This window comes from Micropterus salmoides, unplaced genomic scaffold, assembly GCF_014851395.1.
Source record: "Micropterus salmoides isolate LMB-PRFRI ecotype aquatic unplaced genomic scaffold, ASM1485139v1 Ms_hic_scaffold_13, whole genome shotgun sequence".
In the NCBI taxonomy this organism is placed as follows: Eukaryota; Metazoa; Chordata; class Actinopteri; order Centrarchiformes; family Centrarchidae; genus Micropterus; species Micropterus salmoides.
In genome coordinates this window covers 10,158,647-10,388,373 of record NW_024040374.1, presented here as the reverse complement: position 1 = coordinate 10,388,373, position 229,727 = coordinate 10,158,647, and the positions used below count along the sequence as shown (strand labels likewise).

Sequence of the window (229,727 nt, the reverse complement as noted above, 5' to 3'; positions counted from 1 at the left end):
CTCTCCCCATGTTACAACCATACCTGGTCTCCCATACTATAGGCACATATAGTAGTTGGTAATAGTATAATACTATTTAATGAAAAAATATTATTGAAGAGGAAAAAATAGATAATATACATTACCTAAATAGTAAAGACAAGCAACATAGTTACACCATGATACCAATAGAACATTAAAAAACACATCGTATGATGTGTTGTTTTTAATCTTCTATAAGGTGATTAGGTAATATAAGATTATTATAAAGTTACTATTGATCCCTACACACATAAGTTCCTATAAAGATTGTAACCAGAATATTGTGGTGATGGTTTGCTCAGGATGTTCCCATTAGAAAAATAGGCTGGGTAATGTCGTTGTGCTCTGCACACAGTAAATAAATGCTACAGTAACACCCACCCCCCCACCCCCAAACACAGACCACTGAGCTCCAGTAATTGATTTGCCCTCAATCACTGGTCCCCTAATCTACTTACTGTTGCAACCAAATCAACACAAATATCGACAGAAGGCCTGCCTGACCAAACAGGGCTGTGCTGCACTACAAAACACTCACAGATTCATATTACTGAACTACAGCTGGGAGGATAGATGAGGGTGGTGAAAGTCAGGGAATCTGGTTTGTTGTACACACAACACTATGTGCTGCAGTATTTAAAAAGCTTGTAACAATCAGATTGAGAGAGGTAAGAGAGCAGTAGTAAGACATGTTGCAAAAGAAATGCTCAAAAGAAGAGTAATTAAAGTGATTCTGCTTTCATGAATCTCTACACTAAAGATGACCTGATGGGCTGAAACGTGCTTCTTTTTCTTAATTAGAAATTCTGCGCCAACTGAGCTTTCTGATGTCTCTTGAATCTTTTGGCTAATAAGTAAAACAGTGTGCAGTTTCTCTGCAAAAGTCAATGCACAGCAAGTATTTCAGTGAGTTCATTTACATGCATGCTAATTTGATCTTTACCTCATTAAGGCAGGAATTTCACTCTCGAATACATCCTATAAATGTAATATATTTTACTAATATGATTTTTTCAGATTCTGAAAGACAACAGCATATACACTTCACTTCATGATGTTGATTTGCAGTGACAGGATACAGCAGAATAAACCTTAACAAGCCTAAAAACGAGAAATGAGGAAAAAAAAGAGAAAAAGGAAATGAAAGCAAAGCGTATTCTGATTTTGGTTTCTGATTTGACATTGACAAAATGTGTATTTCTCTTCCCCCTCAGATCCCTGCCCCAACAACTGCCATTCAACCTAATGAGCTGTCATTTTTACTTTTGTCTCATCTTTCCTTCTTGCTTGTTGCCAGGACTTCTTGCTCTTTGGCCACTAGCCTTACTTTCACAGCCACAACCATCTGATCATTATCCTATGAGACACCCACAGTAAATTAGTAAATGCCCCTGAAGCTAAAGAGCAAATTTTGCAATACAGTTAAAAAAGAAGGAGAGAAAACTTTCCCTGAAACAGCAGCGTCTGTTCATGGTAGTTCACAGTTACACAGCAGAGATAAAGCTGCAGCGAGTGCTGATTGTACAGTGCCATACTTCATCTGTGTTCAATCAGCTAGAAAACTGCTTCTTCACTGCTGCAGAAAGTGATTTTACCCTTAGCTGCCCAAAATACAGACAAAGATTGGGTCGATGAGAAATAGTAGGCCTTGTTATATTCAAAATTAGTCACTGGCACAAATGTTAAAGCAGCTGGAAGCATAGGGCAAAAAAGTGAACACAACACATTTGCCTGTTCTGTCTTTGAAAGGGTTCTCTGTCTGCCATTGAGCAAGACACACACCCCCAGCCACTCACCCAATAGGAAGCAGAATGGAGTTTTTTATTTATCCCCAAATAAAAAGGAGTTTTAAAAAAATAAGTGGAAGTGGAACCCAAACTTTAAAGGAATTTTCTGACATTTTGGGAATATGAGAAGAAATGTCTGTGCACTAAATATGATAGTGATAGCCAGCGGTGGTTAGCTTAGCTTAGCATAGCATCAAGACTGGAAATGGGGAAATAGCTTGCCTGGTTCTACCCCAAAAATAAAAAGATCCAACTACCAGCACCTCTAAACCTCACACATTAACATGTTATATCTTGTGTGTTTAATCCATGGACTGTCTATAAAGATGAGTGACACCAGAGACATTTTAGGACTTTTTAGACTTTTGGTGACGTGTCTCCACTTCCTCCCTGTCACACTCTGCATTTCTGTCTCTGTTTTCCCCTACACTCGCTCTCTCTCTCCCTGCCTGTGTCTCATTAGCCTCATGTCTTTCACCTGTGTTGCTCCCGCCCTGCTCGTTAGTCCCTGTGTGTGTGTGTGTGTGTGTGTGTATATATATACCTGGTGTTTCTGTCTTGTCTTTGTCGGGTCATTGTATGTTGTCATCCAGTGTTGCAGTTTGTCTCGTGTCGTCAGCCTTTTGGATTTCTGTTGGACAGCCGTTGTTTATTAAACCACTGAACCATACCTGCTCCGCTCTGTGTCCTGCTTTTGGGTCCTTCAACCTGCTCCACCCTGCTCCACACCACCGATCGTGACAGAATGACCCGACCAAAGATGGACCCAGCGGACATCGTGAGACTGCCTAGCACCTGGGAGGCATTAGGAGTGCCAAAACAGGAGCTAGTGGAGGAGGAATCCCAGTTTTTTGATCTGCTGTCTGTAATGTGGAGGACCGACCCAGAAATGGCTCTGCTTGTGGCATCCTCCAGGTGGAAAAAGACATTTGTTTTTGAGACTGTTTCCAAGTTGTGTTCCATAACCCCCCAGTGTGTGACTGCTAAGCCTGCTAGCCCCGAGCCCCGGCCTGCCGGCTGCATGCAGGGAAGCATCCACCCGTCCTTCCTGGCTAGCGCTGCCAGTCGCCAGCCTGATCCCTGGCCCGCTAGCGCTGCTAGCCGCCAGCCTGATCCCTGTTCCGCTAGCGCTGCTAGCTCCAGGCTATATGTTCCCCAGCCTGCGTCCCGATCAGTCAGGCTTGGCACCATCAGCCTGTACAGCCACTCTCCAAGCCTGCCTTTTTCCCAGCCTGCTAGCGCTCCAGCGGCTAGCTCCCTGCCTGTTTCCTGGCCTGCTACCACTGCAGGGGCTAGTCATCTGCCTGCTCCATCCCCCTCCAAGTTGGCTCAAACTTCCAGGTTGGTTGGGGATTCTTGGACTTCCAGCTCTCTGGCTGCCTTTCTGTTGGACTTACCTTTGGAGCCAGAGAGTGAACAGACGGAGTGTCCCCAGCCAACCAACCACTGGTCGGAGGGAGACCGGTCTGCTAGCGGGCTGCTAGCAGACCTACACAGCTCCGGTTCTGGGCCTACTAGCCTGGAGGCTCGCACCTCGTCGAACTCTGCGTGGGATCCACCTCCAGTGAGGCCAGCTGGAGGACGACATAGGCCACGACGACGAGCGGCCAAGAGACTGGCACCTGCATCATCCCCGTCGGTGGACCAACCAACACCAGCTTCGTTAGAACCAGAGAGCCCTAGGATTGCTAGTTCCCAACCAGTCAGCCACCCAGCTCGGAGTCGACCAGCTAGCCTATGGCCTGATAGCCTGGAGGCTAGGCTCCCCCCGGAGTCCTCCTTCGAGGGAAGTCGCCTGGCCATCTTTTCGGGTTCCCGTGGTGGTCATCGGAGGCGACCAGGTCACCAGCAGCGACCGGTCTGCAACCAGCGTGATCCCAGGCCAGCTAGTGCTACTAGCTTTGTGCCTGCCCACCTGCCTGATCCCCGGCCTGCTAGCGCTGCTAGCAGCCAGCCTGATCACCAGCCGACTCCTGTTCCCTTGTCGGTGGTCCGACCAACACCAGCTTTGTTGGTGGCCCAGCCGACTCCTGTTCCTCGTGCTTCGTCGGTGGTCTGACCAGCACCAGCTTTGTTGGTGGCCCAGCCGACTCCTGTTCCTCGTGCTTCGTCGGTGGTCCGACTAACACCAGCTTTGTTGGTGGCCCAGCCGACTCCCGTTCCTTGTGCTCCGTCGGTGGTCCGACCAACACCAGCTTTGTTGGTGGCCCAGCCGACTCCCGTTCCTTGTGCTCCGTCGGTTGTCCGACCGGCACCTGCTTCGCCGGTGGCCCAGCCGACTCCAGTTCCCTCGTCGGTGGTCCGACCGGCACCTGCTTCGCCGGTGGCCCAGCCGACTCCAGTTCCCTCGTCGGTGGTCCGACCGGCACCTGCTTCGCCGGTGGCCCAGCCGACTCCAGTTCCCTCGTCGGTGGTCCGACCGGCACCTGCTTCGCCGGTGGCCCAGCCGACTCCTGTTCCCTCGTCGGTGGTCCGACCGGCACCTGCTTCGCCGGTGGCCCAGCCGACTCCTGTTCCCTCGTCGGTGGTCCGACCGGCACCAGCTGTCCAGTCGGTGTTCAGACCGACTCCAGCACCTCGTGTCCGGTCCATGGTCCCCAGCCCAGCTGTCCAGTCGGTGTTCAGACCGACTCCAGCACCTCGTGTCCGGTCCATGGTCCCCAGCCCAGCTGTCCAGTCGGTGTTCAGACCGACTCCAGCACCTCGTGTCCGGACCATGGTCCTCAGCCCAGCTGCTCAGTCCGTGGACCTCAGCTCAGCTATCCAGTTGGTGGTCAGACCGACTCCAGCACCTCGTGTCCGGTCCATGGTCCCCAGCCCAGCTGTCCAGTCGGTGGTCAGACCGACTCCAGCACCTCGTGTCCGGTCCATGGTCCCCAGCCCAGCTGTCCAGTCGGTGTTCAGACCGACTCCAGCACCTCGTGTCCGGTCCATGGTCCCCAGCCCAGCTGTCCAGTCGGTGTTCAGACCGACTCCAGCACCTCGTGTCCGGTCCATGGTCCCCAGCCCAGCTGTCCAGTCGGTGTTCAGACCGACTCCAGCACCTCGTGTCCGGACCATGGTCCTCAGCCCAGCTGCTCAGTCCGTGGACCTCAGCTCAGCTATCCAGTTGGTGGTCAGACCGACTCCAGCACCTCGTGTCCGGTCCATGGTCCCCAGCCCAGCTGTCCAGTCGGTGGTCAGACCGACTCCAGCTCCTCGTGTCCGTTCCATGGTCCCCAGCCCAGCTGCACAGTCGGTGGTCAGACCGACTCCAGCTCCTCGTGTCCGGTCCGTGGTCCCCAGCCCAGCTGCTCAGTCGGTGTTCAGACCGACTCCAGCTCCTCGTGTCCGGCCCGTGGTCCTCAGCCCAGCTGTCTCGCCCGTGGTCCTCAGCCCAGCTGTCTCGCCCGTGGTCCTCAGCCCAGCTGTCTCGCCCGTGGTCCTCAGCCCAGCTGTCTCGCCCGTGGACCTCAGCTCAGCTATCCAGTTGGTGGTCAGACCGACTCCAGCACCTCGTGTCCGGTCCATGGTCCCCAGCCCAGCTGTCCAGTCGGTGGTCAGACCGACTCCAGCACCTCGTGTCCGGACCATGGTCCTCAGCCCAGCTGCTCAGTCCGTGGACCTCAGCTCAGCTATCCAGTTGGTGGTCAGACCGACTCCAGCACCTCGTGTCCGGTCCATGGTCCCCAGCCCAGCTGTCCAGTCGGTGGTCAGACCGACTCCAGCTCCTCGTGTCCGTTCCATGGTCCCCAGCCCAGCTGCACAGTCGGTGGTCAGACCGACTCCAGCTCCTCGTGTCCGGTCCGTGGTCCCCAGCCCAGCTGCTCAGTCGGTGTTCAGACCGACTCCAGCTCCTCGTGTCCGGCCCGTGGTCCTCAGCCCAGCTGTCTCGCCCGTGGTCCTCAGCCCAGCTGTCTCGCCCGTGGTCCTCAGCCCAGCTGTCTCGCCCGTGGTCCTCAGCCCAGCTGCTCAGTCCGTGGACCTCAGCCCTGCTGCAGCTCCAGAGCACCAGAGCTTTGGGTGCCGACCTCCGGAGAGGCCTTCCCGTCGGCCTCCAGTGGGTTTCCAGCCTCTTTGTTGGCCTTCCTGTCGTCCCCCTGAACAGTCCAGCCTCCAGGGCCGTACTCCGGGACGGCCACCTGAACTCTGTGGTCCCTCTGGTCCTCCCGCCCAGTTGGGTCGTCCTCCCAGACGACCTCCCGAATTCTGTGGCCCCCCTGTTCTGCCCAGCCTGTTGGGTCGTCCTCCGGGACGGCCTCCCGAACTCTGTTCTCCCCCTGATTTGCCCGGCCTCACGGGTCACCCTCCGGGACGACCCCCTGAACTCTGTTGCCCACCTGGTCCGTTGGGTTATCCTCCAGGACGACCCCCTGAACTTTTGTTCCCCTCTGGCCGCCTTGGACGGCCTCCTGAACTGCCTTGCCCTGCCGGTAGTTGGCCCTTTGAGACTCTTGGTTTTGTTTTTCTGGCCCTCCACCTGGCCTCCCTCCGCCCACCCTGGGCCGGCTTGACCTGTTTGTGTTTTTTTTTGTTTGTGATGTTTCATTTTAGGACGTCAGGGGCCGTCCTTTTGAGGGAGGGGTACTGTCACACTCTGCATTTCTGTCTCTGTTTTCCCCTACACTCGCTCTCTCTCTCCCTGCCTGTGTCTCATTAGCCTCATGTCTTTCACCTGTGTGTGTGTGTGTGTGTGTGTGTGTGTATATATATACCTGGTGTTTCTGTCTTGTCTTTGTCGGGTCATTGTATGTTGTCACCCAGTGTTGCAGTTTGTCTCGTGTCGTCAGCCTTTTGGATTTCTGTTGGACAGCCGTTGTTTATTAAACCACTGAACCATACCTGCTCCGCTCTGTGTCCTGCTTTTGGGTCCTTCAACCTGCTCCACCCTGCTCCACACCACCGATCGTGACACTCCCACTCTGGAGCTGCCATCTTGTGCTGTGTGACATCAGAACCAGAATCTGCACAATAGTGAACGGGGTTGAGCCGGGGTATCAAGGTCATGCCCATAAACCTGGCTGACTCAATTACGAGCAGGGCTCAGCTGTCAATCATGACATGAAAACCCCCTTTTATAGCATCAAAAACCTAATTAAAGAAGAATCACAAAAATGAACACTTAACATCAGCGTGATAACAAAGTAAAAGAAGAAAGAACAGAAAGAAAATAAAGGTGATCCACAACCATCACTACTGAAAATTTTGTCTAGAATCAAATAATGAAAGATGTTTATCCAGTAAAACATGATTAATTTCAAGGATTCTATATCAAGATTTTTAGTAATGTTTTAAATGTTTTTTGAAAAAAAACAACAACTAAATAGCTCACCTGACTGGCAGTGGCTTATGTTCAAGTTATTGGATCACAGATTCAGCGGGAGATCAGTATGTTCCAGCAAATACAAGAATACATTGTGTTAAACTTGGAAAAAGTGCTGCTGCAACAACTTGTCGGCTAATTGTTTATGATGAGAATTGATGAGACTGGTTTTAACCATTTATTTTACTAAACATCGGCATGTTGTAATTGTTCAATCGGTCTGCCAGACAAGCTATCCATCACAGGTAATGAGCTCGAGCCAGAGTCAAGTTCAATATGGAGACGGAAGAAGAACAGGTAGGTTATGGGAAGTGCAGTGCTGAAACCAGTGCACCAACCAGTGAGTACTGGCACTGAAGGTGGAGCCTCTATAAAATCTAATAAAGCTGCACATCTGGTTTGGTATGTACATGACATGTACTGTACAATGAATGAATGCATGCACACGCACTAGCCTTCACGAGGTTAGCTATTAGGGAGCATGTAAAGAGTGAGTAATATCTCTATGGAAACCTGGGGAGGAAGAGGTCAGTGTGTGTGTGTGTGTGTGTGTGTGTGTCAACAAAGCTAATGCTATTTCCTGTGCTGGGAGGCAGCTCTGACTTGATGTTTATCTGGACTTGCCTATCCCTGGTATTTTAGTGTACTGTCACTAATGTGAATAGAGATCAGTTTACATGTCAAATCTTTTCGTCCAAATAAACTTTTAAAAATAGCTTTCTAAAAGATGGCCATCCAGACTGAACAAAACAGAATGTGAATTAAGCATTTTTGTAAAATGCTTAATTCACATTTATTGGGCATGTGCAGGGCACTCTTTTAGATGCTTGACTATGTCACTTAATCTGATTTCTTTACATTTTACTAATACAGCTGACTCGTTCATCCAAAGTGACTTACAATTGGTATATACATTTTATATATATATATATATATATATATATATATATATATGTCTGAGGCAGCATGCCTCTGGAGCAACTAGGGGTTAAGTGTCTTGTTCAGGGACACATTGGTGGATGTGTCACAGTGGGTCTCCCACACCAAAGGTGTGTCTGTTACGTGTATGTAAAACTGGACCCAAAAGCATGATAGAGCCAGATCACTGTTCACAATTCAAAGGGAGTTTGTTGTAGGAATAAACGTCTATGGTCTATGGAAGGAGTCAATCCAGGTCCACACAGGGAAAGCAGAGCAAGGTTATTAGGCTGAAGTGATGAAAGGGAAGCAGGTGGGCAGGCGGGCAGGCAGGCAGGCAGGCAGGTTTACTACGAGTAGCAGGCCAAGGTGTGTACCACTGGAGATATGCAGACGATCTGGCAAATAGTAGCGTGCTGGACCAGGGTAGATAACAGGCGGTTGATTGGGAACGAGGTGCGGGTTTGTAGAGACAGCGTGGAGGAGCCAGGGAGGAGAGCCACGCCCACCTGCAAATCAAGCAGACTCACAGGGGAAAACATACAGACAGGCACAATAGGGAGGGGTAACAGCAGAGAACAAAAGGTAAACAGAGGAGATGGACCACTGGATATAACAGTGTCTTGTCCACTGCACCAATGCCACCCCAATCTTTCTAAACTGTTGAAGTCTAGTATGCCAGCAAGTCAAAAAAAACGCATAGCTGTCAATTTCCTGATAATCATATCAAAATTGCTGCCTTCGTCTTGCCATTTAACACATTTAAAAAAGATGATATCACACTTTACCTGGAATTTATACCATAGAAACTTAAGGTAATAAGTAAGTGGAGTTATCATACACTCTGTCATTTCACTCTGTTCTGTATGCCATTTCACGATAGGAAATAAAAGCACATATGTATGCTTATTTGGATGAGTCATTTGGGTGACTTACAAGGTTCAAAGTGATACTTTGAACATTTTTATGTGATTGTTTCCCCTGTTTTCTCTTAATTTGGAAATCATGGTTCCCTAAGTATTACAGATCTTATCATTGCTAACCCCACTGTTGACCGGGAAGGTCAGGCCTAGAGCTTGCTCTATTCGTTGTCCCAAATTGCAATATGTTACCACAGCATAGCAAAGCACATCAGCAGTAGTGGGTAACATGTTCCTCCTCAACATGTTCCTCCTCTTTCACACTAAACACCTTTCCATGAGGTTCAATCTAGTCATAAAAATGGGTAATGTCAGTCAGGTTTCATATATAACCTGAAACATTCAAGGTCTTAAGATTAGTGCTGACGTTATGTTCCACAGGGATTTCTAGTTATCATGTTGTAATATATACAGAACTTTATTTAACTTTAAAACATAACTTAATAAACACAATTATTACTTTTGACGTTTCAATTTCATCTGGCCCTGCAAAGATGGCAAGTCAGCGGAGAAGAGATGAAAAGGAGAGAGGAAAGGAGAGAAAATATGACAGGAGAAGAAAAGGGAAAATAAAGGCAGTAGAGTGTATAGTAGGAAAGCAGGAGATGAGCAGAGGACTGCAGAGAAAAGATGGGAAGGAGAGAAGAGGAAAGAGGAGAGCAGAAGGTTAAATAGAAGACGAGAGAAGGTGAAAAGAAGAGGAGAGAGGAGTCAAGGCATATGGGTGGTGATTGATCATGACTAAGCATTATGCTGCTGACTGTAAGTGAAGCCATTCATCAGGTGACCTGCTGGTCTATCTACGCTTCATTCAGTGCTTCTTTCTCTAAATACAAAGTTTCATCACTAAACTGAAGACAGACAACATCTGTTTACATCAATATCTATCTATGCTAACTCAAGTGCAGATATGCAACTAAAATCAAATCAAAATAAATGAACAGAATATATTCTGCGTTATCAGCCACCAGCAATCTAGCATAGTCAGGAAGTCGAAGGGATACAGGGCACTTTTTCAGGGAAGACTTTTTTTCCCTTGCGTTTCGAAGGGTTAGCCAAGACACAGACTCTGCTTGAACTAATTTTGGTGGCTTGTATTGGCAATCAAACTCTTTCACCCAAAGTTCACGACAATAGGTGAGGGTGGTCTTGAGTGATAAATCAAAAGCTCTGCCTTCAGGGTCAGCTCCCTCTTCTCCAAACAGTCTGGCACAATGTCTGCATCAATGACAACATTTCATGGCAAAGCAGAAAGCAGAAAATAGTGTCATAAATGGCTGAAAGATGGGCAGTCATGGAGAAGAAAAGAGTTTGTGGCCCATCACAGATCAGCAATTAATGTTGACTAAAAAATAAAAACCCATAAACATGACCTTTCCTAACTCTAATTACATTTTGTTGGCCAAGTGTTATTATGGTTTATTTCTCTCTGTTTTTAGCCTGAATGGAGTTCAGTTTTTTCATCTAATTTCACAACATTTTCCCCTGTTTGCTCATATTTATTCGACTAGTAGGTGTTGCTGGCCAAGCTTTACCCAACCACAATGAAGTGTTTTAGTTGTCTAACCTTAACCATTGTGTATATTTTCCATATTCACAATTTGTTCCTAACCTTAACCGTACTGTGGTCGCCTAGAACTGAGCATTAAAAAAGGTTGTCATTGAATGTAATCCAAGGTTTTACAGATTCATCCAACATCAATGTTCTGTCACTCTTGACCCCTTTTCCTTTGCATTTTTTTTTAAACTCTATGCAGCCGTTATGTTGAACAGTGATGTGTCCCATGCAAGGGAACTGTAGTTTTACGTACTGACTGCTCAGACTGCTCGGCTGTGTAAGGCAGAACACACTGCTGGTTTGTGACGTTTTCTATATGAATAGGTCTAAGCCTGCTCATCCCAGATATGCTGTATAGCTGAGTGTCTTTTGTTGTCTAATGCACCAAAGGGATGGACAATGGAGTGAGCAGAGAGGGCTCAACTATATATTCACAGTACTTATTGAAGGGCACACTCCTTACATAAACTTGCATAGAGTATATCTTTTCACCATGCTTGTTTAATGGATATAGTGTATAAGCTTTTATAGAAGAAGAATCTTCAGTACACACTAAAGTATTCCTTCAAATACAGAAGGATAGCAAGAGAGACAGAGGGATGAGGAAAAGATGGAGGAGGAAAGATAGGATAAAAGACAGAGAGAGGGATCTATGGGGACAAACAATACCCAGTGATGGTGTATATTGTCTCTGTTGTCACTGAGCATGGCAGTTTGATGCATTGCACTGCTGGACCAAAGACAATTGTGTGAATGTGGACAGCCTGGCGTATCTGCATATCGATTACTTGTGGCTGCCATAAATATGGTTTAATGGAACTGTCAGTGTGTGCCATCGCATATTAACTGAGCCTGGAGCTCAGCTGCAGCTGGATGCTGCTGGCAAACTATGGTGACCACATCTGCATCCAGGTGGAGAACAGCATGCAGAGAACAGCAGAAACTGTAGTAGGTCGCCTGAGGAACCTGTGCTGACTTGAATTTGGACAATAGGTGTGTAGAAGGACTTACACTTGATAATTTTTAAATATCAAATTTGCTGTAATTCTTGCCAATGTATTGTAAAGGTACTTTTTGCACTTTACAATCTCTGAGTAGTTCAGAATGACTGCAGGTGGAAGTGGTGGGGTTTTTTTGCATATCAGATATATAGAAGATGGACACAATAAACTGCAATGCTAAACTGAATTTAAACTGTAAACAATCCCATGAAAAAGACCTAAAATTTATATGTATGTCAAAGATATGTTAAAGGATCATTTCAATATTTTTAAACCAGGGCCCTATTTTCACATATTTTTGTGTTGAAATGACTAGTATGTACAAAAAGTTTTGAATCCATACAGTAGATGGCTTCAGTCAGCAGCCACAAACCGGCTGCAGTGGCTGCAACGTATTCCTTGGGGCAGGGGTGCCTGTCAAAATGACATCCACAGAAAGTGGTTTGTTTTGCCACTCACAGGCTCAGACTGTTGTAAGAGGACCCTGACAACATCATGGAAAGGATTCTTACGAGTGACTCCTGCTGACACCTTTTGTTTTTAACCAGAAACTGAAGTCTCGCTCAAGGACAATTGTCACTCTGAAATCTCGTGAGAGGCCAGTGGAAACGAGGGAGAGGAGTTTGTGACAACAAACTCTGTCTCACGTTCCCACCGTCGTTTTCCTGCAACAACTCGCCTCACACAAGATTTCACTTGAAGTGGCTTGTATATGAATGTGTTTTGAGTTTTGTGACATAGACTTTTCTGAGAAAAAGTCTTATTCAATATAACTACAATAGAAAAATATAAATGGTCCCATTCTGAAGAGTTGTTTTGTTCTTGAGTTTAGGTCACTCACTATTACAATTAGATTAATTCCTGAGAGGATAAACATAGTAGTTACAGACACCCATCCTCCTGAAAACCAGATTGTTCTACAGTCCATTCATAGGGAAAGGTTTAAACACAACATTTACCAACAATGTGCAGTCATGAGGGCAACTCTTTCCCTCCCTCCTTCTCTGCAAGGCCTCCATAAATTCAGAGCTGTAAAGACTGACAGGAGGCAGGGCTAGTAATCATAAGGGCAGGGTCCTCACGACAGGTGATAGAAAAAGGAAAAAATGTAAGACACAAAGAATAAAGAATAATAACATAATAAGTAATGACTTCTATAGCCACTAATGTTCTAAAGTGTCCATTCAATATCAACATTACTGGTTAGCTTACACGTTGACAAAATTGTCAGATGGATCAGTGATGATCTCTTGACAGAAATAGCTGCACTGACTCTGTCCAAAGTTAAAAAATCTGCCTAGTATCAATACATCTAAATTATATTATTTTCCGCATGTATCTTCTTTGTTTAAAGAAACATAAAAACTTCAAGTGGTAGTTTAATGGGGATTTAAGTGCTCACCGTGCGGTGTCCAGAAAGTCATTGCAACCAGCCACTGGTTGCCCAAAGTTGTAGGCCCTATGGCACGCACTTCCCATAAAACCACAAATTGTCTCTTTAACATTTTTTCTGTGTATAAATTCAATAGACAAAATGTAACATTTCATAAGTGAATTGTATAGGTGTTGGTAGGCGTATTTTAAACTTTGGACAGAGCCAGGCTAGCTGTAATGAAAGTGGTATTGATATTTTCAAAGAAAACTAATGAGCACATTTTCCATTTTGTCTTTAAAGTTGACGGGAATGTCATGGTTTCAAATATGGCCCTGTGCCCTTTTAGACTAGTCTTTTGATTAAAACACACAAATCAACAAGGCACATTCTTGTTCATGTAATGATTATTAAAGTACTGTTTGGAGTTGGTATGAGGGAAAAGGAAATTGTTAACTAAGCATGACATATAAATGCAAATAAAATGTGTAGAGTGTAAAAGCTTAATTATGAGGGCTGTTTCTGCTGATGTGTGTGTGTGTGTGTGTGTGTGTGTGTGTGTGTGTGTGTAGAAGTAGCAGAACTAGAGGCCTTAGGGATTAGCAGGAGAATGAAGGCTCTTCCTCGAATTGTCTTCAAATTAATACAGCAGATAAGGATTTTGACACAGGGATAAAAATAAAGAAGCCGCTCTTCTAGAAATGATCTCTCAGTGCATGAGTGTGACTTAATACACCCTAATTTACACACAGCACCTTACTACAACGCACACATGGACACACCAACACATTAACATACAGCAGAAGCACACGGATGGATAGAACACAAGCGTAAATACCTACAAGTAACCTACAAAAATCCAAAACCACAGCAAATAAAATGCTTGCTGCAAACGGGTCTGGGCTGCGGGGAAGACAATAAAATGAGCAATGTAGGAAGGATGGTTGGAAGGGAAGAGGAAGACCAGATTATGCAGCTAATCATTCCTAAACATTATGGTCAAAAAGCTGATCCACTAAGCAGTGTGAAAATCCACCACCACAGACAGACAAAAACACTGTAGAAATCCCTAACTGAAAAAGCTGTTAAACAAAGAAGAGACTAGATAATAGAGAAAATACTAGCAATCTGAGATATAATTTTCTGCCCTTTGTATTACTGTGACAACTGACACTGAGGACAACATCAATAACAGTATCTGTTGACACATTTTAAGCTCAATATCAAATATTCTGCCCTACCCATACAGTCTATGACCCTACCTCTAGTTTTTTATTTCTCTAATATGTGGAAAATAAAAAAAACTCTATTACTAGTCTACCACAGTACCAGTGAAAATTTTATTATAACCACATTTCCATTAAGACTTGGGTGGCATTTTACTTACCGTAAACACAATATCATTACCATTCAGGTAATAAAATACACATCTGGCAGAAGTAAAAGTATTGATCACAAATGCCAGGTTACATGTAAAAGTTCAAAATCCTACTGTACCCACGTAAAAGTACAAATGTATCATGAGCATGTGTAAAGTATCAAAAGTAAAAGTACTCTTTCTGTAGAGAAATGGCCCTTGACTGAGACATAATTATAAATCACAAATGTTATTACTAATGCATAAATGTAAGTGGCATTTGTATTTGGCTGAGGTGGTCATTGAAACTGGTCTTCATCTCTTCCATCTCCCTTCTGGTGCCCATATCATCACCGTGTTGTTATAGTTGTCTTGATCCTTTCAAAGTATTCATATTGAAAATGTGTGCTCAATCATCTTCCATTTCAGCGCTCAGTGGCTTCATGCCCGCATTCGGCACTCACATGATCTTCCCAATGGATTCGTAGGATTTGTCCAAAACACTTGTTTTTGTAAGAGGTCAAAAAGTTTGGGAACCACTAGTTTAATCTTTATGTTTTATATGTTCTTTATTAAATGCATTAGCTTTTGAGGTTTTTTTTTTTCTAAAATGTTAATCTGTAGAGTAAAATGCAGTGGAGTACTCAAGTACAGTACATTAAAATCGCATGTTCGGTACTCAAGTAAATGTACTGTACCTTCCACTACTGCCCTCTAATGGCCACATTTATGTTCTTTGTCTTGCACAGTCAAGACCTGACTCTCAACAATAGTGAGTAGACACCGTTCATTTCTGTTTGACTGTGAGCTCATCACACCATCAGTGATCCATCTGCATGATTTTGTAATTAGATTATGACAGTTTCTACTAGGGTGACGTATTCTAAATGTAAAAAACTGGAGACAAACAACCAGATGTTCAATAGTACCCATCATCTCATACTCAGCTAATCAGCAAACCAACCCCTGTGAAGCAAAAACAGCCTTCTTGTTTGGTTTAGGATCTCGACTGTAAATCAAAGCCATCTGATCTTCAAGGTTCATTCAGCACACTGATGCTCTGCTGCTGTTGGCTGCTAATTCAGCTGCAACCACATTACTCTCCATCTTAATAAGGTTTACTTTGTGTCTGCCATACCAACCCTCACCGTCCTCCACACACACACATACAGACACTAATGAAGCCTGAATCACACAATGCCTTGCAACGTGTGTGTATATTTGTAAAAGCTTTTTGTTGTTGTGTGTTGGTGTTGAGAAATGAGTGCTGTGTGTGATCATAAACCATTGCCATTGTATGTCTGCTCGAAAATCAGGACATGGCCATTGTTTCATCACTGTGCGTGTATGTTTGGATTATCATGTAGGCCTACTTGACTTACAAAGTTTTGTTTACTGTTTGTTTGCATGCAAATGCATGAGATAAGGTTTGTTACAAGGTTTGAGTTTTCATACATACACTATTTGTTGTGTATGTAAATGTAGGTTATACAATATTATTGTGTGTCTATAGGGTATGTACAGTGAGGAAAATAAGTATTTGAACACCCTGCTATTTTGCAAGTTCTCCCACTTAGAAATCATGGAGGGGTCTGAAATTGTCATCGTAGGTGCATGTCCACTGTGAGAGACATAATCTAAAAAAAAAAATCCAGAAATCACAATGTATGATTTTTTAACTATTTATTTATATGATACAGCTGCAAATAAGTATTTGAACACCTGTCTATCAGCTAGAATTCTGACTCTCAAAGACCTGTTAGTCTGCCTTCAAAATGTCCACCTCCACTCCATTTATTATCCTAAATTAGATGCACCTGTTTGAGGTCTTTAGCTGCATAAAGACACCTGTCCACCCCATACAATCAGTAAGAATCCAACTACTAACATGGCCAAGACCAAAGAGCTGTCCAAAGACACTAGAGACAAAATTGTACACCTCCACAAGGCTGGAAAGGGCTACGGGGAAATTGCCAAGCAGTTTGGTGAAAAAAGGTCCACTGTTGGAGCAATCATTAGAAAATGGAAGAAGCTAAAAATGACTGTCAATCTCCCTCGGACTGGGGCTCCATGCAAGATCTCACCTCGTGGGGTCTCAATGATCCTAAGAAAGGTGAGAAATCAGCCCAGAACTACTTGTAAAGTCTTAAAGTCTGCTGTTCAATTAACCCAAACTGGGACCTGATTCCACAGGAGAGGAGCTTGATAGCTGAAGGCTCTTGCTCCCATTCTACTTTTGGAGAATCTAGGAACCACAAGAAACTGGGAGTGCAATGTTCTAGTAGAGAAATAAGGTACTATGAGCTCTGAAAGATACAACATGGATGTCTTTAACAAATATTATGGCAATCCATCCAATAGTTGTTCAGACATTTCACTCAGAGCCACAAATGTCAACCTCATGGTGGCACTATAGGAAATCTCAGGGATTTACCAATCTGAGACCTACATAGCCACCCCTGGTGGAACCCTGCTAATGTGGCTAAAACAATACAAAATACTCTTGAAGTCTATTTTGTAGACTTCAGCCTAGACTTCAGCTTACACCAATGATAGTAGAGAACAGTATTTGCCTTCTGACATTTCCTAGCAGAAGAGCATGTTTTGACTGCCTGTTCATTTACAGCTAAACAGAAATGAGTGACTACGTGCTGGATCAGAAACTTGACAGGGTGAGAAGAGGCCAGGAGCACTGTGTTTTAAAACTGGTCTGCATATTTATGTCAGACATTAGATCCACTGAAGCGATGAAGGAAAAAGTGGAAAGAAACATCCTACTAAAACCCACTACTAAAGTATTACATGACAAATATTCTATCAAATAAGATTTTATTTTATGAAATAAAATTGTCATTGACTTACATGTTTCAATGTCCATTATAACAGCATTTTGAATTTTTTTAACCCTGTCCAGAACAGCAATTTAAACATACAAGGAAATTAAACCATTCAACAAATCAAACACCTTGATGGCTTCTGAGAAAATGATAAAACACTTCACACAGTTGTTTTTTTTTTTGTTTTTTTTAAACAAAAACCTTTCACAAGCTTATTCACATTAAAAAAAAGGGCAGCCATCCATTTGTTATATTTTATAGTCTTCAAAGACTTAACTGTGCAACAATTACACCAATATCAAACTACCAAATAAAACCTAACATACAATTGAACTAAAATACATTAAAATTACATGAAAACTAACTTTCATTTCCTTGTGTTGGGATTTGGTTTGGGGTGGATGTAGGAGACACATACTACCTGGCCCCAAACAGAGGAAACAGAATGCCAGAGTTACGCAGATTGAGCGGACAAACGGGTACACCTGGACAACAGAAAAAAAACCATATTTAATTAACAATAATTAAGACATTACTATTAGAGATGTTTAGTGTGATTATATATATATACACACACACAATCTTTATCAACAAAAAGTCTAAGTGAATTCACAGTACGCTACTTCTGCGAAAGCCACTAAAATCAGCGCTGAACGTCACAACAGTATAAAATGCGATGTGTTTACCTATTGTACATATCGAAGTGTCTTTAAATGGTGATGCGACCGCTTAGCTTAGGAAAAAAGTGAGCGAACTACATAAACAGTGAAATTCTATGAAGTATTACATTGTCAACATGCCTTGATACTTGATAAATCAGTTGTGTTTTATCATACATAACTTCATCAATAACCATCATTTTATTGTGAACCACTTGAACAAAGTTGTCTGTAGTACACTTAATCGCTTCTTGGTCATTTAGCCCATAAAATTTAATGGGCCATTTTTAATAAAGTCGCAGACAAAAAGTGAGTCGCACGATGCTACTGCGAGTTGTGGTCAGAATTGTGCTCTGTTGGACCTGCACCCACACCAGACAGTGATGTTAGTGTGTACAAAGCATACCCTGAGTACTCTTGAACATTACAGCTACTACAGGGAATATATTCAGCAGGTTTTCAGAATGTGTCAAATGTGTATTCACAGTACACACACACTCAAATATCATATCCTCTAATCTCTTGTGTGCTAATTCTTGTTTCTATCTTGTGTTTTTATCTGTATTTTGCAGCTGTGTAAAGCACATTGTAACGCTACAGTTCACAAAAAGCGATTTGTAGATAAATCTGCCTTGACCCAGTTTGCCTTGCTTTTTTTCCCCCCATTCATAGTGTGCAGAAGTAGAAGCACGGTGAAGCATCAGTGTATTGATATCAGGACAAACGCAATGAAATGAAATGAAAGCAGCTTGTTGGGTCAAATAGCTTTGGTAACAGGTCTAATTGAATCTGTGTCAGGTTCTCAGGGCAGGTATATCCACCACTGCAAGCAGCAGGATTAAAATCAATACATCCTCTCTACATCAACACCCACTAATTTCACTGAAGGCTTCTCTCTCTCTCTCTGTGTATACATGTGCAGGTTATTGAAGGTCATTGTATAATCCTATTAGAAAATGAGTGTGTGTGCAAGGGACAAGGCAAGCCTTTGTATGTTCATTAGCACTTTTGCTCCAGTGTAATCTTTCTACAATTCATACAAACTGCCAGGTCCCTGCCAGCGCTTGACTGTGGTAATGTTTATGTTTACCTTGAGGGGTATCCCTCACCTAACACAGCTCAGGCTTGCGTCGTCAATTAGTGCATCCGAAAGCACAACCATCCAACATTTTGGCAACGCAAAAGTACTTGTTTCCTGGTTGGTGAGCAGCGGAAAATAACGTCTTATTGCCCTCCAAGGAAGCGTTTTCATTGGAATGTGACGTCGTGTGAAAACTATGAATTTGAAGGGTTAGGGTTAAAGTACTGTTGTTGCCATTCAAAAACAATTCAAATGGCAAAATCAAATTTGTCACTCTACAAAAAAAAAAGAAGCAAATTATTTATATGAATCTGCTGCAATTACGCACTTCGAATTTTAATACTTAAGCTTGGATTCTTTAGGTCATAACTTATGTGCACATTATCAACTTGCAAAAACTAAATTAGTATGCATGTATATGTACCCTGGCCCAGGTTAGGGGTGTGGAGGCTCAAGGTCCTCAGGATCGGAGGTGGCCTGACCAATGAGGGCTCAGTGACTTTGGGCTGGTGCTGCTCCTCTTCTTGTGTCAGACAGCATGAGCTAAAATTTATGTTGGATGGAGTTGGTGACGGAGTCAAGCTCAGTGTCTGAGAACAGAGTAAAGTTTCTTTAATGGACAAAAAAGACCATCACTTACTCTATTAGTGCTTTGTGTAAGTGCTTTACAAAAAACATAAATCCACAATGACTTTGCTTCCATAAAACCAATTAAACCAACTAATGTCTTCTCACTTTAAAATCAGCTGGGGTGAGCTGGGCTGGGCTTGTCCTGGTCTGGATCAAATCTGGAGGGACAAGAGGGCTGGAAGTGGGACTGGAACGGTTGGTAGGAGGCGATTTCTTGCTCAATTTACAACTACTGAGGGTCTGGTCATACAGCAGAGCATTGAACAGGTTGGCGTCCTTACCCTGAACAAGACATAAATAAACAAGACAAACAGGTTACAAGAACTTTCTCTCACTCAAACATCTCAAAATAAAAAGTGCTCTAGGTTAGGTTACTGGATAGAGCTTTCTGAAACAAGCAATATCACCGTGATACTGAATGTCAACTGCACCAACAGTTGTGTTCACTGTTGCTTTAACTGGTCTGTGCTTTAAAATATCCACCGTCTCTGTGCCTTCTACTATAATAACACGGATTGTTTCTCTCTCTCTGTTTCTCTGCCAAACATACGTGGTGGCTGTTAATAAACCTGGGTGGTCCACCCAAGTAAATTCTGTACATAGAAACAGAGCTTATTTTAACCTTGCAGGTATTACAAATTGCAAGTGTTGTGTCTTCTTCACTCATGGTGAAGAGCTTCCACGCCGATGACATATTTTAGCGTGTGTGTGGCTGTGACAATTCAGTTACTGTCTGTGCCGCTGTGCGCGTGAACCATCATGTGGCGCAGCAGGTCATTATCTATCTTACTCCATTTATGCTTTATTTAAAATAGGTAGAATCACCAATCCACAACACAATAACCCGAGTTGTATTTCACTGGCAACTTGATATAAACACTGAAAAGTCTTAACCTTATTAAGGCAAGGCTCCAATTACAAAAATTGCTATTAATAACTGTTTATTTATGTTTATTGGCGTACACTCAATCAATTAAACCAGTTTACACTGCAAGATTTCTACTCAGTCTTTCAGTTCACCACATTTTCAGTTGGTGCTGCAATACAGATGCTGAACAAACAAACCAACAACATGGTAAATGAAGTATCACACAGATACTTAAATCATCTAAGATTTGCAAGTACGTGGAATGAAGGCAGTGGTGGTGTGGGTGTGGACAAGGTGTCAGGTGGTCATACCTGGATGTGGCGGCTGACCTCATTGTCCTCAATAAACTCTAGGGCGGGCAGCTCCTCCTCTTTAACCTGAGACACCAAGAAATTTCCTGTTTCCTTTAGAATCAACTAATTTAACTGTACAGTGAAATTTTTTAACAGCACTTTTATTCATTTGTTCATAAACCAACATACACTAGATAGATTTTATGTTATATTGCACATTCATTCATTTCATTTCAGCTGGTGAGACTGCATATATGAACATAAAACAGCCTGTCACCTGACCCTACTTACAAGCTGTTCACATTCATGGCAATATATTTGTGACCATGTTAACTCAGGTATTGTTCTAACAGCTACAAGGTTTCCTGAAATACCCAAATTAATGCCCCCATTATCATCACAAGAAAACTTTACTTATGAAATAAAACCTTCACCTACAATAAAAAAGAGGCACTATTTAATACTGCAAAGGTCACATTTTCAATGAAGGTACTTTTAGAGCTTCATTTAATACATTTTGTGTAAATATGACAGCTATTAAAGTACAACTGACCGAGATTCGAGCCTTAGTGCTAAAAAAAGACTAAAACCCTCCCAAACATGATACAGCAATTAAATATATTTCAAAATCTGTTTTTTAGTGTTAATATAAATAGAGGTCGACCGATTAATCGGTCGGACGATTAATCGGCCGATTTCTGGCATTTTTTAACATAATCGGCATCGGCCAATATCCAAGTATATCAAGTCGATTATTAGGCAGGCGCATCTGTGGGCAGCCTAGTGTTGTCGTGGAACACGTGTTTGACGCGCGCTGCCGCTAGAGTCATTGTCCAGCCGAGTGAGCAGCAGACCTCATCCAGTGCCTAAGGAGCTAACGGTAAGGATTCAATTCTTATTACTCCTTTATATTTTATTAAAAACTTTTGATATGTTACTGCCAACTTCGAGAAAAAACCTGAATAAGACACATGACATTCGGCTAATTTGGATCGTAGTTGAAGTTGCATTATCACAGAAGAGTTGCTATCATGTCACAATAAGTAAGCAATAATTTTGCAATTACAGAGTGAATCTGAGACTTTTATTTGTTTCTGTCTTATATTTGAGAGGGTTGTCACTCAATGCAGAGAAATAAGTAATAAATAAGAGACCAACGCACTATAGGCTAGTGACAGATGGACTTTGTTTTTCTTTGCTAACGGGTAGCTACAGACAGACCCGGTGCTAATACGGCACTGGAACCTTAACGACCGTTATCTACCACACCGAATATCAACGCGGATTTCTGTGCTTCAGTTCGGTGCAAATAGAGGTTAAAAACCAAGCAAATATCGGCCAAAATAAATCGGCAGCATTAATCGGCAATCGGCCGACCCGGATTTCAAAAGATCGGTATCGGTGTGAAAAAAACCATATCGGTCGACCTCTAATTATAAATGGTTAGTCAACAGGGAAAAGGGTTTACTGTTGCCTCATCATTTCATTGTTCTGCCTTTGTAGTTCCATCTGTGCTTGTAAACGTATACTTTTCATTTCATAATTTTGCCTCCAAAACAATAAACAAAAAACTGGTGCTTATGTAATACAGTCATCGACAGTAACACTGTAAAATCTCCTCTGCTGTATGTTGAATTTAACAACCATCCACTCTTATGAATATGAAGGACACATATTGTATCCAATATCCATTAAACAGCCAACTGATTGGCTGTCATCTTATTTATTCTCCAGCAACAAGCTATGACATTCCGAACTGTGACTATTCCTTAAGTAGCATTGGACTGTGTGTTTGATGTGAGTGTCTACACTGACTCTGTGCCTGTGTGTGCATGCCAGCATGTGTTGAGGGTGCGTGGTGCTGCAGTGGGCCTGCAGCACTGACAGCATGGTTGGTAAGATAAGAGCTATGGACAGTGGAGAATAAAAGCTTTACAGCAACATTAAAAGATTGCGTAAGAAAAAGGAAGTGAGAGCGGGAGGGAGAGAAGTGACAAAGAATGCGCTCATAGATAAGGAACAATTGAGACATAAAGCTGCAAATCCACCACAAACATCTAAGTAACCCAGTACTGACACTAATGTTCTGTTCGGATGTACTGCAACCTCAAAAGATGTTCACATGGAACAGCAACAGCTAACTGTGTGTGTGTTTTTAGAGTACCTTCGGGGAATCAGACATTGACTGTTGCATGTTTACTGGTATGGGGGAGGAAGTGGTCTCCTCTTCTAGCTCTGGCAAGTCAACCATTCCCTCCCCCAGGTAGAGACTCACTGGGCTGAGCTGGACACAAAGCTATGGAAAGAAAAATGAAGTACAAGTAATTTAAAAGTGGTTGTATGGAACAAGTATAAATATCAATCAAATATATCAACTGTATTTCAATATTTTATTTAGAGCATGGCCACATCAACATTTGTCCGTAGTCAGATTGACCCATAGTTAGGAGTGTGTTGCTTACTGCTGCACTGGCTGCACGGCTGCATGCTGTCCCATGACCCTGGTTCAGCAGGACAGTGTGGGTGTAGATGTCGTTATCAGTATGTGTGTCACACAGGTAGAGCTGCAGCACATCTCCAATGTAACTATCCAAAGCGCCCACCAGGGTGCGATCACAGCACAACTTCTGGAAAGAAGCCGTGGCCTCAGCAGTCCATCTGCCCTGCAATGACCAAACAACACCACTCTTATTATTAAAGCTCCATGGCAACAGAACATTTCATAACATCTGCAGCTTGACAGTTTGGATTTATTCATATAAGCAAGTGCAAAAATCTGCAAGCAGCAAGATGAAAGTACAGAACACTACTTACTTGCTACTGTTACTTGCTTTTTTAAACAATACAGGACCCAATCATTGTTTTGTGCTTTTATACCTTTCTTATAGAACTTTAAAACATAACTAATCATGAAGAGTTTGGTGGGATATGAAAAAAAGTAATCAAAATCTAATAAAATTACAAATAGAATGGGCATTTCCTAAAGAAGATGCATGTGCGAGCTGTCAGCTTTTAGCTGTGGCTGCTACCGCTGCAAACTGCTGCTCCATCAGCAATTTATTTGAATAATGTAGTGCCACCTACTGGTAAAAAGAATCTATTGTATGCCGCAGACTTGCTCAGCAAACACGTCTGCTCAGGTTTGCTGTATTTGGCTAATAATCCTGGAACAGGATGTGAACTCTCAACCTTTGGATCCGAAAGGCAAGAGCTTAACCACCAGACTATTCAGGCACACTGTTGAAGACATGTTTTTAACTTTCTTGTTGGACTGACATGAAATGCCACGATAGAGGGCACTTGATGACCACAAATGCTATTGCACTATGATTTTGTTTGTAAATATAGTATTAATAAATAAAGAAACACAGCAAACGACTACTCTTGAGAAACACTGATGAGTGTTTCCACACTCCAAACATGAAGGAAGATTTCACAAGTTTAACAATTGGGGCGCTAAGGATAGGTCAGTCTGCAGTTTGTGTTGGAGGGGACATTGACTGTGGGTTCAATTAAAGTTTAATTCTCAAATACTGTTATTATTAGAAAAGGGTTGTAGCTACATTTGGATTCCCAATATATGATTATGGAGATGAATCTGCACAACTGAGAGCAATTTTTAAAGAAACTTTGCCAAGTCTGCCAAATCCTCTGCTCCACACTCTAGCTGGTTAACAAAGGGGAATTTTTCTACACTGAACAAAATTATAAACTTAACACTTTTGTTTTTGCCCCCATTCATCATAAGCTGAACTCAAAGATCTAAGACTTTCTCTATGTACACAAAGGGCCTATTTCTCTCAAATACTGTTCACAAATCAGTCAAAATCTGTGTTAGTGCGCACTTCTCCTTTGCCGAGATAATCCATCCACCTCACAGGTGTGGCATATCAAGATGTTGATCAGACAGCATGGGTATTGCACAGGTGTGCCACACACATATATACATATATACACACACATTTATACATATATATATATATACACACACACACACACACACATATATAGCCTGATAATGATTAGCAAGAAGTTAGTGCAGACCTTTGGAAGAGAGCTCACATTTGCCAGGTAACTGAATAGATCATTAGCTATCCTATCAGACTCACAATGGTAGGTTTAATTCCAGCAAGTGATGATGGAACAGCTTGTGCTGGAAGAACCGAATAACATGACCTGAAAAACAGAGAGATGAACTGTAGAAAGCACAACAAAACACAGACACTGATCAGCTCAGCAGCATCAGCAATAGTAGTAGCGGTTTTGTTTAACTGCTTAAATGTCTGAGATGCCCTACTTGAGAAACTTGAGGTTGGCTCTCTGTACCACAGTTATGTCGCCAAAGTCGACATAGTACACCTCGACCTGAGTGGGGCTGATGATCTGATGGATCACCACCCGGTAGAACCACATTCCTTTGGGTGACACGCAGCAGACCTGACCCCGTCGGACAAATCGCTCAGGGAGGCGGTAGCGCCCTGACACCTCAGGAGAGGTGTAACATCGTCTAGAGGAAACAAGAGATGTCATTGCTCATAGAGCAGCATCAGGAAGTTCATATTGACAGTGATTGATTTTGTGATGTTTCACAACATAGATTATACTGAAGTTCCTAAGGGGATGCATAATAATACAGCGGCCACAATAGATACAGAAAGTGTGGCACATTATGTTTTGAATAAGCAGCCACTAACATGTCTACCACCTCATCTCAATCATCATGTCCTCCATAGCTCGTGCCTCCTCACTCTCGCTGAAGCGGATGTGGAAATATCCAGGCGACTCCACCTGTTCCACCATGACTTCTACTAGCTCTCGAGCACCACGCCGTGTCGGTCTTTTGAGACGCTGACTCTGCAGGGCGTCCAGTGGCACCGCAGGGCTGGAATGCGTCGGAATAGCAGGGTACATCTCAGACATCTACAGGCGGACACATGAAAAGCAGAGTGATAGTGATAGTGGTACACAGCAAAGTACACTGATAATGGGGCATTGACACATGCTTGTTAAATGCAATTCATGATTTGCACTGACATCACATCATGTGATGCTATAATTACTTATACTACAAAATCTTCCTTTAGGTCTCTCAAAGATTGTCCTTATGGTGTAAAATGACATAATGAAAAAGATGTTGCCTAACCATATCTTGGATCTTGGAACTGGTACTGTTCTCTAGCTCCTTGTTCTCGTCGTCTGCTGTGATATTATCATTGTCTCCTCCATGTTTGCCGTCCCAAGGAGACTCTCCATACTTCAGGTAGTAGCTTGTAGATGGCAGCTCCTTTGAGTCTACAAAATTGAAATATTAGTTGAAAACGACCACACGACGGCTTTGTCACATGGAATCTAACACACAACCATTTATTAGAACAGGCCATTGATAAAAAAGGTATTGATTGCAGAACCAAACACAGACTGCTGTACTCAGACACTGGTAGAGGATAAATAACTAATAGAGAAGGGGAAAAAGAGGGGGTTCTCCATTCAAAAACACCTCCATAAACACATTTATATTTACAGCAACATTAACGGGTGATAGCACTTAGTGTAACCACCAAATAAATAATTTTTCAATGTGCACTACTTTCCACCATTCCTCCAAGCCAACCTTATTCGTACTTGGTTACCCATGTAAAATATCGATGCATAGAAAGCAAATAAGTAATATGGTTCCAGTATATACTTTGTTTATCAAAATGCCTGGTGTTACACTTACTGAAGTAATTAGGGTGATATTGACTGCTACTATTTGCATGCACATCCAACCTGATTGCACAATGTCACTGTCTTGTATGTCCATGACTATCCAGTGTTCTCCGTTATCACGCCCTGCAGGTTTCAGGTGGAAAGTGTCACTCATGGCGCTAACCAGTTCAGTGACACTGACAAAGCCGCTCTGTTGCAGTGGGATGTCCTCACCAAAAAGCCTCTGTGGAGCAAAAACCAATTCAACAGGTGAGATATCCACAGTAAGATCACCACATTTCTTTCATTATCACCTGAGCTCTGCTTCATTACACAGAATCAGCCTTGTCCTGAAACTGCTCGCTTCCTAATCACTATCACGGGCAGGTAAGCTGAATGTGAGGGTGTTACTTTCAGTAAGGAGCTCAAAAACTCAAGAAACAGATCCAAAACAGAGAACTAAATCTGGAAGGACTGAATCCAGTTGCTCAAATGAATTACATCTTAAGTTCATGACTAATTTTACTCAAACTGAAGGTGAACAAGAGCACTGCAGGACTATTTTTATACCTTGAATTCAGCAGGCAGATCGTGAACCGATAATCCACCACTGGTCTGACCTACAACCTGCAGACAGTCATGATCATATGAAGATTTTCATTACATTATCTTTGTACCAAAACAATTTTTCCTATTTAAGCAAAGCATAGCAGAGTTTTGTAGTCACTAGTGACACTAACACATCTGCTTATAAAGTAACAGGAAGTCTAACCTTTCGTAGCTTGTCCTTCAGCTCCTGACTAATGGTGCCAGCAATGCCATTCTCCAGGATTTGCTGGCGAAGCTCCTCCTCCAACTGATGTAGAATTTAAGTAAAAAGAACAAAGATAATTGTACTTAAAAACAAACAACTGTTCACAAAATATTTCCCCCCCATTGTTAGTATAGATATAGAAGTATTTGCTGTATTTTGCTGGGATGCCACAATTAATCATGACCAATCCATTCTGAAAATAATTCGGAAGCTCCATGTGACGACAACAAGTCTTTAGGTTGTAGCTGCAACACACAACTGACAAACACTTTTCCTACACCAATTTTCTATTCTTTCTCATACTAGTTTCCTGTATTTTGCCACCTGATGAAGTTTTGTCTGTGTATCCAGTTTATGCAGTAAGACCTGATAACAACAGAACATTGGATAAATGCTCCTTCAAATAGCCATGTGTTGTCTCTTTTTCACTCATTTCTTGATCTCATGTCTTGTTTCAAGCAACAAGCTGCAAGTGCAGGACAGGTACTACATTTTCTTGTTTTCAATGAGAACAAACCTTGAGGACATTTTTCTCAAAGAGGCAACCTTCCTGGAGCTCTGGGTCTGCCTGTTCCTTCTCAACCACCTCTGGCTTTTTACTGACACTTGTTGACGCTTTACAGACAGAGCCCGAGGTAGTCTCAGCAGAGCGCTGGTTCAGAGGACTCACCGGGGCTTCATTTGGAAAAAATGACAAAGGCATTTCAAAACTATGATGACATGGCTTCACAACATGAGGAGCCCTGCTCAGTGCTTTTCTGTGCAAAACTTACAATAAAATAATTGAATGTATGAATGGGGTGTTGGTCTGTCATTACTGACATAATAACCCTATGAACATTTAGCCAATCCATGCACAGTGGACAGATTACATAGCTATGCAATCTCAAAAATGCAACATAAAGACACTGGATATGGACTGCTTTTAGAGACATATTCTAGCAGGATGTGTCTCAAAAAACTCATGGATTTACCGACTGTGTAAACCTTGCTCTCTAATAACACACCTGGGGCTATTGTTGGTGTCTTAGCACTGGTGTCTGGCCTTTTGAAGGCTAACTTGTCAGTTCCAGGCGGTTGCGACTGTACTGGTGATGTCCTCCTTGGCAAATTGCACGATGTAAGCAGTGGCCTGGGCACCATATGTTCCCTCAGGGTCAGAATCGAGCCCAGCCTGCCATTTTGGATAAGGATCAGATCTGACGCTGCCTCCAGCATCTCTCCAGTGGAGTAAAAGCCATAGTTGTGGACACGCAGCGGGTGGCCGAAACAGCGCAGGTAGCAGGCCTCCAAATCTGACAACATGAGTGGACCCTGGAAGAGCAGCTGCATCCTTACTTCAAACTAGACAACATTTTGCAGTAACAGAGGTACATGATTTATAGATGAAAAAGTCAGCCAGGCCTTTACTTCTCTGATTTAGTAGGGTATGTTTGACATTGCAAGAAACATCCTCTCATTTTGATTATATTTGACCCATTTCAGGGAAAGAAGGGTTGGCATAGACTCTGTGATTCTGGTCCTTGATATATTTTAATGAAACAGCTGAAAAATAACAGACCCAAACAGCACACCTCATTATGGAGGACACACACAATTCTTGTTGGTGAGAAACAATGAATGTAAAAAAAAAAAAGCTGTGTGTTTATAAATAAACTTCACAGGGTATGTTCAAGTTATACCTGGGAGAGCAGTAGACGGAGCTGTGCCCTCAGCTGAGCATGGAGAGCCATGGGAGCGCGACCTCTTCTGGGAAGGACCACAGAGGGGGTCGGGAAGCTGTAGCGGGGTGAGAAGTAGCTGACCCCTCCCCTCCTGACCTTCTTGGACATGCGCTGCTTAGCTACCAGCTCCTCTATGTTTCGGGTGGACTCGTCACCAATAGCTGCGATGGCGGACATACAAAAGGTGAGAGCATTAAGTACAAGACATTGTTCAGGTGTTGATAGGCAAACGTTTGAGAGGGCTTATGCATCAAATGCTACTAACATATTCATTTATTTCCTAAATGTTTAACTGAAACAGTGCAAATTCAAACTCATACTCAAATGAAAAAAAGGGACTCTACCTTTTAAGAATATGCTGCCATCTGCCCTGAAATTAATTGAGACCACGTCAGGTATCTCCTTCACCATATCCATGATGTTTCTGAAGCCCAGGAGTTTCAGGGGCATGGGATGCCCCAACATGGTGACATAGTCTCGCCTGAGCTGATCAGGGTCCAAGCCCGTCTTAGATGAAATGAGCAAAGAACGGACATCCCTCTTCAGCTTTGTCAAAACGTCTTCCTTGTTCATCTTGTCTGCTGACATCTGGAAAACACAACAGGAGGGCAAATGGAACAAAGCATACTGTGCACCCTGAACCCAACCGCAGTCCACAATGCGGAAATACAGTTGTTTTATTAAACACAAAATGATATGGTCAGTTTTGCGCATGGATTCATCTTTTAAAATGTCAGCACTGGGTTGCACCAGCTGTGTGTAAGTTCTCTCCCAAGTTAGGGTGTAAAGTCGCCGCTAGAGGTTTCACTACTAGCTTTTTTAAACTTAGTTTCTAACGGCTGCTACTAAAATTTATTGCACCATGATTCAAAGATAAGTTCCATCATCATGGTAACCGTGCGCATTAACGTTAGCTTTGATGTAACTTGTCTCAGTGGTGCAACCGCCGTTTTTTAGTAACGTTACCCATTACAGACCCAAAAACCTAGTTGCTAACGCTAAATGAGCTCTGCACAGACACAACCCCTCTAATTGCGCGTGATTCAACTGTTACATAGCTAAAGTTAACGCTAATGTTAGCCTCCACCCACCAACAAAAACCTCTGTAGGTTGAGCCCGCGATCCATTAAAATACTGTAACATTAACTTAACGTTAGTTGTAAGTTATGCCACGGCTGCAAATTTAAATACATTTAATGATAATATATTTAAATACAAGGCGCAGAACAGTCTTGTCTTATTAGAATTGTTGCAAAATTACTGTGAACATAATGTTACCTGAAGTCTTCAATATCTTCACCACATCCTCGCACGATATAAATGTTGACCTTTCCTTTCCTTCCTCCACTCTCCACACCTGGTGCTAGCAGATAAACGCACACGTTGGTTGGTAGCAACACAAGTACAAAGGGCCGTGTACTTTGTTTGCAAAGGTTAACTATATAACTAGTTACTAACCAGCACCTCTGCCAAATAACAGCTTACAACAAATAAAGAAACAAAGCCGTTTCTTTCAGTTTGCGTGCAAAGTTAGAATTAATTGTCACGCTAACTTATCTTGCAGTTAACGTTACGTAACCGTGGCAGCGCTGCCAATACAGAAGTTAAGCTGTCTAACTTAGCTCAAAAGAAAACCGTGGCTAATTTTCTGATTAGTGCAGTGATGACTTAGAGCAGGACGATCCTTAATTTAGCTTTGTGGAGTGTATTGCTCTAGGATATCGTCTAACCTGTCAAAGATACACATGTCGGTGCACATAATAAACGCTATTTTTTAAATAAACTTTTATGATTTTGTAAATATGCATTTATATCTTTCAAATTATTTGTATGTGCACATAACTAAAAAATATATGAATATAGTTAAATATGGTTGATACATTGCAAAAATGAGCTTTTTCCCCAGAGCATAGTATCCAGATATCAGGATATTCCTTGCTTATCAATTAGACACTTTGATTCAAGTGCCATATTTACTGACATTTAGCATGGCCCTGCTGATCACAAGGAACTTGACCACTAGTTCTGCAAAGGCTTACACTTGATTTGAGGCCCCTTTGCCTGGGTTTGCAGACAATTACTGAGGACGTCCATTAGGGATTCCATTCCAATGTGTGGGCCCCAGAATTAATTAAGGATGCATTTGGGAGGATAGGGTGACTTTTTCCTGTAAAAACAGAGAAAAAAACGACATCAGCTCTTTGGAAAGGAGAGGTCTGAGTCTGCACATTCCCATTGAAGACACACTGTGACTCCCTGAGCTCCACTGACAGTTTGTCCAAATAGTAAAATCTGAATGCTGGACTACAGACCTTTCTGGATGGCACTGGTTTTACCAGTGTGCAATGCAATTCAAACAAATTGACCCAGAGACAAACAGATTTAGGGCTATTAATGTTTTAATACAATATGTGTGGATGTTTTATATTTTATATGCATGCACTTAAATAGCATAGCCTATGCATGATTTAATGGCATAAATGGTAAAAACCTGTCCCTACAAGACAGAGTTAGACAGATTGTGTCTAATTCTGTGACAGAATCAAAGGCTTCTAAGATGTAACAGCTAAATAAAACATTGGATGGAGTGAAGAGTACCATAAATACGATACTGTGTTTTACCCTTGTTAGAGCATTTGGATAAGAGTTAGCAAAGAATAATGCTAGTAGATGAAAGAGAATATTGCTGACATAAACTCAACCAGCAATCTGCATGTTTTGATTGTATGTGATAAAGCCACACTGATTTTGGGAAAAAGGAGAACAGAGAGGTATTTTTTGGCTTATAAATCAAGAGATGCCCTGTCCATCACAACTTAATATTATTACCATATCCGTGATGTTTTTTCACATTATTATTAAAATGCGTTTTTTAATTTGCTGCTTTGACAACATACAAAAGTTCACTGACCTGAAATTATGGGAAGAACAGAGAGGGTGGTAAGTGGCACTCCCACTGCTCTGAAACTCCCACATTCAAACAGTCCTCCTGATTTACCATCCACCTATTCTGTCTGATGGCCACAGGAAGCAACACACTGCAGTTAAAGTCACTACATATCTCCTTCCTCTCTGCTTTCACCTAAAAAGGAAATCCTACACTAAGCTATCGAGCAGAAACATCCCAACAGCCATCACTCCTATACTCTTTACTGCAGGGCCTCCAGCCAGTATGGAGAAGTCCTCCAATTTCAATTTCAACCCCAGTCACCCACCAAGATCCAGAATGACGCCTAAGAAGGACAGGGAGAAGGGAGCCTTTGTGCCTCCCAGAAGCCATCGACAAAGGCCACCGAAGGCAAGCCGGGTCCCTGAGGCATCATCACTGAGGAAAGAGAGGCTACAAAAGGAGAAGCCAGAGACAAATGAGGTGACGGTGGAGCAGGAGCCAGAAGTGAAGGCGAAATCCACTGTGGTGGACATAGACAGCGTGAGAGAGGATGAGGTCAAAGAGGAGAACCTCGGGCTCCTGGAAGCAGCAGAGCAGGAGGATGGTAAGTTGAATCTTGAAGAAAAGCCTGGTACATTGTATCTAAAGAAAGCTAAGCAGTGGGTTTATTTCTCTTGTGGGTTGTTTAGTTTTTCCCAGTGTGTTGTTCTTAAGATAAAGAAATATGTAATCCTGTGGCCTGAAATTGTCTTTATGTTGAATTTCTTGAAGCATACATTCTAGAAAACAAATGACAGATAATAAAATAAATAGGAATGTCAATTTCAACTTCAATTCAACTTTGCAATTTGTTGATTAGAGCATTTTTCTCTGTATAGACCCATCATAACTCAACTCTTGTGAAAATGCTGTTTGCAAAATGACTCTTGATTCTATTTGATCTGAGCATCTTAGTTGGATTTCTCCACACTAAATACTGTGGATCTCTGCAGGTCTGAAGCGCAAGAACCTGGGAGTGTTTGAGTGGCTGCTGATGGTCTTCATCTTGGCTCTGGTTCTCCTCTTCCTCCCTCTTTCCATCTGGTTTTGTGTCAAAGTACGAACTACCCCACAGACCAAACAGAAACCAAACACTTTCAATGATAGATGTCTCTTAATTGTCAAAATACTGTTTCCACCTTTCCCCCCTCAACAAGAAGTTAAATATTTGGAGAAATTAGTGAATATTGATACTATTGATAATATTGATATACATACTGATACACTGTATGTTATTGAACAAAAGCATTGAATAACAGCAGGCCTATTTCAGCCATCACTGTCATCCATTCATATGGACTGACTGATGTCTGTAATTTCGATTGACAGGTAGTGAGGGAGCATGAGAGAGCTGTGATCTTCAGACTGGGTCACCTACTACGTGGAAGACCCAGAGGACCAGGTTGTCACCTATTGCTGCAATCGTTTATGCTCATCAGTCAGCTGTGATTTAACATTAACAATGTGCCAAAACAGTTGACTTGCTATTTCTGAGGATGTGTGTCAGTGTTTGAATTGTGTGATCATACAGCTGACAGAGTCACGAAAGGTTCGGACACCCCACAGTTAGTTTAAATGTTTTAGTCTGAGATCTGAATGTTTTCTATCACACCAAAGTAATAGCAAAAACATTTTTAAAAAGAGCACCTGTCCTTGGATGAAACCCTTCTCCCTTCCCTCTCCAGGCCTTCTTTTCTACCTCCCACTACTTGATGTGTGTCACAAGGTTGACATCCGACTGAAAATGCTGAAGGTTCCTCCTCACACGGTACAGAACAATAAGCAAAAACACAACTAACATATTCACATTTAGCTCCAAACGTAAAAATTACTACTAAATTAACTGTTTTCTGTATATGCACCTTGCTTTCCCTGAACATAGAGTAAATCTCCATAAAGAGATCAAATTTATTTGTCATATTTTTCTTATATGTCTGTACCCAGGTAGTGACAAAGGACTTGGTGAGGCCAGAGCTGAGTGCAGTTTGTTATTACCAGATAGAGAACGTGGCTTTGTGCAGCGCAGCTCTGTCTAGTCTCACCACAGTGCTGCAGACTCTGGTCCAGGCAGTGGTCAGAGACATTCTTGCCCAACACACATTCAGCCACATCCTGCTGCACAGGAGGAGGATCGGACAGAAAATACAAGCAGCTGTTGACTCTGTTGCTTGCCGCTGGGGCATCAGGGTGGAGAGAGCAGACATGTAAGACTGGTCATTTGCTCTAGATTATCTGTTTTGTATTAACCTTCCTCCACTGCATACACTTCATTTAGTAAGTAGAAGCCAAAACTAAAAATCAAAAAGCATATTACATCTGTGGTACCAGTGCATTCTGATGCCCATACTCTGGGTGACCAAGTACGATTGTTTAACATTAGTGCAAAACAGTAGCTACAGGAAGAAGCTCTTGATTCTGATGGCCTGACAGCAAAATCGGATTTTACCAGTTGGCTAAAGAGAATCTAGTGGATTTTTGAAGAAACCTATGAGCCCCGAAGAAAAAGAAGCTGATATGTAAATGCTCCGTACTTGTATAGCGGCTTTCTAGTCTTTTCGACCACTCAAAGCGCTTTTACACTACATCTGCATTCACCAGTCACACACATTCATACACTGAGCCTAAGTGCTCAAACGGAAACTAACATTCACACTCATTCGTACACTGGCGGAATAGCCGCCAGGGGCAATTCGGGGTTCAGTATCTTGCCCAAGGACACTTCGACACGCAACCAGGGGGAGCCAGGCATTGAACCGCCGACCTTCCGATTAACGGCCAACCCGCTCTACCTCCTGAGCCACAGCCGCCCCAATATATATATATAATATGTACAATCCAAAGAGGTGGCAGTGCTTCTGAAAAATACATCCACTTTCTGTGTGCAAATGATTTTTCCTCTGCAAGCAGTGATTTTTCCAGGTAAAATGGCCAAGAGGAATCTAGAGATTTGTAGCATACTGTGATCTTCCTGCTGACCAGGCTTGTGTTTGATTTTCTGTCAGAGACGAGCTCAGTTGTCCTGTGGAGTTACAGCAGAGTCTAGCTGCTGAGGTTGAGGCCAAGAGACAACACCAAGTCAGAGTAAGTAACTATAGCAGCCTTTTGTAACCTAATGCTTATCGTTTTATATTCTAATGCTTGTTTTTGCATTTTAAATATTATTTGTATGACATCAGCTTTAATTGTAAAACTTTAAGAACATTAAACTTCTACCTAAGATAGCTGATACATTTTAAACACACCATCAAACCATCTTGCTATGTTTTTCCAGTCCAGAGCATAGCCTTAGTTTAGCCTGCAAAACAATGGTTCTTTACCCCTGCAAGTGAGACCACTTCTGGTTTCTCAGCAGCATTTGTAAAGCAAACGTGTTTCAAACAGCAGGCCATCTCTCCTCCAGGTAAAAGCAGCAGAAGGGGAAAGAGATGCCTGGGAGGGGTTCAGGGCTTCCCTCCGTCTCCTCCATCCTGCCCTGGTCCTTCCACTACCCCCAGATCTCCTCAGCGTGACCCCTGATCTCTCATCCCTACCACCCCCTCCTCCCCATTCTGTGGATGGAGAAGGAGAGGGGGATACAGAGACAGACTCACCAATGATGTGACATGTGACTGTTATAAGATGAAATGTTATTATTTGTGAAATGTTATAATTAATTATTGAACACCTAATTGAAGTGAGGGTGTTATGGTAAAGTTTCAGGAGATTTTGATCATGTTAAAGAAAGTAACCTTCTAGCCAAATGATTTTGTTTATTTAAGTACAACTTAAAATATGAGCTAATGTTAAATGTTTTCCAAAGTGCCTGGGGGGAAAGACTTAACCTTTTGAAATGTCTGCAGAGACTTTATTTTTTGGAAGGTAACAAAAACTATTTTGCCTTTACATGGAGTTCAAAGACATATCCCAATGTTAAGCAAAACCACAACAAGCAATTATATAAATGGTGACATCGGTGACCTTGTGATAGTGGAAATAGTTTATACTTATATTTACCCTGGCAAATGGTACTTTTTGTTTATTGTTGTGTTTTATGTTTTATGTCCTAAAAACCTAAAAGTGATAACTGGACATTCCCATACATATAAAGTTGTAACACAATCTGATCACACATCAGATCACCGTTTCTTGGTCCTTTTGGTGCTGCTTGTTAGTTTGGCTTCAGCTGAAGTTTTCTTTGGAGGAGCTGGGGGTGTTACTGGGGGTGGGGAAGGTGGTGGCGTTTTCTTTTTCTCTGCAATAGAAACAAAGACATATACCACCTCTATGCTTTAATACTGTGTTGCTGTCTCTCTGCCTGAGTTATACGTTTATAGAATTTCTTGTTCAGTCAGTACCTTTACTTCTTTTTGGATCCAGACTGGGCCGACCCTGCAGTTGTCCATCCAGGTCACTGGGCCGGCCCTGCAGTTGTTTCTCCAGGTCCTGAATCTTCTCCAATGCTGCCTGTAGGGCTTCCTCAGCCTTCAGGGCTCGCTGCTCGGCACTCTGGACCCGCAGCTCTGAATCACTGACAAACACATGGAGAGAAATCTAACCTAGATATCCTCTGCACATACAGTACACAAGTCAATAAAGGTTCACCCTCCTTTCTGAAAAACTACAGAAACTCAGTTGATGTGTGGACATTTAAAAAAAACTTATTTCCACAATGAAACATTTGCCCTCTTAATTTCAAATTATCCAAAATGTCATTAAAAATCAAAGAGTAGAGAAAGTCCAAAAAATAAAAGACAAATGTACATATCAGTACTTTATTTTTTTCTTCTTTCCTCTCCCATGAATCATCTTGCGACCCCTTTATCTTGTGACCCTTCGAAGGGCCACAAAACTCTGGACTAAACTAGATAACTGTATATAAAAGTAGTTAAAACTAGCTCTGTCTCAAGCAGCTATAACAGTAAAATGTTTACACAGTGATGCATCAGTATTAACATTCTAATAATAATTAGACTGGAGTGTTTGCATTGTTGTATTGGTACTTCTACTTAAGTAAAGGATCTGAGTACTTCTTCCACCACTGCTGAACTCGACAGCAAATCGGATAAATGTATTTCTTTGTTGCCCTTCTGATGGGATTTTGCCAAATAAACTCTACTCGAGTCTGCAAGGTATAAAAGTGTCTTTTTCACTAATTATGAGAGGCAATACAAAAGCATGAATATTCAGTCATGGTGTCAACTGCAGCTCATGCAAGCTTCCCAGTTTTTATTTTAAACAAAAAAGAAACATCCCTTACTGTGTGTCACAAAACAGCAAGTACAAACAGTTCATGGAAAATCTTTCAATAACTGGATGTACATTGATCACTGTCACCCTTTTTGGAGCGGTCAAAAAATCAGTGACAGTTTGGGTAAACATTATCAGTCACTCAACCATAAGAATGTTAACTTACTGCAGTTCCTGCTGCAGTAATCCTACTGTGGTCAGATCACTAAAAGCTTTCTGGGCTTCATCTGTCAATGGAAACACAACCAACTCCTCAGCCTGACAGAGACAAACAGACAGATGGTCAGAGAAATAAACAGACCGTTTGTGCAGTTCTTTACACAGCGAAAGGTATGACACTGAAAAATCGTGTGATTTCATTTTCTTACCCCATTCAGGTAGGCATGGCTCTCTCCCAGCTTTCTTTGTGTAATGTCTCCATCATAGCCAATCAGCTTCACAACTGGACTCTCACAAACCGTTAGCTCCCCCTGCAGCACAACAACACTTTTTATTTTTTTGCAAGTTAGTCTAGTTAATACTGTACAATGAACATGTAAAAGAAATTGCGATCCTTTGATAAGACTCATTTGTAAAAATCTCTGCATTGCTCAAGAGTTTATTTAATTCTTTAAATCTGCTCTGTCTTTAACACAAATCTTCCAAGATACTCCAAAGAGGTTTTGACCTGAGGGAACAATTACTATAATGCATATACATGTTTATCATATTTTGTCTATTATCATACACAGCTGTAAAATCTCCACAATGTACCATAAATGTCTAATTTCACTGTAAAAGACAAGCCCAGTATTTTTGTGTTTTCAGATCAGACTGCAGACTACACAGTACAAGTACACATGGAAACTATATTAAATCTTGACAAACCTCTTGTTTTGTTTCGTGTTCTTCAGCAGTGCACAGTGGAGAAACACGAGTACCATCACTGCCCTTGTCATTATCAATTGATTAACATTCATTTGGTAACAAATTGGTTGGTAATTAAATAAATAAAATAACTCAACCTACATAATAGGTATTTTATACCATAGTCAGGGGCACACTAATCAAAAGTATACCCCTTTCAGACTTCATAAAACAAAAAATATTTTAGCAAACAATCATCTGAAAAGAGGCTACAAACAATGACAAAGGGTTCATAGATTTGTTGCTGGACTCACTAACAGTGCAAATTCAGTGCCTTGCTAAGTGAAGCTTTCAGTGGACTGTCTAACCACTAGAACAGCCTGCTTCCCTTTATCATCAATAACAATGATGCCTTTTCTCTTACTCCAACTTTAAAACACTAGAAAAGTATTAATTATCAAAATGTTTGGATAAACTTGTACATCTACAGTATGTCCAGTAACAGACATACTGTACAGATTAACAGCATAATCTAAAGGGTTGTAGGGCAGCTTTTCACTTTACTTTACTTAACAGGTGTTAATATGACTCACCTCTCTTGGTTCTGCCTCAGTCTCATCCTTGACCTCACGGTCTACTGTAGGCTCTACTGAAACCTCTTTGTTGACCTGTAAATACATACATACACACACACACACACACACACACACACACACACACACACACACACACACACACACACACACACACACACACACACACACACACACACACACAACACTGACTTGTGATTCTGACAAAGGTAATTTGTCACATATTCCAGATATCAAACTCTTTGTTGAGGTGATTGTAATTTCATTGGGTAACTGATGCCAGTGTCAAGCCTTGAATACAGTAAAATCGTATACCTGATCAATAGCAATATCTCTTCTAATGTCAGCTCTACTTCACTATAATACCAGTATCACTGTCACCTGATCCTAGGCTTTCAAGTCATTTCTCCAATAATGAAGAGATAACCAAAATATATAAGCAACTTCAGCAAACTTGTTTAAAAGTTAAATTAATTTAATCATTGATGAACTATAACAAATTAGGTCTATCAGTGTGGGTTGTATTTTTCTCGACTCCTCACCACATTCACCATGCTGTCTGCTGGATAGGCCAGGGCATCACTGCTGGAGGCGGGGTCAGCCTGTCTGGCAAGCGGCTCCACAGGGCCGCTTTTCACTCCTGACAGCAGGATTATACAGGTCTCCACAATATCAGTGCAGTCCCTCTGAGGACATATGTTCACAACAACAATAAACAACAACACACACACACACACACACACACACACACACACACACACACACACACACACACACACACACAGGTGTCTGTGGTGCAAGGCATACATCTGTAACTATCCTTTGGCGCCCTCTTCTGGAGTCTTGTAATGCTTTACAGCAGAGTAAAACAGCGGTTTTGGCTTTGATGGGTTAAGCTGTAAAATCAACTAAGCAACCACCAATACAAGCTTGCTCTATCCTAAACATATTGTTGTGTGCTAACAAATGACACAGTGTGTTTGTATTGTTGAGCAGAAAAACTGACAAAAAAGCTTTGGTCAAATGGTTTCTTGTTTCTTACAGAAAAAAAATTGTGCAGATGAAAACAAAATAAGCCGTTTGGTCTCAAATTAAATGTTGGTATCATTGTGACCTCAAGCAATGATTACTTCATGTTTATGAAACATGCAGCCTTGATATTATTATCAATTATTCGCTATTTATTTAATTCTGCATCTGAAAAATGTTTACCTGCAGCCTTCTGTACTCATCCATCTCATTTTTACCCTCAACAGCATGTGGGTTCTGCAGAATCTGTTCCTCCAGAATCAGCTTGCAAGAGCTGAAGTCAGAAACAAATATTTTTTGATGAATAAATCCTGGAGTAAATCCTCCTCTACTGATCCTCTCTCTTAAACATTTTCTGTCAAAGTTACATTAAATCTTTAGCTATCATTCCATTTCTGTGTGTTGTTAGTTAGCATGTATAGTGTAAGAGGTGCACCCTGTATTAAAATTCTGCATCTGCCAGGTTAAGAAAAACTTCTGGTACCTGGTGATGTATCTGGTAAAATAGTCCAGTTTCTCAGCCAGCATCTTGGCATCCTCATCCAGAGTCTGTATTGAGATCATCATAATGTTGTGGTGTTCCTGTTCTTGGTTCTGGTCCTCGCTATGGTCAGGTACCATGAGGAGCAACAGATCCAAAATCCAGTGGGTCTGAGCCTTGTGGATAGAACTGACCTGGTAGGAGAGGAAACACTAAAAGTCAACACAGCACCTCTTTTGAACATTAAGCCAAAAACTCAAATCAAATGAAAAACAAAATCCAAATATAGTGAGAGAATCAATATGTCTGTTCCAAAACCCTTAATGGAAATGCACTTAAATTTAAAAATGTGTGTAAACCTCCCTTGACAGTTTGACTGAACCCTGTTGGCACTTACTTCCTCAATGAGTCTCTGGTTCTCACCATCAATGAAGTTGGAAAGGCTGGTTATGAAGCACTGCACTTTGTCTAACACATTTTCTGCCTCTGCACTGTTTGAACAAACACACACACAAAGCAGAAATAAAGAACTATTGGAGAATATTTAAATCCCAGAATTAAAACCTGATTAAATCTTTTTTTCAATCTGCTCATTCATAAAACTATTTCAATGAAATGTTATCACAAGTAATGAATATAATGTGTTAATAAAACTTTAGAGACTTAGTATACCAACTTTCTTGTACTGAAGAACATTCAACATTTTTTACAAACTTATCTACAAAAAGCTGGTCCATTGTTTTAAGCAATTAGTTTAAGACAACTGTCTAAATGTATATTCTGGAGAGAGCTATACAGTAAGTGTGTGATAACTCAGGATAACTATAGTAATGCCACTGAATTAAAGACTTACTATATGTCTGCCTTGTTTTTGTCTTTTTCAGTCTCTGTCTGCATGCTGGAGTAGTTCTGCAAGGCTTCTTCAGCCAAATGTTTCCAATTGCACAGTGCCTTCTCCAGCTTCAGCCAATCAGAGACAGACATCATTTCTGGCCGGCTAATCCCTGTGCCAAGTTTGGAAACCCAGGACTCCATCAACCCGAGCAGAGATGCGATCTTTCCATGGATCCCTGAAACAGGATGGTTGGAATCAGTCCATATTCTAAGGATTATATCCCACAATGAGACTCATTGAAACATTAAGACAAAAAAAACCAAGAGATGAATATATGACGATTCTGTGAATATAACTGTATGTGTGTGTGTGTGTGTGTGAGTGTGTACATGTCAGGACAACACATCATGACACTCACCAAGGTCCAGATTTTGCAGCTGTGAGCAGTTTGTTTACAGATATCCATTTGGACTACAGTCAAGCAAAAACTAAAGCAGTACTAAATGAAAGTGAAACCTTATTTACCTGTCTGTATGCCTTAAAACTCCCAGTTTTCATTCAGAATTTCTTTTTTCTTTTTTTTTAGAAAATTGTGTCAGCCCTCACCACTCTCTCCACTGACTTGCACATCCAGCTTTTTGAGGTGCTCAGAAATGACCCAGTCCAGCTCCCTTTGGGCCTGCTGGGCTCCAGGGGGTTCACCAACTGGAGAAGGGTGTCTTCTGAACAGCTGAAGGCTCATGTTCAGCCATCTTTCCTGGACACTGCCAAGCTCACCCAGCGTCTGCTGGCGGCAAAGCAACTTCTCACCTTGGAAGTACTCACACTGGAGGGCCAAAATCTACAGAAAATCAGAACGCAGAATAAGACTTTAGGGCAACAAATGAGACTAGACGTACTGTGTGACCCAAATTTCAACATATCCACTATATATTTGGAATACAATCTAAACAGTGGCTGCCAAAATAGCCCCTACCTCATGAGACAGAATAATACCTTAAATACAGTATGCTTATACAGTAAATGTAATACTACTTTGTCCTGGTCTAAAGATTATTTGAACATCAGCAAGTTAATTAATTTCCAATTAGTAAAACATTTTTAAACAGATGACACAGATGAGTAACGAGGGACCAGTGGTAGACAGATATGATATAGAGAATGACAGAGGTGACGGCATGACATAGATGGATCAGATCTCACAAGTGGCTGATGAGATAGATGGAAGTGCTGAGATGATTGTCAGAAATTAGAGACATGAGACAGATGAGTAAGGTGACATACATCAAACAGATAAAATTAATGAGACACAGAAGTAAATGTACTGTCTTACACTTGACCACTTCTTCAAATCAGCATGCATTTTTTCCAATGAAGCTTTTTCAGATTTTGGGTCAGGACACCTTGAAATTGAGAAAGAGCATATTTGGCAGAATACACACAGATCAATCTCCTCTTCCATAAATTGCTCTCAATGACCTCATCTGACATTATCCTAAGTACAAACTGTCAATAGAAGTGCTAAATTAGCCTTTAACTGATGGTGCTGTGTATTAACAGATGATATCTGTATCTTAGCTTGTCCTCCTTACTTGTTTTGTGTGGAGCAGAAGGCGAGCCACTTGGCGATGCCTTGCAGCACGGCACTGATCTGTTCACAGTGAGCATGGTCAGTTTTCTTCAGCTGGGACATGAAAGCAGTCAGCTGCTTTTTCCAGTAATCACTAAGCTCCACGATGATTTTTAGGTTCTCTGTGTCCTACAGCAGGATGGTCACCGTCATAGTCAGAGTGCAACTGAACCAGCAGCAATTATACATAAAGTCATCTGTGGGGTTTTGTGTTTTTTGCAAGGAGCAGTACAGAAGATGTTAAGAAATAGGAACAACATTGTTACCTTTGAAGTGAGGTAAAGATTGCAGTGCTCTGCTGTCTTGGACCAGCTCTGCTCACTGATATGCAGCTGACTGATAAGAAGCAGCTTCTTCACACTGATCACCTGACAATCACAGAAAAACACACTGAACTTGTTTGGATCAGTTTCAACTAACATTGTCTTTAATGAGCATGTTTCAGTAGAAATCCTAACTGATCCATTTTAGTCATGAAAGTTTAAAGTCAGCACATATTATCAGACAGTAACAAGGTTGAGAATATTGTGAAATCTCATCCATTGACAAATATGGTGGGCGAAGCAAAATCTTTGTCTATCTGCTTCAACACTTACTACTACTACTTCACTACTTTGTTTGTTGACACCTCCAACAGAGTGGGCTATATTTGTCCGTACACCAAAACAATCCATATAAATGACTTTCTAATTACTTTTGAGTCCAATTGAAAGAAAAAAATGACATTATGACTCACACACCTTTAGGGCAAGGCAGAAGGTGAACTGGCTCCAATAGTCTCTCTCCGCAGTCATCTGGAGCAGCTGAGCCTCGAGGCGACCCCTCTGCAGCTCATACAGCTCGTGGTAACCCTGGACCACACTGAGGACAGCAAACGGACCATATGAGAGGAAACAACTAGTCACTTTGTAGTTTTGCACTGCATGATGACGGAGCTGAAAATTATTTTACAACAAAAACTTTTTTTTACAATCAAGGTGCAAACAAATTTCGCTTGACATAAATCACACATGTCGAAAATTATATCATATTCGAAAAATAAGGCTAATAAAGTTCACGCTGCTTAATTTTGGAATGCATGAACTTGCTGAAAATCTCAATGGACTGAATGAGCAGTAGTTCAGTTCAGTCCTACGAGGGACTGACTCTGCGTTGGTGTGAGTCTGATCAAGAGCCGCAGCCAGCTGTCGGTGAGCGCACTCTGCTTGCTGGGAAACAAGGGCATCATGGTCTCTGATTCTGGACAGCTCCCTGTGTAGAAGATGCACATCCATAAACACACACACACACACACACACACACACACAAATAACGGCACATACATTTCTCATATTCACACATTGTGATAAGTGCTCTTATGTTCATTTGTTGCATTTATTATTTCCTCTTAAAATAGAAATCACTCTATGAACATGTTCCAGTCCTTAACAGCATCAAGACCCAGCAGCCTGACAGCTGACCTACGTACATGCTGAGCTGCTGGATGGATGTCTTGATGCGGTTGATTTCCTCTATGAGCCGGCGGTCCAGAGCCCGCTGCGCCACTGCCTCAGTATGCAGAGCCTTCAGACGGCAGGGGATTCGCTCAAGCAGGGACTGGTAGCGTTGTCTGGACACACAAAAATAAGAGTTGCTGGGAAAAAATGCTTCTGGGGTCATTACTGGAAAATATTTTGTTACCATGTAGATGCTGTCCTAATGTGCTGGCTGCTAACCTGAGTTTGGCAAGCAGCTGTCCTCTCTCAGCACAGCTCACACTGACCTGCCTGATCATTTCATGGAAAACAATGTTGTAGATGTTCTGCTCAACCTGCACCAGCTCCAGCAGACCCTCCATCTGTAAGACATTTCGTTTCTAATATGCATAGACGGCTATACTTCCATAAGAATCTCTGTGCACTTTGTGTTTCATTTTAAATTTTACATCTCTAAATATGTTGTGGTTGTTTTGTTGTAACACACTGTTTTTGGTGTTAATAAAAGGATCTTTCATTCTGTGTTTATTGGTTGAGGTGGCGGTCACTAGATAGAAAGCCTAGATAGAAGTACTCACATAAAAGCAATTAAGGAAAATCAAACTAACACAACAACATAGACATAAGGAACACAAACAGTTACAAGAACATGAGTCCACTGGGCTATCAAAAATGAACACTGGTTTATCCTGACTACATGTTCATCTTTCAGTTGTCAACACCTCAAACCCTGCACCTGTGCACCATGCATGAACATGTTGACCTGTTGTACCTTTAAAATATGTTCAGGTTCACCCTGGTATTTTGCAAATGTTGGTCCATTTAAAAATTTTAAACTTGTGCCAGTATATATTATTCTCTGTACATGAATGCAGCACAGCACTAGGGTCAACCATAGAGGCACAGAGCAGCATGTGTGTTTTTTGCTTGTCTGCCCACCTGGGAGAGCTCAGTCAGCTCCTCACTCTGCTGATCTACTCCGGCTTTCACCAGCATGTCGTCCATCATCCTCATCAGCTGGACCACTTCCAGTCTGCCACTGGGCTTCCTGGACACACAAAACATACACACAAATCAGTATTACTAAACATTTAAGGACTCTTTAAGGCTTGACAACATTCATTCTTTATTTTACCAGCACTTTGCCAACCTAATAGTACACAGTACTTTTACTTCCTACCATTTAGCTGGGCAATTACTATTTCAGACAACAAAGTGAGGACTACAGTTTATCTTTAAAATAGATTAATATTTTTGAACTCACAGTGAAGGGAATACCCGTAGCTTCTGCTCATCATCCTGCAGCTGCACTGTGAATGCACTGAGGAAGAAAAACAACAGAAGAGTTTCGACAACGATAATATAAGGGTGAACCGTTAACATGAATAAAGTGGATGAGCATAATGAAGCAAACTCACTCCTCATAGAACTCAAGGCTCCGCAGCCCTTTGTTTTTCACAATGTGATATTCTTCTGGGATCAGGTTACCTGAGACATTTAAGTTCTGAAAGACAGACTGACCGTGATTTTCACCACACACTGAATACTTGTACACATATAGCATTTAAAAGTTGTACTGTTACAGCAAATAACAGTATTTTTACTGTAAAACCTTCTATTCCTGAATATGAAAAATCAATTTTCATTTCTCTCTAACTTCCTTTACATAAGTGAAAACAAGCCAAAGTAAATGTTTTGAGATAAAAACAGTAACACATTTTTAAGTTACTATCATACTTTATAAAGTATTTAAAGAATTGTGTTTGCTGAGCTGGGATATCATTGTTCATTCATGTCACATTTAGATTTTATGTTATACCACATATGCTGCTAAGTAAAAACTCTATCATCAGGTCAGTTATGACAAATTAAAAATGGAAGTAAAGGAACATTCTCAAGCCCTCCTTACGTTTTGCCATAAAGAGTTAAAAGGCCAGAAAGTCAAAAGAGTTCAGCTGAGGCAGCTTACATGAGTGTCGCTAGTGTCACTCCTGTCAGTCAGTGGTGGCAGGTGTGACGTCTTCCTCTGGGTTACCATAGCATCACACAGGAATGAAATATCCCTGTATGGATACCGTCCAAACAGGAAAAAAAAAAAACGTAAATATTTAATGTTCCCCCAATTCTAAAGCATTCATTTAAATAGCAGATTAAAGATAAATTACTTCAAACAAAACCTAAAATTAGTTTGGCTTTGCTAGGTGTCCTTTTGTAAATACATAACCAAGCCGGTTTTATATTCACCCTTTCCTGTACATCAAGAGTAAACATGCATAAATGTGTTGCTGTAATCACTGACACAGTATATGCAAGTGATGTTTTTCTAGATAACAAGTCACAACTCACTTTCAGTTTAAATTAAATATATGGAGACACTTGATAGTAACGACAACATTCTTCATGTTGTTGCATATGTCTTGTTGGTGTATCTGACCTGCCAGCTCCAGTCAGGGATGTTGGCTGCTCCAGAAAGTATTTGTATTTCTTGCGTCCGAGAGGGTGATGCCAGACTGGATCCGGCCGTCTGATTCCACAGCCCTGTACACAAAGTCATCATATAAACACAACATGATTTCAGCCACACAGCTTTGTGTGTCCATTGTGCATGTGTGATGGTCTCTCTATAGCTCTCTCGTTCTGCTGTGGTGTATGTGTTTGTTAGATGGGCTGCAGGTGAGCTTGCTGATCGAAGTGGGCGGATAGCAGGGCTGGTTTCTCCCCAGCTCCTTGTCACTGTCAGTGTGACTGCTAGTAAAATGTTTATTGTAAAATACCTTCTACTTGATAATGCATGTTTTTTTAACCACCTTTCCCCTGTTTTTAGATTAGGAGTTAGGTCAGTGATTTGGCTTTTGTTTTCTTTATTTGAGTAGGTGTGTTTAAGTTGCTCAACTTTTAAAGGGCTGCAAATCCTTTGTTGCTGGTCGCTGGGAGAGGAAAGTCTCATTTTGTTCATGTTGCACCTGGGTTTTCCCCTGGCTGAGTTTTAATAGCCTCACAGGAATAATCCTCTTGGATATAAATAACGTTTGAATACCTTGCAGTGCCTTTGGTGGGCAGTGTGCCCTTGTGTGCTCCTGTTGCAGACTGTGGAGGTAAGGCTGACCAGCAGTTCATCTGGGATCTGGTTGTTGACAGGAGGAAGCTGTATCTTTCTATTCTCCACTGGGATGTGAAAATTCAGTTCCGCCACTGAGAAAAATAAAATCAAACTCAACAAATCAGTAAGAACTGTAAAAAGAAATAAACTATAATCAATTGAGCAGTGTTGAGGATGAATTTGAGTTTAGAAGTCTGATAGCTTGGGGGAAAAAGCTGCTCTGCAGTCTGGTGATGTGGCAGCAGAAACTTCTATATCTCTTCCCAGAAGGAAGCTGGGTGAACAGGCTGTGACTGGGTGGGTACTGTCCTTTAATATCCTTTGGGCTCTGCGTAGGCACCTCACCAATATCACTGATCACTGAGAGATGGATACCAATGATCTTCAGACCAGTTTAACCACCCTATGCAGAGCCCTCGGCTTCTGGGCCTTGCACATCCCATGCCAGTTAGTGATGTTTTCATTAAGGATGCTTTATATTACGATGTATGTGTGTGTAAATTTGATGCCTCCATATATAATAACATATTCACGTTCTTGTTGCATTTCTTGTGTTTTTTATATTTAATCAGCCATTCAGCTGTTTTGTTTAGATTTTATTTTACTGTTCTTCTCTTTATTTGTAACTTCCATCTTTCATCATTGTTAGTCAAGTTTGAGGGGAAAGTGTAACTTGTGTTTATCTTTGTGAGAAATGGCTGGGACTGCGTTCTGTAATCATCAATGCAAAAATTTGTGGCTGTTGTATTTATCTAACCTATGTGTGAAGGGATGTGTGCCTTGGCAGTATGAGTAATGTTTTCCTATCATTAGCACGCATTTTGTTTGTTTGTCATCCACCTGCTGAGTTAGTTGATCTCTGTGATGTTAAACTAGCTTTCCCCCACCGACTGCACAGTAACGTCACCTCTGGTGTCCAGTTCTTGCTCCGGCCTCGATGAACTTGGCGCTGAACTGGCTCTCATGGATTCAGACATCCTGGTATCGCGGTGGAGATGTTACATTGAGGTCCTGGCAATACAATTCTGAAACTCTGAAAAAGTCATGTGGGCGAGAAGCTCGTTTTATTTGCCAAAAAAAAGAGAACCGTCTCCTCCACTGTCCTCTGAGCTTCAACTTCCTGGTCACGTTGCCATGGAAACGCTTGGCGTTTGTACGTGTCCACTGAAGTTTGTTTATTTTATCTATCTAGATCTCTATCTTCTTTGTTTTGAAACCTGTTTGAACCCAGCGTATAACAACAGTGCAGCACAACAACAACAAAAATATATGTATTTTTGTATTTTATTTAATTCTTTGTAGCTACATCTAGGCCAAAGGAGTCCCAAAAGGACGCAAATCCCAAAGGCGTTTTAACTTAATGTTTCTTTGATATCACGATTTGCAGTTCTTGTATGATATCAAAGATTATGCTACTTGATATCAAGATTGATATCAGAAAATAAATTTCCTATCAATTTAAGACTTGCTATCAGGTATTAGGCTAACCTACATTAGGATTTATTTGATTTTTTGTTTTTATATTTACCTACATCAACTGTATTTAAATAGGTTGTAATGACTCTGACACTTGTTCATTCTTTGATTCAGTCACTCTCATTATCCTTATGTAAATATAAAGACAATCGATTCAGTCTTAAGAATGGATCAGTATTTTTTTTAAATCAATATGGTTGTATAATCAACATAATCAATCAACAATAATCAACATATTATTTATAACATATCACGATGTTCTAACATCGTCATATTCTGTTTTTAGTTTTTTTGTTCTTTTGCTAACATGCAGGCACGTGCTGGAGGGTAAGGACCTTCACATTTAGTAGGCCTACTTTAAAGTTAAATGCTATGGGCCAATGTGAAATTATAATATTCGGGTAGCTACTCTTGTAAGTATCTTAGCCCATTGCTGTTATATTTAAACTGTTGTTCCTTAACATCAATTAGCCTTCTGTCATTGCAGTGAGATTGCTGCAACCCCCTCCCATATAATCTGTCACTGCCCCGCTCTGCACGCACGGGAGGGTGTTGAGCGCCACGCTCTAGGTTTTTTTTTATTTATTTCGTGTGTGATGGAGGGACTTGATGGTGCTCCATCAAGAAGAGAAGTGTGCATCAAGTGGCTCTGGAGTTGAAAACAGATGAGTCGCAGCAGGCAGAAGCAGAAGCAGAGAGATACGCTGTATGACATGACTTCAACACAACGAGCAGGATGATTTCCTGTCACGATGATGGATTTAATTCGTTATCCTAATTTTGAATTACTGGCATGCACAATTCTCATCTCATCACTGTTTGTGATATATGGTAAGTGACTGCCCTCCTCTGGTGGCTCTGAGTTGACCGTCAGTTTTCAGTTGTTGTTTACCATGCTTGTTTAATGTCATGATGTTTCATCATCATACATGTATGTAGTTAACTATTAACCTAATCAGTGCTATAGGAGTAGACTCATTGGGTTTTTGCATTTGACCACCTACAATACTGGACTGAGTTGGTGTTGCATCCCATCATTTCCCCAAGCAGGATGCTGTTCTCAAACCTGCAAAAATGACAAAAACAACACTAATTCAAAACATGTTTGTTTTATTAACACTTTTCTTGCAAAAGTTTTTTCTTGAACTGTAAAATTAAGTAGAAGTGGTGAAATTGATGTTTTGAATTTGAGTCGAGTAATTGGCTTGCATTTTAACTAGGCTTGCATTTTAACCAGTCCATGCTTGGAATACCAATCAAGACTGTGACCTGACATCATTGCCTATATAGTGATGTTTACACTTTTTCTAAGGACTGAACAATGACAAAAAGAGATCTAACAATGGAGGCCAGCGTAGTGACCCATGAGGGGGTGTGAGGATAAGTAAGGACGGAGGTTGGGGCACTATATGTCTTTGTTGGACTACAAAACACCCAATAATAACACATCTTCTTATCACAACTGAAACAAACAGACAGACATATACACCGGCAACATGCATCAGTCCAGAGGAGATGTCAGGTGCCCCACATGTGCCATTCGAGGGCCTCCAGATAGGACCAAACAAAAACCCCCTTAGAAGTAATTTGCATATGAAAAAGCCTTAAATGCTGTAGGAGGGGATGTGTGGTTGGCTGGAGCTGTGTCTCAAAACAGGCAACAAGCCTGGCTCTGAATCCTCTGAGCTCTGCCTCAGGGGAATACAGAAAATCCACTGGATTCAGTAAAAAGCAAATCTTAAATCGGACACCACCTATCAAGATTTCCTAAACAACACATGAATAGTCATAGTTAATAGCTTTCTCCATGTTTAAAAGCTTTTGAGTCTCTGCGTTTTTGTTCCATCTAATCTGGTCTGATTTTACAGGCTGATCCTTGTATTGAGAGCAAATATAGACATATGGTCAGAGCATAATTACTGATACCCATGATCTCCACCATATCCCCGGGACATGCGGCCCATAGCTCCAAGTCTAGACATGTAAGCTGCTCCTGGCAAACCCTGCCAACTGTCTGTGAAATTGATTGACCTCCCCCAATGACAGGAGATTGTTGCCTGAGTTGGTGAAGATGGAGCATCAAGTGTAATTGCTCTCTTCTACGTCTTTATAGTCTGCTCTCAGCCTAGCTGCACTCTTGAGGCATGATTACTGTGACTGATTATCATCTTCGAGAAATATAATTGGAATATCTGTGTTCATATCAGTGTGGCTTCATTTGTGGCCCCCAGCTCCATAATGATGAATCTTTCTTGACCCCATCATGCAAAACACACTTTCAAGTATTGCCACATCCATCCAATATCCATATATTGCTTTTAAGGCTTTTAGAAATGTGATGCAGTCTGATTGTCTGATTTGAAGCCTCCTTGTTGTGGCGTCATGTTTCTGTGTCTTGCATTAAGAACAACAGTCTCAAGGATAGAAGTGATATAAGATTTAGGAGTCAGGTGTGAAGAAAAGTGACAAAATAGGTGGGTGGCGATGGAGTAGTGGATAAGACACATGCCTCTGGTGTGGGATACCGGGATTCAAATCCCACTGCGACATCCACCAATGCGTCCCTGAGCAAGATACTGAACCTTTAGTTGCTCCTTAGATGTGCGACCTCAGACACATGTAGCAATTGTAAGTTACTTTGGATAAAAGCGTTAGCTAAATGCTACTTGTGGGTACATTTTCAAAAAATCATAATGTGCTGCCACACACTCAAAACCCACAGAAATTTGTACTGATATTTGAGAACTTTTAAGATATTAAATATACCAAGATAGATTTTGGACAAATGTGACCAAAATGATTCACAAGTAATTTAGAATATTTTCATGCAGCTATAAAAAGAAATACATCATGGGTTTAAATATTTTACTCATAATTATGAAATTGTTGCGATCTGTTAGAACAGAATTTGTGATAATGTTTTTCTATGTATACATAGGTTTAAGGGGTTTAAGAAGTTAAGGATAATGCTAAAACTATCTGTATATCTATTAATAAACTATAATGCAGTTGAGCTGTCCTACAACTGTACATTTCATTGCCTGAACTCCCATAACGTCCTTGAACATAACATTTAACATAGTTGTATACATTTTTAGGTTCGGAATAGCCTTTTTCCTGGACATCAACAGCATCAGCTGTTCATAAAGCTAGTCAAAATTAACAAACAAATGTCTACTTTTACAAGCAAAGTCTGATGGAGTCTGCATTTAAAGTAAAGTCATAAACTCTTCTTTATTTCAGATCTTGTAGGTTACTTATGTAGTGTGCTAAATGTGTCTCTTAAAAAACATTGTATTTGTATTAATATGAAAGATATGGTGCATTAATGCTATTAATGACGAAAGTCCTAAAATGCAATCTAATTTTTTGAACTTGTGAAAAAGTTCAAACAAAAATGACAAAAACTACATCTTTAGGCTACATCTCTGAGACTGAGTGAACAATGAACAATTCTCTACAAAATATTTATTAATATTATATTAATATATTAATCACACACATGATTAAGTCATAGCCTACACAGTTTGAGTATTATTACTTTTCATTGTGGTTACTGAGGAAGATCAAGTGCTGATCCTCTAATTAGTATGTATAGCATGTGTTGACTGAAATGAGACCTAAACCCAAAGCTGTGGCAGCACTGCAATAACGTCTTGCTGATTAACACACTCATTAAGTGTACAGGAGTAAATGCCTCCAATCTTCGGTTGGATGCAGTCACCATGGAAATAGATTGAATGCTGAAGCCAAACAGTGGAATTGGTTACCATGGCAGCGAGCCATGACGCCTTTAGAGGCCCTTAAATTTCAAGTCCTTATACTGACAGCTGCTTGACAGCTAAATAAAGATTTTAAAAAACAGGGGCTTCAGGCCAGACACGATCAAAACTAAAATACCAACTGAGGGCATGTGTACTCCATTGTCCCGTTGCTTCTTGAGGAGTCACAATGCGCAATGGATACAGCACAGGTCAATGCAGGCACAGGTTGAGGTAACAGTAAAGGTCCAGATTTGGGGTAAGATTAAGGTTCCAGTGGTTTGAAATCCAAGGTGCAAAGCTCATGGCAGGGAATGAATGGTACTGGGTTAGAATGTACTAAGAGGCTGGGGCAAAAGGCCAGGTAACTGGAGGGCTGATGAGAGAAGTGGCAGCAGGTGAGAAGATGGGTGGGACAGTCAGGTGATGAGAAAAGGACGGAAAGTTCGAGGGCATCTGGTGGACAAATAGCAATGAAAGGAGGGACAAAGACTGTGATAGTTTGACCTGGAGACTGAGCAACTTTCCAAATCTTATACTAAATACTTAGGTCATTTGGACAATAATGAAGGTATAACCAAGTCTTCTGAAGTAGATTACATTTTATTTTATACATAAGTAACCAGTACACTTTTAGTCGTAACAAACTATTGATATGCTCCAAGAATCAATGTGAGAAGTAGAATATTACAAATTAAAATATTGGTTTTGTTTATCTGTACGTTGTATGTTCTGTGATATTTATACTTTGAAATGTGATTTGTTCATAGGTGCATCCCCAGTGGGGGACCAGTGCTCTCCAAACCCGTGCCAAAACAGTGCCTTATGCAGAATCCGAGGGGACGGCTACTCGTGCTTCTGTGTGCCGGGGTTCCAGGGTGCTCATTGCCAGATTGATGTGAATGAATGTGTTTCACAGCCCTGCAGGAATGGAGCCACCTGTGTGGACAGAGTGGGCAGTTTCTCCTGTCTGTGTTCTCCTGGGTTCACTGGTGAGTGGAAAGAACAGTGCTGGGTCTTCATTGAAACCTTCCCCTGTCTGGAAATGAGAGTAATTACACAAACGCTGTTGACACATGCTCAAGACGTATACGCTCAGTTCCGAGACAGTAATACATTATTAAGTAGAATAAATGTATTAGTTACATAACTTACTCCATATCTTTTACCAACCTGTCCAAGAGCAGTAACGCCACATCCACGTCTGCCCTCAGTCCCTTCTCTTCTTTCAGCACTCTCCAACGAGGAAGCTACACCAAATGTTATCTGTGTTTGTCCTCACGATTGCTTTCTTTATATGACTGTAATCCTTCTTCTGAATGCAGAATTTCTGTTTTATCTGGCGCAACAGAAACTTTTGTTGGACGCTTCTTAGGTTTTTCCACCATAGGCTCTGCCATACATTAAAATAATTATAATAATATACATTCTCTCCAATGGACTTTTTTTTAACACTTGTTGTAGAGCTCTCTATATGGCTCTGGGTAACTTCACCTTCAACTCTGGCAAACTAGTCATTGCTAGCTTGTGTAAAAAGCATCATTACCGGTGCTCCAGCACAGGAATGTTACCATATAAAAACCCGGAGATTTACATGACACTGATAGGCTTAATCAGCATTGTGTGAACTTGTTCAGCAAGAGCTTGAATGTAATGGACAGTCATTTATATGTAACTATGTACTCCAGCTTTAAATGTGAAAATAACGATGGCTTAGCGATGAGATACTTATGGGATCAAGGAGTTCCTAGCCATTTTTAATTATTAGAGAAAACTGCAGCAGTAATTTTTGTGTGCTCTGTCCAACCTTTTTAGCCATGGTAGCAGATAGCATGGTGTGTCACTTAATTGCCGTGACATTTGGTTTACACATTCATGGTCCTCCGAGGATGAACCCAACTAACTCTGGTGTTCACCTGACTGCCCCACCATGAAGTTCACATTGTTGTTTCAAATTAAATGTCTCAACAACTATTGGATGGATTACTGTGAAATCTGTTACACAAATTCTTGTCGCCCCTCAGGATGAATAAATAATAATCCATGGCTGTAGACTGTTGTTTTCATATAAGTTTGGCCAAGTGAGAGTTCAGTGTGACTCATGACGATTTTAAAGTAATCTGGAGTAATAAAGGGTAACTTTGAAAACAAAAACTTCAACCCACTCCAGCTGATTTATTTAACCTCTAACTTGGATATAATATCTAAATTATAAATCTTAATTATAAATTTCTGCTCTGCATCATGTCTGGATCTTATTTTTATTTCTTAGCTTTTATGTTTAAAATATCACAAAACCAACCTGTTTTAATAGAGAATACATTAACCAGCTAAACCCCTATGAATCAATATGCTGAAAGGAGCCTGACTCAAGTTTCACCTGTTCATTTTTTTCATATGGTTTACTGCATTTAGGCAGCCTAAACCATTACTTGTTAGTTGTAGTTGTATTTATTAACGTTAAACTTTCATTCTCATTATCTTTCTGACACAATACATGGAGATAATAAATTGTTTTGTTTTTTTGTGTGCATATTTCTACAGTCCAGTCTAGGGATACATTTAAAGATATACTGTATACAACGTGTTGTTTATTGCAAACAACTGCAGAAGCCTTGTTGTGAGATAAAAGAGCAGTCCAAACATGATCACAGCCCGTACACATAAAAGCGTTGTTCATTTTTGCCCCCTGCACTCATTCTGTGTAGAAGGCTCACTCGCCCTCTGACATCTGTATTGCTTTGATTTTCACAGGGGCCACTTGTGAGGTCCAGATTGATGAGTGTCAGTCAAAGCCATGTCTCAATGGCGGTAGTTGCCATGACTACGTCGGTGGCTTCATATGCACCTGCCTGCCTGGTTTCCAAGGACACCGGTGCGAAATCAACATTGACCAATGCCAAGAGCACCCATGCCAAAATGGGGCTCTGTGTATAGATGGAGTGAATGAGTAAGTAGTCCAGCAAGAGAAGAAATTGTAGTCCTTGCCAAGTTTAGAAAAGCAAAATTGTTATGTACGGTAGTACAGATTCCTAATAGATTTCAGTTTTACACCTGCACAACACAAACTGGAGGAAATACTTAAATACTAATTTCCTCTCCTTTATTGTCTCAGCTACAGCTGTGACTGCTCTCACACAGGCTTCACTGGCAGACACTGTGAGACACTACTCCCAGCGTGCCACTCTGAACCCTGCTTCAACAGCGCCATCTGCAAGGACAACCGGGGTAACTACACCTGTGAATGCTGGCCAGGTATGTGAAACACTTTCTTGCCCAGTTAACAGAAAAAATAATGTATTTTCGTTACAGGTTTTGGAGTATTTAAAGAAGATCAAGAGATAGGTATAGCAATCAGGAAAAAAACAGACAGATGTAGGTATGAGTGAGAGATGAAAATGATTTTGCAAACAGAGAATACGACAAGGCTAGTGAAAGTGAAATACAACAGTGAGCAAAGACTCTAGTATTCTTAAAGGTGCATGCACATTTGTATACTCGCTGTGTTAGTAAACTGTTCCTACTGTGTGTGTTAACATGACTATGTGCATGTTAATGCATCCATAAAACTAAACAGATACAACAAAACTAGGATTCTGACTACTTAATCTACATAGGATGATGTCATATGTACATTCTTGCACATTATTCCCATCAGAAACACTGTCTGTGTCCTCATTCCAGGGTTTGAGGGGCGTCATTGTGATATCGACATCAATGAGTGTGGCAGCAGCCCCTGCATGCATGGAGGTCGCTGCATTGAGAGGTCATGGCAGGCCCTGTATGGCAGCGAGGCTCTACTGCCTGAACACTATGACCAGCAGCATGCTGCAGGCTACATCTGCAGCTGTCCTCTAGGAACAAAAGGTAATTTATTCTGACTAATCAAATGGAATTCATTATGTCTGACACAAGTCCCCAATGATGTAGGGACTTGTGTTGTTCACACCGACAGGCCTACAAAAATCACCAAAGCTGTGTTGTATCGTTACATATATATAACAGTGTGTTAAGTCAGATGTCTGATGAGGGGAATGATCAGTTTCTGATTGGAGCAACAGCAGGGTGAAAAAGGTACATTTAAATGTGAATGCCATGCTATTACTAAAAATATATGTACAAAACATGTGCTTTACATATTACATAGACGTGCTGTATATTAATTCTCTCTCATGTTTTGGAGATGTAAAGGTTCACTGAGTTCAAATCACAAATCATCATATCTCTAACAGTGTCTTGTCTGCAGATAGTTTGAATTGTACATGGGTAAGACAATATATCGGCTACACTGAAACCATGTGTCCACAGGGGTCATTTCTGACTTTGGTAATATTTTTCTTTGCTTAAGTGAACAGAAAAAAAAGAAAAGCTACTGTGATAATGGATAGGCAAAACTAACTGAAATGGCCAGACACATGGCTCTGAACTATCTATATAATAAAATTACTCTCTTAATGAAGCTGACAGGTCCAGATTTAGGACTGTGACTGTGAAAATGGTTGGCAGATATGGCTGTGGGGTCTGACACTGACTTTGCAATTTTGGTAACTAACTAACTAACCCTAAAGGCAATATATGTGTTTGACTTTTTATGATTATGGCGCCCCCCAGTGGTAGTGTAAATATGTTTTTAAAAAGAGATTAGAGAAACCATAACCACACAACTACATGAAGTAGCTTTAATTTCTCATTGTAAGGCTGCTTTCATCTTTCGTCCCTGCTTTGCATTCATAATGACTGAATGAGAAGGCTGGGGGACAACTGGCACTATCAACTATCAACAACTTACCTAAATGAGTGGTTAGGTCCACGAAATATGGTCTGCAGGTGATATAATTGCTAATATACAAAACCATTCACATATTCACAGTATATTGTTGGTGTGTTGATGTCCAGAGAAATGTTGTATTGTTGCAGGAATGCTACATCAAATTATACATTTCAGCTGTAAAAGCAGACAATTCTAGTTTTCCTGCTTACATAAGACTTGATCTAGCAATGCAGGTAAGACTGTTAGCTATTGCCTGCTGAGAGTTGCGTTCTAAATATTGACTCCCTGCCAGTCGCAGTGGAACTGACTCAGTTAGGTGGCCAAATAGCATTAGTTTAATCCCCAGGATCTGGCTTTGCCAGTCTCCTGACTGGAGCCACTCAGCAAGTATACAAGGAGCAGACCTCCACTGGGATGGCCTGTACACATATAAACTAATATGGTGCAGTTAGACAAGTTTGGGGCTGTTCTGGGGGGAAAAGCGACTGCATGATGTGGACACCTGCATTATGGATTTGGGGGATTTTGTTGCTCGGAACAGGTACCATCAGAATACATTTTTGTATAAGTATAGGTGTTAAATAATAGGTATTTAATTTGTGTGTTCTTTTATCTTTTTTCCCACCAATACATAACAAATTACCATTGAAGCAGCAATGCATCTGTTGTTAAAGTATATTTCTTTTTATTTTACAGTCGTAGTATAAATGTATAGCTGTTGCTCCTCACTTGTCATTATTATGTAACATGTCCATTGTACAAGCGTATGAATGTGACTTTTTAGTAGTAAACACGCAGCAGGGAAATCTATTGCTTATAAGATTTTTGAAGAAGTAGTAAGATAATGACAATAATTACATCTTAAGTGGGCGTATAAATAATTACAGGCCACAGTACGCACTTTACATCTGCAAGCACGTGATGTTGCTTGTTCTCTGCTTGAAAAATATGAGCTATGTGACTTTCTTTTTTCTGCTAACAGGTTCCCTCTGCCAGGAGGTGATAAACCAGTGTGACCCCAGTCCCTGCAAGAATGGGGGCAGGTGTGAGAGCCATGTTGAAGGCTATATTTGCCACTGTCTCAAACAGAGTCATGATGGCTTTCTCTATGGAGGTATAAACTGTGATGTGAGGCTAGTGGGCTGTGAGGGACATGAATGCCAGAACCAAGGCTCCTGCTCTCCTTTCATGTTGGATGGGACTCACGGATACACCTGTTCCTGCTCACATGGGTACACTGGACCCCTCTGTAAGACCCCCACCACCTTCTCCTTTGAACGCAGAGGCTACCTGCTGCTGCAGAGTCCCTTGGTGGATGCAGAGGAGTCCTGCAACATCACCCTCAGCTTCAAGACTGTTCTGCCCAGAGCGATGTTGTTCCAGCGGAACAGCAGGGGGCTGCTGCTGATCCTGGTGCTGGACAAAGGGCAGCTCCGTCTCACACTGAGAAAGGAGGCCTCTGCTGGGGCTGAAGCAGAAAGCCCAAGCCAGGTCCTGGAGCTTCCACATAATGTCACAGATGGAGAGTGGCATTCTGTAGAGGCTGTGCTTGGAAACTGGGTGCTCAGTCTGAAACTCTTGGATGATAATGGGAGCTGTGGGAGCCAGTCATGCCACAGGGTGGCCCCAGTCCCAAGCACCCTGGCCGGGCTGGCGTCAAGTCCTCAGAACACTTTCATTGGAGGAGTTCTTCAGGACTCAACTGGCTCCAGTCAAGACTCTCCTCTCCCAGCATTCATGGGCTGCATGCGGGATGTGTTTGTGGACTGGCAGCTTGTCGTCCCTGAGGAATGGCTGAGCAACTCAGCTGCTAATGTGTCCCCTGGCTGCAGCCACAGGGACCGTTGCCTGGACGTGCCTTGCCAAAACAGAGGACAGTGTGTCAACCTGTGGCAGAGCTACCAGTGCCGATGTCCAAGGCCTTATGAGGGGCAGGACTGTGAGGAGGGTATGTTTACATCTGTGAAACAGTAGAAATTGTGTACAGAAGATTTTGATTTTCTAAATCTGGTAGTCACATCAAACTGTTTTCAAACTCACAAACAAGAAAACGAAAGGAAAAGTTTGGGATAGCTAATTACCAGAGTCTTTATACTTTAAACTAACCTGATTGATTGAGTTTGCAGGAAAGAGTGCTAGGTCATTCTTACCAAATTTCTTAAGTGGGGAATTAGATAACATCCTCAGTTACTGGTGTGTAAGAGACGATAAGAGGGTGGAGATGGGGCCAATCAAAAGCCACAGAGATCCTCTTATCTGACGCACTCTGGATTAAGGATGTAAGAGATTCTATTTTAGAAATACACAGAACATGGAAGGAAATATCACAGCATTCAGTAGACTGTTGGATACTCTGGTCAATATATCAGAAAACAAAATATTAAGTAGGATGAAAGGCCATAGTTTCAATTTTAAAAATACTGATTCTGTTTTTCCATAGAGGGTATGTATAGCCTCCTGAGTCTATCAAAGCAGATTACTTATCCCAGTAACGTGCGATGGGATAGCTCACACATGCACACACAAGCACACATTCAAACAATTTACACAAATAGACATTGAGGCCTTCACATATAATACAGTATATCTATTTTCTAATTAAAAATGACATACACATATAGACACTGAAGCTTTCATAAGATTTTACATGACCTGTCATACACCATATGTCCTCTCTTCAGCTTTAGCCTTTTGTGTTCTTAATGTCCTGCCTGCATTTTAAGGTGACCAACCCACAGTGGAAAGTGCTGACAGTGGATACAGAACATACAGAACATGAGGGCTGGTGTCTGCTTAAATTTCCTCTCTTGTGCCCGTTCTTTTAGGGACTTCAACATAAACTGCTTATATGTATTTTCCTCCTGTTAGTTAGCTCTGTAAAAAAAATCATAAAGCTCTTTTAATAGTAAATTTTTACTTTCTATGCTCAGCACATGTGAGAAAAAACTTAAATTGCTGAATACAAATGATAAATAAATGAAAAGTCTGATAGATTTGAGAGTATAAGGTCTTTTTGTACTTGGTAGACACTGTTTTTAATACAAAGGACTGCAAATAAATTACATTTGCAAACGTATAAAACCTTTTTGAACCTCAGACAATCCCATAATGCATGCTGGCCAAGCTGAAACATTTTGAAGATGTTTTCCTGATGGTGACACCAAGCCAGCTCACTTTTCTCTTGTCTTTAACCTGTTGAATAATGTTGTTATATCTCATCCTGTTTACATTTTTGCAGAGCATGTGACTGCACGCTTTGGGCATGAGGACTCTCAGAGTTTTGCAGCATTCACTGTCACAGATGATCTCGGTCACAACCTCTTCATCTCCCTCTTCCTGCGTACACGGAGACACAATGGACTCCTTCTGGTGCTCGCCAACAGCAGCAGCCAGTACTTGCACATGTGGCTGGAGGACGGCAAGGTCACAGTTCAGGTCAATAACTTTGAAAGCCTGAAGGCAGAGAGTGCGATCAATAATGGGGAAGTCCACTTTGTGAGTGTGGAGATGGTGAAGGATCGTATGGCACTGTATGTAGCAGCTCAAATACAGGGTGATGTTGAAATCGGGACAGTTAATGTCCAAGCAGGAGATACTGTGTATGTGGGAGGTCTTTTGGAAAGTAGGAGGACTTCAGAATTTGGGGGATATTTTAAAGGCTGTATCCAGGACTTGAGGATCAATGACAGGAGGCTGCAGTTCTTTGGGTTGGACACGTCAGTGAGATCATATCCTCTGGAGCTCATGGAAAATGTGACTACTGGATGCTCTGGGGACAGTGCCTGCAGTGTGAGTAAAAAGCTAGTTTTGACAGAGTTTCATTTCATTTACATTTGTTAACCTTTTGCTTTCAGCCTTTATCACTATTGACAATGTCTCTCTTTAGTAGTTTAAGGCATGCATAAATGGATTAAAATTTAAGATTCAGCTTAAAATGAGATCTCATTCATGTCTCTGAAAGCTTTTACATATAGGAGTAGTTACATTTTATATTTAGTACAAAGAATGTGGCATTTGGTAAAAGTAAGCCTGTATCAATTTCTCATCCTCAGAGGAACCCTTGTCTAAATGGTGGGATGTGCTACTCCATGTGGGATGACTTCACCTGCACCTGTCCTCTCAGGACAGCAGGGCGGCGCTGTGAAGAGGTCAAGTGGTGCGAGCTGTCACCTTGCCCCACAGACTCAGAGTGCAGGATGCTGAACCAGGGATATGAATGTAAGTGACATCCTATATTCCAACAGTATAGAGGTGTTTTTAAATTGTTTGCAACACACCCAGGTTGTTTCTCAATTCTTGAACCTAATGAAAGTCAAGCTGCAAGGCCTTAATGCCAAGTGACGCTGTCTCATTCAGTCTGTCAGTACATTGACAGTTTTTTAGTATTTATTTAATTACGTATTGATTTGTTACCGGCCGGAGGGGGGGCACAAACAGGCAGCACAGAGAAAGGACAAAACCTGCAAGAGAAGGGGGATGGAAGGTGGGGACAACAGGGAATAGCAGAGGGAAACACCAATTGCAGAAAGCAACGAAACCTGCAATAGAACAGAGAGGGAGGCTTGGGGAGGAGAAAAACAACAACAAACAAACACAAACAAAAACAAACAATAAAAATAATAATAATAGTAAAAGACAACCAGCCGAACAGCAGCAATAAACAGCTGATGTAGTATGACAACTAAGAGAAAAATGAAAACAAGAAACAGTCAAGCACACTAAATAAGCAACACAGCATAGACAGGAGAGCTGGAATAATAACAATTAATTTAAATAAGTAACTGAAAGAAAGGCATCAGGAATAATTCCACCAGGGACAACCTAAATTTGTTTGTGTCTATGTGTGAGACTGTGTGTGTCTGTGTGCGCGTGGGTGAATGTGTCTGTATGTGTGTGTGTACATGTGTGTGCATATAAGCCTGTTAAAGAATGTAGTTGTTAGTGAGAGTGGGACGCCACGACTGTGCCAAACCTACCCCAGCAACAGGCAGGCAAGAACCCCGGTAGCCAATAGGGGTGGGAGAAAAAAAATAAATAAAAAAAATAAAAAAACAAAGACTCCCAGATGCACCGCGATGCAAACGCGGAAGACCCCGACCCAAATGCCAGTTGACAACGTAATGCCGACGGAACGCAAGAAGCGTAACCCGCGGAAGAGCAGCGGCCGGACCGACCGCGGCGCGCACACAACATAGACCAGTGCCTTCTTCTCCTTAACATAATGTCTTACATAAAAGCCCTTTAATCCAAACATGGAATTGTTTGCCTCTTAGACTTACAGAACATGTACGTTACCTAATCTTTAACTTTGTTAGTGGAATTGGTCATTATTGGCCGCTATGTAACCCAGTGATACAACATGCTTTATTATATACTGGCCTCAATCCGCCCGAACAGTATACTGTATGTGTTCTGTAAAGCAGGATTTGCCCATGGCCAGCTTGTCGCTTTTTTTGCTGGGATTATAATTTGCCATGTTTCCCGTCTATCCTGTTAGCCACCAGTGATTAACTCATTGAGAATACCTGCTCCTTGCGATTATTTCTGATAAATTACCTAATCTAGTTGCCTAAAAGGATTGTAGTGTTATCAAGGACGTAAATGCCATGATGTAATAATATCTGTTGTTTTTGTAAACTTTGAATTAAAAACCAGTGGACTAATGCCCTTGTATTCTCATGCAGAAAGCCAATACAACTTGCCAACTGACAAAGGAGCTTTAATGGTATGACATGTGGATGTAAATGTGTAAACAAATATACACAACAGATATTTTCTGTAATCTCCTAGGCTACTCCAATGCAACTTTCCTGAATGACAGCACTGTGTTGTCCTACCGGGGAAATGGCCAAATATTCCGCAATCTAACTAACCTCTCCCTAAACCTGCGCACACGAAAGCGTAATGCAGCCATACTCCATGCAGAGAAGGGCTCAGCATTCATCACACTCTCTGTCCAGGATGGTTTCCTCTTCATGGAGCTTCAGAGCACCACTGAGGATTACATCGAGGAAGAGGATGGAGAGCACCGCGTGTCTGTAAATCTCAGCAGCAGGATTAGCGTTACTGATGGTGAGTGGCACAGCGTCCACCTGTTCATGGCAACGCCATGGGCCCAGACCTCCCGCTGGACTCTGGTGCTGGATGAAGAAATAGAGGAAGCCAGTACTTCCAGGAGCAAAGGAGGCAACCTGGATTTCCTCAGGCAGGGGGTGGACATCTTCTTAGGGGGCCTGGCCCCTGATGCTGGGTGGTCCCTGGCTGGGTGCCTGAGCACAGTAGAGCTGGGTGGCATTGCCTTGCCTTACCTCAGCTCCTCTGATGTGAACCTCCCCCGCCTGCAGGAGGAGCAGTTCATCCAGACATCACTGCATTTGCCGCTCCTCGGCTGCAGCGGGGGCCCTGTGTGTGAGCCCAACCCCTGCCTGAACGGAGGGGATTGCCAGGATCTCTTCAACACCTACAACTGTAGCTGTGCCGACGGTTGGGCCGGGAGACGCTGCGACTTCTTCACTGACACCTGCGCTTCAAGTCCCTGTGTTCATGGCAACTGCAGCGTGAACGGGCTGGCCTACGTGTGCACCTGTGAGTTTGGCTACGCAGGTGTGGACTGTGATGAGGAGGTGGATATGTGTATAAACCACCTGTGTGCCCATGGAGGCACCTGTCTGCACGGGCCGGATAGGTACGCCTGTCTCTGCCCTGAAAACTACACTGGACCCCTCTGCAAGTAAGTTAAGGCAGAACACTAGAATAGAGTAGAATAGTTAACTTTCTGGTGAGTGCAAAAGGCTTGTGGAAAATATAGACCAGCAGCAGAAGGGGAAACAATCCCAATTTAAATATTTCATGCTCCGATGACTTTGCTCTTGGTCTTAGTTAGTGAGTAAACACAAAATACACAAATAAATGCTCCAAATTGCACAAGCAAAGGACCGCACCACAACACAAACAAAATCCTTCACTGTAAATGTCTCCACATCTCTGCCTCTGTTCAGCATTTCAACCACGCCTGCAGTGAGCGTCTCAGATGCTGCATTTCTATTCTAGTGTCAGCCAGAAAAGGCCTCAGTCTGCTGTGGTGTCTCACTACACAAGGCTCTCTGGTTCAGCGCCAGTTTCTTTCCCCTGTCATCTACCGTTTGCCTCGGAGAACCAGCAGGGGAACGCCTCCAACCATTTATCCTGTAAACACACAGCCTCTTGCATTTTGCCTCTTTTGCACAAGGAAAACCTTTGCAAGTATCTCGCTGAGCAAGATACCAGTCAAGCAGCACATCTCCCTTTACTGGGAACATCTACGCTGTAAAGTTTTCATCAAAATGACTTCTTTTTGTTTGTGTCTCTTGTTTGTGTCTCTTTCTACCCCCTTTCCCCGCCTTTCTTTCTGTTCCTCTCCAGTGAACGTGTTGAAGAAATTCCGTGGTACATTGCTGTCAGAAATGTGTAAGTTGTTTTTTTCTTTCTATTTCTCTAGGTGTTCGCTATTTGCTTCCTGTTAGATATTTGTCTCTCAAATGTCATGTTCGATGTCTCCTGTTTTTTTTGTTCAACTGCGTGCAACAAAATGCCAAGCAAAGCTAATATTAACGCTCCTTGTGACATTGTTTGTCTTAAAATGAGATACCCACTGTTTCAAATGAGTGACAGCTGTAGTTCAAGAAGATTCCTGGCATCTAAATTAAAACTTCACCCACCAGAATTGTACACTTCCCGAAGTAAAAAAGCCTGCATTTTGTAACCATTGAGGGATGAATTTCAAGTTGCCAACAGATACATAACATTTTGGAACAGAGCTGATATGCTTCAGGCAAATAGGAGGTTATAGAGGCCAGAGAAAGGTTGGCTTTTTCATTCCCGTACATGTGATTTGACGTCCTGCTAGTTGCCCGAGGTCTTTAATCTTATTATCACGTTCCCCTCCTAAGCCTCTTTGTCTCCCCTGTGGGGAGCTGTGGGAAGCCGAACAACACAGCTCCTGCCTGGCTGATTCTTCAGCTTCCGGCAGACGTAACAGACACACATGACCTGTTGAACACCTCAATACCTCTGACAGAAGTAAAACACAAACACGTGTATTTACCCTCTTACATGTCTTTCTTCTACTAGACGACCTAAGCTACCTGTTTCTGTGTGCGGCGATGACACTAGAAACTACACCTGCTTCAATGGCGGCAACTGCACTGACCGAGAGCTGTCCTGTGACTGTCCACCTGGCTTTGCTGGACACCGGTAGGAAAGAAAAAGACATGAATATTATAAAATAAAACCTGTAATTAAGTAAAATGGATCCAGAGCAGACTGAGACAAAATGTACTTATCCCCAGATTTATCTATGGATTGTAGCATTAGTTCAGGCAGGACACTTAAGTCACACCTGCATTAGCTGATTAACATCAGCTGCTTCATACATGTGTCACATTCACCAGCTGTGTGGCTGACTCATCTCACTATTAGTGTCCAATCATATTTATGCAGGTGCACAGCATAGCCATTATATCCTGACATGTCACAGTTTCTCTGCTATTACACTTGTGCAAACATTATTTGCCGTTATTTGGCTTAACTAAGACTCAACTTTTATGTGTATTTAATAAAGGGGGATGGTTCTCCCAGCAGGGCTTGGATTCTTTAAGAGTTCCCTCAAAGAGCAGGGCCTTTTTCTGTGTCTCTGACTGAACTGCGATTCTGTGTCTGTAGGTGTGAGCAGGAGGTGGACGAGTGCAAGTCCAACCCCTGTCTGAACGGCGGCTACTGCCGCAATCTCATCAACAAGTTTGTCTGCGTGTGTGACATGAGCTTCGCCGGAGACACATGCCAGACAGACGTAAGCGACATTTACTTTTATGTGGCCATGCTGCTGTGGCAGAACCTCTTCCAGCTGCTCTCCTACCTCATCCTCAGGCTGGACGATGAGCCAGAAATAGACTGGGGAGGCATGGATTGAATGTGTGTTTGTGTGTGTGTGTGTGTGTGTGTGTGTGTGTGTGTGTGCTCGCGCAGGTGTGTGTGTCTGCACTTGTCTTTGGGACTGTTTGAGAAAGCGGGTGCAGAGTTGGGTTTGCAAGTTTGTCAGTTCAAGTGTATGGGTGATTGATTGATCATAAAAGATAAGAATGGCCAATGGTTTCCCGTACAAAGCACTTGGGATCAGGTATTTATGACAGCACATTGCACACATTAGGGTTTTCTCTAGTTCTGCATCAAGTTAAAGGTACCACAGAGCTGTTTCTGTGCCTTAAAATGATACTTTGGTAATCAGAAGCACCTTATTCAATATAGTTATTTATATTACTCAATTTAATATACTTATTTAAGTAGCTATAGATGTAAAATCAACACAAAATAGGACTGAAACTAAAGATAATGTCTACTTTATCTGATAATGATTATTATTAATTGGTTAATCTATAAAATGCCCATCACAAGTTCTCATGGCCCAAAGTAACACATTTAAAGGGCTTGTGTTGACCAACCAATAGTCCAGAATTGTATTTATAAATTTTCTGTCGATCGACTAATTTATTAATAAAAATAATTGTTTCAGGACAAAGCTGCGCAGAATAGTTACTGCGGTCTAAAGAGAAGGATTTTCTACATTCAATAAAGCACTTTTTGATGCAGTGAAGAACGATATCAAATATGTGTTATTTATAATGTTTCTCATTGAAGATATACTGTCAGTCTTGTCTGAACTGGATTTTGGTAGCTCCATACAGATGAACGTGTGAACCATCAAAAGCAGTGTTGTAGTTACAAAGGCACCTAGAGGGGCTAGAAGGCAACACAGTGTCTCACTTGGTTCTTGATGTGCATTCAGAGCACTGTGGTGACTGACTGACTGACTAACTGGCTGGCTGCTTGTTTTTATCCAAAGAAGACGTTTCTGTCTCTAAACCTTCCTGTGTGAGGCAAAGGTATTTTAAGCCCAAATTCTCTGCGGTTCCGCTTGAATGATACCCTTCCACATTCACCATGCTGTTGCGGTCATCATTTCATAACGCTCTAATTCACTGCACTTGTCTGTTCCTTATGGACTTGATTGTTTTCTTGTTTTTTGTTTTTTTTGTCATTTAGTCTTGTGCTGAGGTCATACTGGATGATCAATGCATGACCATAACGTCTTGTTTGTCTGTCTTTCCTTCATCATACTCTGTCCTCCTGTCCTCTCTAGATTTAAATCTAGTCTTTCATGTTGTCAAATAATAAAAAAAAATCTTATCAGCATTTGTCTGTCTTCTGTCCTCTTTTCATTTCTCTCAACTATAGTTGTTCTCTTTCATCGCCACTCATCTGGTTATCTTTTCAGTTTTATTTCCTCCATTTTCTCCTTTAGACAAACTTTAGTTGAAGGTGAACTGCAAATCTTTTCACTGATTTCCTGTTTGTGAGTAAAGGGGCAGACATGCAGAAGTCAGCTGGCCACTGTGACACCAAACATAGACACTTAATCTCTCTTAACAAGATGTAGCGTGGATCCCAGAAAAGCCCAAGTTCAAAGAGTCACACACAGAGCGAAGGCACAGTGCTACAGCATTTGGACGCCTTTGTCTATATACTTTTGTGTGCTATTGGTTGGAGGCTATTTTTCAGTGTTTGGGAAAGGCTCTTTCCTGTTTAAACATGACAATGCCTCTGGGCACAAAGCAAGGTTAAAGGACAGGTTCACAATTTTTGTTTGTCTTATAACAATAGCCAGGTGTCCATATGATCATTGAAACAGCTTTTTGTTGCTGCAATCGTTCTTTCTGTTCATTGGGCCCTAATGCGCTTTCAGTGTAGATGTTTGGGGACAAAATCTATAGACTTCGTTCTGAAAAATGCATTCAGAGTTTTGAAGTTTTGTACCGAAAATACTTTGATATCCACTTGATTGACATATTAGCTTCAGAATCGCTTCTGAATAAATGTATGCATGGAACAAGGGCTATAGATTTTGTCCGCCATCACTTGGAATAACATTAGGAAGGGATTTTATTATGGCCAATATGAGCAGGAGGAATGATTACAGCAAGCAAAGACCTGTTTCAGTGTTTATGTGGGCAACTGACTGGCCTGCACAGAGCCCTGACCTCAACCCCAGGCTTCCTCTCGAGACATCAGCGACCGACCCCACAAAAGGTCATGTGGGTGGATGGGAGTCAATCCCTGCAGCCATGTTCAAACATTCCCATAAGACTGGAGTCTGTTACAGCAGCGAATTAATGCCTATGGTTTAGATTGAGATGTTCTACATATGGGTGTAATGTTCAGGTGTCCACATACTTTTGACCAATATACAGTTGCACTCCTCTCTCATACACCTGCTTCCTCTTTTCCATCTCGTATTTTTTATGTCTGTGAGTATGTATGTGTGTGTGTGTCTCCTTTGCAAGCACAGGTAATAGTGAGGAAAGAGGGGGAATGGGAAGCAGTTTTTCAGTGTCGGCACTGATGTGGCCATCCTTTGAAAGTGCGAGAAGCAGAGAGGGAGAAATGTGCCTCGCCAGCAAAAAAACAGCATCTGGCGCTGAAGTGCAGTTTCAGCAGAGAGCTGGTGGCATTCACAGGAGTTCGGTCTGCTTCACAGAAACATATGAGGGCAGCTTATCTGACAGGCGCACACACACACACACACACACACACATACATATATATATAATATATATATATATATATATATATATATGTATATACACACACATACAGAGCAGGTTGATAGTGCTGACAGCAAGGAAGCATTGCTGCCGTCTCTGTGTGTGTGTAGCTGGCTTCAGGGTGGCCTTACTGTGTACCTTAGAGACTGGTTAGCTAGACATCTCCATGTCTGTGTGTGTGGCAGTCGGTGACTGATGGCGGGTCCTGGCTGCAGGCTGCTCTGGCTCACTTGTGTCACACTTGCTCTGACAGCCAACTGTGCTGCAGTGACAGGTAAGCACTTTCCAGGAGTGAACAAAGAACCTGTAGCAAGGGAAAGAAAATGTAATGTCTACAGCATAGAGCACAAGTTATTTTTTGCCTCAGGATATGGATGGTTGTATTTTTATTAGAATGATGTTTCCATGTTGATTGCTCAGTGTAAAGTTTGCTGACTTCTGAGATTTCTTTTTCATAGTCTTGTGGAACCTGACAGGTTCAGCCAAAACTGTAAGCGTAATTGAGTGATACCTAAAACTGTTGTGCTGTTGGTAACCCTGTAGCAGCCACTCCAAGTGTCACAGCTATCACACCGACCAGAACTGATGTGATGTGAATTGCAACCGCTGCTCCGTCTCCTGCTGCTCGTTAATGATTGTTAACAAATGTAACAATCTGCTGCACTGGAAGCTTTGATTCGCCTTGATTCACTGGGTTTGACTTGTGAGGTCAAATATCTGTGTTTGCATGCAGGGTAATTGTGTTTCTGGTTGGTAGTGAAGCTTTTTGTGTGTGCTGATGTGGTTGGTGTGTGATGATCAAAGAGCGACGGGACTGTAAGTTAAAAAAATTAATCTTAGCAAGTTTCACAGGTCACTAAAACACCTTCAGACGCTTCATGTAAAGCAGCTTTTCTTCCCACTCGAAAAGAATTGTGTGTGTCTGTATGAGCTAATTTTGGTGTGTTTCTGGTGGTGTTCGCTGTGTAGGCCCTATGTGCTAATGGGATCATCAGGCAGCATCTTGCCCTTGTGTGTGTGTGTGTGTGTGTGTGTGTGATCCTCCACAGACGGCGCGTGCTCCACACAGCTCTTGGTTGGCTGCAGTGTTGGCACTGTGTCTGGTTGGCTTGGCGATAGCGGTGACGCTGGGGCTGGCGCTGGCTGTAGCCAAGCTGCGAGAGAGGCGGCAGACGGAGGGAGGTTTCAGTCTACAGCAACTCGAGGCTCCTGGTGGTTGCAACCCACCTGCTGAGCTGGGAAACACATCCATCAGCACTTTGGCAGTGCCCGTGGAGCGCCTGGTGTAGTGTAAAGCAGTGAGGAGAGGAGAAGAGTGTGTCTGTGTGTGAGAGAGACACAGAAATACAATTCATGTATGAGATTCTTTTAACCAAAACAGCAGTTTAAAATGTTCACCTACTACCTGATTCTGTCTCTTTCCCTCCTTCCCTCCAGTTGACCTCTGAGGGTTTGACCTCTGACCTCTTACTGTCCATCAGTCTGGGGTCCATCGTCCTGCTACTCATTCTTATCCTCACCTCCATCAGCCTGGTGATGGCGCTTAATCGCCGTGCCACCCACGGCACCTACAGTCCCAGCCGACAGGAGAAGGAGGGATCACGGGTGGAGATGTGGAGCATCACCCAGCCGCCACCAATGGAGAGACTCATATGAGGTGCAGGTTTGGACTGTGTTTACATGCGGAGTGAGAATGTGGTGCTTGTTGCAATGAAGGAGCTACTGTGAGAAACACACCTGATAATAGATATAGGTATTACTTACTTAAAAAGATTTCTGAACTCTGCAGAATATTTGCAATATTTGTGAACATAGTCTTCCCCTTATAGTACCTCCATTGTAAAGTACAGCTGTTTTTCTTCACTTGCATATGCACATGCCTGGAGACTGTATGAGATCTTGTGACACCCTTTTTGGGTATTTGTATCTCCCTGTGCGTCAGCCATCTTCCTGCAATGTTTTGCATCTGGCCTCACCATCCAGCAGCACATCCATCTAAATGAAAAGATTTGAGTTCAGAACGCATCGAGTCTGTCTGAACGTTTATGTCTGATCCATATTTTTAGGATTGATGGACCAGTGGGACACACAAAACACATCGTCTTTAAATCAGTGTTTTTCAAGGATAAGGAGAGCATTATTCTATATTGTCATTATTCTTATAATTATCAACAAATCCCATGAAAAAATCAAAACCAATGATGTGTTAGTCCGTCTCTCAAAAACCCATTGTTTCCTACGGAGGACATAAATATTTAAAAACATTTAAAAAGGCTCAGTAATTCCCTTTAAGCACCTGAGCTCTACTTTTTAGCAAACATTACACAAACAGAAGTAAATAGTGCATTTGTGAAGGACTATTTTCAGACATGGATGAATACACATTTGGTGCTCAAGTGAGTATTTACCGCAGCAGGACGGTGTTTGTGGTGATTATCTCAAAATAAATTACAGTGCCCAGAATCATTGTAGTGAAGGAACATGTCAACCAGTGTAAAGATGTGGCTCTCTGATGTGTTTTTAACAGTTTTTAGACAGCAATGAAGCTCTAGCACACAGAGGAATAGGCTACAGCAGGGGTGGCAAATAAGCCAAATTTTTTTCAAGTCATTAGATAGTGGGCCAGAACATCGTTAATTGACCATTTATATTCCAATAATTTGTGTGTGTGTGTGTGATTAGCTCAGTTGGTAGTGCAGAGGACTCCTGTTTGCCGCTAGTATTTTTCTCTTCCTTCTTCAACAAATTGATTGTGAAGAGATCGTATTACATCTCACAATTAAGCATGTGCAGGAGTGTGTAGGCCTATATCCTAGCGATTGGTCCACATCAACCTATCAATGCTTATTTTCATGTCCTCAGTATCTACAGGCAGAAGAAATTCCTGCTTTTCTCATTCAGGGGAATCCAATCTCACATTTTCTGACGTTTTTTTCAGAGGTGTGTTAAGCAAGCCAAAGATTCTTATGAATTTCCTTCAGAACTTTTCAAAGTAAGAGCTCAATTAAACACAACATACAGTGCTGTGGCAAAAGTGTTCTTGCACTTTTATTTTGTAGGCACAATTACTTAAGAGGAAGTGATTATGTGAGTAACTTTTGATGTCATGACTGAGATCTGTTTCGCCCCAGCAATTTTTTTTGCCGCTATCAAAGAAATCTGGCCAGCATTGGCCCGCGGGCCCCCTCTTGCCGACCACTAGGCTATAGTATGGCAGGCTGTGGCTACACAGACAATACTTGTAAGCAGGATCAACTCATTGTTGGTTTTCAGTGGGATTTGTCGGCAACAAGAAAAATATAGAAAAACACGAGATGCATCATTTAAGTTGAAGAACTTCCATCCATGTGTATTTACAGGAAAATGCCTTTCTAAGTCTGTGTTTGTTTTCTATACGCTGTGTTGCTGCCAATATTAGTCTAATTTTATTTTTCATGTTCAGGGAATATTCTCTCTGGCCTCGTCATACTGTAGTGATTAAAGTCCTTTAAGTGAAAGGTTTCAAGTTGCATTAGTCGAGAATTGTTTTAGTATATTCTAGGCTGGCTTAGACTGCAGCATAATTTCAAGTGTATATAGTGTAATGATGATTTTGTTGATTTTTTTTTTTTTTACTTTTTTTTTTTTCTACATTTAATCTGCAACTGTATATTGAAAATGTGCTGGTTAATCAAATTGACTTTATTTGTTTTATTTTTAATGTTGACAAAATATTAAAGTTTATTTAGGAACAGTATGGTTCTACTGTAAGGATTAGCGTTTTTATTCAAGTGTTTTTTAAAAACCAATGTACTGACACACACACACACACAGTACTATTTAATAAACAAGCATTCTTCTCTTTGAACTGTGAATTTGCCACATATTGTGGTTCTATGTGAATACAGACTTCTTGGTATAAAAAATGAGTCCAGAGATGCATAAGCAGGAAACAGTATAATTTATTTTCAGTTCACAGTGCATACATTATGTGCAGTTGTACCAAGTTACTCATGAATAGCACATTAGATTGACCTCAGGTGTTTAAGACATTTTCTCTGCAATGAGAACATGCAAGTGTGCACAGAATCAGAAAATCAGTAAATGGCAATAGAGTTAATTATCATTACAAAAAGTTGGTTACTTTAACGCGCCCAAGGTCATCACTACTCTGAAATGTTGTTTTTTTTTAAATGTGTAGTTAAGGGGAAGTGATGTTAATTAATTTGTAAAGTTGAACATGTGTTCTCACTCCATATTACCTCAGTAAACGCTGCTACATAATCTGTTACCTCCCACTCACTCCAAATTAGTAATTTCAGGACAAATGTGCTCACTATATATTTACTAATTACTTTACCCTCTGTTGTTAGCAGATAATCATGTATGCTTAGTTATCACAAGCCTGCAGACACTGAAATGCCAATCCACTGACAATGTCTTCATTCTTGTACAACATTAGTGTAAACGGTAAAAGAGGGACACTTAAGCTTTTCATATCACCCTTAACAGCAGCTGACCGCTCAAGTATTTCTTCCCATAAACCTCTACGGATAAGATTTACAGTAACCAGTAAAGTAGAGATTACTTCTTCAACATAAAATGCAAGGCAGATGACATTTAACTTTACGACACCCAATGCAAGGCAGGGCCAATGTTATTTCCATCATTCTCAATTTGATGGAAGAGCTAAATACTGAAATAAACATTTAAACCAACAGAAGAGACCACATCTGTAACACTAAACTTAACAAAATCATAGTATACAACATGTACAGGTACATACATGCAGATACAACAATTAGTATTGTACCATGTGCTTATTTTGATTAGAAGGTGTCAAATGCTTCTGAACATGAAAGGCTACATGGGACATTTGTTAATATTCTATTTTTTTCTTCCAAAAATAAAATCTAAAACATTCAAATATTAGGTGTCATCATTTTCTACAACATACAACACCAATCATATGTTATCCATGTAAAATAAACTCAAGCCAGCAAAAATACAGTCTATTCAGTTGAAAATAATTTTTCATCAATATGAAATCAACTAGAGAAACTCCTCTGAGAAATGTTTTTCAATATAGTTAGCTCAGAATGAGTCTTCAAGGTTGGTTTTTTTTTAAAGAGAAAAGAACAGAGGGCACAAACTATACATGTAACCATTTATTAGTACAAGCAAGGAAAGTACCTAATTTACAAAAAGTCAAATAACCCAGAGAAATTCAGAGATGTTCTCTTAAATACAGGCAGGAAGATTCCCACCGGCCACCGCAGCAAAGAAAAACACTGAGTAACTCCAGCTGGACTGCAGCCGAAACTCAAAAACAAAACAGCTATAAAAGCAATGCTAGTACCCAAGTTCATTTCAGGCCAGTTTCTAAAAACCAAAACAGGTTTTGTGTCTGTTTATCATATAAATACCATAACATCCAATGATTTAAGGTGGTCTAAAAACATTGCATACACCTCCTTTCTATAATACTCTACCTTGTTCTGATTATACTGAGTGGTACTCTTGCTGTATAAGGCACACCATACACACCATTTTGTCAGTAACACTCATGGACACACCTCAGCTCACACACAGTTAAATAGACTTTCATATTTTTACTTAGGGACACGAGGCTTACTCCCACTAGAAACTAGCTTGATTGTGATTATTTTTCAAGTAGAATCGTGCATTTTTACGTCATAACTGTTAAAGAGAACTGACCTTTTTTTGACAATTTAAATATTTGCATAGTAAATACGTTTTTTAAAGTGTTTACAATGAATAAGGCCAGTGCAGAGTTCGTTCTGGAGTATGTTTTTTTCTCTCTCCTTTTTGGAATTACTAGGACTGATTCCTGGGCTTTTAGAAGCACGCCAAAGACTTTATGAGCAAATCGTTAACGCAGAGCAGCACTCAAAAAGCAGAGAAATAGCTGCTATTAAACTGCCACACCGACTGGCGTCTGCCATAAATCATAAGAACAACGAACCATAAATGTAATAATCCCAACACAAGCACAAGAAAAAGCTTTCTTCTTTCCTCTAGGTTTGTGGCAGAGAATGATGGGAACCCACAATTTCTGGACGCGGCGTTTCTCTCCACAGGAGAGTCTGTTATGGAAATACTTTGGACTCTGTACACATTACATCCATGTAGCTACTCTCCGAGGAGAACCGTATTGCTTCATTACAGTACAATCATCAACACTGCATTACATAACAGTGCGTGAGTCCAACCTACAAGGACAGAGAGTGACAGAGACAGACAGAAAGAAAAACACACCGAGTTATGTGATAAAGCTGGTGATATTGCATATCTTTCTTAATATGAACAAATAATACGAAAGGACCACAAACCAACAAATGCATTATTTAATCATGTTTGAGTAACATTTGCTAAAAGTGTTTTAAAAACTAAAAATTAAACAATATGTGTGTGCTCTACTTGATATTTTCAGTAGGAAGAAATGGGCTCGGGGACTGGTCCAGAAAGAAGTTTGAACGCATCGTGAGAGGGAGTAACGCTTTGTTTCATAGGACAGTAAGAAAATGCAGAATATCACCGGCCTTATGCTTTAAAGTTCACCTTTTCCACATCCATTCCAAATATTGTTGAGGTTGAGAGTGAAAGTTAGATGTGCTGAAAGGACGTAACGACAAAAAATTAGGAGAGACAACATTAGGGGAAGAGTGATGATGGTGGAAACACTGACACTGGCATTTTAAGATCACTCTTCAGAGTGACAGAAGTGTCCTGAGGAACACAGGGAAAGGACAGAGAGAGGTTTCTACATGCACATCTCATTATCTGGAATGCAATTAAAAACAGCAGCTTAAAGCACATCATATACATATATATTAACTATTCTATTAATCCAGAGAAATACAGTGCTGTCTAAGAACTATTCACTGTTGCATTTAAGATCTGAGAGTATCAGAGATTCTGATTCCAAAGTACCTGTTATGGTATCTATAGATTAAGACACCAGAGAATCAAAAGCAAATCACATGTCCACTTAAGGCATGGTGATAAAAAAAACATGTATAATACACAGTGTATAATTTGTTTTAAAGGCCCAAGTGGACTTTGTGTCTGGAAAATCCTGTCTAACTTTGTTGTTTTTGCTCAAATGATTTTTAGTACTCAATCTACAAGTGGAAATTTAATTTGATCCTGTAAAACGTTTGGAACAGTAAGTCTAAGACTGACATAACAGTGTGTTGAGAAGACATCATCCCTTTTTTAATCCTAACAAAGCACTCACATCTTTTCTAAAAGAAAATGAAAATTCCTCCATTACTAGTTGGCTACTTAAATTTGACCCAAATAATTTATGGGTCTTTTCTTTCAGGTAAATATGTTACAAGATGAAAAAAACAACAACACACAGTTGTCCATAAATTTAGATGATTACAGACTGAAATACTATGATGAGCAGTAAACACAATGTTAAAGTATTCTTCTGATCAAGTCTTTCTTTTTTGTAATTGAATTCATAAAGTTATATCTATTTAAAATAAGTTGGAGGGTACCTCAAAACCACAAGAAAAATCTCAAAATATGGCCTCAAGTTTGTGTTTTTTAAGTGCTGCTCTCTCAGTTCACAAAATCATTCACTTGTTTTATGAACGTGAAACTTTATAAAATCCTAACTTGTCATTTTAGCAGAGTATCCAATTCACTCAGAGTAAAATCACCTATCTTGCACTGGAAATGAAAAAATCCGCCACTGTAGTACCATTATTTTAACATGTTTCCAATGCAAATGAATGTACTGCAAGTCTTTTTAAAGAAAAACATTAATTGCAAGAAAACAGACACTGGCATAAGTTTTCGCTTTTGTTGATAGACTTCTATTTTACACAGAAATAACATCGGAAGATGAGAGGACACCTATTCATCTCTTCGTGTTTCCTGCTCTAGAGGTTGTGAGTATCTGTTTGTTTCTGCCTGTATGACATCAAATGTGTTCACAATTTTTTCCTGATAGCTGAGCATCAAGAGTAAAAGGTTCAGTACCGATCATGCTCTCTGAGACTGCAGCTAACTGTAAAAGAGGAACTACAGTGAATAGATTTCAGTAGAAACTGTGGCATTTTACAGACGCTGGGTCTTTGACGTCCCTACGACTCGTCTGTGGCTTTGCCCTGGACCTGGTGGTGACTGTTGTTGCAGTGAACCTGTGAAAGTTGCAGGCTGGTGTGGAGGACTGAGCCGAGGCAACACATGGACTCAATCTCCTCGAGGAGGCCTTGATCCTGCACCACAGCCGCCCCTGAGCCTTTAGCCTGACCCAGACACAGGCCGAGCCCCAGGAGCCCCTCCTTGGACACCTCTTTCTCCCACGGGACCTGCATAGCTGAGTGGCTGTTCCTTGACGGGTTCCCTTGACCCTCCTGTCGGCCCTTGCTGCCCTGCCTCTGGAGGGCTTTTTCCTGGTAGTGCCTCACTGTCTCCTTGGACAGCACCTTCCTCCTTAGGACGCTGGTGGGGGAAGACAGGTTCTGGGCCTGAGGAAGCTCTGTGCTGGCTTGGGGGTCCGAGATGGTCCGAGATCGGCCTGCTGGTACAGGAGAATAGTTTGGGTGTGAAACAGATGCTGGAGAACTGTAGGTGTGAGAGAGATTGGAAGATGGCGGCATAGGTGTAACTCTATGGGACAGTAAGGGCGAGTAGGAGAAGCGGTCTCCTGGTTGTCGCCCTAGAGGTAGAGTGTGAAGGTCAGAGCTGGGTTGATGAGGATGTGACATGGAGATGTCAGCGTCCTGGGCTGAGGGTGTCGATGTGATGATGGACACAGCAGGAGCTGTCGCGGGTTTCTTTGACACCTTCATGCTGCTCTTGTTGGGCTGTCTGCGCGGGGATGGGGGAAGGTGTTTTCCGTGGACTGCACTGTCATCCTGGCCCATATTCCAGCCTCCCTGATCCATGCCTCCACCACAGCCACTCTCATCCGCAGGTTTACATTCACCAGAAGGTGTGGGCTTGCTCTGGAACAGAGGGAACAAGGAAATGCTATTAAACTAATTTGTTTAATTTTTAAGAGGCCTACGTGTCATCAAATCTGCCCTCCTGAAGTCTGTGGGTGAAAACAGTAGTTCCTGTGCATCTTAACACCAACATTCTGCACACTGATAAAAGTGATGTTGTCACAACCAATATGAATAGCTCTGGTCCTTATGAGCAAAATGAGCTGTCATACATGGCTGTAAACCCTCCTTGTGTGTTGTTATAGCAATCCAAGCAACTTGTGAGCATTAAAGTTTGGTTGAGTCCCATTCTACTTCATTGGGGAACAAGTCTGGAAAAGAGTTTGCTACATAGCTGCCTTTTCCCTTTATTGGTCATGATGCTTCAGTAGGTGTGGACTTTTGGTTCAGTCAGTTGAACCAAAAAACTCTTTTTTCTGTTCTATCATAAATCTTGAGGGCAATTATTCAAGTTTAATTGAATTAATACAACTAGTCAACCTGAAGCTGTGCAATACATTCATATTTGAAGCTAATAAGAGACTTTGCAAGGCAGGTAAATTGTTCCTGCAGGAAAAAAAAACAAAAACTGTTTTGGGCCGTGGACTGATAGGGTTAATAGATATAACAGTAGAGATGCTTTGCACAAAAAGTGAAATTAACTAATTTAAAGGGCCCAGCTTTTTTAAAATAAATAAAACATGAAGGACAATGCAGATTTCATGATTGTCTGTCTGTAACCATCTACCCTTAATCCATCAATGACCTTCACCTATCTGGACAGTTTTATACTCATTAACATTAATTACGCCTCTCTGCCCTATTTCCATAAGTTCTGAACCTTTGCATGGTTACAAGCCTTCTCACAATCCGGTCTTCCTCTGTCTCTATTACGTACCAGGGCTTTGTAGTCCAACTCTTCCATGGACCTGAAGAAGTCCAGGCTCTTGGCAGCGCTGAGCCTGCCTTGCTCCACCGTTGTGGTGTTCAGAGAGTCTAGGATTTCCTCCAGCAGGTTCATCTGGCCTGAGCGGGAGGAGTCTATATCGAGTTCTAGTGAGTAGGAATCATCGCTGTCCCCGAGGTACGAAGGAACATCGCCGCTGTCCTCTGAGGAGATCCTGGGAAGAGACAGAGACAGGCAGATTTAAACAGTGTTTCCTGTATTGCTTCAAAAGAAAACAGTTTTTTTTAGAAAGCATCAAATATATATATATATTTTATTGTGAGACACTGTGAAAACCAGTTCCTTTTGAAGAAGTAGTTACAGTGCATTAGTGACATTTCTGTCAACTACTGTTGTTACTAAATACGTCCACTTGGGGGCAGTATTATGATGAGTAAAAGAAAAGATTTAAACGCTTTGGAAAAGCAACTTTGAACCTGCTATCAACCTTTTCTTAACAGAATGTCAGCCAGCAAAAGTTCTCACATCTGAACACACATGACATACATACTTCATTCAGCATGAAAATGGCTTTAGTGACCAAATACTGTGAGGCAATAGGTAAAAAAACAACAGTACTTACTTGCTTGCACTGTCCAGCTCATCATCATCGAGCCCGTAGCCAAGCTCTCGAGGGCCCATGCTCATTGGAGACTTGTTGAAGTTTTGCTGTTAATGACAACAAAACAGCAAGTGGATGTTAGAAACAAAGAACACCATGCTAAAACTATACAAGTGGAGCCAGGGGGGACTCAGCTTAAAAGATATGAGACAGAATATGGTGTTCTGCTGAGGTACAGTTTTTCATAAAACTACAACTTGGAACTCGATAGAGAAAAATGCTGGTCTGTGTTTGGTGGGTGAGTACTAGCTTGTTTTAATGAGCCTGGATTGAGACTAAATCTGTCAAATTTGGGTCCAGAGATAAAAATCTTTAAGAACCCCTGCAGTATTTTATCAAACTTCAAGCTACTTAAGCACCGTGAGTAAAGATATAGCAAATTACATTAACCACTTGGATTGCAACACCAGTGCAAGTAGTTGTATTTGTCATTGCAGTGTTGAATGATCAGTTTGTACTGTGGTTGTCTGACACAGTGGGTTTAATAAGCCACCTGTGTACTATACTTAATAGGTGGGTTAAAGAAGAGACAGAAGCTTCACAGAGCAGGATACTCCCCATGGGAGTCCAAATCTGCCCCAGGCCACTTATTAACAGGCCTTCCACTATGGCGCACATGTTTCTCTCTCACTGCATGTGCATGTTCACTTATGTTAACACTATCTCTCTCTTTCTAATTTACTCTGCATTTTGCCTGTTTACCTTCTTACATACTGCTGCACACTGTCTGTTTTTTCTGCAATATCTCAAATTGTCCCTCAGTCTCTGCATGTTTCTTGTACACACACAAGCACTCATGGGGTACTGTTAACATGCTAGCACTGCTAGTAATCAGTGTGCGTTAGCAATGGGGGGAACTGCAATCGTTTCCCTGTTTTTTCCCCCTCACACAGGCTTAGCTCCAACTCTGATTTCTCTGTATTTTTCTCTGTAAACTTACATTATCTGAATTATCAAAGCCCTGCACAAAAAGGTTCTTTAAAATCCTAAAAGTGAGCTGTGTGCAGGGTATGTTTAAGAAGTGAAGACAGTAGTGTTTGTGTGCTTGTGTTGTGGTTGTGATAGTGGGAAAATCAGACACACAAAGGTGAAAAATGGTAAGAATCACTTATGATGAAAGGCAAAAAAACTGAGCGCAAGACCACAATAATAAAGGAAGGAAGGAAGTATTGAGAAGTGAGGAAAGATTCCTCAAAGCCCCAAAGAATGATGGGAATGGGGTAGGGGTGGGGGGCAGTATTGGAACTGTGAACCAAGCCGGTCTTGATTAGCTGACGCAGTGCCAGCCAGCCAGACGGAATGTAACGTGTGGCTGGCCTGGCCTCATTTAGGGCCTGTGTTCGGCCAGGGAAGACATACACACCCACATATACACACATACACACTCAGTCCCATACGCACCCTATTACAAAAAAACACAAAGAGTTAAAGTGCCATTTTCTCCATAAAAGTCAGCGGAGGAGATGTGTGCAGTAGCCACTTAAGCCTCTCTGCCATCGGGCTAAACACAAACACATGTGGTGGCTCCGCTGATTGGCCAAGCCGCTCCCCTTCCATGGTAGCTTGGAGCTATAATGAAAGAGATTTCAGAGGGGCTCAGGCCTGGGATCCCTAAACAGCCTTTAATGGATTCCTGTGTCAGGGCAGTAAATCTGGGGCCAGGCCAACATGCCAGCCAGCCAAAGCGGGCCGGCCGAGCGGAGATGCACCTGTGAGGCACTTGAGGAGGGTGGGGCTTGGGCCGACACAGTTACACACAAACACTACAAAAATGCACTGTATGTACATGGTGCGTGCAGTTATTTAGACTCTGCATTTGTGCATTAGAGCTGTGTTTGGGGAAGCGGGGCTTCTCTTTGCATCTAGGTGTTTATTAAAGCAAGGTGAGCCCAAACACAACCAGACACAGGTCATGAAGCCTGGCCCTCTGATCTCTGTTACAGCTTTGGTGCCGTCTACATGAGGAAGTTCCATAGGGAGCAATAAATGAATAGTAGCTCACTTCACGGCTTTATCAATTTGTCATTCCCTCTCTTCACTGTGACCCTTTACTGCAGCAGTTAAGATTAAACTATTTACAACAACTTAGCATTTTACGATAGAAGTGCCAAATTTGGCACAGGAGTGGGTTTATCACACTTTTTTTTAAGTGGCCATATTGTACATATTGCACTAATTTTACAGGTAATGTGAAGTACAAAGCATGCTTTTGTCAGTTACTATAATATAATATTTCCGCACCTTAAAATATGTCAAAACCAACAAAAGCAGCTAAATCTGAGATCTAAATTTAGATGCATTGTGTGTCAATGTAAACAACAACAACAAAAATATGGAGAGACTCCTCAAATTTAGACATTCACAATGAGATATGCTCAACCAGTGCAAACAGGTCCTGTGTTACAGCTGTGACAGCTCTGCCACCATCCCCACTTCCCCAGGCCTGACAGAACAGTGGAAAGCATGAAATAGCAAAACAACAGATTCTCATACTGCTCCTTCATTAGCTTCTCGCTGTTGGCTAATGGGAAGCTGAAAGGTGAAAATGAAAAAGCGATTCTCCTTCCATGCCTCCTCGGCTCCCACCCCCCCAACCCCCATCACTCTACTGTCAGTAACAGATGTCACCGTTTCTGTCTGCCTGGCTCTCGCTTCCCTTTCCTCTCCACCCCATCGCCACAAGTGAGACTGCACAGAACGCAAAGACAGCGAAAGAGTCAGGAGGAGATACAGCAGAGGAGTCTTGAAAATGATTTTTAAAAAAATGGTCAGGTTATTTAAGTAAAGCTCCTGTAGTTCAATCCTCTTGTGTTCCTTAAATCAAAGATGAGATCTGATATCTGAGCTTCTCTTGTACAGTGGATTGCTTTTATTTGCTCTGAGGGAAGGATTTCTTAATATTTTTTATGTTATTTAGTAACGTTTTTCACTTTGATCCGAGTCCCTGGCTAATGAAGTAAAAGAATCCTGATTACTTCCAGTTTAGGCTTCAGACATAAAAAGTAACACATAAACTCCTTTCGTCCGTATAGCTTACAAGCCTTTACAGTCAGATTGTTTTACAGATCGTGAGAAAATTAGAATTGTAAACATGACTAAGTTCTCCTTTACTCTAACCCTTTATACCCTCGGCTTCCTAATGCAATAAGTACAGGTATGAAATATATCTAAGAGGCCTCAAAAAACATCTTCAGATCAAATATAACAAATAACATTTAATTTCTGTGGTTATGAGGGGAAAATAGTCATCACCATCCATTTTAGTAGCTGCATTTGGAGAAACAAACTTTCCCCTCCTCTTCCCCTCCTTCCCTGCATGACCAGTTATGCGGAACAACTATGCCTCTCTGTGACAGGGCCAAACGCTAGTGGACTTTAATAGCCAGTCTTACATTATACATTTCATATGGTATTTCTGAGTGGGCACTGATCTCACAGCTTGGCAGTGTATGTAAAGAGATGCCGGTAAAATGCAAACAAACCTTGGGGAGAGGCAGAGCCTTTGCAGAAGTACGGCCAAGTCTGTGTCTGCCTGTTTAGAGCTGCTCAGTCGAAAGGGGGAGAAGGAAAAAAATAAAATAAACTGCTTTTGAGGCAAGATCTACTGCTCGTCAGTCCAACTGGCTATTGCTAAAAGCCCACTTCCCTTTCGCTAAAAACAGGAACCATATAAAAGAAGGAAAATGTGCATTATGCCCATTCTGATAAAATGGGCATGACTAAACTAATACAGTAAAATCACCAGGTGTCTTTCTGTGAATGGGTGGGGTGCAGTGCAGTACTTTGAAGGTGCCAGGAGATGGCACTTTGGTTTCATCGAGGAAGGCAGTTGGTCTCTGAAGTGGGGAGAAACTCTCTCTCTCACACACACACACACACACACACACACACACACACACACACGGACAGAGCTACTGTACTTTGAGTTCATTGTGATGCATCCTAACTACTACTCATCTAACAATATTTATCCACAATATTAATCTTACAATGAATATTATGAGTCATCTTCCATGAAAAATCACATGCACATATGCTCTATAATCTACAGTACATTAATATGCTTTAAAGTAAGTTATTAGCTATTCAGTTTACCCAGAAAGTATTGCTTTCGCGTGTTGCTCATATTATAGCATTTTCAATCATGCAGTACATAATGCACGCACAATGTGTGTGTAATGTGTTACGAGTAATACTGCAAGTGATGTGTTTTATAAATACATATTTGTATAAGCATGTTTCAATTCAAAGACACATGATAGTCCTTCATCCTGAAATCATTACCACACAAATGTACATTTTCCTCCGTTATAATACACTTCACAAGTCATGTGTACAGTGTACATATGTGTCCACTGGCCACGAACACAAGAGCTGTCTCCCACTGATGGAGCATACAAACACATCCTTCACACACACACACACACACACACACACACACACACACACACACACACACACACACACACACACACAGAGACAGACAGACACACACGTACACACTGCAGTATCCATGTGACTTTGTTCCTATTTTACATCTTTGTTAGCTCCCTGTTTCCCCTCCACCCTGAGCTGTGTGATGTTTTCCGGTCTGGCATTTCTCCCACCTCACCAGGTGAAGAGTCCAGAGCCTGGGGCAGAGCCCGGCCCCAAGCCTGCTGGCTGTCATTGTCCATAACACTGTCCCAACCTCTGCCATTCTGTTGTCTCCAACCTGAGGCAAACTGCTGAATGCCTGCATGTTTGTGTACATACAGCACACACACTCAAACACATGCTCACAAAAGGGCTGAGGTACAGGCACACTTTCTATGTGCAGATGCTTACAGAACAATAATACCACACACACACAAGATATACAAAATCTTATACTAAAACTCAAAAACAGACGTGGCGCTAGCAGACACAAAACCATACAGGAGCAACAACAATGGTTGTTTTGTGTTCTATGAGACAAGAAGTCAGCAGTCCAATTCAGTCTTGTTTTTGTCAAACGAAAGGATTACTCCTACATTCTTAATCAACAAGCTCACCAAACACAACAAATCACCCACATTGCCAGATACGGCTGAAATAGGTACGCAAATGACTGCAGCACTTTCACTTTGGTACATGTGTTGGCCGATCAAATAGAATATGAATTTCATAACTGATTAATTAAAGAAGCTATTCCAGGATCATTCATTTCATTTTTTGCAACAAAAAAAAGATGATGAATGATAAAAATGTTTCAGAATTTTTCTTTCATACAGGAGGATGGGAATGCCTTTAATCAGATCACATTTTTGTAGTGTCAGATACCAACATATTTCTGAATTTATAAATCAGGTGAATAAGCCTTTGTTGGTCACTTGGTCAGAGGTATGGACGTGTGGTAAGGACACAGGGAGTGGGTTATTTGGTGTATGTGGCATAAAGTCTTGAAGGTAAATAAAGAAAATATGTTATTATATTGTAACTGAATTAAGGTAAGAGTTTCCTTTCACAGTCATGAATACTGTTCAATCAGACGGACCATTGCACTAGCTTCAATACACACTTGCCACACTGCCAGATCATTAGGTATACCTAGAGTAGCTAAAACTATTGCGGTACAATACTACCTTTATGATGGTTACAATTTTCAGATGCAGATGGTGCAGATAGTGGTGCGGAGTTGAACTGTATTGCATTATACTGCTAAGTGTTTCTAATAATTAGTCTACCCTAACTGATACACACAGCATGCAGTATCAATTCAAGAAATGTAAGATTTTTATAAAAATTAGATTTTAGAACTGAAAATCAAAGACTGTCATTGCAATTTTGTGACTTTTTGGATTGTATGGACAAAGACAGGGCCATGGTTTGTCTACAGAACGGGAAGCATTTTGAAGAATAAAGAGTAATATTAAGAGTAGGCCATGGTATTGCTATAGCTGTCCGTGTGTGGCCACGAGAGGTGGGGGAGGTATTGTGATAAAGTTAGGTTTTTGAAAAAAAAAAGAATCCCATTTTACTTAAGCTTTATTTAACCAGGTTAGTCCCTAAGAGAGCAATTTCTCTCGCAAAGAACATCTGGTCAAGACAGTTGTGTGCAGAATCAGTAACAGTATCAAGATTTCACAGGAACAATAGGTATATGTTTGCATCATACAAACGTACTTTTGAGCCAAAGCTGAAATGTTAATATTGTGTGCTTTAAACAGTCAGGTAAAAGTAAATTAATTGCTAGCATACAGTACAACTAGTACTAACAAAACAAAACACAGTCTTCCTGAACTGGACATGCACAAGTTTTTGTGTTATTTTTCATAGTTTTATAGTTATTTTCAGCTTCCATTTTAAGTAATGTGCCTTAATATGTGTATAAAGACATAAACCAAGCTAATATGACTGTTTTATGACTATTCTGAAAGACTACAAAACATTGAAAGTAATAATTTCCAGTACAATTCCTTTCTAAATGTTTTGAAGAGTTTAAATTTTTCAGGGGTTACTGCACACTGACAGGCCATAAAATATCAAGGCTTTCTTGGCTTCTCAATTTTCAGACTTCGTTTCAGTTGACAGAAAAAAAAATCTTGGGATGTCTGACTGCACTCTCCTCCTGGGTTTTGAATGTAGGGTTCCGGGTAATATAATGATATACATAGGTTATAAGTAATGTTAAGAAAGGCAACGTGATAAAAGCAGAATGGGAGGAGCATTGTGTATGGCTGAAAAGAACGTGATGGACAATATATAAACACAAACACACAAATCCAGTGCTGGAGGACATGCTATCCTGTGTGTCCGTCCTCCAGTGGTCTCCAGGGACCCGTTACTGTGGCAATGAACAGGCCTCAATGGCAGGGACAGGGGTGTATATCCCAAAAACGGTGTGTATGTGTGTTTGTGGGTGTGTGCGCACATCAATTGCATGTTAACTGTTAATCTGTGTGTGTTGTGTCGGTCCCTCTTTGTGTGTGCACTAGCTGGGGGGAGGGTGTCCGAGGAGGCCTTTAGAAAAGCCCTAATTGCCGTTCCTCTCCTCTCCCCGGCCGTCACACCTTCTTCTGCGCTAAGACTTTCCAGCCTCATCACACACACAGGAAACACAACGCTAATTAGAGACAGCACAACCTCTCCTAATCACACTCTTACATGACTGTGACCAAAATGTCAGTGTCTGCATGCAGGCATGTTTTTTTGTGTGTTTTTCAAGACATAACTGGGAGTCCACATGCTGTATTTCATTTAATAATAAGAGGAGGAAAAGCTCCAGCTAGGAGTACAGGTATAGATAAGAGAGATAACTAGTAACACTGAGGTATATATGCATGTGTTTAATACTGTACAGGAGTATGCAATTCTAATTACATGAAACTAAACGTCCTACATCCAGAAATATATGTGCACTTATTCATTTAGACTAAACTACGGTGTTTTATAACTTTCTAACATTTTTAACTCTCTTGATAAATTTACTGATGAATGTGTATTTTGTGAGTGTGCATGTGCTTGCACATTGTATGCCAGCTCTGCACACAACAAAGAAAAAAAAAAGTGCTATCCACTTATGGTGCACAAGCAAATTCTTCAGAGGAAATGCTGACCAGCAGATGAGTTGCTTCTACTGTCCGTGCTGTTCAGAGAAAAATACTGAATGTACAACACAAGTGTGTTGAAAGAAAAAAATGCTTATCATTACATTTGGCACCTTGACAAACTACTGTGCATCGAAGAGCTGTTACAAGAGAGAGGAAATTGGGAGGGGGAGAGAAACAGAGAGAGGGTTGGAAATAAAAAGAGAAGAAGATGTGGGGATGGAGAGGGGAAGAAAGAAAGAAATGAGTACAAAAAGTGGATGGAAAGAGCACAGAAGTGGAAGACGACATCCATGTCAGTTAAAACTGAGCTCTGGTATGATCAGTCAGTGTACATGGAGTTAAGTCATTCACTGATAAACGTGTGTGTGTGTGTGTGTGTGTGTGTGTGTGTGTCTGTGTGTGTGTGTCTGTGTGTGTGTGTCTGTTTTGTCATACCCGTCTCATCTTCTGCAGTCTCCTTGGAGACAAGCTCTTGGTGCTGGTGGGAGACCCCGCACAGACCATCACCCCCTCTTCTTCTTCTTCCTGAGAGAGAAACGGTGTGTAAATCTTAGATGATTTGTGTTATAAATTAAAAAATAAGATATGTTAGTTCAAGAGTAATGTGAATTTGCATTCATATGATCTCATCACACACCGTGCTGTTATTGTAAATATTTGGTAGCGCACTGATCGCATCCACGACTGCTAATAGTCCCAAACAAATGCACTATTTACTATTTTACTTGTTAGAAAAATGTTTGCTAAAAACTATAGTCTCCAACTTTTTTAGGAAATAACTGCTTTAAATTAAAGTATATATACATGACCCATTTATAAAGACTTAAAAGTCTTCAGTAGGAAGGGATGGGTTTGGGTCTCAGAGCCACGGACATGGTATTAAAATCGGAAAGCAGTCAGAGAAGAACCAGCGTGCTGTTGGTTTAGGTCTTTTCATGGGTCAATAACACAGACAACATATAGCATATCACCAGCCTTACCCTTTAAAATAATCTTTAAGAGATTACAATAAAGATTCTCAAGGTAACCACCTCTTATGAGTTTCATTCCAATATGTTTGTGAATTGAGGTCCTGTGTAGACATCTGTGGCTGGCAGCAACATAAATGCACTGCAGAATAAAAGTGATCCTGAGAAACTTGAATTAATTCATTTATGTATTTGTGAATTCATTTATGAACACGCATGAAATCTGTTTAGCTTCAAGATCAAATAGATTTCAGCACCTCTATTTGCTTCTACTGTGTGTATTTGTGTGTGCGCGTGTTTGTGTGTGTATGCACACTGCAGAACACTGCGTACTCTTGTTCATCATCAGTGCCCTCTCTCCTCAGTTTCCCACTGACAGATCAAACTGCTATTGCCTTATCAAATCCATCAGGCTTATGGAAACATACACCTCGTTACATTAGCTTTGAGGAAATCACAGGCTCACTGATGAAATATGCAGACAATAAAAGAGAAAGAGGGGCCAGGGCTCGGATGACATGACAGGCCATAGCCAGAGGGGCGTTGGTTAAAAATGTACAGCCCTGAACAAAGCGCTAAGCAGGCTTCAAAAGTCATTAAAGGCTGCTGCGTCAGAATCACACTCTCCATGTAAAGGAGCCTTCCTGTCTGTTTCTATGAGGTGGGCGTGTGTCTATCTGTGTGCTCAGAACAGAATTATGTGTACAAGTGACAAGTGTGTGCATGCGTGCTTCAACGAGTGTGTGTATGTGTGTCAGAGAGGTGTGAAGGTCCGTGCTGCTCACCCTTGCTTTAAGTCTACCCTTAATGTCCCGGATGCCCCTCTTGGCATGACTCTTGGCCTAGGAGGAAAAACAACACACACATATTCACGGGCAAGCAGGCACAGGCACAGGCGCGCACACACACACACACGCACACGCACACACACACACACACACAGATTACTAATCAAAACATGGTGCATTAACATTCTGTTCTGGTTTCATGTAACATCAAGAAATGCTTTGATCCCTGTGGCAAAAACACGGAGACAAAAGGCTGGATAAGAGAGCCTCGCACAGTAACAGAGGGCGATAACATGAAAGGGCACCCTGACCACCTATTGTACGGCACATAACCACATTGTACTGCTCATAAAACATAGAGTAGGTATGAACAATGCTCCCATTCCATTCACTGTCAATTCTAAAACAGACATTAATATGTTTTATATCCAATTATTTATACATATTGGAGACAACAGTGCATTAAGCTTCACTAATGTGAATGCCTATTAAGCAGTTTTGCAGAAGAACGTACCTTTGTCACAGCTGTGTTGAAGAGTGCTCCTCCTCTCTAGGTAACAGAAACAGAAAATTATCATTTAGAGGCATTTTCACATTCAAACTAATTATTTTTTTATATTAAATATTCATATATGCAAACAGGTAGGGCTGGGCAGTAATGTTATCGTTTATCTACTTCTATTGCAATCATATCGCGACGATCTCACCAAATTTTCACATGAATGATTCAGAGCAAGAACAAAAATTGATTGAGGATTTGTGGCTCATGTAAAACCAATTGGATTATTTTATAGGTTTTTTTTTCGTACATGTCATACTGTGGTATAAAGCACATCCTTACAAATAGTGAGATAATTATTCGTACCATATCACCGAACACCCACAATGGTCACACCGGGCTAATATTCAATATCAAACACAACCAAAGCTCCCCCTGCAGCTGTAAATAGTACTCCAATACAACATCAGTATAAAAATGGTGACACCAGACAAAGTATTGTATCGCTGAGCCATGACAAACTGCATGATTCATAGCATTCAGGAGGTTTTTTATTTAGAAGCAGCCTAAAAGCGATGGAAGGGACTGTGTGTGATTGATTTCTACTTTCAGTTCCGCAGACTGACATTGTGGCACCCGATATCTCTCTGTGCCTGTCTTCTTTTCTCTCTCCGAGTTGCTGCATCTCTCTTCTGGCGTCTCACTCCTTTTCTCTGCTTGGTCTTTAGTGTAAGCACAAAGCATCGGCTAAACGGCTAAACAGAGTAAATGGCAGACGGCGTTTCAGAAGTCTGCAGAGGGAGAAGAGGAGAGGGGCCGAGGTGAAGGCCCCTGTTATAGATCTCTGTCAGTCAGGAAATGTGAACTTTAACAAACCTTTGAAGAGCACTCTAGAGAACTAATTCAGCCTTAGCTGACGGCATGGGGAGAGAGGGTGGGTGAGGGAGAGATACTCAGTGAAAGAGAGAGGGAGGGAGACAGAGGGGGGGCTGTGACAGAGATGAGAAGAGGGGGGGAGAGAGAGAGAGGAAACATAAAGAGAGAGAGATTGGGGAAGAAAAGAAAAGGACGAAAGAGGCAGGAGATGAAGGAGGAGGGAGAGATCTATGTTCTTGGGTCGGTTCAGCGGAGTAACGCCTGTGTTTGCTGCCAGATCAACATGTCATGTCGGAGGACGTCTTGTCACGTCAAATCACTTCTGTCTCCCTCCCTGTCTGTCTCCACTGTCCTGCTGCACGCGCCGCTTCACACACCAAACTACACTCTGCTGGGTCTGTACATTCAGGCAGCCCCTTCACTCCAAAGGCAACGCAAGGACTTCAAACACTGAGTCGAGTCAATCACACTTTCAATTAAATATAACTTGGGAATAAAATGAGAGAAACATAAAAAAAAGCCATAGATAAAAGCATTTAGGTATGATATGCGGGACACTCTGCGAATACCTTTACAGTGTGCATCCATTGCTGGTAAGACCTTGAATTACCTGAAAGGATGTATAAAACACAAGAAGTATGAATTAATCATTTTGCACTCAATAGCATTGTATTAATATTGTAAAGAAAATGTAACTATGTATATTACATTTTGACACACTTTAAATTGTAGACAAAACCATTTCTATATTGAACAGGACAGACATATTCACAATAACAGTGTCTGGTAATGTGGTTGATTGTAAAATAGAAATAAATAGAGATATTATTTGATGTCTTCTTTTCTCCCTTTTGTTATATAACCAATAATAACTAAGTAAAATATTTATTGTTGTATGTAAAATTAGTATTTGTAACTGTATATAAAAGGACTTTTGAGGGCTTTCTGGGTTTTTAAAAAGTTTAGAGAACAGAATTAGAGATGACAGTGAGGGTTTGGGTCAGAATCAGAACTGATAAGCCCAATAATATGACAGATGTTAAGATGTAACACCTGGATGACATTTCCTTTTTCTTGTCATGTAAATATGAATCAAACCTGACGTGTTTTGATCAAAATAATATAATTTGTCTGAGCACTCCTGTGGGATTTAAAATTTCTGATGTCTTGTACACAGTCACCACATGTAATAACCCTCAATCCTGGCAAAACATTAATTCTCTCGTCAATCTTCTCTTGCCACATTCAATCAGATTTACAAGTAACCTTTGTATCAGTTCCAATAAAGACAACAAATGACACTCAAGATGCATGTAAAATATCTTTAAAAAATGAGCCAATTCATCATGAGGCAGATTTTTTTTTACACTTTATAGCATAATGTTGTCATTTTTAATCAATAACTTCTGTTCTTCCAAAGACAATACAGTTCCTTAATTTATTAGTATGTAAAGAGCTTTAAGTGGTGTCAGATGGGCTTATGAGACGTATTATAAACATCCTTCTAACGTGACTCAAACAATAAGTAGTTAAGGTTCCAGAATTGTTTAAAAATTAACATGTTTTAAAACATACACAAGGAAACTACAGTGTACCATATAATTTACCATATTTTTAATCAGTTTATCTTTATTTTAGAAGACTTTCTGTCCATTGAATAGTTTGAGAGTTCTGGAGAGAGAGAGACATTTTATTTAGGCAGTGGACACATTTTATTTAGTTCCAATTTCTCCTAGTTTTGTTCACTGCTTTTACATCTTAGATATAGCAGAATAACTACTGCATGAAATATGGCAAATAAATATAACGTGGCTAATTGATAGACAGGTCTAGCACTACTCACTTCCACAGAAGCCCCCCTCTGTGATCTCTTCTTCAAACACGTCGGAGAAGCCGCGGCCTGCGTTCAATTTGGCCAGCCGTCCGTCGATGAACTGCAACCATAAATTACGATGTGCTTATTAAAGAAGGGAGGGAGTGGTGGGTGTGGGGGGTTGTGGACACACTTAAACAGATACACATACACTTACACACAGATTCAAACACTCAGGCCACAGTGGGGTGTTATTAATCCTACCTGACAGAAACTACATCCCAAGATTAGATGGGTTGCAGGTAATAGGGATTTGGTAATGTGGAGCAGGTGAGGGATTAGGGCAGCAGACTACATGCTGCACACTGTCTGAGACATGAGGAAGTTTCATTTCCTCCCTTTGTAACATGGAGCGCATAAAACTCCATCTCATAAACATGCCAAGACAGCTACACATTTCATGAGCACGGTCACACGGTCACATAAATATGTTATGCAAGCAGTACAAGCAATCAAACACATACCTCAACATTTGTGATTAACACAATAAAAAATAATTCTTTAGAAATGAAAAATATATTGTGAGTATTTATGACCAAATAAAAGCAATGATGAGAGGGGAAGGAAAAACAAAAAACAAAAATTATGTCAAAAAAAGATTTAAAAACATTGGTCATCATTTTGGCCCATTATTAGAGCTTTTGTTAGAGCTGTTATGGGACTGACTGTTGTACTGTAGTTTTTTAGAAAAAAAAATCATTCTAAACATCATCTTTCTAAATACTTTCTAAACAGGAAGAATTTCACCAAAACAATTATGTGAATGTAGATCACTCAGTCACACACATGGTGCACTGTTTTCCATTAGCTAAACCCAACCACACTGACCCCCGAGTTGCTGTTAGTTTCCTGTCCCATTGCTTACAATAACAGCAAATCTCAGCGTGGAAATAATACTTTCCAGTGAAAAACTAACTTTCTACTAGTTTGTGTGTGTTTTTCTAAATCTTTGTGTTTAACCTTAAACTAAAATCCATCTTTTCCAACCTCTTCAGAGGTTATTTGTGTAAAGGTAGGAGGGAAAAGCAGCTAACAATCAGTGATGGTGTCATTCAAAATAATTAGTATATATAAAGCATTTGGATTTGAAGCTAACATTTATTTTGACTGACGACTGCATTAATTAACAATTGCATTAATTAACAATCAACACCTCCTACCATTCAAGGAATCTTTTGTATTTTTAAAAACAACAGCAACAACAAATGGTGCACTATGATTTGTAATACAAATACTTGACAGCAACATATTGTCAGATAATTTCTTAACCGTAGCAAGCCTACTCCCACCTCTGCAAGTGTAGCCATTGTGTAACAACAGTGTAGATTGTTTTAGGGTGCTTTTCCTTGGGGACAGCCTGCTAACTAGCGACCGACACGGCCACCCGCTCCTCTGGTCAGAAGAGCTGGAAACTCATCATTAGATCATTTTAATGAGAGGTGAGACTGCAGGTTCCAACCACTGCTCCGCTACTTGGCTGGCCCAATTAGTGCACATAATCAACCCAAATCATCACCTAGCCAAAGCCTCCACTTATCTCCCCCTCACCCTCCCGTTCATTCACCCCGGCCAGATTACCTGCCTCACTGTGGTCCTTAATTAGACATTACTCAACAATGGCAGACTGTGATCACCACACACACACACACACACACACACACACACACACACACACACACACAAACCAACACTTAAAAACAACTTGCTTCTGTGCATGCAAACAAATGTGCACATACACAAACACAAGGGCTCATTTTCTTTGTTATGAGAGAGACCATAAAAAAAAGTGTTCTCAAAAAACCCCCCGATAATTTAAGGTCAGTACATCAGGACCAGTTTCATTCAAATATAAAGTATTCAGATTTTGTCAATATTTCTTAATCCAATTATGTGAAAAACACATTTACCCCATAAACATTCAAATAATTGTTTTTCGGTTCTGACTTTCACTAAACAAACAGAAAATGTGTATATAAAGTCCAGCCAAAACATGCAGAAGAGATTCAGGCACACTGACATTTCTACATGTCATTTTGTTTCTTGTTGCTTTTGCAGTTGCAGACAGCAGAGAGTTATTCCATCTGGCTACCAGCACATTGACTTACTCACGGGTCGGTCACAGTGGTCTAGATTTATTTAAACTCTGGAATTGTGGAGCCAAAACTGGGATTAGAGCTCTACAGGAGTTCATTTACAGAGATATACATGGAGAGCTTAAAGGAAATATAATTTTTTTTCTTGCAGACTGGGTCTCATTTGTGGCATTTTAGCCCATAAACTGTAGACACTCAGGAAAATAGCAGAAATCCCGTCACTCATAGGTTTCTGAGGGGATGTTTTGAAAGCTGGATTTGGGTTTACATCTCACCACTGTCTTCGCTAGTTATTACAGCATGGAAATCTAAATTTGGCCAAAAAGAAGGAAGCCTGGAGAGAAAATGGCAACCACTATCACTTTTCAGACTCATATCATTCAAAAATAGGCACAGAAAAAGATCTTTCTTTTTAAGCCTTAATATTTATTGACAAATTCATAACCCAACATTGCCACAGAGACACACATCAGAAGACTTCAAATGAGCTATTGAGACCCCAATGTCAGCCAGCATCTAGCAGCCATAAGTTGTTCTTAAAGGGAATCTTATATCACATCACATTTGATTACACTTTTGGCCATTGAGGTGGCAGCTAGTTTTATCAATCTTTGGCATTGGTTACAAAAAAATACAGTTTTCCATCTTACTGCAACTGCTGGGATATGGAGTCAGTGGAGTGGACAGAGCAACCATACGATCAGATTTGAAATCTAGTAATTTGGTTTTGCAAGTACACACCTTTCCCCCTTTCGATAAATGGCCCGGCTATTACATTCATATACGGAGAATGACGGATGATTATTGATTGATGGGACGCATATTGTCTACAAAGGCTTCTGGCAGTAAATCATCCGAGTACAAGTCCCCCTGCAGACTCAATAAAACTGTGTCTGGCTTAGTTTTGTCAATAAGAGGAAGAGACTTCATTAAATCAGTCTCTGCTAGCACAATACACACACTGTCATGTGTAAGTGTGTAGGAGCTGAGGGTGGTTGATAGGAAGCAGGTTAATGTTGACAGGCTTTCCCCCGCATTCTTTTAGAAGACTTCTCCCACTTGTTCTGTTTTGAACATGGGATGAGCTGGTGGACCGAGCAGAGAGGTAAACGTCCAGGATCAGAACAGAAGTGTTTTAGAAGGTGGAACTGTGACATTTTCGGAGATGTGTATGCATATATTAATTTTAGGGTCGGCTTAGTGTCTAAGATAAACAAGATAAAAGGACTTCTGTTTCTGCTTTTTGTCTCCTACACATGCAACTCAAATCCAGTTTAGATGGGTGTGGATTAGAAAAAGACAAACATTTAGCCAGGGATTATTTTAAGACCCATTTATAGGTGTGCTTATCCAAAACAATTTAAAGTAAGTCATTTGTTACAACAATACATTTAAATAGGGGTATTGAAAGTGATGGCCTTCAATATCGTGTGACAGCACACAACAGTCCTTCTGTTCACGAGGCTGTCCAGCTCCCACAGTACTAATGATGTTTTGCTGAATTTGCATGAACAACTCCGTGCTGTTCCCCCTATAAAACTGAAATTACTTGTGGCTGATCATGAAGAAAAAGAGCTGCTTTAAAGGAATGAAAATAAAATCACCTGCAGAAAAGTAATTTCCTGCTGAGATGGTAACACCTCAAACTCAGGTAACACCTCAACATTATGCATGCGTGATTCACTGTGTGTAATGTGTGTTGTGGTCTACCGATTCCAATAATGTGGTTTAAATTTGGCTCAAGTTTGACCTAGTACTCTTGACATGTAGGTGACAAATCCCACACTGTGCATGTGAATAAATTATTTCTATATATAAATAAAATAATGTGCTAAACATGTTGTTTCAGTCTTGACTAGCACCACTGATTGGTTGCACAATTGAGCAACCCAACCTGTTTGCACCACCCAAGCTTAAAAATTGCAGCGACCGTATGACACCCTGTGGTTCCCTCCTCTATCAACAATCCCATTGGGAAATAAAGCAGAATCTGTTTACTTTAGCTGAAGAATAGGGAAAACAAACAAGCAAACAAAATAATTAACTAAATAAAAATTTTAAAGAATGCTACTGTAAAAAGTTAACCCCTAATTGTCCATAATTATCGTATGTTGTAATATCAGCAATGCAACATTATATACGGCAAATACATAGCAGCCAAAGTTTATTACTCACTGTACGTTGCCAAATGCTATTTGTGTTATTCAATTAGAGGAACACCTACTAGACAACAGCCCTACTTACAGGACAATAAATAATGTGCAATAAACTAAAAATGGATTATGGGTGCATAATAATATAATAACAGGTGGTATTAAAGCAATCAATAACAAAACAAGGAGTAGAATTACTGGAAAAAACAAACAACATCTCCAGTCCCAGAGTGTAAACTCATGTATACAAAAATGAATGTGTGCATGTGTGTGGCCACGCAAGTTGAGTATTGTTTGGTTGTTTGCGAGCGGATATGGGTCATGGCCGGAGCATAGCTAGGGCGGACTGCTGGCCTCTCTCACTTTAGCCGAAAGAGGAGTGGAGGAGATAAGCTCAACCCCATCCCCCGTGCTGGAGAGGAGGAGGAGATAAGGGCCTGTTTCCCAATGCTACCGCTGAGGCAGGAGCCAGCCGGGAGGATGCTTTGAACTGCTGCTTGCTATCTGCTCTGCCTGGGAAAATTATAGACGGGGCAGAGTGTCCAGAGAAACAAAAGGCTGATTGAAGGCCGCTGTGCTGTAACTCTCGGGGGTAAATCACACTATCACGGGTCAGAGAGCACAAGGAAAAATTCAAGGGGTGAGAGGAAATTTTCTTCTGAGCCAGAGGTGTCTCCCCACCCGGCTCTGACTCGGCTAAGTTTAGTGTTGCTTAAGGGATTTGGGGGGAAAACATATTAAGAATACATGAGTGATTTTTAAGGGAAACTCATGTAACCACACATGAATAAAGGATACCTGCTCACACACCCCAGACACCTACACACACCCGCACACTAACCCACATACACATAAACACACACATAACCACAGTGGAGTTGACAATACTTTATACTCAATTTTCCGAGGACCAAGTTGAAATTCAGACCACAATCAAGCATGCATACAAGTTAAAGACAGAAGACAACCTTAATATGGTTTTGTACAGTAAAAATACTTTTTACAGGCCTGACTTATCATGGTTTTGTTTGTACAAGAGGCAAAACTGAGCAAACAGAGAGACATTAAGATGTGTGTTGAGAGATAACCTCAGTAAACAGTATATAGGGGTCAATAACCGCCTATAATCCCAGGCCTCTCTCTTTTCCATTTCCCCTCACTCTGAACAACTGAACTGTCAAGATACTAAATGCTAACTTTACCCAGTTGACAGTTCGCTGAGCAGAAGGGGTGCTGAGAGAAAACTTTTATCTGTAGACTTTCACCCTTCTAAATAAAAAAACTGCTGAAAAATATAAACAGCTCAAAAATAACCTGACACTGATGGGAGAGGACAGGGTAACCTACAATATAAGCACTCAGTCATCTTTTTCTATTTGTGCTTCTCTATGTCTTACAGGATAGAGCTGTGCATCTGTCAATGTCCCCATGTAAGTGACAGAAGATTTTCTTATATATAATTATGATCTCGGGATGAGGAAAGGTTCTTGTTTATGCAAGTTAAATATCTTTTAAACATTTTATAGGGTCGGTTCAATTTTACGGCTTACACTTCGCCAAAATGAGTAGTTAATGCAGGTTCCTCTGATCCACACACACACACACACACACACACACACACACACACACACCTGTTTGTACCTGTTTAAAGAGCTGCAGGTTAACAGCCATGGACAGGAAGTTCCTCATGGTGCTCGAGCGATGGTTCACAAAGCTCTCCTCACAGAACGTGATTGGCTCCCCCTGAGGAGTCCACAGAGACATTTTGGCAAAAATTAAAATAAACAATTAATACTAATTAGTTCTGGCTCACTTTTCTTTGTACCAATCTGTTTTTCACCATGTTTACTTAGTTCAGAAATGAGCCACAAGAACGGCGGCAGATGTGTTTGGTGCCTTGAACGGCAGGGGGTCTAAACTAAACAATGTTGTTTATAATACGAGTCATAGCACTAAGGCGCTCACATCATGTCTTTTATTGATATGCACTGTAAAAAGTCTTCGCTAACCAATGAGTATTTCAACTGATTTCTTCATTAGTGAGCTAAATGGGCTTGAAAAGAGAAAATGAGTCTAAAAGAGACACAGGAAGGAAAGAGGAAGGAAAAGGAAGGAGGAGGAAGAGTAAGAAAAAAAACCCAAAACAAAACAAAACAGGAAACGGTTCCCCTGGCGAAGTGCACACAATCTCCCCCGGACCAGAAGACAGTGTCCCAGTAAACTCCCCAGTATTCCACATGAACACATTATTACTATATCTTACATCATGTCTGTTGGCCTGTGAGCTACAGACACGGAGGATGACAACAGAACCACTGCAGGCCAATCACACATGGCCCCACAGTCATTTCCAATTCATGTTTTCTCATAATTAACATAATTCTCACATATTTCCATGATGCTCTAAATTCTTCTGATGTAAAACAATGTGCTTTGTCTGTTTGAGGCTGTGAGCACAGTGTGGCACATGAAAACAACTTAACAACACCGGAGACTAACCCCATTTTTGAGGATGGGTGGACGATACCAGTGGCCCAAATTGTATCACAGGAATAGTGTTCCACTTACATCACTAAAAGGTTTTAAGGCGTATTCTCTCGTAAAAGCCGAGTTGAAAGAAGCTTGTTGTAAATGTTCTCTATGTGACTGCTACAGCCTCAGACCATACTGCATCTAATAAAACTGAACAGCATGCTGAGACTAACAACTAACTGCTACTGAAAAAATGTCACAACTCAACTTTAAAAGGGGTTCTGTGTACACATCAGTATCCAACAAAAGCCTTTGGTTCTACTGCAAACTGCTACTGCAGCTGGAATCTTCCAACTGGACTACTTTAAAAGACTACAGAAAGAGAGCTACATACATTTTATCTATTTTAAGGGGTCACCACAGTTGCCCAGCACTAGAGAAACGGTGACAACCCTTTTCCTCTTCTGTCCTCTCCAGTTCTGCCAAGGTGTGTGACATCTGATTGCTTAATGAGGTGGCACCTGCCCTGGGGATGAAGTGGTTAAAGGCTCCTGTGCCAGCACCAGTAGAGACAGGCTCCTGGCATAGGGAATGCCGATCTTGCTGCCTTGCAGCCTTGTATGTTGTGTTGCTATTGTGTTTTTCACTTTGTTTCTTTTGGTCTTGATTTAGTTGTTTGTATGTCTTCATGTTCACAAATCCCATGGCTTTGGTTGCCTTAAATGTGTTTTTCTGTGGTTGATTTGGGTCGTGTTGGGTTACTTTTACGTCCCGTAAAAGTACATGTAAGTGTGACTCTCTTTGTGAGTGTATCTACACTCAACTTATGAAATGTATGTACATTATATATGAAGGCATTGTGAAACTGCTTCTTTATTTAGAGCGCATTTGGAAGCATTAAGGGAGCCATTACATAGAAACAATTATACAAAAAAAATTAACTAATCTTTGTAGCAGATGTGTTTAAAGTGTCAAAACAAGTGGGCAGTTCTCTGAATGTTCTTATCCAGGAGGAACTGAAGTTGCAGTTAAGTAGAAATATATGAATTTGTAAAAGTGTGTTATATGTATGTTATGGTGACTGAATCAAACCAAACCGAGCTGTTTATTCATACAGCTGTTTTGAAATGTATTTGAATATACAGCACTTGTTTTAATGTTAAAAATGGATTTCAAAATTATCATTTTTCCAAAACCACCTTGATAAAGTCATGTTCTTATACAGGACTCCTAGTGTATGTGAACACTTTTCATCAATCAGCTATACCTGAGAATGTGGAGGGTGTAAGAATTTGCATCTCAGTTTTCACTACTTCTGTGTGAATATTATGTGATGGCACCCGACCTCCCCTTCCTAGTGTTTTACACATCTGGTTGGATGATTTGAACTGGGTACATGCCTACTTGATTAGAACTTCAGCTAATTCTGCCCCTAAATAGTTCAGAACACACAGCCATGGAATATGCACACCTGACCTGGCTTCATCATTGGTGGGGAAAACTAATTTGATTTGCTACTTCAGGTTCTTTGCTGCTCTGTGAAGGCGAGAAGCACCTGGGGAAAGTGTCAATGTGAGCTGAAACTGATGACCTAAGAAATGTTGTTCTAATCAGCTGATTGCTTTTCAACTCATTATCAGTTTCCAGTATCATTTCATTTACATCTCAGCAAGACTCCTACCAAGCATCCACATCCCTCCTTCTGTCGAGGCATATGGGCCTGTGAACCACACTGCTCGGCTCAGCTCCGTCTGGGAAGATCTTTGCCTCAGCTCAGAACAATAACCAGCAGAGTGATATTCCACAAATATCAGAACACAGGGAGTATTATCAGTGTCTACATGAAGGAAGATGTGCAGTTGTGCATGTATGTTAACTCCATGGCTTTTATACAGATCCTGCCTGAAAGATAACAGGGATGAGCATGAGTGAACTGAGGAATCACTGCATGTTGTGCTCACACATACACAAACACACATACACTGAGTCTCGGTACTTGTGTCAGAGGGGAGGCAGTTTGTTCACATACTGTCTGTATACAGAGAAAAGAGAGACAGCATCAATAATGTAGCATCTTGACTCCGGGAGTCCACAAAGTCCAATTAATCTCAAAGCCAAAGGAACAAAGGCTTCGCTATTTGACAAACAGGACATGCTGTAGTTTGCTCTGCTCTGACTCAGACTTGATAAGTAGAAAAGATCCAGAAAAGAAATGTTAGGGGGGCTTAGTAAAAGAGAGTAAAACACCAAAGGTGGCTAAAAGGGATCTTCAAAGGGAACGTCCTGACTCTTTTCAGCTCCTCTGACATTTCACTGCCTCAGACAGGCCCACCTTAGCTCTGCGCTCTAGCTGAAAACACACCTTTTACCTTCAGTCAAAACTGCCCCAGTCTAACCAGACTCCAGTGAAATTTGACTCAACTCACCCAAACTGAGATCACTGCTGTATGCTACACATGCTGAAGAGCAAATTTATTATATTCATGTCTGTAAATTTTTCTGCTTGTGAATGCATATACAAGCTGTGGCCTTTATACTCAATATTTAATCAACAAGTTGTCTAGTTCTTAAATGCTGTCCAACAGAGTATGATCAATGTCAAAACATGGTAGTCACAAACATGTTTGTTTGCTGTCCAGTAGAGCGATAGGTCTGAGATGATTTTAAATGGTTAGTTCAGCCAAATAACAAAGAAAATCTTACTTCCTAACCTAGCTTGAGATGCAGATGGTTTAAGTTTTAGGTTTATGAGATATCAGCCTTTCTGTTGCCACCTCAGTGGATGTTAATGATATTTAGTTTGTCCTCACAGTATTGAGAAAGTATTTATTTTTTTGTGATTTGGGTGAACAGACCCTTTAAACAAGGTTAGCTGAAGCACTGGATGCATGTGTCAAACTATTACACAACACGAGTGGCATTAATGAATGACACTGGATGCTTACGGGTTTATATCGGAGGGCATCTCGGTAGGATCCAAAAAGAGCGGCCTGCGCTCTCAGGACGGCCCTCGCCACACCACTTCCTGTTGCTGTTGACTGCTTCTTCAGCTTGCTCTTTAGAGAGGACACCTGGTGGAAAACAAAGAGAAAATGTGGGAGGAGAAAGAGAGAGACAGAGAGGGGGGAAAGGGAGAGACGGAGGGGTAAAAGTTAAATTATCACCTCTGAAATTGGTGGAGGAAACAGCTAGCCCATTCTGGGTGTGAAGTATCACATTTGCAGGTCATCTCAAAAAAGGAAAGAAAAGAAAGGGGAAAGCTATAGCCTTTCCTCAAAGCTTATCTTTTGCTGCTGGGAGCACCTGCTGCTTCGCTAATTGAACAGAGGACAGGGGGCGGCAAGAGGGCGGGAACAGCAGAGAGGAAATGGAAACTCGCATCCTTGTTCTTCCTCTCTTACCCTCTCTCTCCACGCTGCCACCCCCTGTTCTCCTCCCATCACCTTCTTGCTTTTCTGCTTCTCCCTCCATTTCTTACTCTCCTCCTCTTTCTTTCCAGTCCTCCTGTTTTCCCCTCCCCTGTTGGCTCTCTCCCGAACTCCCTCTAGAAAGGGACTCTTGACATAAAATGTCTTTAATTATTTCCCCCCTCTCCTGGCTCTGTCTCCAGGACTCCAGGCGAGAGTGGAGGAGCAGCAGGCCCGAGCTTGTTTTAGGATGACAAAAGACTCACCCTGGCCACCGGGCCCTGGGGAGTCTGGGAAGGAAGTTGTCAAGAGGCTCTCCTCACCTGCTCAGCAGTAGTCTGACTGTGTTGTGGCAGAGCGAGGAGGAGGCAGAGATAGCGAGGGACTACTGCTCTCTGTGTGGGCTGTGCCAGCTTAGCACAAAAGCACAACATTTGATTGGGTTGCACAGGAGGTCTAGATTACTGTAATGCAGCTTAGTGTGGGCTGCAATAGTATGGTTTGAATCATGATTTTTTTACTTAAAAGTTTAACCGTTAACCTCAATTAATGAAAAACTGTTTAATTGCAATTCCTCATTGAATAACTTAACATTTTTTATTGTATATGCTATACTGTATACAAACATATAATAAGCCAAAAATGCTAAAATAAATGCTTAATCTCTCTGTCTGGAAAATTGTCACCTACAGAACTGTGCCTGTGGCTGGTAAGCATTTGGTCATGGGCACTACAGGGGTAGAGATTAAACCAGAGCTCTCCAGGTACGAACGTTGTACCTTCTTCACCACTTTGCTGTCTGAATATGGGTTGAGAAAACTGACAGCACACGCAGAACTGACAAAAAAGGAACAGAGTAAACTTAAAAGTAAATTTTTCGTAAGCAGTCAGCCTATTATATTTAACACTACACTGCATATTTCACCCGTCCAGTCTGTGTTCAGAGTGTGTGTCAGATATGTGTGTTCATTTACTGGCTTGTAAAGCAACAGAGAACATTTACAACAAATTCTATTAACTATATCAATACGTTTTATGCTGCCATTGGTAGTAGCAGTATTTGTGGGCAGGAAGAGAAGAAAGAAAAGATGAAAGGAGGAATAAATTGGAGGTTGTGTCTACCATTAAATGACCCCAGTTCTTGTGTAATGTAATAAAATTTTGATCAGGTCTATTTCAATCAGAAACGGCCAGAGGTATCAAGCTGTGTAGCTGCAGTGTTAGCGGGATATCGTGGTCTGGCGTCTGCAATTAGCCTATCTGGAAAAACTTCAGGGAGGGAGGAGAAGCAAAGTGTTAGCACAGCGACAGAGAGAAGAAAAGAAAGCGCATATATATATGAGAGAGAGAGAGAGAGAGAGAGAGAGAGAGAGAGAGAGAGAGAGAGAGAGAGAGAGAGAGAGAGACTTAAACTGGGACAAAGACAAAACGAACAGCGTTGATTCCTCTCCCCTGGGCTTTCTCACTCTCCACAACGTCCCCGTGCTGCCTTTGCAAATGCTCCCAGGCATCAAACAGGAAGTTTATCACGGATAAATTAACAAGTGTCATCTCCATATTCACTCATTGTGCTAAATGCTTTTATGTTTATGTAAAGCCTTTTCTGGAATTAATATTTCATGTTTATGTGCATTTTCACTGTTTTTTTTATTCTTGCAAATCATTAAACTGTCTTTTTTTGTGGTGGGGGGGGGGGGGGGGAAATCAAAGTGAACACAATGTCAGTCTAAGTGGGGGAGGCATACCCCAAAGACTGTCAGAGAAGATGGGATAACGGAGTTTACTCTGCACACAGTTCTGTATAGCAGCTTTGAACGGGTGAGAGCACTGCAGTGGCAAACACTTTTTAATGAGGTGGGGACACCACTTCACTTGTGTTTTGTTTTCCAGTGTTCAAGAAAAATGGGTGATAAAGCAATAAGTTCAAAGTTTCACATTTATTCACAAGAAATGATTAAGCATGATGAAAAATATTCATCTTTAGTCACATGTGGTGATTAACTGAATTGTCACATATAATAAATATAGTAGTAGTGCATAACAAATACCAGAATATCTTTTTTGCTAAATAGAAAAACAAAGCACAGTCTACGGTGCGCTCCTTCACATATTCAACACAAAAAAATCAATGTGTGTTTAGTAGTTAGATTTTGAATATGGCACCTATGCCACAATCACCAGGTATGTCTCCACAGTAATGGTTCTGTCAAACTAATTAACTTCTACAGTTTGAGTGAAGCTAACGAGATGCGTACAGGCATCAGAGGAAGGCCAGGCTCTACAGGTGATAACCCAATTTGGCAGTGACATTTTTTAGTGTAAAGTCACAGTGGCGGTGATGAGATCAAAGGCAGAGAGTCCCCCAATGGGTCCAATTAGAACTATAGCATTGTACAGGGGAGGGGTGGCAAGAGGAGAGAGGGGAGTGGGTGGTTGGGAGAGAGGGAGAAAAAAACTGTTGAGTTATGATATTCATAATCTATGCAGGAGGGGCCTTTCCAGTACAGGTCTTCTCCCCATAGCTATGATCTTTTCAATTTACATCAAGGGAAGATGGTCGGGGATGAAAGCAGGGCATCCAAAGCGTAGAGCCCACAGAGGGCAGACATGGGGCCTCATTAAGGACCAGCCCAACCAGGCCCAAACAGGGTTTGAAGTGCGTCACATAAAGAGCATAGGGTCAAAGGTCAGACATAGAACAGATCTCCATTTAACTCTCCAGCTGGAGATGGTAATTAGCAGGTGCAATGATGATCCCTGCCTGACTGTAAGGGATGATACTACTGTAGGTGACACCAGGCATCTGTGTGAATGTGTGTGTGTGTGTGTGTGTGTGTGTGTGTGTGTGTGTGTGTGTGTGTGGTGTGTGTGTCCAAGCAAATGTACACACGAGACGAACACAAACATCACAAGTTATATCATACCTCACATGCATGTGAATATGAATACGGAGGTACTGTATATATACTATATTTACACCTACACCAGCTTTTGGAGAAATTTTTAAATAAACATTCTGATGGTGAGCTTCACAAAAACACCTCACAATGTCTTTGTAAGAGATGGGGTAGCATACAACCGCACTATTCAAAATCTCAACCAATTTATGATGTCCATGACAACAATGAATATTTCTGTGAAAAGTGCTGATATAATCAGACACACTACACATCATATGAAAGCTGGTAATTGTTGTTAATTAACTATTAGACATCATTATCTTACACTTTTAGACAAAAAGAAGGAGCCCGGCTGACAATATCATATTTACTATTTGGTAAATATGATATTGTCATATTAGAAAGAATAGAAGCTTACACCCGAAAATATTATATTTTATTCTCTCTCTCTCTCTCTCTCTCATTATATACACACACACACCTATATATATATATATATATATATATATATACACACACACACACACACACACACACACACACACATATATATATACACATACATATATACACACAGACACACATACACACACACCTCCCCAAGTAACGACCCTGACACTTGTCTGTTGTTAAAAAAAATAAATAAATAAAAAGTTGAGTTTTCTTCTCACAAAAAAAGAATGTTTGAATGTTTTGTTTAAGATTCTGTCCAGGGAAAGAAAGCCATGGGGACGCAATTAAAGAACTACAAAGAAAAAATAGTTATGAAAATCTCCCACTTTCTTTTGATGTGCTGCAGTCTGAACTGTACACACATACATATACACACACATCTCTCTCCCTCTCTCTCACACACACACACACACACTCAAATCTGAACAAAAACACATGGAGAACCATCAAACACTCTCACACATGCACACACATACATGTACACAATGAGCATGCAACTTGGAATCTATGACATTCATTCATTTGTTCACATTAAGACAAATACAAATAAGATGGTTTAAGATATTTTATGATTTCTTATAAATGAACCTCTATTTTCAGTCTTACGGTAAAACTGCAAAAATAATTAGGATATTACTTAAGTGGATGGGGTGGAGTCAACCACAATATCTTATAACTAAGCACATAGGACTAATTTCTAGTCTTCTAATCAAAATTAACTTCACTGAATATTAAATCATCAATGTGATGAAATAAACATGTAAAAAAAAAAAATAGATAAACTATTAGGGCATGTAGTGGGACATATCATTCTTAGTTATTTGGTATGTTGATCTGCTGTTACAGTACATGCAATACAATACATTAGTCAGGCGAAATGAAAAAGATTGAGAAAGCAAGGGGGAGAAAAAGTCTGTGTGTGTTGTATATATGTGTGTGTGTGTGTGTTTTAATAGGGCTATCTCAGTGCCATGAGACTCTCCCCGGTGTGGGGTTACTTTGTCAAGCTGACCTCTTATAGCAGCTGAGCGGCTGAGTTTTGCATACATAATTAACTACAGCTAAATGTCATCTCTCACTTCAATAACTAACGCAGTGGGTGATGCTCCTCTCCCTTTTTGACTTCTAATCCAGAGTGAACCGCCAGCAGAACGAGTATGCGAAAATGAAGTGCAGCTTTTAAACTCCACACGAGTAAATGAAGGGCTGCTAACACTGCAGAGAGAGTGTGTGCACAGTTCAGCGACATTTAAAACAATCGTAACCCGTAAAATAATGTTTTAAATAAGCAGATCTCGAAATTTGCAGTTGGCAAAGTACAGACTCAACAATAAAAACAACAACAAATTTCAAATACTTTGGAGCTCGTTATTATATGCTGTAGACACCGAGACCGTTTCTTGTAAAGTACAGTATGTAACTGAGGTGGAGCAACTACATTCCCAGCACTGAGCTGCCATCTAGTTAGTACAGCATGTGAAGGGCTTTACTGTAGGTGGCTCCGCTATACTGGGAAGACACCACTGAAATGAAAGACACTTGGCTGTATCTAAACTGAAAATTGGGGAATCTGGTGGACAAACCAAAAATCTGTGAGTTGCAAAAGTTTACTCCTGAACTAGATCTGAATGTCATTGATCAACATTCCTGGCCAACAATGTGTAGGTGTCTCTGTGTGCGTCTGTGCATCTGCATGTACAAGGGTTTGCCTGCTGTCGGCTGTACTCTGTTGTAGATGATGATGTAGATGTTGTTTTCTGGGAGCATCGGAAACTGAACACCAAATTAAAGCCGCGATGTTTGATTAAGTGTGCCAGGTGATCTCAGGAGAGGCGCGCAGACACAACCGCAACCCCCTCATTCATTTGTAAACCTCCAAATGCAGGCTTGAAATACAGGAAGTAGGAGTGTACGCTGTAAATTTCCCCCTTTATTGGGAATACAAATGATCAAATGTATGAAGGCTAGGATTGTATGGGTACACGGTGTCAGCAAAGTAGCGAGAGGCAGAGAGGAGGAGAATAGAAGGAATTAGGCTGTGATGTGAGACAGAGCATCTGAAAATAAAGATGTAAGCTGTATTGTAGCACCTCACCTTGAATATGTGGCACAGAAAGAATAATACATGAAAAAATTCTTCCGTCATTGGTTTGAGATCAATTGCCGGGATCAAATAAAAATCTGATTCAGTCACACACTGTTTGTTTTCAGAATTAACAGACTCCTAATTTGCTATTCTTGGATACTTTTAATGACTAGCACGGTAAACAGCTCCACCGACCAAAAGCCAATTATAACTTTATCAGCACAATCTCTGTGCGGAAGAGGAACTCTGGATCTCGGAAAAAGAAACAAAAATACCTTGATCTTCCAGGGAAAAAACTACAGTTTTTTTTTTATTTAGTATTTCTTTTCAGAGTGCTTGTCAACATATTGATTTTACTGACACAACCGCAGTCTCTCTGAGATTAGTATGATTTATTAATGTGTAAAAACTATTGAAACTTTCAGTTCAACTTAGGCAATCTTAAAATATACACAATACACATGTTTATCTAAAACAGAAAACAAACGGAAAGCTCAAACTAAAATAAAGAAACAAAAAATTTTTATTTATACAAAGATACCAAAATACACTTGTTAAAATAGGAAATGTTTAGACTGACTTTCAATAAATATAAAAGCAAAATGATAAACTAAACAAATTAAAGAGATCTATGTGATATGTATTTCCACTGTCAAAACTTGCCCTGCACATTTAAAAAGGCAAATCCAGAACAAAAGTACAATTAATGCTGGATCTTTGATTCATATGAAGCTTTCAATTTAAAAAAAAATGCCAAAAATTATTCTCGATAGATTGTTGCATCCTTTTTTGACCAGTTACCAATTACTCTCTTATTCAAATCTTTCCTTTTTCTACTAAACGGAACCACTACTGGCATGGTAGCATTTGTAATAGTCAATAAATCTAAAATATTATGTGTGAAGTTGCGGGAAAAGACCATTAAGGGGCGGGCACTAGTGGAGCCGGTGCAGGGATCCTGTCTGAAAGAGGACGACTAATTCAGGACAACTGTGAACTCTGAACCTCCTAAAACATGGCCACTGGTCAGCCGAGCCATGTAATAGAGTCCACATGTTGTCACAGCCTGCATTGCCGGATAATTGGACGGATCTCTAAAGCTTTGCTTAAATCAACGTCAGAGTGCTTTGTTTTCTCTCTTAAAATACGCACAAAAATCGCCTGTGGCCTTTACGTTTTGATCCATTTCATGCTTTATATATTCATACAAAGTGATGCTGGGTTTTTAAAGTGAGAATAATCATTACTTCATATATATCAGGGCTTCTGTTTCACACTGAATAAAGCCTGGGTGTTAAGTAGCCAGTGTTCAGGTGAGAATTACAGAGAAATATGAAGAGTGTTTTTCATAGCTGAGAAACAACGTGCAGCAGCTCGGTATTAATCAAGATTTCAGGCCTCTGTTTGACAACCTGCACAATGCCTCAAACATCTTGTTGTGTGTAAACACAAACATCAAATGCCATGTGGCATGTCCTCATCACTAACAAGCAAACTAACAAGAGACCTGGAATTCCACTCAATTAGTACCTGCTCGCTTCCTTATTAATCTACTAGCCCGGGTGAAAAGATGAGAGGAGACAGGAAAAAAATAGGAATAGGAATAGAAACAACAACAACAATTTGTCGCAATAAATATATTAATGCCAGTGAAGTTTCCGTTTCAGGTGGTGTAATTTGACATGATATGTGGGCTATGTTCTGTCATTAGTCAGGAAAAATGGTGAGTAGGGGATCAAAGCAAAAAGGCTCTGTGCCTGCCACTTAATTTATCACACGGCAAAGACAAAGGCTTTTCTCTCTGCTTCTGTCGCGTTTCAAAAGCCCTGACTCCTTTTTATGACAAACTCAGTTTGCAATTTAATTTAGGGCTTGAGTCCCTGTGTGCAGAAAAGCAAGCAGGCAGGAAGTAAGAATAAGGTACTGTAGCCATTCACGCACACAGGCAAAGAAACATGAGAACAGTGGGTGCAAGAAACGTCCAGGCTGGCGGTACTGTGAGAGAGAGACAAGAAGGCAGACAGGTGTCATGAAACTCGAACAGTCAGGCAGTAAGGTAGGCAATAAAGCGGGCCGGCAAACAGGCTAAAAGGTAGGCAGGTAATTGTATAAAATGTATTAAAGATCAGTGAAAGTAGTAAGGAGGCAGAGATGGCAGAGATGGCAGAGATGCACACTAGCAGTCGTAGTAGGCTGAGCAGTGCTAAATCAGGAGAACCAGAGAAGTGTGGGAGTGTGAGATGGTTTGGAGTCTGCTGGGCAGTGGATTGAATTATATACTGGGCAGGAGAGTCCGGTAGGCGGTGAAACCTGAGAATATACTGTTAGCAGTGTGGGTAATAATGCGTCCGCAGCCTCAGCGGGGCCTCGGTGTCTCACAGAGGAGCTTTAATACACACACCCAGAAAAACAGCTAAACAAACAGATTCCTGCTTCGACAAAGACAGAGAAGACAAGCACGTGTGTTGTTCTCCAGGTTTGTGTGTGAGTATATAAGAGTGCGTATGTGAATGTGCGTAAATGTGCGAGTGACCCTGACGCCATGGTGATGCTTCCTGCTGCACTGACCAGCGTCAGTGCTCCATTAATTAAAGAGACGATGCGCTGGCAGGTGGCTGCCCACACTGGTAATTGGCCCCCTTCTTCCCACTCTTTCCCCCTAGAAAATCACCCATCTCTGCCTTTTCTTTTCTTGTCTTTTTTCTGGCTTGTTCCCTCCTCCTATCTCGCGTTCTCAGAAACGTGCCAGTGGGCAGGCAGAAATGCAAGACTATGTGAAATAATGATTAGAATGGATGGAGATGAAGGGAAGGGAGTTGCACATTTTCCCACAAGCCTCTGATGGTCGGGGAATGCTGTTCGCCTTCAAGCGTCATACGACGCGACGGGAGTTTACTTTAGACAGCCACAATCTGAGGAGCAAGTACTGCAGTCATTAATGATGTGGGGAGGGGACATAGCTATACTTTGACAAGTTTCTGCACATGTATGTGTTTGTCTGTGTGTGTTTGTGTGTTTTTGTGCATGTGCACGTGGGTGTGAGTGGGTGTGAGTGTCTGTGTACATTGGAGGACACGAGAATACGTGTTTATGCAAGTGAGACTCGACGTGAAACAGGAAGAAATGAACCTTCTGTGTGTCATGTGTAATGAGACAATAAAGGTTGAGAAGCTTTGAAAGGCATGCGTGAGTGTGTGTGTATTTGTTTATGTGTGTCTCACCACGTCACTGGGCAGGTTGTGCAGGTCATCAAAGGGGCTCTCCAGGGTGTTGGTGTCCACATTCAGAATGACCACATCCTCCAGTGATCGACTGCGTACTCTCTAAAGGAGGAAATGTCCAGTGTAATCAGCAAATCTCCACATGTAAATATTCTTCTAAAAATATATATTTTATGCTTTTACATAATGGAATTGAAGCATTATTTCTCAAAGTGTACACATTTGTTTTTTGCTATCCAACATCTCTTAGCATTTCACTGTGTTTAATTTTGAGCATTTGTAAAATCATGTATGTTTTACACATTTTAAATAATAAAAAGAGCCTGAGAATATAGTTTGGTTAATTTTATTATTATTATTCATTAAATCATTAATTAATTCTAAGTGTGGTCCAGGTGTATTTCCCAGCAGACAAAGTCAACTCTGCCCTGAAGCGTCAGGAAGGGGAAAACACAGCGGTCGCATTTAAAACCACACTGTCATCACACTCCTTTACGATTAGTGGTGAAAAATGGTGGGCAGAAAAAAAAAGTTACAACATCTTTACTATAACACACACATGCTCACAAAATGAAGAATGGCACTGAGAAGAACATTTGGATTGCACAAAGATTTTCCACAGCACCAAAATCTCATGCATCAACAACAACACAGTGATGCTGTGCTGTGCTGTGTGCATCCTGATGGCGACAAATTCAACAATTATTTCAGTGCGGTGCAGGATGCAGGCAGGTGTGGGGGGGAGGCGGCATAGTGTGTGAATTTCTAGTTTGTCACTTTTGTGACAGCCTGTGCAGTGGAGGCTCACATGCTGATCTGGACTAATTATGTAGTGGCGGAAAGGGGGTCTGTCACGGATGCAGAGTGTGATAAATACTGCCACAGCCACAACTGTCAGACAAATATCACACAAACGCACACCCACAAACACACATGTGCATTACAACATATGCATTTGCACAATTACGCACACAGACAAACACTTACATACTAACACTTGCACACAAGTGCAAATGTGCGCGTGCTTGTAACATGCATTCACACACAACAGCAGTGCTGGTGACGCCCCCCCCCCCCCCCCAACACACAGGGTTTAACAATGAAGTAGAAAAGCTCTTTGTTTGCAGATACTTTTTCTGCCTTTCTCTCTCTGTCTTTTGTACTTCTGGTTAAGAATGCAAACAAGCAAGACAGGGAGATAAAGAGGAAAAAACATTCTGTCAATTTTTTTGATTCAATGTGTTGAAGGTGCCAAAAAATGCCTTACTGAAATTTCTTATATTTTACATCAAAATTAAGAGCACAATTCACCAAACCAGGTGCGGCATTATCTGACCATATACACTGAGAAGAAAAACTAGGAACTGACAACATAAATGTAAAGCATCCTCCCTATATGTACTTTATTATTATAATTAAAATTTGCTTATCCACTGACAAGAACCCTGAAATTCATCATATATATATATACACAGATAGATACACAGATAGACAGATAGATACACAGATAGATACACAGATAGATAGATAGATAGATAGATACATACATACATACATACATACATATACATATACATATATATATATATATATATATATATATATACATACACAGACACACACACACACACACATACATACATAGTTTGGTCAACTGTACATTCATTTGCAAATATAGTTAACAGTATAATGATGTACATTTATATAAACACACACATTTATGTGCATACACATATCCACAGATTAACTTTAACTAACGTACCTCCAGCAGACTAAGATGAACTCCCACAAAGTATGGCATGGGGGCACTGTGGATGGAGGGAAGGAAAACAAACGTGAGCAATATCAATATCCATATTAATGGAGGTTAAACTAGAAAAGCACATTTTACACAACCATGTGAAAAAGTAAAAAGATTAATGTTGCAGATATTCTTTGATTAACAGATAACTATGACAGAAATGTATGCAATTGCTATTTTGATTCAAGATTAATCTTGCTTTTTAACAAGCTATAAACTCATAACTTCTTTCAAAAATCATAACTTCTTTAATGTGAAAATGTGTTTCTTTTCTCTGTATTTTTTTTTATAATTGTAAAGTGAATGCTGTTAGGGGTTTTGATTATTGGTCAGACCAAATTAGCAATGTGAGGCTATGACCTGACCGTAATATAACTATTTAAAATAATCATATTCCATAGACTAAATTATTCATTTGAAAAAACAAAAACATTAATTAAATACTCCAAATTGATAAAAGCTAAGACTAAGCTAAGACTAAAATGTATTTTACCAACTGAAATTATGTGAAAACTACTGTGATGCAACAGATGTGCATTGGATGCACTGAAACTAATCGGAAGATTTATATTTCTATTCACATCACATAATCGTAATAAGCAGCAATTATCATCCATACATTGTTCTTTAAACCAATTAAATATCATATAACGTTATATGCTGACTGAAAATCAGACTCAAATTATTTTCCAGCGAACCACCATGACTCTCAAAATGAAAAACAACATTAGATTAACTGGTGTGCGTGTGCGTGTGCGTGTGCGTGTGAGCAGGTCAAGCAAATAGATCTGGTGCTACTGGACAATTTTTTAACAATTAAAGTTACCAGGTAAATAGAGCATATGTTTCTCCTTCATTCTGCATATGGGTAGTTCTGATGTCCTGACTTGTGGCTTAAAGAATTCAAATGTGTGTGCGAGTGGTTTTGTACATTTAGCCTAAAACTGCCACATTCGGCTATCAGTAAGCATTAATTTACCTTGAAAGACAATACAGAAAAATACTGAAAATAGAAATGCTACAGCTGTTATTACTACCACTATCTATTATAAAAGATAAAAAATAATATAAACAGTAACAACAATATGTGCTTTTGTAGGACATTTAATGAACATAAAAAGTTTTCCCTCTAACATGATGGTAGATTCAGAAAGTATAGAAAGAGTTAGAGCACTTCCTAGGAAGCTAAAGAGTATAAGTGTGAGATGTTTTCTTTTTACCCTACAAAAAATATGCTTTGTATGGTAATTATTATGTCATTCTTATTTTATGTGATATTTATCTTCATATTGAAAGTTACTGCCATGGAAAGGCTGAATCTTAGAGGATGTTTCCCATCCACCAAGATGAATAAAATAAACAAAAACAGTGAAATAATAGAAACAATTTTACGATGAGGTTTACAGAGGCAGTAATAATCGGACGGCTTTGGGTCAGTGTATTCCTGGCCTGAATGATTCAGAAGCCACAGGCTTGTAATCAACTTAAACCAACAGCGAAACAAACAGCAGGCCTGTAGCTCTGCACTTTAGTGGCAGTCTTCTCCATTTCATGAATATACAGTACTGACTTTCATTTGCAGAGATACGTGCACATATACATACACACAGAGCATCTAATATAATTTAGTTATCTAATCAGTGCATGGAGGACACCCCTATGATTAAATAAGATAATGATGAGTCTTCACAGAGTGTTGAAAATCACATTTTACTGTCAGTGATGAATAGATTTTTGAAGCTGATGTGTCCCTTATGGTAAAGCACTGTACTGTCAGCACTGATTGGACATAAAACAGTCCTTTTACATAAGCTGACATCCCCACTGCCTTTTTTAAAAACATTTTTTAAAATATGTATAGATCTGTAGTTGACCTGAACACATGTAGATTTGTAGATGAGCTGTTACTTCTGCTCTCCATTCAGTTTCAGTCAAGTCCATTCAGATTTGTTGGATTTGCGTTGGATGGGTGGTAATGAACCCCTGAGAGGGTTAAGATGATGAGAGCGTGGTGCTAGCACTGGCATGAAATATGGAGTAAGGTGATCCAGGCCGTTCATTATGTTGAAGGGCCACACAGGAGAAAGCGCACCATGAGAGGAATCGTGAGAGAACTCAAAGAACGGGCGGGAGAATGTGTGAACATGCGTGTCTGCACTTTTACACCGAGGTTTTAGCGACAAAGCTTGGTGCATGACCAGCACACGTGGCGTGGCGAGTGTTTATGTGTCTATGAGTCAGGTGTGTATGAGTGTGCATGTGTGTGTGCGTTGAAAGGCGGCTGAAAAGTAAGAGAAAGAAGGAGGGAAAGTGGCAGGAACGAAAAGGAGGGGGTGTAAACATCGTGTATGTGTTTGTGTGTTTCAGAGGTGGTCAGCCTTACCAGCAGTAGTCCAGAAGATGCGGGGGCAGTACAGGGATGAAGATGTGCTGCCAGTACATAGGAAAGAGCAGAGAGGCCGCACCGTGGACACATGCAGTTAACTACAAAAAGAGAACGAAGTGAAAGGACAATCTCAACACAACATGCCAAGATGAAAAACTAACAAAAATACCCTTGTATGCTTTATCTTTACTGGTAGTTAACATTTTTTAACTGAAGGTTTGTGCGATTTCAGCATGCCCTCAAACAAGAACTTCAATAACTTAAATATAGTAAAATAACTTTGAGCTAAATATACTGCTCATCTTCTTTTCTTTCTAATACATTTCTATAACTTATTCAACCAAGTTTCCACCCTGCTAAAGTCTTTAGAAGAAGTGTTAAGAACCATAGCTCTATTTCCTTCCAAACAATATCCTGTTAAGGTTTTTAAAATCTGATCAAGGTTGCTGCTGTTGTGATGCTTTATTGTTGATGTGTCAATGCACTGTATGTTTGATTTCATTGAGTTAGCCTTTAATCTTGCTCACAAATAAAAGCCCTCAGAAAGAACATGGTTCCCTGACATGTCTAAAGCTTTTGTGATAAACACTAGACCAGCAAGCTATTGTTGGAAGAAGAGAAGAACAGACTGAAAGCTAGAGATCAAACAGTTGACAGGAGCCTCGTCTTAAACCGTACACCATAGAGAAGAGAAAGATTGACGAGGAAGTGAAAAGCAGAGTATTGAAAAGACACTTGCTTTACACACACAGAGAACATGAAACCAACTTTCTTCCATATTGATTTGCTTGTGGTGGGTCATCACTGCAAGATCGCTACGATAGCAATAATATAATTAAACAATAATTTAAAGCACCTGTTCAAACCTGTTTTGAACATAAAACTATTAATAACAAATTAGAGCAAATACAAGCCCACTGTTCACAATTAACTAATTTTCAATTTCAATGTCAAAGTGAGAATTGTGCTGTGACCTGCACAAAAGCACCACAAGGAGCCCAAAACAGTGCTGACAGTAGCCATAAAAATCAAAATTACCCCAAACACTATGACCTAGAAAATAAAGAGAAAAAAAGCTCTTTTTTAACAAATAATGAGAAGCAATCACATGAAGATGACGTTCCTTTTCAAGAGAGCTCTCTATATTGTCAAACCAACATTACACATAAAATTAAAGTCATTGTCTACCATTGTCTGCATCCCCCTCGACATCCCATCTCATGAAAATCTAGCTATAGTAATGACCTGCAACACACACACACACACACACACACACACAGCGAGACACGGCAGGAGAAAGAGGCGTTAGCTCATCCCCCAGATTAAAATAACATGATTAAATATGGAAAGAGAACAGAGGTCTGAGGGGCTCCTGTGGGACTTCATTAGGGCAAATTGCCAAAGAATGAAACATGAGTTAGCCAAGAGAGACTGCGGGCTAGGCCAATACCGCCGGGACCCGGGAGCAGCAGCCGCTGTTATACTGCTGCAGCTTCACAGTCAATGTGTGAAGCGGACACACACTATCACACACACACGCGCGCGCGCGCAACTACCAGGAGACCCCTGCTCACTGACACATACTGTGTCACAATTGACCGGCCAAAAAGCGGGCAAGCTTGGCGGCTGAAAACCACCGTTGCCAGAGAAAGAGAAAGGACCCCGCCCTCTGAATCCACCCAAACATCAAGACCGGACATCTGAAAAGCTTACAACAAAAACTATGTGTGTTTGCGTGTGTCCATGTGCCTCCCTCCATTAATGTTTGTTTTGACTGCATTCATTTTTCATATCAGCTGGAAAAAAGCAATGATCTTTTTTCTTATTGTCTCTGTGCAGTCTCTTATACATCCAGTCCCACAATAGTTAAGACTTAATCAACATTTAATTGGTGTCTTGCTCTGTGTATAAGCATATGCATATTTCTGTTGCCTGCCGTCTTCAAATAAAACACAACAATGCCACGCTCCTGTCAAGATTAATTCCCTGGCAAACAGTTTGTTTTTTTTTAATTCTGAAAATAAATCAATGCTATGAATATTAATGTGTGAAAGTGAAGCACTTGGTGCGAGAGCTACTATCAAAACCATCACCCCCTTCTACCTTTTCCAAAGCGATGACGGTAAGGGGCCATTAAATTGTGATGAAGAGAGGTCAGCGATCTGGCCGTGGATATACATACACACATTTGCGCATGCGTCACATGCACGCACGCACGCACACACTAAGCGGAGAGCCAACAGGCGGGTGTATTCCTCCTCTGGGAGTGCGAGACAAGCCCCAGCCATTCGCTTGTACCAGGAGGTAATGGCACAGAACACCTCGCTAACCAACTCCAATTATCTCCACCAGGCCTCAAGGTGAGCCCCCCAACTGGCATGATTTACTCTTAGGTTGAAAGGAAAAACAGGAGTCTCTCTCTCTCTGCTTCTCTTCTTCTCAGGCTGGGTGGCTGGCTTGGGGGAGTTGGCTGAGAGGGGAAGGGGTTACTGAAACTAAGATAATGATTTATAAAGCAAATCTAGATTTCTGTTTTCTTTTATTTGCTATCTCCAAAGCGATAGAAGTGGCAGTGTGCCTGAGATATGTAAACTTGGAGGGAACTCCTGAGGAATAGTTCACATATTTGCTTCTCTAATTCAGCTGAAACAAATCCTTGTGTCCTTGTTCAGGTTTTCAAATGAATGAGGCAAAAAGTAAAAGGAAGATAAGTGGAAAAAAAGACTTTTTTTTTTTTTTTTTTACAGGAGGGGGGGGGCTTCACATGAGAGTGGGTCATAAGAGGCTAAGGCTGATAAAATATTTGCCAGGCTGATAAATAATAGATGAGTGGAGCCAAATGGCTTACACGCTCCACAAAAGACCTGGGTGCTTAATATTCCATTCAATGGAGAATCACAGATACAGTCCCCAAGAACAAATACAGGATTAGGTGCTGGGTCCAGTCCTCAGGGACCGGAGCTCTGCCCGGTAATGAGGGGCTGCCTGCCTCTCACACTGTGTGTGTGTGTGTGTATGTATGTGTGTGTGTGTGTGTGTGTGTGTGTGTGTGTGTTGCCCCTTCCTCTGAGAGAAGCTAACCGATTATACAGCGACAGCCTGCTTCAAAAAGCAGTCAAGGTCTTTGGTTCTGCCCTGAGAGTTTTCTTAGTGCGCTGTAGCTGAGACAAAAAGTGTCCACACTAACACTGGTTTTCCCAGATCCATTCAACGGGACTAAAGGAATCAGAGACAACGAGAGAGACAGAGAGACATAAAGAGATGAGAGGAGGTGAAAGAAGAAAGTGTGATGTGAAGAGATAAAATTTGCATTGCAACTTTGAAGTAGGTAGCAATAAACCGAAGCTAAGAGGTCACACACCAGTTTTGTCAATAATGGGGTTTGAGTCAATTGCTTTGTGCCATTCCATACTACATAATCATATACAGTACAGTATGTACTACATAGAAAATGTCTTAGTGTACTGTTTTTGCAGTTATTAAAAAAATAATTTATACTAACAGGAAATGAAACAATGCAGTGATGTCAATCAAGCTGCAACTTCGAAATGTCACTACTGATTAAACTTCACAAACAGACATCACAATGTTTATTCAAAGATTTAATAGTAACTGTTTTGTTTTCTGCTGAGTTCACAAAGCTGTTTTATCATCATCTATAGTGGGGGGGTTATTTTCTAGCTGTGAGCACTGTCATTTGACAACTGAGTCACTTTTGCACTGTGAACACACCCCATCCTTAAAACCTGCTTAGAACTAATATGTAGCATGGAATAGAGATCCAGCTAATATGTTGTTTTTCCCCCCTGCAGGATTACATGTGGACAGCTCCACAACTCTTCTAACGGCTCACAAACAATTACACAGCTCTCCATATTCATACATAATCATATTCAGATGAGCTCGTCCCTCAACATGCCTGAACAGCGACCCAACCCTTCAACAGTGATGTGAAGAGCTGGAGCCAACAGAGACCTCAGATCTCAGAACACTGTGACTCCGAGCTCTGCAGACCATCAGTAAACAGTATGTTTCCTCCCACACCATTCCTATTTACCTGAGCAACTAGACATGTTGAAATTAAACACAGACAGAAAATACAGAAACTGCTTCTGTTGAGTTCTACATGCACCTCTTTCAAATATTAAATGGCAGTGTGATGGGAGATTTAGCCCTTTTACTGTTGAACATAACACTTATTCCATCTGCTTACATAGTCTTAGATGAGAGAGCCTATCGCACATGTTAAATTACAGTAAGAGCAGAGTGTGAGACAAATAGCTGCTGCTGCAGGCAATGTGATTCAATTTGACAGGAGGAATGGTATCAACAGAGTCGCTCTTGACCTCTTCACACCAGCCTCAAACACTCATTTCCCCTCCACTAGTCTTTCCTTCCAACTCTGTCCCGATGCACTCTCCAATTCAATCCTATCGTCTCCTTTTCCAGCCTAATTTTCATCCTAATTCTTCATTTCTTATTGTGTTTTCCTCCTCTCCTCCTGCTGTCCTTCTGTCCATTGCCACCTCTCCCTCGCTTCTCCTGTTGGTTCATCGCTGTCTTACCCTTTCCCGCTCCCCACCCCTGCACAGAGTAAGTCACCAATTACCCAAGCTCGGCTTCTCCCTCTGTTGACAAACGCCGGTGTCAGGCCCAGCACAACGCAGGTGTGCCACAAACAAGTAAGTGGCACAGGGAGAGAGAGAGAGGGCACACAGAACGACACAGGTAACAGCTAACGCCAGGCCTCCCACACATACACACACAGTCACTGACTCTCTCACAGAAAGACATAAGGCATAAGGTACAAACACCTGTGAGTGCAGAAGACACACAAACAGATGCATGTGAAAGAGATACAAACACCCACAGCATGCACATATGCACATACACGGTCACAGAGGCACAACACACACGTTAAGTCAGACACATGGCATGGGTCTGAGATAAGTCTATTGAAGGGAAGGAGGGGGGAGGGAGTCCCGATGTTCTGCAGATGCCCAACAACAGAGAGATGCATTAAGACACCCAGGAACAGGGAGGCAAAGTCAGAGAGAAAGAGAGGTGCAGCCAGCGTGAGTGAGAGACAGATGGACAAAAAATAATATGTCAAAGAGGAAGAATAACTAAGACAGAGAGAAAGTAGAGAGACAGAGAGGTCCGGGAAAGAGAGGAGAGGAACAACAGAGGAAAAGGCAGGAAACAGAGAGACAGCTGGCACTCTAGGGCATGGTGGATGGATAGCTCCTTGTTAGCATAGGCCTGACAGGCTGATGAGAGGGCTGCTGTCAGCCGGTGCCGGGCTGTGTGAGTTTGGGCGATATGCAGGGCAGAGGCTGGGCTCGAGAGCTGGGGGGCCTCGGCAGATGAAAGACACAGAGGGTGGTGGGGTGATGGTGGTGGGGGCACTCCCCACTGACTAGTTAGAGGAAGGGCTGATGCAGTCCTATTATACGGGCCTATGACAAGGCTGCACGCTCGGCTGGCTCCCGCCCCTCCGCCACCACCGACCAGCCTTTTAAAACAGTGGTACCATTCACCTCCGGTCACGAAACAGCAATAAGTCAACTGACGCATTGTTGTAAGATCATGATTTATTCCTTTGCTGTTGGCTGCTTGCAAGAAGCGCCGACCATGTACCGGCAGACTGACACACTGGGTTCACCGGGGGCTTTAACACAGGCAGCACCTAGAGCAGGCAGAATAAATGCAGCATGTGTGTGTATCTTCCTCTCTCTCTTTCCACTTTCTATTCCCTGTTTCTCTTTGCTTGGCTGAGAGGCTGGACAGGCGGAGGTGGTGAAAAGCAGCTGGATGGTACTAACGATGTTACTAACAATAACTTCTCTCATACATCCTCTATCTGTGGCAAGCAGAGTATAGAAATATTACCTGTCTATCCAGTGACTGCAAACACAGACTTAAACAAACATTTTGACAAACTGACTTTAATTATATATTTCCCAGCTTTTAAGATATTTGATCACGAGACAGTGGTGTGGATAATGAGCTGGGCTCGTTGTAGTTAAGTACGCGTACACATACAGTAGATAGCGGGCTTCAAGAATTATGGCAACCATTTCCACTTGAACTGGAAGGTCAGTCTGCCTAACGGCAAAAAATAACGCATCACAGGAGCAGTAATAACATCAGGCCTGCTAGTAATCCCAGTGGAGATGTGAAAATACCTTGTACTACAGTGCCTGACGTATATCACTACCAAACCAAAACACCTCTCCCTGAAGAAGATGGATGGATAGACAGATGAGTGGATGAAGAATTGCAGAGGATAAAAGGCTTACAGAGGTAAAGGTCTGACGTGCAAGCTCTTAAAAAATCCTGTCGGCATAAATTTGTTTTTGTTTTTTTAAAACAAGCCGACATTAGTCTCTGAGCTGCAGAAAACTATAAATCACACACAAAAATCACCTCCACCCCTTCTTCCTGTTAAAAAGAAAAACACCTTCACCCTAGAGTCTGATAATTTACATTATGTAACCCTTGTGTCACAGCAATGTGTGCAGCCTACAACCTGATCTGAGGGGAGACAGGTGAAATTCTCTGAGGGCTGGGTAATTTTTACAGCTCTTCCTGATTATAGCTCCCATGGGACATCTCGGGAACCGTTCCCCTCCAGCACCCATCAACACCACAGGCCCCTCCGGCTGGTTAGTGTTCTGCAGCCCTGTAGATACCAAGGCAGGACCAGCTCCTCTACAGATAGGACTTGGGTGACATCACTTCCCTCTCCCATCTCATCTGTCATAAACATTTGGCTCTGCCTCATCAGCCACAAAGATTACAGGGGGAGGATGGAATGAGGAACAGAGGGAGGACGAGGGGGAGAAAGACACAGAGATTTCCTCCCTCATATAGACTGAAGGGGCTTTAAATCATGTGAGAGAGTTAAGACATGTAATAACGGATAATTTAAGGCTTTTGGGCCATTAATATGTTTCAGTTATAAGACAAACAGTCAAATATAATCCAGCTTTAGTGTGGATTTCACAGTTTGTCAGAGTGTGGTGATTGCGCGGCTGTCTAACCGCAGGACCTCTGGGCAAAAAGGGTGGGAGGGGGTGGGGGGCAGAGAGATCAGTTCAGCTCTCTCTGTAAAAGTAGCATAGCCATGTCAGATAAATATTCTCATCGTACTACTTAGGGTTTGAGATTCTGCTGGAATATTGATGAAGTGAATCATGTTCAATCTAGGAAACATTCCCAACATTTGACTTATATACTTTTTTTAGGAGGGCAAATCGTTATCTGAATTTGATATGAATCCAAAAACAGTGACTAAATTAGCAACATTTTCTCATATTATGGTATCTCTTGTATGTAAGTGAGAAAGAACCCTACATTATCCAACATGACATTCTGGAAACACAAAGCTTAACATTTTATGACTAAAAACCTCACCTCAACTTGAATTAAATGTTTAGGAAACTCCTTCAAGCAATTTTAGTATTTGAGCAGTTTTCTAACCTATTTTCTCCTTGTGCTTGACAGGGCAGAGCTGATAACTGACTGCAGCTGAAAGAATGACTTGGAAGGAATGGACTCACAGTGCTAAGCTTGCTTGAGGTAATGATGATGCGCCGTTCATGCAGCATACTGGCATAGAGCTGGAGCATGTTGTTGACGTCCACAGCCACAAAGTACTCTGTCAGGTTCCTCTGGAGACAGACAGGAACAGAAGGATATGCAGGTACATAACAAACTGTCCTTGCACAACTTGCTTCTAATGTATTGTCTATGCTACAGACTGGTAGAGTGCCAGAGTCTGACATAGAGATACATACAATACTGGCTGTAAAGGACTTCTCTGCACATAGTTTTACAGTAAAAATTTAAAATTACACATTTGAGCCATCTGACACAGTCATGTTTAGAAAATAGATAACATATCAATCAATGTTGCTTAAATTTGTCAGCTTAATTACAGTTTTCATCTGGTGTAGCTTGCCATAAAGACAGGAGCTGCTCAACATGAGCTACAATTTGAATACAATATCAACAAAGAACATGTGTTCCGTTTAAATCCTAATACCCGTGGCAATCACTGAACTTCAACATTAAAAGTACAAGCACCACAGGAGACAAAACTGAAACAAGAGGATGGTGCAATAATTTCAAAAGGTGACAAGTGTATCTGATTAAAAACGATTAGAGGAAGACATGTTTCCAGAAGTGAGGGATCTCTCTTTCTCTCCTTCTGTCTCTCTTCTTTTCTTTTTCCATGAATACCTACGCTTTCAGGGATAGTTGGCAGTCCATTGATATCCGGGGCAATGAAGTAGGAGTGCTGCGAAAACACAAACATGCAGGAGGGAAGGTCACAAGTGAAGTATACCACTCATACAGAAGAGAATGGGGAGAAGAGGGGGGAAAAAGGCCATTCACTTTGTTCTATGATTTATGGCTCATCTTCAGCTCTGTCTATATGAATTGCTGAGCTGGTGTCTGAACTGTGGCAATGCTTTTATCAGGCCTACAGAAGAGAGAAAGCTCAGTAGCAGCTCAGCTCCCCATAGACACAGACTGGGGTGATGTCTCCGGTGGAAAACTGAGTCTTTATTTAAGCATTAAATAGGCCTGCGGAGCACCTACACACAGACGAAAGTATACGTGCACGTGTGTGCGCACATGTGCATCCACACAGACACACACACAGAGGTTGTTTAAAGGATCACAGGGCTGCCTGTCTCACTTTGGGAGAGCAGGGCAGGTTCAGTGTTCAGATCAAAGGGGCCTGAGAGAGGTGCTGTTTGGAGACAGGTAGACAAACCACCAACTGAAACACACTATTGTGTCTCTCAAACACACTCTCTTTAGTACACCTGCATTTCTCTAGACATTTACTCAACCATCTGTTGCAGGTCTTCACTTAAATCCACTGTAGCATCTAGAGTGGATTCTCTCACACTACAAACACAGTATTTAAAGTAAAATATTACAGTTAAGTTAGTTTTCTATGACTTCACAGTGTTTAACCTTGTCACTACTACTTACTTGTTATACAAATCATCTAACAAAATAAAGTCAGGCTAATACACAGTCAGTGTCTCACTTAATCATTGAGAATTAATTTGATTTGTGGACAATGCAAAACAGCACTGCATTAAAGGCCTAGTTCCGATTAAGGAACAATCTGCACTTTGAAAGGAGCTTTGAAAGAAAGAACCTGCCTAATAAATACCTTACATAGAAGACAACTCAACAGTAATATGTTACATAACCAACAACATGATTAAGAGTATGCAAACATAAGAGGAGCCATTCAAAATCAGAAACCCCAGCAAAAGTATCACCACCAAGAAAGAAAAATGTCTCTGATTATAGAGTTGAGAACACAAGTAAAGACTGAACACCATCACAGGCAGACAGTAAAAATATGGAATTTTAAAAATCCACGATAATGGAAAAATATCAGCTTTAGGTGTTGAGCAGGGTCGTGACAAATTGTTTTGATGTGACATGAAATAAGTCCAAACAATCTGATTGATATTTTGAACCCTAATCGATGAAATTGAATATAGCTAACTGATTTAACAAACATTGCAACCAGTAACTACAATGATTAGTTGTAAGCACATTTCATAACATAAAGAGCTTCTGGTCGGTACTGTTCTGGAACCTGAAATTTCTTAAAATTTTCTATTCATTCAGCAATGGGAATTCAATTGGTGGAAATCAATTTCCACCAGTAAAAAACATTCATGCTAATTAGTCTTAAGTGACAGTGTTTGAAAAAAATCAAAGATTAACAGACTGTAATGATGAAGAAAAAGTAATGGCAGCTCACATCATCACTTACTTTTTGTCTGTGGTTGACACTGAAACATTTGGTTTAATGTAAAACAAAATAAAATACTTCACTCTCTAAGAGAGTAAGTGTGAAACATGTGAAAATAATTATCACGAGTAAACAAAAAATCATATTCCTAGAGGGGGGTCATTGTTGGAATGGAAGTATAGAGGAGATGGATATACAACACAAACAAACACTAAACTGGAATCAACAAACAAGGCTTTGCCTTTTGAGTTTTCCTTTTCATGGGCAAACTATACGGTATATGAGCATAAGCATTTGATTTGTCAACACCTAAGCCCTTCTCTTTATGGTAAGTGTCTTTGATATTTTTATGCATAATTTGCAGAACTGCCATTATACTTTAAAGTATCTACAAAAAAACAAGGCAGTTGTGGAGGTATTTGCACTAAAGAAAGGTATGCAGTGTACACATTTGTTAGAATTGAGTAGAGGCTCTCGCCAAGCTACATATTAAAGTTTGTTTTTAAGTTAATTTTGTGTTAGAAATATGATTTTTTTTGTCAAATTAAATTGTGTTCTTTTATCCAGCAAGTAAGACATTAACAAAATTGAAAGGCTGTGCAAAGGGAAACAGCAAAGTAATGTCATGTTTTTAATGTGCTTATTCTGATGACAACTACTGTATTTTGAGTGGTGACAAGTGTGAAAAGCAGTGCTGGGCTAGTTAAAAGCTAGCTAAAAACGATTACGCACAAATTAACACACGAGATAGAAAATGGCTACAAATAGCTAAGGACACAAAACGCTTGTGAGAGAAAGAATATTTAAATTAGTAAATTCAAATGATTTACACTTTAAGTCAAACTTTCACAGTAAACCTCACTTATTTTCGTCTCCTTTCTGGAATATGCACTTTCCTGGTAAATTTTTTCATCAGCTCAATTTAAAAGGGGATTTCTAGTTGCACTTGTAGGACTTATTAGAATTTGTTAAATCATTAAACAAAGACAGAAGACAGTAGATCATTAAAATATGGTAACTGTTGCTCCAATCATACTCTTATCATACCTTCTTAATAAACTCACCTGGGTAACTCTCATTCTAACGTTGGTATGCAATGAGGGTACAGATGAATTCTGTTTCCACTGTATTTCTGTCCTGCTGTGCCATTTTCTCTTCATCAAGCTAAATACTATGTCACCTGTAATCTGTCAGCTGCTGGACAAGTGGATTTGAACATCATCGCTCTTTAATCTGTGCAAACAATACTACGTGTGATGGAAAGCCTATTCACGGTCGACTGAAAATAACTAGATAAAGGATAATTGAAACAGAATAGAAGAGCAATTGTAAAAGATCAGGGACTTGAGGCAATACATTGGAGGCACATGACAACGCCACGCCATAACAATACATACAGTAACTACAGTATACTGAGTATCTTTATTTCTGTGTGCTTCTTCTGTGTTCTGTGTGCTAAATAACGTTTCCCCGTTGGTCTACAAATTCATGGTATTGTGATAATCACAAGCCATGCTCCTCAACTCAACCCAGGCTTTCATTGGCTGTTTGCTTGCTTATCTGCTTTTTTTCTTGTTCTTTCGAAGACATGTTTATATAAAAACATTGAAAGTGGGTTAACTGGAAAGGCATCAAGGAGATTTTTTGAGCACAATTGCCTTTGCTTTAAACATAGAGAGGGGAAAAACTTTTGATATTCAGAGAGCGAATATAGCAGTGTGGAATGGCATTAATCATTTACAAAGTTTGATTGTTTTCCAGAGGAGAAGAAACATACACCAAGGCCCAGGATAGTTTGTTTTTGTTATATTTAAAAAGATAGCACAGCTTATTTGGCCAAATTGGAAAGCCGTGGCTCCCATGCGATTAGTACAGCAGCGGTTTCATATTTCATAGCAGCCTCCTTCCCTCCTCCTGTTTCTGCCGTTCACTCATTCCCCTCCACTCACCGGCTCCTTGCTTTGCCGATCTCTCAGTACTTGCCCAGTGGCAATATACAACTGCTCATTCTTGCACAATGAGAGAGGGAGAGAGAGAACAAAACAGGGTTCACACATGAAAGGGGACAATGATCCTTCTTCTTGGCTGCCATGATAAAACAAAAATCACTCTTTTAGGGAATAATTCTGCTTCATCAATTAAATATCAAACTAGTGGCTTCTCCAGAAAGAGAGATGAAGCCATCACCTCTGTTCTCTGGGGCTTCTTTTCCAATGAAGCAATGAGATTCAGATGAAAAGATTTTGTTCACGTATTCAGCTGATAAAAAAAACAAAACTGACAACAAATACATAAATCACAAAGAATCTTGACCTTGTTAACCTACATAGAGATATATTGATTACCTCATTTTAGTCTTGTTATGTTGTAAATTCTAATTTGTGTAATTAGATGTGTATCCTTCTGAGACCTATGCTGCAGAAAGGACCCAGAGTTGCTTGTTTAATTGGTCCATAAAAAGAAATGGTAGTCCTCAAGGACAAAGGCTAACACTGAAACTGTTTGGTCTCATTTAGGGGTGGAGCCAAAGCAACTCAAAAATCGAGATATTAGTGAACAAAACCCTTTGCAGTACACTAGCAGTCCCACTAAAAAACAATTACATGCTACTTAAATAGTCGAGGCTTATGGGAGCGAAAACAGTTTAAGAGTGAGTGTTTTATGTAGGTGCTGCAAACACACAAGGAGAGATTGTGTCAGAGTTAACACAAACACAGGCTGACTTTGAGGGACCTGTGCTTGTTAAGCCATTTCAGTTTTTGATAAGCAGGAGACATGAGGAGTTGTGAAAGTACCCTTCAAGTTTAAACATGCCCTGCTCTGGCTTATCAAACAAAAACCTGTTAGCGCCACTTCTTGTTTCCAAACAGAGTGTCAGTCCTGGGCCCTCTGTGTCTCTCTGTTCCTGCCTGGTGTATCTTACCCTCCCTCCTGCTCTCTACTTTGTCTGCTCTGTTTTTCCCTCATTTATCTCGTCCATTTCAACCTCTATACTTGGTCGATCTCTCCCGGTTTCTGCCCGTCTGCCCTATATTCTTTCAGTATGTTTTTATGCCATCTTTGTCTCCTCCTCTCATCTTTGTGTCAATTACATTTTAGTTCTCATTATTCGTTCCTTCTTTTTTGTTATCCATTTTCTCGTAAGCGTCTCTCATTCTACTTTGAACTGCTTCAGCCAACTATCATCATCTCCTCTTCTTTTCTGCAGTCTCCCTCCTGATGCAACACACTACAACTACAGTAACCTACCTGTCCCGCTCTCCCTCTTTCTACCTCTACTCTGAGCTGTCTTGCCTCTGATAAGGGGGAATATGAGATCTATACCTACCACACTCAGGTTGACTGGCGTGAAGGGCTTTGGCACAGGCAGATCATAGAGAGAATTCAGCATGTCATTCAAGTCATTTTCCTGGGGGAGAGAAACAAACAACAAAAGAAGAAAAAAAAACATAGGACACATGAATTTTATTTACTTGTTTTGTTGATGTGTCAATCTCTACAACAGTGCTGGGACGGGCGCTGCTGCAGACCAGAGGGCAATCCTGCAGCGAGGCCTGAAGGGCTCCCAAACATCCGACTGACATATGTTTAACAAGCAATGGTGAAGTTAAAAGATGGCTGAGTGTGGGGCTGCAGACACCCATTATCCAGCAGAGTAGATTTACGGCCGAGAGCGGGCTGTCAGTAATTAAGCAGGGGTCCCCACTCCAAAGACAGAGGCTTTAAGAAGCCGTTAGAGAGCTAGCTTGACCACAGAACAGGCCTCAAGATTATTTTTCCAGCATTTATGAGCTCCGCGACAAACTGGAGAAATTATGTGGACAACACTTTGCAACTTATACTTCTACTAAACTAGCTAACTACACAAAAGTTGGGCATTGTTGTTTGTTTTAGCTTATTCATATATTTGCGCTCTCATGGAACTTTGTTTTGGTTTTGGCTACGAGCCGTTGCTCGTTTGAGGAAATGTGCACTTGTGCAAGTGTGTATGTGTGTGCATGTGCGCGCCAGAGAGAAACAGAAACTAGAGAGGAATGGGCGGCAATATACAGTAAGAGAAGGAGAAGGGTGGGAGGGAGGGTTGTTGGGGTGTGTGCAATCGAACAGCCTCCTGTCATGAGAGGCTCAATGCTCACACGCATGGTCAGCAACACGGCCCGGGGAAACAGTTCATTTACCCCTCGCCTTAAACCCTCATCGCTCTTCTGTCTTCCCTCGTCTGTCAACATCTCCCTCTCGCCTGGAACGGACAGCGGGGTAAATAGAAACCAAATCATGCACACTAACACTTCAGTCACCCAGGATTTCCAGCAATCTTTTTGTCTCTCTCTTTCTCACACACAAACTGTCCCATTTTCCTTGTCTGTCTCTCTCTATATTAGATTATGCTGCTGGATTGCTTTCAATCACAGAAATGTGTGTGTATGTTAAACATTTATGTGATGTGTTTGCGACTGTCTGCTTTAGCAAGGCTCTCTGTCCTGATCATTGCTCTCTAAGGGGTCTTGGAAGAAGCAGTGACTATGTGACAATTGAAAGCGGTCCCAAAGCTCTCTGCATACCTCCCCTGCTCTGCCTCCCTCCTTCTTCCTCTCTCTTCAGTCAAAACATGGGAACATCACCTACACCCTCTGCGCTAGATGCTGCATATCTCTCCAGTTTGTTGCATATTTTACATTTCCCTCCCTTTGCTAGTACAATACAGTGAATAGTCAGGGGAAAAGACTTTTGTGAAGAGCGAACATTTGTGTGTATGTGTGTGTGTGTGTGTGGTTTCTTTTTTTTTTCTTAACGATTTGTTTTCCAGTAAATCATCAGGAATAACTTCCAGTGTCAGATCAGCGTTTGGTCTGTGAAATGTCAACATTGTTGCTGCTAACAACAGGAGCCAAGTCGAGCCCAAGACGGCGAACAAAACTTGCACACAAAAGGCAACATGCAGCATACAGAAGAACAGAATGGAGGAAAATATTTCACCACAGTGCAGTTTCAAAAACGCTAAACTGTGTGCTTGTTTCTCCGTCAAATCAAACCACAATATATCTTATTTTTCATGTAATGTACATACACTGCACACTGTATAGTACATACAATTATAAATAGTTGGCAGATCCAAAAGAGATGATTACCTGTTGTTTTGTTAGATAGTCTGCGAGAGTATTTAGCAACTTGTAGTAGATTTCAAACCATGGTAAATAACTGCAAGACAGAGAGACAAATACATTATTAATTACAATTATTAACTGTATAAGCTTCTACAATAAACAATTAGGATGTGCTGAATCAAAAACAGATCAGTACTGTGCACTTCTGCTGTATTTAAAAGAACAATAAATTTAGAGAGATTCAGTCTCCTGAAAACAGGACAGTGTCTATAAATAATTTCACCATCTGCTGGACAGTACAAATATAAACAGCATCAAGTTTGTTATGTATAGACTTGCAATATTACTGTGTGTGTGTGTGTGTGTACCTGCTATTGTCAGTGACCTACTGCTTAAAGATCAAATGCATACCGGACATTGATAATGGATTGTGATTCCAGCTACAGCTACTCCAAAGCACAGAGTCATTGTTACATTGAGAAAAAAAAGTAAATGCCATCTAGTCCTTATTATGACATTCTTCGTACCCAGGGCCCTCCGCATGCTTAGAATTCCTGTCATGTCTGCTCTTTCTGTTAAATTCACAGCCCACACGAAGGATAGGTATGAGAGAAACAAAAAAACAATGGAGTTTAGAGGGATGCTAAGGTTTACAAGCATGCTGCTCACAGATGCACAGGCTAAACAAAAATGCAGCCCAAGATGCCTCCTGCTTCCCCCCTTTCTCCACCTCCTCTTTCTGCCCCTCTCTGGGCTTCTTTTTATGCCCTGCACATTTAAAAAAATTATTCGCCTTATGCAGTTAATGTAACATAAATAAATTCATTAACAAGCTCACAATAATTTATACTGCAGTGTTTGTGTTAAAGCTAATCACTAGGTACACCCACCATAAGCTAAAAGCATCTGCAGCATGGCTTTCTTTACAAAGTTGACATATTCTTGGCCAAGTCGACTTGCTTTCTAGGTGGAGGATGGCCAACATTTTCTTTTGGCATAAAAGCTGCAAGGACTCAGTTGATTTAATGTTATGCAATCAAATAATGAAAACATGGTGTCCTATCAAGGTATTGAATTTTTATTTAGTTTGGGGTTTTAACATGCAGTTTTGAACACTTCATGAATAATGATTCTAGATAAGGACTTTTTAGCATTGCAATGAAATAAACAGAAACTCCCATTAATGCTTCATTAACTTGCCTGGACGCAAGGGTTGAAAAATAAATTAGTGGTCAAATGAGCCAATCAATCAAAAGTGGATTTTTACTTGCCCACAAAAGTATTTCTTATTGTCAATAAGTCAACACAGTGTTAAATACAAGTCATTAAGAAAATAATTTAATTCAAATGATAAAGATCTTCAATCTGCAGTCTCTTTGTTATATAATTATAAATTCATAAGAGTTAAGCTTTGATAGAGTGTGAGCCAGTGAAGTCCTGCTTAGGCAGTTGGCTTGAGACCGAGGAGTTTACAGGGCATGGGTCACTGGCTGCTCTGTAGACTGGAATTAACAGACAACAAGAAAACAATAAAGTGAACCTAATGCAAATTTTCATATCGCTAAATCCGCAAGGGGCCAATGACAGGCTGGGTTCCCGGAGAAGTGCAGCCGAGCGCACCAATCAGAGAGGTTGAGTGACCATTAGTCTGAAACAATCAGCCTCTTAACGCGGCAATATTTTGACGTCTGTGTGAAGATTTACCGCAATCAGGTCATACTCACAGGAGAAACTAAATCAAACACGCGTATGTTAATTCATATGCTGACCGGATACCAACCTGAAGACCTATTTCTGCCACGTCAAACTAAATACAGCACAAATATCTGCATATGGGGTCAGTTTACATTTAACAATTACACAAAAAGTTCAGTCTGACATAATGACTTAGGGAGAGAACAAAGCCTTTGTATTATCTGCCTCCTGTATGCCTTGTTTAAAAAGCCAGGCTTCTGGACAGTAATCCATTTTTCACAGTTGACGGGGATGTAAATAGGACTCTCGCTGTCAGAGCAGCCGTCAGGCCTCACAGATCTCACAGTCATTACACTCCTACACCAAGGTGCTGTAAATCCTTTGTTTTAGAGGAAAACGCATGATCGCTGGTGAAGGCAGCCAAATTATCAATATTCTTCTAACACCTTCCTATAATAGGTAATGGGTTTTTATGAGTTATTCAAATGCAATAGAATGACTTTAACTTAAAGATATATTGTTTTGCTCTACTTACACCCCAGCCCCCCCCACCGCCCTCTCTTTGTTGATGCAAAGTTAAAGTTTGGAAAGCTTAGAGAGATACTCCTACTCGTCACAGTTCATTGCTCAGATCTGTTTGTGCTTCGCAAATCCTCCGATAGAGAAAGAGGCATCCATCACTAGAGTGCTCAGTGCGTGGGGGCCCCGCAATCTCTCCTGCCATTTTAAACACATGTCTTCTCAAAGTGCCATGTACTCAAAGAATGAACCAGTTAATCTTCGGCCCACTCACAGACGGTCACGCTCTCCATCCCAGGCTTAGACCACCTAACAGCACGGAAATATCTAATAGATGACGGGCCAATGGAAGTGCCTTTTATTGAACTGACAATTATGCTATTAGGTACAGGTTCACACACAAAAACAAATATAGCTGAAATGTGAAGAAAAAAAATCTAGAGTGAAATAAAACACAACAGTTACTGAATCTCTTTGGACAGTAGACACTACTCCATTTCATTTTTACACCTCAGTAGTTAAGGTGCTTGATTAACACTTTATATATTAGGGCACTTATATCAGCCCTTTTTGCTGCCATAAACTACCTGTTGGGTGCTAGCACGACATTTACTCTTGTTCCTTAGATGAGTTTTAAATCTCCTTTAATGCACAGGCACCTGTAATCGTAAGTCATCTTACACTTTGTACACTTTCGGCTCAGTGGAAGATTTCATTACACCTTTACTTTCTCAGGTTAAGGGTTAAGTACAGGAAAGGAAGTGTCCTCCTGTGACCCACTAAGTGACCACTAACCGGAGCAACGCAGTCCCTAAAATGTATCCTAAAGCCTCAGTCATTAAACAAAACTGAGCAAACATTTTTCATGCCCAGTTTACTCACATGTTCAACAGAAAATCCTTCAAATGTGGGAGACAAAGAATGAGAAAAGGTATAACAGTAAAAAAATAGAGAAAGTTATAATTTTTTTTGGTGTGTTGTTTCTTCTGTTTTTTTTGCCTAAAGGGAGCATAGCCCTTTCGGCCATGGCTTTAGCAATGAGACTACAAAGGGCTGTCCACATAAAACTGTCCTACTCATTAAGGCACTTCCTCCTGTAAGCAGAGGTGACAATTTTACGGTCCCAGCACGTCAACAATCACAGAGACGCAAACAGTTTTAATTACTTTTATCTTATATCCATTGGAAATTATAGACTGAATGCAAAAGAGTGAGTGGGCCTCGGCCTTCATGCTTTAGATTTTAACCAGATACATTTTAATTGATAATTCTTTAAGATAAACAACAAGTTTTTCTCATTTTTCTTTGGTTACCAAGAAATCTGCTGTCTTGCCTAAATAATATGGTAAAATGAGAACACGTTAAAGAATAATAAACAAAGAAAATAAATGTCTGACCAAGGACCTTTAACGCAGGAACTTAATTTACACATTTCTTTGATGAGATATCTAAATGGTTTTTATGCTTTGCAATATTTTTACTTATCTTTGCCCAACACAGTGGGGCTACTTAAGATAAGAAAAGTAAAAAGATCAGGACAAAAAAATTAAGAAAAACCTAACTGGGGAGCACACAAACAATTTTAAATTAACCCTCAAAAAACCTAACAACTTTCTATACAATATTTTATTATAAATGAAGCGAGCCATGCAAACTACTCAGAATGCATAATGAATTTTATACATCATATGTCAAATGAATTAGCATGTCTAACTCAGCGAGAGGGACAGGGGAACCTCTGCTAATTGGCAGTGAAGCTTCATGCATAATTATGGGCCAAGCGTCTTTGCTGTCGCACTGTGGCAGTAGCCGAATAACGAGGAGAAGAGAGAGAGAGAGAGAGAAAGAGAGAGGGACAGAGAGAGAGAAGAAAAAAGAAAAACAAAGGCCATGGAAGCTGGCTGGGAAGGGTGGGTGGTGTGGGGAGGAGGGACACTGTTCTTCACAGCAGCTCATCAGGGCAGCGACAAACCCACGACTGTCCATCAACAGCCACACACATCCAACACACACACACACACACACACGTACAGAGGCGATAGCAGCACCTACAGAAGTCTTGCTTTACACTAACAGAGAAAAAGAAAAAGGCTTTGTGCTTCTTTTCCAGTTTGTTGTTAGTTCATACATTAATTAATAATGCATTTATTTTGTACATTTTCCTCAGTTTATTCTAAAGTGCATAAGCCTGTCCACTGAGATTAGCCCTGGGGTACTCCTTCTTTGTAATGGTAAGGTAATTACATCTGTAAAAACATTGTGTCAACATGCAATTACATGGGAATTAAATGATAATAGCCTTTGTTGGAGAGTAATTATGCAAAGAACATGCAATTTCCCTGGGTTTGGTGTACTCATTTATGTACACTGTGATATGATAAATCCACCTATGAAATATCAAAAACTGCTAAACTTTTGGATAATTATAGGCACATCACTAACATATTTGTGTGGGCAGATGAGACTATAACTTTGTTATTCTGGCATAGCTCAGTGTGAAGTGTGAGAATGAATGGAAATGCAGTCTCAAAAATCTGTGTTCACTTTTAAGATCTTTTAAATTATTTTTTTTAATCATACTTAAGAAATAAATGCAGATTTTAAAATAAAACTGTTCTGAGACATCCATAGATAATTTGTAAAGGGACAGAACAGACCAAGTCTAGCTTATTAAACAAGTAAATAAAGACACTGGTGTTTGAACAAGTCTATTTCCTCCTCAGGAAGTAAAATGTGGAAGGCTGACTTTTATATGCTGGATTTTATGAAATGCCGCATATCTTTTAACACATCCAATTGTCTCTCTTTTGAAATTTGTTTAATTTCTAATGAATTAAATTTGAATATGTTCATGCTTTTAAAAACTACAAAGTGTATGATACCCAGTGTTGAAGACTGTAATAAGATTCAGTGATTTTGAATCAAGAATACAAAGATATATATATACCTTGGAGTGTGAATTTAACAGAAAGGCATAACATGATTTAGTTATGTCTTTTTGTACGCGCGTGTGTGTGTGTGTGTGTGTGTGTTACCTGAGCAGACATATGCAGACCCGGCAGCCTTGAGTGAGTCGACAGAAACCAAACCTCTGTTTGCCGTCAATGTCCGTCAGCACAAAGGTGAAATTCTGCCCCACTTGACTCTGGGAAACCCTGGGGTCGGACAGAAGGTACAAAGACACACACTCAAAAATGGCCAAAGGCACAGAATGACTTAGCAGTCAATTGAGTACAAAAGGGCACAATAAATATATGAAATCTTGTATATTTAAAACACAACATAACAAAAGACAATTTGGTCTAGCTGGATAAGAAACAAATTCATTCTCAGATAAAATCTCACCGCAAGTTAAATCTCTAGACAAGGTCTAAATCTGTCACATATTTCCACTATGGTTGCCTGAAAAACTGTAAAAAGCCTTCTTACCCCAAGGTAAATTTCAGAGAAGCTCTGTACATCCCTACGCCACTAGATGGCAGCAGCTCAGCTTAAGTAAAGACTGTACAGACCTCCCCCCCCCCTTTCTTTTTACAATGGGAATTTTAACATATCATCTTCCATACTAAAATAAGAGGCCGGTACTTTTCAGAGAGCTGCTGGCCTGATCGGACCTATATTACGTAGAAGAAAACACACTTCCTTAGACTCAGGACTCTTTCACACACATGCACTCTTTAACATGCTACTGTGTACGTACGACACATTAAGTGGGCAGGGCACCGATGACCTCATCAGCATCATCCTTAATTAAACTTGTTATCATTATCACCATCGTAATCAGGTGTCCTCACCATGCCAGCATTTACATTTATGGGGTTATTTTGCCAACAGCTGTGTACTTCAGTACAGGTACAGTCAGTACAGACTATGTGTGGAAAAATTTGTTGGGGTTTAAGACCAGAGAAGCTACTTGGAAGCACACCCACAAATACACTGATCATTACACTTTGACTGTTAATAAATCATGGTAATTTCACCATAACACAAATGTGTGATGCACAATACACATGATCTCATTTCCTTTTTCAAATGCATGTGTCTCTGTAGGTGAGAGGAGGGCTTGGTGTCTGTCTTTGTGTGTGTGTGTGTGTGTGTGTGTGTGTGTGTGTGTGTGTGCGTGTGTGCGTGTGTGCAGCGTGTGTGTGTGCGCGCAGTGTGAAGGAGGCTAAAGTGAGCTGCAGTGTTAAAAAAACAAGGAAGCAGAGAGGGAGAGGAATCATACCTTTCCACGTCAAAGGGGAAGCAGAACTTTGGTATCGTCTGAAGGACCTCCTGAGAAACCAGAACAGAGAGAGACACACATACACATCTTTTTAGAGATGCACACATCACGGGAAAAACAAATAATAACCGCGTATTTCAATACAAAAATCTCTTGGGCTTCCACTAAGTGGGTGCTATCAACTGGCTGAACAAAATGAGGATTAATGTTAAATGCTGCTGATAGCAATCTGACAAAGTCTTCACATCCCAAACACTGCAGCCTAAATGCATTTAATCCAAATGAATGGGCATTATAAAGCACTTCATTTGGCAGAACAGGGTGGAAAGGTTCCCTTTTTTTACAAGGATGGAGAGGGATCCTCTATCCACAGCTTGAATAATTAGCACTTAATGAGTTCATCGATTATTGGGTGCCAAGGGGAGATGAAAAGACGAAAGAAGAGAGAGAAAGAAAGAGAGAGAGAGAAGAAGAGAGAGGGGACACGCAACACCAAGACTATGGTGGCAGATTGTAGTGACAATGGGCTAAGCAGCTCTGAGGGGTTAAGAGGTAGGAGGGGGTACAAGCCTTCGGGGCTTTACCTCCCAACACCTCCCTTGTGAGTTGGGGGAGAGTGGGGAGGGTGCACGTCTGCATGCTTTTGAAGCGAGGTGGGAGGAGAGGGGAGGGGAGGGGAGGGAGGGGGCACCTTTCCACCAGCAGCATATGGATTTAGACAGGGAGCAAGAACAGAGCGGAGCACCATATGGGTGAGCCACTCCAGACCAGCCACACAGCCACCAAGTACTGGGTCCTCGCCTCTCTGGCTGCTAACCTGGCCCAGAGTAGGCGCCAGGCACCAGGTCCTTTTTGCCGTCTGTCTTTCTGCTACCTCTCTCTCAGTTCTGGCCAGGCTCTGCCAACCCACAGACTAATCCTGGGGACTGGGTGGCTGTTTGCTCTGCTCTGGCCTCTCTCACTGTCTCTCTCTTTCTCTTGGTTTGCCTGCCAAGCTCGTCCACTGAGCCGAAGGTCTGTCTGTCTCTTCTTTCTGAATGGAGATGTCCGATCAGAGAGTGATGCTGCTGCTCCAGCATCCCACTGTCTACCTCTCACTCTACCTCTCTCTCTCTGCCTCCCCCAGGGACCGATTCTGACGACAGGTTGGGTGTCTTCTGCTGCTGCTGCTGCTGCCTACTGTTGCTAAGACCTCGCCGCGGGGAGCAGTCACTGATCCCCCACCGCCCCTCCTTATCAAAACTTGAAGCTGCCAGCCCAGCACAACACAACCATCACCATAGACAAGCAAGCAGCAGCAACAATGAGCTTTGACAGAAGGAGGAATGAGGGTATCTGTGTGTGTATTTGTGCATTTGAGTGCATGATGTATGTGAGTGCCTGCCTGCTTCAAGGACTTCGTGCATTCAATGTGAGAGGGTGGTTAATGTGTTTGTGTGTGTGGGCGGGTGGCTGAGTTTGACTTGGCTATATGTTTGTGTGTGTGCATGTGCCTACATATGGAGAATACAGAGGGGCGGGAAGGCGAGTCGGGGTGGGTGGGAAGTGCTTGTTTCTACTTTTCAGAATCTGTGATAAAATTGAGAACTCAACAAAAACGGAGGGCTCAGTGGCAGAGGAGGTCTCTGTCTCTGCTGTGGGTGTGTGTGTGTGTGTGTGTGTGTGTGTGTGTGTATACATGTGTGACTGTGTCTTGGCGTGTGCGGCTGTAAAACTGTCACACACATCAGAGCTGCCATCGCTGTATGCGTTTGCTACTATTATTAACCACTATGTACGCACACCAATATGTTCCAGAGAGCCCTCCCTGGCGCACTGCATATGGCAACACAAACCCAAACAGACACGCATGTGTGCACGCACGCACGCACACACACACACACACACACACACACACACACTTGGTTTTCCTGCAAATAAAAACATTTGACTTGCCAGATTTGAGAGTTGTCACAGCCCCGCCCACATCAGTTGTCTGTGTTTGAGTGACAGTCTAGGGGCTGTAGAGACTCTGATCTCATAAAGGACAAGTGGGAAGTGATGTGTTTGTATGTGTGTATAATGTGACATAGAAATAGCATATATATATATATATATATATATATATATATATATATATATATATATACACACACACAAACACACACATTGTAAGCTCCATCAGTCTGTGAACCTCAGGTATGCTGACGCCATACAGTCTATAGTCTATTAAATGGCTAAAGACAACAGAATAAAAATGTCCAGACAGCAGTTTATAAAATAAGATCTACCTTCCTTCTTTATCTACCAATTTTTAGTAATATATTTTAGGGCTGCAATTTATCAAATCATTATCAAATAATCTGTTGATCATCTTCTCGATGTCAAAAAATAGTGTGAAAAAAAGGAAAATATTAATCACTTGTCAGTCAAACTAGTAGCACATCTTTCTGTCAATAGACTAACTTATTAACAGACAAATTGGTTTAGCTCTAATACATTTATATCAATATGACAACTTCTGTTCTTTTCTGACCATGGGACATCTAATCACTAAATGTAATGTTTTGTATGAAGAAAATCCAAACTTTCAAGGGAAACTGCTGAAACATAACCTGACTGCTATAGTGTATGTTAAAGCACGCTTACCAGCAAATACTCAGTCTATAGAAAATTTACTACAAAACCATGCAAATAGTTTTGGTCTTTTTGACATATCCTAATCTGAGATTTCTGCCTCCAACCTAATATAATGGACAAAACAGAATTTAATTGGAAGTGTTCACAGAATTAAAAAAAAATTACATTTTATTCACAGCATGTCCTTTTGGACTCAGTGTCTCCATTAGTCTGGATAATCTACAGACTATGAAAGTAGTTCAATATGCAAAGAGACTGGAATATCTAAAAATATATATTTTATAAAAATCCAACATAAATCTCAAAACTAAAACCAAAACTATCCGCATGGTGCGATACCACTAGGGGTAAGTGAGAAAATATGTTTTTTGGTAATTTGCTTGAATCGACCCTTCATACTGAGCTCAACAGTGTTCCTGTTCCAACACCCCTTTCAGTTTTAACCAAATAGACTGCTTGTATGTGATATGCAACTCATAATCTTTCTTTTCCTCATCTGTCAGTCTGTTTTCGGTTTCCTACATCATACCTGTATTACTGATAACTCTTGTTTCGCATCTGTATTGCTCTTTCCACTTCCCTCCCTCCATGGCTGGGCCCTATACCGTGGGGATATCTAGACAGGAATGGCATGAAGGGTGGGGGGGGGTTGTTCTTCCACAGTCTCTTAGTACAGTAAGCCCCCTACCACACACACACACTCCCCCTGCTTGCCATTTTCCCAAGACAAAAGAAAAAGAAGCAGCTAATATATTTGCAGCTTTGTGAGAGGGGGGGGGGATCTGCTGCAAAGACTGGGCTTGGCAGACACTGGTGTGTGTGTGTGTGTGTGTGTGTGTGTGTGCGTGCGTGCACGCTGTTTATCGTGAGTGGAGACAAGGGTATCACTCAGTGAGACAGAATACTCTGGGTTCCCCCAGCGGACGATCTTGCTATCACTACACCACAACACTACAACAGCACACAGCAGCCCGATACCCCTGCAGAATAGCACGGTTCAGCAGGGGAGAGCAACAAACTTTGCAGCACAGGGCAACAATCTTGCTTTTCTCTACTCTTAAAAAATAAGCCTAAACTTCACTTTTATTAATGTTCTACTCTGACTCTTTAGAAGTAATTGTGGTGGGTTGCATTATATATGGTTCAAGCATACAGCATGTACTTGCGGGATTTGACACATGACAGTTCATACTCTGTGGGCTAGGCGTGACTGTCACTAGCACACATATTCATGGACCTTCCCTCTTGGCCACCCACTAACACTAAAAATGGGAAAACCAGCTTTTAAGATCACAGCAAGTGGACCGAATGAGGCTGAAAAAAAGTGTCCTTTATAAACAGATTAAATGCTAAACTCACCACCAGCCATGGTGTTTCATTTTGGGTGTGAACTTCATGAGCAATATTCGTTTTCCCATATGCTTGCAAATATAGAGGAGAGAGGACGAGGAGTGCTGTAGAGAAATGTGGATGCAAAGAACGAAGGAATGAGGATGGCGTTAAAGGGCAAAATGCTGAAAATAAACTATGAGGCAAAAAGGAAAAGAAAGAGAGAAAGACAGAGGCAGACAGAGAGACTCACAAGAGTGAAAGTCATAAGGAAGGAGAGATGGAAGAGGTATTCAGACGGACACAACAGCAGGAGAAGGGAGGAAAAAAGGGAGGAAGGAAGAAAAGGATGGAGGGAGAGGCAGCTCAGTTCATGCCCCTCTCCCCATGCAGCGAGGACTCCTCCCTGGGGGGACTCAGACTTTAAGCCCCTGCCCTGCTTTATATTCCCATGGCTACTGCAGCCAGATCAATCTAGCGCGCTACCCAGTGTAACTCAACCCAGTTCAGTGCAGCCTGGCCCCCAGGGCCCTCAATACAGGGCTGGTGGCAGGCAAATTTGTAAACGTACCACTGGTATACCCATATTAGAAGTGGACTTTAAAGGTCTATATCAGTGTTTTTGCATGTGTTCGACCATTACTACAATTCACATACACTTTACATTACTGTCAGCTGTTTCAAAGCATGCTGTACTGTTTTAGACGTCTGAATGTGCTTTTTAACTGTATCATCCATCACAATGCACATCGTGGCCGCTTTTATTTTTTGTCTAAGCTAATTTATTATTTCCTGGTAATGCAATTGCAAGTGCAGACTGATTTGAAAAGCCTGCAATGCATTACCACACAAAAATAACATAGGCCAAAATAATACAGACAAGATGTTCACTTTGATGGATAACTCAAGTCTTTGTAAGATGAGTTTTTAATACCACATGGAAATGAATAGAAATCAATTAAAGCTGGGAAGGTAGTAAAACAGATTCAAACACCTAAAACAGCATGGTATGGCTAACCATCTGCATGAGGATTCAACTATGAACTATGCTCAGCTCTGGAGCAGTGTGTCACACACGGTCAACTATTGTGTACAAGGCATTAACGTAATCAAACCAGCACTGAATTATTTTGTTCTTTTTACATGCCAACAACCCCTCTCCAGCCATGTCAATAGTTTTATCTCACGGTCTGTGAACTGACATCATTAATGTCACTGCATAAATTTTATGAAGGTACATAAGAGCATTACACGTTTGCTCGAGATTCAAACTGTTGATCTCTAGGCTCAAATTTGGTGAACCACTGCTGGTCCTTCATGGAAATCTAGGGGAGGGGGTTTCAATTTTGGGTCTCACAAAAGTCAGGATGCTTCTGCCCTTCTGAATCCCTAAACTGCGACAACTAAGCAAAACTTTATCCACTGAGGAAGGCCATGAGGTGCACTTTAATGATCATGAGAAGGCTAGTGCGTAGACCTTAAGTTCAAATTTTTATGTCATACTGCTTTATTTAGTTTCAGTCAGCACACACAGTAGTTAAAGTCCAAATAACAGGTTCTTTTTAGGAATGCTGAAAGTCAAACACCTTGTTAAACAAACATACAGTATTTGAAAGAGCCCACCCGGTTCATGTGTCACAACTCTAATTATAATTATATCATTATCATGGTCCAATATAATGGCAACTCCGTACTGTAATGCTATCACTGTGCACTGGACGGCTGACTTAATAATAACTTCACATTAATAATGTCACGCCTCTGAGGACTCTTTTTTTTTTTTTGCTCAAGCTATCCGTGCATAGTAGTGCATGAGTATTCCCCAATGGATGATTGCTCTGTTGGAATCAAAAGTGTGCGTAAAGACTTGGAGGTAAAAGTTCAGAGAGAACAGTTCCTCTTTGAATATTTTTAATGAGTGCAAGAAAACTGGTTTGTGCAAAGCTATCTTTTCCTTATGTGTCAAACATGCAGTATAATGGAGTTTTAAGGCTATAGTGGTTTGTAGCCAGCGCTTCAACAGTATAATGACATAGTCAGCAGGGCTACAAACACATCAGCGCTGGAAACCACAGAGCCTCCACTCACCCTTCCTTCACCTCTTCCTCCCGCACGCTCTTGTGCCCTCTTCATCACCTCCTCTCTTCCTTCCCTTCTCTCCCGTTCCCTCCATCCTCTTTCACCTCCCTCCTGAACCCCCTGTCGTCATCTTGGATTCCCCCCCTTCCTGCATACCCCACCTTTTCCCTCACCCTTACCAACACCCCTCGTCCCCCCTCTCACCCCCCTTTTCCCAATTAGTCTGTCTGTGTGCAGCTACCCGGCCGATCTCTGCCCATCCTGCCGGTGCTGGTTCGCTCACCCAGCCCCTCTGGCGAACATGACAAAGAGAGATCCTCAGTATTCAAACAGACACACTGCTTTCAAATGCCGAATGGCAGGGTCGACCTGGGTGCAGCTTTAAGCAAAATATTCAAATTCTCAGCCTTTCTTTTTTAAGAATTTGCATGGATATGCATTCATTTGCAATGTGTAAAGGCACAAGGACAGCTGAGCCTTGGTTTTGGCGGGGGGGAGGGGGGGGGATAAATAATGCAGAATAAAAATGTATGATGGTATGAAATCTTGATTGGGTGGACTAGTGGATTAAAACTCAGTTCAAAACAAATAAAAATGCAAAGTCATAAACAAATGACGCATGTACATTTTTGGCAATGAACTGATTATCGGTACAATTTCTTGGAAAAGGGAGGGAGTTAGTTTCTGATCTAATATACTGTAAACAACAAACTTCCTGAACAACTTCCTGTTTCTTCAGTGATCTCCAAACTGCACCAGATACCGAAAGGTTACTGGATGTGATACTATAATGAGAAAGAAAGACAGAGAGAAAGAGACAGAAAGCAACAGCGGCAAGACGAAAGGAAGGTGAAAAAACGTACAAGAGTCAGAGAGAAGAGATAAACTGGGGAAATACAAACGTTTAATGCCTTAATAGAGCTTTTAAAAACATTTTTAAAAAACATTAACATTATAACCCCTAAAGAAAATGTAGCATTGGTTATGACATAAATGAGCAGTTTTGTTCCAACAAAACAAGGGGTTAAATCATATTTCTCAATTTTTTGTTGATTGTGATACCTCCCACACTAGCACCTTTTTGCACTCAAAGACGTTGGAAAATCAATTTGATTCATCTATATGAACAACTTATTCCAATAATCTTTACAAGCTCACTACATCTTCCTGAACAATACCATTATTTTCCAAACCAAACAAACACAGGTTACTGGAAAGTGTTGCATGAGTCACATTATAGTTAAGAACTGCTTGACTGCAGAAAGGCATGCATACCAAAGCAAACCACATTTGGACAATGCAAATGTGTTTTCAGAGGGTATGTCAGAAATGACAATGCAACATGTTCATTTTTACTGTTACTACTTTTGCTAGAAATTTACAGCGTGAGTGCCAAACAGAGGTACTGAAGTTCATGAAGAGAGGATATAGAGAGTGAGAACCAGGATTTAATCTCCAATGTCAGGACATAGCCTATGGATCGGACTTTTGTAGGTGACCCTGACCTCTGGCCTTCCTGTCAAGGGGGCATAAATGAAGACAATTCTCTGGTGGGGATCAATTAATATCAGAGTGATTCCTGCATAGATATAAGATGGTCAACTGGGACAATGTGTTGAAAAAATTAACATATATTTAATTCAAAGACTTCATAGTAAAATCTCCACCATTGCAGTATAATTTTACAACATGCAATTTAGCAACAGCAAATAGAGGAAACACTTAAGCCTTGTCTTATGGGCCCAGAGCTCATTTCTGAGGGCAGCTGAACAAATATATAGGAGTGCAAACATCATCTAACGCAGGTAGAGTAAAACTTAAAGATTTGGTAAGAGAGAGAACAAGACAAAAGAAAATACCAAAGATGACTGAGAGGGACAGTGGAGATGGCAAAGATGCTAGATTTAGAGATAGACACTATTCTGTAGGAATAAAAAAAGAATAGCGAGGAGAGGAACAGAACAATGAGCAGAGGCTCAGCCTCCTCTGGCCGCTGCAGACCTCAGACCCTGCAGAGATTTCTTTCATTAGGCTTTAATAGTATGCTGCCGGCTTGCCATTCTGACCTGTGCTCTGTGCCAGTAATAAGAACGGCCTTCAAAGCTGGACCAAAGCAACAGAGCTGCTTGAGAGGGGGAAGGTGGAGGGGATGGGGGGGTGGAGAGTGGTGGATGGGCACATGAACCGATGAGGTGCACTTTCAAATTGACACGGGGGCATTACATTTTCACATTCTTGCTCACTCTGCCCAAGCTGATAGGAGAGGGAAATGGGGGAAGAGGGAGTTTTGTCTTCTTGGATTTTTTTTTATCCCCTCCACAAGTTTCTGTTCCCAGTGACCCATCTGCTGCAGAGTGTCTGTGTTAAGGGAGGTTATTTTGGTTAACAACGCTCCGTGTTACCAGAGCTCTTCCCCAGAACGTGTTGAAGGTGGCAGATTGATCTTCTGGCCTCTTCAAGCACTTGCCAACACCTGACAGGTATATGTGTTTTTACATTCATATGTGTATGCGCCACCTCTATAGCAAGAAGAAACCCTGTTGGCTGAAAATATTTGAAAACTTTTTCCCTCTTTAGGCTATAATGCAATTTGTGTTTCCAAGAGGGATAACATCCCCTTAACCCCCCACTGTCCAGCCCTTCTCAGTCTATCAGATGTTAATGAGTCACCTCCAATATAACAACATTTCACTGGGGTAGTATACATGCCATCCATTGTATTGCACTCATTTAATTCCTGCTTTTTCTACAATGGACGTATTTATGTTATGGGGTGAGGGGGCATACTGCTCGGAGAATAAGTATGTGGCGTCAACAATAACAGTGTGCATTATTCCAGTGCTAATAACCTGTCCTGCTGATGTCCTTTCTACATATCACAGATGGGCTCAGACAGGGGAGAGCGGCAGTATTATGCCTCTGCAGAGATCTTCCACTGAATATATTACCATGTGATAGGGGGAGATGTCTCACTCCCTAACACACACACACACACACAGTTGTAGTGTTGGGCCAAGAGAGCTGCATATGCCCCAAACATACAAGCATGGGCTTCATTAATGACGTGCCAGGAGGAGAGAGAGAGAGAGAGAGAGAGAGAGAGAGAGAGAGAGAGAGAGAGAGAGAGAGAGAGAGAGAGAGAGAGAGAGAGAGAGAGAGAGAGAGAACGCGCGCACATGCGTGCGCGTGTGTGTGTGTGTGTGTGTGTGTGTGTGTGTGTGTGTGTGTGTGTGTGTGTGAGCAGCCAGGGGGGATTTCCTTCTTTAAGCTTTCAGCTCCCACTGGGCTTAGCTCGACTGTATGAACCCTGATGTGGGCCTGCCTCTAACACATGGCGTCACACACTCACACATATACACCCATACACTGAAGCTCAGCAGGGGAGCAACAGTGCAACACTGGCTCCTACACATTTGGCTGTGGACATCTCATTGACAGATGTACATGGAATCTAGCAGAGAGGGTCAGGTCATCGCTTCACCCTCCTCTTCCTCCTTCTCTCCCTTTAAACAAAACCATTGTTCTGCCATTGCTTCTATCTCCGTCTCTGGCTGGTGGCTGTGCCATGTATCGGGTAGTGCAGTTACGGAAAAATGCAGCCAATTAAGCCACATTGTTATGTGTGTGATAGCTCTGTTGGCAACAGCAGCATGTGGTTAGGCTCAAGTCCGTAAATATGAGTTTCCTGGTTGACAGGGACAACTTGTTTCCAAGTGTAGATGCACTCTTTCTTCCTCTGTGACCGCAGCCATGCTACGGAGGGAGTTTGGCAGCATTTAAAAATATAATACACTGTACATTTTGAATATGTATCGCAGCATTACACTAGTCCAGTTTACCATGTTAAACCCAACAAGGAGCTCCTCATTATGAAACAAAACAAGGTGGAACAATGTTTTATCACATGACTCAAAACCTCCCTGTTCCCTATTTTTAAATCTCTGTTCCCATCACCATGTGTGCAAAAACAGTTTCAGAAGCCACAACAGTAGTTACATATTTGTTCCATTACATTACATGTTTAAAATGTCTTTGAACGAAGCTACTTCGCGCTTAGGGCACAAACATGGTCCACGCAAGTATGCAAACGGAGACAGTTTGAGCTACACAAGATTGATTTTACGTGTCACAGTGCGTCACCTGAAAAATTTCCATGGAACACAGGCAACAAGCTTCAGTCTGAGCCTTGCAACTAGGGGGTGTTATAGCATAAAAATAGTGTGGCATGGCTTAGGAGATAGTTCTAGTAATTCCTGGTTCCTGGTTCCACCCTCATCTGCTCCAGAGAGAGTGTCTAAAGCCGCGTTTCGTAGTGGACTTTTAAGTCCCCAGATCTCTTTTCAAGGAACTAAAAGGTTCCTTCAGTCCACTGACCTACGAAGACTAGGCAAATTAACCAGCTGACGTAGGCTGTAGGCCTGTACGCCTGTACGCCGTAAAAAGCTATGCACAGGCATCATTATTTGTAACCACTATCCATGAGCAAAATTTATAAATGAACATCAGATTTGACAGGAATATAATTAAAAACTATAGGCTATGCTTGACCACTAAAGCAGCTTTTATTTTTGGAGTATAATGAAGAGACACACGATAAAGTTCGGTGCACATTTATAACATACTGGATAAAGCCATAAAGTTCTTAAAATAACTCCAGGACAGAGAAAGCAACACAAAAATAAAATTGCGACAATTTGGAAGGTAATTACATTTCCAACCAACAAGAGCTGCAGATCAGACTCATGTTTGTGTCCACCTGAGCGTCGGAGGAAGGCTTTATTACCTGCTGTAATCAGCTGTTCTTGTTTGGAGAAGAGGAGGCAAACTTCGGCTCTGTGTAAAAACTTCCTGACTGATGAACAACAACTTCGGACCCAGTATTTACCGTAGGCTACCTCAATCAGCTGTTCGCTGTATGCTGGCTGCTATTTCCAAGCAATACATTTAATGCCGATCTCAGACGGACATCGGCGAGACTTGTGTGGATAACAAAAAGTTCTTAAAATAACTCCAGCACAGAGAAATAAAAACAAAAATATAATCGCAACAGTTATTAAAACATTTCTAGCCGACAAGAGCTGCAGATCAGCTGGCAGCATCATGTCTGTGTTGTGATTTTAACAAGCTTTATTGCCTGCTGTAATCAGCTGTTCCGCTTGTTTTGTAGAGCAGGAGACCGATTTCAGCTCTGTGTAAAAACTTCCTCGCTGATGAAAACTTAAAACAACAACTTTGGACCCAGTATTTAACGTAGCTCCGTCAGCTGTTCGCTGTAAACACACCGCTGCACGCTGGCTGCTATTATTGAGCAATACATTAAATGCCGACGTACGATCTCAGACGAGACTTGTGGGGCTATTTGACTGTTGATTGTAATTTATTGGTTTGCAAACAACGGTGGAAAAGAGAGGAGCAGTCGTAGAAAAACAGCCGAAATTCTCCAGTAGCCTCTACTCGCCCATTCAGAATTTCACTGCAAGGCAAGCCCCACCTCCCCAAAGTACAGGTACTTTCGGAAAGTACTACCCCCCGAGCAGGGACTTTTTGGGGGGTAAAATAAAGAAACTAGAACTAAATTTAGACCCTGGTCCCTTCGGTGGAAATGCAGTTCCTCCAAAGATTCCTAGTTCCGGGGTCTAGTTCCTTTGGTCGAAATGCAGCTTAAGTGTTCTTGAGTAAGACGCCAAACCCATGACCAACAAATAATCCATTTACTGTACATTGCTTTTGATACAGTTCGTTTCGAGAATGGAATGTACTGCAGCCAAAGTGCAACTAGCTCGTAAGACTTGTAGGATTGATACATCTGTAGCCACTACTGTCCACCTGCAGCTTTGGAAACACAAGCAGCCAACAGCTCTTTACTCCACTGCCAAAACACACCATCTTTTTGCCAGTCACTGGCAATGCTGGAGAGATGTGAGCAGCAGGGCGTAAAACACTTTCCCTGCTCTCCTCTTCCCCCTCCACCACACTGCTTCTCCCATGAAGCCAGCCCAGAGGTCAGCGCAATCAGGACCCATGAGCAACAAAGGGCCATCTCAGTGCCCGAGCCAAAGGCCAGCTTAGTGGGGCGAGACTGTCCATTAGGCAAGACCCTGGAACACCCGAGGGATCTGAGGTGAAAAGGGTTAGAAAGAAGAATAAAAACATTATCAACCCAGACACACACACACACATATTCTCAAAGACATACACAGATCATATGAGGCCTTGTTTGACACCGCTGTCAGGGCGCAGTGAAGGGGAAAGACGAGACTCTGTGACACACTGAGGCATCACACACATACATGTACACAAAAACATGCGCACACACACATTTAGAACCATACCTCTCCACACACACACAAACACAAAAAAGGTATAAATTTCCATCTATTTCATCTCTCAGTTCCCCAAACATTGCACCTTGCACCTTGCTGTTACAGCTTCACAAAACTGGCTGTAGCAGCACGCAAAGAGCTGACAAAATATGCTCATTCTCAACAGCTCGCCACAAAACATCACTACTGTCTTTTCTCTTCTTTTTGGAGGATGGGTGGGGAAGTTGGCTTTGTCTTTGTGAAAAAGACTGGTCTGACAGAGGTGCTGTACGTGTGGTGTATTGCTATAGTATATCATTGAGGAGATCGCCTATATCACTTATTGGTGGCATTTCGTGAAGCCTGAGGCCTCCAAATGTTTGCTTCACACAAAAAAAGTCCAGTCTAGATTTGTGCAAACACAACATTGTATTCCTAAAACATACATGCTACCAGCTCTTCTCTGTGTCAAACTAACTCACTCTGTCAGAGCTTTTCCCTGTCCTCCATCTTTTCTTAGTTTCTTTCTCATTTTGTCCTTCTACACACCTCTCACCTTGCCTTCATCTTTCTTCCTCCCTATCCCTACAATCTCATGACTTCTTCCCTCCCTTCCAACTTTCTGTTCCCTTTTTTGGCCATAAATCTCCTTTTAAAAATGCACCTCCTTCTCATTCTCCACCTCCTTTTCTCTTATATCTACCTGTTGTCCTATATAACTGTTTTCTATATCACTCCCTCATTTGGGTGCTATATAAGGTCTCAACTGAGGGTCACATATCATTGTCTTCAAGTTAGCATCCCTGGCCCCTGCTAGCAAACCTCCGCACACCCACCTTGACTCCTCCAACACCACTCTCACACCCACCAGCTCCTCCTCTCCTCAGGGTCAACACTCAGCTCCCTTAGGGCTGAATCCACCAATCATGTCCACCAGCTTCTCTCCTTTACCTCAATCCCTCAGACCACTGCTGCCTCACCCACCCAATCGACCTCTTCCAAATAGTCCCCTTCCTGCCTCCCCCACCACGGGCCGGTCCAGAGCTGTGGCCACCAATCACTGCATGTCAGGCAGCCTGTCCTGATGGAGCACAGTGTCAGAGCAACACTCAGAGTTGCCGAGGTTGAAGCCTCGAGAGACCATCCGCCTCTCTTCGTTTCTCTCTCTTTGTCTGTCCCTCCCTCTCTCCCTGTCTGGCTTTTGAACAGAGATGGATATACAAGACTACGTGAACAGAAAAGTCAAGTTCAGCCTGAAGTCATGGCATCTCAAAAAACTTGACAGTGGTTAAAACTAAAAAGGCACAAAGAAGAGGATATTTAGATAACATTTTTATAAAAAGAGACAAAAAAGAATCAGCCTGGAAACGATTTAAAATGGTTAAACAAAATGGCTACAGGTAGATTGTTGCTACATTTGCCCCATTGCCACGTCTTATTTGCCAAAAGCAGATGACATGGCATTAAGTTCAGACACAGGTTGCTCTTTTAAAGTGAAGCGTGATACAAGGAAACATATTTACAATTTAAAATAACAGTTTTAGACATCAGGTATTGGTGTCAGTCCAACTGAACCAAAGGGCATGGGCTTTTTCCTAGGCTCCTTGTTTTGCACCCATTTTGTAACAGTTACACAAGAAAATCTCCATCATCCAAGAAGTAAAGATATCACTTACTCCACCTATGCCAATTAGTCCAAATGCAATGGAGCATCAATAAATGGTTTGTTTTAAATAAATCTGTGACTCCTCCTTTGCTACAGCGACTGCTCTCTTCACCATCATCCCTCAAATGCAACAGACTCATAAAAAAAGACCTCCAAGGAAAAGTAGGAAGTAACAAGAGAATTGTTCATGTAGATGGGAAAAGAATATTGCAATTTTTGCAACAGAAGCCCTGGAATGCAATAAATATTACAAATTGATTATACATAGCAACATATATGTCCGTATCAAAGACTAGATATTTTCTTTTAGGATCGAATCAGTTACTGTGGCCTTGGCATAAATGAAAAACAACATGTTATATGGTCAACTGCATTATGCAGCGGGAAGATCAAAGATTCCCTATTAAAATGTGGGGAATGGCCATAGACAGTTAACATCAACTTTAGTTCATAGCTGAGAGAAAGCCTTGCAGTAAAACCGATTTATAATTCAATATTTCCTTTATTTCTCTCTGGATATTATGCTGAAACCAGGCTGGCAGGGGAAAAGTGTGGTTTATGTGTAATTTGCAATTTCCTGCAACAGCGTCTTCTGAGGGGAAATATGAGATAAGGTGTTTTCGAAGCAAGAAGGTTGATGAACCGTCAGAGAGCAAGATATACAAGAGGTTGAACCAGAATGACGCATAACGCTTATATGCAAAGAAAGCAAACACAAAGTTATCTCTCTGTGCATATATGTCTCTTTTTTCACAGACCAGAATCAGAATCAGTTTTATTGCCAGGTAATGTGTACACATACGAGGAATTTGACTGAGGATTGTACATTGCTCACAATGTGCTAACTTATACAATAATAAAATAATATATATATATTTTTTTTTTTTTGGCTGGACCAAAATGTTTTATTTTTAAATGAAAACAAAACAGAGATCATTGTTTCCAGGCTGCCACCTTCGACCTAGGCAGACTATCGGCTTTTAGATCTTCAAGTGTACAGAATCTGGGCGTTCTACTGGATGGGTCTTTAAATTTTGATAAACAAATCTTCATGCTTTTATCACCACACGTGTAGATTACTGCAATTCACTTTACTGCGGTATCTCAAAAACTCAAAGCCGCAAGATTCCTCTCAAATAGTCGGAAAAGTGACCATATCACCCCAATTCTGAGGTCTCTTCATTGGTTGCCCATTCATTTCAGAATTGATTTTAATCCTGTTATTTGTGTACAAATCTCTATGCAACCAAGCACCGTGCTACCTATCTGAACTGCTTCAACCATATACTCCTTCGAGAAGTCTGAGATCAGGTGAAAAGAATCTGTTATTAGTCCCTCACTGCAGGGAGGGATAGAGCATTTTCTGTGGTTGGGCCTCGCCTGTGGAACAATTTGCCCACAGAAGTTAGGATAGCCCCTTCTGTGACCTCTTTTAAGTCACTTTTAAAAGCGCACTTGTTTTCCTTGGCCTTTAAATAAGGTTGTTTATATATATATATATATATATATATATTTATTTATTTATTTATTTTTTTCCCTCCTTGGAGTCTGATACTGCTTTGGCTACTCCTGTTTAAAGCTGTTCTTAACTTTGCTGTACTTTTCTATGCTGTGCTGTTATGCATGGTATTATTGTCTTTTAATTCTGTAGTTCTGTAAAGCACTTTGGTCAGTCAGTGGCTGCTATAAAACGTGCTATATAAATGAAATGAACTTGACCTTGAATAAAATAAAATCAGACACAAACTACAGAGTAGACAACACTAATATACACACTATGAACAAAACAATATAGACATATTGACAAATAGTGCAGTAATCAGAGTGCAAAGGATGCAAGAGTAAACTATTCTCATTATGTACATGTTGAAGGTGGATATGATATACAGGTACACATACATGCATACATGTACAAATGTACACAGTGTGATGGAGCATAGTGTAAAGGATGCTGGAAAAAATAAATAAGACCTATGACCCTATGACCTGAGGTAAGTGTACTGGTATACAGTATATACAATATGACATAGTATGAGCAGCACTGAAATAGATAATGGTGAATAAATAAATAATAAGTGGAAACCAGTAAACAGGTGCTGATTAGAGACAGAGTTACTGGGTTATTGCACAGGAATTGTTCCTGACACTGTGAGTCAGAAATCAGCTGTAGTTTTGGCGTACAGTGCTCTGTAGCGCCTATAGAGGGAGGTGCTGGAACAGGTTGTGTCCTGTTCCAGCTCCAGGTGAGATGGATCTGCAGTGATGTTTCCTGTTCGTTTCCTGACTCTGGAAATGTATAAGTCCTGAATGGAGGGCAGGTTGGCACCGATGATCTTTTCTGCAGTCCTGACTGTACGTTGTAGTCTGTCCTTGTCCTTTTTGGTGGCAGATCCAAACCAGACAGTGATGGAGGTGCAGAGAACAGACTGGATGATGGCTGTGTAGAACTGGATCAGCAGCTCCTTAGGCAGGTTGACCTTCCTGAGCTGACGCAGGAAGTACATCCTCTGCTGGGCCTTCTTGATGATAGTGTCAGTGTTGGGCTCCCACTTCAGGTCCTGGGATATAGCGGATCCCAGAAACCTGAAGGATTCCACAGCAGACACAGGGCTGTTTAGAATAGTGATGGGGGCAGAGTGGGGGGGCTTCTCCTGAAGTCCACTGTCATCTCCACAGTTTTGAGCGTGTTAAGCTCCAGGTTGTTCTGACCGCACCAGAGAGCCAGCTGATCAACCTCCCGTCTGTAGGCCGACTCGTCACCGTCCCGGATGAGGCAGATGACCGTTGTGTCGTCAGCGAACTTCAGGAGTTTGACAGATGGGTCCCCCAGTGGGAAGAGCACACACCCCTGGGGGGCGCCAGTGCTGATAGTCCGGGTGCTGGATGTGATGTTTCCCAGCCTCACCTGCTGACTCCTGTCAGTCAGGAAGTTTGTGATCCACTGACAGGTGGAGGCTGGCACAGTGAGCTGGGTGAGTTTGGTGCTGAGGATGTCCGGGATGATGGTGTTGAACGCCGAGCTGAAGTCCATGAACAGGATCCTAGCATATGTCCCTGGAGAGTCAGTTGACAGCATCATCCACTGACCTATTAGCCCTGTAGGCAAACTGCAGGGGGTCCAGCAGGGGGCCTGTAATGTCCTTCAGGTGGGCCAACACCAGTCTTTCAAAGGACTTCATGACTACAGATGTCAGGGCGACGGGCCTGTAGTCATTCAGTCCAGAGATGGAGCGTTTTTTTGGGACCGGGATGACTGTGGAGCGTTTGAAGCAATGTGGAGCTATGTGAAGAGAACTTCACATAGCTCCAGTGATTTGTTGAAGATCTGAGTGAAGATGGGGGCCAGCTGGTCCGCACAGATTTTCAGGCACGATGGCGAGACACTGTCAGGTCCAGGAGCCTGCCTGATCTTCTGCCTCTGGAAGAGGTGGCTAACGTCCTCTTCACAGATCTTGAGTGCAGGTGAGAGGTCAGAGGGGGAAGGTGACTGTTTGAAGATGGCATTGGAGTGGGGGAGAGGTGTGACTCTGGGTTTTTCAAACCTACAGTAGAAACCATTCAGCTCGTCTGCCAGTCATTGAGTACCAGCAGTGTTGGGGGATAGTCTCTTGTAGTTTGTGAGTGTCCGTAGGCTTCTCCACACTGACGCAGGGTCGTTGGCTGCAAAGCTGTTATTTAGCTGTCCAGCGTAGCACCTCTTTGCAGCTTTGACCTCTTTAGTCAGCGTGTTCCTGGCCTGGTTGTACAAGGCTCTGTCCCCACTTCTGAAGGCCAACTCCTTGGTCTGATGAAGCTACCTGGGTTTCGCTGTGGTTTTTGGTTGTTGTATGTGCGGAAGGTTTTAGTCGGCACACACATGTCCTCACAAAAACTGATGTAAGATGTCACAGTGTCAGTTCGTCCAGGTCCATGGCTGCAGACTCAAAAACACTCCAGTCAGTGCAGTCAAAGCAGGCCTGTAACTCCAGCTTTGACTCGTTGGTCCATCTTTTTAGTCTTTACTACAGGTTTAGCAGATTTCAGTTTTTGCCTGTGTGTCGGGATAAGATGAACCAGACAGTGATCAGAGAGTCCCAAGGCTGCATGGGGAACAGAGCGATAGGCATCCTTTAATGTTGTGTAGCGGTGGTCCAGTGTGTTAGTGTCCCTGGTGGGACACTTAATATGCTGTCTGTATTTTGGAAGTTCATGACTGAGGTTTGCTTTGTTAAAGTCCCCAAGAACAATGAGCAGGGACTCTGGATGTTTTTTCTCCACGTTAGTTATCTGGTCGGCCAGGTGTAGTAACGCCTCACTAACACAGGCCTGAGGTGGAATGTAAACAGCGACCAGAACAAACGAGGAAAACTCCCACGGTGAATAAAATGGTTTACAGTTTATAAATAATGTCTCTAAGTGAGGGCTGCACGATTTCTTCAACACTATGACATCTGTGCACCAACCTTCGTTTATTTAGAAACAGAGTCCGCCTCCCCTTGTTTTTTCCGTGAGCTCCCTTTCGCGATCCGCGCGGATGAGATTAAATCCCAGTAGGTGAAGTGCGCTTGGTGAGCCAGGATTCGGTGAAACAGAGGGCAGCAGATCTGCAGAAGTCCGAGTTGGTTCTGTTGAGGAGCAGCAGTTCGTCCATTTTGTTGGCCAGAGAGCGGACATTCGCCAGGTGGATTGAAGGGAGCGCAGTGCGAAATCCCCGCTGTCTCAGCTTAACCAACGCGCCTGCTCGTTTTCCCCTGCACCGTTTCCGAAGGATCCCAAACAGAGCTGCTGCTCCTCCAACTAATAACTCCGGGAAAGTTCCAGGGTCAATAAAGAGCGGTGGAATAGTATGAGCAGTAGAAAGTCCAATGTTTAAGAGCTCTTCTCTGGTAAAAGTTACCAGAGATGGACGGCAGAAAACAGCGTTAATTAACAAAAACACAAAAAGCACTACAGAGCGTAATCCCGAGGCGGCCGTCTGCGGCGCCATCTTGGAAGATGGACAATGTTTTATGTAATTTATTGAGTTTTGTTCACTAGTGACTCCCTATTTTGCCTATTATCCCATTGTTAATTTCACTAATAAAAGCATCAATGAATATCTGACAAAAAAAGCGGACCGATAACGACCTATAAAAAATCACAGCTTATCAGTTCAAATGCCAAGTTGAGTAGAACATGGGAGTAGATCAGGTGATGCCAAATCTACAGGACCCTTCCATACATTTTGCATTTTGACAGTTCAACTAAATGAGTTATGATTTAAATTCGACTTCAATACTTTGTTAAACCCTTTAATTCCACAGATGTGAGCGCAAAATGCATTGGAATGACACCATGACAGCCAAGCTAACTGTATAAATGAACAGAAAGACAAAGACATCTACCTATATATTAGAAAATAAAAGCTAACCAAACACATGATAAATAAAATGGTAGTGTTGGAGCCTGTCAACCGTAAAACTATGTTTTTGTCGTGTTGGACAAGGAAGTACAGCAATAAGCAGAAGGGTGTCTGTGGAACTTAACATTTAGAAATACTGTGGAGTTGCTCACAGTTTCTATAAGATTTCAAATGGCCGTCTGTTTGTGGAACTTGCTGAGTGTTTATCATATTATCCTCTGTTCTCTACAGAGGAGAAGGCCTTCTATACAGCACACTGTGGTTAGCAAGAATTAACTGGCAGAACCGTTTTCTGTGTGTGTGTGTCTGCTGTTTTTTCCCCACAAGTTTGGGATGAGATCTAAGAGGAAACGGACAGATTTCCATCTGTCTGCTTCATTTGCAAAAAAAATAAAAAAAATCCCTTCTTGCGATTCAAATGTATGCTTTAGCCACCTCTCTCTTGCCCTTCCTCTCTCTCTATTCCATCTCTACATCTCTCCCTCTTTATCCAAGTGGCATCTGCAGATGACCAGGGCATCAAGAGTCTCAGGGGCTATGGGAGGAATAGGGGGAGCTCGAAGGAAAAAGAAAAAGAGAGAAGGGAGAGAGAGAGAGAGAGAGAGAGGGGAGAGAGAGAGAGAAAGCGCCTCTCACTTCCCATTTCCCCAGCACCACCCCAGCATGCCAGCCAGCCTGCAGTCTGTTCTCCTTTGAGCTTTCTATTCTACCACAGCACAGAAAAAAAAAAAAATCAATTCATATTTCCATAATCCACACTCCTGTCTGTCTACATGTCTTTGCCTCTCCCCCCCTTCCATCCCTCTCTCTTTCTCCCTCTTTCTGTTTCCCTCTCCCCCCTCCCTCCCCTGGGGTAGACTAACCCCTCCACCCCAATCCTACGGCCTACAAATGTCATTACGCTAAGCAACAATAACGGCCTAAACAAAAGGAGGCCTTGCTCTGAGCTCTGAGCCCCTCTGTGGAGACTGTTGGCTGCTGCTGCCATATGCTGGCCAGCTCGGGCCACAGAAAGAGATAGAGACTGTGGCTACAGAGGACTCCAGCCTTCAGCCCCACAAAGGAGGAAAGGAGCCCTAATCCTGGTAATGAGACCCCTGAATACAGCCTTTATGTATACGGGGGAAAGGACCAATCCCTCTGTACACAGCACGCTAACTAGCCATCTTAAGGGCCATCTTATCCACACAAACGATCTGGTTGACAGCAGAATGAAAGAAAAGTAAGGTTGTGTGGTGTGTGTGTGTGTCGGGGGGGGGGCTAAAAATAGAGACATGTTGGAGATGATGAGCAAGGCTCATGTCAACACATACACTATGTTTACACTACATTCTTTTTTTTATTTATTTTTTTATTTCATCTCTCATGGATTCAGCTGCTCTTTGTACTCCTTTTCCATCTCTTCCATTTCCTGTGCCTGCCTCTGTAAGTCTGTAATTTCATGCTCACACTTTCATTCCCTCACTCCCTCTACCTCTTACTCTGATAGCACGCTCTGGTTCTTGTGGGGCAGGCAGACATCGCCTGAAGCATCTTTCTACAAGCCCGTTTATTCCTCAAAGTGGATCAGAGAGGCAAGAGAGCTGTTTAAACTCACAGGCTGGGCTGCTGAGTTGTGAGATAGTTAGCCTACGCACATATTGTAGTCTTTCTCTCTTGCTTTCTTTTTTTTTTTAAGTTGTCCATTTTTCCTCTCCATCCACTGATGGGCTGCTGCAGGGACCTGTCCAATGATTTTCTCCAGGACCTGTTTTGTGCTGTGGCCACTTTCGGAACAGAAACAATATTTTGCCTGTCTTGTTTTTGTTCCTGTCAAATATCTGTCTTTTGTCATTCTTACTCTAACTGTCAGTACAAAAATCACACACACATGCACAACCTCACAGCAGCAGAGAGTAGGAGTCATGGAGTCTTTACATGTTGGAGCAACAACAGGAGAATGATTCAACCTAATGTAGTTACAGAGTGATGAGCACAAAAGAGTTGGATGTAGACTGTTATTTAAAGGTGAAGCCAGAAAGAAATAAGTTGTGGATATTTCAAAGGCTTTTAAATAAAAAGAGATGTTCAAATCAATTTAATTTTTACATATGTGTGTACAAGTTGTCCTCCTGAGAAAATTTGTGATTGGCTTAAAGGATAAATTGCTTTATCACAACCTGGGTCTTTTTCCGTATTTTTGGCCATCCGTAACAAAAAGTTAAATGCATGCAATGACATCTCTGAACAGAAGTCAGATGGGGCAGTAAACATTCAATAAGCATTGAGACAACAGACTGGTTAAACTAGCCAAACTGCACAGATCTAACTTTTTATTTCCTGGTACTAATTTTTTGTACTCAGGTTATCAACCAACACTAGGTACTGAACCAATAGCGGTGCTCTATATTTCCCAAATTTAAAATCTGTATACCTCAATGTGTGGAATCTAATGGAATCATTTTTATGTAAGATAACATGAGGCTTTGGTGCTAAAAAGTGAGTTGGCAGCCCACCGTGACTGCAAGCAGGAAAACTTACAAAGAAACTGTATTTAACATGGATCGGTGTTTCATGGTTGATACCTGATCTGCTTGATAAGGTCAGTATTGACCTTGATATCAACCTGCCAAATCAAATCTGTGCATCCCCTGAGATCTAAAGGCGAGTCGTAAAATATTACCCAAACTGTACGTTGCAAACGTCCATTGCAGGTTATAGACGGCTTTCCTGGTTAAACTTTTGACCTACTGAACTCGCCCTAGTTGTGAACACACACACAATAAGGGAATACAGTGGGGAATACAGTGGCCATTTTGGGTAGACTTACTTTCAGTTTTATCTCCAAATAAAGTGGTTATCTGCCTTGTTTTAATCTGTGATCGTCAGCCTACTCCTGTTTTCTGCCCTGTCTGATTTTATTGCAGGAATGTTTCCATGTTCTCAGATCTGAGCTACTTCTTTGATGAGTATAACGTTATTATAATCACTAGAAATGATAAGAGAAGATAAAAATAAATATAAACCCAAAGTGTGATATATTGGAATCCTCCTTTAAATTCTTCAACAATACAGACTAGTTGCAGAGACTGAGCTGCTATACTTGCCTGTGGTTTCAGAAGAACATGATGTGCCAAAAAGTATTGCAAAACAGCTGCAGGTTTTATTTTCAGATTGAAAATAAACCCAATAATGGTATAAATGTGAAACAATGGGAAGCAGACGTAGAAGCACAATGAGAGAGAAAGCAAGAGATATAAACAGAGAGAGAGAAAGCGGAAAACAGAGGTGTGCATTCCTGTCACGGTTGCATGATAATTACTGATTCGTCGGTTATTGAAGACCTGCTCACTGCTTTTCATTACCAGCAACAGACGTAGAATGAGACAGGGAGAGACAGAGAAGACGAGGAGGAGGGAGGGAAAGAGGGAGAGAGCAGGAGAGGAAGCAGTGATAGGGATGAGGAGGAGAGCGGTGGTGGTGGTGGTGGTGATAGGTGTTGGGGGAGGTTACCACAGGATGGCAGGGTGAGTGAGGGCATTAGGTAAGTAAGGAAGGGAGATGGGAGAGGAGGAGGAGGTAGAGGTTGTCTGTAACAGAGTGAGAGAGAGAGAGAGAGAGAGAGAGAGAGAGAGAGAGAGAGAGAGAGAGAGAAAAAAAAAAAAACAGTCTCTGTTCCAACCTGGTCTGTGTGGTCCTGGGGGAAGCTCCACAGCACGGCTGGATCTAGAGGTAATTGACAGACAGCATTAATCAGTGGGTGAGAAACACACCGTCTTCGCTAGCTGCCTCAGAACACATACATATTAATGAGAGGGGTGGGGGCAAGGGTGCTGCAAGTTTGAGCAAGTGCGCGCACACACACACACACACACACACACTTACATACACACACACACACACACACACACACACACACAAAGCAGCGCACAGTGAAAGACAAGAGAGAGTGTGTCTAGGCTTCATGTGCTGTAAATATGCAAATCTATATTCTCAGTGTAGATATGATAGCTTATATTATACACCAAATCATGCACGTTTAAGAAAGTCATATCAACACATACTCTAGTTTATTTGCTTAATTATTCCTACATTGATACAAGCCTAGCTGTTTGCTGGAGAGATGTAAAACCTAAGCTATAAATGTTTATCGTTATAACAGGAGTTTGTAATGTTTTTTTTTTCTGGAAATATCATAAGTCGATCGATTTTTCAACAGGAAATTAATTGACAATCAATTAAGTCAGTTGCTGAGAATAAATACAGATAATTAGCTGATAAGACTAAATAAGTAATCTTAAGATAAAGCTGTGATGGGCATTTCACATTCTTTCTGACATTTTATAGACGGCATACTAGTTGATTAATCAAATAGAAGAAGTAAAATAATAATTAGTTGCAGTCCTAGACAACCTTGAACGGTCATTCTTGTTTAAAGAGTATGCTTCAAAGATGTTCAGAATTTACGACATGTTACCAATTTTAAATATAAATAATAAAAGACAAAGTACATCAGATACATCAGCATTGTTCCCTGATATTCTGATATTATAGGAGAGAAGATGGCCATTGTTCAGCAAAGATAGGGTTACATTTACTCATTTGGCAGACGCTTTTATCCAAAGTGACTTACATTTGAGGAACAACATACAAGCATCAACAGAGCATCAAATACAGATCAACTGACAATACATACTAGTAAGAGCAGCAATAAGTACTAGAAAGAGCTCATAGTACATATCACCTCAATGGGGTAAATACCTAGGGAAGGAAGAAAGTTAACAAAAAGTGCAATCAAAAACAAAAAAAAATGCAATCAATACAAGATCATTGTAGGGGATAGAAGAAGAAGAGCACAGGACGTGCATGTTAGAGTTTAGGAGTTAGAGGTGTTATAAGAGGAAGTGTTTTCGGAAGAGATGAGTTTTCAAGAGCTTCTTGAAGTTAGAGAGGGACGCCCCTGCTCTGATGGCGTGTGGTAGCTCAATCCACCATCGTGGTGTCACAGATGAGAACAGCCAGGACTGGATTGCTTTGTGTGAAGGGATGGCAGAGCCAGGCGGCATTCATAGGAGGAGCGTAGCGGCCGAGAAGGAACGTAAGTTTGTATTATGGAGTTTAGGTAGATGGGTGCAGACCCAGTAGTCACTCTGTGTGCAAGCATTAATGACTTGAATTTGATTCTGGAGGCCACGGGGACCCAGTGGAGGTCACTGAGTAAAGCAGTGACAAGAGTCTTTTTGGGCTGATCAAAAACCAGACGTGCTGCTGCGTTCTGAACCATTTGTAAGGGTTTCACTGCACAAGCTGGAAGACCTGCTAGGAGGGCATTGCAATAGTCGAGGCGAGAGATAACCATGGCCTGTACCAGAAGCTGGGGGGCATACTGAGTGAGGTAGGGCCTGATTTTCCTTATGTTGTATAGAGCAAAGCGGCACGACCGAGAGACAGCAGCAACATGGTCTGAAAAGGACAGCTGGTCATCAATCATGACACTCAAGTTTCTCACCACCTTAGTTGGAGTGATGGTTGAGGAGTCAGTTTGTAGTGTTATGGTGGATAGATTGCTTGGCTGGAATGACCAAGAGGGTTGGCTAATTCACACAGGACAAGTGTACCAAACTACACAAAATAACAATTTAATTTCCCTTAATAAGCTGCCAGCCTACTCTTGCAGTAGCATCACTCTTGTAACGTTTCTTATAATGTTTGCATCTCTCTAAGCTAGTTTCCAAACTAAAACATGAGCCTCGCAGGCTTATACCATGTGGCTGAAAGGAAGCAGCCATAGCCTGAACACAGGGGTCTCTGGTAAACATGGCTTCCACTGCTCCAAGGTCACCCTGTGACCTCGCCAGCAACAGCAAGAGTTTGAAGAGATGAGCTCTCACATGCCAGGTTCGCTGTCATGAACATACAAAAGGCCTACAGGCTCATGAACATACCCCCACCTCTGCCTCAACAAAGCTGGCTGAGAGAAAGTGAATGGGTCTAAACTATGAGGATGGTGAAGTGTCTGAACTGAAAGATGTATGTTCGTTTTAACAAGGGCTTTGGGTATGATCCTGTCCTACACATATGCCCAAATAGATTAAGAGGAGAGGACCCCTTCTTTAGTAAAGAGGACATGTGACAACACACAATGTGTAGAGTAGCTTCATGGCTAACACACCAGGCTGCTTGAGAGAGAGAGGCATACAATGGACAAACGGATGACAGGACGCAGCAGAATCCCTCATGCCTTACATAATCCTGTTGGATAATTTCATGGGCCCCATCTTGAAAAGAGCGGCACAGGAAAAAAAAGCAGTAGAGCTCAAAGCTCTACACTTCAAGTCCAATAGCCCCCCTCCCTTTTCCCTACCCTCTGATCTGCCACAGTTAGGGCTATTTTATGCTGATTTACTGGGTGAGCGGATGGGAACTGCTGCTGGAGTGTGATACAGGTCAGAGGAAAAGGGACAGGAGTTACGGAAGAGAAGAGCATAGGGGGTCTAATGTTTGCAACTTTTGTCAGCCCTACCTACATTCTGCAGTGATTGGGCAGGTGAGCATAGTTATGAAGCAGGAGTATAACTGAATTCGAGATACAGGTCTGACATCGGCTGCAACACGTAAGTATGTGCTAATAGACCTATTTCATAGCAAACACTTTGACTTGTCATGCAGGAAAAGCATGGGTGGAACAAATTTCATTAACAATGGTTTAATTCCATTAAGTGTCCCATTAAGCGACGCCAGTGAGACAGCATGTACAACACGAGGACCCTGGAACTGGGTCACTTAAATGGAAAGCAGTCATTTTTAATGTATTCAATTACACCTGTTATGAAAAGCCAAAATGTCTGGTGTGAAAAGGTCTAAAAACAGACTCTAATCAACTCACACTAGAAAATGTGGTATGTAGCTGTATGCTACCTGTAATTGCCATCATTACTTTCTGTAGCCTTTAATTTATCTCTTGTGGCAACGAATACTAGCTTTTAAAATCCCCTCAGTATGATAAATAGCTTAATGTATAAGCTAAGAAATAAATAAAATAAAGGCTGGTGAAACTGGAAGGAAGGTTGGGAGCTTAATATGGTGCCAACATGATTAGTTGATACATTTATCAGTTGAAAAAATAACAAATAATATATGACAATCTTATAATAAGTCATCCCAAAAGTTGTTCATCAACATTGGCTGGTTAAACTGAGGATTTGCTGCTATACTGTGTTTCATAGTGCTATAAAATGAGAACTTTGAGGTTTTTGACAAAACTAAATAACAGCATAACTTCAGTTTTGTCTGAGATAGCTTTAAAGTCAAACTGTCAAAAGTGTGGATAGATAAATGGAGATTAAAGCTCCAAGAGTAGACTGATTTCAGATAATGTTACATGACCAAATTAACTCGAAATGAACGGCACTCCTTCCCAACAAACATTTCATATGTGCATATGTTCGATAAAGTATGGAGTCACAATGGTGTAGCGCAAGAGAGGCACGAATAAAGAGAGCACAGGCGGCAGAAAACAGTGAGCTGTAACAACACACAGAAATACTTTTCTTGTGTAGCTGAGGACATGTGAGAACTTCAGAAAACTACCAAACACCTTCCATTATCGTTCATATCTCCCCTTTCCTCTGCATCCTGTGTGCACTTTCCTGTCTATCCTACAGGCTCGTATTCTCTCTGTTCTGCTCCACATTTCTCTGCCAATCATTTTGCCTCTTGCTTCTCTTTTCTTTTACATATTCCTCTCAATTCACCCCCCCAATTTTTTTCCTCATTTCCAGTTCTTCTTCTCGCCTCTCCCCGTTTCCCATGCTTGCCTCATTTTTTTTTTTATTTCTTTCACAACCTTTCTTTCTCTTCATCCCGCCCTTCCCTGCAGGTCTCTGTCCTCTTCATTTCTGCAACCCCCCTCTCTATTTTTTTCCCCCCCACTCTCTTGCGTTCATATACCCCTCCCTTCGGACGTGCTGGGCGTGTGGTGGACGCAAGAGGGGGCCTGAAGAGGGTTAAGGCTGAAAGTTGAAGGTTACAGAGGTGAAGAGGACCCCTGCTGCTCCGCCAGGGGACACAAATGTCACCATGACAGATCCTGCACCGGTTAATCCACCCTCCCTTTCTTCAAAAACAGACACACCCACACGAACACACACTAGAGCTCCATGACACTGGCCAAAAAAACAACAATTCATACAACAATTAATTTCTTTCTGTATACTACAACACCAATATAAACTGTAAAATGTGCAAAAAAAAAAGCACATAAAAAAATTTGAGGTTGTGATTTTCTGTTTAATTGTCATCAAATTCTTGTATTACTTGATTTGCAAGGCAAGGAATCTGGACAGCCATACATTTCTGTCTGCAGCCTCTGTGGATTTGGATACTTATTTGCATTTGGAATCTTGCGTTTTCAAAACACAGACTGTGGATTTTACAAGTGCGCTGCATAAATGTTTTAGCTTGTTCACAAGGTCATAAAACATTTTCTGCATGCAACAGACAATGGTAGCTGTCAGTTACAATACAGTTTGACAAAGTTAGAGACACAGGGGTTCTGGAGGACTCCAACAACGACGTATGCAAGCATGAGCGCACGCACACACACACACACACACACACACAGCTGCATCCCTACAAAGGGTGGAAATGCAGTGCCTTGTTCATGGGCACTTAAGTCACATAATAGTTTGACAAATTCCATCATTTAATAACTGCATTGTAGCTTTTGCCATTCGACTGGATTAATTATTTCTGATGCTAATCAATCACTTCCTGCTCTTTCATACACATGCCTACACAGCCTGTTTGTCCATTCATCTGTCCAGCAAACCATGCTCTGTTAGGCCTGCCTGCCTGCATAATCCAATGATTTGTCAGACATCAGCCTGTCCATCACCTATCTCCACCAAAACCAAATGCAAAGGATTCAAAATGTGTTTATTGCATTTCCTACAGTTGACAAAATCTACAAAGAGCTGTTGCAAACAGTATAAAAACAGTCCATTTGATGCGACACTAGAGTCAGCTAGAGTGACAAGGGGAAAACAACCTATACCATATTTCCCCCTGGTGAAGCGTAAACAGATCCAGTGGGTGAGAATTGAATTGAAATCACCTATCCAGAGGTAGATTCCTCCGTTCACTCCCCCAGGAAATGGAGGTGGGCAAATGTGAAGACAAGCTCAAGGAGTGACCACTGGTCTCTGCTCGCAAAGTGCGTGTGTGTCGTGTCTGCGCGCAAATGTGTACTATGAAAGTACATGAGTGTTTACAGACAGACAGCAAGCTCAGGAGTGAATATTTACTGTACAATAGCATGTCAATTGATCTCTGAGGGCTTCAAGCGTGGCTGACCTCCAACAGTCACGATGGGCGCAACATGCGGGAAGCCCCTGAGCCGTGACACAGATACTAGGGAGGGTGGGAGCGGGGGGTGGGGGTGGCAGTGGTTGGTAGAGATGGTCAAAAATCAATGTTCTGGCTATTCCTGAGACGCCTGTCTTTTAAAGTCGGAGGAGGAGAGTGAGCGAAGAGAAAGGAGGGTTAATAGGTGAAGGATGCTGGGAACTGAGAGTGGGGGAAAAGGGAAAAAGTGGGAGGAGGAAGGATGAAGTGAGGGAAGAAATGGATGGATTGCCTAAGAGTGGGAGGTAGAGCTCTGCCTATCTCAACTGGCACCACTTCCTTCCTATCTACTCAGGTGGATCATTAAAAGTGACGGGATTAAACAGAATAAATTAGCAAGATATACGTGCACTGAAACATGAGAGAAAAAAGAAATAAGCCTACTCCTTCATCTCTTATTTCTTCCATTCTCTGGATAAATCTATGTCTACTGGCACTTCCAAGTAGGCTAAAAATGAAAAATGCTGGCATCTTCATCTTGGCATAAATCTTTGCTTCTTGGGATTTCCAAGTAGGCTAAAAAGAAGCTGTTGGCAGACTATGTCATTCCTAATGCTGCCCTAATGCTGCTGGCTGGACGGAAAAGTTGGCGAGTAACAACAGTGTGTCAGAAACCTCATATTACCCAGCTCTGCACGTCAAGTTATTCAACTTTAACTAATTTTGTCACTAAACTGAAAAAGTAAAAACCAACTAACTTACTTACTTAGAATGACATAGGGCTTTATAAAAATAGCCTTTGCAAACAACTGGAAAAAGCATATGATAAACATGAAGTACACCCACAGTGCAGAGGCCTACGTTTGTGCTTCTATAGGATCACCTTAGCGGTTCAATAACACTGGCCTGAATGCATGGTTCTGGCTTTAAGACTGGGAGAGATTCTGGTAAAACACAAAAAGACCTAACCCTAAATCCAGTGTGAATACACATTTAGATGAAAGCCTCTAGTTTATAATTCTCTATACTATGTGAATCAAACACAGACGTAGAGCCCTCATGGCCATCCAATGTTCTAAAGGCATAAGAAATGCACTTTTTTCACCTTTTTCCATGAACGACTGAATGTGTGTTGTGAGTGAATAGGGGGCCTGTTTGTTAAGAGAGGCCAAATCCCATATGGTGAACAGCAGCTCCACTAGTGAGAAGAGAGGCTGTGAAAGCCACCGGCAGCCCCTCTCCTCCATCCGTGCTCCAGAGATGAAGGGATGTAGCGCCTGCCTCTCCTTGTTCCTCCTTTCTCCTGCTCCCTTTGCCTCCTCTCCTCCCTCTTTCTTGGCCAGGGGTTAAACTGCTGCACTCTAACCTCCTTGGCAATGATTTCATTCACTCCGGTTCTCTTGCTCACTCTCTCATCTCAGAGAGATTTATTTCACAGTATGTAGTGGATTAGGCCACCCTCGCATGCCCTCGGATAAAAGCATTGTTTTAGCACTAGCCTGTTCGCACTAACGGGAGGAAGCTACCGCTACTAAGCGTCCACAATGCAGCTATTGTGGACACAGGACTGGAAGGACCCTGCCTCAGAAGCCGTCTAGACTTTGAGCCTGGGCCGAATGGAGAAACAGAGGGAGAAAATCCCATCAGGCAGTGGAGTGAAAGTTAACTAAGGTAACCTGCTGTGAACCTGATGAAGATGTCAAGCCAACATATGGCAAAAAATGTCTATTGTCAGAACAAGGAGCTTTCCTCCCTCTAAGGGAGGGTACGGTGGAGGAGGAGGAGACAAGGGGTGGCTAAAGACTAGGGGGGTTGCAAAACCTAAAGGAAGGAATAACTGCGGTGGTCATCGTTTTACTTCTGGATCAGTAGCCTTATTCTGGCCGGGAGGAGGCCCAACCCCTACACTCACAATTAAAAGAGTAAGCAGATTAACTGGCTTCTCTCAAAGGCCAGCAGAAAGAAAAACACACTCACAGACGTTTAAAACATTTTTTCCCTTTTGCCTATCAAGTCACAGACTGCACACTGCAAATGGCATTACATTTCATGCTGACTTAGTGAGCAGAGGTTTTCAGAAAAGAGAAACTTCTTAAATGATGATATGGTCCTTAAGTTTACTAATACTGATTGGTCACACTTTGTTGTTACAAATGAGGACTGGGGACTGGAAGTGCTGCAAGCTTGAGGTTAGTCAAAAACTACTTGGATTAAATCAGACCAGATTTGTGTTTGATATTTAAATGGAACCTACAATTAACTGCAACATACAATTCCAACAGAAAACACTCTAAAGGGCACTATTAAATATATGATCACATTGGTCTAGATTAGGTCTAGAAATAGGTATAAATTCGCAAAGGAGACATACATTTGAATTCCAATTCTTGAAAAAACAAAAATAAAAACAACCTCTAAGGTAGAGCCTGCTTTACCAGACAAAAAAATCAACTGGCAGGCTTCACATGTGAGAGATGCTGGCCTGGGGGATTTCTAAGCCACTTCTACCGCTACATCTGAGAAAGATAAACAACAGCCTCAGCCACTGGAAGAAGAAGAAAGAAAGAGCTGCATGGAGATGATGTGACCCTATTAATGCCACATTAGTTGTTCCATCTTCCCAGAAAAATGCTTCAGTGGGATGAGCTGAGATAGAGAGAGAGAGAGAGACAGAGAGAAGTGAAAGCGATACTGTCTCCAGGCTAGTTGGGATGCAACCCAATTTCACAGCTTCACGAATGAGTGGCGCAGCATATGGATGCAACCTTTGTGACAGCCTCTGTGTATCACCACATATCAGCGTTGATATTCCCAGTCAGATTCCATACTGGTCCAACATTATGTCAAACACCGGCTCTGCATGACTGCATTATCAACACAACACACAGACAGTGTGTTTGATGAGGGACTGTTAGCCTCCTAAGCTAAGAAAAACAAACCAGTACCTCCCTAGACAGACTACTCTCCAACTCTTTCTACACTGTATGATGTTCAGTTCATAATAATACAATAAAGCGCAATAAAGCAATAATGTGCCCTAAAATCTGAGGTATAACCTGAAATCTGAGATATGACCCAGATATTTATTTCCAAATAGATGGGGAAAAGGAGGGTAGACTGCAGAGTTCAGATTGAAACAGCACAGGTTAATGGGGATTCATCCCTGGTTGTTAGCTGGTTGGCATAAAAAACTACTAAAACTTCTTCACATAATCACATCTTTCTCTCCATATGGTCCAGCCATCTGCCTTGGTCAAAAATACATCTATATAAGCATAGTAAATTAATAATTCTATCATTAGGCTAATAAGCATACAAAGACTTTAATATAAATTGTACCAAGAGTGAAAATTACTTTACAAGGTTAGTTAGCTTAACCACAAACCATCATTGAGTAAATTACTGACTTTGATATTACGACTGTCCAAGTGGTATTGGTTTTGGTTGCACATATGAACACACTGTAAAGGAAAATTTGTAGCCGAACAGGAATCCATACCATTTTGTTTTTGGATGTACATCTTGTTTAAAGTTTAAAGAACTGTATGCAACATTTGCTGCCTCTTAATGTCGCACTTCAGCACCAACATCTCAGACCAAAACAAACGGGCACTACGGCCAACCAGACTCGATTGAGAAAATCATTTTACCTTATTTTACCTTGCAGATCGTCGTAAAACACACTTCATTCAAACTGGATGGAAATAAAAATAAAACTCCCCACTGTTAGTCTTCCTACTGCTCCGACAATCACCAACTTTAGTTTGGTCAAATTAAATCCCTAATGCACCAAAGTATTCTTGCTCTACGCCTCAGCTGGCAGTCACGAATCGGGCAGCAAAATGCGCTACTAAGTACTCCACTAAGTGTGCTAGCTTTTACCACTGACAGGCTCAGACTGTCTGACGACATTATAGAAAGGATAACAAAAAGATCTATCTCTGTAGGGAAACAGTTAAATCCTTTTGTTTAACCAGAAACAGCCATTTTATTGCTCTCAATCGCCACCAGACTCCATTGACAAAAACAACAATTTTACCTTGCAGGTCATCATTAAACTACTAATAATGCATAATACTGCTTTCAAATTCAACAGAACCAAATTAAAACTAACCAAAACCATCTTTCATAGTCTTTCCACTGTTCCAACAATCACCAACTCTGGTTTGGTCAAAACAAACCCTTAACTCACATGAAACAGCTGTTTTATCGCCCTCCTCACAGACAAACACTTTCACAAGAAGGGACTTGCATACACTAACATGCATGCGCGGCCAGGCCGACTGTATAAACAAAGCACAGAAAGGCTGGAATAACAACACAGGCAGGGGTGTGACGTCAAGTCAAGTCTGCTCAGGACGCCATTACGTCATATAGCAAATAGTTGTTTGCTGCTCTTAATGTTCAGAATTTCATATAAAGAATTTTTAAGAACCCTGGTGATTAGGTCATTGTCTCTCGATTACACATGCTTAGGGGAGAGTTCCTTTACTACTCTTTGAGGTGGTGGTGGTTTCAGCATCAGAGAAAACGCTGTGTATTACAGAAGCTCCTTGAGGTGTGGAGAGGATCGATCTCAGTTAATGTCATATGGCACAGCACCCAGAGGCAGCTGTGTGGTGCTGATGACAGTGTAAAGCCTTGCCTTTGGCGGCTACATGCTTGCTGCTGCCGAGCTGTGATTTGAAGTTCACATGCAAAGGCTGACAGACAGACAGCTCTCAGTCAGGCAGTCAGTCAGACAATCTTTCCACAGGAATGACACTACATCCGTTTGTTAAAAGCGTACAGTTGTGCCTAATCCCAAACATATTCACAATGGTCTCAATGCTCTGCAGGACTGACGGACAAAATACTGACAGAAAAATACTTGACAAACACTATTCAACCACCGTGACACAAACACATTTCCCTATAATGTAACTGGCTTCAGCAGAAAAACAAAGGATGTCAGGTTTTACAGAACCATAACTTCTTAGGGATTACCTGGGCAGGACATTTGGAGAAATAAAAACCAATATTCTACCATTGTTCATCCATTATCCTATCATTCCTTTGAAATTATCCAGTTTTATTTTTGCTGCATGAGATATCAGAAGAAGGTGAAACAAATTTGCAACCAAGGTATGGATGTTCCATTATCTTTGCTGGAATCATGGATTTAAGCTCACCCTTGACAATGTCAATAAGCGCATATTCTTGAGCCAAAGACAGTAACATTGTTGGTACTGACAAGTACAACTGAAACAGGCGGAAAATCGCAGCCCTAGGACTCACAGTACGTTATCATTTCACTATGCTTCATCAGCATGCTTTCTGGGAATCTCGTTCGGAAAATGGGCTTAGCCAACAAGTGATTCAGCAGACAGGACTAGGCCAAGACATGTCATTAGAGCTCCACCCACTACATTGCATTTGACCCATTGTGACTGTTGTCACACTTTAAAACATCCCCATTCACACAGGACCCAGATCTATCAACTAATTAGAGCTGCGACAAATGACAATTTTTAGTATCTATTTGGTAAATCGATCGTAAATCGAAACAGTGAAAACAGCTGGTCATACTTGCCTAGAGTCTAAACTGACGTCTTCAAATAGCTTGATTTATACAACAACAGCCTGAAAAATCTCAAAAGATATTCAATTTACACTGATATAAAAAGATAAAAGCAGCAGATCCATGCATTTTTGAAAAGCATTTTTGCTTGATAAATGGTCTTAAAAATGAATCAAGCAACATTTGTCAATTAATTTGCTGTGAATAGACCAGTAAATAAATAGATAAAATATTACTGCAGTAGTTAATGTGAACGCTATATTTGTTGTTGTTTGTAGATATGTTTAAATTCAGTTCATTGAAAGTGGTTGTGAAAATTCAAGTAACTTTAAGTATCTATGAGATTAAGAACAGAATTTATGATTTTATACTTTATTAGATGACACCAATATCTATTATAAGGTTGAAAGTAATCCTACAGTAATTTCCACATTTATAACAGAAACACATGTCTCCATACCAAAGACCAGGGTGTGAGGCTAGAGAGTATCATTTGCTGTACAGAAAATTGAGATTTCTAATTTTGGCCATATAAATAAAATTAACTTGAAAGTCAAGCAGTGCCAGACCACTTAAACCCAGGTGAGAAGAGAGTTTTAAGGCCTGGTTAGACAAAACATGTTAATCATTGTGTCTCTTAACGAGCTCCAATCTAGCAAGATAGTGAGAAATAATCCCACATTCAGGAAATACACTCAACAATAGCAGTCAACATGAAGGTTAGGAAGGTAGATGAAGTATTGGAAGGTGAGGCGTGTGTGTGTGTGTGTGTGTGTGTGCGTGCGTGCGTGCGTGCGTGCGTGCGTGCGTGCCCGTCTACATAAAAACAAAGATCTTCTGGATGAATTATATGATAAATGGTCTCAGACATTCACAAAGACATCAAGATTGACCTATATTTTCTGTCTTGAAAAATAGGCCAGAACCCAAATTAAGGGCCAGTAGGGCTACAACATGCATGTAAACGCCATCATCTTCACAGTAATTGTATGGTTTGGGCAACATAGTAGCAGCCTTGAACGGAGAGACGTAGCCTAAGGGTATAGCTGTTGACATGTAAATAGTGAGGACAGAAGCTGAAATGACAGCACAGACAGTGGGCTTTATACCACTAGTTCAGCTTGACTTGGGTTTGGCCATGGCCACAAAATTAAGGTCTAAAGGACAACAGTCTAGATGTCAGGAAACCAGTACTCATATCATGTCAATAAGAGGGTTGATTTTCTTAATTACCAGGGAAAATACATTTCTGTCTTTTCATCTTGATCATTTCACATCAGTCTGCATGGCAGCAGCCCCCCGACAGCAGAATACAAACTGAGACTACATCCTTTGTAACAACCCCTGCATTTATCTGCCTCTTCCATTCGTCTAAAAGTGGTGTTTGCAAGAATGCTGGAGATCCTCAAGGCTCCCCTACAAAATTAAAGAGGTGGTATTATGCTTTTTGGCTTTTTGGCTCTCCTTTATTGAGTTATCTCTTTTTTGTGCATGTAACAGGTTTGCAAAGTGAAAAAGCCCAAAGGGAGCACTGCTCTGAACCACTTGAAAGTCCAGCCCTTCACTTCCTTTACTTGTGACGTCACAATGAAAATGCATCATAAAGCTTGCCAAGCGGCTAGTGGGGTCAGGCAAGCCCTCAAACCAAGCTAGTCTGAGTGGAGGCCCTTTGGCTCGACTCGCCTTTGTTTGATTTTCCATTGTAGAAATTTTGTACCTGTACCTGCTTCCAGGTACTTTTTTTTCATATCACCTCACATCCTTCAAGTTTCCAAGCGAGCTGAGGGATACTGAAATGTAACGTGAAAACACGACAGACTGCTGATTGGTCAGAGAGAATATTCACTATTCACTGCATCATCATTGCGTGCACCAGACAGAGGCCAGCAACAGAAAGTTTTATATTTTACAGTTTTTGTATGGAATTTCATCTCTAAATCCACTTCTGAGAAGTTTTGAGGTGAGAAATCAGCTGTGTAGATTTCGAATATTGACAGTTTTACGAGAAGTGATGGAGGAACAAAAATCGAGTTCGAGTTTAGGAGCTCCGCAAGTTCAACGTTTAGTCCTAATGGTAAGATGTGGAACAATGATGTTGTTGTGGACTTATAACATCTGCAAGGTTACGGTCGCAGTCTGAAGCGGCTTTGATTTGGATCACACTACCTTGTTTCTTACGACCCGCCCTTCTCTACTTCTGATTGGCTAGTAGTCCTTACCTGGGAACTGCGCATGGACAACTTCCAACAAAGATTTTGTACAAGTAAGATGCATCCCTCTGTAGTTCAAGAACAGAGTGTACAACACAGGGTGAAAAGAGGAGCTGCAGCAATGTGCAGTATGAGAGAAATATGGTGTTTTTTGAAAATGAAACCATGTAAACCTGTTCTGGTACAACCCCTAATTAAGATTTTGAACCTGAAAATGAGCATAATACCACCTCTTTAATACTTATCCTTTTGCATCACGTTATTTGGCAATACAATACAAATAAAACATGTATATGACAGCCATGTATGCATATTTGTACTGAAACTTAACTCATTTTTAAAATGTTCACACATAAAGGTTCCTGTGGGAAAATCTCAGAATGTGGTGTCTTGTTTATATGGTTGGAATCCTTCATAAGAAAAAGCTTATTGAGCTTTATGGCTATCATTCTACACTGCACACAACAACATAAGTGGGCCGGTTGATGTAGTCACGAAAAGTGAGTCAATCCCAAATCCTGTTAAAGTCCTGTCATCATAAAATCTGCTCAACATGACAGTCACGAAAGTCAACATATTTTTGAGCACAGCTTTATTATGAAATCCAATAAACCAGACAAGGACAGATTAACATCACCAAAGCTACATTAAAGCAGGAGCTGTACTAATCCTGTTCATTTGTGGGCTAAACTAGGCCACATCGGTATTACATGCATAAGAACCAGCCAATCATTGTTCTTTGACACACAATAATTTGGGTTTGTGTGTTTGTGTGAGGCGTACATGAATGTATGTGTGTGTGGTTGTACATGCTTGGGCCATCTGCTGAGCTGAACATATATTCTCCTGGCCAATCAATTTTTATCCTTTGGCATGATACATGTGAAGAAGAGCTTAGCTTCGAGATGACACTAGCAATTTTTGGAAGCTAAATTCAGCTGGACATTATCCTAGCCTTTGCTTCGTGGTTTTTATTTTTAAACGCATTAAAAATTCCCACAGCTCTCTGGAGCATAATTTAAGAGTGGTCAGAAGGGAATAAATTCATCTGCCATCACATGCATAGCGCATGCACACAGAGACACACAAACAAGCCACTAACATCAATGCTGAGGCTGCAAGTCAGGGTGATGTGACTCTACATTCATCAAAATCATCTCATATTAAATCATTGATCAGGTCCCTACTTTACCCCACTTTTCTGCTGTGGAAAGGGGAAGTCTAAAAATAACCTGTGAGCGTCAGTGCCTAGAAGTCTTTCCATGTTCTCCCAGTCTGGCAGCATTAGTGAATTCAGATGAGTCTCCTGCAGCTTTCACCGCTTCTGTGTCTCTTTCACACACATCCATGCAGCCGTGCACACGCATAGACAGCCATATATACACAACACACACTATACACTTAAAACATGTACCTGCTATCACACACACACACACACAAAAACTATTTGCCCCTGGAGTTTCAGAACTGCATCGGTGAGTGGGAAAGCTCAGCCAGCAACCCCCACAGTATGTCACCTCTCAGTTTACAGAATACTGCCGTCAGCATACCCCCCCCCCCCCCCATCTCTCTCATTTCCTCCCTGCCCCACCCTGTCTACTTTTGCTTGAGTTCTTCATGCTTTGGCCAATAATTGTCTGTGCTCTGAAGAAACAACAAAGAAGTCCACTCACAGCTGTCTGATTATGGTGAATCCATGTGTGTGTGCCAAAACATGAGTGTAGTGACATGGCACCACCTGAAAAGTCCCAGTGACCTGTTCCCCCTCTCCATTCTCCCTGTAGTCTGTCCCTGTCATAACAAGTGATAATCAGAAAAGGGCTATTTGCGACTGTGCAAACCACACGTGATCACAAAGAAAAAGGTGAGAGAGGATGCACAGGTAGAGACAGGGGATACGGCTGAAATGTGGAACGTGTGAAAAAGGTAGCGGTTTCTGGACAGAATGAACGAACAGGGAACAGTGAGCTCTGTGTCCACACAAACAAAGCCCTCTCCTTCAAACCCTGCTGCCAGACCAACAAAACCAGATTATTGTTAGACTGCACATTCATTTGCATGACTTTTTGCAAGTAATGTTTAATTCTCCTGCATTCAAAGTGGAGGGCATCATAAAAATGCTTTGTAATATTTGTAGGGTTTTCATTATTGCCAAAGACATACACACCCAAAATATAGAAACCTTTATATATTTTTAGTTTGAGCTTCATCATATAATATGAAAAAACAGGATGGGGTGAAGTGTGAGGAAAACACTTGCTTCCTCTTTAAATAAGAAAAGAGTTGGAACTAAACCCAGTAAGCAGCAGGCCACTACACGGTTACTGAATGGATGAGTGACTGTGAGTAGGGAGCTACAAATGACTCCAGACACGAACAAAAGCGCAAGGGTGTAGAGCACTGAGAAAAGCAGCAACACTAGCTGGCCAACTTTGTCATCCGGGTAACTAAAAATCTAAATAGCTCAATAAGTAAGTCTTATGTTATTTATTACTGTGTAGCACACAGGGACAACTGTAATGAGACTGATGAAAACCATGGCATTTAAAGGGAGAATTCTCCTTTGATACTGAATTTATATAGCTAACCAAATCAAACAACAGTCTAGTTTTGATTTTTGTATGTGTAACTATTCCACGATATTCCACATGTATTGGCAATGACACAGGTCCAAGTTTTGGCTCTTTATGACACATATTTCCTTCAGGAATGTAATATCATCCATACATAAATATTAACATTAGCAGGGCACTTTGGACAAAAGACATGTCATTAAGAGTGTTCACAAAAGAAAAAGGCATTAGCACAAAAACAGACCCAAATATCCATCAACCTCCACCCAGATGAAAAAAAAAAAAGGTTATGCTGCTAGACGTTGGACTGCGGGTCAGTGATGATCCTATAATCAGAGGACGTAGAGTGTGGGGGGATTTTTTTCAAAGTTCACCCACACTGTGGCCATTATCATACCATACCACAGAAGTTGAGTGACTTCCTCAATTCACTTCAGAAGAAGAAACAGCTACAAGACAACATAGAATTGAGTGATATCTGATTCTGTGTAAAAGAGCCAATTTAGCAAAGTCATGTGGGTGAGACAAAAGAGAAAGGCAGAAGGGCTGTATGATAAAAAAAAAAAAAGTGTGAGACCCTGGGGTCCTCTCAGGAGTGTGAGTGGTGGAGTGTGGCCTCTCTAATGACCAATCAACACCCTCCTTGCTGCCATGGCATCTGTTAGTACTCCAATGGCCTCCCGTCTGAGTGTGAGCCCACCGAGAACTCAACACGCAGCCGGAATCCAATCAGACCGCACAACCGACAAAGCTTGGGTCAAGGAGCAATTCTGACATTTTGCAGAATGTCAACGTTCAACCTTTTCTAAAAGTTCTACTACATGGGAGTTTTGCTCTACGAATACAAAGGGTTGAAATGGGAAGAGGTGAAAGCCAATGGGGGAAAGATTGAACATCACAGTGCTGCTTGAGGGATCTACAGCAGAGAAGGAAGCAGATTGATAACTAACTAGCGAATTGTCGGTGACATGCGAGACCTCCGGGTCTCAGTGAAAATTTTCTTAGGATACAGAACAAAAGTAACTTCTCACAGTTGGACAAAGTGAAGTTATAAGGCCACGTGAATCAAAGGGCAAAATGTGTCTACTCTATACTTTTGCTTTCTGGTTTTCCTTTACCTAGACTATATCTGAAGGAGAAGTCCCAAATCCTTATATTTTAACAGTTAAACCTCAGGCAGCGTATTTTAAATACTAGTGAGAAGCTTTCTTGAGATACTGAAAGAGACAATTCACCTGTCACTTATTTAAGACAAAAAAGACACATGCTCAAGGTATACCACTGACAGGCACAAACATGACATCGAAATAAGATAACAACTGCTTTCATTGATCTTCCAAAGCTAGAGGCTGGCATATGTCATGCATATTGTAAAGAATGTCAGTCTATTATAAAGGCATGGAAAAACATTCACATTAATTCAGGCAATTTAGAGCTCCTAGTGAAGCTGACCTGTGTGTCTAAACTGAGGGGGGGTATGCAGAAAGAGCATGCAAAGCAAACCACATAGAAGAACCAGGGCCAGGTTTCAAGACCATAGTCCTGTGAGGCATCAGTGCTAACCAAGCTGCCCTCACTGAGGTTGTGTTTTTTTGGGTGAACAGTAAATCGTTCCCCTAATTGCAGCACGAATGTTGCTATAAAATTGATATGCTTATCTATTAAGTTTATTGCTTTGTTACTGGGAACAATCTGGCTAGAGGGAGCGGGTGAGGACAGGTAGCATCTGTCCCCACCTACTGCCTTGGCAGCGTTAGCGTCATCTGCTAGCTTTGGCAGCATCTTGGAAGCACATCAATATGGCTTTATGTAGCCAGGGCCGCTAGTAGCTAGCATGCCAGTCACGCTCTCAGGCAACACTCACTCGCAGCCTGAGCATCCACAGAGCACTGAGCCAACAGAGCTAAGCGGAACTGAGCTCGGGCTGAACAGGGAGGCCAGGTCTCCATGGACCTGCATGAGGAAAAGGGGCCAGTGTCTGTCATCTATCCACACATCCATGGTTAGAAGTGTGGGGCCAAATCCAGATATGAACACTGCCACTATTGTAGCCGTTTTTCTCCCCAGTAACACTTCTGTTGTGGAATGCTGATGCTCTCATGAAATCTCAATTACTATTGTATTATAATCAAATCTGTAAGGTGATGGAATTTCTGTTCTTACCTGCACCACTGAGTTATAACTGGGACTTTTTTCAAACAGAAAAAAAATAAAATCAGAACACTGGTTAGTTATTCTAAATGACAGGCTTAATTACAAATAGTATTCTCCTTGACCAGAGTAAAAACAAAAAACTTGATCTGCCTGTGAATACCACTTGATATTAGGGCAAAAAGGTCATATCAATAACAATGTCCATGTCATTCAGAGTAGATGAACGGCCCTGTTGGCTGAACATCACAGATCATCAGGAATCTTATGAACTTGCTAACAACAGTGTTCCTTGTGAGTTCCAGTGTGAGCCTGTTGAAACAAAGTTAAAAGACAAAAAAAAAAAGCTGATAGCTAAATAAGAGCCATTGAGCAATTGTGTGATTCAGAATTTGAATCAGTAGATTATTCATTTCAATCATCAACAGATTAGTCGACTACCAAAATAGTTGTTAGTTGCAGGCCTACTGCTTAGTATAAGTCAACTTATAATGTATAAAATTGTTACATCAAACAACGTTCTTTAAAATAAAAAACAGGGTTATTAAAGGGCCTGTTCTCAAGCATGTGGGTGTTGTCTGCACAAACAGGGCTTACTGCAGAAGATGTGAAACCCATTTAACACAGGAAGCTGAGGGACAGGTTTACTGACCAACTAAAGGGCTAAGCTATTTTCATCTTATTACAGGTTTCTCTGCAGTTTGATCATGAATACTATAAGCAAAGGGAATTACCCTCTAGTTTCAGACCTGCAGGACCAGGATGTGGTGAGGGCGGAAAAACAGCAGTACCACATTAGCAAAACTCTGCACACACCAAGCTTTCCAGTCACTCAAAGAGGACACCCTTTCTTTCAGTCACTTTAAGGAACTGTATTACAAACTGGATCGATGGTAGAGGGAGTACACAACAAGTGAATCACAGCCAAAATCAATCTAAAATTAAACTTGGATTCCCTTAACTGTGAGGAGGAGATATGAGAAACATGAGCAAACTGAAGCCTTCTACCACTTCTCCAAATGCTCCAATATTCTACACCATGTTGCTATGACAATTTAATTATAGTCTATCATGGTTGCACTGTTGTTTGTTTGCCTCTGTGAAATAGTGGGAAGATAATGTGTGAATGTGAAGTGGTGCTTTTTGGCCAAGCACCTAATGTTTGGCTGTAGGAGAAACAGCTCTAGTTTATGGTGAGTGACTGCGGAGGTTTCATAGCTGGCCAAAGCTGTTCTGTTATGACTCATAGTATTAACCCTTTCAGCTCATAATAAAAGTAAGCACCACAGAATTGAGACAAATGCATATACATTGCTATGCATGTCTAAATATGTAATATTCGCACACGAGCCATTCTAATACGATGAACAATCCATTCTGCACAGTTTTAGCATTCAAGAAGCATTTCAGATGTCAAAGAAAAGGAAATTGATCAGATTCAGAGAGAAGTGGTTCATTCCTCATATGGTTATCTGAAACCACTGCTTTAAAAAACAATCCACCACAATCACAAGCCCCTGCTGGGAAGTAGTATACATCCACATCAAAACAACACCCCCAACAGGGACATTCTTTATCCATCAGGACTCTGCACAGGGCAGAGACAGAACTTTGGTGTGTATGTTCCATTTAACCTGAGGGGTGTGCAAACGTGCTCTGTAGCTGTGCTCCAGGGAGCAGGAGTCCGGATATGAGTCTGACCCTTTATCATACATGGGGGAAGTCAGCTATTACAGCGCAGGCCGGTGGTTTATGAGTTTGGTTTAAAATTCAATATCAGAACTACATCCAAGGACAACTTTCAGTCTACTCCGGTCAGCTCAGCAGCTGCACAAGTAAACCGTCCACATAACACCTCTTTAATGTCAAAACTGAGTAGGCAGAATAAGACAGCAGGTGTAATGTGTAGTGAAAATGTTTTTACATATTTGACTTATGGGCGACACTGGATATTGATGTGAAATATAGGTTACTTTATTTCCCAAATTCATAAAAGGTAGAATATGGTGTTGTTCTTCATTGGACCCATTTATTTCCCGGGCTAGTCTGAACACTTTTTGTCCTGGCCACCACTGCAGGAATGTTTGACCACTGCAAACAGCAGAACAGTTAATGCAGCTTGCTGACCCAAGCATGATCTTTCTAAAACAATCCTTGCGGGGTCATGGTTACAAGAGAAATGCCTACAATGGCTGACTAATGGTCAGACTTCATAATAAAATGTCGCAGACCGGAAAAATCAGTCAAATAAATAGAGAACGCATAAGACTTATAAACATCTTGAAGCAGCTAACATCTCTGACAATTTTACAGCTGAACTCAGTGTTGACCTTCTGTAGCCCTTAACAGATCAACAGATAACAGAGCACACTCTGGAGCACACATAAGAACACCAAAGAAATAATGATTGCTCTCATTGTGCAAGATGGAACTTAGTCATGCAGTGTAGTGCAGTGTCTGTGAGGCTCGCTGTCTGACTTGATGCATTTGGAAAACACTGCTACCAGCGGTGCATGACATACCATTACTGTAATTACACTACAATAATTTTTACAAACACATGGCATACAAAAAGCTACGACTGGCAAACACACAATTTTCATCAAGATGGATATTAGGACTACGGCTAACAATTATTTTCATTGTCAATCACCCGGTTTTTTTTGTTTTTGTTAATCGATTAATTGTTTGGTCTATAACATGTAAGAAATTTAAGAAAAATGTCCATCAACATTCCCCACCGCACAAGGTGACATCTTCACATATCAAGTTTTACAAGTTCAACAGAAAAAAGCCACAGATATTAAATTTACAGAGATATTTAAAAAAAAAACAGAAAATTTAATATAACAAAGAATATTTGGCATTCTTGCTTGATAAATGACTTATGAATGTATCAAAATTACCCAAGTTGACATTTTCAAATACCTTGTATTGTATATTGTATATTTGTCTGAACTGGCCAAAACCAAAAATATTTAATTTGCAATTATACAAAGGTGGAAAAAATTACGTTGATCATTTATAAGTTATCCTAACTGTTGTTGAAATAACCAATTAATCAACTAGTCATTTAAACTCCTGCTCTATTAATTATGCATGCCATTTTAAAATGACCTACCTTCATTTTCAGATGTTGGACATGCCACCTGTACAACCAGATCAAATGTTCTTTCTGGATTCTCCCTGTAAAGAACAAAACAATGTTTACTTGGGGGAAACAAGGGGCAGGTGTTATTACACACAGTCATGGGCAACAAGTGTGTGGGTATCCTGCCGTAGCATACATACCAAGTGTGTTGAATTCCATTACATGCACCTTAGGATAATATTCGTAATAATACAGTGGACCTGTCCAACTTTACATGAGTCACACTGTCAATAGCCAACAGTGTCAATAACAGCAGGTTAGCTAAAGTTGATAGTGCTTCAGGCTGCATATGAGTTAAAAATGAGAAGTTTCTTATCTCTGACAACATATCAGGACAAACTTAGGTCACAGGACCCGGGTCGCTCGGCGTCGTGTCCACATGTAACCTATTTAAAGCTGTGTGCTTGGCTAGCGGAGCTGCTAATTGATGGTCAACTAGTACAGACAGAGCGACAGACTGACCCAAATGCTGTCGAGCCAGCTGGCCTGGCTGTTAAATCCACTGCCGGAGAGAGATGACTCAAATTACGCCAAATCTTCCGTCGTATCTCACGTTCAGCTCCAACTAGATAACGTTAAGTTACGGTTACGTGCATGCACCGCACGTTAGCCGTCAGGTCGACAGTTCTATATCAAATAGCGACAGAGATGGGGACGAAAACACAAAACTCAAGAGGTCTTACTTTATTCTGCTGTCCATGGTTTGGTTACAACATCGCGACAACTCCGTGCTGTCGGGGCGGCTCTGCTTTGCTCTGCTGGCTGTCTGAGGATATTTCCACCTCGTCCTTCCTCACTCTCAAATCGCCACTTCTTCTGCCTCCTTATCTTACACCCGTCGAAAACTGCCGTGACCACATGCCTGGAGGTGGGGTAGTGTAGTAGTTTGTGACCGGTCCTTCTACCGTTAATGCCTGAAGCCCCCCGTTCAGCACCACGGCGTTTATTTCCCGCAACAAACACCAGTCCCGGAAGTGCTGTCAATGATTTGATGACGTCAGCGCGTCAGATGAGCACCTTGCTTGCTGCTTCTGCCTGCGAGCATCTTTCTTACACTTTGGATTAACAAGCATGGCACACATAGCAGACCTGAGCCGTGTGATTCATACTTCTAATAAAATAAAACGTGTTTCCTTATGAGACTGCGTTATTAGTTCAATAATTGTGGCAGCGGTAGCCTTCAGCAGTGGCTCCCAAAGTGGGGTCCTGGGACCACCAGGGGTCCTTGTAAGGGCTTCCAAAATGAGAAGTGGTTTAATAGATTTGTTGGCTGCTTGGGGGCTGAACACATGATAACAAAACATATCATAGCCGTATGAAGTTGTTATGGTGAACGTCATAGCAAATAGTTGCCTTTTTATATAGCCAGAAGATAGCGAGCAACATTAACATTTATTTGGAGTCATGTTTCTGGCAACCTGACAAATGTAAACTCAATATTTACTATCTTTTTGTATCTCTATGGTGGTGCCCATCAACTCCTAGGGGAAATATCTGGCACTTTATCTGCTAAATGTGCCAGGTAGTCACTCATTTTGTCTGTCTGCTGTTAGTGCGGGGCAGGTAGTGTTTATCATCTGCCTGCTGCATCTGGGAACAAAGCTGATGACAGCAGTGAGAGTGAATTAAAACAGTAAAATTTCAGGCCATAAAAGTTGGCTGATAGTTCTCACATGAAACAAAGTTATTTGATCCATTGTTAATACAAGGTTTAAAGTACAGGTATTTATCATTCTACCACACAGGGTTGCACAATGAAATTAAAGTTGTAGCCCTGTTCATGTTACACATACAGAACATATACAAATATTTAAAATAAGAATAAAATAGGGCCTCTGTGTTAAAATATAAGTGTTATACCTTAATCTTTTTAATATTGTATTTTGGAGTGTAAAGTTGGCAGCACACCAAATACAGATATGTTTAATCTAATGACCACAAACTGACACACAGACAACCTTGTAGTATTATTTTAGCACAGAAGTCCTCTGGGTCTCTCAGCAAATAGTGAAGCTGCCATGTGTTGTTTGCTGTGTGCACTTGGAGGTGACATTATTACATGCACAATGCATACATGTCAGTATTTGGGTTTGGGGGTCCATAGGAGCCCAACAGCAAATACATTTTTGCCATAACAGAGATGATGAAAATACTGACATACTGTAAATGCTCTCATATTTGTTAACCAGCATTAAGTTGCTCTTAGGAAAGGCACTACTACATCTCCAACTGGTGCACTGGTGGCCTAAAGTTTGAGAAAGTAGCTCATGATTAGAAGATTGTCAGCTTGTACTGTGTGGGGGAAGTGAAAAAGTAGCACTCGCCCCCTCACTGATTACCACCACTGAATTGCCTTTGAGCAAGGCCCTTAATTCCCAACTGAGTGTAGCTGCTCAGTGACCAACAGATCAGACTGTGGTTGACAGTAGAAGACTGGTGAAGACTGCTATGATTACTTGACTTTACCCTGCATGATTATAGTGTGTCATGTGTAGCTGGTACTTACAGTTACCACAGCAGTCCGTGCATTAAATAAATGCTGAAGTTGCAATACATAACTCAGCAACATAAGCTTTTAGATTATGACAAACTGTCTGTCATACACTCAAACCACGTATAGATTAAGCCCACTGTATGTGACCATTAGAATCTGCTTTAGGACTTTACAGTAAACATATAGTGAGTCTGAGTCACCAGCCTCTTAAAGGGAAAATCCACCCTAAAATAAAATGATTTCTGTAATTTGTGTACGTCAGTGATTTCAGTTGGGAATTTAAATAAGACAATACCTGGTTTCATGGCTACATGTCCTGAAGTACAGCTTTAAATCATCAAGTTCAAACGTATTTATGTGTAATATGTCAGCCATATATTATATGAGCCCACAGAGTCTGTAATAACTGCATTGTTGGTGGAACAGCTCCCTAAAGTGACACCTGATTTCCCTTTTAGGTGAAATATTTATCTTATTATTGATGTTGACTTTACTGGCCAAAAACAATGAAATTCAGTGCAACATAAATTCTATTTTAGGGTGGACTTTCCTTTTATTGTTTGCATGTTTAAGCAATATTTGTCCCATGGTAAATTGAAACCAATGGCTTAGAAGTACTTCTCTCTCCTCTCCAGAGAGTCTGCCTGGATCAGAGCCAGATTTCTTCAGGCTGACTGGAAGGTAATTAAGTGGCAGCAGACTGGGGCATGCTGTTTCAGGCATTCGTATGAAATGATAATGGCAGGGCTGCTGCCTTAACATAAAAAAAACAAAACAATACAACACACAAACACACAAGAAGAAGCATACATAAAGCTCTCATGAGTCTTGGGTGCTGGGAACCAGTGAGGTTTCACATTTCAGACAACTGTAAACAGTAAACAGTCCCAGATTACATTCATTTAAGAGAACCTAACACTGAAAAAAGAACAATACAGTGTGTCATTGTCCTTCTGAGGCCCTGAAAATACATTTCAGAATGGCTTCAAACATTTGACCGAGCTGAGGTGCGGTGCACATGATTTATCTTGCTGAAGCCATCGGTATAGTTAATACAAAATCTTGCATTGCTTCCCCGGGTCTATCGCAATGTAAATCTACATGTGCATTATCATATACTGCTTGTGTGCACACTGTTTCTCATAGTAAGCATGCATATATTTTTACTAGTGGTGTGTAATTTGTCTGTGGGTAAATTGACCCCACAATGTCAGTCAAAAGACACTTGTCAGGTTTCATTACCCAGAATTCTGTAGTAGACACATCATCAGAGGTGGCTTACAGCGGTGGATAACCTTGAAAGGACTCATTAATGTCCACTCATCAACCTTGCAGTGTTTTTGTCCAAGTCACTATATTACTTTAATATTACTCCTCTTTGTTTACACTGCAGTGTCATTGCAGCCATGGAGAACAGTTGGTTTACCCGCTAATTGTAATACAATTATACAATTACGTTAAGATAGCATGTTACATAAATACTCTAATCAAATCAAATTGAACTTCATTATCCAAAAGAGGAAATTCATTTGATCAGAGGTGCACATTGAGGTACAGTAGAAAAGAACAGTACAGAAAATACATAAAGTAAACCGATAAAGACAATCCATTTATTGATGCTATGTCCTTTTGCTATGTCTGGCTATATTTATTTCTCTTTCTATCTGCTGTACTCAGGTCTCCCTGGCAAAAGAGAGCTTGTTGATTTCAATTAGATTTCCTGATTAAATAAAGGTTGTAGGCCTTTATATCAATGAGGGTATATCTTGTGGAGAAATGAAGTTCATCCCATCAATAGAGTTAGATACTTTATGTTGTTTTTCCTTTTAATTTGTCACGCATGTATATTTGGTTAGAACAAACAAAACCAACACTATCTGCATGGCTGGATAACTGTACAACTGGGAGTAAGTGAGATATGTTTTTCTCAGTGTGGGTGATCCTTAGTATCAAACTGGTGCAATATTTATTCTCAGAAATAAATAATGCACCCATGAATGCTTAAAGGTATGGACTCTTGTCTCTATTAGTAACTGGTGCTCACCTTTTTATTTACAGTCTATGGTGCTCATACCTTATTACATCACTCAATCAGTATATCAATCCATTACTTTAGTGTGTGATAATTTAGTGATAAAAATCTAATTATAATAATGATATCATTTAATTATAATTCTCCTTAATTTTATGTCGTTTGTGATTTTTTTTTACCATGTGTCCCTCAATAAAGTGTATCCTTTTATCTCCAGGGACTCCTTGGTAGCCGCTGTGAAACAGCAGGGGCGCTGTGTGCGCCAGTGGATCAGTGTTAGGAGTTGGTCACATGTCACCAATGTGACGAGGCAAATAAGGAAGTACAACACTTTCTGTTCAGGCAAAACTGAGAGGAGGAGGCTAAAAGTAAATATGTAACATAGACAATCTTTGATAAGCACAACAGATGTCACTGTATTTACTGGTTTGAGATGGTCTTCCCCCCCCCGGTATCTTCTATCTTTTTGCACACACGGTCAAGGCAAGAAGCGATTTCAAAGTTGTCCCAACTTCGTTTCTAAACCAGACAGTAGTTAGTTACAGGAGCATGTTTCATCAGAATTGCCCGGGTAAAGCATTTGTCAGCAGATTGATTCTTCTACATGTCCAGTTTAATAAACGACTTGTAACAATGTCGATACCAAACCTCTCAGAAGAAATCTCGAAAGGACTGAGAAGCAGAAGCAAGTTACAGATCAATGCAGACAGGAGTGAAGCAGACTTCAATGACGTGGTGACAAGCAGCATGGGGGGTGAAAAAGACCTGGCTGGAAGAAAGTTCACAGAGGAAGAGATGGACATCTATAGAACCCACAGAGAGGCATGCGAGGTAAGATGAATCACTTCAAAGACTTGAAATCCAATGATGTCATGTTGTTCAATCTGATTATCGCAGTTACGCATGATAAATTACAAACAGGGCTCCAACACGTTTTTTGTTGGTTATAATTTTGTACTGAATTGCACAACTGTAGAGATGGAGATAGTATTCAGATTATTTCATTTAAAGTAGCAATACCACACTTTATAAATAGCCTACTCCAAACCTACAAGTAGCCTATATCAATCAAAAGATTACATAAAAGTACACTAGGCTTTTATCTGCAAAACAGTTTTAAGTTTCTGAGACATTGTTTCTTTTCAGAGTGCTAATTATTATATAGGCCTACTGTAGGTTTATTCTAATGCTGGAAAGTAAGCTGCATTTTAATGTTGTAGCATGTCCTGTTTATGTTGAGCTTGTTTTTCTTGTAATGTTGAGCTGAGTTTACTGTTGGGTAGATCTGTAACAATGTTATGCCTGCAAAGTAACTACAGCTGTCAAATAATTGAGTCTGAGTCAAAATCAAACTTTCTCTGAAATATATTTATATATAGAAGTACTGTATAAAGTAAATGGTATCTCAAACCTGCACTTCCTACGGTATGAGTTAATATATTTAGTTTTAAGGTGTTTATATTATATACCATAGGAACAAAATAATACTGCTGTATTCTGTCATTGTAAATACAATTACAGAAAAACTGTAATGCTGCAATGAAAATATAATACACGTCTTTGCTACACAAGGTGAATCCATTTGCCAAAACAAATTAAACATGTACTAGGTCACTTGTAATTAGGGCTGCAACTAACAATTATTTTCATTGTCGATTAATCTGTCGATTATTTTCTTGATTAATTGATTAGTTGTTTGGTCTATAAAAAGTCAGAAAATGGTTAAGAATGTCGATCAGTGTTTCCCATAGGCCAAGAGGACGTCCTGAAATGTCTTGTTTTGTCCACAATCCAAAAACATTCTGTTTTACTGTCATAGAGGAGTAAAGAAACCAGAACATACTTGCATTTAAGAAGCTGTAATCAAATGACTTTTCTTAAAAAATGACTCAAACGATTAATAGATTATCCAGATAGTTGGCGATTAATTTAATAGTCGACAACTATCGATTATCCGAGTAATCATTGCGGCTCTAGTTGTGATGATTTTTGGAGCTAATACCAATGTTTTTTCTTCCATATTTGCCGGTGTTTCATGTAAATGCAGGGTTTTTGAGAATCTTAATACAAAACAGAATAATCATCAGACATGACTACATTGAGGTAAGTAAGTGTTTTTTAGACCACCATATTTACATACACATTTCGAGTAAGTGAAATACTCCATGAAAAGACAAACCTGATGTCAATGTTAATTCCTCAAGAGACCAGATACCATGAGTACAAATAATTCCGGAACAATAAGACCATTGTTTATTAAGCTTTAAGTCGATGATGATATGCCAGCTGTGGTGCATCTCCAGAGCCCACCTGTCCCCAGGGCAGGCCTCCCCATGGGTCCTTGTCAGAGTGACATTTTCTGCAATTTTAATTACTGAATCATTTAACACAGAGATTGTGGGTAGATTAGACATGTGTGATGCAAAAACTTTTAAACAATTTTAAGAAGATCCAGTTTTTAAACAAAACTTTTTTGTTACAATTTTACTTACCTACCCAGTGCTTTATACACATAACATGTCATGTAAGTAATGACAACTGTTGTTTGTGTCAGATCATATTCACCAAATCTTACCTCCTCCTCCATCAAACAAAGCCAGTGAGCTCTGTGGTGATGGCAGTTGTGAATAGGTGTCATCTCCATGCCTTTAGGCTTCTCTGTTGTAAATATTGTGCTTCTGAGTGTGGATGAAATTGAGGCAAGTTGGCCGCGACCTGGGGAGAGTGGTAGGGCCTGGGTGGGAAAAGCACAATACAGAGGGGGCCCAGCTATGCCAGCTTCACTATGTGCCCCTGCAATGCCATGTGAAATGACAGGCCGTGTCACCAAAAGGCCTGGGGCCTTTTTCTCTTTGTGGCCTGTCAAAGCTCACCAACTAGTGGGCTCTCAGTTTGAAACAGACTGAGAGATGACATTTCCTAACTTCCTAAGGGATGACAGAGGAGTTCAGTGTTTTTCGTGTACAGTAGGTGTTTGTCTATACGAGATGAATGATCGGCGAAAATAAAAGAATGATTGTTTCTAAAATCTGTTTAAGCATCCTACAAATATGGAATGAACATTAAACATATTACAATGCCACCAGTTGATTAATCATCACAGAGTCTCACCTACTGAATTACACACAAAAGGACAGCACTAATTAATTTGTAACATTACAACAGTTAGACTGTCGTACATCTGTTTCTATGCATAGAGGTCATCCAGTCCCTCTCCTCCGTGACTCAAAGCAATCTGTTTCTATCTATATGTTCATATTCAGTATTATTCTTGCATTTCCTTTGTGTTTGGGTGTGTATAAGTACTGTATATGGTTATGAATGCGGGGGTCACACACGAGCATACGCGTTTGTGTGCCATGCTAATTAAATAATAATATCTCCATTATGTTCAGGCAAAGAAGCAGATGTATGTCGACCCTTCCAGTGGGTACAAGGTGTTCACAGAGTATGCCCACCTTCAGAGAGGGAAATGCTGTGGCTGTGCGTGCAGACATGTGAGCTATTTGTTTTCTGTTTTACCAGGCTGTGTGTTTCTCAACATCACTTAATTTGTTTTCTTTTGTGCATGTTTTTTCTCTTTATTGACTTTAGCTTTTTTGTCCTGTCCCATCCTCTTGAATTCATAGGGTTAGGTTAGAGTTGTTCTGGACCCTGTTTCCCCTGCGTTTTGACAAATGTTCTTAATTTTGTGCACCTGAAACACCACATAGAAAAAACTTTATGTACATGGCTCTTAAGTGTGTCTTAACATCAGCTGTCCATGGTGCTGAAAAGGGTGATATAATCAAATTAATTAAGTAACAGGGCTAATTTCACTGTATATTTTTCTTTTTTCTAAACAATGCTAATCAGGTTAGTATAAGGATCATGTTAGTGCCTCAGAGCTTCCATATGATACATGTTACTTGGTAGAGGTAAGTGTAAGAAAGAAATGTATTGTACTTTTGTTGATTTGCATATGCTGAAAGTAGATGTTGTCCATAAGCACAAATTAAGAAGTAGTTTCAAATCTCTTAAAGTGATGATTCTTAAAGTTTTTGAATGAGAGCAATGTCACCTGTTTATGCAGATGTTGTCATTCTGTTGTCAGATGAACCTTCCTGTATTAGAGTGGTTCTCAAACTTGGCATAGAGCCACTTAGGGGTTTCGTGAATATTGAATGGACCGAAAGTTGCATGAATATGATTCATGTGGTGACATAAACAAACAAAAGTGCTCTGATGCGCCTTTATTGTTGATTAATAAAATGAATAAATGAATGATTAATAAAAATTAAATCCGCTTTTGCAGCGGTGGAGGGGCATGAATGTTTTCTGGCTTATGAAGGGGGCGTGACAGAAAACATTAACAAAATTGTCTATTTAATAATAATATAGCAACGTAAGTAGAACAAACAAAAAGGCCTTTGGGCTAGATAATGGCCAAAATCATGGCTTCACAACGTGGTCTGCATGGTGTATGGTGCAAATCAACATTTCATTCCTTGAAAGCTAAATATTTTTTGCTCCTGTGGTTTTACTTTTTTAGATACCGATTGAACCTAAGGACTAAAATATTCATTTGTTTAGTGTTTCAGGTAGGTTAGGCCTGTTTTATAAGCATCCCTATGTTGAACACACCACATTTATTCACAGAGAGAATTACTGGTTTAAAGTTTACTGGTTATGATATTAACTTAACTTGGTTTTAAATGAAACACATAGTTCTTAGTTAATTCTACAGGTGTCTTAATACAACCATTTTTGAAAACACCCCGGAAATGGACGTAGATATAGTGGCAGGATGGGTTTCATGATCACATTAGCCTCAAGATACTTTGGGAAACAGGGCCGCCGTTCTGCTCACTTCACTTCTGTTGTGTCCTGGTTTGTTCTGGTCTGTCTAGTCCACATCCTGCCCCATCCCTCCCTGTCCTATACCATCCCATCCCATCCAGTCTCGTCTTGTTGTGCTGTGCCCAGTCCCGTCCCATTCTGTCTTCGTCTGTCCTCTCTTGCTTGTGTGGTTCAGTCCTGATTTGATCCTGCCTCATCCTGTTCTCCTTTGTTTAAGCTTTGCTCCTCTGGTGTGCTTTGCTCTGCACACATGTCCATGTCTTGTTCTCTGTGTGACTGAAGTTCTGCTCCACATGTAGCCATTTAGCACCATTTAATTATTTCATTTTCTCCCCTAGTGTCCATATGGCCAAGTCAACGTGAAGGACCCTGCACTGAAGAAACAATTTAATTCTCTGTTTTATGTATAGGCCTAACATGACCGAGGTAAAATGCCTGTTTAGAATGGAACCCATCAGGTTGCTTGTCTTCTGCCTGTCGTTATTTGGACTACTTGAGTCATTTTTTAGCAGTGTACTAAATGATGAAATTTGGGTTCTATCTGTGCAAGACCTGCCTCCTATGAATCACAACTATTCTCCGGATTATTTTCATTCTCACAATACAGGGAAGTAGGAGAAATTATTTGTTCACTAGAACCTCATGTAAATAGTCTTTTATCACATTTTGGCTTTGCTTTATTTTTCTTATATTTTTCTCAAATGTCCAATGAAATGCCTTGAGCTTCATTTTGCATTTCTCTTTAAAAGTATTTAATATTTTGTGGTATTCCACTCCTCTGATGCATTTACAAGGGTTGTGGGAGTATGGAGATGAAAACTGAAAGAGCATTTTAGATGTTCGCCCTCAAGATAAAGGGCATATAAGCGAAACTAACTGTAGATAGTCAGATGGAGTCTGGTGCTCTTTTGCTTTGCAGCTCTTGTTATTTTTTTCTCCCAAATGTACGACTGCATGAATATTAGCATCATTTACACTCCACAAGTGCTCAACTGAACTGTCTACCTTTGACTGAAACACAGTGTTGTTAAAAATAGGCAGAGGCCAAGGGTCAGCCCTTACACATGGCTGTGCTGCTTTTACACCACTTGATGGAATCAGGCTGTTAACAAACATGCCATGGACATCAACAGCAGCCGTCCCCACCGGACTCGCAGCTCAGCCTCCTGGCAACACTTGGCTACAGCGCAGCTCCCTGCGGCTGCTCTCCTGAGCTGCAGCCTAATGAACTCCTGGGCCCTCTTATCCCAGCACTGCAATAGATCAGCTCATGTTCACTAGCATGTTTAAACGCACACATGCACTGGCAGGCTTTCTCCATCTGAACACCCTGTGGCTCCTAATAGGCCAATATAGAATAAAGGTTGCACTAAACGCCGCACTTTGTAGCCCACAGTGATAGTACAAGGTAAGGTCAAGCGCTCATACAGAACTACCTGTGCGTGCAAGAGATGTTGAGGAAAGATGTGCCACTTGATTTGTGATTTGTGAGTGCATGTGAGTAGGCAGCGCAATGCCTTCAGGCGCTGGCTCTGAACCTGCCACACACACTCGCCTGTCTCAGCCTGATTGGGCAAACAGCGTCGGGATGAGAGGATCTGTCTGCCGCGGAATTCTGTTGCAACCGCCTACTGGCGCGACCACAATTTTCCTCGGCAGGTGGGTCCCAAAGGCAAGTGCTTAGTGATCGGAGCAAAGCCCTGTGAGCGGCTACAAGGAGATTCATGATCCCAACAGTGCTGGGGAGGACAGGTTCTTGGGGATGCGTCGTCAGGCGGGATGAGAGGCGAATTTATTTGGTGTTATTCTAAACCGAGGCAGCGGAGCGTGCGGCAGCAACATTTCTACAGCGGGACGGTGAAGGTGTCATACTCATCAAGTACCTGGGCCCGCTTGCCTGCCGCTGCTCTGCGAGTTTTGCCTAGGGACTTGTCTGTCACATTAAAGTAGATGCATTGCCATTCAGGGCCTCGGCGGTCCCGCAGCCTGACCATGAAATAGGCCAACTTTCATGTCTGCATCATCCCTCCACGTCTTCCCAATCCAGCGATGGCACAGTTTGAAATGTTTTTTTTTTTTCATCATGTTCTAGCCTAGCAGTTGGTGACTGAGACACAAACAGCACAGAAATCCCTTCAACAGATTTATGGAGAAATTTACTTGAAAATAGACCCCACCTTCTACCACCAGACTGGTCACTCATCATATTAAAGTATGTTTAGAAACAGTAAACCTTGTCTATTGTGCTTTCATAGTGAGAGAGCGTTTAACTAAGGGAATAATCATAGCCTGTATGCTTTTCCTATTTCTTGTCTGCTAGATTAATTGGTTGTGATACCTATAGCTAATTTAATTTTACAAGTTTATAACATTAATGCCATTATGCCTATACTCACAAAATGCCTTGATCGACCTTATTCATGAATTAATTCATTTAGTTGAATTTGGCTGTATTATGCAATGTCGGCTACCAGCAGAATGATGAAAAATGAAGAAATTTGAAAAGTTTTTATTTCTCAATATAAACACACACACACACACACACACACAGCGTTGTATTCCCTCAGTGCAGATGTGCTTCCGAGTTACAGCCAACCAGACACGCGAGGTATTTATTTCAGGCATTTTGGACTGAACATCTCTGACCTTCAGCTGGAGCATATGCTGTGCTGGAGCAGAGTGGCAGCTTTATACCGCGTGCCTTTCTACAGGACGGTGGCACTAGCCGCAGAGAAAGAGAGAGCTGTCCAGTTTGGAACTGTGACCAGAAAGGCTCCAGTCACAACCAGTTGACAGGCCAAGCAGCCCCCACCCCCATCTCAAAATCTCAAACAGGCACAGCAGCCCTGCGGCCAATGGCCCCAACCACAGTCAGTTACAGTGTCTCCATCACTGTTGGCCAGACCAGCCAGGAACTGACATAGGGTTGGCGGGGGGAAAAAAACAACTTGAGTGTCAGCCGTATGATGGCTGAAAGGAACATCAGTCTCAGCAATTGGCCGTGCGTGCACATTTGAGTACGTGCACGGCGTGTGTCTTGATATTCAAGCAGCATTTGAGCAGCCCCTACATCAACGTCTGGTCGTTCTACACAGACAATGTCAGCTCGCCTCAGGGCAGCTGCCTCCACAGTGGTCATATGGACAACCAGATCCCTGTGGTAGAATTAGTGATAAAAAACACACATGGCCACTGAGTGACAGTCAGCGCACCAGATTCCTTTGGACAGACAGGGCTGCAAATAGCACAGAGGAGCAGTTTCTCCCTCAGACCGCAACTGGTGGTCAGGCTCATGCCAGGCCAAGTCGTGGCCGCCAGATGAGCCCAGATAAAAGGAGAGTCAGGGGCAGTCACGGGCACCTAAGTGCCCAAGGAGCACTTTGGCCTGTTTATTTCCTTCCTGGTTTTAGTTTATGTAGGCCTAGTCATATCTGTGATTTCTTGTCTACACTTAAAAGATAAGTGATGTAATGTTGCTTTTACACTGTCTAACCTCTAACATGTATTATGTTCCCTTCTGACAATGTCTTCAGCAAATAGTTCAAGTAGGAAGAAAGAGTATAACACCACATACAAGTAACACCTAAACCAGTGTTTCTTCTGCGAAAAGCCGCTTTGCCTATGGTTATATAGCGATAAAGAACATCCATCTATTATTTTTCCATGTCCTTTCTAGTGTGGCCAGATATGGACTAATATGCCCACTATTCCCCAGGAGGATACTCTGTCCCCAGAGGAGATGGTGGCGGTTGGGGGGGTGGAGGTGATGGTGTGCTGGTGTGCTGTTGGAGCAGTTCTGGAAGCAGGGAGGGGAGGCAGGCAGCAGTTGGTGTGCAGAGAGCAGAGGCTCAGGCTGGCTAGTTATGAGCTTCTCTCTCCTATCCTCCATCTGCCAGGGACTGGGGTTGTGATTTGAGCTCCAGCAGAGCAGAGCAGGGAGGAGATCGAAGGAGGGGTTGGGGGAGGTAGGGATGGGTTGGGGGTGGTGATGGTGAGAGGTAGTAGGGGGTGGGGGAGTGGTGGTGGATGAGACAGAAAAGAGAAAGTGGAAGAAGAGGGGAGTTGGAGAAGGAGAGGGGAATAAGTGAGGGAGAAAGACCTGGAGAGGGAAAAAAAATAAGAATGAAAATGAAAAAACAGGATGTATGGGGATTGAGGCCTCAAAAATCTATTTATAGGCTTATTCTTGTTCATCATTATTTTTCTAAATCATTGCTAGACATTTTAATTCTAAGCATCAGCTACAAAAAATGGAGCTTTGGTCATATTTCACCCATGCTTTTATATTTTGATATTTCCAATAATTATGAAGCCATGTCTACTGTGTGTTTGTAAATATTTCCAGGATGTCTCACCATCCTCTCACCCACCCACCGTGGCTCATGTGACTGGGATACATGTGACTGGGATACAGCCTTACAGTGCTTCACTCCTCCCTCTGCCCACCCCCCCCTCACCTCTCCTCTCCCCTCCCTCTGCACTCCTCTCCTTCATTCTGTCAGTGTTTAGCCTGTGGTTCCCTACACCACAGTGGATCCTGGGAGAGCCTTCCCGCCTCCTCCTTCCTCTCCTCCTTCTTTGCCTCTCTTCAACTCCTTGCCTCCTTACCTCCTTGCCTCCACCTCTCCTCCGCTCCTTTTCTGGCCACGCTTTGGGAGTGACTGAGAGCTCCCTCTGCGAGACCGAGTGTCACTTGAGGTGACCCAGAAATGATAACTCCAGATGAACCCTGGATGTGTGGTAATCTAACTGCCATGCCCTAGGAGCCATGCAGCCTGGGAGGCAGGCAGGGAGGCAGGCATCCTGGGTTGATGCTTTAGTTTCACTGTTGAACCAGGCATGCTGCAGAGCCTGTCTGGGTATCATGCACGGAGAGTGCTGTGTGCACGGTATGCGTTGTGGTACACAGTGAAATGGATCTCAGTGCCGTTGCATTATTGATGAGATACATTGCAAAGCAAAATGACTGTTAGCAGTATGGCACATTATCATTTATGCAAGCAGTACAGAGGTGTAATTAATTGTCACCCTTTGCTCTCATCCCCATGTGCTCACTCACACAATATCCTATTCCCTTGTTGTCAATTGAAATCAATCCATCTGTACCTCAGTGTGTTGTTCTCCAAGTGGCCAGTGTGAGTAGGTTTAGGACATCCTGTCTCTTGGATGACCTCTCTTTGCCATGTTAAGAATAAATATAAAAATTCAAGTGAGGGCACAAGCGTTTTATATTCTGTTATCACTGTTATTATTATTTAATGCCTTGTCATATTGTTTAGCCTGCCAGGTGAATAATAATCCAATAATGCACAATGAAATTACACCACTACAATGAAAAGGGAACATTATATATTAAGGTATGAATGTTTGTTTTAATTTGATAAAATATAGTCTAATTAGAGGCCAGGCACAATCAAACCTTCTTCAAAGCATAAACAATATTAATATTTACTTTTAAAAACACTTGACATTATTAAACTGGTACCTCTTTCATCAACACAGTTTCTTTATTCATTAGATGTTGCAACATGAGGCCAAATGTGTGTGGAATGGTTCCTGGCTAAACACACTCAATACTGCATTGAATTGATATGAAATTCGTCAGCTCTTTTCTCCAGGTGAAACAGAAGGAGACATACATCACAGTTCAGGGGAAATTAACCCAAGAATGACATTTATTTTAATAAAATTGCTTTTTGGAGGATTCTGTCAACATAACCAGTGAAAAAAATAGGAAAATAAAGCAGAAGTTTAACAATTTGAATTATTCTTGTATATAGCCTTAGAAAAATGAAAACGTCTGTACTTTTTTAATGACGTTCAAATTGGAAGAAAAACCTGTGGTCCTAACAATTTGCACACAACTGCTTGGTTTATATTATTAAATCCGATTGATTCAAATATATATAAAATTCTGAAATTATTTAACATTATTTCCCCCAGAATTATTTCGTTTTGGTATCAATATGATAGCAGGCTTTGTGTTGTTGTGCTCCATATGTTTGTCAAATTGACTGATGTAGTTTGACTATAAACCTATCTAATTATTTATTCACACAAACCTCTGCTCTCACAGCAGTGAAATTAAAGCTGTTACCGCACTCGTTTGATTTGACTCTAATACAGTATGAACTCGTGTGTGCGATAACTGATTTATTCTAATTTTTAAGAGCTTTAAGTGCTTGAACCTAAAACTGTTTGCAAAAGGCGGTTTACTCGTCTTTAGGGGTTAAATAAATCTTCAGGATCTTAATTCATATTTTATAGTTGTAATTCATATTTTCTTGTTGTATATAATGGTAGTTGTTGGCCATTTGGCGATCAGCGCCTCCAGATAGTTTATATATCCTACACGCTGAGTAGGCCATTGGCTCATGGCTTCCCATTTTCAATGCGTTGTGTGTACGCGCTGTGTTGAGGGCTGCCTGCATACGGGAGAGGAATATTTAAATGTCTTGTGTTTTAATTGACGCTCGAACTAGAAGTGTAAGCTCAGAAACGAGGAACAGCCCCCATCTACCGGCAGCGTCTCCTCTGTCTCTGCACGCTGCGCACAGTCCGGAGCTGCTCAGCTTGCACGCTGCACAGGGATCTCAAACACAGCACAGCCCCAGGTAAGACCTTTTCTATCCGTCTTCTTGGGGAAATAATAACACAAGTTTGGCTTTTTAACAAAAAAAAAGAAAGACGGAGGAGCGCGTGTGGAGCAATGCACGACAGATCTGATACTTGATAGACACAGTGACAGCGGCACAAACAGGGATGTGGTGGAAGGTAAAACCATCTAAACTCGCTCTACCTATTATTTTTATTTACGGAATGTTGTACACATCTTTTTATCCTGACAAACATCTTAATTTTGTAAATATATTAGAGAATTTGTAGGTGGTGTCATGCAAGTTGAACGGTACTGGGAAAATATAAATACATGACGCTTTTCTTAAAGTACAGGCTAAATTTTCTTTATATTGGTGGCTGAGATATGAAATTTCATTTTATTTAGTTATATGGCAAACCTCAGTGGCCCACTGAGCCACCCTGTGTTTATGCATTTTAAACATGGTTGTTAACACTGTTTTTATTTCATTTTTTAAAGCGTCGAATGTTTGAAATGGAGCTGAATAGTGCACGAATAAGCAGCGTTTATTATGTGTTTTTAAAGCCTCCATTTGGTCAAACAGTAGCACAAATCTTGAATTAGGGCAAATCATTATCAGTAATTAAACGAAAAATGACACAGAATCGCTCAGATGAATCTTATTCAATTTATTTAAAGCCATTAAGGAAATATGATAGGTAACGTTCATATCTAGATTCCTTAATTAATATGATATATTTTGAAAACGTTTACAAAGAAAGACGCAACTTCCAAATCAAGCAAATAATGTCACACTTTTTTAGGTACACGCGTGACTTCGTAATTGGCTTTGGTTTATCTCTGCAGACTTTCTCCAAATGACACGCTATGAATTTGGGGGGGAAATGGGTCCTTAGTATATATTTAGTTGCAGGTAATATCCTGATTAGATTCAAAGAAAGGAAGACAAAACAAAACAGAACGACAACACAAAAGACATTATTCCCTCAGCCCCTTAGTGTTCAATGACACATTGTTAAACCCTCTTCAGTCAAATGAAATGTCACTGCTGGAGGCAACGGGTCAAAACAGCATTCTTTATCGACATTAACGATATATGCACATACAGGCACTTATTACTGTGAATAAGGCAAGATTTTTGAATCAAGAAGTCGCCTTTTTAATTTTCGGAGAAGAAGGAGAATTAAAAAAAAAAAAGCAGGCAGATTAAATATCACACAGAGCTGAGTTGATCACTCCTCTCAGGGTGTCTTTGTCCAGGTGAAATTAAACCCGTGTGTCCCTTTTGAGTCTCTGTGGCTGGTGCTGAGACACTGACAGAGCGCAAATTAACGTTATGCTTTTCAGAACAGCTGCATGTCCGGCCGACCCGGGAGGGTTCAAGCCTCGTCTTATAGCGCTGTTATCAAGGGGCCTCCAATTAAAGTCAACACAACTTCATGGTGGGGGCGGGGGTTGCAGGCGGGCTGGGGGGTACACATGATAATGTAACACGTCTTGAGATGAAGCATCCACACCTGCAAGCCCCCCCTGAGCCTCAGTAAATCTATTAATGGGACTAAAGCCGAGTCACACATTCAGCCAGTGCATCTATTGTTTTATGGAGACATTTTCAGCCATCGACCTCGCAGAGACCATAGCTCGCACCATCGGCCTGCGTTGTGTTAGTCAATATACAGACCTTGGGCTGCCTCATTTTGGTTTGTTGTCACCATATTTGGCCTGTGTACTGGACAGTTAAAGCCATTCAGTCTGCCTTTTATAATTGCGTAACAGAGTTTTCACACCCTTTAAAACCCACACAGATCTTTAATGTAACTTCACAGTCGCCTCCAAAACGCAGATTATATTAAGGAAGCTATGGAATTTAAAAAGCACGTGCATTTCTGTAAATATACAACAACTGGATGTCTATTTTTAAACCTTAAACCATATTACTGATTGTTGCATAGTAGATAAATGAAAATATGTTTATAGTTGTGATCCTGTTCCTGTTTTCATTAGAGCAACTCTCCTGCAGGTAAACAAGATTTTGGGCTAATTCAAGAGACAAGGGCCGGGTTAACGAATGCTCGACCAGCTGATTCAAATGAGCGTTTAATGGAGAGATAAATGATAGTGTACTTAAAAGAAAAACGATCATATATATATATATTTTTAAAAGAGTTGTCTTTATTGCTTCATCAAAATAAATATGTTATTATAGAGCATCTATATGTTGAGAAACATCTGTGGTGTGTCGTTATAAAGAGGTTGTAACGCCATAGAATGCTTTTATATTTAACCAAGATCTCGTTCAGTTGCGTTAAAAAAATTCCATGTCTTTCAAATTGTTTAATACAATCTGTCCCCGCCCTCCAGCCTATCACTGATCACTGCCCCGCCCCAAACAATACATTTATGCCACATACCACACACACACACACACACACACACACACACACACACAGTTATTGTGTTATTTTGGAACAACCAAACACCTGATTAAGCACCAATTAAAACCCTAAAACTGTGACGTTTTAAATGTAAAACCTGAAGCTCAGAATGAAGAAAAATAAATAGTCCTCACACGGCATGTAGGAGAATCAGTTATTCCTATTTCTGACCCTTTTTATTAACCTCCAAAGGCTTTTATTGTACTTCAGAAGCATATTTTTTTTGTAAATACAATATTTACACTAAAATTACTCTTTAGTCCATATCAGTTTATGCATCTCATGACTACACTCCAGCATCCTCTTCTGTAAATGGGGGAATAAAAGTAATGAAAATGTCAATACCATAAAATAGTGGTCCTTCGTGCAGCCAGAATCGGGAGTTTTTGAGGGAAGAGTGACAGCTCTTTGTTGCTGAATAGAAATCAGTGGCGATGGAGGGAGAGAGAGGGAGGGAGAGACACAGAGTGAAGGAGAGAGAGAGGGGAACTCCTCCTACCAAATTATTCAGACTGGGCAGGCTTTGCGGGCTCTTCACAAATAGGACACGGTTCTCAAATCCAGGCAGTCCCAACCTGACCTCCAAGCACCAAGGAACCCCTGACTGGGAAATCGGGAGAGAGAAATCACCAAAAAGAAACAACAAAAACTTTGTGTCATTATTTTTGGCGAGTGTTCACACTGTAGCCCCCCCTCCCCTCCTCCCTCCCCACCACCACTACCACTTCCACACCGGTTTGTCGCATCATTTGGACTATATATTTTTTTCCTGGAGGAGAGACAATCACGGCAAGAAGGAAAAAGCTGGTGCACCACCACCACCACCACCACTCCTCCTGTCCCACCCATGTTGTAGTTTCTTCGTTTTTTTCTTTTCTTCCCGTTGCCTTTGCACTCTGCCGAGGAGGTGATCTGAATCTCTGGGGTTGTGTTGTTGTTTTGTGTGCCTCTCTCAGAGCCCCAGAGCCCACTTGGATGCGCTGAGAGAGCGGGGCGCAGCGCTGCAGTACAGTATATGGAAGTTGTGGGCTGCAAGGCAGAGGCAGGCAGTTGCACGTTGCGTCCAGGACCAGGAGCCATGCTTTTCCACGGGATCTCCGGGGATCACATCCAAGGGATCATGGAGGAGATGGAGAGAAGGTCGAAAACGGAGTCGCGCCTGGCAAAGGGCATGCAGCTCAACGGGAGAGAGTCGGTAAGAGCCTGGTCGACCTGTGTTTGAATTAATGTTATAACGGTTCTAACCGACGACTGTGGCACCGTTAACCTACAAGGAAATGTTGCAGTTGTTTTGGGGTGAGTAAGAGACCTGTTAGGAGGATCTGTCAGTTACTTCTTTGTGTTAAATAATGGTTAAATATTTTGGTCTAAATGTTTCATCTAAAATGAATTTTCTCTTTAATAGCCTACTAATTTAAATGTCTTATTAAGATATATGTATATGCTCAATTATCTGCACCAAATAATTACTAAAACTAGAAACTGGCTGCAACTTTACATGCAGTTGTCTTTAAATATATATGTTATATTACTCTTGACAACCAAAAAATTATACATTATAGCAGTAATATTTTGTTTTGCTGTTGGCAAATATAGACATTTAAGAATTTTAGCTATTATATACCTACAAAAACCTATCATTATTATTATTATTATTATCCTAATCATAATCATTATACATTATATTTTTATTTTTATTTTGACTGGAAAAATATTTAATTTTTCTGAGCTGGCCTATATTCAGTCGCCTATTTTAAATATATATATTTTCCCTCAAAACAAAAGGGAGATTAAACTAATAAAATGTTAGGCTAGCAAAACAAATTTCTGTCATTCTCCTCTATATTTAGTTTAATATATTTGGAGCCATAGTTGTTTCATAGATTATGTTATTCCTTCAGGGGAGCCTATGAACACACCGAGCCCATATTTGTTCTGCCAACAGCGTGTTTAAAGTGCTCTTCAGAAGGCCTTGCCTTTATAGGTGAAAAAAGTTTTAATTTCATGGCAAGAAAATTACTAAGGCCTTTCTGTTTCTGCTTTTTCATAATGTAAGTTGCATAAGACTTGCCCACCAGTCTCTTGAAGGAAGTGGTTGCAATGAGCTCTCCTCTCTCTGACTTAGACCATGCCTTCTATGAGCCCGGAGAAGCCTGCTCTGTGTGCCGGCTGTGGCGGCAAGATTTCGGATAGATACTACCTCCTGGCCGTGGACAAACAGTGGCACCTGCGGTGTCTCAAATGCTGTGAATGTAAACTAGCGCTGGAGTCGGAGCTAACCTGTTTTGCCAAGGATGGGAGTATCTATTGCAAGGAGGATTACTACAGGTAAGAAAAATGAAGGTTAATCATTTACATAATTTTAGCTTTTAGTCTAAAGCCTTCGTGTCTGTCATGACACGCACGCGCGTACACCCACCCATGCACACAGTGGTCCATTTATGCTACTGACTTTATAGGAAAATACATTTTAAACTCGTAAATGAATAAAAATATTTTTTTACAAAAACTTTTGTACAGCCACTGTTAACCCTGATTCAACAGGCGGTGGCAATTAATCTGGAATCATGTTGAAACCTTTTAGGCCTCATTCTTGTCTCAATAAACAGTCTCCTATTGTGTTAATTAGAGATAGCCTAAGTTATGATTTTATATTGCACTTTTTTTCCTTTGTGGTTCAGATGCTCTGAGTGTATGTAAACTACATTAACTGAGTCACCCTGACAGAAACAAAGGAGCTTGCACAATTGTACATTTCCATCGTTTTTGTTTAAACATAATCTAACGTTAGTAGCTTTTGTTAGCATGTACCCAGCATGCTCCAGTGTGGAAAAAAGGCAAACCAATTAGGCCAAAGTTTTTTATTGTTATGGAACAGATATGTTTCCCCATATTTCAGCATAGGTTTATTACCTGTGTTTAGTGTTCACTCCACTGCCAAGAGCTTAGCAATTAGCTTTATCACACTGAGGAGGCTGCAGACCGACTTTTTACTTATTTAAAAGAGAAAATATTCGTACATAGCAATGGCCTATATCGAACAGTCGTCCCTCAGGTGTAGGCCAGATGTGGCTATATTAGCTCACAATGTAACCTCAACCTATAGACCTGTTATAGTATTTCCATATGCGCTGAAGCTGTGTCAGATATAGCCTAGCTTACACACCCCTTTGTTACTGAAATGTACGAGAAAAGAAGGCTAGGATGTATGTGCCAACAATCTAGTATATCCTATAAAACAATGACAGTGCAGGTTACAGGCTATACTATTTTGGTAAATTTGCCCAGCGCTTCTGTCATGGTGTCTGTCCCATTTGGTATCTGTATGTATGAGGTGTCTTGACGATTTGTCTGTTCCAGAAGGTTCTCCGTGCAGAGGTGCGCACGCTGCCACCTCGGGATATCGGCCTCGGAGATGGTGATGCGGGCGCGCGACTCCGTGTACCACTTGAGCTGCTTCACGTGCACCACTTGCAACAAGACGCTGACCACGGGCGACCACTTCGGCATGAAGGACAGCCTGGTGTACTGCCGGCTCCACTTCGAGACGCTGGTGCAGGGACCGGACTACCACCCCCAGCTCAATTTCGCCGAGCTGGCAGCAAAGGGTGGCGGCCTCGCCCTACCCTACTTCAACGGCACCGGTACTGCACAGAAGGGAAGGCCGCGCAAGAGGAAGAGCCCGGCCATGGGGATAGATATACCCAGCTACACAGGTGAGACAGCATGCTGCTCGGAGCAGGGCCTCACGCCCACAAGACGTAGGCCTAAATATTAGAAAACAATGTGTAAATGGTCTACATGGTCAGGTAGTGGTGGTGAAACCTACAGCAAAAACACAGAGCCAGAGATTTATCCCTAACTGTAATCAGCTCAATGAAATCAATGTGGAATGAAACACCAAGCTATTCCATTCATGTGGGTTTAATCCTTCCACTGAAACACCCTGGTCGGTCCATTGGTCCTCGTTTAAGAACATTTGGTTAACGAATTCTTCACTGAAATCTCCGACTTTGCTGACCAAAGTGTCGTCGTATTAATTAAATTTTTATTTGCATTTAAAAGTAAATAAAAAGACGGCATCAGAAATGATTTAAGTCAAATCACTCACAAATAGCCTACAAAAAGTGAAAACGTAATTTGATAAGATTCAAATTCAGGGTACAAACTTTTCCATCACGCAGGAGACCCTCACTTTTTAATCCACATAGTTTAATCCTCAGTGCCTCAGCTGGAGCAGCCGTAGGTCTACCTTATAGGCTATGTCTGAAATGAAAACTCATGTCCTGTAGGCATTGCAAATGTAGGTGAACTTGCCTGCGTGTAACTGCGCACGCAGCCTTTGGCTAATTGATCCGCGGCTTTCTTTCCACGCGAGTTTAACGCGTTTTTAACCTTTAAACTGTGGCGTGTGTTGCACGGGGAATGATCGAAATTTGACCTCACCGTCAACTTAGATAATTAACACTAATTTAGGTCAAAATAAATGTGTAAAATTGGTGTGACTGGGGCAACCAAAATGTAGTTTGAGACTGTTGCGAAAAAGCGTTGCCAAACTCATGTTTTGGACGCCTTTGCCTTTTGTTGGAAGATAAACTATAATCGTAATCAACATTGAGTTACTGTTAAATGTAGGTTTCATCTCAAATCTTGCATTGATTCGCTGAATGTTATAACCCGACTCCCACCCCCTGCTGCGTCCCCATTTTGTTGTCGCTTTCTGCGAATTAGTGTGCGGTTGAGAACGTTTGTCATTGTGCGCCAAGTTTCCTCTGTTCCTGGTGAATAGGGAGGAATAAGGGTAATCTGTGCGTTAATTGTTCTACGTTAATTGAAGGTGACGTTGGAATCTCTGGCCTCCTGTGCGGCGGACAGCACAGTTCTCAGGGACTCGGCAGGGCCGTGCAGAGGGGCCTGCTGCAGGGAGAGGCCAGGAGCTCAAAACACAACACTGTACCGTCAGCGCTCCGGTTGAAGGGGCTTTAGTTTGTTATTTGCAAAAACAATGCCAAGAGATTATGCAAATCCTAAAGTTCTCATGGATGCCTTAATAGGAAAATATCCATTGTAGCGCTGTGATTTCTTCTTTAATTGCAGGATATACTACAACAAAGCGTTAAAATATAATGCAGTCAAAGGGAAAATAAAAAAGAAATCCAAAACAAAATCCTACAGAGATAGCCTAAACATAAAATACTGCAGGAGGACGTCCCTGTGAGCTCATTATTAAGCACCACAGACACGAGTAAAGGTCCCGGTGGGGAAATTATGTTTTTCATTTGGGATATTTAAATATAATATAAGTGAGTATAATAAAATAGAATATTTTCTCATTTTAAAACAGGCCTATTGGCATCATTAGGGATAAGTGGCTTGTCTGTTTTTTTGGTTCGATCTTGACATTTTAAATGTTCTTATGTGATGAATTTATGAAGTTACAACATTTAAATTAGACCATAAACTAAACATTTTAAATTACATAGAAAAATAAGATTAATCAAATTAGGGAACAACAGAAAAATCTGGTTTAGATAGTTTGTCTTTTCCAAAGTGCTTTTTTTCCTGTGTTGTGTCAAAACATCACCAACACACCAATCATTCCTTTCTCATTATAGTCTCAGACTGTTCAGGTTAATATATCGTTCTGCAGATCAGGAGACTCATTTTCATGACAAATAGGATGAGGTTTTGTTTGAGGTTTTGTTTCTGCTTTAGTGAGCACATTCATGTTCATTCTCACCAGGGAAAGAAGTGGGTCTACTGAGGATTCCACACCACTCTGTAAAGTTTGGTCTTGTTTGGATATAGAGACCCCTAGTGGGTGATATCTAGTGAAACACAATCCAGTGAAGGCTTGAACAGAAGAACACAGATGTCAGTGATTGCCATTTTAGTGGTGTGTATAAGTGTCAAAAGAAGAAGTCGAATAAACATAGAAAAACATATATTTGAGACATATGTCTCAAAAAACATAATTTACGGCATAGTTTATTCAATCTGTATCTGCCTTATTCAAACTGATATGTAATGTAAATCAATTCAATTCATTTTTGAGAAAGTGTTTGTGCTGCATCCCTATGATGAACTGTTGGTTTAATTAATTTGACTTTTTATCAGGTACTGAGAAAAACAACTGGTCAGCATTTTAGTTACAAGGAGACAAGAAAATCAATACAACTACTATATAATTTAGAAATCCTGTGCTTAGTCTTTGCTGGCTAGATTTCCCCTCCTTTTGCAGTAAAGTAAGATATGAGATCTAATGAGATCCAGCTCTAACATAAATACTAGATTCTATAGGAAAATCAAACTCAGTAAATAATTGATTATCATTAGTTGTATGTCATTGCATGTTTTGGTTGCAATCATATAAATGTTTAAGTATCACATACTAATTTAACTTGCAAGTATGTATTTGGCATTGGACTTTTCTCTGCCATAGCAGTATAGAATTATACAAAATAAAAATTGTAAAACAATACAATGGTAAAAAAAAAAAGTTATGTATTATTTCTTAATGCAGTGATAAAGGTTTCGGCAGCACTGTTTAGCCCAACATGTGTTTAATTTAGTGGATCCATTTTTGCATTTCACTATCTTTAAGTATTTTACACATGCAGTACCAAGCTTCTGACAAATGAGGCCCATTAGGCCTATTAGTCTTTGCAAACACAAGCAGAAATGATTTAGCCCGGTCCCAGTGTATTGTTAAAATACATCATTCTGCTTTTTTAAAACATGATAACACACATTGTAATTGTATGTTATAAATATACAAAACTTTCATTATTTACCATGATGGCATAGCAAGTCAATGAACTTTCCACAATCAAGTCCATATGTGATAGCCTTAATCTAATACACTTAATTGCGTCTTTCTTTCCCTGCAAAACCTGACCATGTAAAGTAGTGCAAGATTACATTAATTAGTGACATTTGCAAATAATTAGATTTGAGCATTTTTCTGATTTCAATAACTTTATCTTGATAGTAGTGGAGTGATCTACTTTATCACCAGTTAGTTGTCTATCACTTGTTGAGCACAGTGAAAATGAATTCAGAAGCAAAAGAATAATTTTTAGAAAATAAAATTACTGGCTGAGTTGAACATTTTTTTTTGCAGTTGTTCCTTTTGGACTCTGAGCCCCCCCCTGTGCTTTTCTTTCTGCCCTCTCAGGCTGTAACGAGAATGACACCGATCACTTGGACCGGGACCAGCAGTCCTACCCTCCAACACAGAAGACCAAACGCATGCGGACCTCCTTCAAGCACCATCAGCTGCGGACAATGAAATCCTACTTTGCCATCAACCACAACCCAGATGCCAAGGACTTAAAGCAGCTGGCCCAGAAAACAGGCCTCACTAAGAGAGTTCTACAGGTAAGCAGATAGCCATTCTTCTTACTGATCTGATCACCCCATATCTGTGTCTGCACCCCACTCCTCCTCCATGTCCCTCTCATTTCAGACTCAATATTATCAATTAAGCCATCTCTTTGATTTTGTTTGTTTGTTTGGTCCATTTAGTCGGTAGATGTATATCCAGGGGTTTTTTATATGAAATTTTGTAGATTCTTTAATGCTATTTTTTGGGAAAGAAAGGAGAAAAGTCGTTCTTAAGCGTAGAAACTGAAGTGTAAAACAGTCATTAATAATGAGAGTGCACATGTCCTTTTTATCTGTGGAACAGAAAAGGGTGTAATTCAACTCTCACAGATAAAAAAAATGTAAAAGGATAGGATTAATGTTTTGATTTACTATTAAAATCCACATTCTTATATTCAGTGTTCAGGAGCTAACTGGTTTATTGTTATCTGCCCCATAAGCTCAAAATAATGTATGAAAATTATCATATAAAGATTTACATATAGGGCAAGGGCAACTTGATACAGTAATAGCTGTGATAACTTGATATGTAAACTACTGTACAAATGAGTTGATACTTTCTTTTTAAAAATTAATCCTAAACACAAAAAGTAAAAGCCACATTGGGATTGGTTTGCAGGTTTGGTTCCAAAACGCAAGAGCCAAATTCAGAAGGAACGTTTTGCGACAGGAGAATGGAGGTGTTGATAAGGCTGATGGCACCTCACTCCCTCCACCCTCATCTGACAGTGGGGCCCTGACCCCCCCCTCCAGCGCGGCCACACTAACAGACCTGACAAACCCCTCTATCACTGTAGTGACCTCCGTCACCTCTAGTTTGGACAGCCATGATTCGGGGAGCCCTTCGCAAACTACCTTGACAAATCTTTTCTAACAAGCTATCTCTAGCAGACTGATTTTTTATCTGATTTTTCTTTGGTTTTTTGATTTTATTTTATTTTCTTTCCTCGATTTTATTTTTTTAAGTGACACCTTTAAATCTACCAGAGACAGCTCCTTGGAACAGAAAGTGCTGTACTGTGTACACAAACAAGAACAACAAGAGAAAGAACAGCTGCAACCACATTAAAACACGAGGAAATCATTTTAATGTGTAGCATTTGAAACCGCATGGCAGCGGTGACTGTAGTTGACTTACAGTATGCAGAGATTGATTTTGACGGGACATTTTTGAGTTGAAGGCATTTCAAAATTGTCATGGATTCCACAATTCATTGGAAAAAAATAACTAAACTTGAAGCTTGCCTGGAAAACTAGATTTCTCTTACTTGATTTGACTTCATTTGTACATTTGTATTGAATTATGATAAAATGAGCCCTTCTTAATTTATGGTTAATTGGTAAATTTTAAAATAATATGAATATTTTTCCCTCAGAAACCTGTATATGTATGCACTGTGTTCGCACTATCCAATTTAAAGATTTTTTTTTTTCTGTTTTGGAATAATTTGGGAAATAAACTTGTAGAATGTTCTGTATATGGGTAACTCCAGAAAACAGGCTTTAATTATTTCCGAATGTTTCAGTCTTTAAGACTGAGTTGGATGGAATCAGACATTGAAGTATCTCACAGAGCTACATGTAAAACGTCTTGAAAAATTGCATTATAAGCACCTAACCATTGCAGCTTATATGGCAGGTAGATGCTGAAACCACATACATTTTGTCTTGATTTACAAATCTACTGTGATAAAGAGAAAGAAGCAAATCCCATAATCTGTACAGTGGTAACTGTTCAACATGTAATGCAGTCATATAATAATTGTAAATCGGCGAGAGAAATTCAGATTGGAGAACAGTTTATGGACACTTGTAATCGATTGTTTTCATGACACAGCACTTTTTCGGATTTGTTGGCCTCATAGATTAACCATAGTCAAATTGATAATTCCTAGTAAACATATCCATATATCCACAGGTAAACTCAATTGCACAGTGACAATATACTGCCCAGTGAAAAGTGCATTATTGTTTTTATCATGTTGCTCAGGGTAACGATGTGATTTTAAAAGGGAAATGGAGTAAGGGTGAAAAATTAACTGGTTGCGATGTTGCAGACTAGATTTATAGAGCTGACATGAACCTCAGATAGGTGGAGTCGTAAGAGGCAGCCAGTGGGAAATCATTGTCCATGTGTTCTCCTTTTTGGCCATACTTATACTTTCTTTATGACACTTGCCACTGAACAGACCAAAAACATGTTTCTTCTGGCTGAAAGATAGAGAGGAAAGAAAGACAGAGCAAATCTTCAATGGAGTTGATACATTTCATTGTGAGCGTCACAATTTGTTCTATTGTAGAACAAAGTGGTACTCTAAATCTACTTAATGAAGTAGATGCCTAACTCAGTTCTACTATGTGCCTTATGCTATAACTTGGGAGAAAGTTTGTGAAATTCAGGATATATGTGTTCTTTGTTAACTGATTCACATCCTTTTGACGCCTCACTAGTTTTGTACTGTTTTGCATCTTATTTCCGAAGATCTTTTTATGGTGTATCCTGTTAAAAAGGGGGCAGCGATGTCATAGAAAGCATTTGTGCACTCTTTCAGATATAGTTGGGTAATCCAAGAACCTTATATATTGATCTTCGTGTTAATAGTTGAGTACAGTAAGTGTTCTATCAAGATTGTCCATGTTTCCCTGTTTCTTGATAAAGATGGTGTATAGAAACTATTTCCCCTTAAATATTTATGGACCAAACGGTTGTTATATATCTTATTAAATTTGTGTGAATAAAAATACTTTGCTTTAAATGGGTTTTATTTTTCATTACACTTGCCATTTTTTGTGTTCTATCTTGAAAACAATTTTCGTTTATCACATCAACAAATGAGAAAGCATTCAGTTATTAATGACCAGTTAAACGTCCTCATTTTTGCTTCCATTTTTAATTTTAATTTCCTATTTTATGATGTTTATGGTTTTTAACGTAATGCCCCATGGATTTGCATCTAAACCCTGCAGTCAAAAATATGAAATTGCTTTTTAATGCATGAACATGGCTTTAAAATTTAAATCAAAGAATGCTGCAAAGCACATATTGATATATATATATATATCTATCTATATACATATATAGTATATATTTATGCATAACATATTGGTAAATCTAAAATGAAATAAGAGTAAATGCAGACCCCATAAAGCCAGGTTGCTCTGTAGTTAATATATTCTTACTCTATTATTTCTTTCAGGGAGAACAAATCTTGGGGCATTACAGCCATACATCCCGACGTTTGAAAATTCCCTAAAGTATTAACAGAAGGGGGAAAACTTTGATGGGAATTCATCACCATTGAAGACAAAGACAATATTAGGATAAGATGATAGCATATTGAGAACAAATAAACAACCAACATAAAACCTGTTTCAGTTGTAAATGTACAACAGTATATGTTTCTAAACTAAAGTTTGTCCTGAATGTTTGAATCCATCAACGGAGGAGACCCCACAATGTATGATATTTATGATATCAATGTGAAGAAAAAAAAAATCCATCTGTATTGGACTGGTAAATGCACAAAAATGAGATTAAAATGTATTGTAACATAGTATAAAAACTCACAGAAAGTCACAAGATGTGATTAAAAGACAGGAGGCATCCAACATGAGAACAGTGTGAAACGGTATGGATGTTACTGGTACGAACACGCACACACACACGCACACACACACACACACACACACACACACACACACACACACCACACAACACACAACACACAATCTTTCTCCCACTGCCTAAGCACAATATATATACCCACAATCTTTGTTCCACCATACACACTGTTACACACACACATACACATACACAAATGCACACACGCTGCTGCCCCCATGCACCCCCCCCCCCACCCAAGAATCAGCTTGCTAAATAGAAGTTTTCTTTTGTCACAAGTGTCATTTCATAAACACATGGCCTCCTTGAAACTCGGCAGCAGGATGCCCATCAAATATGATGAGTGTATGAAGAGGACTGCAGAGCTGGAGCTTTGCCATCTGGCTGTACCGAGGGAAGGAAGTGAAAAAACAAAGCAGATAAAGAAGAGATTCTCATTTTGCATGCGCCTCATCATGTTGTTAACATTTTCCTTGAGATGTATATTATTTCCTTTGATTCATTGTATGATTCATTGTCAGCTGCAAAATAAAGCTTATGAAAATGATGTCCCTGATGCCCATATAGTACCTCACAGTGGAAAAAACACTCCTATAGATTATATTACATCTGGCTTTTTTGTTTTTACTATTTATAGTACAACATAATTTTAGCTCTGTTTCACTCAAACTCCAAAAGTGATTTAAAACAGTCAGACATTTGCACAAGTACATATTTTTCTGAAGGCTTTGTAAAGGCTGAAAACATTCAAGCAATTCTATTGACCAGTTTCAGTCATGTATGGCTGTGATAAACATCCTGTAACATAGGCAAAAACATGATTGCTTCAGTTAGATGTTTGGCAGTGTCTCATTACTTAGAATTAATGTTGGGTATGCACGCCATATAAAGAAGGTGTGTTGTGAGAAAAAGGAGAAATAAAAAAAGAAGAGGGAGGAGGAGAGACTGAAGCCACATGGGGACCAGTAAACAGGCTGGTGTTGAATTCCAACAATGTGGAAAACAGCAAACACTTCAGTCAGTCCAAGAGGAAACCTCAGTCGCTGGGGTGCCTGTGCGCTGTGGCAGCAGGGCTGTGTTCCCTGGGTCTGATGGGAGGACGGTGGGCGGGTTGACACCACAGAGCTACAGGAAGCAGGGCTGGAGCAGAAACACAAACAAATGCAGGCAGCCCTGCTCACTTTTGGAGCTGCAGGATGAAAATTCTGGACAACCTCATGGCCCTGTGTTGACAAGAATTAGGGATTAGCTGCTGGGCTGTTGGTGACTGGAATGCATCTTATCGGTAACATTTGTGTGTGTTTGTATAAGCCATGCTTTATCAGTCACCTTCTTGCAATAGGATTGGCTCACCCTATTCGAGATATGTTGGTCTTTATTTCCTAAAAATACGTCAAAGGATAGGAAGAATGCAAAAATACAGAGCTCCCTTAAGCATTTGAGCACTATATGCAGCCTATCCATGATATTGTACCACAAAATCCAGATATATCTTGATATAAAGAGATAAACCTAATTTCAAACTGTGATCCTTTATTTTATATTAATCTCAGTGTAAAAAGATAAACACAGTGTTATCTGTCTGTCCAGAGATCTCAACAGGTAAGAAAGGAGGGCTTCTGCCAGCTGACATCCTCCTCCACCTCCCTCATCTCCTCCTGTTAAATGACAGCCTCTGTGCACAATGACGATGCACAAACAATGCTGGCAGTGGTGTATTTTCTGTCATACAAGCAGTCTGTTCATAAGACTTGGGTGACTGATATCTGTGACGCTTAAAAATAATGAAAAAGACCTGAAATGCTTTGCCATTCAAGCTCAAATGAAACTAAAAATACACACCATTGCATTTAACACATAAGCAGATCTGAATTGAATACAATGTGCAATCAACATAGTAAATTAAACTCACAAGGGGTTCAAAGATTACTCAACATGGTGTGATAACATTTAAGGCCACACAGACCAACTAGCTATTTCTGCAGAACACAATTTCCCAGAGGTTTGGCCCTTTGTTGGCAACCCAAGCAATTCAATAAGTTTGAGACCCAGATACATGGCAGTTTATCAGAGTCGGCTTTTTACAAACCTGCCAAATTTGTGACATTTGACACAACTGAGGCCTGCCTATTTGCTCAGGTCCATATAAAGGTCAAATGCGATACCAACAACAAGGACAAGCGCTTACTGTCCATCACAAAAAATATTAGGGGAAATCTCCAGTGTCTATAATCATGTTGACATCAGATATTGCTCAGTGACAGCCATACAAACCAAATCAACAATTGCCACATCATATTGGTGTCCAACATTTTATAGATATCAAAGCTATTCTCAGCATTCATGAGGTTGTAGATGGTCAACTGAATTCGGGTGGGAAGCAATGTGTGTGTGGATATTTCCACAATAGTTCCCTACTGAGAGATCAGTAAACTCCAGGAAACTGTGTTTCTGCAGGCACACACACACATACACGGTCACAGAGACTTTATCACACATTATACACACACAGTGACAGGCGACAGGGTCAAGACAAAGTATAGAATGATCACTGAGGCATAGGCCACACCTGCAGTTTACATGTTGCTCTAATAGTGTTGTTTCTATTGCCACTGCTTGTGTGTGTGTGTGTGTGTGTGTGTGCATGTATGTATGTATGTGTGATATTCTGCCAGTTCTGCCTCAGCTCCCTTCTCTCATTGCTAGGCGCCTATTTAACCTCACCTCACACCCTGCTAACACAAACACACACCGGCACTGGGACACACACAAACACAGACACACACAGGTAGATGTCAGAGGGGTGACGATGTGAATGAGACACAGCAAAACTGCGATGGGTGTGTGTGTGTGTGTGTGTGTGTGTGTGTCAGACTGAGGCCTACCCCGCTGGTTGATGCAAAGCAGGTGGAGAGATCCTCTGTGCTGGGTGTTTGCCAATGTGTGTACATGCAAGTACACAGGGCACACACACTAAAACACAACACAGACACACAAAACAGCCATTGAAACAGACAGAGATTTTATAGAGTGTTGTAGGCAGAAATAATATGCCAGTTTTGTCCTTCACATTATCCGACTATCTCTCCTGTGCCTCATTTGTGCAGTGCTCTCCACACGCCATAAATCCTCTATTTCTCTGTTGTGCTGTTATTCTATATTTACAGGTATTTGTTATGTGATGGCTCACATCTAGACAACCTTGAAAATGCGGCGATCAAGGCTGATAACTACCGTTTGCAATTGCACTTTGAAGACAAAACAACATTAATTAGCGTATAAAATGGAAATGCAGGCGTCACATGCATGCTGCCTCCAAGTTTGCCTGGGTATATGAAGAGAGAGACAACATTTCATACATATTTCCATCTGTAATCCCTTTCTCTTTTCCTCTGATAGCTGTGCTCTGTGAGGTACATAAACAGGAAGCTCGTCTGCATTGATACGGCATGTTTCAGTGTGTGACAGGTCATCTTTGTACTGGTAGAGTGTAACCTCTCAGTTCTTGCTAAACCTTCAGGATGCACGCAGCTCCTCTCCCCTCCATCTGCCGGTCTCTATGAAGTCTGCACCCGATCACAGGAGCTTTGACTGCAGCTTCTGTCTCTACCACATTGCAGTCATACCTAACCCCTGAGCCAGATCAACAACACAGAGGGAAATAAAAAAGACATGAGTGAAAACATCAACATTTTTTTCTTTTTAAGTGTCTAAAATGTGCGTTCAGCCCCTGGGTGCAACATTATATATATATATATATATATTGCATATATAGCAATGAAAAATTCAGGTAGAATTGCACTGAAATGTGTATGTTGAAGAAACGCAAAACTTAACTAGTGTGCATGTGAAGTAAGACTATTGCAGGGCTTGTTCAGAACAACGCTTCTTGGTTTTAATCATTGGAATACAGTGTTTTACTAATGACCTGAAATTAGCCTTTTCCTCAGATCGATTTTGGCTGGAAGTGATTCTAGATGTCCTGGCATTCGTATTCATAAGCAAGACATTAGTGGTGAAATTATTGTAAATTCAACTTATTTGTCATCAGATGATTACATTTGTAGGCAATTTTGTTCAAAAGAAGGCCCAAAATATGAGTAAGAGTTTGTTCTAACACATCAGAGTTAAATGTCACGTTTACAGTAAAATGTCTAAAGCACCTCTATGAATCCAACGATTCAACCTTCATCATTTCCCCTTGAGGGAGAACCTTTTCCATCCTGGTTACCTGCAGGCGACACCAGAAAGTTTGAAGGGGAAGAGAGTGAAATAGATGACGATACTCTCTTCCTGCTAAAAAAAAATATCCCCAAATCAAACGGACACCCTCTCTGTTAAATAAACAATATCAGCAAAAAGAACACAAAAAGTTTGCTATTGGTTTAAAGCACCAGATCAGTGCAGAGAGCCACTTTTAGAACAATGGAAATTCAACACATATTATTAAACAGTTTTCTACCAAACAGACGTGGAGGCATGCGTGTTGAACTAGAGGATCTCTGGGTGCAGCTCCCCTCGCAGACTGATGCATTACTTTTCATCCATCCATCTAATTATTCCCTCAGAAACCTGAAATTTGAAGATACAAAAGACCGTCCCTATCTGTCACTGAGAGCCATTGATCTTATTGAAAGAAAATGTGGGTGTAGAGGAAACCCAATATAACTCATGCCATTAAATTCCACACAGCATTATTCACATACAGAATTGACAGATTTCTGTGAGACGTTTCTTTTAATCTTCAACTGTTGTTGAAGAAAAAGGGGGGAAATATTCTACACTCCAGGCATCTCTCCCTTTTCCATATTTGCAGTGAGGTTAACAAAAACGCCTATTGAAGTAGGGAGAAAAAACACAACCCCACCTAACTTGTTGATTATTAACAATGGGGATGGGAGGAAGACAGATGTGTTTCCTGTGTATCAGCAGTGTTTGAATTGTCAGTCTGAAATCAGTGCTGAAGCTTTTATCAAAGCGGAGTAAACTGATCAATTCCAGATGCTCTCGCTGTCCATGCAAGTCAATCTGCAAAACCACTTTTGTCAATAAAGTCTCATGATATTCCCAATACAGACTGTGGGTGTGTTATGGGACATGTGGGTACTCTGCATGCACGTGTATAATGATAGCAAGTGAGACTGTGTGTCGAGCTGTGTGCATATAACTGTGTTAGAGAATCCATTAAGGCTTGGCTGCCTCCATCTCTCTATTTCACACATGCAGTCACATACATACTTACACAATGTCAATGAATGTGTAGTTTTGTTGTAACTTCAGAATATGTCACCCTCAGTGTTTAAATAACTACGTATATTTACTCACTAATAAAACTACAGCAACATTTGTTTACAGTACTAACTGTCATTATATGCCTATTTCTACTTCTACTCCTCTACAGTTCAGAGGGAAATATCGTACTTTTTATTCCACTACATTTATATGACAGCTATAGTTACTCTGAAGATCAAGATTTTACACCAAAAACATATAATCTACTTATAAAATAGGATGCAGTTTAATGGATTAAACTGCCAAAACATTAAATAAAATAGCTTGACTTTATTTAGTTGTTATCTCCATGACATTGGAGCAGTTTCATCCGCTGATGAAGATTGTGAGATGCAGTTCAAAGCTTCAAAGAAAAGGATACGGTATTATAAGTAGCACCTTGATTTTAGGTTTGTCTGATCAAACTACTATTTCCAAGTTTGAGATTTAACTTTCACACTAAAGTATGTAAAGTACTGTAGTTAAAATTGGCTCAATATCACCCAGCTAGTCCAGTGGATTGTCGGCAGAATAGGCCAACATAGAAAAATAACACTTTGGACAATCAGGAGTTGCTGCATACAAATTAATGCTCAAGTAGCCTACTAACTATCCAAAACAAGCCTCGATTATCAACTGTGTATCAACTGGTAATTGTACCACACCCTTAGGTGCCCTAAAAGCTCCAATTTCAAATGAAATTTTCAGTTTTAGGTCATTCATTCAACTGCAAATTTCATCAGCGAATTTGCACCACTAATCAGCTACGTTTGGTCCTGCATTTTGATCTTGTGGCACTGTACTGTAGGGGGGCCCTATCTTAAAATGTGAGATGCAGTTGAAAGCTCTGCAAAAAGCTAGTAAGTGTTCTTGAGTTAAGATGTTTTTGTGTCAGTAAATATCTTGGAAATGTTTCAGAAACGTGTAATGGGAAAGAGAAAAAAACAGACGAGAGCTGTTTGTGTGATTTGAGTTTGAGTTTCCCTGTTGAATCTCGCGGTATTTGACAGCTTCCCTCCACTGTTTGACATTTGCGCCTCCCCTGCGCTCCGGGAATGCTGGGTTGTTTACATTACTGGCACACGGGTCAGGAGTGTGGCGATGAGAGGGGCCTAGTGGAGAGAGACTGTCTGAAATCACGTACACACTCTCGACTGGCTCTACAGCACAGACTGTGTTTTTGTTAGCTCTCAGGCAACGGTGCCACGCAAGAAGAGAGGCCAGCCGAGTCGACTTTTTGGAGCGACCTTGGAAGGAAAGGGAAAGTCAAAACAAAGGCAACCGCCATACCCATCAGGAGAAACTCTCAAGGCAACAGGAATAGCTTAGCAACAGAGACTCACTTCCTGGTAAGAACTGAGACACCGTTAGCTCACAGTGAACTTGTGAAACCGTACTAACGCTACATTGTACCACTTATAACCTGTAAACACCTGTATTTGAACTTGGTTGGGAATTGACCGTCTTACAACGCTCAGAATTCTGGTGCAAACACGATTCTGGCACTCACTTGCAAAACTTTCTACGAAGTTTGCTAGCTAGCTTAGCTTGTTAGCTAGCATGTCGCATTGCTGACTTTCTCTCCCTTGACACTTCAGTCGCCGCTGTCATTTAAAGTTACCAGTGACATCGCGACGTTATGATTACAGTGTGTGAAAGAACAACTTTCTTCTAACTTAGCGTCATAACAAAGCCATACAAGTAAGCTAAACCTGTGGTGGAATGACAATAGCCAAATGTTACAGCAGCCTTTACAGATGCCATGCTACAGTGTTGCAATGATGCTGCATTAACTTACAGATCACTGTTACTGCATAATTACTTACTTGTAAGGGCGTTCTTATACAATTATAGGTTCTATTCTTAAAGGACAGTCTTGTGACATTGCAGAATATGTCTTTCTTAACTCTGAAGTTGTCATGCTCATGATTTATGTGTTTGTCTTTGCAGTGTAGTTTGTGTATAAGTTAACCTGTATGTGTGGTTACGATTGTCTTCTGCAGAAGCAGTTACCGTTCTTGAAAGTAATATATGTGCAACAGCAAATAGCCATTCAGCCCTACAAGCTTAATTTACTTAGGATAATTAAAGTGACTACCTATTATCAATTGGAGCATTTCTAGAGGAACTCCATTTAGATAAAACAGAGTAATGTACTACCTTGCGAGTGAACAGACAACATTAGGCTGTGCCATTATAATCGTCTACTTACTTTTAGAGAAAGGGAGACTTTCAAAGTCAATGAGCTTATTAAGTGGACACCTTTTCTTTGCCATTGTATAATGCATTGTAAAGCAAATGTTATATCTGCATCTTTTAAATTAACTTACACACTACAGAAGTTGCACACTGCAAGCACATCATGCATTTTTCCAAGTAGAGAGCAGAAACTTCTAGTACACATATCCACACCGTATCTGCTTGGACTAAGCTTAACCGGCAACTTCACCTGAGTGTTCACTCAGCCACGCTCATTGTGATGTGTATGAATTATGGAACAAAAAATTGAATGATTAAATACAGAGCTGATGAAAGTAGCATGTAGGTGATGTATAAGCTTACAACTTAAATGAACTGATTAAGTGAGATAATGATAAATAAAGGCAGAGCCACTAGCTAGGGTTTTTCGTATCTCAGGCGAGGCAAAGGTGACTTACTAAATTTTGATTTATGAACTTTGATTTATTATTTTAATAGGATAATAGGAATTTTATTGCCACCTTAACTTGGCTAATAGTGAACTGGCCTATGATTGATACATTGACTACATTCCAGTCAAGATGATAAATGTTTAGTGATAAATGGCATGCAGAGTGTAATAAACAGAAACAGTGTTTAACAAATGAAGGTACTCTTATTAAACCATATCTTACTAATGAATTATAAGAAGAAATATATTAAGTTATTTAGATTTTATACAGCGTTAGTTCCAACCCTCACTGATGTGCGAATATATTGTTAGGCTACAACCAAAGTAGTTAGCAATCTCACACAAGGTTGCTTCTGTATTTTTTTCTTAAAACGTTGTCCATGTTTACAAGCCTTACTACCAAAAAAATGTTTCTTAGCCATTAAGTCATTTTGTGTGTATTGTTTTCATCTTTGTCTGGAAAAAGACTTGGCTCAAGTGCTGCTTCCAGATGTCTGTTCTACGCTGTTAAACACCATAAGAGTTACAGCCTGGAATACAGGGTTTATTTGAAAAAGAACTACTGGTAGCTGTAAAGAGATTGTTTATTTGAATGAAAAATAAACCAAGAAGTATTCTTTTGGGAAAAGAATGGCTTTCTTGTGTGACCCACTGCTTTTTTTGTGAGTCAGAATGGTTATTGCAAAACCTTTACATACTGATTGCATCCACCGTTCTATTCAGACTTTAGTGGACCATTTTGTAATGGCTCTTCTATTTTAATAATAATTCTATAATAATAATAATATCAGAATCAGAATCACTTATTGGCCAGGTATGTTTACACATATGAGTAATTTGATGGCTTACATTACTCATAATGCACATACATAAAACATGCATAAACAAACAGGACAGCAAGCTCAACAGACACAAACTACCATGTAGAGTTACACACATACACATGATTAAAACAACAACATTTAAAAAAAATATGTGTGTGTGTGTGTGTATAGATATGATCTATCTATCTATCTATATATATATATATATATATATATATAGTGAGGAAAATAAGTATTTGAACACCCTGCTATTTTGCAAGTTCTCCCACTTAGAAATCATGGAGGGGTCTGAAATTGTCATCGTAGGTGCATGTCCACTCTGAGACATAATGTAAAAAAAAAAAAAAATCCAGTAATCACAATGTATGATTTTTTAACTATTTATTTGTATGATATAGCTGCAAATAAGTATTTGAACACCTGAGGAAATCAATGTTAATATTTGGTACAGTAGCCTTTGTTTGCAATTACAGAGGTCAAACGTTTCCTGTAGTTTTTCACCAGGTTTGCACACACTGCAGGAGGGATTTTGGCCGACTCCTCCACACAGATCTTCTCTAGATCAGTCAGGTTTCTGGGCTGTCGCTGAGAAACACGGAGTTTGAGCTCCTTCCAAAGATTCTCTATTGGGTTTAGGTCTGGAGACTGGCTAGGCCACGCCAGAACCTTGATATGCTTCTTACAGAGCCACTCCTTGGTTATCCTGGCTGTGTGCTTCGGGTCATTGTCATGTTGGAAGACCCGGCCTTGACCCATCTTCAATGCTCTAATTGAGGGAAGGAGGTTGTTCCCCAAAATCTCGCAGTACATGGCCCCGGTCATCCTCTCCTTAATACAGTGCAGTCGCCCTGTCCCATGTGCAGAAAAACACCCCCAAAGCATGATGCTACCACCCCCATGCTTCACAGTAGGGATGGTGTTCTTGGGATGGTACTCATCATTCTTCTTCCTCCAAACACGGTTAGTGGAATTATGACCAAAAAGTTCTATTTTGGTCTCATCTGACCACATGACTTTCTCCCATGACTCCTCTGGATCATCCAAATGGTCATTGGCAAACTGAAGACGGGCCTTGACATGTGCTGGTTTAAGCAGGGGAACCTTCCGTGCCATGCATGATTTCAAACCATGACGTCTTAGTGTATTACCAACAGTAACCTTGGAAACGGTGGTCCCAGCTCTTTTCAGGTCATCGACCAAGTAGTTCTGGGCTGATTTCTCACCTTTCCAAGGATCATTGAGACCCCACGAGGTGAGATCTTGCATGGAGCCCCAGTCCGAGGGAGATTGACAGTCATGTTTAGCTTCTTCCATTTTCTAATGATTGCTCCAACAGTGGACCTTTTTTCACCAAGCTGCTTGGCAATTTCCCCGTAGCCCTTTCCAGCCTTGTGGAGGTGTACAATTTTGTCTCTAGTGTCTTTGGACAGCTCTTAGCTGTTAGTAGTTGGATTCTTACTGATTGTATGGGGTGGACAGGTGTCTTTATGCAGCTAATGACCTCAAACAGGTGCATCTAATTTAGGATAATAAATGGAGTGGAGGTGGACATTTTGAAGGCAGACTAACAGGTCTTTGAGAGTCAGAATTCTAGCTGATAGACAGGTGTTCAAATACTTATTTGCAGCTGTATCATACAAATAAATAGTTAAAAAAATCATACATTGTGATTTCTGGATTTTTTTTTTTTGATTATGTCTCTCACAGTGGACATGCACCTACGATGACAATTTCAGACCCCTCCATGATTTCTAAGTGGGAGAACTTGCAAAATGGCAGGGTGTTCAAATACTTATTTTCCTCACTGTGTATGTATATATATATATATATATATATATATATATATATAATTAGTATTTACAATGTGAACAGCATGCGTTGTAAGTGATTATATTTACGTTTAAAAAAAGGAAAATAAATAGTAATTAGGTTACAGGTAAAGTAGATGCTAGAGTCTAGGGCTGCCCCGACTAACGATTTACATAGTCGAATCAGAATTATCAAGTCTTGCCTATAGTCGACTGATAGTCAAATCATTTACTGTGCTTGTGTGGCGATTGCGAGTGTGCGCGGGGCGGGGGACACAAACTGAGGCTTATTGTTGACCCTTTTCTCTCTGCTCGCCTGCCATTCACTGGTCTTGTGCAGAGTTTTGCGTGCATGCCATGCGGCTAACAGCTGCATGCATGTTGCGGTTCCTTGCGGGTCTATTTCAAGTACTATTTAAAAACAATGTAATATTCTTTCTGTTAAATTCAAATCAAATTAGCTTTATTGGAATGAATTTATAGCAACAATATTGCCAAAGCTATATAGAAAGTACATAAGGACAATTCATTTCATACATTTCATTAGAAAAGGAAATAAAACTAAATAAAAAAACTATTAAGAGCTTTTTTTTCTTTTCTTATGTTTTTATTTACAGCATTATATATTAAAATTTATATTGTAATAGGCAGTATATTAATTTATTAGGTGAAAAATGGTAGTTCTATGTAAAATCAGACATTGAGCACCCCCATATCACCAAAATGGCATGATCCTCATTTTGCTGCGAAGCTTCGACTGTGAGATTGACAGTCGAATCAGGCTCCGCCCATCAAAGCATCGAATCTTCGACTATTAGGGGTCAGCCCTACTAGAGTCACAGAGTTAGTTCACAGGGATTGTCCCTGACACTGTGTGTCTGGAGTTAACTGCTCAGTGATTATCATGATAATAATGATAATTTTATAAATAAGCTTGGAAAGAAAATACAACCTAACAGCACAACAAACAGGCACGGAAAGTAAAACTCAGAGATTAATCACACAGGTATGCAGGCAGTGCCTTGCCTCTACTAGGCCTAACCATTTTGGGGGTCACAGATGGGTTGAAAACGGTATCTCATGCCATGTTGCTGTCGCTGCCTATCACAGCCAAATATTTCAGGCGTCATACTATCACGTTTGGCTACGCTGCAGAGAGATGATTCAGACGAGAGTAAGTTGGAACTGACATACCTTGTTGACCCAATTATTACTCACTTCTGTGTTGCCACATTCGATCATCGTCAAAGACAACAAGCTTGAGCCTGCCAGCGTCATCGGGTGATGGAGATGAACACCGGCTGGCTCTGTGAAGTTGACTATCAAGGAATGTGTCATGAACCGGATGATCAGCAAATGGCTGCCAAATGTTTGCATCAGACTCTGTGGTGAGGGATTTCTGCCAGTATATCCCGCTTTGAATTTCAGCTGATGAGAGGTGGATCACTTTTGACATGCCTTGGCAAAACTTTTATTATTTGCCTTGTTCTATTGTTTGGATTAAATAAGGGTAATAAGGGTAGACTAGAAAGTTGTAATAACAGTAGTGATCAGTAGTGTTTAGCCAGATTTAAATGACAACTCCTGAAAATAGAAGTACATAGAAAGAGGAGCTTGATTTTTATTGATTATTGGAAGAGGTACTGATGATTGTCACATGAGGAAGAAGTTGTCCCTCTTTGAAGCGCAGATATATACCTGCCATGCTTTTCCTATGATTAAGCTTGGGTTCACATACATATTGGCCTAGGCCATACATATCGTCTCTGTCAGTGGACTTTAATGGCAGCTAAACTTTCTACTACTAAACATTCAGAGTGAGATCTAAAATGCCATTCATTGGTGTGGAGAAATCTGCTGCACCCAAAGCAGTGATTTAGCACAGTGGAATTTACCAAATCGCTCTATCCTGTGAGAGTTTCCTGTTTTAGCCCTGAAGCTGGCCCCGCTGCTGGATTAAAGATCAGATGAGACATTTGTCATCTGACCACTTTAACAGTCATCTTGCCTTTGGGTTTCACAAAGAACAAAAAATGTTAGCTCAGTTTTTTTTTCTGTTGCACAAAAAATTTGAAGAAAGATTCTTCCCAAGGCAATTTTTGAGCTACATTAAGCACTGTCTTTTGCATGATGTCAAAGACCTTGGCCAAGCATTGTACAGAAATGATGCTCGGCAAAGGTAGAAGATCACTGCTTAGGATATAGGCTTGTTTGGTGTACTTTCTTCGTGATTAGTTGTTGTATTATAAAATAATAAAAAAGCAAGTAAAAGAAACTTGATGTCTACCCCAGAAGAATTTGGACTCCAGTCTTTCCTTTTCAGGCTCACTTTGGTTAGAGTTTAGAGTAAGGTCTTTGGCAATGAGAGTGGGCTGTCTAAGCAGCTTTTTCTACTCTCCTCAACAGCCAGACAGTCAATATTTTTCATATCCATCTCCATTCTATCTTACGAAGGGTCACTGATGTTTCAAGCATTCAAATATCCTTGGAGGATGCCTCGCGGCTCCCTATGTCACGTGAAAGTTCTCAGTTGCACTGTGGTGTTGATGCCTTTTCTCAGTGGGCTCTGAAGTGTTCTGGGGGGGAAACTGACTACAAAGACATGCAAACACAAAAATTGCTGACCTTGGACCCTGTTTAAAGTTTATGAAACACTTTCAGTGCCCCTGTGTAAGCTTATGTCATGACCACACTATATCATTCAGTGGTTTATTTCACTGCAGTTAGTATTTTTTTTTAAATCCTGCTCTATATGAAACAACTCTATTTATATGTAATGGAGTTATGAACCTATTGAAGCAATGGATTAATTACAGTAATATCATAAAATGCATTTTCTCACCACCCACAGTAAAGAGCCTCTAAGCAGAAAACAACAATTAAACAAAGGGAAATAAAGAAGAAATAAATAACTTAAGTGTGTCTGCCTTTCTAAAATGCACACTAGAAAGGTTAAAACAAGGCACACTTTTTTTGTCTGACTCGACAGACGTGTGTAATGTAGCTGTTTGTATTTTTCTCATTTCGCACATATGCACAGTTTGGTAACTGAGTGGGCACTTTTATTTGAGAGTCAGTATTTTACCAACCATGGAAGCCTACATAAATAGCCGTTTAGTTAGACTATTTGTGGACTAACTGCTCATGCATTACACTGTAGCTATCCAGTGCCTATAGCATATGAACTGTGTCTGTAGGTCACTGCATGGCGAGGAATAAGCTGTTTGTTGCAATCTAACCAAGGCTACCAAATCAATGTTGGCATATTGTGAACTGTGCTGGAAAGATGACTCTCAAGCAACATCTTTCTTTTCTTTATTGGAGATCACTCTCCAATCGTCCCGTCTCCCATTCTATCTCTTTTGATTACCCACACACAAATATACAAATCCCTCAGGATACAAATTCACTTTCACAGAATAATTACAAGATGCTATATGCCACTGTAAACACCACATCAGTGACAGTGACAGCATGTATTTGTCATGAGATGAGACAAAAGCAGAATGAATTTGCACCCATGAACAGAATGAGGGAGGGAGATTTTTTTTGTGTGTTGCATGCTGACTGTGCTATGGGCGTTTGTTCCAGCCTCATCACAAATGAGCCTTAATGTTTCACACGGGATTTGCTGCAGAAGAGAGCAAAATTTGTGTGAGAGCATCTTGTTTTGACAGACTGTCTGTTTTACCCTCCCTCTTTTCAGTGTGAAAAGCCAGGGACATTTCACTGTCTCTCCTGCACTCTTTCTTTTTTTCTTTCACGTTGTTTCTTTTTTCAGTTTTTCTTTTTCTTTTGATGTTCTGAGTTGATCTAGGATTAGGGTCAGCTAAGGCATTTCTCAACTGATCAATATCGATTTTTTTAAAGCCAGATGATTATTATTTATTTATTGTGCAGTATCCCAGCTGTTAACAACGTCCTCAGTGCACTCTGTTACAACACTGGAAATATATACATATATAAAACGCACAGTGTTGCAAGTGACTAAACTGCTAAACCGTGCAAACAGAAAATGGTTTCAATTCATTATATTTATGTTGTCATTGTGCGTTCACTGGAGAGTAGAGTAGAGCTACTTGGATTTAAATGAAAAGGGTGATTTGTTTCTCTATTTTTTCAGATGTTAGTGTTGCTATTAGTTGAAATCTGCATTAGAACATGATATTTTGCTTGATAGCCAAATCTGTCCATATGTTCCACACCTCCACACACAAACTCCTCACTATGGATATTATGTGAAATACTCTGGGACAATATACAAAATATCATAGAAAACTATGAATCAAAGATTGTGATGCAGGATGTATTTTCTAAATGCAGTGCTATTTAGTTGTTAAATTTACTATTTATAAACTTGGATTGGCTTTGTTAATTTTAATGTAGACCTTTCTTTATGAATGCACTGTGCAGTTGTATTATGTTTAAAAAATAAATGAATATCAGATTGGAAGTAAATACCACTTAAATGACTGTGATCACAGGCAAAAAGCTTTACTTGTGAAATCCATATTTTTTTGTTTTCAGTCTTTTATTTCATGCCTCGTTTGGGTGCGGGGGACATCTTTCTCCACCTCCCCTCCTCGTCTCTGTCTGTGTTTGTACCCTGACTCACAGCAATGTTCCATGGTCTCCCTGATCTCTTGGTTTGGCCTGGGGCTTTGAGGTTGTGGTCAAGGCCTGGGGGCATGAAGAAGGAAGAGGAGTCATAATGAGAAGCTCCCCTCAACTCCTGCTGCCTAACCTGCCCTAGAGCCCCTTTGTCTCGCTCCCTTTGCACTTCCATGCCACCCATCTCTTCTCCTCTTCCCGCATTACTTCCTCTCGTCTTAGGCCCTTACTTCTTCTTACTTACCAGCCCCCTCTTCCCTATTTATTCTCCACTTCTTCTTCCCTCTTTCCATCCCTCAACCTTTGTGACTGTCGGTCCGTCCCCCCATTCTTGCCTCCGCTCTCCTCTCCTGGGGATCTTCTCTACCCAGGGCCTTCCCTCATTCTCCTTCTCCCTGCCCAGCCTGGCCCACAGTCAATGGGAGGCAGGCAGCCTGACTCCCTCAGAGCAGCAGGAAGCTGCAGCAGCAGGGGTTAGGCCTGTATGGCGCTGCCGGCTGGCTCTGTCAGAAGTCCTGCCAAGCCAAGGATGAGAGACCTTTGCCAGTGCGGTATTGGGGCACCGAATGAAAATATTTTACAGATGTCTGAAGGCAGGCATCAGGAGTCAGCAGCAGCTTACTCAGGCCCAGCGCAGAGGTGTCTTTTAAGTGCAAACGATGTGAATGTTAATGTATTTGTGAGTAGTATTTATGATACAGAAAATTTACTTTAAGTATAAATAGAGGAGAAGGAGGGGAAAAGAAAAGGAAGTGGGTGTGTGGCAGGAGGAGGGAAGGAGGCTGGTCTGATTCTGGATTGGCTGCAGGAAAAGTGATTGATTTGGTTGGATTGCAGTTGAAGGGGGGGGCATCCAATGCGACTGTACTGTGAATGCCTGGCTGGGTTCCCAACCGGTTCTGGCTTGACAGTTTAACAGTGAATATTTAACATTGTACCACACTACAGGGCTTGGCTGTAAACAGCAGTCAGCAAGCAGCAAAGCAGCAAAAGCCTGCGTGACGCTGGGCCTTGGTTGTAAAGCCCACCTAAAAACAACGCACAAGCAGGAAGCGCATCTTGAAGTTCTGCTTTTAGAAAAAAGGCAGATGGCAATAGTTGGTGGTGTCACACTGTAAAAAAAACAAAACACTAGGATCCCCTGATGAAAGCAGCTCCCGCTTGCTTTGAACAGCAAGTCTGTCATGGTTGGTGTCTGCTGTGTGGCTGCAGGTCAAACTGTGATACGCAACTCCTGGAATTTGCGCTTTTTAAGTTTTTCATGTTCAAATCGTCTGGGGGGGAAGGGGGGTTCATTAATATTAATATTCTAATATGTGAAGGTGGCAGGGAAGACCGATCTGGTTTAGCTGCTTTCAACCCCTGTTGTGAATCTTTCTCTCTGTTTCTCTTGCTGTCTTTCTTCCCTTCTGTCTTTCTCCTCAATTTCCGTAACTGCCGTTTTCATTTTCTGAAGATTGTTATTCTATACTGTTATAGAGAAGCCTATACTGAGATTCCTATCTGATACTTTGGGTTAAAATATAAGATTTTGGTCTAAAGTATTGTCAAACCTCTGTATTTAAAGTTGTATCTCACAAAGCAGATTCTTAGGTTAGCTTGCAGCTCTGTATGACATGCTAAATCTTAACATATTTGGTCAGTGAACCCAAATGCACTATAGAAATCAATGGATTACACCTTTTTTTTATATTACCTTTTGGATAATGACTTGCTTGATTTGAAATCAACTTTAGGATGTGTGGGAATATAAAGTTCAGGTTTAAAAAATGAAAACAATGAGCCTCAACGACCAAACTCACCAATGTCTTTTATTGTTTTAGATGATTTTATGTTAGAAAGTGTATAAAAGAAAACACATGTTTTTTTTAACATTCAAACTGAATTGAAATTGAAGGCAGCAGTTTGTGTGATCATCACTCTCATAGATTGTTCCTGTTTGGCCTCTGAACGCTTCGAAAAAAGGAAGTTCTCATTGCTTGTGCTTATCTGATGACGGAATAAAGATGTGGCAAGAGTGATGAAGTCTAAGCAGACTTGTGTGATTGTGGAGGGATGGATGGGAGAGAAAGATGGGTTGTATGATGTCGAGAGTTGAGTTAGATGGATCTGATGACAGGATTAAGAGAGTGGTTAAGACTGCATTAGCTATTACTAGCTGGATGAAAGTGATTGTTTACAGGGTGATGACATTTGATTATTTGCTGTTTTTGTGGGCTCTCTTTCCATCTCCAAATCTTTTTTGAATGATCATTTGGATACAGTGCAATTTGTGCTTGTATACAAGGGTTTTGGGGTGAATTCACTTATTTTGGGGATCCAGTTGTTCGCCAGGGATCCTCGTTATTTGCTTCATGCCTCTGAATTTGTTTGTGTGTTGTTTATTGTGTCCAGCTGATACTAACTTCCCACTGGGAATTAGGTTCAAAATAAACAAACTGTGTCTGAAGATGAACCGATGACATTTGGATTCAGCTGTGGCTCTGGTAATCTCTACTTGGCCCTGATATATAGGAATGAGGCTGATTTGTGGTGTTTAACAGATGTTGAGTGAATGGAGGGCACAGTCCAGCCTCTGTGTGAGGGATGGTGAAACAGGTCTGACATCTCTCCTGAACTGAAAAGGGAAATCCCTGCGGGCACAGAGCAGAGAGGAGGGATAAGGGAGGAGGGCGAGAATGGAGAGTGGTGTGACCCCTTAGGGGTAACGTTATTCTCCGATCGTCAGCTCCTTACACACACACTCACACACATACTGGGATTCTCTTGTCGGTGTGCCGAGGGATTCACTCATGCAAAGAAGGATGAATATCTGAGGAATAAAAATAAACATTGAAGTTCTTGTGTGTCTGCCTGTGCATGTGTTGTGCTCACATGCATGTTTATATGTTTCTGTAATAATTTACAAATGTACTTATTTGAGGTGTTTGGTGTGCTACTGGAATCTATTGAAATAGTTGCGTTATTGTCAGTTTCATAGTTAGGAGTCATCCTCCATGGAAGTATGACAGCATGGGTGTATACACAGACTTGTATGCAAAGGACTGTGTTTGACCTCAGACTGAGTAGCGAAGCTCTGGATCTGGTTAGAAGACTCTGTATGCGTGTGTGTGCGGCAGCCAGCATGGCCCACCACAGAAGCCACAGTAGGCTGAAACCGAACCAGAGCCAGAGCCAATCTTGATTTTTGTGGAGCCGAGTTCCCATGGGTCCACTATTAGTATGTATTCAGTATATGCATCCAGTTTTGCATTGATTTCTATGTGTGTCTGCATCTGTTGGTGTGTGAGTTTATGTGTATTACGTTATTGTGCGGACCACATTTTGTGTATTGGTATCTATTTCTCTCCTTATTGAGTGCTAGGGTTGAGCCAAGGTTGTTTTGGGTTCAGGGTCTTGGATGTTTCTACTACTGACTGTGGAGATGCTGACGGGTTGTGGTCTTCTTCCCTCGTCCCCCACACAGCATATGAGAAGGCTTGGGCCCAGAAAAGCCCAAGCACGAGTCCTTAGCCCTCACGTTAGCGCTCAACTATGTAACGAGACATGCCTGGGAACTGCTCCTCTCACATTACTAATGATTTGGACATCTTGCTCTTGTCATTTCCTTTTAGACAAACTTCGATGCTGATGCAGGGGTAACTGCTTCAAACTATCAAGGGAGAAGGGGGGAAAACTTGCTTGAAGGGAGTATGAGGGACTTCTGGTTTTGTGTGAAGGGAAAATACACTACATTCACCAGATGTTTTTTTAAATGGTTGTTTCATAGATGAGAAACTCAAATGACAGGCCTCATCATCTCCAAACAACACAGAGATGGGTCAACAATTTCTACTTTATCATTTCTGTACCAGAACCACTGCCTGTCACTGCCTGAACTGCATGCAGGCTGGCTGTAAAAGTCTGTTTGGTGTTGTAGCTTTGTGATCCCCTTATATACGCCCACTTTAATGTGCTGTGTAAACAGCAAATGTCGCATTAACTCTTTTTTGTATTTTTTGCGGGTTCATCCAAACTGTGTTTTTGCTTTGTCCAGTTTCTTTGTCCATTGGTTGTTTGCTTTTATGCATTTTTTTTGTTCATGGGCCACGTCATCTACTCCTTTTTTAGATATTAACATCTAGGCTGAACACTGCCTAGATGATGGTGCTCTCAGCTGTTGATCACAAGGTTAAGCTTCAGAAAACACAGCTGTACTGATGAAGACCAGACCTTTGGTGGAAATTCTGTGTAAAACTGTCCTTTATTTAGAAGAAACAGAAGAAAAAAGTCAGCGTGGCATCCCCTTATTTTATTTTTTCATGGAATTCTCTCATTTGTCCCTATTTTATGTCTTTAATTTTTTTTATATGCCTTCTAGCCTTGCAGACAAACAGAGCCCCGGCCCCGTGGTTCAACATGTCACATCCGATATCCTGGTGCCAGAGGTGATGAAGCTAATTTGGTGGTCAGTAAGTGACATGGCTAACAAACAAAGCCCTTATTGGTCCTGGAGCACTGGGAGCACTCCTCTGTGCAGTGCTCTGTTTTGCATTGTGAAAGACCGTGAGTTATTGCCACAGGGGACTAACGCAACCTAAAGCCTCTGGAACTGCGTCATGCTTTGGCGTAAAAATCTAGGTGTGGATATTTGGTTCAAAGGTTCAAATGAACTGAGAGGTGTGCTCCTAAAAATAGCCTAAATAGCTGCTTTAATAACCAAGTAACTAAATAATAATAGACATGAGCATTTGTTTGTTCCACTTTTGTTTTGCTGATGTCTGGTAGCCTACAGTGTAAAAGTATTTCAGCATGG

At 41.1% G+C, this 229,727-nt stretch overlaps 8 protein-coding genes across 18 annotated transcripts in view; 5 read left to right on the top strand and 3 right to left on the bottom strand.

Annotated features, from left to right (window-relative positions):
* Nucleotides 1–17,048: 17,048 nt before the first annotated feature.
* Nucleotides 17,049–30,417, bottom strand: tdrd5 (tudor domain containing 5). 3 transcript variants are annotated; one of them, XM_038715467.1, is made up of 19 exons: nucleotides 30,289–30,417; nucleotides 30,109–30,193; nucleotides 29,175–29,418; nucleotides 28,789–28,991; nucleotides 28,114–28,420; nucleotides 27,624–27,781; nucleotides 27,065–27,148; nucleotides 26,863–26,919; nucleotides 26,374–26,536; nucleotides 25,748–25,896; nucleotides 25,310–25,524; nucleotides 24,902–25,111; nucleotides 24,714–24,780; nucleotides 23,067–23,267; nucleotides 22,769–22,900; nucleotides 20,623–20,688; nucleotides 19,549–19,725; nucleotides 19,238–19,403; nucleotides 17,049–17,558 (listed from the first exon to the last, which is right to left on the bottom strand). In XM_038715467.1, the coding sequence occupies exons 3-19, from the start codon at nucleotides 29,416–29,418 to the stop codon at nucleotides 17,491–17,493; spliced, it is 2,667 nt and encodes an 888-aa protein (XP_038571395.1). In that variant the 5' UTR covers nucleotides 30,109–30,193; nucleotides 30,289–30,417; the 3' UTR covers nucleotides 17,049–17,490. The 3 variants fall into 3 exon arrangements, with proteins under 3 accessions (XP_038571395.1, XP_038571394.1, XP_038571396.1); XM_038715466.1 differs by having other exon boundaries at nucleotides 30,109–30,417; XM_038715468.1 differs by lacking the exons at nucleotides 27,624–27,781; nucleotides 28,114–28,420 and having other exon boundaries at nucleotides 30,109–30,417.
* A 1,387-nt stretch (nucleotides 30,418–31,804) lies between these two features.
* On the top strand, nucleotides 31,805–35,477 carry nphs2 (NPHS2 stomatin family member, podocin). Its single transcript, XM_038715469.1, has 7 exons — nucleotides 31,805–32,324; nucleotides 32,713–32,816; nucleotides 33,089–33,161; nucleotides 33,445–33,527; nucleotides 33,704–33,963; nucleotides 34,762–34,840; nucleotides 35,160–35,477. Exons 1-7 carry the CDS (start codon nucleotides 32,003–32,005, stop codon nucleotides 35,358–35,360), a joined length of 1,122 nt encoding a protein of 373 aa, XP_038571397.1. The 5' UTR covers nucleotides 31,805–32,002; the 3' UTR covers nucleotides 35,361–35,477.
* A 102-nt stretch (nucleotides 35,478–35,579) lies between these two features.
* axdnd1 (axonemal dynein light chain domain containing 1) lies at nucleotides 35,580–48,113 on the bottom strand. 2 transcript variants are annotated; one of them, XM_038715463.1, is made up of 25 exons: nucleotides 47,882–48,113; nucleotides 46,912–47,066; nucleotides 46,309–46,412; nucleotides 45,844–45,937; nucleotides 45,293–45,390; nucleotides 45,139–45,195; nucleotides 44,814–44,922; nucleotides 44,115–44,236; nucleotides 43,868–44,008; nucleotides 43,546–43,650; nucleotides 43,140–43,260; nucleotides 42,666–42,767; nucleotides 42,362–42,528; nucleotides 42,103–42,172; nucleotides 41,376–41,610; nucleotides 40,788–41,004; nucleotides 40,332–40,425; nucleotides 39,938–40,128; nucleotides 39,637–39,727; nucleotides 38,967–39,110; nucleotides 38,425–38,499; nucleotides 37,354–37,455; nucleotides 37,152–37,243; nucleotides 36,094–36,266; nucleotides 35,580–35,990 (listed from the first exon to the last, which is right to left on the bottom strand). In XM_038715463.1, exons 1-25 carry the CDS (start codon nucleotides 47,949–47,951, stop codon nucleotides 35,875–35,877), a joined length of 3,045 nt encoding a protein of 1,014 aa, XP_038571391.1. In that variant the 5' UTR covers nucleotides 47,952–48,113; the 3' UTR covers nucleotides 35,580–35,874. The 2 variants fall into 2 exon arrangements, with proteins under 2 accessions (XP_038571391.1, XP_038571392.1); XM_038715464.1 differs by having other exon boundaries at nucleotides 45,293–45,378.
* Nucleotides 48,114–48,992: 879 nt separating this feature from the next.
* Nucleotides 48,993–72,368, top strand: crb1 (crumbs cell polarity complex component 1). Its single transcript, XM_038715462.1, has 13 exons — nucleotides 48,993–49,281; nucleotides 52,982–53,203; nucleotides 54,966–55,161; nucleotides 55,327–55,466; nucleotides 55,896–56,078; nucleotides 57,965–58,930; nucleotides 60,221–60,771; nucleotides 61,035–61,200; nucleotides 62,773–63,712; nucleotides 64,384–64,428; nucleotides 65,092–65,214; nucleotides 65,683–65,809; nucleotides 70,056–72,368. Exons 1-13 carry the CDS (start codon nucleotides 49,203–49,205, stop codon nucleotides 70,272–70,274), a joined length of 3,957 nt encoding a protein of 1,318 aa, XP_038571390.1. The 5' UTR covers nucleotides 48,993–49,202; the 3' UTR covers nucleotides 70,275–72,368.
* Nucleotides 72,369–72,539: 171 nt separating this feature from the next.
* dennd1b (DENN/MADD domain containing 1B) lies at nucleotides 72,540–181,341 on the bottom strand. 3 transcript variants are annotated; one of them, XM_038715459.1, is made up of 23 exons: nucleotides 181,046–181,341; nucleotides 180,333–180,397; nucleotides 159,055–159,098; nucleotides 136,019–136,068; nucleotides 134,829–134,948; nucleotides 129,604–129,673; nucleotides 127,803–127,883; nucleotides 126,424–126,483; nucleotides 122,930–122,983; nucleotides 122,244–122,354; nucleotides 114,676–114,776; nucleotides 112,254–112,299; nucleotides 110,492–110,593; nucleotides 101,370–101,495; nucleotides 97,594–97,695; nucleotides 91,677–91,767; nucleotides 90,403–90,443; nucleotides 88,973–89,008; nucleotides 88,456–88,512; nucleotides 87,138–87,227; nucleotides 79,093–79,178; nucleotides 78,462–78,684; nucleotides 72,540–77,584 (listed from the first exon to the last, which is right to left on the bottom strand). In XM_038715459.1, the coding sequence occupies exons 1-23, from the start codon at nucleotides 181,060–181,062 to the stop codon at nucleotides 76,718–76,720; spliced, it is 2,640 nt and encodes an 879-aa protein (XP_038571387.1). In that variant the 5' UTR covers nucleotides 181,063–181,341; the 3' UTR covers nucleotides 72,540–76,717. The 3 variants fall into 3 exon arrangements, with proteins under 3 accessions (XP_038571387.1, XP_038571388.1, XP_038571389.1); XM_038715460.1 differs by lacking the exon at nucleotides 126,424–126,483; XM_038715461.1 differs by lacking the exons at nucleotides 134,829–134,948; nucleotides 136,019–136,068; nucleotides 159,055–159,098; nucleotides 180,333–180,397; nucleotides 181,046–181,341 and adding an exon at nucleotides 129,948–130,284.
* Nucleotides 181,342–185,202: 3,861 nt separating this feature from the next.
* cunh1orf53 (chromosome unknown C1orf53 homolog) lies at nucleotides 185,203–191,894 on the top strand. Of its 2 annotated transcripts, XM_038715458.1 has the most exons (4): nucleotides 185,203–185,459; nucleotides 185,544–185,719; nucleotides 188,284–188,385; nucleotides 190,066–191,894. In XM_038715458.1, exons 1-4 carry the CDS (start codon nucleotides 185,438–185,440, stop codon nucleotides 190,135–190,137), a joined length of 372 nt encoding a protein of 123 aa, XP_038571386.1. In that variant the 5' UTR covers nucleotides 185,203–185,437; the 3' UTR covers nucleotides 190,138–191,894. The 2 variants fall into 2 exon arrangements, with proteins under 2 accessions (XP_038571386.1, XP_038571385.1); XM_038715457.1 differs by having other exon boundaries at nucleotides 185,203–185,719.
* A 7,429-nt stretch (nucleotides 191,895–199,323) lies between these two features.
* On the top strand, nucleotides 199,324–209,763 carry lhx9 (LIM homeobox 9). Of its 3 annotated transcripts, none has more exons than XM_038715456.1 (5): nucleotides 199,324–199,955; nucleotides 200,886–201,088; nucleotides 202,121–202,476; nucleotides 205,938–206,140; nucleotides 209,344–209,763. In XM_038715456.1, the coding sequence occupies exons 1-5, from the start codon at nucleotides 199,776–199,778 to the stop codon at nucleotides 209,398–209,400; spliced, it is 999 nt and encodes a 332-aa protein (XP_038571384.1). In that variant the 5' UTR covers nucleotides 199,324–199,775; the 3' UTR covers nucleotides 209,401–209,763. The 3 variants fall into 3 exon arrangements, with proteins under 3 accessions (XP_038571384.1, XP_038571383.1, XP_038571382.1); XM_038715455.1 differs by lacking the exon at nucleotides 209,344–209,763 and adding an exon at nucleotides 206,766–208,902 and having other exon boundaries at nucleotides 202,124–202,476; XM_038715454.1 differs by lacking the exon at nucleotides 209,344–209,763 and adding an exon at nucleotides 206,766–208,902.
* Nucleotides 209,764–216,096: 6,333 nt separating this feature from the next.
* The window catches only part of nek7 (NIMA-related kinase 7), a 72,855-nt gene continuing 59,224 nt past the window's right edge, over nucleotides 216,097–229,727 (top strand). The window contains exons 1-2 of one of the 3 annotated variants that reach the window (XM_038715452.1): nucleotides 216,098–216,388; nucleotides 229,293–229,379. The gene's annotated coding sequence lies outside the window, so the exon portion shown is untranslated. Of the gene's footprint in view, nucleotides 216,389–229,292; nucleotides 229,380–229,727 lie in introns of all 3 variants that reach the window. The other 2 variants (XM_038715453.1, XM_038715451.1) reach the window with 2 other exon arrangements.

Bases quoted from the DNA above. Each gene is read 5' to 3' on its own strand.
- tdrd5 (XM_038715466.1), bottom strand. From the start codon at position 29,418: ATGTCAGCAGACAAGATGAACAAGGAAGACGTTTTGACAAAGCTGAAG. The intron at 25,897-26,373 runs GTTGGATGTGCA...TCAATTTTGTAG, and splicing joins CAGTGACATTGTGCAATCAG to ACTCAAAGGAGCTGCCATCT. The intron at 17,559-19,237 runs GTACATATACAT...TCTGTTGTCCAG, and splicing joins CACCCCTAACCTGGGCCAGG to GTGTACCCGTTTGTCCGCTC.
- nphs2 (XM_038715469.1), top strand. From the start codon at position 32,003: ATGGAGAAGTCCTCCAATTTCAATTTCAACCCCAGTCACCCACCAAGA. The intron at 33,162-33,444 runs GTTGTCACCTAT...TTCCCTCTCCAG, and splicing joins TGGAAGACCCAGAGGACCAG to GCCTTCTTTTCTACCTCCCA. The intron at 33,964-34,761 runs GTAAGACTGGTC...ATTTTCTGTCAG, and splicing joins AGGGTGGAGAGAGCAGACAT to AGACGAGCTCAGTTGTCCTG.
- axdnd1 (XM_038715463.1), bottom strand. From the start codon at position 47,951: ATGTCTGAATCCATGAGAGCCAGTTCAGCGCCAAGTTCATCGAGGCCG. The intron at 41,005-41,375 runs GTGAGGGCTGAC...ATCCTGTTTCAG, and splicing joins GCAAGTCAGTGGAGAGAGTG to GGATCCATGGAAAGATCGCA. The intron at 40,129-40,331 runs GTAAGTGCCAAC...CTCTCCTACCAG, and splicing joins ACCAGAGACTCATTGAGGAA to GTCAGTTCTATCCACAAGGC.
- crb1 (XM_038715462.1), top strand. From the start codon at position 49,203: ATGATGGATTTAATTCGTTATCCTAATTTTGAATTACTGGCATGCACA. The intron at 53,204-54,965 runs GTGAGTGGAAAG...TGATTTTCACAG, and splicing joins GTGTTCTCCTGGGTTCACTG to GGGCCACTTGTGAGGTCCAG. The intron at 65,810-70,055 runs GTAAGCGACATT...CCTTCCCTCCAG, and splicing joins GAGACACATGCCAGACAGAC to TTGACCTCTGAGGGTTTGAC.
- dennd1b (XM_038715459.1), bottom strand. The intron at 114,777-122,243 runs GTGAGTCCATTC...CTCTTTTTGTAG, and splicing joins CCTCAAGCAAGCTTAGCACT to TTAACTGCATGTGTCCACGG. The intron at 79,179-87,137 runs GTATGACAAAAC...TGTCATTAACAG, and splicing joins GACTGCAGAAGATGAGACGG to CAAAACTTCAACAAGTCTCC.
- cunh1orf53 (XM_038715457.1), top strand. From the start codon at position 185,438: ATGTTTCATCAGAATTGCCCGGGTAAAGCATTTGTCAGCAGATTGATT. The intron at 185,720-188,283 runs GTAAGATGAATC...CATTATGTTCAG, and splicing joins CCCACAGAGAGGCATGCGAG to GCAAAGAAGCAGATGTATGT. The intron at 188,386-190,065 runs GTGAGCTATTTG...TTTCTCCCCTAG, and splicing joins GTGGCTGTGCGTGCAGACAT to TGTCCATATGGCCAAGTCAA.
- lhx9 (XM_038715454.1), top strand. From the start codon at position 199,776: ATGGAAGTTGTGGGCTGCAAGGCAGAGGCAGGCAGTTGCACGTTGCGT. The intron at 202,477-205,937 runs GTGAGACAGCAT...CTGCCCTCTCAG, and splicing joins AGATATACCCAGCTACACAG to GCTGTAACGAGAATGACACC. The intron at 206,141-206,765 runs GTAAGCAGATAG...ATTGGTTTGCAG, and splicing joins TCACTAAGAGAGTTCTACAG to GTTTGGTTCCAAAACGCAAG.